The sequence below is a fragment of the Euleptes europaea genome, chromosome 15 (genome assembly GCF_029931775.1).
Source record: "Euleptes europaea isolate rEulEur1 chromosome 15, rEulEur1.hap1, whole genome shotgun sequence".
Lineage (NCBI taxonomy): Eukaryota > Metazoa > Chordata > Lepidosauria > Squamata > Sphaerodactylidae > Euleptes > Euleptes europaea.
The window spans coordinates 39,385,969-39,651,644 of NC_079326.1; the positions used below are offsets into that span (position 1 = coordinate 39,385,969).

Here is a 265,676-nt window from a genome sequence, read left to right on the forward strand (position 1 = left end):
GCATTACACAATCCTTTAGGTGTGCCCAGTAAACAGGGCGAGGCAACCAAGGAAACAGCCTGGGGGCATGCAGTTTACAGAGCTGAGTCAGTACAGTTTCCAGTAGACTAAATTAACCTCTTTTCCCATATTTTTGACCATACATGGTTAAATAGGAGCAGAATGCACACCTTCCCAGAATCCAAGGAGCATCCTAATTTTTGCTTAATTATTTACAGTCCTGAAATGCTGGATCGGAAAATTCACACGATCCAACTGTTCAATTTAAAAAAACCCACTCTGTCATTTTTCACCAGCTTGATTTTTGACCACTATATCCAACCAGCGATTCAGAAATGCTACTGAGCAGCTCTCCGGAATTATTTATGTGTCAAGCTCAAAGAGATGTGATGGAGCAGGTCTAAGGTTGCCTGCTCTGGCCGCTTTGGCAATTGGACTCTATGGCATTGAAGTCCCTCCCCTGCTCAAACCCCGCCCTCTATAGGCTCTGCCCCAAAAACCTCCCGCTGGTGGTGAAGAGGGACCTAGCAACCCTACCGATAAGGAACATACCAGCATAGGGTTGCCAACCTCCAGGTAGTAGCTGGAGATCTCCTGCTATTACAGCTGATCTCCAGCTGACAGAGATCAGTTCCCCTGGAGAAAATGGCCGCTTTGGCAATTGGACTCTATGGCATTGAAGCCCCTCCCCTCCCCAAACCCCGCCCTCCTCAGGCTCTGCCCCAAAAACCTCCCGTTGGTGGCAAAGAGGGACCTGGCAACCCTATACCAGCACATTATAATTCCTAGCATTCTTTGGTGGGACAGTTAAACTATTTGCAACCATTTCACGTTTGTAGTGTAGATCTGTCTTGCGTGTCTTTAGTTTGCTCGCAGAACAGAATATACAAATAGTCCTTGATTGGAGGTGGGTGTTTTTAGCACACCCAAAGCTGAGTAGGCCCTATATGAACTAGGAGCAAATTAACCCCAGAGACACATTAGCAAACACACTTCTCATTTCAAAGGCCTCTTGATTTCTGAGTGCACTGAAGGGCACATTTAAAAGGTATGCTGGCGCTGTTCCATAGGCACGATAAAAACCTAAAGTCAACAACACCATGCCAATGAGCAGGCGCCTTTCCTGCAAACCGTTGAGACGCTTTTCAGAGGCTTCCTAATCAGCCAAAGATCCCTGTCCCATAAGATTCATGTTAAATATAAATCACCATCCCTAGTGAGTCCTGAATTAAGGCTGGGCCTGCGGCTGCATGTACTGGATCACCAGGGAGGCCTTGCTGTCTCCTGCGGTTCTGAGGGAAGGCCTTTAACAACAATCCGCTGCTCGACAGCATTTTGTGAAGGCTTGGTTACTGATTAACCATCTCCCAAATAGGGAAAGAATCAATGCGACAGGCCACAAAATAACATGCGAGGAAAGGACTTTGCCCCCAAAGTGGTAGAAAGGTCCCTGCGACATTTCACAGAGGAATACTGACCCTCTTGCGCACATGCAGCTCCCCGTTTCCTGGGGTTGCCAACCTCCAGGTTCTGAATTATTTACAAGCGTTCAACGTTTACTGAGCATTGAATTCATGCCCTATTGAAACCAAAAGAACAACCAAAGTATTGCATTCATAACAATGGAGTATCAAATGGTAACAAAACTAGCAATAAAGTACCAGCGCAACTCAAGTCCATGGGCAAAAGCCTCAAAAAGTTGCAGCAGCGCCCGTTAGCGGACCCACGAGGACCGCAGCAAGACTGAAGAACACGAAGGGTTCGTGTTTAACGGGGGCACGGAAGACCTCGGAGAATATCCAAAAGAATCGGAAAGGAAGAGGACGTGAGACCAGTCACTTCACGTTTCACTTCACGTTTCAGCTGGAGAGAGAGGCTACGTGCTCGCACCTACCCCTCTGGGAACAAAAAATGCTCATTTAGCCGCAAGGCGATTTACCAGCAGCATACAGTGCAATATGCCATGGGATGCTCAAAAAACATTCTGAAAAGAGCTGACGAAGCCACCGTGAAACGTGAAGTGACTGGTCTCACGTCCTCTTCCTTTCCGATACTTTTGGATATTCTCCGAGGTCTTCTGTGCCCCCGTTAAACACGAACCCTTCGTGTTCTTCAGTCTTGCTGCAGTCCTCGTGGGTCCGCTAACGGGTGCTGCTGCAACTTTTTGAGGCTTTTGCCCATGGACTTGAGTTGCGCTGGTACTTTATTGCTAGTTTTGTTACCATTTGATACTCCATTGTTATGAATGTAATACTTTGGTTGTTCTTTTGGTTTCAATAGGGCATGAATTCAATGCTCAGTAAACATTGTTGAATGCTTGTAAATAATTCAGTGCTTGTGTAATTTTTGCACTGTGTTCTTTTCTTTGTGGAACCTTCGTACTGCCAATTTCCTAAGGTTACCTATTACAGCACAGGTTGTTTGTTTTGCTTAACCTCCAGGTTCTAGCTGGAGACCTGCTATTACAACTGATCTCCAGCCGAGAGATATCAGTTCACCTGGAGAAAATGGCCGCTTTGGCAATTGGACTCTATGGCATTGAAGTCCCTCCCCTCTCCAAACCCCGCCCTCCTCAGGCTCCACCCCAAAAACCTCCTGCCGGTGGTGAAGAGGGATCTCAAAACCCTACCGTTTCCTGATGCACTTCTGCCTCTCACACAAGATGCTATCGAGGGGTTTCTTTGCCTGCTGTAGGTTGTTTTCTAAAGCAAGGTTTGTCAATAAATCCTGTGGTTTGTATTTAAGTTGCAGCTAATCTTCAAAAAGTACAGGTTCACTGGCCTGAGCTTGCGCAGTTGCAGAAACAGGCTATATCCGTTTTTTCTTCAGTTTTTTTTGTCACAAGTGCTGCACCTTTTCATTGTTGGCATACCCTTGTGCTCACAGTAAGGTAGGGTTCTAGCTCTGGGTAGGGAAATTCCTAGAGATTTGGGGGGTGGAGTTTGGAGAGGGTGGGGTTTGGTGGGGGAGGGACCTCAGTAAGGTGTAATGCCATAAAGGCCACCTTCCAAAGCAGCCATTTTCTCCAGGGGAACTGACCTCTGTCAGCTGGAGATCATTTGTAATTCTGGGAGATATACAGGGTCCACCCAGAGGTTGGCAACTGTAGGACCAAGTTATACAATACACCTGACATTTACTGGGTCACAGCCAAATTCGCAGTGAGACATACATTGGGGGTAAAAGGTAAAGGTAGAGCAAGCACTGGGTCATTACTGACCCATGGGGTGACATCACAACATGACGTTTACTAGGCAGACTATATTTACAGGGTCGTTTGCCATTGCCTTCCCCAGTCATCTACACTTTACCCCCAGCAAGCTGGGTTTTCATTTTACCGACCTTGGAAGGATGGAAGGCTGAGTCAACCTCTAGCCGGCTACCTGAAACCGACTTCCATTGGGATCGAACTCAGGTCGTGAGCAGAGCTTTTGACTGCAGTACTGCAGCTTAACACTCTGCGCCATGGGGCTCTTACTTGTTAATTTTTGTTTGGTTTATCTTACCAGTAGCTTACCACACTGCACCATTGGGGGACCTCACCTTAAATAGTGCTTGTTCACTCAGTACTGTGAGGGAGCACTGTGAAGTGGGGAGAGGGGCTTCCAGTTTCCCCTCCCCTCCCTTTTTGCCCCTCTTTTGCCCCTAGGAAGGATACGTGGAGCCATAGAAAAGGGGCAAAAAGCTACCCCCACCCACCTTTTCTACTGGTGAAAGTGAGCTGGGAAAGAAACCAAGAGCTCCTTCAGCGCCATGTGAACAAGTGCTTTTTAAGGTTAGTTCCCCCAATATACGTCTGACTGCACACCTGTGACCCAGCACATGTTGGCTGTATTGTGTAGCTTGGCCCTGTCTGTAAAGGGAGGGAGCCAGGAAGGGAAGCATTTCTATGCCTATGCACTAGACCCCAGGTACACTTGTGTTTTATGCCCAGTGATTTAATTTCTACAGACTTTGGAAGGGGACATGAGCATCATTTTTTGGGGGGGGGGGAAACATCCCCAACCACTTCCTCAAAATATTAAATATGAGAAAGTGTTTTACAAAGCAGAGCTGTCAGAAAACAGGGACTATTTTTGGTAGATGGTTGAAGCATTTGAGAACATATACAGACAGGGAGTGCCAGGCGCTTCTGCTCTTAAGAGCCCCTTCTCGTTGAAGGGCCAGGCAATGCCAACGGTGTCTTGGGAACAGCGCCAAGGCTGAATCCAATCCCTTCCCGCTGAAAGCAAATGCACCCCTCCTCCATTTCAAAAAGGGCATGACATTTCATCCAGCAAGTGATTTTCCGGCATGCGCTCATGGCAGAGAGTGGTGGGTGCTTCTGGCCAAAGCACTTTGGTCTGCATCATGCAGATGGTCTCTGAGGAGAGATCAGCAAGAGTGGGCATGGCCAGGGGTCCAGGGGGAGGGCATTAGGACTGGCTGTGTGAGATAAAAGGGCGCTCAGAACAGACAAAGATTTGGAGTGAGTCTGCTGGGAAGGGAAGGATGGGACCATATGTCAGGGCCCTGGTTACTCTGAGCATGCTCAAATCCATGTGATACCCTGATTAGATTGTCTCCTCTTTAGTTGGGGGAATTAGCAGTGGAGACGAAACTTTGCGAGGGGTCGGGTAATGCAGGATCTTTTTAGCCAGCTTTTATGGAGATAAGCCCCTTTGGGAAAACTCTGGATAAAGAATTGTTTGTTTCCAAATTAGATGGAGTTTTATTTTTAAAATAGTTCAAACAAACACACACAGAGCAAAACCACCCGCCGGATTCACACAAGAACCTAAGAAAATAATAGGGAGGGGGTAGGACACAAGGATATGAGGGCTGAGGAGATATTTACCAGTCTTGCAGAGTGACATTGAAAGTAGTAGTAGAAGAAGAGATGGTTTTTATATGCTGACTTTCTCTACCACTTTCGGGAGAATCAAACCAGCTTACAATCAATTAAGGGAGAATCAAACCTTCCCCTCCCCACAATACACACCTTGTGAAGTAGGTTGGTTTGAGAGAGTGTGACTAGCCCAAGGTCGCCCAGCTGGCTTCACGTTTAGGAGTGGAGAAACAAATGCAGTTCACCACATTAGCCGCCGCCGCTCATGTGGAGGAGTGGGGAATCAAACCCGGTTCTCCAGATCAGAGTCTACTGCTCAAACCACCGCTCTTAACCACTACACCACGCTGGCTCTCCACTGAAGCACTGAAGAAGGGAAAGAGAAGGGGCCCCCATGTAAGTGGGGTGTGTGCGAGGTTCCATCAGTAATAGTATTTTGAACTGTGTTTGTAGAGAACACTAAGTTTAATCATATGTAGATTATCCTCCTGTGATTTCTCCATTTGTATGCTGATAACAGACAATCGAGGCCTGTGTGTGCCAGATCAGTAAAATAAAAACAAGTAAAGTCTGAAATTCTTACAAGGTGATCAAGTGTTTTGAGTTTCTAGATTCTGTAATAATCTGACCCTTAACTAGAAGAACAGAAACTACTGAGCTAGACAGGTTTGTTGTGTTGAATTTCAGCAACAGAAGATGGTTTTTAAAAAAATGACCTTTAGGAAACATAGGAGATGTATCTAGGAATATGGCTTTGCCAAATGTGGGAATTCATCCAAGAAAGCAAAGAGTTGCTGACAGATAGCTGGCATGTTGTGACCCAGAAAACACTATCTTCCAAAATCGAAAGCCCATTTCTAGTTCAAGTAGAAACAGAACTACCAAAATTTGCATCTCCAAATTTTTGTTGGAGCATCATTCATTAAAAATACCACAACAACAACAACAAAAAAAACATGTTAATTGGGATGGCCAAGATTAAAATAAGACACTTTACTTTCCTGTGCCAAAGGGCACTCACTTCCTGCACTGTATGTATCTTTTGGAAATTGTCCTCCAAATGTGTCAGCCAGGAAGTCTCTGAGTCAGAATCCCTTGATGATGGACACCTGACGTACAAACGTTTGCAGTGAGTCATGCTTCCAGGTTTACAGACAAAGCAATATCTTAGTCTTCTGCCAAAGGAACCAACGGCGGGCATAGATTGCTTTGCAAACACATGTTCGCCAAAGCATTCTTATCATGTCCCTCCCAGTGCTTACGAATGCCACAAAACCATGTTTGCGTTGCCCTACCCTTGCACAAAAAAAGACTTACACAAGAATTGACTGCGGTTTGTGTGCCTAGAAGTGGGTCCCACTGCAGAGTCATAGTAATGGAGAACTATCAAGGTTTTCCAGTCAGGGTAGTGGAGAACTGTCTGTATTATTGGGTTGGATCCTGTAACTCCCTTCCACCCAGTTAGTGTTGGCAGAGTAAGCTAAGTACACAGAGAAGTGGCAGACTCACTGATTAAAGATAAAGTTAAATGTTAATTAGGGAACTACGTTTAGGATAGGATAGCTGAGAGACAGTGCTTGCCTCTAGCTGACTGAGGAGGGACGATGATCCAGTGGATACATGTGTTTGTCAGCGATTGAAAAGGGTTCTGTCTCCTGACTGTAGGCTCAAAAGCATCCACAAGCTGCAACACATAAGTTACACATTTACCTGATTTACTTAGGCATGACTAACCATGACCCCAGAGCACATGTAGCAACTTATGCAGAAAAGCCTGCAGAAGGGACTGCAGCACAGGCACAAAGCTTCTCGATGTGGCGTCTGATTCAAACTTCGAGCGAGTGGATGAGAGCCTCGACTTGCATGCAATCTGCTTGCTTGTGGTCAACTCAAATGTCAACTGTCATGTTCTTGCGATGTTCGCAGCATCCCTAGTTTCTGTCCCAGTAATCTTCATGCCTTGTTAAACCCATCATCAAATGAACCCATTCCAAAACACTCAGAACTTTGCTACCAGGAAAATGAAATGTATCTAATTCAGGTACATTACCTGGGTTCTTCAGGTGGTAGAACTGGAAAGAGGCAGAGAAAATCTGGCACTGCTGCCCGCAAAGAACCGCGTGTGCACAAAGAAAGCGGCAGTGGTCTTTTAAACTGCAAATAAAGCCTTCCCACCTCTGAAGACTTTTCTGGTTTCTTAATAAAAAGCAATCAAGAATGACAGGTATTTTCTGGCATAGCAGGATAGGGGTTATTTCGAAGTGTGTTGCCTTTGCAGCAAACAGTGAATCTTTCTCATTGTCCTCTTGGGTTCTCCATTTTAAAAAAAAACACCAAAGAGGCCAATAGCTTCTGAAAGGCTAACTGGTGTATTGTGCGTTTGTAAGCAACGGCCCACTTACATCGGCCTCGTCTGATACCTGACTCATTTGCAAGAGTAAGAGTTCCGGGCAAGGAGCGGAGAGCAAGGAAAACGTGGCCCTTTAAAGTTGATATAGCTTCCATCGGGCTAACTTAATGCAATAATAGCTTGTTTTGTGAGCCGGCCAAAAGGGTGGACATAGGGAGCTGGCCAGTTCCTGCAGCTGCTGTAACAATAATCGGCATAATGCGTTGAATGAATCAAGTAAGATGTAAACAGACACTCAGACAGATGGTAAAATAGGGAGAGAGAACTGCATCCCCCAGATGGGGAAGTCACCACCTATTAAGGGGCGAGAGCCCACAGTTTTAAGAACATAAGAAAAGCCCTGCTGGATCAGACCAAGGCCCATCAAGCCCAGCAGTCTGTTCACACAGTGGCCGTCAAATCACAGCTGACTTATAGCAGCCCCTGAGGGGGGGGGAGGGTTTAAGGCAAGTGATTAAGTAGAGGTGGTTTGCCATTGCCTTCCTCTGCAGAGTCTACCTCCTTTCCAAGTACTGACCCAGCTTAGCTTACGAGATCTGACAAGATCAGGCTACACTATACATTCTACATCCCATGGTTGTAATAAGTAAAGATTTTCTTTTTGCTGTCAAGTCATAGCTGACTTATGGGAACCTCATGGGGTTTTCAAAGCAAGAGACGTTCAGAGGTGGTTTGCCATTGCCTGCCTCCGTGTCACAACCCTTGGTGGTCTCCCTTTCAAATGTGGCCGGGGCCAATCCTGCTAAGCTTACAAGATCTGATGAGATTGGGCTAGCCTGGGCTATTGGGCTATGTTAAATGGTTCAGGAAGGCGCTTTTATAAAGAGAGGATGACTGTAGACTGTACTACAGGTTATGCATTATCTGTTTGCTGTATGTATTATCCTGCTCCTATTGCACTGTTCTTTACTTACGCAATACCCTTTTTTGCATTGTTTAACATATCATGTCTAATGCATTATGCTTTGTTTCAGACTGTGGCTCAATGGTAGAGCATCTGCTTGGCATGCAGAAGGTCCCAGGTTCAATCCCCGGCATCTCCAGTTAAAGGTACTAGGCAAGTAGATAATGTGAAAGACCTCTGCCTGAGACCCTGGAGAGCTGCTGCCAGTCTGAGCAAACAATACTTACTGGATGGACCAAGGGTCTGATTCAGTATAAAGCAGCTTCCTGTGTGTTCGGACTCCTGTAATCCTAGTCCTTATTTTATTAATTTTTATTTATTTAAAACATTTCTGTGCTGCCTTTCCACCCAAATAGGGTCCCCAATTACTTATAGATTGCACTGATTTTTTGCTGCATAATCCGCTTGAGTCACAGTGAAAAAGGCAGACTATAAATACAGTAAATAAATGGTCACCCTTGCCCATGGAATGCCACAATGACCCCTAATGTGGTGCTTGAGGTTGCCATGGCTCCCACCGATGTGCTTCCTGGCATCCACTTGCTTCTTAGTGATAAAATCCAAAGACCCTTGAATGTAGCAGGAAAGAAACACCCCAGAAAATGCCGGGAGGCTCCACACTGGCTGAGTGACTAGCGAAGTGGTGAGCTTACCCTGGGCAGGTAAGTCACAGCTGTGCACCCTCAGCTCGGCCATAGGTTTAGCCTTTCTTACATCTCTAAGCATGGAAACCTGTCCCTGTGGCTATGCAGTTTCCTTCCTTTAGGAGATGGAAGCCAAACAGCATCTCTTCTTCTCCAAAACACCAAGCCAATCCCAACAGAAAAATTGAGTGCATGTTTATTTTGAACTCAGAATCTTTTAATCTTGGAATGTTTTAAAGCTTAGAAGATGAGCAGGGCATTCATTTGCCCTTGCTACCTTTGTTTTTGCCATTCTGTTTATGAGATTGAATTTACCCCCATTTGTCCTATGATACTGCTAGCTATTTTGTTGTACCATTGGTCTCTTTTGTTTATGGCAGAAGTTGACAAATACAATTAATTGCAAGGTCCATTTTCTCCTGCCTTCTAACACTCTTATTACAAAAGAACAGTAGCCCTAAATGCTTCCAAGAGTTAGGATTGTCATTTTGAAGAAGATAATCCAAACAGAATGCGCTTAAAGTATTATCATCATCATCATTATCATTATATATTTTAAAGAAAGCCTATTTACAGTGCCTGTACAACAGTGGCTGGGCTCTGGTGCAAGCATGGAGCCACTAGTCTGCTCCCTAAAGGGTTCTGGCAGAGACTGGGGGGCAGGAAAAAAGGTCTGAGAAGTGGAGCTGCACAAGCTGCCACCATGCCAGGATCCCCAGCAATCATGTCATCTTGTCATTGAGAAGGGGCTGTGGCTCAGTGGTAGAGCATCTGCTTGGCATGCAGAAGGTCCCAGGTTCAATCCCCGGCATCGCCAGTTAAAGGGACTAGGCAAGTAGGTGATGCGAAAGACCCCTGCCTGAGACTTTGGAGAGCCGCTGCTGGTCTGAGCAGACAATACTGACTTTGATGGACCAAGGGTCTGATTCAGTATAAGGCAGCTTCATGTGTGTTCATGTGTGTCCCATACAGGTCATAAAGTGTGACGGCAGGGCAGTGATGGGGTGGTGAGAACTGGGGACCCAGGACTGTGAGCATCAAAGCTGAGTGGTGAGAAGAGGTGGGGTCACAGAATATCGGGTCTTGTCTGCATCCCCCACACACACTTCTGTAAAGGAACACAGCCCTGCCTAACAGTAACAGGGCAGCTGACAGAGTTGGCAAGTGCCCTGGCAATCTCCCACTGGTGGCAACCCCAAACAGGTCCATGGCCCATACGGTTCAAAGGCTGCAGTCACCAAGAAAAGGGCATGGGGAGATGCAAGAAAAGTGCGCCCAGGCAGGGGTATCCACTGCTCACCAGCAGGGGTGCCTCCTTGCAGCCCAGTCATGCCACCGAGGGCACCCTTGGGCCACTCTTTTGGCCACCCCTGTCAGCAATGGAGCAGGAGGCAGGGCCACTGGGGTGGGCCCTAGGTTGGGGGGGGCATGCAGAGCCACCAACAGACTCCCAATAACCGCCTCCATGGAGTAGAAATGTCCTGTGGCTGGAATGACTGTCACACCGCTCTGGGGACTGCCATTCCAGTTCAAGAGTGGCGGGTGGAGGCGTGGGAGAGAGGGGAGAGTGAGGATGTGGGGTCTTGGGGTAGGAAGATGCTGCTGCTGCCGGCCTTAGGCCAGCCAGGCTTCTTCCAGCGGGGGACTCAACCCGGATGCTGAAACGCTCTGGGAAACTCTTGCGGTTGTCGTGAACATTACATTAAAGTCATGACAACCCTGCACTTGAAAGACCCGGGGAAGTTCAGGAATAGGGAGGGTCGATCACGCAGGCTGGAGACGGCCATGCGTGTTGACTCAGCGGATTCGCAACATGCCAGGGAGATTTGCCGAACAAAATAACCATGCGTTAATGGCCTAAATAGACCAACTCTAATTACATGGCTTCCATTTTGTATTTTTTCCACAGATTATTTAATCCATAAATAATTATGGAAGCCTTCTTATAAATCAGCCTCTTCTAATTTTATTGCTCTTTGCTCTGGATTTTTGATCCAGTCCACAATCCAAACGAGGCCAGTTGCTTAATAATACAGTTTAATATTTGGTACTGCTAATCCTCCTCTTTTCTTCTTACCTTGTAAGACTTTGAATGTAATTCTTGGTTTTTGCCATTCCATATGAATTTATCTGTTTCTGCCATTCTTTCTGAGTTTTTTCCCTATATATAAATTGGTAATATCTGAAACAGAAAATTTAATTTTGATAATACATTCATTTTTATTGTACAAATTCTTCCTAGCCATGAAATTCTTAGTTTGGGCCATCTCTGCAAGTCCTTTTGTATCTTCTCTCACACTATTTTGTAGTTGTCTTTAAATAGCGTATCATTTTGTCCAGTCAGGTTTATTCCCAAATATTTAATTGGATCTGAAGTCACAGTACATCCCCCAACAACCCCCTGCCCCCTCAATAATACGTAAAATGGGGATGGGGAGGGGAGCTGACATGGAAGAACCCTGCCCAAACCAATTCCAATGCTTGTGGATCAACTCCCAAGAAAATCAGGAGTAACTTGAATGTGCCGGAAAGGTCTTTGTTTTGCTTGGTTCAGGGCTGAGTGCTGGTACTGAAAAAAGGTTCTGGGATTTTGCTTAGTTTTTGCGAACCCTGGCTCAGATTGAATCCTCTTTATAAAAAATAAATTAAAGCTAGAGAAAACAAGTCAGTTGCAATACTTCCATTTTACCAATGTAGAACTCAAATTCTATTTCACACTGAGAATAGTGAGGTCTGGTAGTTTGGCCCAGGGCCAATTAACTGTCCTTGTTATCACAGTATAAACTGGGGAGTCATCGATACAAAACAAAGGTGTTTATAAAAAGGGAGAAAATCCTTTCCTCAAATAAGAAAAAAAGCATGTTCATAATAATTATTGGTAATACTACCAATAATACAAACACAGCAGCCCCAGGAAGAAGTGCTATCAACCCACAAAAAAGCGATAAATACCGAGCACTTTAAATGATCTAGTCCTCATTATTTTAAAAGCCACTGGACAAATTGAGGTTCAATATTTCTCCCTAACCTTTTTGACCCAGGAACAAATAAATCCCAATTTAATCCTTTGAAGGTAATTTGCAATATGGACAAATAGATTAATGCTGTTGGTTTTCTGCTGTCCCAGGATGTGTGTTGAGTCAAATGGAGTTGCATCCAGCTATTTAATTGGAGTAGCAAATGCATCCCTAAGGAGGTTGGCTTTTGGGATCTGCCGCTGTAATTGCTATCAAGCAAAGCAGACTTTTCATTTAGTCAGTCCTTTGAGAAATGGCATAGGCCGGCCAAAGGCCAGCATTTTTCATGAAAGCCCCCCCTCCCATCAATAGGACGTGGTGTACTCTGAACTGAAAACCTGCGGTTGCGTGTCTTAGGAAACTTTGTGTGACAATTATGTGCGATTTCCAGAAGTGGCAAATTGCTGTGCCTTGAAGAACGGGGAGGAGGTCGCCATGACATCCACTTTTGAGCTTCTCACTTGAAGACCTGATAAGGAAAAGAATCTCTAGAATGCTGCGTGAGCAGGAGGCTAAAGCAAACAGTGCTGATAGCGCAGGATTAATTCTTGACATGTGCGAGGCTGTGGCAGCTGAGATAATTCCCAGCTCTAGGTTTGTTGAAATAAGTGCTTCTTGACACAGTGCCCAATCGGGCACTGTGGTGCTCTTTCATAGCATTTGCTCTTCGGAAATCCAAGAATGCTCAGCCAGGCAAGCTAGTTGTGCCAACTGATACACATCCCTGCTAGTAGGGTTGCCAACCTCCAGGTATTAGCTGGAGATCTCTTGCTATTACAACTGATCTCCAGCCGATAGATATCCGTTCACCTGGAGAAAATGGCCACTTTGGCAATTGGACTCTATGGCATTGAAGTCCCTCCCCGCCCCCAAACCCTGCCCTCCTCAGGCTCCACCCCAAAAACCTGCTGCTGGTGGCGAAGAGGGACCTGGCAACCCTACCTGTTAGGGTGGCAAACTACCAAATTACAGCAGTGGACCCTTTCCTTGAAATTAAGGCCACCAATTCTTCTCCCCACCATGCAAGATCACACAATGGGTCAATGACTGGAAGATGTCCAAGGGATGCTTGGTTCTAGAAGATTTGTCCTTTGTCTCCGATGTGAAGGATGAGGGAAGTAACTCTAGAGCCGACAGCCTATTTGTCGCTGTTGCTGTCTTGGTGGAAGTTCAGTTAGAGGCTTGAAGAAACCAAACTGGAATACTGTGGATGTGTTTACACTGACCTATAACATTTGGAGCTGAATGAGGCCAAAAATTGGGTCATAAGAACACTTACTCAGTAGTGAGGTAAATGTCCTCAACAAATGACCAGAAGCACTCTCTTCTTTACCTTTACTTCCAGGACTGATTCCTGGGTCCCTAGAACACATAAAGTCCTGATCATTTTATATGCTTTGATATTGTTTTGTGGAAGTCTTGGGAAGGGATTTGCAGAAATAATGGAAGACATCGTGAATAATTTACCCCCACAAAACATTGGGAGCAGAGGATCATACCCCAAGGTAATGGAAATGGTTTCTCCAGCTTGAATTTTATCTTAATATAACTCTCTTCTTGCCATCCTTGATGGTCATCTGATTTTTTCAATTACTGCTAACACTCAGGATACAATAGGACAAGAATGTTAAAGTTCACAGCAAGCTAGGTTTCTTTCCCGGAGTTTTAAAAACAAAACGTGGAAATCCTACGAATCGTCTGTGAATATTTCCTATATTTTTCAGGAAATGTGTGCTGGCTTGTGGCACGGAGTGCCCCTCTTTTCAGTTTTCCTGAGCAGTTTGATGGCATTTCCCAGGAAACATCACGTCCCTCGACCAATAAACCATCGGGCATCTTGCTTCAGTCGGGTTTTGTCCCCAATCCAGTGCCAAAACCTGTAATGATCCTGTCTTGCAACTGTCTTCCTCCTTTCAAGTGTTTCTGCAGATTCTGCAGAAGTGCTCAAAAGAAGGAAGCCTGTTGCAATGGGAAGCAGAGAAGGACATAAAATACAGGTTTATGTATCTGGAACCAGGTGAAAATTCAATTCTAATGACAGGCCAGATTGCAGTACAAATTAAATGCTTTTATGTCCAATTCCCAGCTGTTAGGTCCTCCTATTTAATATGAAATCCCATCCTTGATATCTCAGATGGGAGCAATGCTAACAAGGAAACTAACCTAACTAAATAAGCAGTGTGGTCAATAGGTTGCATCTTGTTTCCCCATTTATATTATTTTCTCTGTAGGGGTGATTTATAACCACAAAGACATTTTCTAAGGATTTTTCTCCCTCACCTAAGCAATACATTTTGAGAAAATCTCCTTCCTCTAGGTACAGTTCACACTGTCTCTTTTAGCCTTCTGGTGTAAAGACCTGTTAGTTAGAAAGGCTTCACAAATTAAGAATTAATTCTTCCCCCCGCCCATCTTTAGAGCACCTGCTTGCTACCATTTTCATTGCGTTTTGGTATTTTTTTATCATGGCGTTAGTAATTATGTTTTTTTAATTGTTTGAACTGATAATTGTAGACAATATTCTGTATATTGTGTCAACATTTTCTGAAACTGATGGCCATTTTACAGTTGTAAAAAGGGGTGCACCCTAGAATAGAAAAGTAGAAAAAGTTCAGCCATTGAACAGTTGGGATGGGATTAAACAGATGGTTGAAAACATAGGCGCATTTGACAGTGACTCAGGGTTGGCGGTGTCTCCTAGTCAAGTGGACACTTGGTAGTAAACCCAGGATAGTTGCTGCGTCATGTGTGAAACCACCCAATTTGAAAGAAAGTGGCACAGAAACTTTAAGGCTGTATTTGGGATGGTACATTTGCAGATGCTGGTTGGTTTGCATGTTGAGATGCAGGGTCTGAATGCCTGTCCTCTTAAAATTAAAGTCCTTGAGAAAATGTTGCCGGAGAGAGTCCTTCTGAGCAGCCTGGTAAAGAGTAAAGAGAATACTTTAGGTCAAATGTGGCATGCACAACTTGGTACACAAAAGATATGCAGTCTCCCTCGTTTCCCCAGCTTTGTTGCAGTCTTTTCCAAATCTTGTTTGGTATAATCTTTTCTGGAACAATCACAGTCAAAATGGATTTGGATACTGTGTGGATGGGAATATACCTGTCATGCATGTGCAGGAGTCAGGAAACAGTGAGGGATGAACCACCAGAGCTGGGGAAGAGACTCAACATGAACACATGGATACCATTTATATTCTTGGACCAATACTGGGGCCCTTATCTGTGATCCTGGGCTGTGTGTCCACTGCATTTTTTAAAAAGTTAAAATCTTTAGGAAATCTGAATTCTGTGCCAAGAGAAGCAAAATTCTGCAATCTGTGTAGATTAAATTAAATGTAAGGAATAACTTTGTTTCATGATTTATTTTGTAGTTTGGGCTCTTTTTGTATAATTGACGTTAGTTTTTTGGCATAACAAAGACCCTGAGTCCCATCCCTACTGTTCAAAATCTTAGGCAGTTGTGTCTCTGGCTTCTTTCTGTGAAGACCTTTGTTAGAATCATAGAATCATAGAGTTGGAAGGGACCACCAGGGTCATCTAGTCCAACCCACTGCACAATGCAGAAAATTCACAAGTACCTCCCCCACACACCCCCAGTGATCCCCTACTCCATGCCCAGAAGATGGCCAAGATGCCCTCCCTCGCATGATCTGCCTAAAGTAATAGAATCAGCATTGCTGACAGATGGTCATCTAGCCTCTGCTTAAAAACCTCCAGGGAAGGAGAGCCCACCACCTCCCGAGGAAGCCTGTTCCACTGAGGAACCGCTCTAACTGTTAGAAAGCTCTTCCTATGTCTAGACGGAAACTCTTTTGATTTAATTTCTTTTTTCTTTTTGTTTTAAATATTTTTGATTTTATTTGGGGTACAGAAGGAAGAAAAGGGAAAGAAGGGTGATGGGGTAAATTTAACAACATTTAAGGTTGAAGTCCCGGACAGATCTTCTACTTTCTTGTCCCTGTTTTACTTCTATCTTATTCCTTTTTGTCTCTATTATCTGTCAGATCTATTTTGATCTTATGTCTAGTTTTTACTTCATTAGTCTATAATAGTTCACAAATTTCATACTATAATAATATCATTTCTCATTATATCTATTCTTACTGATATCTATAATCTTGTCTACAAACCCTTTACTTATAACATATTTAACCTAAATTCACCATGTATCTTTTGTAAAATAGTTGCCATCTCTGTTCATAATCTTCTGGCGGTTTCTTCCTCATCCAGTTTGAGAGTCTTGCCATTTCTTTTGATTTAATTTCAACCCGTTGGTTCTGGTCTGACCTTCTGGGGCAACAGAAAATAACTCGGCACCCTCCTCTATATGACAGCCCTTCAAGTACTTGAACATGGTTATTGTATCCCCTCTCAGTCTTCTCCTCTTCAGGCTAAACATACCCAGCTCCTTCAACCTTTCCTCATAGGACTTGGTCTCCAGACCCCGCACCATCTCATACTTATCTTTGCAACGCAGTATTTCCTGTAAAAGAAAGATGTTGGTGTTAGGGTTGCCAGGTCTCTTGGTGTAGTGGGAGATCACTCAGCAACCTATGTTTTTTGGGGTGCGAGGCTGTGTGAATGCTCCATTGGCATTGCAAATGCATCTGTGTTCTCAGGGGCAAGAAGTGCACAGTGGGGAAATGTTGCCATTTTGAAGCAGCCCACTCTATTTCTTTTATAATTTGTGTACAGTTCTGTGTACAGAATTTGTGATGAAAGCTACTGTATTGGAAATTTGTCATATAGATGCAAAAGAGAAGAGCGATCTTTGCCAGATTAACTCAGAAATCAATCTGCCACCTGCCAGTCAATATTTGCAATTGTTTGGAGAATCCTTCTATTTGATGGAGGATATGAATACCAAATCACTGCTTCTTAAGTGAATGTCACCTGGCATGAGCTGTAATCTCCCAAGGGGTGGAAACAATCATCCCAAACCTGTCATCAGTCCATCATGGGGCATTGTTTCTTTTTGTTCTTCACATGGAGGTTTCTCATACCTACTCCATTACAAACGCCCATTTTGTTCTCCCCTCTTGGCTACATTTCACACAACAGGGCTCCCCTCCCACAAAAAAAACCTCAGCAATGCTCCCAAAACATACCCATGTCATTCATTTGATGGAGACAGATCAGAAGTGATTCAATCATCAGGGATAGGTCCTTCAAGGGGACCGATTTAAAAGCCAAATTGCGGATGGACGCGAAATAGGAAAAACGTGAACAAGATATGCACAAAAAACAGAAGAATGTTTTTAATTCGAAGTTGATTAGAGTTTTTTCTTCTTGTAACTATCATTGCAACACCTTAAGAGAGAATACATAAAAGGAAGTAAGATTAGATATTGAGATTGGTGAGGAAAAAAAAACAGGGAAAACATAGGTGATGGGGCAGGAAAGGGAGGGGCAGGAAACCGTGGTGAACATTTTTTTTTTAAAAGCCAGTCAGCTAGAGTGTGCCATTAAGTCACAGCCAACTCATGATGACTCCATGAAGTTCCACCTCATGGGGTTTTCAGGGTAAGAGATAAGCAGAGGTAGTTTGCCTTTGGTTGCTTATGCACGGGAGTTTTACCTGAGGTTCGTTGCTCACTGGACCCAGACTTTCCTGTTGGGAATCTTTGCACCAGCAGTCTCCAAGCTCAAATCAAGAAGCATTTGAGTCCCCACCCCTTGAAACGGTGCTTTGTAATTGGCTGTAGTGCTTTCTGTGAGAGAAAAGCCCCCCCCTGCTGAAACCCAAGTGCCAAGTCAAAAAGCATTTTAAAAAACAAAATGGAGCTCTCCAAAAGGAATGGGGGGGGGGAGAGAAACCCGATTAGTTTCTAAATTCCTTTCTTCTGCTCAGAAAGAACTTTGAGGAAGCAGGAAGCATCTGAATCCCTGCCCCTTAACACACAGCTTTGTAATTGGCTGTAGTGATGCCTGTGAGAGAAACAAAGCTTTTATGTCCCGCACTTTGCTTTATGCATGGGGATTTCACTTGGGCTGAGCTCAGAGGAGATGGAAGAATCGGGTTAACAGAGGGACGGGAAGTCCCTGAATTTGCGAGGGCTGGCAGCGAGGTAATCTCTAATGGATGGAAAACTCATGCATAACTCCAAGGAACAACTAAGACTGATGGGGGGGGGTGCGAATGTGAGTGAAAGTACCCATGCATAAACAACCGAAGTGAATAAATAAAATAAGGGGGATCTTTTATGGTCTTCTTCTGTAGTTTGGAAGGTCAAAGGCATTCTGAGTCTGATAACCTGGACTGTTAGACAGTCTCCCCAGTGACAGCCTTAGCCTGATTACCTGTTTTAATGGGCACATATGTCATCATTTCCCCATAAGTCCCTCAGCACTTGTACAGTGAAGAAGCTTAACACAAATCTGCAGTGCCCTGTCTCTGGAAAGCTAATTCCCCTCCCTCCAAGATAGTATAGTATAGTATAGTATAGTATAGTATAGTATAGTATAGTATAGTATAGTATAGTATAGTATAATATAATATAATAATACTCTTTGCAGAGTTACAAAGGCAGTCCCCCTTACATATCACACGGAAAGTTTCTGCTGTCATGATTTTTACTATAGATTTCTCTGTAAAAATTTGATTACACAATGCAGTTTTGCGTTGCACAAAGTTTGTAACAATGATTGCAAATGAAGGAGATGAGATCAGCCGGCAAGGCACCAAGCGATAGTATTTCTGTCAAGAGGCACAGAAGCACTGCTTGGCTTATACATGTGGTTGTAAATTGCCAGCGAAACCTCTTCCAGTGAGATCACAGTTCTTCAAGGGGAGAGAGAAGGTGATTGTGTGTGTGTGTGTGTGTGCGCAGGCAGAATGGGTTTCTTGTTACAAAGGCTTCACACACACACACACACACACACACACACACACACACACACACACACGAAAGTACCTTCAAACAGTTCCCTGGATAATGAAATGCAATAGTGCAGTCAAATTGTGTGAAGAAGGAAAAGTCACATTTTAATTTTAAATGACAGGATACTCTTCTTGATATGTAAAATATGCCTTGGCATAAGAACATAAGAAAGGCCATGCTGGATCAGACTAAAGTCCTTCAAATCCAGCAGTCTGTTCACACAGCGGCCAATCAGGTGCCTCAAGGAAGCCCCCAAACAAGGTCACTGCAGCAGCATTGTCCTGCCTGTGTTCCATAGCACCTAATATAATAGGCATGCCCCTCTGATTCTCGAGAGAATAGGTATGCATCATGACTAGTATCCATTTTAACTAGTAGCCATGAATACCCCTTTCCTCCATGAACATGTCCACTCCCCTCTTAAAGCTCTCCAAGTTGGCAGCCATCACCACATCCTGGGGCAGGGAGTTCCACAATTTTACGATGCCTTGTGTGAAGAAATACTTCCTTTTATCTGTTTTAATCTCTCACCCTCCAGCTTCAACAGATGACCCCGTGTTCTAGTATTATGGGAGAGGGAGAGGTTTCATGCATCCCCTTGCAGGCATGAAACCATGCCCCTTTTTAATGGGGGCAGCAGTCAGTGGTGCAGGAATGTCATCTGCACACCCCTAATCCCAAACCCATCGCTGTTCCCTCCCCCTCCTTTTCAGGGCCAGATTAAGGTATGCTGAGGGCCTATGGCAAATCAAATAATTTAATATTACAGCCAAAGGCCAGCATAAAATGTAAAATAAACATAAAATATACATCCTATATTAAAATTATACAACTTCCACTTACAGCATCTCATCTGTGCCAGTTAGTCTGAAGGTTTACCCATATGGTCTTTGTTCTTCATAAGTGTCTTCCGTTTCCAGCAAACATAGGAGCAAAATTTTGCTAAAGAATATGAGATATAGCTCACCCTATCTTCCAACAGATATTCTACCAAGGAGGTCTCAGAGGTGTGAGAGTGTACAAATCGAGATAGGAGGGGTGTGATTAAACGAGGGCCTGCGATTTTGAATTCATTGTTTATGACATTTTTAAGATACTATTTTTACTTGTAAGGTGCCTTGAGTGGGAATCTGGAGAGGTGGCATATAAATTCCCTAAATAAATAACTATATAATAAGCTATTTCCAGTTTAAGATGCCCCATAGCATTATCCCCAAAATGGGAATTTCATAATTTTTAGTCTTTTTAAATTTTATTTAAAAGCCCCTCATAATCTGATCTGAGGATACAAGCTATAGTTTACTTAGTTGGTGCATAAATCCAGTTCTGGCCTTTTAAGACACGGCAGTGATTTCACTGGGATCCCTCCCTTTCCCTACGAAGCCTCTCTGTAACACTACTAGGGTTGCCAACCTCCAAGTAGTAGCTGGAGATTCTTTGCTATTAGAACTGATCTCCAGCCGATAGATATGAGTTCACCTGGAGAAAATGGACGCTTTGGCAATTGGACTCCATGCCATTGAAGTCCCTCCCCTCCCCAAACCCCACCCTCCTTAGGCTCCGCCCCCAAAACCTCCCGCTGGTGGCGAAGAGGGACCTGGCAACCCTAAACACTACAGAGCACCTTGGCAGGGAACAGGGGGGAAAGCCCTTTAGAGGGCTAAAACGGTGATGGGGGGTGGGGGGAGATGTGGAGCTTGTCTCATCCACTCTGTCTGTAGTGGCTATGGAGGAATGGCCAGATGCAGCCACCCCACAATTTGTCCTTTCCTACAAAGAAAATGAGGTTTATACTTCCTTTAGCGTAAAGGCAGGGTGGAGTGAGGATGGCCTTGATGAGTTGTGTACAGGTTGGGCATGATGTCACCTGGACACTCTCCATTTCTGCTGGGTTTCCTGCTGGGAAAAATTATCTTATGGAGGTAGCCCTCGTGAATGGCTAAAAAGCCTTCATCTCTGCTTTCAAAGGCGTTCTTAAGGCCGTCTCTGGTCTTCAGACTTCTAATTGCAACTCAGTGTTATAAACCAGACTATTACTTGCGTATGACATAATCCATTTTACAAGACAGGCTCTGAGCTGTGTAAATGGATACAAAGGATGTTTTTTGCTGCGTAATTGTATGTTGTGTTCAACACCATGGCAAGAATAAAACAAAACCAACAACACCCATGTTTTAATCATTGGTACACATTAGGGTCGCCACCAGTGGGAGATTTCGGGCAAAGCCTAAGGAGGGCAGGGTTTGGAAAGGGGAGGGGCTTCCATGCCATAGAGTCCAATGGCCAAAGCAGCCATTTTCTCCAGGTGAACTGATATATATTGGCTGGAGATCAGTTGTAATAGCAGGAGATCTCCTGCCACCACCTGGAGGTTGGCAACCCTAGTACACATTAACAGCTAGTCTATACCTAGGGTTGCTAACTCCAGCCTGGGGAAATCCTTGAGATTTGGGGGCGGTGCCAGTGGAGGGTGGAATCTGGGGAGGGATTGCACTTAGAATCCGGGGTATACCGTCGAGTCTGCCCTCTGAAGCTGCCATTTTACAGTTCCAGTTCCAGGGCAAAAAAAGCACCTGTATGCCAATGAGCTTTTAAGCATAACTTGATTATAACGTTTGGGGAATCTTCAAAGCGACCATTAAATAATAAACTACTGATAGAGTAGCAACCTTATCTTTACCAGACAGCAGATAGATTAAGTTCTCACCCTCCTCTGCCTCAGATCTGGCCCCTGTGGAGATGCCCCCCTCCGGTGCTGCTCCAAATAAGATGGATGGGTTTTGCCATTTTCTCCAGTGGGGGGGGGGAACTGATCTCTGTAGTCTAGGGACCAGTTATAATTGCAGGAGATATCTAGGCTAGGGTTGGCAGGTCCCTCTTCGCCACTGGCGGGAGGTTTTTGGGGCACAGTCTAAGGAGGGTGGGGTTTGGGGAGGGACTTAAATGCCATAGAGTCCAATTGCCAAAGCGACCATTTTCTCCAGGTGAACTGATCTCTATCGGCTGGAGATCAGTTGTAATAGCAGGAGATCTCCAGCTATTACCTGGAGGTTGGCAACCCTAGTCTAGGCCCCACCTGGAGGTTGGCAACCTTACCACATAAGGCATGTTAGAAATGGTGGAATCTTTGGGTGAGAGTAAGCAGTACCACTAATTTTCTGAGGGCCTTGAACATCTACAGGGGCCTCCCCTGGGTACTCCACCCTCTTTCCAGTCTTTGCCCTGGTGGTTCCTTCCACTGTCTTATCCCTCCTCCTTCTCCACCTTTCTCTCTTGCTTTCTCCTTCTGGTTCTGCTCCAGTCCCCCTGCTTGCTTTAGTGTTTTCCTTTTCTAACTCTGACCCACCCAGTCCTGCTACCCTCTTATTCTGCTGAACCTCTGGGACGGTTTCATTAGCCTGTACTACCAGAGGCTAGAGACAGAGGCTTCAGTTGATGTGGTCATCAATCTGTGGCCACCATAAGATGAGCACTTTCACACATGCCGAATAATGCACTTTTAATCCACTTTCAATGCACGTTGCAGCTGTATTTTACTGTGTGAAATGCCAAAATCCACTTTGAAACTATTGTTAAAGTGCATTGAAAGTGGATTGAAAGCGCATTGTCCAGCATGTGTGAAAGCACCCCATAGTATCTTCCAAGTGCACCTGACTACATATCCTGCAGAGCCCATGCCATCCCAGAGATGCTTGCCTGATCCTACCACAAGACCCAATGAGCACGAGGTCCAGAAGTGATATGCTCTAAACAATATTTGCTAACCTTATATTACACTCAAACTTTCATAGAATCATAGAGTTGGAAGGGACCACCAGGGCCATCAAGTCCAACCCCCTGCATAATGCAGGAAATTCACAACTACCTCCCCCCTCCACACCCCTAGTGACCAGAAGATGGCCAAGATGCCCTCCCTCTCATCATCTGCCTAAGGTCACAGAATCAGCACTGCTGACAGATGGCCATCTAACATCTTCTTAAAAACCTCCAGGGAAGGAGAGCTTACCACCTCCCAAGGAAGCCTGTTCCACTGAGGAACTGCTCTAACAGTTAGAAAATTCTTCCTAATGTCTAGACGGAAACTCTTTTGATATAATTTCAACCCTTTGGTTCTGGTCCAACCTTCTTGAGCAACAGAAAACAACTCGGCACCCTCCTCTATATGACAGCCCTTCATGTACTCGAACATGGTTATCATATCCCCTGTCAGTCTTCTCCTCTTCAGGCTAAACATACCCAGCTCCTTCAACCTTTCCTCATAGGACTTGGTCTCCAGACCCCTCACCATCTTTGTTGCCCTTCTCTGGACACGTTCTAGCTTGTCTACATCTTTCTTAAATTGTGGTGTCCAAAACTGAACACAGTATTCTAGTTGAGGTCTAACCAGAGCAGAGTAAAGCGATACCATCACTTCGCGTGATCTAGACACTATGCTTCTGTTGATGCAGCCCAAGACTGCGTTTGCCTTTTTAGTTACAGCATCACACTGCTAACTCAAGTTCAGTGTTTGGTCTACTAAGACCCCAAGATCCTTTTCACACACACTACTGCTCAAACAAGCCTCCCCCATCCTATAATTATGCATTTGATTTTTCCTACCTAAATGCAGAACTTTACATTGGTCTTTGTTGAAGTGCATATTATTAGTTCTAGCCCATTTCTCCAGTCTGTCAAGATCATCCTGCATCTTGGCTCTGTCTTCTACTGTATTTGCTACCCCTCCCAATTTGAGATCATCTGCAAATTTAATAAGCATCCCCTCTATTCCTTCATCCAAATCATTTATAAAGTTGTTGAACAATACAGGGCCCAGTACAGATCCCTGAGGAACTCCACTAGTCACTTCTCTCCAAGTGGACGAGGAACCATTAACTAGCACTCTTTGGGTATGATCTGTCAACCAGTTGCAGATCTATCTAGCAATAATAGGATCTAACCCACATTTTCCCAATTTTTCAACTAGAATACTATGTGGAACCTTATCAAAAGCCTTGCTGAAATCTAGTTAAACTATGTCTACAGCATTCCCCTGATCCAGCAACGTAGTAACTTTCTCAAAAAAGGAGATAAGATTAGTCTGACATGACTTATTCTTGAGAAACCCATGCTGGCTCTTAGTGATCAGATCCATCCTTTCTAAATGCTCAAGGACGGACTGTTTGATGATTTGTTGGAACACTTTTCCTGGTATAGAAGTCAAGCTGATGGGACGGTAGTTACCCGGATCCTCCTTTTCCCCCTTCTTGAAGATGGGGACAACATTTGCCCGCCTCCAATCTTCTGGCACCTCACCTGTTTGCCAAGACTTTTCAAAAGTAATGGACAGAGGTTCCGAAATTACATCTGCCAGTTCTTTGAGTACCCTTGGGTGCAATTCATCTGGCCCAGAGGATTTTGTTTCATTTAAAGAAGCCAGGTGTTTGTGCACTACCCCAATGCACTACCCCAATGCCAATTCTAGGCATTCCCTCATGACGTGTTCTGTTTATGCCATGTTGAGCACCACTTCCCTCACGAGAAAAAACTGAGGAAAAGTAGGACTGACAAAGCCAACTGACAAAGTATTCTCTGCATACCTTCTGGTTGGGCTAGTCTCAACCACTAAAAAAAAAGGTCTGCATTAGACATCGTTTTATCAGCAATCTTTGTCTTGATTTGGATTGCCAGCGCCCAGCCTTCTGGTGAGGCCTGGAGATCTCCTGCTGTTACAACTGAGCTCCAGACAATAGAGATCAGTTCCCCTGGAGAAAAGGGCTGCTTTGGAGGGTAGACTCTATGGCATTGTACCCTGATGAGGTCACGCCCCTCCCGCAACCCCACCCTCCCCAGGCTCCACCCCTACAATCTCCAGGTATTTCCCAACCCAGAGCTGGGAACCCTAGTCTTGATTGTGATGTAATTTTCCTCTATTTTAATATGCTGAGTTTTTTAACCCCCTTTGGTGGTATACCTATGGTGGAAGCGTGGGGAATAAACATTCTAAATAAAGAACACATAGGGCGAAAACACATGGTCACTTTATCCTCCTTTAATCCCTGTTTTAGCCAGGATCGAACGCACATTAAGCGAAACGCATGCGTTCGATCCTCAAATTCTTATCTTGCCGTCTTCACCCAGGGACAATTAGCAGGCTGAAAGAAGAGAAAGGGTTTTCAGAGATAACCCTATTGCCTTTCCAGATTGTGTGGCAGAAACGCAAAACCCATTCACTCCCTAATTGGGCCCCTTCTAATAAACAGCAGGTCGAATGACCAATGTGTATCAGCTCCTCGTCTTCCCTGGCAGTGTACAGCCAGCCATGAAATATTCATGCAATGTAGGAAGGGAGGGAAGATCTCCATCTCATACCATCGGTCAGCTATAGCATTTCCCAGTCCAATCTTAGAGCCAGCCTTTGATCCTACAAAGTTTGCTCCCAGATCATTTACATAGAGCTACCAATCTTGTGAAATGATGACGCAAACCAACAGAAATGGGGAAGGGTGTTTTTCTGTCTCTTCAGCAACATGTCTAATGCCGTATTGCAGTAAAATGAATCAGTGGATGTTCACGGGGTCATTCTTGTATATGAACTTTCTGGACTTGTATGCTTCTTTTTCCAAGATGCATTCTCCCACATCATGAGACCACAGCACAGACTGACAGAGGTCATTTGTTGTCAAACTATAACTGCTTCATTTTAAAATCAGTGCCTCCCCCCTCTTTCTTTTTTGTATGACTTGTGAAAGGGATGGGAGTGATGAATCAGTGACATCTACTTTGCATACAGAGGTCCCAGGTTCAATCTCCAGCAGTTAAGAGGTTCATGAAATAAGTGATGTGAGAGACCCCCCCACCTGACACCCTGGACAGCCTCTACCAATCAAGACTGTCAAGACTGACCTAGATAAATCAATGTTCTGACTCAGTATAAGGCAGTTACATGTGTTCAAAGAACCGGTGCTCTTGTTCAGGAGGCCTGCCCAAGAGATGGTACCTGAAAGAAGAAGAAGAAGAGTTCGTTTTTATATGTTGACTTTCTCTACCACTTAAGGAAGAATCAAACTAGCTTACAATCACCTTCCCCTCCTCACAACAGATACCTTATGGGGCTGAGAGAACTAGCCTAAGGTCACCCAGCTGGCTTCATGTGTAGGAGTGAGGAAACAAATCCAGTTCACTAGATGAGCCTCCGCCGCTTATGTGGAGGAGTGGGGGATCTCACCTGGAGACTCTCAAGAAAGAAACTTGAGAGTCTTCAGGTGACTGGGAACATCAGTAATCCCTTCCATAGGCATCTCAAGGTTTTAGTGCACCGTTCTTGGGTCCGTCCCTGGGCCCTGTTAAACAAACATGTACTGGGAGTTCCTGGTTGAAACGTAGGAGCCAATTCGGATTGGGAGCCAATTCGGATTGGGACCATAGTACACGGGGAAAGGGGCTGAAGCCTTCCTCTCTGTGCCATTTTCCGGACATGAGAAGGACCCAGGAATTTACTTCTTGTCCCACTGGAGAACCTTAGGTATACCAATGGGCTTCATGTATGGCGATGAGCCACATATAATTCAGCATCAGGGCAAGTAAGAGCTCCCTGGGGCCTTTCCAGATTGGGAAAATGGTACTGGGGGGTATGGCTTGAGCCCACTGTCCCATGTGTCAGCCCACATATGCCTAAGAAACTAAGCTTGAACCAGCAACAACCTGTGTATATTGGCTTGACAGGACTCAGGGATGAAACCCAGAATAGTATATTTGTGCAGTTAGGCCCTCATAAGCATTCCATCTGCTTATTTTCTTGCAGTCATTAAGCAAATAAAAGGCTGAAGGTTGCTAACTTAGAGATGGTTTACTCAGTGAAAGGAGGAAGCTGCTTAAGTCCACATGAGCAAGGCTGCTGGGCCTTCTGCTAAGATGGAGGCCTCCCAGCAGCAGTCCCTGAACCCTAATGGGTGGCAGGGGGTGACAAGGGGAGAACTGAGACAAAAATCGCTGTTGTCTTGACAGTGTGATGTCATTTCTGGGGCAAACCCAGAAGTGACATCATTCCATCGACGCACTGCTCTAGCACTCACCAGAAACTATAGTTTTACCATAGAGTTTCCAGTGAATGCTGGAATGTCATGTTGACTACATGATTAGGGTTGCCAGGTCCCTCTTTGCCCCCAGCGGGAGGTTTTTGGGGCAGAGCCTGAGGAGGGTGGGGTTTGGGGAGGGGAGGGACTTCAATGCCGTAGAGTCCAATTGGCAACGCGTCCATTTTCTCCAGGTGAACTGATCTCTATCGGCTAGGGATCAGTTGTAATAGAGGGAGATCTTCAGCCACCACCTGGAGGTTGGCAACTCTATACATTGATGTCACTCCCAGGTTCACCCCGGAAATGATGCCACACTGTCGATGCCCTGGAACCCTCCCCCATATTCCCGTCCCCCAGTCTCCCACTGGTTGCAAGCCACCATCTGGAAAGAAATGGCATCTGGAAAGAAATGGATGCTCTTTATTAAGTAACTCCATACTACGATAGGAAAGGAAGAATATGCATGTGGCTATGCAAGCTATGAAGGACAGAGATGCTGAGAGCTCATTTTGCCCTCATGAAGGCCAGACAAGGAAGCAGGAAGAGAAGAAGTCAGCTGGAAGGAAGGAAATCCTTGTGGGTAAACAGAGGCAAGAGCAGAGCAGACAAGAGGAAGGATACAGAGGAATCTGACCTAGCCACCTAATTTGTTCCACTACCCGCTCTGGATTGCTGGTGTGCTTGGTGCAAAGAGACTTTGCACTGTCGTTCGCTTCCACCAGAGTTCTGGCTTTCTCTCTAGCAGCCTGCTCATCAACCCCAGTTGTGCCTAGCACAGAAACTGACTCTTAATCCTGATTTTATTGCCATTGCCCATGCGACAATATCCATGCCATTTAATAAAATGATTGCACTAACGTCTAATAATTTATTTGACATTAAAAAAATACTGCAGGGGGGAAAAGAGCAACCTGAAGCTTTATACTTGTGTTCTCAGAAACAGGATTTTCTGCCTAGCTGAAAAAGCACATTCTTTTTTTTCCATTTGTGGACCTCCGATGCGCGTCACGCTGCAGGGGCCCATGAATCACAGCAGAATGGCACCAGGCTCTGCAACGGACAAAATTTCCATTGGCTGGCGGCCAGCGTTTTCTTAAACAATTTGATGCTCCACCCTGTTGCAGGATACCCTGCCCAAAGGCAGATTCAGGAAGTGACAAATAGATTTGTTTTTAGAGTAAGAACCTTCGCTGGCATGGAAAGGAAATGAATGTGAATCCAACTGAGTATTCTGGAATGCCAATGTTTACCTGTTCTTGGCAGATTCGACACGGCTCCATAAAATCTTCCTTCTAGGTTTTTTTATGAATCTCCCAGAAATATACAAACTGGGAGGGGGGAACATTTGCTGGTGTCGGAGGATTCTAGGTGCAATACATACATTTTAATGATGAATTTTTAAAAATAGCATAGTCAGTGAAGCCTTCCCTCACCCCAAGGCATGATTTTCTCTTGGGTTGAGTGCTCTGACCTCACTATTAAATGGTGCTCAGGTCTTGTTTTATGCTGTTTTTATGTCTCTTGCCTGTTTTGTTTTTATATTGATTATTTATAATGTCTTATTTACTTTGTGGTATTGCTTTTATTGGCATGTGGCCTTCAGAAGGACCTCAGTCTAAATAAACAAACAATGCTCACAAGTGAGTCCTCCACCCCTTCAAGTACTTTTGGAGGCATGTCTTCCCTGTCTTTATACACACAAACACAAGCCTTTATGAAAGCCATTCATGTACTCCTCCTCCCATATAGCTCAGATGTAAATCCTGCAGTCATGTGGACAGGGTTGCCTGCGAGTCTTTTCCACTTGATCACCATCCAGCTGGGAGAAGAAGAGTTGGTTTTTATATGCCTTCTTTCTCTATTATTTAAGGAAGACTCAAACCGGCTTACAATCAGCTTCCCCTCCCCTCCCCACAACAGACACCCTGCGAGGTAGGTGAGGCTGAGAGGACTGTGACTGGCCCAAGGTCACCCAGCTGGCTTCATGTGTAGGGAAACAAATCCAGTTCACCAGATTAGCCTCCACTGCTCATGTGGAGGAGTGGGGAATCAAACCCGGTTCTCCAGAGCAGAGTCCACCGCTCCAAACCACCGCTTTTAACCACTACACCCTGCAGGCTCCCTGGAGGAAGGATGGTGATTGGATGGGGCCAGAAGATTGGCCTGCCCACCCAGTCCTGGTTTTCACATACATAGCACAACTGTGATAACACCATGGGGAATCTATTTCCATGTGCGCTGTGTGTGTATGAGAGTCAGGAAAATGGCCAATTGCTCTGTGCCTTAGAATGACAATGCTAACACCAGCAAGAATGAACCGACAGAGGATTTATATCAACCACATTTCATACAATTACTTTAAAGTTCCCCTGGGCTCTGTGTTTGCTTTGCTTGGATGAATGCCCGATCCATTCAAAGGGTTATTTAATCAAAAATCATTAAAGCTTGCAATATTCTTGAATCTGTAGATTTGCGGTTATATTTTCTCATAAACTAGTGCGCTCTGATTTTTATATGAAAGGTAGATCTAAATATAGGAAGTGATCTACATGTGAAACAGCTGGAAAAACTGGTGTCATACAGAGATAAAACTAGCCGTGAGACTTTGCCTGGGAGATGCTAACCCAAGCGTCACAAACTTGGTTGATGCCAATGAGGTTCCAAAATGTTTGTTTCTGGGAATAGGACCATTCAGCATCTGTATCCATAGGGTTGCCAGGTCCCTCTTTGCCACCAGCGGGAGGTTTTGGGGGCGGAACCTGAGGAGGGTGGGGTTTGGCGAAGGGAGGAACTCCAATGCCATAGAGTCCAATTGCCAAAGTGGCCATTTTCTCCAGGGGAACTGATCTCTATAGGCTGGAGATGAGTTGCAATAGCAGGAGATCTCCAGCTACTACCTGGAGGTTGGCAACCGTATGTATCCATCATTGGGGGAAGAACAGTGTAGAGCAGTTGGAACAATTAATGAAAAGGAAAGAAATGATTTGGGGTGAAATGCGGTCATGTTGAAACTCATCTGCCATGGCCCATGGTTGTTGTCATTATGATACATTTATACAGTGCCATATGTGTATGTAGCATTTCCACAGTGCAAGAAAATGGGCCAGGGCCCCCAAAGAACTTACTATGAGACTCTAAAGAAGGTAAGAGAGGCAGGGAAAAACAGAAGAATACACATTTATTTCAGTTTTAGCTAAGGAAGGGGACTAACGGGGTACCAAAGACTTCATGGCAAAGGTGGGTTTTGTGGAGAGATTTGTAGGACATGAGAGCAGCAGCAGGGGAGAAAGGTGAATGAAAGTCATGGCCAGTGATGTATCCAATAGATGAGTGTCAGCATGCTGGAGTGGTTGGACCCGGACTGGCGGGTCACCAACCTTTTTGAGCCTTTGGTACCTGACACAGCATGGTAGGCACAGCAACACAATGGCTGCCACAAAATGGTTGCTGCAGGAACTGGCCACAAATGTAGTGATGGCCAGAGGCACAGACAACTTTAAAAGGGGATTAGACAGGTTCATGGGCAATAAGTCTATCAGTGGCCGCTAGCCATGGTGACTAAAGGGAACCTCCACATTCAGAGGCAGTAAACCTCTGAATTCCTGTACCAGGAGGCAACATCAGGGCCTCTATGCTCTGTTGCTGGACCGTTGGACACTCTGTAAGACAGGGTGCTGGACAAGGTGGACCACTGGTCTGATTCAGCAGGGCTGTTCTTATGTTCCTGTTATTTAAGCAAGCTTATTTTATAAAGCAGAGAAACAGTTTTCCTAGTTTGTTTCCCTCTTTCACATCCCCTCATATATAAATACATTAGATGTTCTAATCTCTCTTACCTTCTTTGCCAGTTTGGCAAAAACTTTATGCTGCATTTTGCTCTAGGACTACCACCAATACAGTGGGCTATTATTTAACTACCTGTTACGTTTTGTAGTGATTGTGAACATTCATTTTAAAATATCATTGTCAGCGGGTGCTCTTTGAGTTATGACTCTTTCTAGGGCATTTAACAATGACTTCAATAAAACACTCCAGGATTTATATTTTTATTGATGTTCACTCCCAGTAGATCAAAGGATGCATGTATGAAATGTTATATTTGCAGAATTTTCAGTATGTGATAGCAACCTAATGGGGCCTGATATCCAAATGTCACTTCTCACTGCCAAGAGCTTCAAAAACTGAATGTTAGCCTGCATTATTCCCAAGGAATCTGATGGCCTTTAAATGTGTACCCATTTGAAAGCTCTGCCACTTATTGTAGATGTCTAACAGTGTGATCCTAAGAAGTCTAACAGCACAATCCTAAGAAGACTTTCCTGGGAGTAAGCCCCATTGAATAGACCTGATTAGGATTCTGGGGAGATCTGCTTATAATTCTAAGAAGATCTGAGGATTCTGAGAACTGCTTACAACTGCTGTTTACATGGCAGCAGGAAATAAAAAATATGGCCAAGCCCGATGGTGCAAAGTAGGTAAATACATATTTTATTACTCAGTTAAAATTCTCTACACATTTCACCCAAAAGGCTTCTTCAGGGGAATCCGTTAAATAAAGTGGTTTTTCAAAGTAGTTAGCTCCTGATCTTATATTCTTTGTTGAAAAACCCCTGTGACTAATACCTTCCCCTGAAGAAATCTTTTGGGTGAAATGCGTAGGGAATTTTAACTGAGTAATAAAATATATTTTTTCCTATTTTGCAGCACTGGCCTTATTTTTTATCTCCTGTTACTGGCGCGGCCCTTTCATTTCTCCTTACGCGGCAGCAGAACATGTGTGTAATCCTGACTAATTATTTTAGTTGATCAATACTGCTGGATGAAGGACTCCTTTGAACTCTGGCACAGACTATTAACGTTCAGATTGATTTATTGTATAGAAAGTGTGCTTGAAACTGTCACAGGTATAAATTATGGATGCTGGGAAAGCTATTTTGTACAATATTTATATAGGTGGCATTCCAATCTAATCCACAAAGAGTGGGGGGAATCTGCCATGGACTTCAGGTCCCCCCCACACACACACACTAGATTTACAGTTTTCTCACTGCAATTTTCTAAAAAAATACCTGGAGGTTTATATTTGAAGTTCTTGATCAGCATGCATGTTGGTTTTGACTTTAAACAAATGGAATGAAAAATGAGGGGTCATGTGACAGGCTTTGTTTAGTTTTCTTACTGCCGTTATGATAGTAGCCTAAGCAAGAGTAGAATGACTGATCTGGCCCAATCCTGCATTTGGAGTTGGTGATAATGATTGTTAAGTCGCGTGGGCGATACACGAGGCAGGAGGCAGAGATAATACAACATTGCTCTATTGTGATTACAGCTAGCTAACTCAGTGCGCATCGTGCTTATATGCTCGCTCAGCCCCGCAGGTCACACACACCCCCAGTACTTTATTGGGCGGCTACAGCCGTTGCAGCCAATGAGAACACACAAGCACTCGAGTCTGTGATTGGACAGGTACAGTCTTACAGCCAATGCGAGCATGTAGCTCAGGAGCCTGGAGAAACTCCAAGCTCAGTATAGATGCTGTTTCCCGCTGCATACATAACACCGATGTCCCTGAAAAACGTGGTCCAAGGTTCTCTGTCTTTAGGGCATGCCATTTCTTACGATGAAATGAGGAAATGAGCTCAACTTTAAAGAGAGAATAATTTCATTATGTGCTTTAAAATGGAAAAAAAATTGATACCTTTTAAAATTTCCTCTCTCTCTCTCCAAAGTTGCAACTAAGATAGATTTTGAATACGCCCTATGTTTTCCGTAGGGTGTTATTTGAGTCTTGGCTTGCCAGATCTCAGCCCTGCAACTCAGGTAGCCAGATGCCAAGAAAGGACAGTAGTCCTTTATCTTTAACAGTTATGCAGAAGAGAAATTTTGGGCTAGTGCAGTTTGTTGTCCAGGATGAGGGAAACTGCTGAATATTTTCTTCTGTAAAACACTTACAGGCACAGGAGTGTGTGTGTGTGATCCTCTCTACTAGTATCTCCCCCCCCCCCAGTGCTACAACTGGATGCCCATGGAACATCTACAGTCATACTTGGTGTCACTGAGTATGTGTGGAAGCAACTTCAGTTATCACATGGGCGTTAGATTTTGCCTTCACATTTTATTTGCTATATTTCTATACTGTTTTTCCATGCTGATCAAAATGATTTGCAATAAAACAAGTTAATTATAGACATTATTCTCCCCTCCCCAGTTTTCAATATTCGTTCCAATTCCTGAGTGCCGGCAGTTGTTCTTACTGCAATAGCAGGGCGGCAAATGGAGGGAGATAATCAGCCTCACCAACCTTATTGGTTGATCATTGTGAGGATCAAATGGAACATAGAAGAATAATGTATACCATCCTGAGCTCCCTAGAGGAAGGGCAGGATAAAATTGTATTAAATAAATGAATATTTCTCTCATTAATTCAAATGGTATTGTGTCCATTTCTAATTATCTTTTTGTTGGATTTCTGTTTAATTCCTCTACAGCAACCAATATATTCCCCAGTTGGGTCTAGTCATTGAAAAGAACTGGTTCAGATTCCCTCAGTATAAAAGAGATATTTCATTTGTACAGATCACATTTCATATAAGGCAGAAAAGGTTAGCCAAAGTATATGAAATTTGTCTTCTTCCCCATACCATTTTACTGCCTAAAGCAAGGATGGCCACCTTCTATTGGGTTAATCTATTTCTGGGTGCAAAAATATATTTAACTGCAGATTCTCTCTCTATATATATTTACTGCAGAACACACACATCCAATAAGGTGGTCATCCTCTTTAATAAAATTGTGATCAATCAACAAGGGCTCCAATTTATGAACTACTCTTTGAAGAAGCTTATGTGTATGACACAAAGCAATGACTACAAATAGAAATCAGTCTCAGTACCATAATTCAATTCACCTTAGTTACATCTTGAATGATAAAATATCTCTTGTATATCAGAAGTTCCTCATCCCTGTTTTTCTGTTACAAGTACACTCTTTAGGATACCTGACCTATACATTTCCCTTAGAGGAGACAAAACATTTTAAAAGTTTACTTCAAACAGCCTCCCATATGCCAAATATTTCTGACCTTTATATCCAAAGGAAAATAGAAAAGCCTCCATCATGATTAGTGACTTTTATCAAGAAAGAGTTTTCTTTGGCGGATCCCCCAACCATCGTAAGTGTGAGACAGAATACAAAACAACAGGAGACAAGTCCTGCGTCTCAGAAGTGAAGTGGTGGTTGGTGAGTGAAAACTTGTATATTAAAATAAAAAGGTGATCCGTGACAGAGGCTCAATTCTGATGTCATGAAGAAATCTGTACTTACGTGTGATGGACATGAACCTGGTTAACTGCCAGGTTTGGTTACTCTTCTCCCCCCACCCTTGCACACCACACCAAAAATGAAGATGCAGGTTTTCAGCCAGTCACTTGTCTGAATGTAGGCACCATCCTGACTTCAGTGGAAGTAGAAGAGTACCAATCTTCTTAGGATGGCGCAGCTAAGGTTTGCTTGGGTTGGATCCAGTTCAAGGAACTTGTGAGGTCCATGCAAAAACCTCCAGTCTTCCCAGCTCTGCCCTCCTCCTCAGCAGCTATTTCTGGCCCCCTTATTACTAGAGTTGTTGGACTCACGTGGAGTAATAGCTGTCTGGGTTAGGAGGCTGCAGTGGGAAGGGGGAAGGGAGCCAAACTGCTCCCTTCTTCTTCTGCCAAAGTTCTGCTCATGCAAGAGGCTTGAGGGAGAAATTTCGCTACCTTCCCATTGCAGCCTCCCAGCCCAGATGACTATTACTTCACCCCGCTCCCTGAAATAAGCTTTCGTGGGGTCCAAAATGGCTGCTGGAGGGAGGGGCAAGCCAGGAAGGCCCATGGCCATCAGCAATTGCTGCAGATTCATTATGGGCTCCGACACTTTATCTTCAGATATCTGAAATTCTTGACTACAGTTTAATCCTACTTTGACCTTGCTGTGCAAGAGGAAGACGGAGGGCACGTGCAAGTCTGGCCGTTCATCAGGGTTGTGCCCATCATGAACCAAATGAGATTTTTTTTTTCATGACATTGAATTGAGCCATGCTGTCTTCTGTGAATACCCTTGCAAAGGCTGCTAATGAAATCGGCAATAGTTCCATGCAGAACCATTTACTGAGATCTACAAAGGCTAGCTGATAAGCAACCCTGTCACCTAAGGACTTTGTCTTCAGTAATATGTCAAATAGCCTCCTTTTGAATCATATCCTTTCATTACTGCCAAGTGCCTTTATCTGACTGTTCAAAACTCCAGTACATTTCTGTACTGCCTTCCTTGCAAACATTTTTTTTAAAGTGTCCTGTCTGCCAAGCTTACAGAAGTCCGCCAGTAATTGCTGAGGGATTTAAAATCTCCAAGCTCTAACAATAGCGTACTTCCCAGCCAGCACCTTCTTAGTTGAGACTCTGGTTATGTTTCCTGTTACAGCCAGGCCTCATTATTTCCTTAGCAGGCTCATTAGATCTTGCATGCTTAACGAAATCATCCAGCGCAAATCAGAATTTCAGGAAAACAGAACTTACTTCAGAACTATTTATAAATTTCACAGGTGAGGCAAGAGAGCAGACAGTTCTGGGGGACAGAAGGGCTTCTACATATTGTCCAGGCTCCATGGCTCCTCTGACATTCCCATATTAGATCCCTTCTGTCCTATTAATGCCTTGCCTTCGTTCCCCCACCCTTTAGATCTTGGTTTTTCCCCCCATGACAGAAATCTCCCTCAGTAGATTTTTAAAGTAAAGTGACTTGGTTTTTCAATATTTAAATTAAAGTGGACCGCCAAAAAACCAAATAAGTGGGTTCTAAATCAAATCAAGCCTAAACTCTCCCTAGAAGCTAAGATGACTAAACTGAGGCTAAGATACTTTGGTCACATTATGGTCTTTTTATGCGTGGCTGTTTCACTCGCCGTCACCCCTCTGATGACTTCAGCTCTTTGTGTTGATTGTGCATGCCGTTTCCGACAATCAGAGGTCACCTCTCCTCCTGCATTTCCCTGCATTTTGCCTGCATTTTTAGGGACCTGTTTTGTCTCAAATGTGAAAACACAGGCAAAACGTGGCGAAAAACAGGGGGAGAGCGAGGCAACCTCTGTCAGTCAGAAACAGCATGCATAATCACAACAAAGACCCAAAGTCATCGGAGGGGTGACCACAAGGGAAACAGCCATGCATAAAAGAGCTATGACAATAATGCTAGGAAAAGTTGAAGGCAGCAGGAAAAGAGGAAGACCCAGAATGGGATGGATTCACTCTATCAAGGAAGCCAGGGCCTTCGGCTTACAAGGCCTGAGCAGTGCTGTTTGCGATAGGACATTTTGGAGGTCATTAATTTATAGGGCCGCCATGAGTCGGAAGCAACTTGACGGCACAACTCACAACACACATATTAAAGTGAGTTTGTTATTGAGAGAATGAGGAATTATATGTCAGTGTGACTGAGGCACAAATTAAAATTTTAAAACAACTGCTGTTTAGATGTACTGCAACAGTGTAGCTTCACAGCTTCTGGCTGAGGCAAATCTCTTCTTTTACAAGGATCTACTGTTACCAGTGCACCTAAATACAAAATAAACCAAATCCCTTCAGAGCTTAAACACGCTTTCAACTCTCACTGACAACTGTTTCAGTTAATCAGCGTATAATTGCTCCAAATTAGCCAGACCCCACAGTAACAGCAATACAGGGGTCTCCAGTCTACTTCCTTCAGAAGATAGGCTCACTTTTCGTTAAGGTCACTTCTCCTTGATAACCTTAATCCAATCATCAGTCTGCTTTACCTGAACCAGACCTCCAAACCCACTGATCCCCTCAGTGATCAGATCCTTTTACCTGCAGAACTGTTACAGCTATTCACTGAAATTTCCCATTCCCCTTCAGCATTATACCATTTTCTCCCTCCTGGTTGGACGTTGCTATGGCTCTGCACATTCAAAACTCGGTAACAGGACTGTTTATGACTTGAAGAAGGGCAGGACAGCCAACTGTCAGTCAGTTACACTGACTTTCCTCTAAGGAGCCATGGAAGTATTCATGGGTCTCCCTTCCCCAATTCTATTCCTGAAATAAGCTGTTGCAAAGGGTAGGCTAAGAGAGAGTGACTGGCTCAAGGTTAAGAACATAAGAACATAAGAAAGGCCATGCTGGATCAGACCAAGGCCCATCAAGTCCAGCAGTCTATTCACACAGTGGCCAACCAGGTGCCTCTAGGAAGCCCACCAACAAGACAACTGCAGCAGCATTGTCCTGCCTGTGTTCCACAGCACCTCATATAACAGGCATGCCCATCTGATCCTGGACAGAATAGGTATGCATCATGACTAGTATCCATTTTTACTAGTAGCCATGAATAGCCCTCTCCTCCATGAACATGCCCACTCCCCTCTTAAAGCCTTCCAAGTTGGCATCCATCACCACATCCTGGAGCAGGGAATTCCCCAATTAAACTATGCGTTGTGTGAAGAAATGCTTCCTTTTATCTGTTTTGCCCAATGGGCTTCATGGCTGAACAGTGGTTTGACCCAAGTGTTCCCAGTTTTAGTCCAATACTTTGACCATTTGGCATACTGCCTCTACATTGACTAGATCTGGCGCATGTAACTCAAAAAGATTATGGCGACCAAACTTTCTACTCTTCCAAGATAACACCCCAAATTTGCCACCAAATCACCTTGGTTTGGTGGGAGATGTAATGACACTAGGCGTGGCAAAAGTCATCCCCCGCATGCTGCCTTACACACATTATAGAACGTGTCTATCCCATAATGTGGAAGAGGTCAATACATAGTTTTATTCCATTGGTACATGTCATGGGTTTACAATAAACACCTGTATCTTGTCTCACATGTCATGGGGGATGTCAGCCAAATCTGTGACGGGTGAAATGGCCTTGGAGAATCATGGCGGAGGTCAGGGGTATTATAACTTGAGGTTTATCACATCTTCTTTAGGTTATGAAGCTCTGGTACTGGGCTGCACAACTCACCGTTCTGCAGTCCCTGAGATGATATTTGGGATCATGGATGTGGGATGTAGGGTTTCCAACCTCCCGATGAAACCTGGGGAGCTCCTGGAATTACCACTGATCTCCAGACTACTGAGCGAAGTTCCCTTGGAGAAACTGGCAGCTCTGGAGAGTGGACTGTATGGCATTATACCCAACTGAAGCCCCTCACATCCCCAAACCCCACCCTCCCCAGGAATTTTCCATCCCAGAGTTGGCAACTCTAGTGGGGTGCTAAAGGTCATGGACCACAGTAGCTAAAGCACTCTTGTGATTCTTTAAATGGGCAATCCCTCCTCCCTACTCATGAGTCCAACAAAGGGGCTTGCCTGGAAAATACATTTTCATTCAACTATTATTTTACATAATAAAACTGACCCTAGAAGCTAAAATGACTAAACTGAGGTTGTTGTATTTTGGTCATGTCATCATGAGACGACAAGAGTCACTGGAAAAGACGGTCATGCTAGGAAAAGTTGAGGGCAGCAGGAGAAGAGGAAGACCCAACAAGAGGAAGACCCAACAAGAGATGGATTGACTCAATAAAGGAAGCCACAGCCACAGCCTTCAGTTTGCAAGACCTGAGCAAGGCTGTCAAAGATAGGACATTTTGGAGGACTTTCATTCATAGGGTCGCCACTCGCCATGTGTTGGAAGCGACTTGATGACACTTAACACACACACATTATTTTACAGAAGCTGCAAGTGTTTTACAGAGTGTGCAAACATTTAGTCCTATGGGAGATCACTACCAACCATTCCCCCTCCCCACGGCAACACTATTTTTTATGACAACTAAAGGTGATTGGAGCCAGGAGGAAGGCAACAGAATTAACGCATAGGACCTTCGGTCAGAATCCCAGGGCTCTCCGTCTCTGAAATGAAAGGGGGAATTAAAACAATTAGTTGCATTGTGCAGCAGATTACTTCGCAGGGTAGCTATCTGCAGAGAAGCTTGAACGTTACTGAAGAATGGCTAGAGAGAAGGGCTGAGATAGCTCAGTAGAGAGAAAGGTGACTTCGAAAGGAAAGGAAGGAGAATTTCTTTCATACTCAGGTCAGAACGACCGAGTCTCATGTGCACAGAGGCCTGGGAATTTATAAGAGGTGCCAGACCATTACAGCCTGCCCCAGAGGGCAATACTTGTGAAAAAAACACACAACACTGAGGGATTCAAGGGCTAATTTGGCTCATATCTGGAAATGATTAAATGAGCAAGTCCAGAGGGCTTTTCTCCCTCCACTGAGGAAACCAGGCTTCTTCTGCAGGTCTGAAATCAGAGGACAGGAATTCTTGATCTGAAAGAGTAACTATATAGATAGGGCTATTGCAATGTTATCCCCCTCCATCTCTCCTCTAGATACAAAGAACCAATGGACAGCCAATATGGTGTGGTGGTGAAATAATCAGATTTGGAGTGGAGAAACTTGAGTACAAATCCCCAAATCCAATCCACACATTAGGGAGAACGCAGATTGGGTCCACGGTCCCCACTCGTCCTTTGTAACAGTCATACATGAGTTGAGGGTTCTCCTCAGTTCCTGGCTATACAGTGCTGTTTCAGATTATGACTGTGGCTTGCATGAAGAGGTGGCTTCAACCTCCCCCCCTTCACTATTTTCTTGACTTGCAATGATCCCAGGGGGTGCACTATCTGGCCTGTTGGGGAAAGCCACATGTCTATTTGTGGATTTCCTCAGCAAAATAAACCCATTTATTAGCTCACTAGGTGGCCATCGGCCTGACCTGGGTAACCCAGGCTACCCACTCTTGTCTGATCTCAGAAGCTAAGTGGGGCCAGCCCTGGTTAGTATTTGGATGGGAGACCACCACCGAATACCAGTGTCGTGATGCAGAGGAAGTGGAAGTGATGTTGCAGTGTTGGAACACCCCATATTTACATGTCCTGCTCCCATCCCGTCCACTTCCCTCCATTTGCCACCATTCGACCGGCAATCCTACCCATGTGTGTGTGTGTCTTGGCATTTCTGTACTGACACAACAAATCAAAAGGGGTTGGAGGATGAAGACAGTGGTGAGCAATGTAAAGAAGGGGCAGTGCAGAGATGTCCCTACCTGCTTCCTCCCTGCTCCCTCCAGCTTCCACAGCATGAGTGTTGCTTCACACCTCTGTGTGGAATGCCCCATGTCTCCTCCAAGGAGAAAGTTAGGGGTGGCAAGAAAGGAGGTGCCTGAGACCTCTTATTGAGCTTACTGCACATAGGTTTAAGGAGGGAAATAACATCTGAACAGACTCCAACTGTGTCAGTAATATGTAGACATCACTACTTGTATGGCATAGTGGTCTTTAAATGGAAGGAGACATTTTATTAATCCAGGGTCAATTTCTCTTTCTACAGTGAGTTCTTGTTCAATGGCAGAAAAAAAAATTGATGCCAGAAACTGGAACTTTCCCCCAAAACTTCTTTGAAAAGGAAAATTACCAAACCATGAATTTCCACAGATTTGTCTAGTAGCCAAATCATAATCTTTTAGTGTGTTTACATAAATGGGGGTTCAGTTGACTTTTTAATTAAACTATAAAAAATAAAGGGCCTGTGTTCTTAATATTTTCAAAAATAAATCCACTGTGACTTGACAGGAAATATTTTGGCATATGCTGCTTAACTAAAATGTCGCTTCCCTTGTAAATACAGATGGATGGTTCTCAGTCTTTAGCCAAAGGATTTCTGCAGTGATTCTGTTGCCTTTCAGACCTGGTAGTCAACGGCTAATAATGATTTATGCCTATAATTAAAACCTTGGTGTGGGATTGAGATAAAATTGATTGATTGACTATATGCAATAGCAGTTTTGTGTCATCTTAACTTGTTTGCCTAATGCATTTGAAAGAGATTTGGTGTGTCCTGGGGAGTGTTTTTAGAACAGATGTTGCCTTTCCAATTTTATGCAGGCCGTAATCTTTATTGTTATTTTTTTACATTCCTCCTCTTTACCTAAACAACAAAGAATCCTGTGACACCTTAAAAGCTACCAAATTTATTGTGGCATAAAGATTTTGTGTGTTGGAATCCATTTTACCAGATGCAGGGTGGTCTAAAAGTCAGTGAAATATAGAGGAAATAAAACATTTTTCACAATGGGGGCCAAAAGGCAAAAGAAATGCAGTGTGTGTATACGTGTATACAAAAACCTTACACAGAGCATAAATAAATTCAAGATCCAACCTACACTTAATCAACAGGAATGCTTTTCCTGCCACTTCTGCAGTGTAATCCTATGCATGTCTACTCAGAAGAAAGTCCCAATGTGTCAACAATGTTTACTCCCATGTGCATAGGACTGCATCCCCTTCCTTATTGTTCTATCTTTGGCTTACTTTATAAACCTTTTCCTCCATATATACCTATGTATGTTTGTATTTTTGTTCCATCAAAAGTGGGTCATAACCACAATCTATGCACATTTACTAGGAAGTAAGACCCACAGAATTCTGAATTTCCAAGTAAACCTGTCTGTGTTTCTCAAAACCACGTTATATATCTGGTGAAGCTGGCTGTAGCCGATGAAAGCAAATGCCTCAATAATTGGTTTGCTATTCAGGCTTATTCTTGCTGCAACAAACCACCCTTTCTAGAGTTTCACTTACCGTAATTTACTGTCTGCTGATATGCAACCAGGCACGTCCAGAAAAGGTCTTTTAAGTCCCGAGTAGGTGTTCCTTTCCCACAGGAGAAATAAAAAAGTCTCCTTTTCTATCTTGTGCCTTTGAGGAGGCTCAAGCTATTTACACCCTAATCTTAATGATGTGTGTAGCTGTTGGGGCACAGAGGGTGGCTTTGTATTGATGTAGCCAAAGCAGCATTGGAACTTACATTCTTCAATGCAACTTCTCATAGGCTGGACCTGTTTGTTTTTTCAAGGTCCTCCCTACTGGTGTGGCAGGCTGGGCTATAAAACAAAGGACAGCCAATAAGGCAGCTGGGTCTTGTTGCAAAGCAGTGCAGCGAGGGCTCTCCAAGGTCTTTTATGCATGGCTATTTCACTCGCCGTCATCCCTCCAATGACTTTGGGTCTTTGTTTTGATTATGCATGCTGTTTCCGACCATCAGAGGTTGCCTCACTCTCCCCCGCCTTTCCCTGTGTTTTGCCTGCATTTTCAAATTTTAGATCAAACAGGTCTCTGAAAATGTGGGCAAAATGCAGGGAAACGTAGAGGGAGAGTGAGGCAGCCTCTGACAGTTGGAAAATGCATGCATAATCAAAGCAAAGCCCAAAGTAGTTGGTGGGGTGACTGCAAGGAAACAGTCATGCATAAATAGCCAAAGTGACAGCTATTGCTGAGCCAGAAGACTTTGTGAGGTTCTGTGTCTCTAAGCTGTCTCATTTCAGATGGCAGGTTGAAAGTTTAAAGTACTGAGGTTCCAAACTTTGTAATTATATAGTTTACTATAGAAATTTGTCTGACTTGTGATGACTGGATGAGCAAAAAGTGTTGTCATGTGTGTTCTGAATGCTTGAGGGAACGGTCTCTAATTCAACCGTCACTCGAATTTCAAAATGATGAAGCCACCAATGGGAAAGCCTTGATGCCTCCCCGATAATCTTATTCTGCACAAACTAGCATGAATACCAACCCGTGAAGCTGCCTTATACTGAATCAGACCCTCGGTCCATCAATGTCAGTATTGTCTACTCAGACTTACAGCGGGACTCCAGGGTCTCAGGCAGGGGTCTTTCACATCACCTACTGCCAGATCCTTTAACTGAAAATGCCGGGGATTGAACCTGGGACATTCTGCATTCTAAGCAGATGTTCTAATACTGAGTCATGGTTTCTTTAACTGAGACAATGGCTGAGACAACCTATAGTCTCTGAACTTGGTCTTCTTGGATGATCTCAGGATACACGAAAGTGAGACTGGTACAGAGATAGTGTTCAAACAGTTTCTTTTTAAAAAGAGCGCCAACTGCTGAAATTCTTAATACATTGACGATGCCACTTTCTTGTGCTATAAGTTCACAGGTGGACAAGAGGGGAGTGGACAAGTTCATAGAGGATAGGGCTATCCATGGCTATTAGTCAAAAGGAATACAAGTCATGATGCATACCTATTCTCTCCAGGATCAGAGGAGCATGCCTATTATATTAGGTGCTTTGGAACACAGGCAGGACAATGCTGCTGCAGGGATCTTGTTTGTGGGCTTCCTAGAGGCACCTGATTGGCCACTGTGTGAACAGACTGCTGGACTTGATGGGCCTTGGTCTGATCCAGCAGGGCCTTTCTTATGTTCTTATGGGTGTACAGAATGTTCATGACCTTGATGAACTTCCTGAAATCCTTTCTTTTTTTACACCTGGTAATGTTTTTCACTTAGAATTCAACTGCAGTGGCAGCTCTCCATGAATGTGCTTACAAAGTCTTCCCAGGGCTACTGTCCCTTTAAAATTTAAAATTTATTCTTTCCTTCCACTTCTCAGTCTAATGAATTACTTCATAGTCACTTGCATTGTGCTCCTGCATAGATCTTTCAGTACTTCATTGGGGGAAGGGGGAAGAGGCTTACTGCCTTTCTCTTTGCAGCAAAAGAGATTACTAATTTATTGTGTACTACTGCAATTGCACAGTTATAACAGGGTGTTTCTAATTTAAAAATGAATCTAGATCATGATGGGTAGCCGTGTTAGTCTGTCTGTGGCAGTAGAAAAGAGCAAGAGTCCAGTAGCACCTTAAAGACTAACAAAATTCCTGGCAGGGTAGGAGCATTCGTGAGCCACAGCTCTCTTCTTCAGAAAATGAATCAGAAATTAGGGAGAGCATAAACTTTGCTTCCTATGAAGGAATCCACATGGGGAGAAACCTTATTGCTTCTCTGAAGGTGGGAAGCTCTTCAGGTGAAGCTCAACCCTTACTTCACACCAATGGATCTACACAGGGCAGAGAACCTACACAGGGTGGAAACCTTCTAAATACTAGGAGTGTGGAAAGTGCTTCAGTCAGAATAAGAGCCTTATTTTACATCACATAACACAATACAAAAGTACTTCAGGCACAAATGCCTCCCTGCTGGACGCAAACACACGTGCACTAGTTAAGAACTTCAGAAATGCTTATAATGTGACAAGGGCTTTTTCTGATACATCTGTTCATGCACACCAGAGACTCTAAACATGGAAGAAACCTGTTCAGATGCTTAGAGTGTTATAAACAGTATCAGCTGGTGCACATAGCTTCTTACATCCCCACCTTGAGTACATCACAGGAGAAAGGCAAGTTATAAATGAACTAATGAATAAAGAATCCTGTCGGCCACAAAGGAGCAATTAAAGCCTTCCTGTAGAAAAGAGACCAATTAAGGATTCGTTCAGGAATACTGCAGACACTATAAATCAAACATGGAGAAGCAGAGGAAAAGGGTAACAACACTGGAAGGGACAACGAAGGAGGGCCGTCTTTTCATTCAAAGTTTTATTTTCAAATCTATAAAATACAAACGAAACATACAATACATAACACCATAACATATACAACAACACAACACATCACAACACAGTACCATACAATATACCAAAACGTTCTTTGCCATGGTACACTTAAAACATATGATTACATTATACGTTCTGTCTTATAATATAAAAGTCTAATATAATGCTATTACTAGCTGCCTTTTATGATAACACTCCAATCATGATCTCTGTGCTTTACATTCATCTTATTGCAATGACCCACCTATCCATCAATAATTACTGCCAACTTATATATTTTCAAAAAGGATTACTGGAGGCCTTACTCATGTATTATTGTATTGTACCTATATACAAAGGAGGCCCTTTTTTGAACTGGATTTGCTTACTTTACTACTAATTAAAGATACTAGCAGCATCTTAACCTCTTAGAGAGGCATTGCGGGATTTTATGGGAGTGTGGAAATTCTGCGTGCAGCTGACTGTGGAGGAGGACTGCCTGAGCAGCACAAGAGGGGGCTTCATTTGGAAGCGATCTGTGCATCCTAAAACTCAAGCACGTTTCCTGCCCTATCAAAACCTGTGAGGGTTTGCACTATCTAGCGGTGCTGTCTTCATTCTTCAAGCCTGTGCTGGCTGAAGGCAACAGGAGCGTGCTGGAGCAAACGATCTCAGCCCTCGCCAAATCGACTTTTCTCAAAACGAGCAATTTGCACGGTGATTTCCTTTCTCTTCGCGACGGCTTCGGTCGGCAGTGGGGGGCTTTTTGAAGTAGGGTGCTGTGCTGTAAAAGAGTCTCTGAACACCTGTGTTATGGCGATTTCCGAACATTCCCCGGATTCTTAGAGGAAAGGGAGCTTATGAATGCACGGCAGCTGCCTGGGATACCAGCAGAACCCTGACAGTAAATATCTTCTCAGCCAATCTGTCTGCAGCATGTTTACAGAGCATGAACTTCACATTGTAATCCCTGGCCCAGCCGCTCTTTTCAATAGGCTGCCCCTGTTCCAAAGCTGTTTGTTATCTATCAGTAAGCATGTTGATAACAAGTGTGAGAAAGGAAAATCATGTTTAACTGGCTGGAAAAGGAAGACAATTGTTTAGTCACAAAGATGGCAAGTTAATTTGTAAAACATACGTCTGTTACGCTGGGGAAGGACAAACAAGAAACACGCAGATGGAAATCTTTCGGAGTGGCCAGTCGAGGAGTGAATAGAAAGCTGGATATGATATCATACTCTCTCGATCTGAGAGAAGCAACGGGAGGCTCCAGTTAAAGGAAGAAGGCAGGAAATGTGCCTACAAATTTGCAGTGTGGTGGTAGGGTTACCAGCCTCCAGGTGGTGGCTGGAGATCTCCCGCTATTCCAACTGATCTCCGGGCAACAGAGATCAGTTCCCCTGGACAAAATGGCCGCTTTAGCAATTGGACTCTATGGCATTAAAGTCCCTGCCCTCTCCAAACCCTGCCCTCAGGCTCCACCCCCTAAATCTCCAGGTATTTCCCAACCCGGAGCTGGCAACCCTATGTGGTGGGATGCATGAAATCTGTACGCAAGGCATCTGTGACTTCAGCTTTGCCTTTTTTGCACAGGGGGAAGTTCTCCAGGAAAATCAGTGGGGATGTCTGCTGCAGTTTCAGAAAGTATATAAATTCTGAATCAAGTAGGTTTGCCAGTTTTCTGATGTTTTAAGGGAAACTTCAGGAGAAAGGAAAACAGTGAGAGGAGATAGGCCAAAGAAAGTGAAGTGTGTTTCCTCTGGAATAAAGGGGCACATAGGGTTCAATCTTATTGGGACTCTGTATTTTCAGTTGTAGCTTAGCCTTTATGGTACAATGGGCCACATTTAAATAACTAAGAGAGCAGAGCCTGAGAAAGGAAAGACAGCTGGTTGAATTAAAAGGGTGGATCCTGAACAGGCAATGCATTAAAAAGTTAAAACTCTTGCTGTCCTATGATTTGGCCTATAACCAAATGAGGCGATGCATAAGACAGGACATAACATGCCAATTCTGGTTTTAACCATGCCCTTTGGCTAGCTTTAGAGGAGGTCCATTTCCTCTTCAAGACTGGTTTATTTAGATCCCCCCCATGGTTGTCCCCTAATTTAACTTTAGATGTATTGAATGTCTACTCTGGAAGCTCTAGGTGGCTTAGGAAGATCAGGAGTGTTGAATAAATGTTTCTGGCATTCAGTAGTCTTGAGCAACTTCCTACTGTTATGAATAGAAATGACGCTGAAAGCTGCAGAAATATAGCTAAATATTGCCTAGGAAGCCAAGAAAACACAACCCAGGTGTTTTCCTATGCATTATTAACCAAGGAGCTGAACAATACAAAATCCTGCTTAGGGGGGGCTTTTGTGTTCCTTTTGACTCAGAACAGGCTATTGACGATGCGATCCAGACTGACAGGTCCTGCGGAGCCCTTGTAGCTCTCCTTCCACCCGACACCAAAAAGGTTTTCAAATACAAAACAATGCAGGCGCCGAATGAGCGGTGACAGGTGATTGTCAGATATCACCATTTGCTCAAGAGCTTAAATAAATAATATTCTGCTGGAGAGGAAGAATTTGAATTTGTTTGCAAAAGTCAGAGATGAACAGTGACGATGACGTCAGTTTTATAACTCTCTTTTAGCTATACCTCTCTAGGTTACTATGGCCTTTTATGCAAGGCTGTTTCCCTCGGTGTCACCCCTCTGACTGCTTCGGGGCTTTGCTTTGCTTTTCGGGGCTTTGCCTCGCTTTCCCCACACGTTTCCACGCATTTTGCCTGTGTTTTCTAGATGCATTCAGAAAATGCAGGCAAAATGCGCAGAAATGCATGGGGAGAGCGAGGTGACAGTCAGAAAAGGCATGCATAATCAAAGCAAAACCCCAAAGCAGTGGGGGGCAGGACCGCAAGGAAACAGCCATGCATAAAAGGCCTAATTTGGAATGGTTGGCTAGGATCTTATATCTTTGCTTCTCCCTGGGCAATGCGGAGGCTATCCCCACTACAAATCTCATTCCTCTCGTGCTAGGCCCTTCTAGGATCCTTGAAAAATATTGGTTTAGTTTAAGCATAAGTGCCTGGCAATAATGGAAATTAGCTCTGTGGTGGAAGATTACCTCTGCAACACCAGAGGAAAAGTGTACGTGAAACAAAGGTATTTGACTTATTTCTGGGTTTACTGAAAAAATCAGACCCAATAAACCCAAACCCGAAATCTACCAATTTTTTTTTTTTTTGCACAACCCTAACAGCTACTAAGAGAGATTGTTCATAAATTTGGAGGGCAATGGCATCAGTACGCTGATGACTGTCCCAGCTCTATTTTCCTTATTCGGCTTTTCTGGGAATTGCCCATTTGACTTCAGGGAGACCCCCAGGTTTTGGCGTTCGGTAAACCCAAAGCCCCAAAATTACCGAAACGGCTAATTTTGGGTTTGTTTTCAGTTCGGGTTTATCGATATGCACAACCCTAGTAGCTGCATATAGATGTGCAAAAACGTTAGTGACAAGAGGGAATCTCCAGACCATGCTGACAAGTGGCACACCAAGCAACCGAGGGACTGGCAGCCGGGCTGGAGCAGCAGTAAGGAAGAAGGCAGCAGGCATTGCTTTGTGCCTCTCTTTACCTCCCAGACCTGCAATGCTGCCATCCAAGTCGTAGAATCACTAGGAGCCATACAGGCCACCTAGTCCAACCCCCTACTCAGTGCAGGATCAGTTTAAAGCAGGGGTGTCCAATCTTTTGGCTTCCCTGGGCCACATTGGAACAAGAAGAATTGTCTTGGGCAAAACATAAAATACACGAATACTAATTAGCTGATTCATAATGTTTTAAGTAAGTTTATGATTTTGTGTTGGGCCATATTCATAGCTGTCCTGGGCCGCAGTTTGGACAAGCCTGGTTTAGAGCATCCCTGATAAGTGTTCGTCCAGCCGCTGCTTGAAGACTGCCAGTGATGGGGAGCTTACCATCTCCCTAGGCAGCTGATTCCACTGCTGAACATCTCTTATGGTAAAAATTTCCCCCCTAACATCCAGCCAGTACCTTTCCACCCATAATTTAAAGCCATTATTGCAAGTCCTGTCTTCTGCTGCCAACAGGAACAGCTCCCTGCCCTCCTCTAAGCGACAGCCTTTTAAAGACTTAGAGAGAGCAATCATGACCCTCCTCAACCTCCTCTCCTCCAGACTGAACATTCCCAAGTCCCTCAGCCTTTTGTTGTAAGGCTTGGTCTCCAAGGAGAATCCCAGAGATGCTATCAGTGCTGCTGGGGCTTGGCTTGCTCCAAGCATGTCTGGCCAAGTCCAACCCTTACCACCCCACACCTATTTGTTTGCCGCCATCATCTTCACAGGCAGATGCTGAAGTTTTCTCAGCAAATGGGCCAAAAAAGTTGCCTATCCCTGCTCCAGCCGACCCTAATTAGCTCTAGTGATCTGATGAGATCGGGCTAGCTTGGGCTATGTGGACAAAGGCAAAACCACTGTTAAGAGTGGCTAAATCTAATTTTTACCGGGGGTGGGGGCTAGAACAAGCTGCAAATGTGTACTTACAGACAAAATTCTCTGCTACAGGAGTTTTGCTTTATCTTATCCCTCAAAAATGCTCTAAATAGTAAACAACATTGTAAAATACAGCTCAACCCATATTCTTGAGAGGTTTTAAGGCATGAAAACATCACCCAAAAGCTACTGAACCATTTCCTCTTTTTTTATCGCTATGACTCGGACAAAAGCTAAGTAGAATGTTCTTTTATAAAGTTGCTTTGGACAAAAAAAAAGAAGGTATGTGTGAGAGAACAAAATGAAAGGAGCTTGCTTATGTGGGTCGAGCACATGAAGCAAGATCTCAGAAAGAATATTTATAACTGTGATGAAAATAGGGAACAAATGGATCAGCTGAATTGATGAGCTCTTTTATACGTCTCAGCAGCCTGAATCACCTGTGAGCTGGGAAAGGTTTGGAGAAAGAAAAGGAATGAGGCTGATGGTGTATTATTCCATACAAAGAATCCTTCCTAAGAGTAACTTCTGGGAAGATGTATGTTACTCCACCGGTAGGTTAAAAGCAAACCTCTGCCAGGTAAATGGTTCCTACAGGGCACCCACATCTCCATCATCAGAGCGCTGAGGATACCTGCCATGGACACCTGTTTGCCATCCGGAAGGTAGAAGTGGAGTTGTTCAAAAGAGACAGAACTCACACCTGTTCTCCTCCTCCCCATATCCCAGACTGTAATTTATGGGGATCAAGTTGTAGCAGAACTTTTAGATATCTACTGCCTCTAAGAGTATGAGCGGAAATTACTCAGGAAACCAAAAGTGTAAGTTTCTATTAATAGGAAGGGTTAAACTAAAGGTGTTTGTGTTCGGTGTAGCTGCTGCTAAGGGGTGCCAACCATTGTGGGAGATTGAGATGAAGGTATGGAGACACTTGTTTGGTAATGATCTTTTCTTTTGGTCTATTTGGTTGTTAAGGTGTTAGATGATGAGGGTGTTTTTATTTTTCAAATGCAACTGATCGTTCCATTGCTGGGAAGGACCAGTTCTGAATGCCTCCTTTTTCAGACGACAGGATGGGGTAATGAGGTTGGGTTTAGATGGGGGAAACAAATCCCCATTAAGCTGTGAATGGGGAGGGGGGGTCAATCACTTGTAAGCTGCTTCCACACGGAGCTTTTCCTCTGCTCTGGCTTCCAAACTGGAGTATTTGTTTCTGGGAGCATTGTGCTCTGATCCTGTGCTAATCCACCTTTTGCCATCCTCGATTAGCTCTTTCCCAAACCTGCTTTACTCTAATCTGTTTGAAAACAGCACAGTCCAGACCCAGCATGGTGTAGAGGCTAGAGTGCCAGACCTGGTTGCTTGCTCAGCGTCAAGGAGAGCAGGAGGGTAACCAGAAAGCCCCACCACAGGCATGCAAATAACACAGACACATTATTGGGATGTAAACAGCCACTACTTTATTGGTTACAGATAGGGTTGCCAACCTCCAGGTGGTGGCTGCTGGAGATCTCCCGCCATTACAACTGATCTCCAGGTGACAGAGATCAGTTCCCCTGGAGAAAATGGCCGCTTTGGCAATTGGACTCTATGGCATTGAAGTTCCACCCCCAAAATCTCCAGATATTTCCCAACCCAGAGCTGGCAACCCTAGTTATAGATGACAGACCCTTGGGGTAGCATAGGAGTAACAGATCAATTGTGGAAGGGAGAGCTGGGCCCCGATCGTGCAGGTAGGGTTGCCAACCTCCAGGTACTAGCTGGAGATCTCCTGCTATCACAACTGATCTCCAGCTGATAGAGATCAGTTCACCTGGTGCCAACCAGTGGGCCAAGCCCACTAGCATGGTAGGGGACCCTCAAGGATTTTTGTGGGGCATCTTACTTTCCCCTCTTCCTCCCTCCCTGTACTATTTCCACTTTTCCTCCTCCTGGCAAACCCCATGTCCTTTCTCCTGTCCCTGCCTCATTATCTCCTTCTCAGCCATCCACCAACCTACCTTTTATAAGCCACCCATCTTCAGCTGTATTTATTACTTATTTAATTTATACTCCACCTTTTCCCACAATGGGAGCCCAAAGCTGCTTCCATCACTTTCCACTTTTTCCTTATAACAACCCTGTAAGGTAGGTTAGGATGAGAGAGAGAAAATGCCTGGCTCCAGGTTGCTGGAGCAAACTTCTGTGGCAGAGTGGGGATTTTTGAACTCCGATGCCAGTCTTCCACTTTAAGTACTCTAACCACTACACAATACTTGATGTCATGAGAATGGGCCTTGGGAAAATTAAACTGAAGGAAAACTGCAGAAGGGAGAAGAAGAGTTGATTGTTATATGCCAATTTTCTCTACCACTTAAGGAAGAATCAAACCTGCTTACAATCACCTTCCCTTCCCCTCCTCACAACAGACACCCTGTGAGGTAGGTGGGGCTGAGAGAGTGTGACTAGCCCAAGGTCACCCAGCTGGCTTCATGTGCAGGAGTGGGGAAACAAATCCAGTTCACCAGATTAGAGCCTGCAGCTCATGTGGAGGAGTGGGGAATCAAACCCAGTTCTCCAGATCAGACTCCACCACTGCAAACCACCGCTCTTAACCTCTACACCACTAGACTGCAGGTCCTCCTCCCCTTCCCTTTGCTACAACAGTTTTTGTTATCCCATCTAACAGTGGTGAGTCTCTTTATTAAGATCATAACAGCTGCACCTATTGCATCCTGTCATAAGCATGAGGGCGCACTGGATCTCTCTTATCTCAAAAGTGTCAGATGTCAGCTTGTTCTGGAAGGCAGGCATGTGTCAAGTCTGGCTGCCTCGACAGAAGTCACAAATATTGTGTTTTTCACCAGACTCCTTTCTTTCCTCTATTTTGAGAGATGAGATGCTTTCCTTTTCCCAGTATTGCTTTATTCCGTCTGCCCAATCTATTACATAATTCTTTATATTTTAAAAAACATACCTGAAAGCTGACAATTGCCAAACAGTTGCCTTAATGTGCTATTGAATGTTTCCTGCTCCACCTAACCGAATTTATTTTCAGTCAATATTGAGCAACGTGCTGCCTCAGTCATTGCGAATGCCAGACAAATAGATCAAATATGTTCTACCTACCTTCCAGGTGAACATGTGTTCTCTAACCCAAGGTGTGGTTAGGTAGAATTTCAGTCCATTAAAAGCAAGCAAGCAAACAATTTTAGGATTCTACATTCTCTATTTGAATGTTTTTGTATTTAGAAGCCTACAAGCTGTAATGAAATGTCTGGATTCCTTCGACATGGTCTGATCAACAGCTATGTAGATTTGTAATGTGTTCATCAACCGTGACAATGAGAGTGGTGTAAAAACCAAAGTGGAAAAGAAGAAGAGTTGGTTTTTATATGCCAATTTTATCTACTTTTGAAGGAGAACCAAACCAGCTTACAATCTCCTTCCCTTCCTCTCCCCACAACAGACACCTTGTGAAGTAGGTGGGGCTGAAAGAGCTCGGAGAGAACTATGACTACCCCAAGGTCACCCAGCTGGCTTCATGTTGAGGAGTGGGGATACCAACCCGGTTCTCCAGATTAGAGTCCACTGCTCCTAACCACTACACCACGTAAATGTCATAAATGTTTCATGTATTCAGTGCTCTGGCCTGAATCCATCAAAGGGCCTAAGAGAAATGAAACATCTCTTACACTGGCTTGGAGTGGCGGACACTGATCTGGAGAACCGGGTTTGATTCCCCACTCTTCCACATGAAGCCAGCTGGGTGACTTTGGGCTAGTCACAGCTGTCTTAGAACTCTCTCAGCCCCACCTACCTCATAGGGTGTCTGTTGTGGGGAGGGGAAGGGAAGGTGATTGTAAGCCAGTTTGATTCTTCCTTAAGTGGTTGAGAAAGTCAACTCTTCTTCTTCCTTCTTCCTCTTTGCTCCAAATCTCTTTTGAACAATTTAGAAAACCTGGCTACCTCTGGCTGACCTGTATGCCCCAGAGCTTGTGACTGATTCTTGTAGCCGCATCTTGAATCCAACCAGTTGCAAAAGGACATTTTCTTGCAAAGAATTATACCGTCAGCATGTCAAGCAAGTCTCTCTTTCTTCTACACTCTTTGTCACATGAAAGTCTCCGACAGGCATTTAATCGCCACGTTCTGTTTTCTGCATCCAAGATTACGTTCAGTGCAAGTAAACCAAATCTAATCTTAAAATAGGTCTAAATCCCAAATAATTCCAGCATTAGGATACAGAGAAGGGTTTTTTTTTCTTCTCAAAGCACAATAACGAATAAACAAATATCAAAGGCAATTGACATGGCAGCCAAATACATCATGCTTTTAATCTACTTATCGGATTCATGTTGTAGGGTTTACATGGAATTAGAAAAAAATGCAAGGTAAAATTTCATTGTATGAGAGGGAATCGGTATTCAGCCTAGTTTGTGGGGATATTTGAAGTGTTCTTGATAACTCTACTCTGGGGTACCAAAATTAATTCAGAGGGGCCCTTCAACATATATATTACTATCTTATGTGAACAGTTAACCAGGATCATTTTGTACCTACAATGAAGCAATGTACCTACAATTTCAGTGTTCATTTGGCTACTTATTTGCAATTGCAGCAGATTAAATGAGCGAATAGTTTATGTATTCATTGATATATTTTGCTTGATTTATAACCCTGTCTTTCTCCCCAAGGGGGACGCAAAGTGGCTTACATGATTCTCCTCCATTTTATCCTCACGGCAGCCCTGTGAGGTAGGTCGGGCTGAGAGAGTATGACTGGCCCAAGGCTGCCCAGCAAACCTCCATGGCAGAGTGGGGATTCAAATAAGGCTCGCTAGTTCCTAGTTTGACACTTCCATGGCTTGTGTACACCACAGACAGCTACAACACGCAACCACATGGAATTGTTTGGGTTTTTAAAGCATCCATGACACCAAGTTGAAACACATGAGTATATATATATATATTTATCATATATTTAGTGACCTTGCATTGAAATAGGTGACATTGACCACCAGGTAAAAATTTATTTTTTCCATTTCTTTTTTCCAACATTCAATTTTTGACACAAGGAAAATTCTGTGTAAGGCCTTTCGTGCAGGGATGTTTCCCTGCGGTCACCCCCACCGACTGCTTTGGGGCTTCCTTTTGATTGTGCATGCCTTTCCTGCCCGTCAGAGGTTGCCTCGGTCTCCCCACGTGTTTTGCCCTCATTTTCCAGATTCTGGCTAAAGCGGCATCTGGAAAACACAGGCAAAACATGTGAGGAGAATGAGGCGACCTCTGATGGGTGGAAAAAGCATGCATAATCAAAAGGAAGCCCTGAAGCAGTCGGTGGGGGTGACCGTGGGGAAATGTCCCTGTACAAAAGGCCTAATTCAAAGACTTGTAAACCCCTACACTAGGGTTGCCAGGTCCCTCTTTGGCACCAGTGGGAGAATTTTGGGGTGGAGCCTGAGGAGGGCGGGGTTTGGGGAGGGGAAGGACTTCAATGCCACTGAGTCCAATTGCCAAAGTGTCCATTTTCTCCAGTTGAACTGATCTCTGTCAGCTGGAGATCAGTTGTAATAGCAGAAGATCTCCAGCTAGTGCCTGGAGGTTGGCAACCCTACCCTACACTGTCAGATTTGTTTGATGGAAATGTCAAGAATGGGCAGGTTGAAAAAGGGTTAAGCACTACTCTCCCAACTACTGATTGTTCCCAGCAATATGACTAGTGTAAATAACTCTTTGAAAACACAGACTGTTCTTTTTTATTATAAAATCTCTGACACTGAAATCCTTAGGACAGTTACCCCCTTCTAAAACCACTGAAGTCATTCCTTTGTCAAGTAGTATTAGTCATAAAGATGTTATTAGTAAACAGGATATATTTGGTTCATGTCTTGATTCCAACTATGCAGCTTTTGAAATGATTTACAATTCTGATGAATGTTTATCACGCCGCATATCTTTAATGGAACTGAGCATGCCTGCATGAAACCTGTGGGTTAACTTTCAGATCCACATCTATCATTCCTTCATCCCTTAGAAGCTCCTTGATCCATTGATCTTGAGCAGCATATATCTAATGTTTGAGGGATATAAGGACTGAAACAAATCTTGCCACTGACAATGTAGCCTTGGGATCCCTGTCACTTAGTAAAAAAGGCATTATGTCAGACACAGAGGCATTAGATTTACATGTTAAAAGGGGAGAGATATAATGTGATCGAAGTTCCTCGTAAAAGCGGCATCATCTAACATTCCATCACCATGTGCCTGGGCCATTTCTTCCACTTTCCTTCTCTTCTTCTTATGTTAATCCTGAGATCATCCAGCAGCATCTCTTCCATCAATCCATAAATCTATGTGTCATCGCTCTGCAAGAAGAATTGCCAAGGGAATTCAGCCTCTACTCTGCTAATTAGAAATGGAATATGCTCCAATTCTAAGTCAAATACTGCTCCTTCCAAATATAAAACATCAACACAAAAATTTGTTCCCACTCAGAAATTCCACATTTTTGAAGCCATACCCAAAACATAAAAGACTTATTTTGGCCAAATTCCTGCTCCACCTACTTTTCTGGCAAAGGAAAGTTTATTAGGAATTCAAAAGGCTTGAAAACTGGAAAAGATGATGATCACAACTGGCTTAATTGAACACATATGAACACGTGGAGCTATCTTATGCCAGCTCTGTTCACAAGTTACAGTGAACGCATGTACAATCTGTATATAGTGTATACTTAATTTTTCTTTATATATGCACTGAGTAATTCTTGTGTTAAGTTCCACACATGTACAGCTCAACATGCGATTTAAACCCCATACATACCCAGGTAGAGGTCCCTGGTTTCATTTGTAAAATGAACATGTGTTGGCTTTTTCTTACAAATGGATGTACGCATGGGCATGCTGGATGTATATGTTTTCACTGTGACATGAACAGGGCTACTGAAGCTGCCACATACCATTTGTCTACCAGGGTCAAATATTGTCTCCTCTGACTACAAGCAGCAGGATTTCAAGTGGAGAGCAAGAGCAAAAATATTTTTGAAGAAATCCTACTGGCCCCTCTAGGCCTGAAGAACAATTTCCTATTGTTGTTCTTTGACAGCATCCTCTAATGCTTGGTCTTTTGCAGCAATTTCCAATGGCTCTTACTATCTCCTTTGCTTTCGTTCAAGAGGTTGAATCCCATGGAGCATTTCCACTAACAGCAGGGAGGGCTGATATGCAATTATTCCCCCCTCCCACTTAGGGTTGCCAACTTCCAGGTACTAGCTGGAGATCTCCCGCTATTACAACAGATCTCCAGGTGACAAAGATCAGTTCACCTGGAGAAAATGGCTGCTTTGGCAATTGGACTCTATGGCATTGAAGTCCCCTCCCCAAACCCTGCCCTCTTCAGGCTCCGGCCCCAAAACCTCCCACTGGTGGTAAAGAGGGACCTGGCAACCCTGGGCCCACTGCAGACCTATTATTCCCACCTCCCAATGTCCCTGGGGTTTCATTCCATTTCCCCCCAAAACAGTATTTCAGGCATAATTTGGGGCTGCAGTGGGGGGGGGCACCTTATATCAGAACTAGGGTTGCCAGCTCCAGGTTGGGAAATACCTGGAGATGTTGGGGATGGAGTCTGAGGAGGGCGGGGTTTAGAGAGGGGAGGGACTTCAATAGAGTCCAATAGCCAAAGTAGCTATTTTCTCCAGGGGAACTGTTCTCTATCTGCTGGAGATCAGTTGTAATAGTGGGAGATCTCCAGCCACCACCTGGAGGTTGGCAACCCTATCCTGAATCGATGAGTGAAGCTTATATGTTGTGTGGTCTTGCTGGGTTTTGACCTTTCAGTTCCTGAACAGTGAGCTTCCAAGGCACAAGTGGGAATTTGAACCTGGGTCTCTCGAGATACTCCACTGGCTCTCAAAAGCCTGAGAGTATAGCTTTTGTTTATGGGAACAGCATCAGGGTGAGACTTTCGGTACGAAAATACAAACACAACCCCTTTACCTACCTGCGTTAATATAGTACAGGTCATGACCTTGGCTTTGTGAAAAGCAAAAAATATCCAAACCCAAATCTAATAAAAACGCAATAGGAAAAAACCTACCTCAAAACAGTCATATTTTTTCTCTACTTTGTTTTCTTTTCCCCCTTCAAGGAAGCTGAACAAAGGTGGCTGATCGCTTTTGAACATTGTTGGGTGAATGACAGAGCAAACATTCTAGGCAGGAAACAACTGCTTCCTCTTTCTCTTTTTAGGGTACTTATATAATCAGCAGCCAAATGGTTACATAAGGTCAATGCATCCCCTCCTCCTTGATAACTTTCTCAATGTTTAGTTTAGGGCATCCTCAATGGACACCACCACTTCCCATACCCCCCCTTTTAAACAGTTTATCTACCAAGAGCACTGTAAATAGAGACGGTAATAGTTTATGCATTGTATTAGGCATGTAGGTCATATAAGCTTAATAGAATAAACCACGTAACTGTTCCTGTAGGGATCTGTTGGCTGTATCGAAAAGAAAGAAGGATAGTTTCAGGTTTACAGAGGGGAGTTATACTCTTCTAGGACCAATGGAGACAGTGAGCTGGGAAGGACGTAACTCTACTTAGGATGGCACCGTCATTGGGATATTAAACCCTCACAGCTGGAATTTTGTGTGTTTTAGACTTGCCGTTCTTCCAGAATTAGGCAATGACTTGGCACATCTCGTTTTGACAGCGAAAAAGGCATGTAGTTCAATGACAAGATTAGCCATTCCTTCGTTTCCGCATTAAGAACAGGTCACATTATTATGGGTTGGATCTCAGCAGCTTTTCCTCTGGTGGTAATTGGGGGGGGGGGAGGGAAGTCCCCTTTAAACACCAGAAAGACCGTGCTGGGGGGAATCATGGGAACTGCATGGGCAAAAGGCACGTGCAGTGAGGACTGGAGAAAAGAGAGGAGTAAAGTGAGACTTATCAAAAAAGCTGGCTAGATCCAATCCTAGGCATCATTAGGATTGCCAGATCCCTCTTCGCCACTGGCAGGAGGTTTTTGGGGTGGAGCCTGAGGAGGGTGGGGTTTGGGGAGGGGAGGGTCTTCAATGCCATAGAGTCCAATTGCCAACGCGGCCATTTTCTCCAGGTGAACTGATCTCTATTGGCTGGAGATCAGTTGTAACAGCAGGAGCTCTCCAGATATTACCAGGAGGTTGGCAACCTTAGGCATCACCCTGGGAAGCTACATAGAGGAAACCACTCCACTGGTTAGGTGTGACTGCCAGCGAAGAATCAGCAGAGACAAAGATTTGCATTAGGGTTGCCAACCTCCAGGTGGTGGCTGGAGATCTTTTGGGATTACAACTGATCTCCAGGCAACAGAGATCAGTTCACCCCATTGAAGTCCCTCCCCTCTACAAACTCTGTCCTCCTCAAGCTCCACCTTCAAAAACCTGCAGGTATTTCCCAGCCTGGAGCTGGCAATGCTGATTTGCATAAGCGTTAGACCCTCTCAGCGGCTGGGTTTCAGCTGTACTGTGCAGCAGTGAACTTGTGTAGCATAAGCCAAACCAGAAGATCAAAGGGTTTGCTTTCAAAAAAAGCAACCGTCTAGCTCTTTCTAAAAGGGGAAACTGCTGAAGGCTTAGAGTCCATAAATAGGGTTGATTTTTTTCCCTTTAAAGGGCTAGTAACAGCACCAATAAGACAGTCTTGTTAGTGAAACTTGGGGGTAGAGAGGGAGGTGGAAAATTTTCTTCCTTCTCTGTATAGGCCTGATATGAATTTGCTTTTAAAGAACCAATTGTCTCTGGGCGAAAATGCATGGGAGGTTTCGCCTTGGATTTGCCGCTCTTTAAATGGACATTTCCCCCATCCGAATTCTCAAAACTCAAAAATAAGCCCCCATGCAGAGTTTTGAGAATTCAGATGGGGGAAATAGGCATCTAGAGAGCGGCAAATCTAAGGCAAAACCTCCCATACGTTTTTGCCCTCCGTCTCAACTAATTTGATCATGTTAAAGAAAATCAGGACTTTGTTGCCTTTTAAAATCCCCACCATTTTGTTATGCTCCAGCATCTTTTCCAGCAGGAACGTTAATAAAGCAAGGGAAAGCAGCTAGGAAATGCTTCACCTGTTTTGTCAGGATGCCATTATGGAGGCAGCAACAGAAAAGGGGGCAGTGATATGGCTTCTTCTCTTCATTTCTTCTTCCCTAAGCTGGTCCCTCAGTTTTCCATCCCAGTCCTTGTGTCAAATGCCCAGTTCTGCAATGCAGAACTAGAAATAAATGATACAAAATTTTTAAAAGGGGATGAATCCTAATAATGGGTCAGATCCCACCAGCTGTTCCACTGGAGAAAAAGTATGGGGAAGCTCCCCTTTGATTAGCAAAGGGGCTATGCTGTGGATCAGGGGTCTCCAATCTTTTTGACTCTGCGGGCCCATTTGAAAATCTGACATGGCATGGTGGGCGCAGAAACAACATAAAGGTAAGGTAAAGGTCCTCTGGCCAAGCACCGGGTAATTCCTGACCCATGGGGTGACGCCACATCCCGACGTTTACTAGGCAGACTTTGTTTACGGGGTGGTTTGCCAGTGCCTTCCCCAGTCATCTTCCCTTTACCCTCAGCAAGCTGGGTACTCATTTTACCGACCTTGGAAGGATGGAAGGCTGAGTCAACCTTGAGCCGGCTACCTGAAACCAACTTCAGTTGGGATCGAACTCAGGTCGTGAGCATAGCTTGGACTGCAGTACTGCAGCTTACCACTCTGTGCCACAGGGCTCCTGCAGCAACAATATGGCTGCCATGAAATGACTGCCCAGGAGGTGGAGCCAGCCACCAAATGGTTGCCAGCATGGCGTAGTGCTTAAGAGCGGTGGGCTCTTATCTAGAGAACCGGGTTTGACTTCCCGCTCCTCCTCATGAGCAGTGGTCTCTAATTTGGTGAATTGGGTTGGTTTCCCCATTCTTCCACATGCAGCCTGCTGGGTGACCTAGGGCTAGTCACCTTTCTCTCAGAACCTTCTCAGCCCCATCTACCTCACCACATGTCTGTAATGGGGAGAGGAAGGGAAGGCAATTGTAAGCTGGTTTGAATCTCCTTAAAGGTAGAGAAAATCAGGGTATAAAAACAAACTCTTCTTTTTCTTCTTCCTCTTCTTCTTAACTTCTGTAACACAGTGCTGTGGTGGCAGCTGCTGCCAAAGCAATGTCTTGAAAAATCTGCATGGCCAATCAAATCTCCAATAGTCAATCAGAAGCCTTGCTGGGCAAAAGCCCTACCTGGCCCCACCCACTTCCTAAAACCCGAAAAGGTGTTGGCAGAGCACCATGTGTCCCATGCGCACCATGTTGGGGACCCCTGCTGTGGATCATGGGACAAGAGCTATGAAGGGAAGGGGAATTGAACAAGATTGAGTGAACAAACTGGTGGAATCCAACCCTGTTTCCCACTAATAGAAGAAAATTGATAGTTGGACAGTTCCCCCTCCCACTGTACATTTCCTACTTTGCCCCCCTTCCATGCTGTTCCCACAGGCCCATTGAGCCACAGGGAATAATTGTGGGCTGCAGTAGGCAGGAAAAAGCCAGAAAGTTCACTTCCATGAGTGGCATTATGCTTGTGTACTATAGCTAGGATAAGCCACTTTCAAGATGGATTACCTGTCATGCGTTTCAGACAAGGCATTTCAGAAATGGTAGTTCTACTACGGGACTAGAGATCAGTTACAAGAATTCAAAGCATTTTCGCAAAATTATCCCTCCCTGAGGTTATGGGAAGCATATTTATATTTGTGGAGTATAGTTTGTTGAAGACTCCTCAACAAAAAATCACAATTCCTAAGATTCTTTTTTTTTGGGGGGGGGGACCCATGATATTTAAATAAGTGAAGATATTTAAATTTGTAGTGTATATAGGGATGTATCTCTTTGAGAGCAATTTGTGTCTAATTTCTCTGCCTGCAGGGTATGATGTTTCCAAATGCAGAAATTGCTCACATTCCTCTCAGAAGACACAAAACCACCAGCGGCGTTCGCCGGTCCTCCTGATTATGTTATGTAATATCAGTTTGGGCACTGCAGTTCTTACATACTGGCTTGCATAATAATTACTTTGGGTCATGAAATACTTAAATAGACAGTAATAATTACATGTTATCGAGTGCGGTAATTACCTTGGGTTGTTCAGTACCTACCTGGTAATGCAATATTTGCGAATCAGCTAGCAAAAAAAATAATAATTTTGACTTCTGCTACGTTTGTACATCTATCATACTTTGGTCACATTATGAGAAGACAAGAGTCACTGGAAAAGACTATCATGCTAGGAAAAGTGGAAGGCAGCAGGAAAAGAGGAAGACCCAACAAAAGATGGATTGACTCTATAAAGGAAGCCACAGCTCTCAATTTGCAAGACCTGAGCAAGGCTGTTAAAGATAGGATGTTTTAGAGGACATTGATTCATAGGGTCGCCATGAGTTGGAAGAAGAAGAGTTGGTTTTTATGTGCTGACTTTCTCTACCACTTAAGGGAAAATCAAACCAGCTTACAATCACCTTCCCTTCCCCTCCCCATAACAGACACCCTGTGAGGTAGGTGGGGCTGAGAGAGCTCTAATAGAGCTGTAACTTGCCCAAGGTCACCCAGCTGGCTTTGTGTGTAGGAGTGGGGAAACAAATCCAGTTCACCAGATTAGCATCTGCCTCTTATGTGGAGGAGTGCAAAATCAACCCCCCATCCTGTTCTCCAGATCAGAGTCAACTGTTCCAAACCACTGCTCTCAACCACTACACCATGCTGGCTCTCTTGAAGCGTCAACATTTAACACATACACGCACATTTGTACAATCAATGTAATAACTGTACATTGGCAACCTTTATCTTAAATAATCCAAGGATGATGTCAACTTTAAAGAAACTACATACAAATGTAAGAGCCATCAACTTACAACCAACTTATGGTGATCCCAGCAAGGGGCTTTCAAGGGAAGCGAGTAGCAGAGGTGGCTTCCCTTCACCTTCCTCTGCAGTCTTCCGTGGTGGTCTCCTATCCAAGTACCGACCCTTCAAGGTCTGACAAGGTCAGACTATACCTTGCCACCTTCCCTCTTTGAAACAACTATATTTAGGATTGCCAACCTCCAGGTGGTGGCTGGCGATCTCCCGCTATTACAACTGATCTCCAGCCGATAGAGATGGCCACTTTGGCAATTGGACTCTACGGCATTGAAGTCCCTCCCCTCCCCAAACCTCACCCTCTTCAGGCTCCACCCCAAAAATCTCCAGGTATTTCCCAACCCAGACCTGGCAACCCTAACTATAGAGAGTATATTGTGGCTGGGACTGACACCATAGCCAGGGTGGCCAAGGTAGTGGGTCTGAGCAAGCTGGGCAGAGACCATTGTTCAATCGTTCCCTGGCTCCACCAGAGTATACAACAGGGTAACCAGCTTTATTTATTCCTTAGCACCTTCTCAGCCTCAAGATCAGGAAGTTACTTCACTCCTGTCAAACACTAACCCCAATTCCAGGCAAGATGCCCTTTTTAGGTAGAATTGTGCGGTACCTAAACTTAGGGTTGCCAGGTCCCTCTTCACCACCAGCAGGTGGTTTTTGGGGCAGAGCCTGAGGAAGGCGGGGTTTGGGGAGGGACTTCAATGCCGTAGAGTCCAATTGCCAAAGCAGCCATTTTCTCAAGGGGAACTGATCTCTATCGGCCAGAGATCAGTTGTAATAGCAGGAGATCTCCAGCTACTTCCTGGAGGTTGCCAACCCTACGTAAACTTATTTCTACAAGCTTAAAAGGGACCTGGCAACCCTAGCTATTGGCAATGCCCTCCAGGCATTGAAGTCCCTCCCTTCCCCAAACTGAACCCTCCTCTGATTCTATCCCCAAAACCTCCCACCAGTGGCGAAGAGGGACTTGGCAGCCCTACGGCAGTGGGACAGGCTGGATGAGGGGACGTGCCCACCAACTGCCACAAGAGCCAAAGCTGCCACAGGGCAGCAGGAAAGCCCAGCGAACACAGAGGAAAAAAAGAGACAGAAACAGAGAGAGAAGGAATGACAGTAGCAGGAGAAGGAATGAGAATGGGATAGCTACTCCAGCAAGTTCCTTGCAAGTCCCTGCTTGTCTCTTAATAAATGCAAAGACATGTCAGGAATGAGCAGCATAAAAATCTAACCAATGAATGAAAAGCTTGATAAACTCTGAACGGTAAATGCCAACATCAGTTGGTCCATACTTTTCATAGTATAGCAAAATCTTTGCATTTGGTAAGAGAATGCCTATTGGATCCTTCTGAACATCTCCACATAGGCAACGGGGAGGGGTAATTTTTGCCAATTCCAGTTCCTCCTCCCACAGCAGACCTGCAGCTCTCATCTCATGCAGTTCTTCTCTCATGTTCCTCAGGAACAGCATTTGGGGGCATTTGGGGCTGCAGCAGGAGGGTGGAGAAGATTAGCTAAAGATGACGAGGATTGAACTTGAGACCTTCTGCATGCAAAGCAGATGCTCTGCCACTGAGCCACGGCCACACCACAGTGGGTTCATATATATTTGAATTGATGGGACTGATCTTGCCATATTCCTGTCAGTACTGAAGAGTGACAGCTGTGGGGTTTGTTTTTCCTTATTTAGACTTTCATCGTTGTGGTATACAAATGTCTTGCCAGTTACAGTCAAAGCTGAAATACGGTGTTGTCAGAATTTCTTTATAAGAATATCTGTTTCATTGTTTCAGAAAATGGTTTGTATTTGGCAATTATATATAAACGCCACACACAGAAAGCCCAGGGGGAAATTAAGGAGAACATGACAGGCTGCTATTGTCTACTGTTTGCCACAGGATTCTATTGTATAACTTGTGCGACTTTCTGCATTGATTTCTAAATTAAAGATAATAACTTTAAATGCCTTCTTAACTCGCATTGTTATGCAAACTAACATAGCTTTTCAAATAATCCAAAGGGTTTTAGGATTAGAAAAGAGTTTTTTCCCACCACTCTTTAGTCATCTCTGCATTTATGGGGCCAGATCAATTAATCATGCCACAAAAACGCCCGGCTTCTGCTATCTTTGCCCAAATACGACAGAAACAGACAGAAGAATCCCACAGATCACTGGCTTGAATCTGGTATAAAAGGACTACGGTTGTATAAATCAGAGATTAATCATACAACCGCACTCCAGTATGAAAAGGAGTGTGAATCTAAACGGAAAATAAAACAACAAAATCAACAAGGGAGACTCCTATAATTAATTTTTGTTAGATTTAATCAATTCCTGCTATGTTCACAGTCCTAAAAGTGGGATCCATTCAAACATGTTGAGCGTGGGGGGTTAATCTGGAAGACATACAACACCTGCCTTAGGCTAGCCTGATCTCATCAGATCTCAGCAGGTAAGCAGGGTTGGACCTGATGGGTGACCTCCAAGGAACACCAGGGTTGTGACGCGGAAGCAGGCAACGGCAAACTACCTCCGAAGGTCACATGCCTTGAAAACCCTATGGGGTCGTCATAAGTCATCTGTGACTTGATGGCATGAAAGAAAGAAAGAAAGAAAGAAAGAAAGAAAGAAAGAAAGAAAGAAAGAAAGAAAGAAAGAAAGAAAGAAAGAAAGAAAGAAAGAAAGAAAGAAAGAAAGAAAGAAAGAAAGAGGGAGAGAGAGAGAAGGGCGCAGAATAGATTCATGCTCATAAGGGTATACCTCTGAAAAACCTGGACTCTTCCTATCCGATGGAACAAATGTTTACTTCTGGCTTGCAAAATAGAAATGGAACTAGGAGTCAAATCAATTAAATAGTTAATGGGTATTTGTGCTTCAAGGAGAACACATGAAGCTGCCTTATACTGAATCAGACCATTGGTCCATCATAGTCAGTATTGTCTACTCAGACCGGCAGCAGCTATACAGGGTCTTTCGCATCATCTACTGTGAGATCTTTTAACTGGAGATGCCAGGGGGTTGAACCTGAGACTTTCTGCATGCCAAGCTGATGTTCTACCACTGAGCCAGAGCCCCACCCTCTGAGCAGATCATTCTGCCATAAACTGAAGTTTAATGAAACAATCCACCCCAAAGCTGTTAATGAATTTGTTTAGTTCCTTATGGGAAACAAGACTGATTTCCCATAGGACACTGACAGTGCAATCCTGTGGTCACTTTCCTGTGAGTAAACCACATTCAGTAGACTTGAATAGGATTCTGAATAGACTTGAATAGGATTCTGAACCCTAAGCAATCCTGTTTGGGATTGCTGTCTTGAAAATCTTTTTTCTCTCCTACATTATGTGTGTGAGATATGAATGCAGTGCTTTGTATCAGGATTTATATTGATGGATGGCTATGCAGAGAAGATGGATTTTACAATCATATTTCAAATGATATTTCAAAAAATATGTTTCCTGGGGGTTTTTTTGGTCATATGTGACAGGTTTTCTATCTGAAATACATTTTTAGGGCTCCAGATAGTTTTACCCCCTCCCCGAACATTTGTACCCATTTGAGAATGGCTCTTTCACGTTTACACCTGTCCTCCTGTATTGGTGTGTTGCTTTGATCTCTGCTCGTAGAATCATAGAGTTGGAAGGGACCACCAGGGTCATCTAGTCCAACCCCCTGCACAATGCAGGAAACTTACAACTACCTCCCCCCCACACCCTTAGTGACCCCTAGAAGATGCCCAAGATGCCCTCCCTCCCAAGAACTGCCCAAGGTCATAGAATCAGCATTGCTGACAGATGGCCATCTAGCCTCTGCTTAAAAACCTCCAGGGAAGGGGCAATTTTTAAGCAGAGGCTAGATGGCTCACAGGTGCCTGATTCCCCTGCAAGTTCCTTGACTTTGGAGATATACAGTACAGTCATTTCCTGCATCGTATGTATGAATGTATGTACTGGAAAACTTTCACAAATTTTCTGACTCAGCTTTCAAGCTAAGATAACAACAATCAATAAAACACTGTTATGTAATTCACAAGAGCCAGTGTGGTATAGTGGTTAAGAGTGGTGGATTCTAATCTGGAGAACTGGGTTCGATCCCCCACTCCTCCACATGAAACATGTTGAGTGACCTTGGGCCAGTCACAGTTCTCTCAGAACTCTCTCAGCCCACGTGGAGGCAAGCAACAGCAAACCACTTTTGAACATCTCTTGCCTTGAATAAATTGCCATAAATCAGCTGCTAGTTGACAGCACTTTACACACACACACACGTAATTCACAAAGATTAGCAATAGTATAGATAAACATTTCCTCAAAGCCTCTGTCAATCTACTATAAAACTGACAAGGTAGTGATGGGGAGGTGAGCCTGGTGAATTTTCCCCAGACTTTTTTCCTCTAAAAAGGCATACCAAGGCTTTATTACATTAATACTTCAATTTTATTTTAAAAGGGATAATGAGAGACAAATTGTCTGTGAAATGAAAAAGGTTTTCCACGAGATTGCCTGTTTCACTCTTGTTCAGAGTGTGGGAACAGTGAAAGGAATGCAGAGGGATGGCGCGTGTCACATACTGTCAGCACGCACACCGTGATGGGGTTGTGTCTGAATCAGGTCACAGGGCAGTACCAGACAGCCTTTAGGGGAGACAAGTGACTTCTCTTGCCCTAGCTGAGCAATGTGGTGGTATTTAAAGCAGGAGAAGCCTAACTTGTACACAGCAGTAATTCATATTAACTGAAGTGGGTGAAGATTGCTGGATAATTGTTAAAGAGCTTGGGGGGGGAAAGCATGTGCGGTTTCAGCCTAAACCTGTATAAACCCCCCAATGTGCTGACTCGTGTGCTTTGCAGATTTGACTGGCTGTGACTCAGTAAAAGTTAATCTGTTTGGTATTAAAAGATTGCTTGTTCATGATACTTGGGGTGGTGTTTGATTCATTAAGAATTATTGCATGAGTCCCATGTTGCTATCTAGAGTACATAATATATACCCAGGACCGGCAGCAGGAATATGTCTCATAAAAAGATACACACCTGAGGGTATGTATCTTCTTCGACTCTGGCATGTGGAGACACAGCTTACCAAAATATTTAGGTGTTGGCTCTGCTGTAGTCATCAGGAAGAAATGTCTGCAAGCAGGAAAGAGACCTGCGTGTGCCTTTTCAGAAAGCAACTCTTCCACAATAATTCATTGGCACAATAGAAAAGAGCAACAACATTATTTTAAATTTCTCCTTCTCTAAAGTCTAGACTCAAGTTCAATACAAAGTTTTTGAGAGCTCTGCACCACACTGATCAAGCAAATGATCAATTGATCAAGCAAGTATGATGCTTATTTCCTGGGTATCTATCAATCAATCAATCAATCAATCAATCAATCGTAGTGGTTAAGAGCAGTGGTTTGGAGCAATGGATTCTGACCTGAAGAATCCATTCATTCACATGAGCTGTGGATGCTAATCTGGTGAAATGGATTTGTTTCCCCACTCCTAAACATGAAGCCAGCTGGGTGACCTTGGGCAAGTCACTCTCTCTCAGCCCCACCTACCTCACAAGGTGTCTGTTGTGGGGAGGGGAAGGGAAGGTAATTGTAAGCCGGTTTGAGTCTCCCTTAAGTGGTAGAGAAAATTGGCATATAAAAACCAACTCTTCTTCTTCTTCTTCTTCTTCTTCATGATATAGAATTATGTACATGCTTAGGATTGTTCTAAGTTTCTTTTCATAATTTCTAAGTTTGTTTTAATTATTTCCACATTTACAGTAGGGCCATTCAGTTATCTTATAGAGACAAAATCATCATTAACAAAAAATTAACATGAAAAGTCTAGGATATTTCTACCTAAGATCCTTAGAACAGAAATATCACTTCTGCAAAAGAGGTTCAAAGATGCCCTTCCATTCATGAGAAGAATGTTTTGCTCACACAAAGAGACCTTCCATAATTTAAATACTCCTTCCACAAGGCAAAGAGCACTTCTGAATTCTATTTATGGAATTGGCACAACCCAGCTGTTAATTGTAACCCACAAGGTGTAAAACATATTATTCTTACTCCAGTATTAAGAGATTGAGAAGAGATAACTATGGACTAGGAATGATCAGCTCTGATAATACCTGAGAATGTCCTACTGCACTTCTTTATTGAAGTAATTGCTCTAAAACTATGAGAGTCACTTCTTAGTTCCAATGAAGCTTTGTCCTAGAGCTCAATGGAATAAATGCCTGGGGAAGAGAAATCTGGGGAACTGGTAAGAAAATAAAACGACAGGAAAGTGTAACTTCTTTGGAAACAATGGCTGTCTTGAATTGTCTTCTATGGCTCCCGCCTCCCCTCCCCACCCGCCACATCTTTCGTGAGACCTGCACATCAGTAATTAATGGCCACTTTGTTCCTTCTTTGGCTGTTCTGGGTAAACTGGTGAATCACTTGAAGTCTGTGGAGCCCGCACAACTATTCCTATTGTTCGGCCCAGATCCCACGACCCCTCCCCCCATGTGCCAAACTGATTAGATTTACTGTTCACTTGCTAAGCTGGGCCTGTTCATGGCTGCACAAGGCAATCAGGGTTTCCAAAGAATGAAACTGGAACTTTGCAAAGAAACGACCCATTTAGCAACATGTATATGTCTTCCTATAGCCCTTTCACGTTTCATTCAAGAATGACTAGAGGCTAACAGCAGAACTCATAGATTTCCTGTCTGATATTTCTTTTTACTTGACAAAGACTTTTGCCCTTAAATTTAAAAAAAGTTACTAGCAAGAAATAGTGAATAAGCATGGCTTGCAGGGATGGGGTGTGTGAGGGTAAGCACATTGTCAGGAGAAAAGGAAAACATCAGCCTGCAAGAGGAAGACAAACACGCCTCCTGTGGGGAGGGAGTTTCATAATCAGCCAAGAAGACCATCCCGCAAGTCCTGGCCAACCTAAAGCTGGACAGCAGCAAGGTTCTCCCAAATGACCCCTGGACTCCAGAGGAGGGGCTGTGGCTCAGTGGTAGAGCATCTGCTTTACACAATGGAGATCCCAGGTTCAGTCCCTGACATCTCCGGTACAAAAAAGGATCAAGTAAGAAATGATGTGAAAGACCTCTGCCCAAGACCCTGGAAAGTCACTGCCAGTCAGAATTTTATTTATTTAAGCATTTATACCTTGGTGGTGGAAAGTGCCATCAGGTCGCAGCCAACTTACAGTGACCCTAAAGAGTTTACATGATATTGTATAGTGCACCTCAGGCTAGTCCTGGGATCCTTGGTTGGCTTGACTGAAGACAGGTTAAAAGCCACCGGCTAAGAGCCAAAGGGCCATGAACCCTTTGGCTCTTGCCCTTTAGCTTTCCACTTCTGGCCACAGCCAAGTTTTATAAAATATCTGAGATGGGAAAGAGGGGGAAGCAATCTTCAGCATAGATGTTGCACAGCCGGCAAGATGTTCTTCCTCTCATTCCTTCTTTCCCTTCCAGTACTCAATTTGATAGACCAATGATTTGGCTCAGTATAAAGCAGCTTCTTGTGTAATGCATGCGTAACTGATACATCTGCTTTTTTCATTATTCTTCACTAAAATTGGGGTACAATTGGCATCGGTGTGGCCTTCATTCCATCCTTTTCAACATCTGTGTTGTCTGCAGAAGGTCCCAGGTTCAGTCTGGGGTATCTCCAGTTAGAAGGAGTAGGTGATGTGGAAGACCTCTGACAGTACAAAGTGGTTTACAATGTTTTTCTCGTCTCCACTTTATCCTCAACAATCCTGTGAGGGAGGTTAGGCTGAGTGTGACTGGCCCCAGATCACCCAGCAGAGTGGGGATTTGAACCCAGTATCTCCCAGTTCCTAGTCTGACATTCTTACCACTATCCTCCACTGGCTGTCTTGATAGACCAATGGTATGACTTGGTATAAAGGAGCTTCATGTGTTCATGTGACCAAGGCCAGTTTGGACAGGTGGAGATGGTCCTGATGGTCCTTCAGACCCAAGCTGTTCAGGAACTGAAAGGTCAAAACCCAGCAAGACCACACAACATATAAGCTTCACTCATCTATTCAGGATAGGGTTGCCAACCTCCAGGTGGTGGCTGGAGATCTCCTGCTATTACAACTGATCTCCAGCCGATAGAGACCAGTTACCCTGGAGAAAATGGCTGCTTTGGCAATTGGACTCTATGACATTGAAGTCCCTCCCCTCTTCAAACCCCACCCTCCTCAGGCTCCACCCCCAAAATCTCCAGGCATTTCCCAACCCTGAGCTGGCAACTTTAATTCAGGGGCTGGTTGGCATGTTAAAAGAGACCTGGATCAAGTTTAGTCAAGGGATCCCTGTAGTGTTGGTAGCAGCTCAGGATCTGCTCAGCTTGAACCCAGGCCATCGTGATGGTGGAAGGGGGCTACTTAGCTCAGAACACTCTTTGCTTCCAGTGCCCCCCCCCAAGCAGTGCCCTTTGGGAACTTTGCTGCCTCTGTTTCTTTCCCTTTTTAATGCCCCCTCCTGCTATAACCCATTTGTTGTATATGGTTGTTACCCGAAATGCTCTTGAAATGGGGAAATTAGCTGAGCAATTGGTAACTATGATATTTATAAAGCGGAATGCAACCAGTGTATACCAGAGTTCGTAACCGTGACCTTAGAATAACGACAAAGATAATGGATTCTGAATTAAGAGAGTTTGTTTTCAAGCGTTCAATGATGCAACACAAACAAAAGAGAGGAGTACAGAGACATCCGCCAATGTGGCAGGAGGTGATGACAGGCTATACGATACCTTTCCTGTAGAGGAGTTGTCCCAAGTTCCAGTAGACTAAGATACAGAGAAAAATAGAAGGGAGAGGGGTTCCTGTAGACTCAACCAGCGAGGCGGGAGGGGAGCGTGGTCAGGCTGCGCAAACCCAAACCAACAGAGTGATGGCAAAGATGCCAGGGAAAGGCCTAAGGTAACATTAGGGGTGTGGGCGACCCCAGATATACTGTTTCTCTGGGGGCGGGGTGATTGGATTACCCCCCCCCCCGAGGTTCCCAGGTAACAAAAGGTGACAAAAGACCTTAATGGACGGCTGCCGGGGTGGGGTGGTGATGATTTGGAAATCTATTCTAATTCCAGTGACTTGTGCAACCCGGGAGGAAACGGGAGAATCTCGATGATGAGCTTAACGATCTCAAACAATAGGCGCGATTCTGCTAACGTCCGGGGATCGAGTCATCGCTGATATCAGGATCTCTGCTGATGGCCCATTAATCTGCTGATGTTGCAATGGGAGGGGGGGTTGCTGGCACTGACTACGTGGCTGTCTGCTTTCCAGGAAATGGCTGCGGCTGGAACAGAGTTACACAGGAACATGGAGTCTCTCAGGTTCGCTGGAGGTTGCCCTGGCCTCTGTCTCCCAGCTGCCGGCTGCTTGGAACGCACAGGAGCGGTTGTGTCAGTTTTGCTGGTGCGCGCTGCTGCCTTCCCCGTAGCGCTTGGGGCTGGGCATGCAGCTGGAACAGTAGTCGTGCCTGCATACTGGGGTTGCCATGACCAGTCCAGGAGTTAGGCGGCCCGTATGCTTACATGGTATTCCCCCTTACCTGAGCAATGAGAAGTTATTGTGTGACTTCTAGAAGAATCTGAAGACATATTTATTCTCCAAGACCTTTCAAGGTGTGTTTGAAAGGATGCCATGTTTCTTCTTAGGGTTTTAAATTTTCTTTTTATGTGGTTTTATTGATGTCTTTCATGTCTGTTGTACTTTTTGGTTTTCTTGTAAGCCGTTTGGAATATTGTTTGAATGAAAACATTGAATATGAGTCCTGTAAAAAAAAAAGTATGCTGATATACAGAACATAAGCCCCACCCCCAACACACCATCACCAACACATTTATTTATTTAATGGCCCGCCTCTCTTGCTGAGACTTTCAGGAATGACGTTGTCTGCGTGCTTTCAAAAAACTTAGCGAGGATGCAGTCCTATGCACACGTACTTGAGTGTAAGTACCATTGAACATTGTGGGACTTACTTCTGAGGAGACCTGCATAGGCTTGCACTGTGAGCTATTTGCTCACATGCAATCCTAAGAGCACTTTCCTGGAAGTAAGCCCCATTAAATAAAAGGGTTCTTACTTCTGAGTAACCCTGTTTAGGATTGCTCGCCTGATGTGTCAGTTCCAAAAAGAAGCCTAGGTACTGGATATACATATCGGCTCCATCTGAATGCTTCAGTTCTACACGAACATGTCTACACGAACATGAACGTAATACAGCCAGTTGAGTTGTCCCCTCTGGTTTTTGACTGGAACCTTGGATCTTGTGATGAATAGTGATTTTTTTAAAAAGGTGATAATCTTTCAAACTTTCATGTCATATCATATGTCATATGTCATGTCATATGACTTAAGAAAAAGCTCTCTCTGCATTCTGGTAACTAATGGCAACAGTGAAGGCGTTTTCTTACACAGGTTTTTGCTTACACAGGGAAACAAAGCCATTGTCTGGAGCAAAAGAGCCTGGGCCCTCATTTACCAAAACACTTTGACTATGTGCTGACTCAGTCCTCTGGGTATTCTGCCTCACAGGAGCTGCCTCCCACTAGTCAATCCCATAGCGGGTGCATCTCCCATACCGACTGCAAGAAGGAGCTGGATGACCCTTAGCACACTTTGTTAAAAAACAGCAACAACCACCAACATTTTTAATGAGAACAAATTGTAATTTTACATGGCCCGTTTTTATGCTAGGCAATGAAGAGGCAAGCTTTAGCATGTAACTCAGAATGATTCTGTGCTCTGAATATTTAACTTACTCCTGGTTTTATATTACACATTAGCAAAATACCCGTCGTGGGGATAGAAGGTGGAGGGGGGCTGGAGAAGGAACAAGTCTGCCATGTATCCTGGTTTCAGAAAGACCAATCTGTAATGTGTGGAGAACAATCATTTTCATTTTTTAAAGTTTGTTCTTATTTAATCTGAGATTTTGTCATAGAAAATCATATTCCCACAATACGCTTGCACCTTCACACCAGGTTTTGAGAAGTATATAAGAAACATAATTTCCGTTTGACTTGAAATTCTTTGCTTGGCCTTCTATTCGCATAGTTTGTCAGTTTCTCCATCAGCGCATATTCTGCTAGCTTGCCCAGCGTGGTGTAGCGGTTAAGAGCGGTGGTTAGGAACGGCGAACTCTAATCTGTTGAGCCGGGTTGGTTTCCCTACTCCTACACATGAAGCCAGCTGGGTGACCTTGGGCTAGTCACAGCTAACTCCCAGGATGTCTACTGTGGGGAGGGGAAGGGGATTGTAAACTGGTTTGGTTTTTCCTTAAGTGGTAGAGAAAGTTGGCATATAAAAACCAACTCTTCTTCTTCGTCTAATCCTCTATTCCTGGGCATTCCTCAGATTTCCATTTTGTGGCCAATTGCTTTGCATTTCTAGGATCATGGCCTTTTAAGTACATCATAAGCACAGGTGGTTCTGGTCCTTTCCCTTTCACTGAATCTGCTAGTGTATCCGTTTGCTAGTGATTGCTAAGAAAACCACCCATCTTCTTGCCTTAGGGAAGGCATGAACTAGTGCTTTCTTTGTTAAGGAAACTTTCTGTAACAATGTCTGAAGAATCCTGCCTTATTGTCAGTACATCTCATGGATGAAGTCATAGAGTTTACAATTTAGAGATATTGCCTTGCATTTCACAGTGTTAAAGAATTGGTAATTTGTGGACTTGCCCAAAGATCACATGAGCTTAGTTGTTTCTAGAACACTAGGGTGGAGACATGGGCGCAGGGACATGGAGGGGTGCTGTAAGCAAACAAATAATCCAATTAAGTCTGCAACAATAGGGCCATTTTTGCATGCTCAATTTTGATGCTCACTCAAAGCTCTTTTTTAAAATGCGACTTTAAAAATGCCTTTTCACAGTCCCAACGCAAAAGAAGTTCCACTCCCCCCACTCGCCTGCTCCTTTGTTCCTGTCTGCATAGCCATGAGCATATGCATAGCTAACGTGCCTCTGTTGTTTTCCATTGTTCCTTGAGGGTAATTCTTCACGGCAAACACAAAAGGTCGGATTAAATGGGCTCTTTGGTAATGTGAAGCAGATAAGCGCTGCCTTTGTAGTCACTTCCGGAATGACGGTTCAGCGTGCAAAATTCAAAAAAATATGTGGCGCAATTCAGCCTGGAACGCACTACTAATTGCCATGCAAAAATGGCCTATGTGTATTTTCCTGGTAGCAAGCATCACTGTACACAAGGAGACTTGTGTGTGTGTGTGTAATTGTGTGTGTGTGTGTGTGTGTAAAGTGCTGTCAAATTGCAGCCGACTTATGGCAACCCAGTAGGGTGTTCAAGGCAAGAGACTAACAAAGATGGTTTACCATTGCTTTCCTCTGCATAGCAACCCTGGTATTCAGTAATGGTCTGGATGAAATATACACAGGATCACACTGTGTATCCCATGGATTCCACTGGGGGTACAGCTCATGAGCTGAACTCCAATACCATTGAAGACAATAGGCCTGAAAAGTTGGGATCTGAATGGCACTTAAAAACCCGGATCATCAATTGGCATCCACCAAAACATAAGCCAAATCTATTGCTATCTCTGACACGTAAGCAATAGTGGGGAATGACTGGAGCATGGTAGGCTGGACAATAAAGCTCTCTCAGAACAATTAAGCTTCTGGATCAACCAATTCTGGGCACTATTTTGTTAAGGGCTGGGCTGGCAAGAAAAAACCCATGATGAAAGAACACATGGATTTGTCAGTGGCCTACAGAAGGTAGATTCCGCACTTACAGGCAACCACTGAGGATTGCCTGTTGAGTTCACAGTTTACAATCTCAAGACACCTTCTGAACTCAAAAGGGGTTGTTTCAATTCATAACAAGGGAATGACTTTTCTGCACTAGCCTGGCAAAAGCCTTCAGCCGAGGGCAGGGTAGGTGGAAGTAGACCTGTGCTTGATTGTTTGCTTGGTCTGGTCAGGGCATGGGTGTGAATTTTAAATCCTCTTGAGAGTTCTATGCAGCTGTGTTCTACATCAAGCATCTGTTCCCCTTGTGGGCTGTCTTTGCTAGCACTAGAAGAACATCACAATGGATAGAAAATTATATTGGCAAAACCTGTCCATGTGTAGAAATTCCTCATCTATATTCTATTGATTACTTCCTGTTCAAGGGCATTTTTTTCCTATCTCAGCACCAAAGACTAGAATAGTAACATCTCAAATAGTGATACCTCTAAGAAACTATTCAAAGTATGCAATTACAGATATAATGAACTTAACTGATTTGTTCACTGACTTTCTACATTAACAGTGCCATGCTAACCAGATCTACTCATAATCAGATTCAACTTAGTCCATTCAATGGGGCTTATTCACAGGAAAGTGCTTTGAGGAATGCACTGTTTACTACCTTTCAATATAATTTTCAAACTGATTGTATAGAAGAAGAAGAGTTGGCTTTTATATGCCGACTTTCTCTCCCACTTAAGGAAGAATCAAACTGGCTTACAATAATCTTCCCTTCCCCTCCCCACAACAAGATACCCTGTGAGGTAGGTGGGGCTGAGAGAGTATGACTAGCCCAAGGTCACCCAGCTGGCTTCATGTGGAGGAGTGGGGAAACAAATCCAGTTCACCAGAGTAGCCTCCACCGCTCATGGGGAGGAGTGGGGAATCAAACCCGGTTCTCCAGCTCAGAGTCCACCGCTCCAAACCACTGCTTTTAACCACTACACCATGCTGGTTTATCAACTTCTACTCACTTTGATGCTGTGGTTACATTGCTATTTTTCTATAGCTTGTTCTATCACAATTTTGCTTGTTACATCAAAATTTTAAATGGTCACCAGACTGATCACCTATGGTGAGCAAGAATCTCTTCCAGGCATGGATGAGAGCCAGTATAGTACAGAGGTTAGAGTGCCAGACTGGAATCTGGAAGAATCCCCATTCTGCAATGGAAGCGTGCTGGGTGACCCTAGAGCCAGTCACCTCCCTCACAGGGTTCTTGTGAGGATAACACGAAGGAGAAGAGAACCATGTAAGCCCCATTGAGTCTCCATTGGGGAGAAAAGTGGAGCATAAATTAAGTAAAATAAAAATAAATAAAAGTTTTGTAAACTGGAAAAATATTGTTCCCCTTTCCAGTGTGGTGTAGTGGTTAAGAGTGGTGGTTTGAAGTGGTGGAGTCTGATCTGGAGAACCACGTTTGATTCCCCACTCCTCCACATGAGCGGCGGAGGCTACTCTGGTGAACTGGATTTGTTTCCCCACTCCTACACACAAAGCCAGCTGGGTGATCTTGGGCTAGTCACACTCTCTCAGCCCCACCTACCTCACAGGGTGTCTGTTGTGGGGAGGGGAAGGGAAGGTGATTGTAAGCTGGTTTGAGTCTCCCTTAAATGGTAGAGAAAGTCGGCATATAAAAACCAACTCCTTTTCTTCATTTCATGTTTGAGACTTGAGTAAATTCCTAAGCAAAGATACACCCTTTGGGGCCCATTGACTTAAATGGATTTAGAAAGGCATAACTCTGCTTAGAATTGCACTGTTAGATCTGTGAGCCTTTGGGCAGGCAAGCAAGTTTTTTTTTTCCATAGGCTGCTCACTTAAGTGGACTTGTTTGTAGGGTCATATTGCATGGTCTAAATATTGCGTGCTTCACAGTAAATTCTGTCTGACGCTTCCTGGAAAGACTCTTTCAGCCATCGCGGTTCTGTCGCACAGCATCGACTCCTGTCAAAGGGATTTATGCACCAATGCCAGCAGTCGAAGTAGGAAGAATGGGCCCACAATGGAATGGAAATCTGTCTCATGGCAATGGAAAGAGTGCCCAGAATGCCACAATGGTCCCTAAAGGGGAGCAACATTATTAATCATAGACTTGAACAACTTTTCTCCTTAAATGCAATTATTTTCATCACGGTTAGATTAAAAAATATATATTTTTTAGAGTTAAAGACTTATTTCACCTGCAGCCTGAAAGATACACAGCTGTGCATTTGCACATCCCAATAAATTATACATTACATTTGAGGCCTAATAAATGTGCAGATCTGGGTTTTTTTTTTTGTTCCTGAGACAGATGAAGACTTTGCAATGAAAAGGACCATTCTTAGAGTGTCTCCAGAAGGCAGATTGGAACGGCTCATCTGGCTTCAGCGCCCGGTTCTCCTTTTCCTTCCTCTGAAAGTGAAAAAAAAAAAGATCAGCTCCAACCCTATCATTAAACAAAGAATCGTTACATTGATGAGGAGAGCATTTCTGGCACAGCCGCTGCTCAATATGTAGGCACAGCAGGCCCACGTCTTGTGGAGCGCTTGGCAGGAGACCAGCATGCCGCTAATAAGCAGGCGGCTGAAAATTCAGCAAGGACAGAGCGTGTGTGAGCAGAAAAGGTGGCACAGCTTTACTCTCACTCTGAGACCAGCCTTCTTTGACAAGTAAACCTTTATATGACCATCCTAAGCAAAGTCGTCTTTTTTTTGCCTTCAAGTCTCAGCCAACTCATGGTGACCCTGTAGGGTTTTCAAGGCAAGAGACGTTCAGAGGTGGTTTCCTGTTGCCTGCTTCTGCGTAGCGACCTTGAACTTAGAATCATAGGGTTGGAAGGGACCACCAGGGTCATCTAGTCCAACCCCCTGCACAATGCAGGAAATTCCAAACTACCCCCCACCCCCCCAGTAAACCCTACTCCATGCCTAGAAGATGGCCAAGATGCCCTCCCTCTCATGAACTGCCTAAGGTCATAGAATCAGCATTGCTGACAGATGGCCATCTAGCCTCTGCTTAAATAATACCTCCAGGGAAGGAGCACCTCCCGAATGAGCCTGTTCCACTGAAGAACCGCTCTAACTGTTAGAAAATTCTTCCTAATGTCTAGATGGAAACTCTTTTGATTTAATTTCAACCTGTTGGTTCTGGTCCAACCTTCTGGAGCAACAGAAACTTGGCACCCTCGTCTATGTGATAGCCCTTCAAGTACTTGAAGATGGTTATCATATCCTCCTCTAAGTCTTCTTCTCTTCAGGCTAAACATACCCAGCTCCTTCAATCTTTCCTCATAGGGCTTGGTCTCCAGACCCCTCACCATCTTTGTTGCCCTCCACTGGACACGTTCCAATTTGTCTGCATCCTTCTTAAATTGTGGTGCCCAAAACTGAACACAATACTCTAGGTGAGGTCTAACCAGAGCAGAGCAAAGTGATACCATCCCTTTGCGTGATCTGGATGATATACTTCTGTTGATGCAGCCCAAGATTGCATACCTTGGTGATCTCCCATCCAAATACTGACCAGGGCCGGCCTTCTTAGCTTCCAAGATCTGACGAGATCGGGCTAGCCTGGGCTATCCAGGTCAGGTCAAAGCAGAGTTACTCTGGTCTACGTCTGTTGAAATTAATGGGCTTGTACTGGAACAACTTTGCACAAGATTGCAATGGTAAAACACACATACACTCACATAAAAGAAATACATTTTAAGTAATAGCCAAAAAAACCCCAAAAAATCAAAATCAAAAATAGTACCAGGTGAGGAAATCAATCAGACAGATGTCAGCAAGAACTGCTTTTTTAAAAAGTCCATGAGGCATAGTTCAGCAGGCCTTTCTTGAGAGTGAGTTCTATGAGTGTGAGATAATCACCGAAAAAGCCCTACTATATGTTTATAATAGTCTGGCTAGCTACAAAAGATATCAGTAGGAAGGCTGAAAATAACTGAAACCTAGCTCTTTCATCCGTTTGTTGTTACTGAAAACTTTAAAAAAAACAAAATACTTTTCTATATAAGGGGGAAGTGTTTTTTTTGTAATGCTTATAAAAATGTAATGGAGTCCAGCCATTTGCTTGTATGAATGAGCCATCAGAAACAGAATGTCAGAGCTCTTCAAACGGAGTGGGTTTCCAACAGTCAGCCATCAAATACTGAGTCCCCAAACAAAATCAAGTTATAGCTAAGCATGTGTCAACCAGCATTCAGCGCACACGTCACAGGGGCAAAGCGACTCTCTAGCGCTGACTGCTGACATTAGTGAATGGGGAGGAAATGAGGTTAAGTTGATTGCAGTCCCTTGAGTGTGTGGACATCTTCAAGAAGTAGCATGCATCTTCAAACATCCTTGCACACATGGTGGATGAGTGATTTCTTAATGGGTGTGAGCCCTGGTCACTGCATGTAACCTGCATGATTGGTGGAAGCCTACCTGTGAATACCAAGGACTGCTGTGTTGTTCTCCTGCTTGTGGGGAGGATCGAGCCTGCCTGTGCTTGAAACGGGATGTGGACTGCAGGGATCCACCAGCCATCAAGGCACTGCCCACAAGGCAGTTCTCATGTTCTCCAAGTGGCCAAAGGGGACTGACTCAAGCAGGCTTCAGGGGCTGTGGCACAGTGGTAGAGCAGAAGATCCCAGGTTCAGTCCCTGGCATCTCCAGTTAAAGGGACCAGGCAAGTAGGTGATGTGAAAGACCCTGGAAAGCCATGGAGAGGGGCTGTGGCTCAGTGGTAGAGCATCTGCTTGGCATGCAGAAGGTCCCAGGTTCAATCCCCGGCATCTCCAGTTAAAGGGACCAGGCAAGTAGGTGATGTGAAAGGCTTCTACCCGAGACTCTGGAGTAACTGCTGCCGGTCTGAGTAGACAATACTGACTTTGATGGACCGAGGGTCTGATTCAGTAGAAGGCAGCTTTATGTGTTTATGTATGTGTTCATGTCAGGGAGCAGTTGCCTCATCCAGAGACACCAATGCGAACGCTCACAGATGTTTAAGGATAAGTGTCACTCACAGCAAACAGCATTGATGCATAAAGTGTGAAGAGTCTTTATGTTGTTTTGGGGATTTGTAGTTTGTGCTTCTGCATAAGCCAGCATGGCGTAGTGGTTAAGAGCAGTGGTTTGGAGTGAGTCATGGCAGTGTGGTAGTGTATCTGCTTTACACGCATAAAGTCCCAGGTTCAAATCCCTGCACCTCCAGTTCAAAGGATCAGGTAACAGGTATTATGGAATATCTGGGAGAGATGCTGATAGACTGATGGCCCAACTCTGTATAACATAGCTTCATCTGGGGAGGGGCTGTGGCTCAGTGGTAGAGCATTTGCTTTGCCTGCAGAAAGTCCCAGGATCAGCCAGCAGGTGAGGTAACAGCTTCTGCCTAAGACCCAGGAGAGCCACCACCAGTCAGAGTAGACAATACGGACCTTGATAGGCCTCCGGTCCGACTCAGTATAAGGCAGTCTCATGTGTCAATGTGCCTTAGAGCCAAGAGAGCCACTACAAGCGTGGTGTAGCGGCTAAGAGCAGTGGATTCTGATCTGGAGAACCAGGTGTGATTCCCCACTCCTCCACGAGAGCGGCGGAGGCTCATCTGGTGAACTGGGTTTGTTTCCCCACTCGTCCACATGAAGCCAGCTGGGTGACCTTGGGCTAGTCACGCTCTCTCCGCCCCACCTACTTCACAGGGTGTCTGTTGTGGGGAGGGGAAGGGAAGGTGATTGTAAGTCGGCATAGGAAAACCAACTCTTCTTCTATACTTCCAGTTTGAAAATCTATATTGAAAGGTGATTGTAAGCCGGTTTGAGTCTTCCTTAAGCAGCAGAGAAAGTCGGCATATGAAAACCAACTTTTCTTCTACCAGTCTGAGTACCTCGAGGGACCCAAGGTCTGACTCAGTATAATTCACAGTGGGTAGCTGTGTTAGTCTGTCTGCAGTAGTAGAAAAGAGCAAGAGTCCAGTAGCTCCTACCCTGCCAGAAAATATTTTCGTTAGTCTTTAAGGTGCTACTGGACTCTTGCCCTTTTCTACTGACTCAGTATAAGGCAGCCTCGTGTGTCAACGTGCCATCCAGCGGTAGCTGGAGCGGCGGCCACAGGGCGTGCGGAGTGTGCCGGAAGAGGAGCCAGGGCACGTGGGGACGCCGCGCACGGCCAGGTGAGAGGGGTGCGAGCGCCCAGGGTCACCGCTGGGCCAGGCACCCCCCCCCCCGAGCCACAGGCCTGTTCCGGCTTTGCCCGAGTCAGATGACCCCCGGGCGCGAGCCCCCGCCCCGCCAGGCGTCAAAAGTTGTTACTACTTTTATTACTGCCGTTTTTACTACTTTTATTAATTTTTTTGTAGGAAATAGATGTTGATGTCTATGTTGATATATTAAATGAAGAAAATAATAAAAAAATTATTTAAAAAAAAAAAGCGGGTCCCTGCAGGACATCCCGAGCCTCGCGAGTGGTTTTGGACGGCGGGCTTGGCTGGGTTTTGCGGAGCCAGAAGCACAGCCGCGGGCAGGGCCGGGCCGGGCAGGGCCGGGCCGGGCAGGGCCGGGCCGGGCAGGGCCGGGCCGGGCAGGGCCGGGCCGGGCAGGGCGGGGAGAGGCGAGGCGAGGCGGGGCGGCGCGCTCGTCACTCGCTGCGAAGCCGGGCGAGTCTCCGGAGAGAACAAGGGGCTCATTCAGGCGGTGGCAGCGAGGGGGAGCGGGAGAGGCGCGCCGGGCAGTGGGCAGCGGCCAGTCCGCCCGTCCGCCTGGGGCTCGCGTCCGGCTGGGCAGGCACGCATGGCGCGCTCTGCGGGGCAGCTGGCGCTGCTGCTGGGCTGCCTGGGGCTGGCCCCCGCCTTCAACCTGGACACGGGCAACGTGGTGGTGTGGAGCGGCGAGGCCGGCAGCCTCTTCGGCTTCTCCCTGGCCATGCACCGGCAGCTGGAGCCGCGGGAGCGGAGGCTGTAAGTGGGCGCGGCGGGGCGCTTGGCCGGGGGGGGGGTTGGTGGTGGTCCGGAGCTCGGCCTGGCTGCGCGGCGGGGGCCGGACGGTGGCCCTGCCCTTCGGCCCGGGCCGAGTCCGCCAAGGCTGGACAGTGGCGAGCGAGGCTGGGGCTCTTGCCAGCCAGCATGGCGCGCGCGGGGGGGGGGAATGCGCCAAGCACGCGCAGGTGGGGTCGCCGGGCGGGAGTCCCGTGGGTGCAGAGCGGCGCTGCTTCCCCGCCGCCCTCGAGGGTCCCGGGGCTTTTGCCCAGGGGGGGTGGGAAGGAAGGTCTGCGTCGCCTGCTTGTGTTGCTGGGCCATTGACGCACGGGAGGTTGTGCCTTGGGTTTGCCACTCTAGATTCACATTTTCCCCATCCAAATTCTCAACACTCAACAATGAGCCCCCGGGCAGAGTTTTGGAAACTCGGATGGGGAAAGGGGGCATCGAGAGAGGGGCAGATCCCAGGCGAAACCTCCCGTGCACAAACGGCCCTGGAGAGCTGCAGCCGCCCCTTCGGAAGTTTGTTCCGGATTGCGCCTGGGCGGGGATTTCTCCACTAGGGGCTGGAGGTGTGGAGTCGGGGGGAGGGGGCCGTCGAGCTGCAAGCACTTCCGCCGGTGGGGTGCAAAATCTCTCTCGCCCAAACAGATTGTGCTCTGTTTTGGGTTTTTTGCAAAATGGATTGGGGGGGGGGGGGAGAGGAAGAAGACCAACCACCTGTTAGCGAAAGCTGTGCCTTGATGAGAAAACCAGGAGCGATCTGGAAAGCGCGGATGGCGCGGCTCAAAATGCAGGAAGGGAGCTTGGGGCTGATGTTTGGAAAAACAAGGAAAAGCGCCCTGTTTTCCTATCCCTGTAAGCCTCTCCTTCTCTAGCTAGGTGGCTTGAAAGGGGAGGGGGAGGGTGAGGAGCCATTAAAAACATTCGAAAGGAAATAAAACTGCCCTCCTACATCTTGCATTCCTGATCTCTTGTTAACAAAGAGGGAACCAGGGGGGGTGCGCAGCAACAAAAGGAGCCCTCCCCCTAAGGGAATGCAAACCTCTGGGGTCAGGTCAGCGGTGCAAGGGGGAGGCGCCAAAATCAGTGTTTTCTCCTCTGCAGGAAAGCAATTTTTTAAAAAAAATCAAGCCTCACCCAGGATGCTTAGTTTGAACAGTGTTCGAACGTTGACTTCCCTTTGGTTTGGTCTGTCTACCTGGCACCGCCACACACCCAAGAAGATGCAATCTTGCGGAGGCATCTCTCTCTGTCCCCCAACTAATGCAGGACGTCGGCTGTTACTGCACTTGTATTCCCAGCGATGTATTAAGAGTTTGAAAACGTTATAAAAAATACTGTCCGCACTTTCTGTGTATTCCCAGCGATGTATTAAGAGTTTGAAAATGTTATAAAAAATACGTCTTCCAACCATTTATAAGCCGTGATATCCAAAAACCCTTTTAAAGCGATGTTTTTTACAACATTTTCAAACTCTTAATACATCGCTGGGAATACAAAGTGCGGTAACCCCCTCCATCGAGTCAGGGAGCGAGTTTAAAACAGCCAGAGAGCCTTGTGGCATGGCTAGGGTTGCCAACCTCCAGGTACTAGCTGGAGATCTGCTATTACAACTGATCTCCAGGCGATAGAGATCAGTTCACCTGGAGACAACGGCCGCTTTGGCAATTAGACTCTGTGGCATTGAAGTCCCTCCCCTCCCAAACCCCATCCTCCTCAGGCTGCACCCCAAAAACCTCCCGCCGGTGGCGAAGAGGGACCTGGCAACCCTAGGCATGGCAGAGACCAGCAGTTGTGGCATACGCTTTGATGAGTTGGACCTCACAGCGCTAGATGCATGTTGGCAGAGGGGAAGTATAGACACTTGCATACAAAAGAAAGAGAGAAGGGTGTTTTGACAAAGTTCGGGCCAAAAGGCCCAGCAGCCCCAAAAGCAAGGTTTTTTTTTACGGCTACTTGTATAGCCCAAAGGAAAACATCCAGTCAGACGAGTTTGTCTGCAACAGACGATGGTCTGGTTCCCCTGTGTGTTTCTGTGTGTATATATAAATATGTAGCTGCCTTATACTGAATCAGGCCCATGGTTCCATCAAGGTCAGTATTGTCTACTCAGACTGGCAATGGCTCTCCAGGCTCTCAGGCAGAGGTCTTCCACATCACCTACTTGCCTGGTCCCTTTTTAGCTGGAGATGCCATGGTTTGAAACTGGATTTTCTGCATGTCAAGCAGATGTTGTACCGCTGAACCACAGCCCACCCCATGTGCAGGGTGGTGGAATGGACCGGACCGTGCCACTTCAAACTGCAGGAGGGGGGGGGTTCCTTCTGGGTCACATTTTGGAATGCTCCTGGTTACCACCCATCGTTCGCCTTTATCCACCACCTTCCTTCTATTGTGGAACTCCAAGGTGGTAATACATCCAGTTTCCAGGAGGTCTCTCGTCCAGGACCAGATGAAGTCTGTCTCTCCTAGCTTCAGCAAGGTGGAAGCATCCCACGGGCCCTCCTACCTTCAGAAGTCTGATGTGTAGAAATCAGCAGATGAAACTTTCCCTGGCAGGGAGCTGAACATTATCAGCTACTTGCTACTGAGGAAGCTGTTGTGAAAGAGAAGGCTATGGGGGCCAAATATGGTGTTGCCTAGTTTGCAGCATACAGTTGTTTGGTTCTTTGTAGCAGAAGTCAGCTGGGTGCAGCAGTCACTGTGGATCTGGGTGATGCAGGCGCTGGGTTTCAGGACTACAAGTCGGTTGTGAACTGGAGAGAGGAGAGGTGGCAAAGCGAATGTGGTTAGAAGAGCAAGATTCGAGTTCAGTAGCACCTTAAAGACCAAGAAGATTTCCAGAGTGTAAGCTTTCAAGAGTCAAATCTCTTGTCGTCAGAATAGTGGTTAGAGTGTTGGACTAGGATCTGAGAGGGCCAAGTTTGAATCCCATGCTCTGCCATGGAAACTTGCTGGGTGACCTTGGGAAAGTTATTTTCTCTCAGCCTAATCTACCTCATAGGGTTGTTGTGAGGATAAAATGGGGGAGGGGGGAATGATGTGGCAGGCTGATTTGAGTTCCCATTGGGTGGATAAGTAAAAAATGAAGAGCGGACGTAAAGTGGGGCCACCATTAAGATGAGCTCTGTTGTCTCTGGCATAGTATCATGAATTAGGAACCAAAATTCACACCAGGTCTTACATATAGTATGCAAAATAACATATGGGGTGTGTGAAATGAAAAATACTCTTTTGTAATCATGAAGATTTCCTTTCTGTTACCTGGTTAACATTAATAGTACTTAGCGGTGATGCAGATGTTATTGTCCCTGGTTAAAGTAAATCATTGGAGGGAGAGGGGGGAATTCATTTGAGAAAAAGGGAGCTGGAGGTAGCCCCTCCATGGAGTCCAGGTCCCTTAACCATGATTTAGAACAGGAGTCAGCAAGCTGTTATAGATGAAGAGTAGAGTTCCCAGCTGGTTTCTTTGCTCCAGTGGGAACAAAAATGGGGGAGGGCACTGCACAATGTCAATTCCTTTTTGTGAGTGGAACTGTGGAAATGTCACCATGGTGCTCTAGGAATTCCCTAATCTCTATGGTAAAAACCATAGAGATTTGGGGACTTCCCGATGTGTCGTGACATCACTAATGCTGGAAGAGATGTCACTGGGTTTTGGGAGCCAGGGCCGGGCAATCTGGTAAGACTATTAAAGAACCAAACTACATCAAAATTCGGAGCAAGAGATTAACAAAGAGCTGGTATAATAAGAATGCCAATCTGCATAGCTGAATAAGTACAGTTTTAACATTGCTAATGATTGACATGTAGATTGATAGTCCATAATATTTCCACAGCCCAAATAATGATTGTTGTGAGACCTTTTTGAGGAAGTGGCACACACAAGATCTCACAGTATGCCATAAATATAGATAAAAGCACCATGTGCAATTGTTTTTCTGTAGTGGCATAAATCTGCGCGTTTGGATTACCGGCAAAGTTCACCTCTATCATTTCCCTTTCTGTTAAAACATCTCTAAGAAGACCTTTAGTCACATAAAAATCTTTGTCTGCCATTTCCTTCCCAAAGAGAACCAGGGTGGTATAGTGGTTAGAGCAGCGTTTCTCAGCCTTTTTACCCTTGTGGAACCCTTAAAATAATATTCATGTCTCATATGATTTACATATGATTAACCTATTCATCACTGTTTCTCGCTGAACCCTAGGCTTCCGGGGAACACTGGTTGAGAAACGCTGGGTTAGAGTGTTGGTCTAGGATCAGGGAGACCCAGGTTTGCATCCCCACTTTGCCATGGAAACTTGCTGGGTGACCTTGGCCCACTCACCTACCTCACAGGGTTGTTGTGAGGGTAACATGGTGGAGAGGAGGTCGATGCAAGCTGCTTTGGGTCTCCGTTGGGGAGAAAGGAGGGTTATAAATGAAATAAATAAGTAGAACAAATAAGCAGACCACTGGTTATTCTAGCACCCTGCATTTAAAATTTTCATTTTCTTTTTTAAAGAGTGAGCCCCGTGGCGCAGAGTGGTAAGCTGCAGTACTGCAGTCCAAGCTCTGCTCATGACCTGAGTTTGATCCTGACAAAAGTTGGTTTCAGGTAGCTGGCTCAAAGTTGACTCAGCCTTCCATCCTTCCGAGGTCGGTAAAATGAGGACCCAGCTTGCTGGGGGTAAAGGGAAGATGACGGGAAGGCACTGGCAAACCACCCTGTAAACAAAGTCTGCCTTGGAAACGTCAGGATGTGATGTCACCCCATGGGTCAGAAATGACCCGGTACTTGCACAGGGGACCTTTACCTTTTTTACCTTTATTTCGCTCTGGATCCCCTGATTTAGAAGATGGGACATCTGACCAAGTTTAAGTGCCTGTTATAAACATTTTAATGGGCTACATAATGGCATATGAAAAGGGCACAGGATCCTTTGATTAAAAGGGGGAAAGGGGAAAGAAAAGAAAACTACTTTCCTGTGTGGAGGGCCTTGTTGAAGAGGAAAAGTATTTTAAAAACCCTACAGCAAAATATACCACTTCTTTGTAAGATAAACTTTATATTGTATCTAAGAGCCATCCACTGTGATGTCATGTGAATATTCCCGCTCCCCCTCCAACCCAAAGCGACATTCCTGGATTAAACACACTACTGGGGGAAGTGGAAAAAGAACCTGATGCTTTCTTTGAACAGAAAAGACCCTAAAGAAGAAGAGATCAGCAATTCAAAACTGAGTGTTTATCTCCCCCCGCCCCCAGTTCATGCAATGGTTGTAATTCAGGGTCATTTTCAGAGTGAGAAAAATCCTAAAGAGCCAGCGTGGTGTAGTGGTAAAGAGCAGTGGTCTCTGATCTGGAGAACCAGGTTTGATTCCCCACTCCTCCACACGAAGCCAGCTGGGTGACCTTGGGCTAGTCACACTCTCTCAGCTGCACCTACCTCACAGGGTGTCTGTTGTGGAGAGGGAAAGGGAAGGTGATTGTAAGACGGTTTGAGTCTCCCTTAAGTGGTAGAGAAAGTCAGCATATAAAGACCAACTCTTTCTTCTAAAATGGATATTATGCGGATATTGTGACAGGGCAAAAAGAACACACGTGCATTGAAGAAGTTTGTGGGTTTTTTGGCAGCTCCTTTTGGAGCTGGAAAGGAGGGGCACTCTCCCTTTCTTTGTGCCCCGGAGGTAGGGCTGCGTTACCACAAGTGCCTACATGTGCTTCCTCTGGGACTGCCTGAGTCATCTCCCGCTGCTGGCTTTTCCCCAGCGTTTATTAGCCTGCCTTTGGACTGTGCATGTTCCTTCTAGTAACTTGCCCACTTTCTTTTTCTATGGGTGTGCGTGCCACGGGACACTGCCCATCCCAAAGTAGGATTCCAGCTGCATGGATGCAGTCCGAAGGCAACAGTAAGGCTGCAGTCCTGAATATGCTTTGTGGGAAATGAGTGATAATTTTCACCCCTGAGGAAAGACATTTTGAGACTGGGAGAGAGGTTCTTTCATAACAAGCAATGAGTACTTGTGTCAGATGTATTCTCGTGGCCTCTTGCTGAGCAACCAGAAGTCAAAAAAAGACATGATTGATTTATGGGTCAAATATTGGCTCAGATCCGAGCATTTCTGCTGCTGAAAGCGGGTGTGTGTGTGTGTGTGATATTTGCTGAACCTCCTCCCCCCCACAAACACTATATACCTCTGCCCGTCGCCTATGCTGTTAATGGGAAGTTCATTCCCTACCCCCCGACCAGCATTTCAGGGGGCATTTTGGGCTGTAGGGGGAAAGAGAAGGTTAAAAAGTTGAAATTTTCAGTGGGATCCAAGCCAACCTCAAATAATGGTCATGTATTTTCAAAGTATTAACTTGAAACAAAAGGGGTTGGTACTCCTGCTAGTTTCAAAACCAAACAAGTTCACTTGTTATGAAAATAAACTTTTTGGTAACAAATTTAAAATGGCACTTTGATGACATTCCTGCTTGTTTGGAGATGCCTCCCATTCTAGCAGGTGGCCAGGAAGAGAAACTTTGTTAAATCACCAAGTTTGCCCTTGATTGATGGGTGGGGCAGGGGGTAAGCAGTCTTCACCCCTGTCTTTGCTAACAAAAGACAAAAAGAATAAAGTAAAACAGACGCTGACCACCTACATAGTGGCATTCTTAACTTCATAGAATAGTTGACTAAAGTTTAGCTGAACCATCTCAGTTTACCCAAGAATTCAATCTAGGTTGCTTCTAAACTGAAAACTAGTTTACATCCGTGGCTTGTCCATACAATAATCTGTTGGTCCCAGGTTGCATGACATGCAAGATCGGGTGAGTCCCGGATGTTCCTGTCTTGTGTTGATAGGACGGTATGAAAAAGACCGCCCCAGGATATATTTTTTTTACATTGCTAAATATGGTGCAGTGGTAATGCAGCTACTATAGGCTGAGAAGTGGGTTTTGTCTGTGTTGTGTCTGCTCCTTCCATCTGAATAGACCCTTTATAGTCGTTGGTGTACCAAAAGAGCACCAGAACTGTCTTGGGATGCCTGCAGAAGATTCTGGAGCTGTTAGGGGAAAGGACAGGACAATGATTAGCACATTACCTTTGATACTTTTTGCAGGACAATGATTCAGCTCAAACCCAACCCCTTTCTGACTATATATTACTCTTCCTACACACTTGACACTGAGAGACACTGTCCTTCAGTGTTACTCTGAAGATGCCTGCCACAGCTGCTGGCGAAACGTCAAGAAAGAAAATACCAAGACCACGGTCACACAGCCCAGATAACCTACAAGAACCAATTAGGGAAAAGGATTTGCCAAAATGCCATCCTTCCCAGTGATGTATCTTCCCATCTGAAAGTTACGCTTTTCCATCCATATTTTTACTTCTCCTTTTTCCAGCACACGCAAATGCATTTCACTTGCTGTACTTTCTCCTGCCATTATCTGTTCCTCTGGAGTCAATTGATTCATACTGAACATATGAAGCTTGACTTATACTGAATTCAGACTGTTGGTCCGTCAAGGCCACTATTGTCTACTCTGACTGGCAGCAGTTCTCCACTGTCTCAGGCAGAGGTTGTTCAAGTCACCTGCTACCTGATCCTTTTAACTGGAGATGCCGAGATTGAACCTAGGACCTGCAGAGCAAGTGTTCTAACTAAGCTATGTAACAGGAGGGAGACTTAAAGTGTCTATGTGTGGGAGATAATTCACAGTGGGTAGCCGTGTTAGTCTGTCTGCAGTAGTAGAAAAGGGCAAGAGTCCAGTAGCACCTTAAAGACTAACAACAATATTTTCTGGTAGGGTATGAGCTTTCGTGAGCCACAGCTCACTTCTTCAGATACCTTCTTCAAGGTATCTGAAGAAGTGAGCTGTGGCTCACGAAAGCTCATACCCTACCAGAAAATATTTTTGTTGGTCTTTAAGGTGCTACTGGACTCTTGCCCTTTTCTATGTGTGGGAGAGAGAAGGATGACCGTCTGCCAGCTCCCTCCTATGTGTGTAGGGCAGCGGTCCAGAGGAATTATGGGAAGTGGGAAAGGTCAAAGGGAGGGGACTGGGAGTTGAAGGGAAAGTATGAGATGCAGCGGACAAGGAGAAGCATGTGGGGGCTGGAGGAAGGCTGGAATTTCCTTGTTTTGATCTGAAATGACCGGGTGGTTCTTTGGCTGCAGACCTCTAGCTTATGTCAAGTCATAAAGTGGTAAAAGTCTTCACTAAGATTTCACAGGTTGTTCATAATTTCTCAAAGGGTGGCTGGAAGACTATTTGTGGTTTTTGAAATCTGGTTGAAATCTACTCATGAGGAGTGAGATGGCTGTTAATGACAATTAAATGGTCATTCTAATCAAAACAGAATGGAATCTTGTGGCATCTTAAAGACCAGCTGTTTTATTGTGGCATAAGCTGTTGAGGGCTAGACTTCCCTAAATGCTTGTCTGGAGAACATTCAGATGATATGTCTAAATAGTTTAAACAGGGCTGGCCGGAGGGTTCCCCCTTTTTAAAAAATCTGACAAACTAGGAAGTAGGCAAATTCAGAGATGTAGCTGAAATAAATCAGCTTTTTCTAGTTGTGGGTAATTATTCACTGTGCAGGACACATAGACCTCTAGATTCTGTTAGAATAAAGTACGAATATAACCATCCTCCTTCAGTAGAAGAAGAAGAGTTGGTTTTTATACCCCGATTTTCTCTGCCTTTAAGAAGTCTCAAACCAGCTTACAATCGCCTTCCCTTCCTCTTTCCACAACAGACACTTTGTGAGGTAGGTGGGGCTGAGAGAGTTCGGAGAGAGCTGTGACTAGCCCAAGGTCACCCAGCAGGCTGCATGTGGAGGAGTGGGGAAACAAACCTGGTTCACCATATTAGAGTCTGCCGCTCTTAACAATGCTGATCAAAGCGTGATGGAAGCATATTACGAGACAGTAAAGAATGTTATGGGAGGGAAGTTGGCCTGGTACAGCCCAAACTCATAAAATCTCGGAAGCTTAGTAAGGTCGGTACTTGGATGAGAGACCACCAAGGAAGGCAATGGCAAACCACCTCTGCTTCTCACTTGCCTTGAAAGCCCCTTGCTGGGGTCGCCATGGTTCGGCTGCAACTTGAGGGCACTTAGGTACGCAATGAATGTCAGGTACATAATGAATGTCAATGAGAGTGTCTTCATTAAAAGTACATAGATTTGAATCGGCTGTAGCAACCATAATGGCAGTAGCATGTTTATTCTGGAGTAACTTGACATAGCAATCTTGAGACTGGATGTCAAGAGAAAAAAAAAGAAAAGGTGTTACCTCCTAGTTCAGGGCTGTTCTTGACCTGTACAGTCTTCTCTTCCCACCCCAGCATTTTGGGAAAAAAGGTTATCCTTCTTTTTCTTAATCTGTGCACATTGGACCCTTGTGAAGGCAAGAGCAGAGAGAGGTGGGTAGAAAACAACAATAAAGGCCTTTGTTTCACCTATCAAGATGAACGGGCGAGCCCAGCTTCAAAGCCAAACTTCAGTTGTGGCCTTTCAGATATGATCATTGAACAAACAGAAAAGTTGGCTAAAATGCCCAGGGTCCTCCCAGCAGGCTTAATTCGCAGTGACAGCTGGCTTCTGTACTGACGTGGGCCGACCTTCTATAAACCACAGTGCAAAGCTGAGTTTATCTCTCTTCTGCCGGGCTAGCAGGTCCCTGCCTCAAAATGCAAGAGGGGTGGGGTGGGGAAGAGGACTCGTGAGAGCCCTTCTCCTTACACCTAACACAAGGCTGGAAAAATGCCCCTGAGCTGACATCCCTCACAGGAGAAATTGAACTTTGTGTGACAAATCGGTGGAGCTTTTATCTGCTGTGGTCTTCTGCAGGTCCGAGATAAATTATTCACTGGGTGGTGTCGCTGAAATGATGCCTAGCCCACCGCTTCAGGGAATCCCTGCTAAGTCAGTCCTCAGATTCACCTAGGTTCTGAACCAGGGGATGGAGTATTTTCAGCTTGAGAACATCTGATTCTTTCTCAGCTCTTGCTGGGTAATGTGTGTGTGTGTAGTACCATCAAGTCGTTTCCGACTCATGACAACCCTATGAATCAGTGTCCTCCAAAACGTCCTCTCCTTAACAGCCTTGCTCAGATCGTGCCAATTGAGGGCCGTGGCTTCCTTTATAGAGTCAATCCATCTCTTGTTGGGTCTTCCTCTTTTCCTGATGCCTTCAACTTTTCCTAGCATGATTGTCTTTTCCAATGACTCATTTTCCAGCCCATTACAGCTGTTTCTCTGAGGATGTACGTGTTTAAGATTCTTCTTGCCTGTAATAAATGCAGAGTTAAATTACAGAGTTAAATTACCTGGGTAGCCCAAGCTAGCCTGATGTCGTCAGATCTCAGAAGCTAAACAGGGTCAACCCTGGCTAGTATTTGGATGGGCGACCTCAAGGAATTCCAGGGGTGTGACGCAGAGGCAGGCCATGGCAAACCACCTCTGAACGTCTCTTGCCTTGAAAAGAAAGTTCCTCTGAAATTAGCAGTCTTTGTTGAATTGTTCAGGCCTACATAGTTGAGAGTTAAGTGTTGTGTAGTGGTTAGAGTGTTGGTCTAGCACAGGGGTGCGGAACATCAGGCCCGGGGCCCATTTAAGGCCCGCAAAATCATTTGGTCTAGCCCTTCATGGGTCCTGGCAGATCTCTAGCTCAGAAGGATCTAAGACTGGTGATCCACCCCCTCCTGCAGACAGGAATACCTCTATTCAAGGCGGATGTGAGTTTGTTTTGCCGAGAAAAGGAACCTTCTTTCCCCCTTGCAGAAGAGTCATTAGCTATAGAGTTGTTAGGACCGGCCAAGAAACTGTGTTAACCCTTTCCCACCCGGGCCATGGAGATACATATTCCCTCTGTACTACAAGAGGGCTGGGGGCGGAAGTGGCAACAATGGAGGGGTTAAAGCTGGCAGGGCCAGAATGCTTGGGGCGGGGGAGTTCTTAGCCAGTGTGTCCTCATTTCATTCCTTCAAGCGAAGGTAGCAGGAGCCAGCTGTAGAATCTGGCCCCGACCATGCAGAGCAGGAGCAACTCCGGTGTGTGGCTGGATGGCTACGCCCAGCTGGTGCAACAGACCATCCTGTGCCACCAGGTGGGTGAGTGCGCCACCGGTTGGATGCCTGCCTGCTTGTCTGCGCCGGGGGGTGGTAGCTGCCTGGGGCAGCTGCCTGCTTGGGGCTTGGTCGACTAATTTTTAAGTCGATAATTTTGTATGGCCCACGAATGATGTTATAAATATCCAAATGGCCCTTGGTGGAAAAAAGGTTCTCCACCCCTGGTCTAGCATCTGGAGTCCAGGTTTGAGTCCCCAATCTGACATGGAAGCTTGCTGGATCCCCTTGGGCCAGTCATGCACTCCCAGCCTAACCTACTTTCCAGGGTTGTTGTGAGGATAAAATGGAGGATAGGAAAATGATGTAAGCCCCTTTGGGGAGGAAGTTGGGTAAATAAATACATAGTTCTGTGCAGTCAAAGCTCATTGATTTCAATGGATTTAAATTGGAATAACTCTGTATTGGACTGATCTGCAAGAATTTCAAGTTTCTCAAATACAGATCATGACATTAGGACTTAAAAAAACCCTAGTAGGTAGTGTAGAATGATAACCATTCATGTTATTTAAATACACAGCAAATGAGGATCAAATGTAACCATGGAGTAAACAGGTGGTTCCATCAACTTATTTATTTAGTATATTTTTTCCTTCCCTTCCTTCAAGAAACTTAGGACAGGATCTTTGCAACATCAACTCTGTGAAGCAGGTTAGGTTGAGAGAGAGTGAGAGGCCCAAGGTGACCCAGGCAGCATCCATGGAAACGAGCAGGATTTGAACCTGAGTCTCCCACATCCTAATCCAACATTCTAACCCAGGGGTGTCACACTTGTTTGTTATGAGGGCTGGATATGACATAAATGTCACTTTGTCAGGCCGGGCCATGTGTACCATAAAATTTAATGCAACCGGAGAGACAAACTTTCTAGAAGACACAAGCAAAGCCAATTATTGATATTATTTTTACTTTATTTTGTATTTAAAATACAAACATGCTGAACACAATAACGCTCTTGCAGCATTTTATTTTATTTAACAGTCTTTGATCATTGACACCTCAGGGCTGGGGGGTAGGTGGCTGCCTCGGCTGGCTCGCAGGTCGGATAAGAGCTCTCAAGGGGCCGGATTCAGCCCCCGGCCTTATGTTTGATACCCCTGCTCTAACTACTACACCACACCACACTGGGGGCTTTAATATTGTAAGCTGTGCTGGAATTCACTCACACTCTTGAGTTCTAACCTAGATGAGCACGATGCTTGCAGTTACTGAAAAAAGCTTGTAGTCAATATAGGGCATTTATTAGAAATGAAAAACTCTTGGGTTTGCTAATTAGTTTCTTGTTAGACATTATGTTTGAAGCTGTCATGGTTTAAGTGCTGCCTACAGTGTTCGGCAAGCCCTGGCCCGGAGGGAAACGCGGATGTCTGTAATCTTTTATAGGGCGGCATTTCAATTATAATGGCTGCCGGTAGATTCTTACATGTCCTTTTCATTTGGGAAAGAGGCTAGCCGAGGCAGCGTAAGGAATACCAAGGCAGTTTTTATTTTATTAGCATATATAAATCAACCTTGGGCTGTCAGGTACAGTTTGAACTGATGTTCTCAGAGCACTTAAAAGCATCTCTGAGGCAAAAAAGAAAGAGTGTCTAAAAATTGCCCTTGCACGTGCCTGGACTTGATGAGTGGCTAATCTTCTGAACAAAGGCCGTTTTGACCACATTTTATTTTATTTATTTTTACTTTGTTTATACCCTGTCTTTCTCCCCAATGGGAACTCAGAGCAGTTTACATCATTCTCCTCCATTTTATCCTCACGACAGTCCTGTGAAGTAGGTTAGGCTGAGAGCGTGTGACTGGCCCAAGGTCGCATAGTGATCTTAAAGAAGAAGAGTTGGTTTTTATATGCCGACTTTCTCTACCACTTAAAGAAGAATCAAACCGGCTTACAATCACCTTCCCTTCCCCTCCCCACAACAGACACCCTGTGAGGTAGGTGAGGCTGAGAGAGCGTGACTTGCCCATCTGGTCGCCCATCTGGCTTTGTGTGTAGGAGCGGGGAAACAAATCCAGTTTACCAGATCAGCCTCCACCGCTCATGTGGAGGAGTGGGGAATCAAACCCGGTTCTCCAGATCAGACTCCACCGCTCCAAACCACTGCTCTTAACCACTACACCACGCTGGCTCTCATAAGAACATAAGAAAGGCCATGCTGGATCAGATCAAGGCCCATCAAGTCCAGCAGTCTGTTCTCACAGTGGCCAACCAGGTGCCTCTATGAAGCCCACAAACAAGACGATTGCAGCAGCATTGTCCTGCCTGTGTTCCAAAGCACCTAATATAATAGGCATGCTCCTCTGATCCTGGAGAGAGCTTCTGTGGCAGGAGTGGGGATTTGAACCTGGTCCTCCCAGATCCTAGTCCAACACTCGAACCAATGCACCAGACTGGCTCTCAGGACATAAGGACACTCCTACTAGATCATATCAATGGTCCTTCTATTCCAGCTTTTCACAGCTGGCAATCACTGATCTCCAGAAGGCCTGGCCTACAAATCAGAGCATTGAGATCAAAACCTCCCCTTCTTGTTGGTCCCTGGCAACTAGTGTTCAGTGGTATTCTCCTTTTAAACTTGGAGGTTCTATTGAGCCAATATGGCTAATAGCCATTGATAGCCATTAATAGCCTACAATATCCTTTTAAAATGTAAATGCCTTTAAAACCATCTAAGTTAGTGGTCATCATTAATCTTGCGGCACACACATGTTGGTGTACTTAGCGAAATATTTTTGAGCTGTTCAAGTTTAATTCCACTACAATCACAACCTGAAACTGGGGCATTATGAAAAATTACTGATAAGCATCTGCCCAATCAGCGTGAATCAGTTTCAAGAGGAACTCATTGAGCTGAACGTGTGCTATGCCTACCAAGAAGACAAAGGACCCCTGGAAATGTCTATGAATCCCAGAACTCTCCTGAAATTTCTGGTTATATGACCAAACTTTGGGCAACGTTTGGGTCCACCTGCCTCTATGAAAGGACATTCTAATTCATGAAACTGCTGCAATTGAAGCCGAGAGCCACCGTTAGTGATGTAAACCTGCAGTCAGAATTGTAATATGCCCTGACTGAATACACCCCATAGTTCTGGAGAATAGCTCAGTCTGCTAAACACCAGTATTCTCATTGACTAGGCCTGTAACTGCCGTTTTGTGCAAATAAAATTGATTAAACTGTTTTTGGACTGCCTTTGTATTACTGCTTAAAAACACACGTTTAGAAATGGCTAACAGGCTATATTTGTCACTAGTGTATCAATAAAAAAAATTACCCTGCACATGCAAGGATTTCTGATAGTGCAGCCCTGCCATAGGATGTTTTGTAGGGTGCTTAACTGACTTGAGTGGGCCCAGATGGCTAGCTGGCATCAGGTTGCACCTCTGGCATACTGGGAAGAATGGAAGCATCCCATTGAAAATACAAAAAAAAACAGCAGTTGGTCAGTTGACTCTCTGACACCAAAGAGGACATACAGATAGATCCCTGAGAGAGCCAGCGTGGTGTAGTGGTTAAAAACGGTGATTTGGAGCGGTGGAGTCTGATCTGGAGAGCCAGGTTTGATTCCCCACCCTTCCACATGAGCAGCGGAGGCTACTCCGGTGAACTGGGATGGTTTCCCCACTCCTGCACATGAAGTCAGCTGGGTGACCTTGGGCTAGTCACACTCTCTCAGCCTCACCTACCTCACAGGGTGTCTGTTGTGGGGAGAGGAAGGGAAGGTGATTTTAAGCTGGTTTGATTCTGTCTTTTAAGTGGTAGAGAAAGTTGGCATATGAAAACCAACTCTTCTTCGAAAGCTGATAGCAGGGGCAGAATGCACTAGTTGTATTAACAGTGCTGGAGGTTAATTTTAGTTGGTGTGCAAGGCAGAAAGTCAATAGAAGGCAAACTGGGTTTTATTACCCAGGGTTTTATTACCCAGAGGAAACTTGCATGCAAAGTCTTATCCCAGATTCCTTTTCCTCCTGTTGTTAAGAGTCCTGTCTTCATTGGTTGCATCCAGGAATTCTCAAGGTAGAAAGAAGTTGTAGGAAAAATTTAAATACCCACTTCTTGCATGTGTGTGTGTGTAAAGTGCCATCAAGTCGCAGCAGACTTATGGCAACCTCCTTGGGTTTTTCAAGGCAAGAGACTTTGGGAGGTGGTTTTGCCACTGCCTGCTTCCGCGTGGGCTGAGTTCTGAGAGAACTGTGACTGTCCCAAGTTCACCCAACATACTTCATGTGGAGGAGTGGGGAATCGAACCCGGTTCTCTAGATTAGAGTCCACCACTCTTAACCGCTACACCACACTGGCTCTGTCCCTCCCGCCCCCCAGGCCTTCAGATCTGTACTGAAATTATAAATAGCCAAGCGGAGTGAAAATATGAGAAACATTTGAGGGTGTGTGTTCACGAGCTGTGGTTGGCGGTGGCTCCCCGTAGTGTGGGTTCTAGCTGTTTAGAGATATGACTCTCTGCTTTGAAGCTTCATGGAGAGAACATCAGAGAAAATGTATCTTGTATTGTGAAGTGCAAATCAGGATGTGGGTGGGAGACCTCATCTCATAGAAAACTCAGAACATAGGAAGTGCAGGCTAAGAAAAGACTTTGAACTGAAAAAAATTGTTATGTCTTTTAAATACTGTCAAGTTGCAGCCGGCGTATGGTGACCCTGTAGGGTTTTCAAGGCAAGACGTGTTCAGAGGTGGTTTGCCATTGCCTACCATTGCCTACCTCTACCTTTTATGATCCCCGTGGCGCAGAGTGTTAAGCTGCAGTACTGCAGTCAAAAGCTCTGCTCACGACCTGAGTTCGATCCCGACGGAAGTCAGTTTCAGATAGCCAGCTCAAGGTTGACTCAGCCTTCCATCCTTCCGAGGTCGGTGAAATGAGTACCCAGCTTGCTGGGGGTAAAGGGAAGTTGACTGGGGAAGGCACTGGCAAACCACCCCGCAAACAAAGTCTGCCTTGGAAACGTCGGGATGTGACGTCACCCCATGGGTCAGGAATGACCTGGTGCTTGCACAGGGGACCTTTACCTACCTCTGCGTAGCAACCCTTGACCTCCTTGGTGGTTTCCTGTCCTATCCTGACCCTGCTTAGCTAAGATTGGGCTAGCTTGGGCTATCCAGGTCATGGAAGAAAAGACTTAGAACTGGTCTAGCAAAATTTTTATTGAAACAGTCAAACTTGTATATGGGGTAAAGCTGATCAGTCAACACATTTTTCAGAGGAACCTGATTTTCATACTTGAGAAGCATGAGAGAAGTTTGTTTTAGTCAAATTATAAAACCTGGTGACAGCAGGCAGGCGGTTCAATGATGATGATGAACCTTCCCAAACCAAAATGTCTACCTGTGAACCTGCTAGTGTGCTGAAACAAAAAGTTGGGGACATGAGGGTTGTGCTTGGCCAGACAATGTGGGTTGTTCTAGGTTGCTCGGACTCAGGCAACAATTTATATCTTTTCCCACTCATCTGGGTATCAAAGGGAACTGTGGCTCTTCATTCTGTATTTTCCTTTGAAAATTTTCCTATGTATTTTCCTATGAAAATTAGTTAAGTGCAGGAATAATGATTAAATATGATAGTCAGGAAAAAGCGTCCACTCCCTTAAATTAAAAACCAGCTGCTGTTGTTTTCTTTTGAGACCAGGCCCGACATAAACACATAGAGACAGATGGGCAGACCTTGGCCATATAGCCGGAGACGTACAACACAATTCTCTCTCTCAAATGTAAAACCTTTTAAAAAAAAATTCGGTGAAGCTGTTAATGAATCATTGTTTTGTCAAAAAGGGTCACAGTGCTTAACAAAGTTTGAAAAAAAAATAAGCAAAGGCTCTGAATTTGAAATTTAATGGGATATGTTAAAAGTGTTCTGAAAGACGTAGTGGTCATCTGTAGAAAGCCAGTGGAAAGAGGAAGGTTCTTGGCATTCCTGGGCGTTTCCTCGTCCCATCCTCCTTTCTTCCATGCCCTTCATAGGCTGGGGTTAGAGGTGTGGTATTTGTTGCTTCCAGCTCTGCAAGAATGTTGCCTTTGCTTAGTGCTGGTATGTTATTGCTTCTCCCTTTTGTCTTGACGATTTATTTATTTGTTCGCTTGCTTCATTTATACCCGTGACTCAGTGGTAGAGCATCTGTTTGGCATGCAGAAGGTCCCAGGTTCAATCCCCGGCATCTCCAGTTCAAGGGACCAGGCAAGTAGGTGATGCGAAAGACCCCTGCCTGAGACCCTGGAGAGCAGCTGCCAGTCTGAGTAGGCAATACTGACTTTGATGGCCCAAGGGTCTGATTCAGTATAAGGCAGCTTCATGTGTACCCTACCTTTCTCCCCAACAGGGATCCAAAGCGACTCACATTGCTTTCCTCTCTTCCATGTTATCCTCACAACAGCCCTATGAGGTAGGTTAGGCTGAAAGTGTGTGACTGGCCCAAGGTCAGCCAGCAAGCTCCCGTGGCAGGGTGCTAGTTTGAACCCAGGCCCTAGTCTGATGCTGTAACCAGTACACAATGCTGTCTGCCTGATAATATTATGATAATGTATTATCCAGGTGACCGATTGTGCTGTCCTGTCTGCTGTCCAGAACCATGAACATCCTCCAGCTCTCTGAACCATCATATAGAAAAAATCAGCTTATGCTCACCTAGGTATTGGTGTGAAAGGTCTCTGTGATGGGGCCTCACGTGAGACAAAAGGATCCATACTGACGAGAGGTGATTGGCCTATTTTCTCTCCAGAAATGGGAGATTGTCCCAGAGATCCTTGTGAGATTGTGGAGGGGCTGTGCGGACAGTGCCGAAGGGGGTCGACAGCGGAAAGGGAGAATAGAATATGTAGAGATTGTCAATTTAGTCTGGATCCAAGCCACAAACTTTGGGAGCATGGACCAGAGGCATATAGAGGGTGAGTCATAGCAAGGAAATGGATTTCCTATCAGGGTTATTTCTTGTAAGGCTAATAAAAGAACAGAGTGTTTTCCAGATTTAATTCATTCAGGTCTGGTTTCTTCATCTAACAAAAAGCCAAAACAGAACACTTCCCACATCATTGTCTCAATTAAAGCTTTTGGCGTCTTTAACAGAAGCAAATCTTTCAGAAGCTGCAGAGTGTGATGGATTCCCCTTTATGTGTGTTTTTTTTTTAATCCAGCCAGAGGGTAGTCCAAGAACCCTCTTTCGTTTGCAAGACTGTTCTCACAGAAAGAGCCAGCCAGCCCTAGCCAGAATTAAAATGAAAGTGGATTCTAAGCTTTCCTTTCCTTACACTTCTTGAAATTGGAGCATACATTGGAGGATTTGAGAGGCATGGTTCCAGAACTAGTAAAACCAAGGCAAGATGGAAGCAGAATAAAAATGAGGTCAACATAAAAGAAGCCTTCCTGGAGAATGGACTTTAGACAAAAATAAGAGGCAGCCACACCAAGGACATGAATCGCACTGCATTCCTGCCTTACTAGGCCAGGATAACATGAATGGGTTGAAGCAGAATACTGCACTAGCTATTGACTTTAATGGGATATATTTCTGAATAAGTACTCTAAGAGCTGTAGCTGTGTAGCCTCATGCTGTGGGTGCCACCCATTGCAAAGGTGACGGTAGCTCTGGAAGCACATCTCAGATGTTGATGCTACTTAGCCTGCTGGTCTTAAACCATTAGGTCACAGCCTCAGGTGAGTTGCAGAGCCCCACCTGCTGGCTCACAGAGTCCCACATTTTTTTGTTACTTTTTGGCGAGACCTGCCGCTTGTGCATACACGTAGAGAGCAATGGTGCCACTCCTTCTGTCTCTCCTTCCCCACTCACTGGAAGGACCAGCAGGATAGTGAGGTCAAGATGATTCCTTTTAGCCCAGGAGGGTTCTGGGGCTAGGGTTGTGAGCTGGTTGGGAAATACCTGGAGATTTTGGGGTTGCGTGGGGCTGAGGAGGGTAGGGTTTGGGGAGGCGAGGGGCTTCAGTGGGGTACAATGCCATACCGTTCACCTTGCAAAGCGGCCATTTTCTCCAAGGGAACTGATCTTTGTTGCCTGTAATCCCAGGAGATCTCCAGCCTCCCCCTTCACTAGTCAGTCCTCCCATGCTCCCTGCATGCTTTCAGCCCAGAGCCACTCTCCAGCTGATGAAGTCACAGTTCTGTCTCCTTTCTGTCATGAGATGCTGTCACCTGTGATGTTCTTGTAGTTCAGTGGGTCCCATGCTACTAGCTGTGTTGGGAAAGGTTGAAGACCACTGATTTAGTCAACCTGATGAGTTAACTTTTAACGATTGTGGGCAGCAGGAACCAGACAGTCACACTTTCCTGTCTGGAGAGTTATTGGTTCATTGTCGACGCAAACCAATGCTCCCGTTACCTGGCCTAGAGACATGACCATCTGGGTGTGATACTGGATACAGTTTCAAAGTATCAGGAAAGGCAATATAAAGCTCTATCCATTACGTGTAACATTCTTGAGCCTGGTCCACGCATAGGGAGCCATGATAGCTTTCTTTGTTCCTAGGGTGAGGGTCTGTTGCAGGTTCCAGCAATGGTTACTGTGTCTTCAGCATTACCAATTTCTCTGAAAAAGTTGGAGGTCCAAGCTTTAGCTGGTAGCTAAAGCCTAAATCTTCAATGGGATAAAACCAAGGACCCCCATACATGTACAGGTTCCTGCTTCTGGAGAACATGGCCCAGAGCCAGTGGATCCCAAGGAAGCAGCACATCCCATCACTGGGTTAAAGTTGGGAGCAACAAGATGCTTTTGAGGCATGCTTGGGCAGGATCCGTATCAAGCACACCTTGATTTGGATGGATAATAATGACTGTCCCCAGGGAAATACCCGGTCCTTGAGAAGAGCGTGTCTTCTGTCTTAGCCAAAGGACAACCTCTTAATAATTTGAGTTGAATTTAGTTTGGTCTAGCAAGGCCATGTTTATGCTATGATTAATTTACATAACTGTTATAGTTTTGTGAGAATTATGTAGAATCGGGATGGGACGGATGCATCCAGATTCCCACAAATTAATGGTGTAATTTTAAAACATACCGGTTCCACCAGTTCATCCATAGTGCTGCTGATAGCTTAACCAAGGAGCCGGGTATGGAATTGGGCACTCCTTTCTCCATTCTGCCTCTTCTGAAGTTCAAATCCCCTTGACACCAAGGTTATACTTAAGGCTAACCTGGTTCCTGCCTGTACCAATATTTGAAATCACCTGGTTAAATCTGCGGGTGAGAATTCATGGTTTTGAAGAAAGGAATGGTGGAGGTTGCATGTGACCTCCTGGCTCATATAGTTGGTTTAAAATTGTGTGATATATTTATTATATATTAATTATTATTACTGCTTTTAAGATTGCCAACTGAATTGTATTTTACTTTGCGCAAGCTACCCGAGCCTTGTTTGTCGAGGGAGTGATGGGGTATAAATTTGAAAAGTAAATAAAAAATAAAATTTAAGAAAATCTTGATTTTTAAGCCATGGGGAAGCAATTGGAAGCATTATGCTTGCATTAACCCGTGACTGACTCTAACTCTGGAACATTGCTCCTTGTATTTTATCATAACAAACAGCCTTTCAGAAACTGGGTTTCAAGCTCCCCTTCCGATGGCCTGAGAAATACAACTGTCATTGCTTGCTGGTGTATAAATTCCCTGGATTTGCCTTGTAGGGAACCACCCTCGTGGTGATTTGTAAATGCAGGCCCTTGGATAATGGGCTGTGCCATTCTGCACAGAATTGCAAGCTTCTGAGCCCACTGACTTCAATAGACTAGGAAGGGGTTAACTGTGTTTAGGACAATCCTGCTGAAGACAGTCTTCATGGATTATTGTGCCAAAACTCCATCAGTGTCAGCCCTTGGCCCACAGAACCAGAAATCACCACAAAGTCATATAGAGTCCAAACAGATGGCTTTTACTGGTCAAATAGGCATACAGTGCAAACGAATAAAATGACAGCTATGAGAGACTCACTAGCTGGGAGATATTATAAGGCAGGAAAGGCGGGAGATTACACGCATAGGCTGAATACAGTTTCCCAGGAGCTGAGTTCCCAGGCCTAGGTATGCGACCTTGGGGGGCAGACAATACAGCGCAGAGACAGAGGCAATAACGAAACCGAGATAGCAGCCTGACATTCTGCTCCCCTCAAGGCCCCCTCCCAGTTCGCAAGGGGGCTGGCCTATCCGGGTAAGTAATGTGAAAGGCGTCGACGAGGTCGGGGGCGGAGACATCCCGTGCGCGCACCCATTCGTCATAGGCAGGGGGGAAATGTTTCCAACGGACTAAATATTGCAGGTTGCCATGGTGAACACGGGAGTCAAGGATCTTGGAGACTTCGAAGTGTTCCTCCCCCCCACCATGATGGGTTGCGCAGGAGGTGGGTCCGGATGCCACTGTGGAGAAGCAACATGGGGTTTGAGGAGGCTAATGTGGAAAACAGGATGCACACGCCTCAAGGATTTGGGGAGAGCCAGTTCCATCGTGACAGGGTTTATGACCCGGGTGATGGGGAAAGGGCCAATGAATTTAGCACTGAGCTTATGGCACGGTTGGGTGGAACGGAGATTTTTGGTGGAAAGGTAAACCAAAGCACCCACTTGCAGATCACCCCCGGGGGAGCGATGTTTGTCAGCTTGCGCTTTGTATTTACGTTTGGCCCGGTCGAGGTTGCTAACGAGCCAGGGCCAAGTGGTACGGAGGGCGTGTGCCCAGGAGGCAATGTCGGGGTTCCCCTCCCCCTCTACATCATCTGCAGGAGCGATGGGACTGAAGTCTTGTCCATACACAGCAAAAAATGGGCTAAAACCTGTGGATTGATGCATGGCATTATTGTAGGCATATTCTGCTAAAGGTAACAGTTCCACCCAGTTATCCTGGTGGTAGTTAACATAACAGTGTAAATAACATTCAAGTACAGCATTGACACGTTCAGTTTGACCATCAGTTTGAGGATGGTATGCACTAGACAACCCTTGTTCCACTCCCACCAACTTGAGGAAAGCTTTCCAAAACTTAGAAACGAAACCACTTCCGCGGTCACAAATTATCTTACGCGGAAACGAATGTAAACGAAAGATATGCGTCACGAAGAGGCGGGCCAGTTTCTGAGCAGAGGGGATCCCTGCGCATGGAATCAAATGTATTTGCTTAGAAAACAAATCAGTAACAACCCACAACACAGTTTTACCCCCACTGAGAGGGAGATCAGTCATGAAGTCCATAGCAATCACTTCCCAAGGTTTGCTGGGCGTTTCAAGAGGTTGTAGCAGTCCCGGGGGTTTGCCCTGCGATCGTTTCGCAGCGGCACAAACGGGACAGCTGCGGATGAAGGAGTCAATGTCGGAACGCATTCCCCCCCACCAGAACTGTCTGCGCAATAAGTGAAGGGTTTTCAGAAACCCAAAGTGCCCAGCTGTTTTGGCTCCATGAGCTAAATGTAAAACGTCCTTCCGGAGAGCTTTGGGTACATACAATTTCGAGTCCTTGTACCAGGACCCTCCTTGTTCCAAAACACCAGGAGGTAGGGTATGAGCGGAACGTTCTAAAAGGCACTGGTCCCGAAGGACAGTTAAAAAGGACTCGGAGATGGGGATTTTGGAGGGGGCCCCCCCGTCGGCCATGGAGATCTTAGAAACAGTTATGGGGCTAGTGCTTACGTGCGGCGGCGCGCAGACTGCAGGCGGCTGGGCGGTCGGAGGGGTAGGAAGGGCGGGAACTCCGGTTTGTTGCGGTGGCGGCTGGGCAGCCGGTTGGGCTGGCGGAGCTTGTAAGTTGGGTAAGGTGTGCTGATGCTGGGATCGAGTTTGCACAGCCAGCATAGGTAGGGCCCCACGTTGCATAGGGGTGAACAGAGAGTTGGTGGGTCTTTCGAGTTTTACCGGATATTGTGGTAAACGGGAGAGGGCATCCGCGAGAACGTTCTGCTTCCCAGGGACGTGCTTCAGGGTGAAACGGAACTGAGCAAAGAACTCCGCCCACCGTTGTTGTTTCGCCGATAGCTTATGGGACCCCGTGAGGGCAGCTAGATTTTTGTGATCGGTCCAAACCTCAAAGGGGACTTTAGACCCTTCCAAGAATTGTCGCCATAGAGTCAGTGCATGATGAACTGCTGAGGCCTCTTTCTCCCAGATGGGCCAGTTTAATTGAGCGTGCGCAAATTTTTTTGAAAAGTAAGCGCAAGGGTGAAGAAGACCATCCGGTCCTTGCTGGAGGAGAGCCCCTCCCATGGCTACATCGGAAGCATCGACTTGCACAATGAACATTTGATTTGGGTCTGGGTGCTGTAGCACCGGCTCCGAAGTGAAGAGGCGTTTGAGGGCCAGAAAGGCGGCTTGGCATTGCTCAGTCCATAGGATTTTTGCGGAAGGCAAGGCAGCCGAGCTTACTTTTCCCTTAGTTTTCAGTAGGTCCGTAATGGGTAGAGCCACCTGGGCGAAGTTAGGGATGAATCCTCGATAGAAGTTTGCAAATCCCAGAAATTGCTGTACTTGCTTCCGGTTGGTGGGGGGAGTCCAATCGAGGACGGCTTGGACTTTGGCGGGGTCCATGCGAAGACCTTGGTGGGAGATGATGTATCCCAAAAACGTGAGTTTGCTTTGGTGAAATTCGCACTTAGCTAGTTTTGCGAAAAGTTGGTGGTTACGCAGGCGTTGCAGAACTTCCCTGACCAGAGCCACATGCTCGTCCATAGTTTTCGAATAAATGAGAATGTCATCTAAGTAGACCACCACCCCACAATATAGAAGGTCATGTAGGATTTCATTGATGAGTTGCATGAAGACCCCCGGGGCCCCTTTTAATCCGAACGGCATCACAAGGAATTCATACATTCCGAAACAGCTAGAGAAGGCAGTGAGGTGCTCATCCCCTTCGCGGATACGGACTCGGTAGTAAGCTTCCACCAAGTCTAATTTAGAGAACACACGGCCTTCCTGTAATTGTCCCAAAATATCCGATATTAATGGGATAGGATAGGCGTTGGTCTGGGTAACCGCATTGAGCTTTCTGAAGTCAATGCACAGGCGAAGGTCGCCCTCTTTTTTTCGGACGAAAAACGCGGGGGCCGAGTTTGGGGCATTCGAAGGGCGAATGAACCCTCTGGCGAGGTTTTTGTCCAAAAAGTCCCGGAGGACAGTGCGCTCGGAAGCGCTCATAGGGTAAATCTTACTCTTGGTTAATGTGCAGTCCTTTACCACTTCAATCGCACAGTCTGAGGCCCGGTGGGGGGGGGGTAAGGCATCACATTCCCTAAGGTCGAAGACATCTTCAAAGTCCCGGTATACAGCGGGTAGAGCCGGTGGTGCTGGGGCAGTAGAGGTTAATGCTGGAACGGGCGGATATAGCAGAGCAAAGTTTTGCCGATGCTGGTCGCAGGTGGGACTAGCGAAGGAGATAGTGTTTGTTTCCCAATCAATACTGGGACTATGTCCTTTAATCCAGTTAATTCCCAAGACCACTTCAAATCGGATAGGGGCTATAGTGAAGTCTATTTGTTCCCAGTGGGAACCAATTCCCATTGCCACCCCTATGGTGCGGTGATCAACTGGACCCCCCTGGAAATGGCTTCCGTCCATTTGGGCAAATTGGACGGGGGCGGGTAAAGCCTCAGAGTCGGCTCTGAGTGCAGCAAAAGTGGCTTCGCTTATGAGAGTGCGACAGCAACCGGAGTCAATTAGTGCTTTGACGGGGATTTGTGGGCCACCGTTAAGTTGTCGTAAAACTGCATCCACGTAGACGGTGGAGTCCACTTCTTTGATTTTGGTAGGAGCATTCGGTTTGATAGGAAGATCCTGAGAAGTCTGTGGAGACGCTCCATTCACCACAGACCGGAGCCGTTTTTTGACAAGTCGAGGGGAGATTCCAGGTTTAAGGCTGGAGAAATCCAAGGATTTTCCTCATCCGAAGAGGGAAAGTTGTCCCCCAATGGGGCACTTGTAATCCGAGACCCGGCGGGGTCGTTGGTAGTAGGCAGGGAGGCTGGGTCCCCGGCATGGAGTGCAGAGGGTGTGGGTCTTCCCGGAGCTGCGCTGCGGGTGGCCGCGGTGCCTCTGCGTGGTGGACGACCTCGGGCGCGGGTTGTCGTGCTGGGACGAAATAATTCCTGGCGGCGTGGGCAAACGGCTGCAAAGTGGCCCATTTCTCCGCAAGTAAGACAGGCACCCCTCTGAAATCGGGCTTCACGTTCCTGGGGCGGACGTGGGGGATTTCGTGGGACGAGCAGTGGTGCCTTGGGTTGAGGCTTTTGGGTGCCTTTTTCCTTGTGCTTTTGACGGACGAGAGAAATAAAGCGTCGGCGGCTTTCCACTTCCTCGGCTAATAGGATCCAGTCTTCGAGGGTATCGGGATCGCCCCGCATGTAAGACCAGTTCAGAATGTCAGGATGCAAGGCTTCCCTGAAATGATGGATCAGGGTGGTCTCGGGCCAACCTACAATTTTACTTGCCAGTCGTTGAAATTCATCGGCAAATTCTCGAACTGTAGCAGAGCCTTGTTTTAATTGTAAGAGTTCCGTTTTGGCTCTTTCCCCCAGGAAGGGGTCCTCAAACCTCCTTCTCAGGGCAGTCATGAAGTTGTTGAGGGAACGAATAGCACGAGAGCGGGTGTCAAACTGGAGGACCATCCAGTCAGCCGCTTTACCTGTCAGAAGGGAAGCTACGTAACGCACCCGGCTATCTTCCGTGGGGAAAAGTTGTCCTTGTTCTCGCATATAACTGTCCACTTGATGCAAGAAACAAGGCAAAGTCTCGAGAGATCCGTCATACGTAGTCCTCAATTTGAGTTGCTTCCAAGGGCCGGGCGCAGGTTGACCCGGTTGCACGGGTGGTCCGGGCGGAGGAACAACAGGAGCTCCAGGAGGCAAGGGTGGAGCAGGCACATTAGCGGGTGGTTGCACGGGTGGTCCGGGCGGAGGAGCAACAGGAGCTCCAGGAGGCAAGGGTGGAGCAGGCACATTAGCGGGTGGCTGTACGGGTACCCCCTGACCCGGTATCGGAACGGGCTGTCTCTGAGCTATCAGGGTTTGTTGTAATTGCCTGTTCTCTTGAAGCATAAGTTCCATTACTTCCTGGAGTTGATCAACACGGTCGGAGAGCTCCCGATTCTGGGCTCGTAAGAGATGAACCTCCTCACTTGGGCCACCAGTAAGATGAGGCTTACTGGTCCGGAAGCTTGTGGCCCATTGAGAGCTATCCCCATATAAATCCTCGTCTTCAGACTCTCCTGAGTCTCGACGTCGGTCAGCCAAACGGCGTGCGCGTTGGGTCGCGCGCGACGGGACAAACGCCGGGGAAAAAGACAGACCTGATAGCCCTAGTACATTGTCCTTGGGGCGCGTGTCCACGTTCGCCTGATTCCTAATCCTTGCTGCAGCCGCCCTGGCTGCTTCCGCAGCCTCTCTCTCTCTTGCGACCTTAGCCGCTTCGGCGGCTTGCTGATCCGCAAGAACTTTGGCGTTCTCAAGTCTTAGGGCAGTCTCTGCCGTAATGCGCGGCAAAAGTTCTGTCTCCAGGAGTGAGAGTATGGGGTCGGGTTCCCCGCCCAGCAGAGGTTGTACTCGAACCGCCAGTGCGGGTGCCTCGGCTCCAAAAGTCGAGGTCAAAACTTGAGCCAAGGTGGCTACCGGGGTGTCCTTTGTACATTCCACAAGGAGAAGAGCGGTGCTAATAGCGACTCGCTTGTCCTCAGCCTGACAGCTGGCTGCATCCGGGATCAGGGAAAAACCCTCCGGCGGGGCTCCCGCCATGGTAGAAAGAGTTTCTCGAGAAATAAGAGTATCCAAAAGTCCAGTTAATATTTGTAAATCCTCAGTCGCCAATCGGGCATCGTCCAGTAATTGATCCAAGTCCTGAAGATCTAAACGAGCATCAGTATCCTCCGACGTTAACATCCAGAGACGTCCTGTAAGAGATTGCCACTGTTCCTGTACCAGTCCCCTCAAGCGGCAAACCTCTCGGGTCGTCCGGAAAAGTTCAGCGATTAAGTCTTGTAACAGAGTAGGATCCTCAGAGAAGGGCTCCAGGGTAGTAGATCACCTGGAGAGCTGCACCGCTCCCATCCAAGTGGCAGGCGAACCCCCCTGGGCTCCAGCCTGGCTAGTAGAATGGTGAAGAGAGATAGCTGTCATAATGTCAGCCCTTGGCCCACAGAACCAGAAATCACCACAAAGTCATATAGAGTCCAAACAGATGGCTTTTACTGGTCAAATAGGCATACAGTGCAAACGAATAAAATGACAGCTATGAGAGACTCACTAGCTGGGAGATATTATAAGGCAGGAAAGGCGGGAGATTACACGCATAGGCTGAATACAGTTTCCCAGGAGCTGAGTTCCCAGGCCTAGGTATGCGACCTTGGGGGGCAGACAATACAGCGCAGAGACAGAGGCAATAACGAAACCGAGATAGCAGCCTGACAATCAGTTTTCTAAATTCCATTTTTTTATTTGACTTTGAGCTAAACCTCTGACCTTATAGTATCAGAGTGTCTGAATTTAGGGAAGTTGTTTGGGCAGTTTTTTAGGATTGTCTGTGATTTCAAGTTGTTTTTTTTTTTTAAATGAATTCAATAGACTTCCTAGATTTCTAGCAGTATCTTCCAAATGGGACTTTGACCGGTCAGGTGTTTGGTTGAAATCAGCAGCAAGAGGGAGCTGTGGTTTGTTTCTGAACTACTGAGCAAATTTGACTCAAGGCAGGTGGTCAGTTTGGCACCCAGCTGTCTGGGCTGAAATTCAAAAGGAAATAAATATTTATCCAAGGAACACGCAGACCTGGCAGCCAATTGCATTAGAAGGCTTATCAGTATTCGGTGGTAAATTTTAATCTTGATTTCTATTGCATAGTCGTTGGACATGAAAGCTTGATTCTGTTTTAAAAAAACAGAAGACATGATTCTGTTTTTAAAAACTTTTATGCTTGGGAAGTTTGTGTTGGGTTTGCCGCTCTCTAGATGCAGTTTTCTCATCTGAGTTCTCAATATTCTATGCAGGGGGGCTTTTTGCCCCGAAGAAATTCCAGGAGTACCTTGTCATCAATTATGCATTCCCAGCAGAATGCAGAGCTTCTGAGTCCCTCCCCCCTGACAACACTGCTTTGTAATTGGCTGTAGTGTATTTGTTTGAAGTACGTCACCAGCCCCCACCAGCCTCGCAGCGTGGTTCTTTCATTTTAACTGAACTGAGTGGCCATTTTACAGCCAAAGCAGAGAAAGGTCTGGACAAATACACACTCCCAGTTTGTTTCTGGCTATCTAACTGCAGGGATCATAAGAACAGGGAGAGAAGAAAATCAGCATGGCTCTATTGGATCCCCAATGTATGAAAGCATTTGCTGTAAAACTGATCAGGGGAGCTGGGAATCTGCACAGCTCTGTTGGATCCCTGATGTGTGAAACCACTTGCTTTAAAACTCACTGGGGGTGGGGCAGTGCAGGAATCAGCGCGGGTCTGTTGGATCCCTGATGTATAAAAGCAATTGCTGTAAAACTGATTGGGCGGGGTGTGTGTGTGTGTGTGTTCAATGCAGCTTTGTTGGATCCCTGATGTGTGAAAGCGCTCACTGTAAAACTGCCGGGCCGGGGCGGGGCGGGGGGGGGAAATCAGTGGGAAATCTTGTCCTGGTCAGCCAGCCCCCTTGCCTGTTTTTTGTTTGCTAGTGCTATTTTAGCAATAAAACACTAAAATACCCATACATTTAGCGTTTTATCACTAAAATAGCACTAGCAAAAATAAAATAAAATACGGGGCTGGCTGACCAGAACAAGATTTCCTGCTGATCCTCCCCCTGCCCAGTCAGTTGGTAGGCAATATAGGAGGAGCATAATTAATGTAGAGATTCATAATTTATATAGAGAATCACATCTGATTTATGATACTAGGCCTTTTTTCTGAACTCTTCCCCCTTCCCCCTCCTTTTCTGCAACTTTCTTAAAATGAGGGGAATGATTTTCTTTCTTGTATCTGACAAAGTGAGCTCTGACTCACGAAAGCTTATACTGGAAAAAATATTGTTCACCTTTATGGTGCCCCAGGACTTCTGATTTGTTTGGCTACAATAGACTAACACAGCTACCCTTCAATAACTGATTGAACAGTGTGTGGAGACAGCAAAACTCCTTGGACGATTTCATCCCATTTTTCTTCCAGAGTGCTCGTGGTTTTCATTTTATCCTAATGACAGCACTTTGAAGCAGGTTAGGCTAAGAGAGAATTATTAGCCCAAGGTGACTCCCTAAGGTTTCTTTTTCTCATAGTGAGCAGGAATTTGAACCTGGTACAACGGTTCCCCAACCCCCAGACGTATAAAATGTATATAGATGTATTCTGACTCAGCCTAGGAAGCTGAGGAACTGAAAAACCCTTAGTTAGTATATGTCTGAATTCTCAACACATGGATTGTTTTGTTTTTCTCTTCTGGGGAAATGGTCAAGTCAGACTGTCAGGGAGGTTTCAAGTTTAAACTTGGCAGATGAAAAGGCAACAGGAATGAGGGAAACTTTGTATAACTTTATACAATAGATAGTTTGTCACAAGAATGTAGCGTTTTCGTTCTACCAACAGGTGTTTGTAACTGCTGAGAGAGAACACTTGGCTGTCACCCCTTAGATAAACAGGCATAATTTATTTGACACAACATTTCTAAAGTCTGCGGAGGCAGGAACATAAAGACAGATTCCAATTTTCCTTATTTAACACTTGATAGGGATCACCCCCTTTTCCTTGGAGCTATTTCCCTCAGGGAAGGACTACTGGTTTCATTTCCCTATCTCAGGATCCTCCTCCATCCTCCATTCATCTTCTCCCCCTCCATCTGCCAACTTCCATCTGCCACACTCAACTGGTTTTCAAGGCAAGAGACATTGGAGGGTGGTTTGCCATTGCCTGCCTCCACATCACAACCCTTGTGTTCCTTGGAGGACTCCCATCCAAATACTAGCCAGGGTCAGGGCTGAGAGTGTGTAGTGGCCCAAGGTCACCCAGCAAGCTTCCATGGCGTGAATGGGGATTTGAACCTTGGTTTCCCAGGTCCTAGTCCAACATCTTAACCACTACACCACACCAGCTGTCTTACTAGGGCACATACATGTACCAAATACACAGGAATAATTTTAATTTTAAAAGGAAAATGTTAAAGCATTGATAGAAATGGAAAGGCTTCTCCCACCCTTTTCAGTTTTAATATACATTTTATAGCATAAATGAAAATACAGGAAGGCTAAGGAGGAAGATTCTCAATTTCAGCAATAGAAAATGGCTAGACTGTCTTCTTCAAACACCCTTACCTGCATCTTTGGTGAACTTATGTCCCACTGTTCTAAAAATAAGCCATTCAGTTTAGCTATTTAGAAGGTTGGTTGTAAACCTCATAATGAAACTCTTCTAACAGACACTGCAGAAAATGGCAATCAATAAATGCATTTAAGCTGAGAACCTTTCCCAGCCAAAGCATTTTTCAAATGATAAATGACCTACCAGTTTCTTGATCTTAAAAAATATTTGCCAGAATGGTTTGTAAAAACAAACAAAATAGGAGGAAGAAGCCCTAGCAACACAAATGCTTCTTAATTCTTAGTTTGCCCACTTTTGAAAGAATTAAAATGTGTCTTTTATCAAGGTGCTGGGCCAACAGTTGTGTGGTAAGAAGAATGTAATGGATTATGTGCCTTTGGAATGGGTCCAAATTGTGAAGTATGAAACTTATCCTGATACCTCTAGGTCAAGGGTCCCCAATGTGGTGCCCACTGACATCTTTTCTGGTGCCCATCAGGTGATATTAGAAAGTAGGTGGGGCCAAGTGAGGCTTTTGCCTCGCAGGTCTTCTGATTGGCTGTGCAGATTTTTAGAAATCCAAAGGTACCAACCTACACAAGCCCGTGTAGGAGTTGGAGTCTGTCATAAACCCATGAGGATCCTTACACAAGCAAGTTCTTTCTTTCTGCAGTGTTCAAACTAACCAAACCAATTATTCACTCCCAAATTTCTCATTTTTTCAATCAGTTATGGTTACACCATTAGCTTTTTTGTGAATATGAACCATGATATTTTGCTGCAGGTACAGGCAAAGTTCCAGCATTTTTAGGAAGGCAGTGAGAATGAGTGTCTTCGGATGTTTTTGCCAGGGTATTAGTTGTTGAATAGGAGTGGCTTTTCTGGGGAGATTTGACATGCAGCAGCCAAAATTATATTCACATTTTCCATCTTGGGTAAACAAAATCCATATGGATTCCAGGCGCTATCATTTACCTGTAATTCAAATTTGTCTTATTTAGAAGATCAATTCATAATTTTGTTGATAGCTTTTTTGCTCTTCAGGATTGTTCTAGGAATATGATTCACCATTAGTTGGTTCTTCTGGTTTGTATAGAAGTTTTTTCAAAGAACTAAAAGCAACCATTTGGGGGACAACTTATTGAAATTACTTTTATTTTTATGATAGCACAGTCTACTGCTATTGAACACATGAAGCAGCCTTGTACTGGATCTGGTCCATCAAGGGCAGTATTTTCTACTCTGACTTGCAGTGGCTCTCCATGGTTTCACACAGAGGTCTTTTACATGACCTGCTGCTTGATCCTTTTTTGGGCTGGAGATGTAGGGATTGAACCTGGGGCCTTCTGCATACAAAGCAGATGCTCTACCACTGAACCACAGCTCCTCCTCAGCACAACCCCTCCCCAATTTTGCTATTTAATTTTTTTAAATGTGAAAGAAGAAGAGTTTTTAAATGCTGACTTTCTCTACCACTTAAGGAAGAATCAAACCGGCTTACAGTCACCTTCCCTTCCCCTCCCCACAGCAGACACCCTGTGTGATAGGTGGGGCTGAGAGAGCTCTAAGAGAGCTGTGACTAGCCCAAGGTCACCCAGCTGGCTTCATGTGGAGGAGTGGGGAAACCAACCCAGTTCACCAGATTAGCGTCCGCCACTCATGTGGAGGAATGAGGAATCAAACCCGGTTCTCCAGATCAGAGTCCACCGCTCCAAACCACCGCTCTTAACCACAACACCTCCTCTGGTAGGTGGTGATCCAGTCCCTCTCTGTATTCATCCCCCTCTGAATACACATTAAGGATTGCCATACTACCAGTGGCCTACCCCCCTCAGGCTGTCCTTCCAGGCATGCAGAGCTATGAGCGCATAGCTTTATACACGCCCTGTCCCCTCAAGGGTCATCATCATACCTTTGTGCAGGGGTCAGCAACTTTTTACAATGAAAGAGCCAAACCACTTCAAAATTCAGAGCAAGAGATCAATGAAGAGCCCATACAAGAAGGCTCATTTGCATAAGTGAAACCGTGCAATTTAACATTACAGATAATTGCCGCATTCATTAGCGATCTGTAAAGCTTCTACAGCCCCCAAACAGTGGTTCTCATGTGTACTCTCTTGGGACGTGGAACGCATGGGATCTTGCAATAATTTTCATAGGAGCAACCAGAGATATTGTTTTAGTGCACTGGCATAAATCTCTGCATGGTTAACACTTGGATTACTGCCAGCTGTTCACCTCTGTCCTTTCCCTTTCACAGTGGGTAGCCGTGTTAGTCTGTCTGCAGTAGTAGAAAAGAGCAAGAGTCCAGTAGCACCTTAAAGACTAACAAAAATATACTCTTTCCCTTTCAGTAAAACATTGCTAAGAAGGGCTCGTCCCATAAAAACCTTCACCTCACATTCCCTTCACATCCTGGTTATTCTAGCCTCCACCCTACCCCCACAAATAGAGATTCACTTAAGATTATTTTTTTCTTTTTTAAAGAGCCATATTTGGGCAGCTGTAGTTTGGAGACCTGTTTTTTGTGCAATGTGAGTGGCCAAAATGCAACGGTTACCTTCAGACTTGACTACTGTAACTCACTCTACATAGGGCTGCCCTTGAGACTACTCCGGAAGCTTCAACTAGTTCAGAATGCAGTGGTGCGGGTCATAACTAGGTCCCCTAGGAGATCCTCTATTCAACCTATACTCCAGCAGCTGCAGTGGCTGCAGATTGGCTTCTGGATTAGGTTCAAGGTGCTGGTTCTGACCTTTAAAGCCCTAAAGCAAGGGTGTCAAACTCATTTGTTACGAGGGCCGTATATGACATAAATGTCATTTAACTATGTATACCAGCTCAGATTGTCCATATGTACCAGCTCGCAGCAGGCTCGCCAGCCCAGATAGGGACTAAGGGGTTGTCTGCCTCAGGTGGCGAGCCCGCAGTGTACTCACCAGCCCAGTATGACTTTTCATGGATTACAGCCCATTTCTTCAGATGCAATGAGTAGATCCTCACTATGTAGTCATTTTAAGTATGGGTATAGAAAAATAAAGAGTACGGTCAAAGGGCTATGAAATGGAGGAAGGCCAGAGTGAAATCTTTTGAGATGCCGCAAGACTCCTAGCTGTAGGACAGCAGATCGCAGCCTTCTTGGTATGGTGACTCATAAGCCCAAATTTACTTGGTATGGTGACCCACCCAGGGATGGCCCAAGGTTTTTTTTCCGTACCCTAAGCTAACGATGACCTCGGCACCCATCTAGTTCAGCATTCTATTTTCTACAGGAGCTAACCAGATGTTTTTGAGAAACCAACAAACATCACACAAAGGGCACAGCTGCCCCCACTATGGACCTCAAACCAGCGGCATTACGACATACACAGCCTTTGCGTACGGAGGTTACATTCCAACCTTTGACCACCTTCTCCTTCACTCCCTCTAATCTCCCGTCAGAGTCTAAAAAACTCACACTAGTGACTGTTGGGATATATTGCTTTTGATCGGCATGTATATACAGTGAAGAAAAAATATCAACTAAAACATGACATGTAATATTATTCCATGACATGTAAGATACTGTTTCCAGGGTCAGATCTTGGTTTCCAAAATACAAAAGAGAGCAATGCAAAGGGCAGGGGCAACAATTAGGGGGGGGCTGGCCTGCGACCCACTTTCAGAGGCTTCGCAATCCACTTTTGGGTCCCGACCCACAGGTTGCCAAACACTGCTCTAGGGTACCCCCTGCCATATGAACACCACTTTTGACGTTCTGTTTGGTCTAGGGTGTGAAACTGGATTGTGTGTATGTTTTAAGCTGTGGTTTTAGCATACTAAAATAAAACACATTATTGCTGCTCACTCCTTAAACTGAAAAGTATGAATTTTTTTACTTACAAATATGGTAAAAAAAAATAGCAATAGTAAAGAATAACAAAACCTTAAAGGAAATGAGCTTTAGCTGACAAGGAAGATAGGAACCCCAAGTTCTGAAAATGTCACAAAATATATACAATGTGCAGTGATGAGAAACGAACACTCTTGTTGTTTCATTTAAGGTTGGTGTTGTGTTATGGTACAGCAAGGTAAAGATAGTGATGTGCTTAAACTGTATCTGTAAGATTCAGGGGTGGGGGAAAATTAGACTGTGTGTAATGAAGCCAATGCTGATCTGTGCCCCGTTTGAATTGGGGCTCACCTGCTCCAGAGTTCCTTTGGCTCCTTGCAGCAAACTATCCCAAAACTTATAGCAATCTGGCTCTTCAGATGTACTTTTTTATGGCAGCTTTGCAGCCAAAGCAACCTTTGAATTTCTTTATTTAAGACTTTTTTTTTAACTTTGCCGTTTTTTCAAAGAGCTCAGTGCTGGTGTAGATTGTTCTCTCCTCAATGACTGGCTCAAGGTCACCCATTAGCTTCCATGGCAGAATGGAGCTTCCCTAGGTCTTTCAAGCACATATCTCACAGCAGCAAGCTGTTGACTGATTGATGAATTTTCGCTTTATGAGATGTCTGAGCCATTCGAATAGGATGCAATGAAAGCAGACGTTTCGCTTGCCAGCCATTAACCTTCCTTGAGGAATCAAGAGCAGGCTGTATTATTTCACACTCCTTTCCCAGCCCTGCCCTGTCATGTGGAATTTAGTCTAGTACACCCGTCGCGTAGGGTTGCATGCACACATGGGCAAAGGATGCTAACCAGGGTGTGGCCTTAATTTGTGCTCCAAATGCTGGATTAGGATTGACTCTTGGGTTAGATGGATGTGTGAGCTGACATACCATTAAACCGTGAGGAAGGTCTGTGGGGATTTTCTCATGAGAACAGAGGCAGAAGCCTGGTGGTAGAAGCGTGCCATCTTGGAGCCTGATTTTTGACCCGCCCCCCATATGTCTTATCTGTCCCCTGTTGATTGTGCCTCTATGCCAAGGGGCTGAATGCTATGTATAGGAAGTGGAAAGAGCCACTGGATGAATGCCTTCTGTGTACTGGTCAGGCAGATCCAACCCATGGGTTGGACTAGGGACACCAGAATGCACACAGCCAGCAAGCTTGCTGGGAGATTTTGGACTCAGCCTACCTCAAAGGGTTGTTGTGATCCAACCCAACACTTAAAGGGAAGCTTGGCTTGCATCAGTAGTACTCCAAAGGCCTGGAACTTAAAGTCTCCACAGCTGCAGATGAAGGGAGAAGGTGCTACAATCTGGCATATTCCTCTTCCAATGCAGTGTATATTAATCATCCTTTGCAGTGGAGAAATTAGTAGCAAATACACTTCTGTGAACTTTAAAAATGAACAGAATATACCTGCCCCGGGGACTATGAAACATCTGATGACGGGTGTACTGACTCACAAAAGCTTTATGCTGGAATAAATTCTGTTAATTTTGAAGGCGTCTCTGGACCTGTTTTGTCTTGTACCCTTTATGATGACGCTTGGCTTGTGGGTAATGTGATGCTGAGTGAGGGCGGCAGGGGTGGGGTGGGGGGAGGTGAGATTACCTGGCAATATTTATCTAGACTGGAGTTGTCAGCGATCCTTTTCTCTGTAGTGACTGTGTTTAAATATTTGGGGAGCCACCGCCCACATTCCATAAAAAATCCAGAAAGTGTAATTCATCCCTTTCCCTAGATTTAACAGCCATTGGCTATTCATCTACCATTTCACATTTTTAAAAAAAGGGGTGGGGGAAGTGTAATTAATAAGCAAAACCAGCTTTTGTGACAGTTGCCTGCCCCTCCCCCCCAATCTTCCTCTTCCTCAGTAATCATAATTCAGAATAAGTGTGGCCTAGCATGTGTGGCACTCAAAAAATTTGTCTATAGGCTCTTCTTCCCCTGTCAAAGCAGAAAAGAGCTTGATAGAACAGTGCAGATCAGTTTTGTAAAATTAAACCTTTTTGGATAAAAGATGGTGCTGTGATAGTAAGCCAAGCCAACCTTCATCTAGTGGCTCTTTGCAGTTGAGCCTCATAAAGCGAGTGTGTTCTTCCCCTCCAGGATTCTTGTGTACACCTCTCTATGGTGGGCCCTAATATTGAGCAAAAGGATGGGTACTGATCGGGCGGAGGAAAGGCATTTTATAACACATTGGCAGAGACTGAAAAGGAAAGGTCACAGGCAAGGACGGATGGGGTTATAACAATTGAGAAGTAAGAAGAAGAGTTTGTTTTTACATGTCGACTTTCTCTACCACTTAAGGACGAATCAAACTGGCTTACAATCACCTTCCCCACAACACTCTCCCCCCGTGAGGTAGGTGGGTCTCAGAGAGCTCTAAGAGAGCTGTGACTAGCCCAAGGTCACCCAGCTGGCTTCAGGTGGAAGAGTGGGAAAACCAACCCAGTTCACCAGATTAGCATCCGCCGCTCATGTGGAGGAGTGGGGAATCAAACCCAGTTCTCCAGATTAGAGTCCATTGCTCCAAACCACTGCTCATAACCACTACACCATGCTGGCTGGGGAAATCATGAAGCTTTGAAAAGAAGAAAATGGGGCTGCCAACTCTGGACTGGAAAATTCCTGGAGGTTTGGGGACAGTGCTTGGAGAAGGTGGAGACTGGGGAGGGGAGGGAATTCAGCAGGGATGTGATGTTATGGAGTCTGCCCTCTGAAGCTGCCATTTCCGCCAGGGGAATTGATCTCTGTAGTCAGACGATGAGTTGTAATTTGTGGAAAACTCCGGGCCCCACCTGGAGGCTGATAGCTGTATAAGAAAGAGCGGATTCTAGGTTTGGGAGCAGACAAGAAGCTAGCTCAAAGATTTAAGGAGGGCATCAGTGGTCAGAGTGATGAGAAGGTGGATGATTCTGGCTGCATTGTATAGTGGTTAAAATGTTGGGCTAGGATCTGGGAGACTCAGGTTCAAATTCCGACTCTGCCATGGAAGCGCACTGTGCGACCTAGGGCCAATCAGACACTCTCAGCCTAACCTACCTCTCAGGGTTGTTAAGAAGTTAAAATGGAGCAGGGGAGAATGTTGCAAGCCACTTTGGGTCCCCATTGGGGAGAAAAGTGGGGTATAAATGATGTAAATAAAACAAAATAAAGTGCTGGGTTGTGAAAGTGGAAGAAGAGGAAAAGGTCATGGTAGTCAAGGTGGAGATGACCAGATACTGAATCAGAATTTTTAATATATTTTTTGTATAATAGAATCATAGAGTTGGAAGGGACCACCAGGGTCATCTAGTCCAACCCACTGCGCAATGCAGAAAATTCACAACTACCTCCCCCCCCACACCCCCAGAGACCCCCTACTCCATGCCCAGAAGATGGCCAAAATGCCCTCCCTCACATGATCTGCCTAAAGTCATAGAATCAGCATTGCTGACAGATGGCCATCTAGCCTCTGCTTAAAAACCTCCAGGGAGGAGAAGAAGGCCCATACTTTTGTAACATTGTAAAGAAAGAAGGGATGTGACTTGGCAACAGATCATAGGACAAAGGAGAAAGAAGAGTCTGAGGCAAAGCCAAGGTTTCGAGTCCGTTCTGCAGAGTGGGTGGTCATGGTGAGGAGAGGAAGGTTTGGTAGGAAAGGTGAGGAGTTCCATCTGGAAATACCAGGTCTGAGACAGCAATAAGTCATCCCGGCTGAACTATCTGACAGGGAGTCAGTGATGCAGGAGAAGAAAAGTTCAGAAATGGAGCTGGGTGTCACCTGCATACAGGTGTGACTAAATGTCATAGGATTTGATGAGGTCATCCAGAGACAGAGAACAGAAGAGGGCAAAGGACAAGATCCCTGGGGGACCCCCAAAAAGAGAGAGAAAGGAAAGGAAGAACTTTTCCCAGTGGAAAAATTGGACGAGTGATTAGACAGGTCAGAAGAGAAACAGCTGATTGTGTCATGGAAACTTAGGGGTCTGAAGGGAGTCATTCATTAGAGGTCAATCCACTATATCAAAGATAGCTGAGTGGTTAAGGAGGGAGAGAGCAGAGACCTTTGGATCTGGCGGCTCCGTGATTTTTGTGAGGATGGTTTCAGTGGAATGCAGAGCGAAGAAGCCAGAGTGTCAAAAGTGGAGCAGGGAGTTGGAGGAGGAAGTCAAGATAGCAGCAATAGACGGCACACTCAAAGAGTTTGGATGCAAAGGTCGGAAGGTAAATTGGGTGGTACTTGGAGAGGAGGAATGGGTCAAGACTAGTCATGTTCCCTAATGCTAATGCATTCTTCCAGTTTTGTAAGTTGCTTTGAAAACATTTTTTTAACCTGAAATGCATCTAAAAACACAGTAAATATACCATAATGGATCATGATCATATATTGCGTTCATAGGCAGCCCTATGAATTAATGGTCTCCAAAATGCCCTATCATTACCAGCCTTGTGTAGGTCTTGCAAACTGAGGGCTGTGGTTTTGCTTGATTGAGTCAGTCCATCTCTTGCTGGTTCTTCCTCGTTTCCTGCTGCCCTAAACTTTTCCTAGCATTCTTGCCTTTACAGTGACTCTTGTCTTCTCATAATGTGACCACTGTACAATAGCCCCAGTTTAGTCATTTTAGCTTCTAAGGAAAGTTCAGGCTTGATTTGATTTAGAACCCCTTATTTGTGTTATTTGGTAGCTATAAAACTCTCCTGCCACACATTTCAGATTAATCAACTTTCTTCCTGTCAGCTTTCATCATTGTCCAACTTTCAGACCCATACATAGTAATGGGGAATACTATGGTATGAATTATCTTGATTATGGTCATCGGTGGCACATCCTTACACTTAAGGATCTTTTCTAGTTCCTTCATGACTGCCCTTCCCAATCTCAATCTCCTTTTAATTTCTTGGTCTCCTTTTTGGTTGATAAGGTACGATAGGAGACATATTCTCTGCAAATACTTGATGTGGCTGCTAACTGGTTGCTTTTTACATTAATTGAAAATAGCTGCTTTTTTACAGTGGAAAAATAAAAAAAGGTTATTTTCTTCATGGCCATGTTTTCTGGGAAATTAAGTTTCTCTTTGCAAATAATGGAATCTTCTTTTGACCCTTCTTCTGTGAAACTGTTCTTCCTAAAATATTCCACTCTTCCTCTCTCCACAGATTGCTGGTGGGAGCACCTCGGCAGAGAGCTTTCCCAACTCAGCTAGCCACGAGGGCGGGAGGGTTGTACAGCTGTGACATTTTGTTACCAGATGTGCCATGCGTGCGGATAAAATTTGATGAGAGAGGTGAGCTCTACCATATTTATTTGTTTATTTTCGCATTTGTAGCCTTCCCTCCGCAGTAAGCCGGCTCATGGCTTGAGCATCTTGTTTCTTCCCACAAATTGGGATTCGAAGCCTCCTGATAATTAAGTATTTTACAACGGGGTGTGTGTGTGTGTGTGTTACGGTTTCAGCATATACTTTTTTTAAAAAGTATAACATCCTCAAAATAATGCCTACCTTGTAGATCATTAGTTAAAGCTGATACTGTAGACAAACAGTGCCATCTAGAGGTGGACTGTAGTACTAAATAAAATGTCAAGGGGTTTGGCATTAAATTTAATGTTTGCGTCTGACTAGACTAATGTTCTTGAAACCATGATTTCAGGGGAAACTCACACAAGACTACCTTTATGGCATTTTTTTCCAGCTGATCCAACAAAAGAAAGCAAGGAGGACCAATGGATGGGTGTAACTGTCCGAAGTCAAGGGCCAGGCGGAAAAGTGGTGGTAAGGTTTCCAGGAATTGTGGTGGATTTCATTAATGGGCCTTCCCCCAAGATTTTCATCATGATGAAAGATACAGCACCCATTGTAGGGGGTAACGTATTGATATATAAACAATTGCACGCACAAGATCTCTGTTTACATCATGATCACACTCTTCCTGGTAAGAGGAGAAATGTTCGCTTGTACACTAATGACGGTCCTCATGAGCTTCTTGAGAGCTGGTGTGGTGTTGTGGTTAGATTATCGGACTTGGGGAATCTCTGTTCAAATCCATGTCTGATGCTCTCTTAAAGGATATGGGGCCTGTCATTCTCCCTCGGCCTGCCTGATCTCAGGGGGTTGTTGTAAGAATAGAAGGGAAGAGAAGAGAGCAGTGGACATTTCCTTGAGCTCGTTGGTGGACAAGCAGAATAAAAATGTAATTGGTAAATATTGCAAGACCAGGGGGGAAAGCCCACTGCAAAAGTCATAATTCCATCCAGTGACCTTTGCACCAACTCTTATTCAGCACACACATACGTAAACCTGCCTTATCCTGAATCAGAGCCTTGGTCCATCAAGATCAGTATTGTCTACTCAGACTGGCAGCAGCTCTCCAGGGTCTCAAGCAGAGGCCTTTCACATCACCTCCTACCTGCTCCTTTTAACTGAAGATGACAGGGATTGTACCTGGGACCTTCTGCCCTCCAAGCAGCGGCTCTACCACTGAGCCACAGCCCCTTCCCAACACTTATTATAACTATTCAGTTCACAAGCATATTTGACGTTACTGATCCTACAATTGTCCACTTTCATTATTTATGGATTTGAACCCTAAGTCTCGCCATATCTAATCTGGCACTCTAACCACTATACTGCGCTGGCTTAATTGCTTATGGATCAGATTGCATGTTGCAGAATGCATCACCTGTATGTTTTCTTAAGGCTATACTAGATGAGTTTGCCCTGAGGACGTGCCACCATCTTGTAGAACGAGTTCCCACCACTCCTTTAACCCCACTGTGGAGACCCAATTCTAGTTGGGACCACCACTGTAAATCGGGAGGAGCGGCTTCTGCCTCCCTCCACTCCATATTTCTGACCTGAAATGGTGTTAGCAAATAACACCCCCTCCCAGCAGCAGGAACCATTCCAGGTAGCTCCTGACTGACCTTTGAGGGGCTGAGGAGCCTCCACGCCTTTTACAATGGGAGGCCGGTGGAGGCCAGAAGTCCCAGTTCCCACCTGGATCTTCTCGACAGGCATACCTTCACTGAGCAGCCCGTAAGGGAGAGGCAGCCGAATGCGGTGCAGTGTGGCAGAAGACTTTTATTTAAAATAACTTTTTTTATCCTGCCTTTTTCTGCACAGCAGATGCAAGGCAGCCCTAGTGGAGGAGTATTTTATATTTCCCATGCAGAGAAGAAATGCCCCAATGGGAAGCTTTAATTGCTCTTGTGGAGAAGGCGAACTCCGTCTAGGAGGGAGCGAAAGTGTTTTGCTGAACACGTGTTTTTTAAATGTCTTGCAGACCTGTGCTCATCGCTACGAGAAAAGGCAGTACGTCAACACCAATCAGGAGACTCGAGATATCATTGGGAGGTGTTATGTACTAAGTCAGGATCTCACCATCAAGGATGATGGCATGGACGGAGGGGACTGGAGTTTTTGTGACGGCCGGCTGAGAGGCCACGAGAAGTTCGGTTCGTGTCAGCAAGGAGTGGCTGCCACTTTTACCAGAGACCATCATTATGTTGTATTTGGGGCACCGGGTACCTACAACTGGAAAGGTACGGCTTCAGGGTTTTTTTGCACTCTTTCAAGAATAGGCATTCTTAAACAATGCTTAAATTGCTGAAGGAGTCATTGTGTTCTTTGCAAGCAGTGTGGTGTAGTGGTTAATGAGTGGTGGTTTGGGGTGGTGTACCGGATTGATTTCCCCCATTCCCCCACTCTGGAGAACCGGGATTGATTTCCCCCACTCCTCCACATGAGCGGCGGATGCTAATCTGGTGAACCAGGTTGGTTTCCCCACTCCTACACATGAAGCCAGCTGGGTGACCTTGGGCTAGTCACAGTTCTCTTAAAGCTCTCTCAGCCCCACCTACCTCACAGGGTGTCTGTTGTGGGGAGGGAAAGGGAAAGTGATTGTAAGCCGGTTTGATTCTTCCTTAAGTGGCTGAGAAAGTCATCATATAAAAACCAACTCTTCTTCTTCTTCTTCTCCTCCTCCTCCTCCTCCTCCTCCTCCTCCTCCTCCTCCTCCTCCTCCTCTTCTTTATCCTCATCTGCTGAAGTTAAAAAAATGAGGGAATCATGCAACCCTGGATCCTGAATCCGTGCCCATAAAATAAAATCAGAAAGAGCTCCTGAGTATCTGCATTCAAGTGTCGAGGAAGGTTATGCAAAGAGAGAGAGCGCAGATGCCACAATAGCCAGAATTACGGTGGTTTTGTTTTGTTTTAGTTGGGTAACAGTACATTGACCTCCATGAATGACTTGCTTGGGGTAGGCAGTATTCAAGGGAGAAAACCCTAGTAATAAGCAATTGGATTTGTCTCGACTTGTGTGTGCTTAAAGGCTCTGACTCCCCCCCCCCAGTTACCTGTATTTAAAAAAACTCTTTGTTTGTCTTGCTGCCTTGTTACGAGGACAGCTGTGGTATTCTTTCTTCCTGTGTGATAAATCCTTACAGAAGGCACCTGTGCCTGACACATGAACCATGCAAAATCCCTCAGCCTTGGCACAAGGTGAACTTGAGTGAAAACTACACACTGGTTTCGCACCGTGGAAAACTGACAGTTCCGGTATGGGATATCAGAGCGAGCGACTGCTTTATCGGAACTAGGAGGACAGCCGCTGCAGCGGAAATACATGTCTGAACTGAAAATACATGTCTGTACAGTCAAATTAGATTGATTATATCTACTGATCAAAGCAGAGGGATCTGCTAGAGTATGATCTTCATATCTTTTGCTGAGGAAGTCATAGTTAGTGGACGGTTCTGCATCTAACAGAAATTGAGAATTCAGGTTTTTTTCAGTAGTTATTGTAGGCTGTTTCTGAAAAATTTATCATTTATTACTATGAATTGATATACACTTTGAACAGCCCCCAAAGAGCATTTTTGAGCCGGTGCTCTCGTTAATATGAAATGTTAACTCTCATCCAGAGACACACATTTCGGAGAGTGTATTTTCTTCATTCCATTTCAATGGTGTAGTGACAATAATGTTTGACAGTGCCTTTGCACTGCCAAGTTTAGAAGAAGAAGAAGAAGAAGAGGTTGTCGAAGGCTTTCACGGTCAGAGTTCATTGGTTCTTGTAGGTTATCCAGGCTGTGTGACGGTGGTCTTGGTATACCAAGAGCACGGTCACACAGCCCAGATAACCTACAAGAACCAAAGAAGAACAGGTTGTTTTTATATGCCGACTTTCTCTACCACTTAAGGGAGACTCAAACTGGCTTACAATTACCTTCCCTTCCCCTCCCCACAACAGACACCCTGTGAAGTGGGTGGGGCTGAGAGAATGTGACTAGCCCAAGGTCATCCAGCTGGCTTCGTGTGTAGGAGTGGGGAAACAAATCCAGTTCACCAGATTAGCCTCCACATTTCATGTGGAGGAGTGGGGAATCAAACCCGGTTCTCCAGATCAGACTCCACCGCTCCAAACCACCACTCTTAACCACTACGCCACTCTGGTTTACAGCAGGGGCTACTAGACACAGCTGTCCCCATTTACCTTGTCATGCCACCCTTTTGTTTTCCTGTTGGGACCATGGCTGTTCTTCCTAGTAGGCACATCAGGTAGAAATGGATGGATTTCCCAAATCAAACTCAAAACGGGGGGATACACGTTACTCTGGTATTTCTGTTTCTATGCTTGTTCCTACAGTCTGCATCCTTACCCTATCCCAGACCTCAAAGCAGTCTCTGACTGGTGGTAGCCAAGTCAGTCACTGCCACCACCTCTAAAGGGACTACATCCCCCCACCCCCACAAATAGTCACAATGCAGGAGAACATTTTTGGTTTATCACCGACCTGGCATCAACCAGGGTCCACACATCACCTCTACCTCCAAGTTCCATTCCATTCTTCTTCCATGAGTTCACTCTGCCCTACATTCTACTTGGCTTGCTTTCAGTCTAATTTGGAGAATTTCTAATAATCATACTAGAATAGGTACAAGTACCCTTTGCCTCGGTTGTCAGTGAGCATGTTTTTGGAGGGTTTACAGGTTACTGAAACTGTGAGAGGAAGGTCTGCATCTTCTTCAGGCTACAGGTGTTGGATTTTATCTTTGTCTGTTCCTCCAAGGAGAGAAATTTGGAAACAGAAAACAGATAGTGGTGAGAAAGGGGACAGCCCCTTTCTTTGTCTGCTGTGATGTTTTTTCCGTTTCAGGGAGACTTTAACACAGCAGGGTTCCTTTTCCCACTGTGATGTAATCAGCACATGTATGTTGATGGTACACCTGGATGACCTGAATGAAAAAAAATGGGAATTGAAAACACCACATTTGCACTAGGGAAATTAAGAACAGAAGGCTTTGATGCATTAGTGCTTCTCTGGAAACAAGATCGGGCCATTGGGAAATCCCAAATCTGGAAGAAATTCAGATGAGAATTCTAGAACCATTCCTTATATATATAGATTCCCAGTGAGGAAGAGAGAAGGAGTGTGTGTGTGTGTGTGTGTGTGTGTGTGTGTGTGTGTGTGTACACACACACACACACACACATATTCCTTCTCTCTTCCACACTGGGATGCAACGTATACATGAAGCTTCCTGATGCTGTGTGTAACAGGCTCCTGTAAAGCAAGTGAGGAGACCCACACAGCCTCTTAAGATTTTGGGCAACTAGGCTCTTTTAAAATGAAACTTTCCCATCAGTTGTTCCCCTCAGTTTTACAGGTGTAGTTGGAGTAGTGAATGTAAAGTTTTTGTGTTCACTGCTGTGAAGTAAGTTCTGTGGTGAGCAAGAAGAACACAGGGCTCACTGAGGCAAGAGTTGTTTTTAAAGAACACCTCAGCAGCCCAGGTCTCCAGTCAATCACGGGAGAAGCCTGGCTGAGGTAAGGCTTCAGGTTGTGACTTAAATTCTCCCTTAGTACTTGTGGTTACAACCAGGTTTTCACTGCCTAGTGCTGTGTCTCTGTCTCTCTCTCATACACACCCCTGCCTTTTCTCCAGAGTCCGACTAAACGGTGCAAGGTCTGCTCATCGCCAGAGGCAGGCCCGACAACCGGGTACTCTGCCTTCTCACAGAGATGGACAGTTAAACCACTCTGGCATGCTATCAAGCAGAGCTACCCTTTTACATATATGCTCCCTTGCTGAGGCAGACCCAAACTGACTGCCGCTGTGCTTCCCTCCAAAATGCCAACCCCCCCTCTGAAAGATTATTAGATGCTGGAGCAGCACTCCCATAGGCTCGGTTGCAAAAGAGCTGTCCCTTTCAGGAGCGGGACATCCGAAGCCAGCCAGTGTTGCGGTTCCCTCATTCCTTCCAAACAAAACTATACCATTGTTGCCTTGATTTTTTCCCCCCCGCCGCCTTCCCTCGTCATTCATTCCACTTTTGATTTTTGCCATTTCATCCTTCTAGGAGTGGTTCGGGCAGAGCAAAAAAACCAGACATTTTATGACATGGGTATCTTTGACGATGGGCCTTACGAAGTTGGTGATGAGAACAGCCGTGATGAGAACCTAGTCCCTGTTCCAGCTAACAGTTACTTAGGTAGGATTAAGCTTCTTCAAAGGTCTACGAGAATTGCTATTCAAACAGAAAGTAATAACGCCAATTGCTGCTGGGAAAGTAATTGAGACAGACTTCCTTGGATGTGTGTAAGCCAATAGTTGGCTCTTCAGTGCCCTCCTCTTACATTATGGATGGTTTGAAGGTGTAAAACGGTACTCTGGAGAGGTACCTCAAGCTGCTAATGTAATGAGACATTTAAGAGGGATGATGAGGATTTGCATATGTTTCTGGTGTGATCATAATAATGGTCTTGCACAGTAAGTACTGTACATGGATCAATAGCCCTAAGTTGCATTACTTTAAGCACGAAGCACAGGGAGGTCTGGGGAATTTATTTGTAACTAAACGGGATTTTGTTAGCTGGGGTCGGCTTTCGTGCTGTATCTGCTGTGAATGCATCAGAATTGTCAGGTAACTTCAGAGGCGTCTTTGCAGTGCTTCCATGGGTGCTCCAAAAGATTTTGTGTGCAACCTGGCATGTTTTTCAATGTCCTGCTTTCAAATGTGGATTGACAGTGATGACTATCTGTGCAGTGTTTGTGAAGAAGGGTAACAAAGTTCCCCGCAGTGCAAGCAATCAAGAAAGCGAATGTCATCTTGCAGTTCGACATTTTTGTAGTCAAAATCCTATGAGGAACTATGCCTCCAAATATAGTCTTTTCTGTCCACATTCTCCAGGACTTTCGTCCAGGTGAAAGTTGCTTTTCAGGGTTAATAATCTACGTATTGGCTAGTGAGCGTGTCTCATGATATAGAATTCATGCAATTCTTAGCGCATTTACACAGAACTGGAGCAGACAAGTATGTAAGAGTTAATATGGTTAATTCGTATTGGTAATATGGATCAAGACTTGAGAAGGCACTGTAAAGAAATGTCCAGATTGCCCAGAATAAGATTTCAAAAGTAATAATGACCTTTTGTGATGTTTACTGATAATTCTGTGTTACAACAAACATTCATAGGTTTACATTTCTGAATGTGTTACCTCTAGATGTCCTTCTACTTCTTTTCCTTGATGAATGTATTTCTGCTGTCTCAATTTCTCTCTCTTGCTGCTCTGTACTCTGTGTTGGTAAGCTTCTGCTGTATTTCAGGTAACCTCGTCCATTTCTGTTTGTTATGATCTTTTCTTCACTTGACTGTCTTCCTTTCCTGAATCTTCTGTCTCCACTCACGTTTTACAGGTCTTCTTTTTATGACGAGTGTGTCTGATACTAACCCTGATCAGTTTGTCTACAAAACACCGCCTCCTGGTGTCAAAGTAGACAAGCCCACTGATTTGATGACGAATAGCTACCTAGGTTTGTGACCTCTGTCATGATACTCCATGCTGCTTCATTAATTAAATACCAGACATTTTGGCACCATGTTTAATTTCCATTTCAAGTTAATGCATGCGATAGAAGAAATGCAAATGAGATGAGAGTCTTTATGATACAAGAGGTCTTTTTTGATGTAGAAGCACTAGATATTTCCCCTGATTAGGGGCCTTGGAGAGATTGGAAGACCCAGTGGTCACTTGACTGGTGGTATTCCAGTAACCCAGTCCCTCTCCGTATACATCACGAGAAGAGAGAGAAAATGCTACTAGCACCAAAGAGTTGTAGTCCACCGGTATCGGTATCTGAATCGAACCTTATCTCAAAATGAATTTCTTTCTCTGACGGTCAAAATGGCAGCAGCGAAGGCATCTAAGGGTAACACTGGCTGGGGCATCATGTTTTCTTTCCAGCTTCCCTCAGAATGTTTTTTTTTAAAAAGGATTTGGAGCATGTTCACCTTAATGCCGCTGAGAGCGGAGCTACATGTTATGTACTGGGCTGCCTTGAAACTTGTATCTCTGTCAAGATGTCCCCCATAAATTAAGAGCATGACTGTATACTTGTGACACCGTAATGACCAGCATCCGTTCAATGCCACTGGTTGCTGCTTCTGTTGGCTGATCCTACATGTTTTCAGGAGCAGAGGAGAAACCTTGACATAGGGATATCATTGTCAGCAGCTGTCTCATATCTGTTTCTCTATTGCCTTTAAAAACCCTGTTACATTGGTGCAAGAGTAAAACATAGCTCCACTATGCATTCCTGGGATGCCAGCACAGCCTTTTACTCTGGTGGGATGCTGGCGGAAGGCCCTGTCGGTGTCCTGGGGTGGCACTGCCACACCAAGCAACCAGCGTCCGGCCTTTCCGCCGGCTTTGGGGCCACTAACGCTGGCATAAGTTGTCCGGATGCCGGCGCAGGGTCCCCAATTGCTGGCGCAGCACCTTCCTGGCCTCCTAAGGGCTTTCGCCCTTAGAGCTCAGGAATGCGCTGTCTGTCTATGTACCTCCAGGGCATGGAACAGTTAGAACTAAGGCAGTCATGAAAGACACCTCTGCTAGGCATCCATACTTATTAACCATTGAATTGAGAGCTCAGGAAGCACAAGATTAAGCCAAGGAAAGGCAGTATAAATTTATACTGCTCAGGATGGACTGTTGTGCAAACTCCTTAAATGGAGCCAAAGCACTGTATAATCACGGTAGCCCTGTAAAGTGGGCTGATAGCATTACATGCTACAATAACATGTAGTTCTGCCCTGAGAGTTATTTTTTTAATGGACATTGTAGACCATTGCTTCTACGTTTCCTTCACTGGACTTTCGAAAATAATGCTGATTAATTCAGTGCTGCTTCGTTTGTAAGATTTCAGTTCACAGAATGCTGTCTTTGTTCAAAGGCCATTTGTATAGAGAATGTGAAGAGCATGGGTCATTTGCCATGAGGAGTTAACATTCATATAATATTACGGGTGCCCTATGTTAAAGTGGTATGGCTCAGACTTCTGGAAGTGTGTGCAGTTAAAAAAATGGCAAATCCTGTGTGCCTTATATAAAACAATGCAAATAGTTTGGTTTGAAGTATACATGTACCGTACATGTCCAATCCTTCCCGCCACCACTTTAATATAGTATAATTACCGACATTTGACAAGCAACAGTGTAAAGTTCACTTCAACTGAACATTTATTTTGCAGGGTTTTCTTTGGACTCGGGAAAAGGTATAGTTTCTAAAGAAGAGATAACATTTGTTTCTGGAGCCCCAAGAGCAAACCATAGCGGAGCTGTTGTCCTGTTGAAAAAAGACCGCAACACTCCAAGTGCGCTGACCCTTGAGCACATGTTTGAAGGCGAGGGGCTGGCTTCTTCGTTTGGCTATGATGTAGCAGTTGTAGACCTCAACAGTGATGAGTAAGGTTCTCCTCTGACTCTTAACTTGCGTTTCTCTCCTTCGTATTGTAGCTCAGGCGAAGGGCTCTGGCTCAGTGGAAGAGCCTCTACTTTGCTTGCAGAAGGTCCCAGGTTCAATTCCTGGCATCTCCACTTAAAAAGATCAGGTAGAAGGTGATGTGAAAGACCTCCACTTGAGACCCTGGAGAGCTGCTTCCAGTCTGAGTAGACATTACTGGCCTTGATGGACCAATGGTCCATCAGTATAAGGCAGCTTCTTGTATGTACATTTATCTCTTCTTTTGTAAAATGGAAAAATGAGCTGTTCCTTGTTAATTTGGAAAGATTAAAATAAAAGAAAAAAACTGCTCCCTAAACTACCCTTATCTTTCTCCTAATGAGAGCCAGTATAGTCCAGCTGGACTAGAATTTGGATTCAAGAACCTCTTCTGACAATAGTCTTTGGGCAAGTTACATTTTATAAGCCTGATTCCATATATGAAAAATTGGAATACTATTGTAGGCTATAACAGTTAAAACCGCTGTTACTGTTGTATTCAAAGGCCACAAAGAAGTAAAAAGCTTTGTAAAATACCACAGCACTTAGTAAGTAAAGAAGATTTTGTCATTTTATCCTCGAACCTTATTAAAATAGCTTAAAAGGAACCTTTGTGAGTTGCTGCTTCTCGTTGCGTTGTATACCGTATTGAGTTATTCAGTGATCACTGATATATTTTTGTTGGTTTCTTTCCCCTCCTTAGTTGGCAGGATATAGTTGTTGGCGCCCCGCAGTATTTTGACAGGGATGGAGAAATTGGTGGTGCTGTGTATGTTTATATTAATCAGCAAGGCAAGTGGGAAGGGGTAAAGCCAATTCGGCTCAATGGAACCACAGACTCCATGTTTGGAATTGCAGTTGAAAGTATTGGTGACGTTAATCAAGATGGTTATCCAGGTAAGGAGTCTGGATATCAGCTTCTGCTATGTTTACTAGCACTGCAGAGAAAATTCAGTGAGTTTTTGTGTGGGGATATGTTTTCATGTTCATAGTTGTTGCATCCAACAAAAACTGTGTTTTGATAGTGGTACAAATTCTTTTTAAAAAAATGGTACAGCTATTTGTTCTAAAAATGTAACCTTGCAAAATTTGTGTCAAAAACTGCCACCCTAGTAAACCTTGTTTCTATTTCTGTCGCATTGTGATTTAAAACCACTACAGTTTCAAATTCGTTCTTTTACACTTATCCCCCACCATGCTGAATTTGTATAAACACAATTTACAATGTCTTATTTAAACCACTGAATGATGCACAAGCATTTCTCAAAATCACGAGTTCAGTTTTGAATGCCTGTATTTTTATTTGAAAAAAACAGATATCGCTGTGGGAGCTCCATATGATGGTTTTGGCAAGGTGTATATATATCATGGCTCCAGCAATGGAATAAATACAAAACCAGCACAGGTAATAAAAGAGAGGGTCCACTTCTCTGAACTTCCTTTCACATATATCCAAAGTCCTAAACAGTTGTTTTTCTCTGCCTTCTTTTTGCCTTTGTGTGCTGCTTTCTGTTCCTCCCAACCTTTCATCCTCTTCATGACCACATAAATCTGCCACCTTTTTTTGGGGGGGCGGGGCAGGCTTCCATAAATGCATGCTTCCTTCCTGGCTGCCTGCAGGTATAATTCAGCTGCCTTTCTGATGTGAATCTTCCTTCCCAAATAAACTTTCTTCCACGTTTTCTGTGGTTTTCATCGGGATCATAGCTCAGGCTTAGAGAAAACAGCAACAACAAAGTATAGAGAAATGGAATTAGATGTTCCAGTGGCAAACAAGTGACGTTCAGCTCTATATTTATTCAGTAGAAAGGCTGCCATCCTTATATTTCCCCCACTTAAATCTATTCTGTTGACCTTCATGGAATGTATAAGCAACCAGTGTGGTGTAGTGGTTAATAGCAGTGGTTTGGAGTGTGGGACTCTGATCTGGAGAACCGGGTTTGATTCCCCACTCCTCCACATGAAGCCAGCTGGGTGACCTTGGGCTCGTCATACTCTCTCAGCCCCACCTACCTCACAGGGTGTCTGTTGTGGGGAGGGGAAGGGAAGGTGATTGTAAGCCTGTTTGATTCTTCCTTAAATGGTAGAGAAAGTCGGCATATAAAAACCAACTCCTCCTTTTCTTCTTCTAACTTGTTGCAAGACTCAGTCCTGTGTATTTCCCTCATGATATTTTTACTTTTTCTCCTAGGATCCCCAGATTACTTGAATTTTTATGTATGGCCTCTAAACAATGTAGTCTGATAATCCTCCCCCAACCTTTTAAACCAGCATTGATTATTCTATTTTTATTTTATAAGGTTTATTCAGATAGGAAATCTGAAACAATTGACTATCTGTTCTGTCTGTTCATCCACAAACTCTTGAAACTGTGCAAATCAATCATTCTTATAACAGCTTACAATTTCAGAAATTGGTGCTGATGAGAGAGACGCCTGACTAGCTCTGTTTGATTGGTGAGGAATGCTTGCCGGCTTTCCAGAGCCCTAAAGCTCTGTAGGATTCGACAGCTTAGGGTTTCCTACTGCCTTTATGACTCTCTTTTCCAGCTGACCTGGATGGCCCAGGCTAGCCTGATCTCCTCAGATCTCAGAAGCTAAGCAGGGTCGGTCCTGGTTAGTATTTGGATGGGAGACCACCAAGGAATACCAGGGTTGCTGTGCAGAGGAAGGCACTGGCAAACCACCTCTGTTAGTCTCTTGCCTTGAAAACCCCCCAAAAAGGGGTCGCCATAAGTCGGCTGCGACTTGACGGCACTTTACACACACACACACACATTGCTCTTAGCCTCCTTGTTCCTTACCATGCACCCATCCACTGTGTTTGATTCCCCCACCCCCAGTACGTCTTATTTATATAAGCCTCTTCTCAGGGATGAAATGCAGTTTGTCACAACAGCTTGTATACTCCTGGTTTTGTTTTAGATTCTCGATGGCAAAGCCAATGACATTTCGTTCTTTGGTTATTCTATTACCGGAAACATGGATCTTGACAGAAACTCCTATCCTGATATTGCTGTTGGGTCGCTTTCAGATTCTGTGTCTGTTTACAGGTGTGTACCATGATCTCTTCACTATTATTCAGTGGATTGCTTGAGTAAAAAGATGCTTAAAGGCAGTTAAGAGCCAATCTCTAGATAATTCATGGAGGGATTAACTGTTTCTCACTTGCTGGTGTAGTCCACACGGAGATTTACAACCTTATCTGTGAGAGCTCAAGCCTAAGTTACCACTGCTGTAGGAAATCATCATTATGACTTTTCCTATCTTTTGTGCATAATAAATGGGAGAAGAGGGAATGGGAAGTCACAGTTTAATTCTCAGTGCAGTCATTTGGCTTTTGTCTGTTGTGCTAGGCTTTTTTATTAAAATGTTCTACTGTTTTATTTGTAGCCAGTATAAAAAGAAAAACTTGGAATGCCGTAAATAGCAACACACAGCAAATCACAAAGCACGGTATCTTTGCCTCTCCACAGCCCTGTAAGGAGGGAAAGCCTAGTGCTGCATTTACGGTTGATCAGAGTACCTGGTTTCCTCTTTTTATGGTGTCGATAACTGTAACAACTTCTTCCCCTCAAATACACCAGGTCAAGGCCGGTGCTAAGCATTAAGAAAACTATCGAGATCTCTCCAGACAAAATTGACATGAACAGAAAAAACTGTGCTCAGCTCAGTGGAATTTGGTAAGCAGTGTAATCTTTACCTTTTGCTTATAACGCTGAGTTAACTTCCATGTATTTCATATACTTAAGACCTTGTGTGGGAGGGTGGGTGAAATATATCATCAGAAGTTGCTGTCCCTGCCAGCCAATATTCTGTCTCTTAGGATAAGATGTTATTTGGCAGCGTGGGAGCTGCCGCATTCCTTCCAATGTCTCTGGGGGCAGCCCACGCTACATCTCCTCCTCACTCCAGGGTTAGCCAGGATTCCTCAGGGTTGATGCTGGCATGTGTAGAAACCACTGTGGAGATTCCTCTTGAGTGCTTCCAACGTTTTCATGTTAATCTGGCAGTGTGAGAATGACTGATGCTGCCAAGGTTCCCACGTTGTTGTAGTAACACAAGTACGGAGCTTTACTTATGTAAAAGACATGCTTATAGCTAGTATTTTAGCTTTCAAGGATGGGTCCCGAAGTGGTCCATTATTTCTCGTTTACTCTTGAGAGTGCCATGACGTTTAATGAGCTATTTACCGTTCTGAACTTTTTAAAGTTAATTCTGTGCTCTTGAATTCTTGCAGCATCAATGTTAAAGCATGTTTTGAATATACAGCTAGTCCCAGTGACTTCAACCCCAAAATAAGTAAGTTACTATAATCATACCTGCATATCACTGAGTTCTATGGGTGAATTAAAATAATCTGTGACCAAGGAAACCATTCGGAACACGGAGAGAATTATTCAACTTTCTAAGGTCTAGGATGGGCCTCTTGCCCCCGTCCTTCTTATTAACCAAAAAGAAATGGGAATAGAACCCAACTGAGTTGTCAGGATCCTATACTTTCTTGACTAACCTGGGAATCAGGTTGTCGACTACTTGTAGCACAGTAGTGCAAATGGGCAGGGACTTCAACTCCAGCCTGTACCCTTGGGATACAATGAAAAGAACACACCTATCTGTTGTGTTCTGACTCAATGCCACACAAAACTGCAACGACTGGTTGCCAAAAAGGGCCCTTGGGGGGCTGTTCTAGTCATAAGGTTGGCCTCTGAAAGGACTGGCGCCCATCTTTAGACAAAGAACCCTGGTGGCTCTGCTGGGTCTGGAGGAACTTCTCTGGGCAGCCGACTGATCAGGTGGAGGTTGTCTGGGAGGTTGTCTTAGGGAGCTGACCTCTGGTCCTTGTAGTAAGGTTGCCAAGGATGGTGCTAGAACAGCCGTTGCATGTAAAGGGTAGGGATAGATGGAGTGATACCCAACGACTTGGTTGTTTGCTTGCTTTTCTTGACTTGTGCGGTGTAGTGGTTAAGAATGGTGGTTTGGAGCAGTGGAGTCTGATCTGGAGAACTGGGTTTATTTCCCCACTCCTACACACGAACCCTGCTGGGTGACCTTGGGCCAGTCACACTCTCTCAGCCCCACCTACCTCACAGGTTGTCTGTTGTGGGGAGGGGAAGGGAAGGTGGTTGTAAGCCGGTTTGAGTCTCCCTTAAGTGGTAGAGAAAGTTGGCATATAAAAACCAACTCTTCTTCTTCCTCCTCTTCTTATTACCTGTTGGTTAGCATGTGTCTTCTTCTATAGGTTGCATAGTTCAGAATATAGCCCTCATGATGTTTTACATTTCTACTTACGGCGATTTTGCTTTGATCCTCTGTCCCAACCCCCGTAACCCTCCCAAGTTCTGGACTATACATTTGAAGCGGAAAACGAAAGGAGGCGATTAGGCCTGCCGTCTAGAGTGCAGTTTGTGGAAGGCCTCTCCGATCAGTTCAGCGAAAGCGTGACTCTGGCAGGACAGAAGAGGCAAGAGTGTGTGACCAATAAACTCGTACTGCAGGTACGACAAGTGCTAATGCAAACGTTGATCAATTGGAATGTTTTTCCTTCCTTGGATTTTAGGATACCTCACGGGCCTGTGGCTCATGCTTGGGGAACGGGATGGCAAACTAGCCACAGAAATGTCAATTCTTACAGTGAGTATAGTGTGGCTTTGGTTATCTGAGACAGGTACCTGCGTTATACATTCCGCATCAAAAGTACATGCATCACCAGATGTGAGCTTTATCTGTGCCTTTAAAGCATAATGAAAGCAATGCTCCCTTTTCATCAACATTTTTTAATTCTCCTGGTGTTGCAAACAGATGTGCCTTAGCAACACTGGTGTGACAACCCATTTTTGTGATGCAGGCTGTGGGTACACAACATTACAAAGCCTTTGCTTAGTAACGTAAACAGGTCTGAGGATCAGGTTGCTAGTTGCGGGCCCAATGAGGATTTTCCTCTTCTTCTGTGTTCTAATTGAATATTCTTTCAATATTTCTTAGGACAAAATTAAGGATAAACTGCGTCCTATTCCTGTAACAGTTGGCGTCAGAATTAAAGGGTCCGAATCCAGTATGCAACCCAGCAGAAGGCAAGGAAGGTCACTTCCAGATCTCGTTCCAATTCTAAACTCAAATGAACCAAAAACAGTTAATTCAGAAGTAAGTTGTTTGTTATTAGATATTGATCTATTACAATCTGTTTAGGTTATGCTTAGGGTTGCCAACTCCAGATTGGAAAGTTCATTGACATTTGGAGGGTGGAGCCTGGGGAAGGGGAGAGATGTCATAGAGTCCACCTTCCAAAATGCCATTTTCACCAGGGGAACTTATCTCGGAAAGTCTGGATAACACTTGGAGGCTGGCAGCCCTAAGCCACACTGTTATTTGGAAGCATAGAGTTATCTCAGCTGCTTATTCCATCTTTATTATCAGTTATTCAAAATCTGCATTTACTGTGTCCTATTTCCTGCAGGCAGAGCCAGCGTGGTATTGTGGTTAAGGTGTCAGACTAGGATCTGGGAAACACAGGTTTTAATCCCTACTCTGCCATGAAAACTTGCTGGGTGACCTTGTGCCAGTCACACATTCTCAGCCTCGACCCTGACAAGTAGTTGGATGGGAGACCTCCAAGGAATACCAGGGACATGACGTGGAGTCAGGCAAAGGCAAACCACCTTTGAACGTCTCTTGCCATGAAAACCCTACAGGGTCGCTGGAAGTCAGTTGTGACTTGACAGCAAAAACACACAGACATTTCCTGCAAGAAGTGCTAAGAAAAATGTGAACTTTTATTTTCCCCATAAACCTTCTCACCTTTTGCAGAAAGGTGCAGCAGTGTTCATAGGAGGCTAAAAGGATGGGAGCGTCTAAAACATTCCCATTGCCAAAGCAACAGGGCCAGGGGAAAGCATTCAGACCCTTCGGAGGAAAATGGGAGAGAATTCAGGATTTTAGGCAGCCCCTTCCCTCCACTTCCATTGGCTTCAGACAGCAAGCGAAGGGTTGTTTTTCTCTGTTTGAAGGGTTGTTCTTTATCCACATTGCACTGAGGATAAAACCCTGAGTCCTGCATTTTTCTCACAGGCTCTTGAAAAAGTGGCACACAGAAAATACAATTCAAACCGTACACTAAGGAGTTGGCTGATGGTCATCAGGCCCAAAGATTTCATTGAATGCATGACTGAGGTCTGTGTTGCCTAGAACATAAGAACATAACAAAGGCCATGTTGGGTCAGACCAAGGTCCATCAAGTCCAGCAGTCTGTTCGCACAGTGGCCAACCCGGTGCCTCTAGGAAGCCCACAAACAAGACGACTGCAGCAGCATTATCCTGCCTGTGTTCCACAGCACCTCATATAATAGGCATTCTCCTCTGATCCTGGAGAGAATAGTTATATGCATCATGACTAGTATCCATTTTTACTAGTAGCCATGGATAGCCCTATCCTCCATGAACATGTCCACTCCCCTCTTAATGCCTTCCAAGTTGGCAGCCATCCCCCCATCCTGGGGCAGGGAGTTCCACAATTTAACTATTACCTAAAATAATAAACATACATATAAGTACACATATATAACTGGGCCTTCTTTGGAGTGCTGTTTTATGCCCCTTTTTAAAAAACAACAACAACAAAACTTTTAAGAGCCTGCTTACCACCTTAGGTGCTCCCAAGGGCTGCTTCCTGGCCGACCCTCCCCTTTTGAGCTGTTCTTTTGGCCCCTGCACAGGCCTGCTGTTTTTCAGTGCTGGCTCCTGTGTTATGGAATGCCCTCCCCAACAGTTTCTGCCTTCTCTAAGAAATGTAAGACAGTTAGGTGGACACTCTGCAGTTCATTTTGTAAAGGCGGTCTTCTGTTGGGGAGAAGTTACAGGGCTCTGTGTTCTTGTCAATTTTTGACATTAATTTTAGATTACCCATGGAACAGGTGTCTTTGCGAGTTGCTTTGAGCTCTTGTGGTTGGTGGGAAAGGTATCATCTAAACATACACATAAATACATTGGAGGTGGCATTCACTGGTAATGTTGTATACTTGAACAAATGAACACATGAGGCTGCCTTACACTGAATCAGACCATTAGTTCATCAAGGTCAGTATGGTCTACTCAGACTGGCAGCGGCTCTCCAGGGTCTCAGGCTGAGGTCTTTCACATCACCTACTGCCTAGTCCCTATAACTGGAGATTCTGGGGATTGAACCTGGGACCTTCTGCATGTCAAGCAGAGGCTCTTCCACTGAGCCACAGCCCTCCCCCCTACTTGGGGGAAGCGGTAGTGTATTAAAGGTTAAGGAGCAATGATCTAGGAATGATCTAGTTGCATAGGTCCATTTCACCCTATTGTCTGGCTGGGCAATAAAGAATAGTACTCAACAACTAGCAAGCCACTCCACTGGCTGGCCCGTGCGGTTCCCAGATGCAAATGGTACTGGAGCACTGTAGAATAGGACCATAGGGAAGCAGGTCCTTATTCTGACTCTAATTTCATGGTAAAAATGGCAGTTTGCTTGGGGAAGGGAAGACATGTCAAGTGGTGCTGTGGAACGGAGGCCTACTCTGGCTTTGAAACTATTAGAAGTTGTTATATTTTATACCCTACTACTGACTTTAAATTTGGGGCTCTTTTGTAGGTACAATTCCTAAAAGAAGGGTGTGGATCAGACAACATATGCCACAGCAACCTGAAGCTTAACTACAAATTCTGCTCCAGAGAAGGAAGTGAAGATAAATTTGTTCCTTTACCAATGTAAGCCTCATTTCCTAAACTGGCAGCGTCCGAAAAGATAGGGACTTTCATTACGTCGTGAGATGTTTTCTCCCTAAAGTCTCCTCAGACGGGACTTGTTCTTTTTTTGTTTTCCTAGTGAGAACGGCATTCCGGTGCTTGTCCTTAAAGACCAGAAAGACATTGCCCTTGAAATTACAGTGACAAACATCCCATCGGATCTGAGACACCCCCAGAGGGATGGTGATGATGCCCACGAAGCTAAATTAATCGCCACCTTTCCAGATAGCTTAACTTACTCTGCCTTTAGGGAGCCAAAAGGCTTTCTGGTAAGTATTCCGTTTTGGATTTTGAGGAAAAACAAAGGCTCTGTTTACCTTGGTACTGAAATGTCTTTTCAAAATTTAGGAGAAGCAAATGGCCTGCGGAGCCAATCAAAACGGCTCTCTAGTAGAATGTGAGCTTGGAAATCCTTTCAAAAGAAATTCGACGGTAAGTGGGATTTATTTTTGGATTTACATTCCGCCTGGTTCTGAAAGCTGAGACACACTTTTGTCTTAATTAAAATCAGAGGCACACCTATAGTTTTACTTAGAAGTGTATTAAGAGTGAGTATGACTAGACCTACTGAGAGGCAGTGCAGTGTAGTGGTTAAGAGCGGTGGTTTGGAGCAGTGGAGTCTGATCTGGAGAACCGGGTTTGATTCCCCATTTGTCCACATGAGCAGCAGAGGCTAATCTGGTGAACCGGATTTGTTTCCCCACTGTTAATACATTGGCCAACCAGGTGCCTCTAGGAAGTCCACAACAAGATGACTGCAGCAGCATCCTGCCCATGTTCCATGGGACCTAATATAATAGGCATGTTTGTCTGATACTGGAGATAATAGGTGTGCATCATGACTAGTATTCATTTTGACTAGTAGCCATGGATAGCCCTATCCTCCATAAACATGTCCACTCCCCTCTTAAAGCCTTACAATTTGGCAGCCATCACCACATCCTGGGGCAGGGAGTTCCACAGTTTAACTATGCGTTGTGTGAAGAAATACTTCCTTTGATCTGTTTTGAAACTCTAACCCTCCAGCTTAAGCAGATGACCCTGCGTTCTAGCATTATGAGAGAGGGAGAAAAGCTTCTCCCTGTCCAGTCTCTCCATACCATGTTCTTATATTCTCCATACGAATATGGAACATTACTACTTCTCTGTGTGTGTGTGTGGGGGGGGGGGGCAACTGCCATATATTTTTAAGTACGTTTCCTGTTTTAAAAACAAGCGGATTATTTCAAATAGATGTTGCCATGTCTCAATTTTTAAAAGCTTTTAAAAATGCAGATGGGGCATACCAGTGTTCTAGGACAGGTGGTGTATCCACTTGCCCTACCAGGCTCAGCCCTGGGAAGCAAGCAAGCCCAAGAGTAGTGGTTCATGCAGAGATGCAATAGGCAGCCTCCTCTAATGGGTAGTAGTTGCAAACCAGCACAGGAATAATTGCCTTCTCAAATCACATCTGGTTCAGAGAGACCGCAAAATTAACCTACCTTCAACTGAGGCTGACTGGAATGAGGGAAGTCTGGAACAGGGGATTGTGCAGAGAAGCAGCAGATAGTCTCCTCTGTGGGTTCTTTAGGCAGCAGCATCTAATGGTGGGATAAATTTCTCATAGGGTACTATTGTGGTTTGTGCACTTTGGAAATTCTTTAAAATATATATGGTTTTGATGCATAGTTATGTTTTAGCTTTTTTGGGGGGAAATGTGTTCCATAAGTCTGAAATATATCTTAGCCATTTTGCATTTCTTCTTCTTTTCAAGGTTACATTTTATGTAATTATAAGTACAACTAAAGTTAACGTCGATACACGGGATTTGGACATTTATCTGAAACTGGAAACGTAAGATTTAAAAACAAATACCCCTCATCAATTTTCTAATGCTAAAATGGTTGTGAAGACAACTCAGTGAAAATTGTTAATGGCTTTTTTTGTAAACCTAAGTCCTGTGTTTCCTTTTTGTTGCAGAACAAGCAATCAAGCTAATTTGGAGCCAATTATTGCTAGAGCTAAAGTAGTTATTGAACTGCTCTTGTCGCTGACAGGGTAAGCGTTCTACAGTTAGCATAATGAATCAATGCTTAAGACAACCCTTTACCACAGGCATTAAAATGTGATTCTTCTTTCCAACCACAGGGTTGCAAAGCCGTCCCAGGTGTATTTTGGAGGCAATGTCATTGGTGAAAGCGCTATGAAACATGAAGATGACATGGGTAGCTTGATAGAATATGACTTCCGAGTAAGCCTTTCTCTTAATCTCGCATGTAATCATTTCAGAAAGCTAGTCTTGCAAAAAAACAGAACAAAAACAACAACAACCCCAACCTCAACCTAAGGTTCATTCTCAATAATGCAGCTGTTTTGTTTTCGTTAGACGACCTCAGTTCAGATTTGTGTGGCATTGTATACATAGCATGGACATAAATGCATATATATCTGTCCCACTATGTATGTAGGGTACATGCTTGAAACAAAACCATGACATGCTCGAGGAGTGGAGTAAAAAGAAACTGAGTATCTAGGGTTTTGGGCACCCAAAACGAGATACAGACAAATGAAATCTATACTGAACCTTGTGAAATTTATGGCCAAGCGAGAACATGCTCCTTGGATGCATTCACAAAATTTCCATGACTGTTGAAGGACAGCATGATTCCATATTGAACAGTTTGTCAATAAAGATCATCTTTTGCCCTCTGGTTTCCCTGTCCTCAAAGCCCTGAGGCTGGTAGCTTACTGCATTTTCTGTTCTGAGACCTGGCCATTATTGTTGCTATCATTTAGACATAAAACAAAGTCCATCCTATTTACTGTGCTTTAAACAACATTTGGCTGTAATCTTTTCCTTATTTATGGTCTTGCTATACTCATCTTAGATTCCTGCCATTGTTAATGTAATTTACAATGCAATCCTAAGCAGAGTTACACCTTTCCAAGTCTACTGAGGTCAATGGGCATAGAAGGAAATAACTCTGCTCAGGATTGCACTGTTAATGACGTGTGTGTGTGTGTGTGTGTGTGTGTGTGTGTGTTAAGTGCCACCAAGTCGCTTCCGACTCATGGCGACCCTAGGAATGAAAGTCCTCCAAAATGTCTTTGACAGCCTTGCTCAGATCTTGCAAATTGAGGGCTGTGGCTTCCTTTATTGAGTCAGTCCATCTCTTGTTGGGTCTTCCTCTTTTCCTGCTGCCCTCAACGTTTCCTAGCATGACTGTCTTTTCCAGTAACCATCAGCCCATTCCTGAGGTTGGGCTGAAAGTTGTGTGGAGGCGGCGTGACTCCAGCACCAGCGTAAGTGCCCTCTTATTACGGCATAAGGGGCACTTATGCTGGTTTGGGGGGGCATTTCCGTCGGCACCTGGGTGCCGTGGAGCTGCACAGGGCTCCTCCGCCACTACAGCCTCTCCGGGACATAAATCCCGGAAGAGAACTGCGGTGCTTGTGTGTGTGTGTGTGTGTGGGGGGGGGGGCGTTCCCAAGAGCAGAGCTGACTGTAGTCAGCTTCCTGACCCCTTCCATCCCAGGAACGCCCCCTTCAGAAACAGCGGTGCTGTGCCAGCTTTTTGTTGGTGCAGCATTGCTGTTTTCAGTGGGGCTATTTCCCCCATTTTTACAAATTTATGTTTTAAAAGGGCTTTTAAAAACTTGCCGTGGCTGGGAAACCTCTTTGGAGGCGCTGCGTAGCTCCTCAGCCACGCCATTCCTGGCCTGCAAGGCTCAGGAATGGGCTGTAAGCATCAGAAACTACTAGTACAGGAAGAAGAAGAAGAGGAGGAGGAGGAGTTGGTTTTTATATGCTGACTTTCTCTAAAACTTAAAAAAGAATCAAGCCAGCTTACAATCACCTTCCCTTCCCCTCCCCACAACAGACACCCTGTGAGGTAGGTGAGACTGAGAGAGCTCTAACAGAGCTGTAACTTGCCCAATGTCACCCAGCTGGCTTCGTGTGGAGGAGTGGGGAAACAAATCCAGTTCACCAGATTAGCTTCCGCCGCTCATGTGGAGGAGAGGGGAATCAAACCCGGTTCTCCAGATCAGACTCCACCACTCCAAACCACCGCTGTTAACCACAACACCACGTTGGCTCCCCAGTCATTTCTGATCTCTGGTGTCCACTTAGTTTTTAGCTTATCAATTAAAAAAAAACTTTGAAAAATACTATGAAAAATAGAAACTGGTTAACTAGGTATTCATAGTATGTTACAATTTTTGTAACTTCATGGTAATCAAAAGTTGACTGGAAAACAATATAAATGTATTGAAAGGTCAGAATGCCTATTTTGATGCTACATTATTATTATAATTACCGGAAAAAACTGGGTGCCTGTGAATATATAGCTATAAAATCGACTGTATGAAGATAGTCATTTTTTAAAAAATATTCCTTACAGATAACTAACTTGGGCAAGCCACTTAAAACATTTGGTACTGCTTCCTTGGATATCCTGTGGCCCAAAGAAATTAAGGGAGGCAAGTGGCTGCTGTATTTGGTGTCGATACGTTCCAAAGAATTAGGAGAACTTCAATGTGAACCACAAAATGAAATAAACTCTATAGGAATTAAGGTAAAGTAGCGTTGCCTGTGTTTATACTTTCAAATTACATTGCTGACCCATCGATTCAGCAAGATTTCCTAAAAAAAAAAAAAGATGATGATGATGACACAAAAATCAGAATGGATGGCTTCTTGAACAGGGACAGAACAACTGTAGATTATACATGTGTTATAATGCTCTTTGCCCAAGTGAGATTGCTGTGTGTGTCAACAACTCAGAATCAAAAATGCTACACTTGCTCCAAAGTCAGGTTACAAAATTTAGTATTTCCTCAATAAAAAAGGTGAAGATCCCCTGTGCAAGCACCAGGTCATTCCTGACCCATGGGGTGATGTCACATCCTGACGTTTACTAGGCAGACTTCAAGGGTGTATCTGTGTTGCACCAGCATAGCTACTTAGTGGCCATTCTAGGAAGTTTCCAGCATGGCAATGGGATTTTTTTAAAAAGGTAAAGGTCCCCTGTGCAAGCACCGGGTCATTCCTAATGCTCACTTGAAGGCACGAGTCTTTTAAATAACATTAATATTACTTTTATTATATGTTGATATTTATATTGGTGTAATCTGCTTCAACAGGCAGTATTTGGGGGGCTGAAAAAGCAGAATAAAATACCATAAATAAATATAACCTTAGATAAGATAGGGTTGGTTGTCACTGTAGCTCCATCCATGCAGAAAAGTGATTCAGTTTCATGGTACAAATGTGGGGGAGGGGGAGAATGCATCCAAAGCTGTCATTCAACTTGAATTTTTGTTTAGAATGTCTACATTCTGAGTTCCCAAGAGGCAATATGTGCTGTGGCCATAATTACATTGCTAGTTAAGGTAAAGGTCCCCTGTGCAAGCACTGGGTCATTCCTGACCCATGGGGTGACATCACATCCCGACGTTTACTAGGCAGACTTTGTTTACGGGGTGGTTTGCCAGTGCCTTCCCCAGTCATCTTCCCTTTACCCCCAGCAAGCTGGGTACTCATTTCACCGACCTCGGAAGGAGGGAAGGCTGAGTCAACCTTGAGCCGGCTACCTGAAACCAACTTCCGTTGGGATCAAACTCAGGTCGTGAGCAGAGCTTGGACTGCAGTACTGCAGCTTACCACTCTGCGCCACAAGGCTCTTACAATTTCCACAATAGCATCCTCTAAATACTCAATACTTAATATCTTGAATGTTTATTAACACAGTTTTATTGACTGCTTGCATTTGCTTGTACATAATTTTTATAGACATCTAGAGGTTCAAGGAAGAAGCGTGAAGTTGCAGAGAAGCAGATGGATGCTGGGTTTTCCTTCTTTCCAGAAAGAAAATACAAGACTTTGGTAAGCACTCGCCACAGGCAGTTGCCCACTGCTGTTTGGTCTTTTTCCTCCTTTATTTTGGGAACCAGTACAGAATACCATGATAACATGAGTCCTGTTATTCTGCAGACAAATGTTAAAAACGTTTAACGATGTATGCATACAGATTTTTATATATAATAAACGTAATTATATAATTTTTTTAAAAAATGTAAAATTATTCAGCTTTTATATTGAACATTTTGTTTAAAACATCCTTCTAAAATTGCCTTTAAAATCCAGTAAAAATCCTGTGGATCCTTAAAGACTAATAATTTTATTGTAGCTTACGCTTTTATTGATTTAGACCCCACTGCGTTACACGCATGAGGTGTGATGAAATTGGCCTCAGATCTACAAAAGCTTAACAATAAATTGTTGGTCAATAGCTTTGTTTGGGGAAGGGTCGTGACTAGGGTTGCCAACCTTCAGGCGGTAGCTGGAGATATTCCACTATTACAACTGGTGTCCAGGCGACAGAGATCAGCTCTCTTGTTTGTTTCTTTGCTCCAAGAGACTAACTCCATTATCTCTCTGGAATATATGTCTTTAAAGAAAAGAAAAGCCAATGAAAGAAAGGGAAGCAACAACATTTTGTTGAAATAAACATGAAGGCTTATATTATTTGCATTGTTACATCCTAATTTGTTTTTTTCCTCTTGCCTAGTGGATCTGGTAGAAATTGGGGGGGGGGGGAAGGAGGGGAATAAAACCCAACCTAAAAACAGAACCTAAAAACAGAAGCTGGGTACCCAAGGTTGGGTGAAAAGAAAATATATATAAGTTTATGTATAAATACTGAAAGTATATTGGTTCTTGTAGGTTATCCAGGCTGTGTGACCGTGGTCTTGGTATTTTCTTTCCTGATGTTTCGCCAGCAGCTGTGGCAGGCATCTTCAGAGGAGTAACACTGAAGGACAGTGTCTCTCAGGGTCAAGTGTATAGGAAGAGTAATATATAGTCAGAAAGGGGTTGGGTTTGAGCTGAATCATTGTCCTGCAAAAAAATTCAAAGGTAATGTGCTAATGATTAATGTGCTAATCATTAGCACATTACCTTTGATACTTTTTGCAGGACAATGATTCAGCTCAAATGATTAATAATGATTAATAATGATTAAATGATTAATGATTAATAATGATTAATAATGATTAATGTGCTAATCATTAGCACATTACCTTTGATACTTTTTGCAGGACAATGATTCAGCTCTAACCCAACCCCTTTCTGACTATATATTACTCTTCCTACACACTTGACACTGAGAGACACTGTCCTTCAGTGTTACTCCTCTGAAGATGCCTGCCACAGCTGCTGGCGAAACTTCAGGAAAAAAAATACCAAGACCACGGTCACACAGCCCGGATAACCTACAAAAACCAATGAACTCTGACCGTGAAAGCCTTCGACAATATACTGAAAGTATAATTTATTAGAAGCACTATGTAAAAGTTAAAATTATTTAAAAGCATTAAAATAGTACAATGGCATTTCCTGAGGTTGAATGCCATTGTGCTATTTTAATGCTTTCAAATAATTTTAACTTTTACATAGCGCTTCTAATAAATTATACTTTCAGTATTTATACATAGACATATATATTTTCTTTTCATCTAACCTTGGGTACCCAGCTTCTGGTAGAAGTTGGGCCAGACTCCTTCACCCAATCATTATCTTAGCAGTTAATAAAATTATACAGTTCTGCTGTTTCTACAATGTTGGTTTGGGCTTTCTCAGGGCAGTAGAAGTTGGCGAACAAATACATTCTGTCGGTCTACTTAGAAATATGTATTTTTAAGCTTTTATGTATTTAATGCAGGATTGTAATGGCGAGGCAAACTGTGTTGTCATAAGATGTCCCTTGCAAGATCTGGACAGTAAGGCATCTGTCGTGTTGCGCTCAAGACTGTGGAACAGCACTTTCCTAGAGGTATTTTTCACGAACAAATTCTGTTACAAGTTTGCGTCAGCTCTTTTTATTAGTTCTGATATCAAACATATATTTTGTTTTTCTCACCCCACAACAGGAATATTCTAAACTCAACTATGTAGACATTCTCCTTAAAGCTAAAATAAGCATTGCCGCTTCTGCAGACAATATTAAGCTAGCAAATGAAGCTACTCAGGTAAGTCCGTAATGTTGCTTTTTATGATATACTCAATCCATGATATATACTGGAGATTATGATCTTGTAGGAAATGAAAAGAGCCTGTGCAGCTAGGTGCTGCTGCTGCACTCGTCTTGTTAGTGGCTTCCTAGAGGCACCTGGTTGGCCACTGTGTGAACAGACTACTGGACTTGATGGGCCTTGGTCTGATCATGGGCCAGGAATGACCTGGTGCTTGCACCTTTACCTACGCTGGTGGTGACAGTGGGAATTTTCTTTATTAGTTAATAACTTCTAGTCAGAGGGCAGATGGGTAGGGATCTGGAATTTTCCCCCCCACCAAAATAGAAACAGATCTTACAGTATTCATTTGAAAAGCCCCATTGGCTATGGCTGTGGACGCAGAGTTCTGTCCTTCTGCCTCTATAGTGAAATAATTTGCATTGCAAAACAGAATGAAAATTGATTCACTTTTATACCAAAGTATCTTATGATGACTGCATTGGGACTCTACCTCCTCTGTGCCATCCAGCTAATTAAAGTTCATAAGACTAAGTTATGGGTTCCCACAACTGATCAGGGCGTTTTGCAGCTGGCACTGAAGTGATCTGGAAGACAGTCAATTCTGTGAAAAATGGGGAATATAATTCCATCCCTACTCTAGAGACATCACCTGGTACTTAAAATTGCTTGGTACGTTTCCTGGAAGCTCAGCAGTCTTCAAAAGGAATGAAACCAGGAAACACATACACTGAAACTGTCTCCTATTCTCTTTCAGGTGCGGGTCACTGTCTTTCCTGCAAAGACAGTATCATTGTATAAAGGGGTCCCTTGGTGGATCATATTAGTAGCCATTCTTGCAGGACTTTTAATGCTTGCTCTTTTGGTATTCTTACTATGGAAGGTGAGTTACTTTACTGATCTGAATCTAGTATTTGTTCACACGTTGCTTGAAATGTGCAAGCAACGTAACTTTTGAATGTGAAAGAGTAACCACTACACCACACTGGCTTTCATCCAATGGCTGCTGTTGAACAGTATCAAGCAGCCCATCCTGGGTCATGGGAATCAGGTGGCATCAAGTTTCCCCGTGGTTTCTAACACACCTGGCCCAATGAGTCCTCCTCCCTCAAAGAACGAACAGCCCTGAAAAGGGTCCTGCCCTCTCCCCCCTGCCTTTTACTGATGGAAACTACGGCTTGAAGGCTGGCAATACTGTTGAGGTTGCCTAGTAACCCCCACAATGTTCACTGAAAGGGCATCCATTTCTTAAATCTTCAAGCACCGCTTCTATTATTTGGCGGGGGGGGGTTGACCTCACCCCATTTTTTCTCCAGATTTCAGATTTTTCTGCAAACTTGAGGCTTTTCTCAGATTTGTAGAAAGATCTGTCTTGTCTGTTCATAGTACCAGTCTCTGGATTTAAGTAGGCACAGATGGAGTCAATCTGAGAATTAGACATGTTGACGTATATAAATAAACTATCACCTGAAGGAAGGACTCAGTAAATTTTTAAAAAATGATTTTGTTACATTGCCTAAAATGATCACTGATACAACCATTCTTCATTCAATAGAACAATACATATGTATGGGAGGATTGTCATAGTGGTCAGTAGAGTTTGCTCTCTTCCTCCCTGCCCTCAGATATGTGCAGAAGCAGCTAGGGCTGTTGAAAAAAAAATTCGGTATAGTTCGGCTTCGGCAAAATTCGGCCCGTTTTTATTCGGGCCGGGCTGAAGTCCGAACTCCCCTGCTTCGGATCCCTGGAAATTCAGGGGGATCCGGAGTTCGGGGGAAAATTTGGCCCCCCGCGTGCCTTCAGGGGGATTCCCTGAAGGCGCAGGGGGATTCCCTGAAGGCGCGCGGGGGGCCCTTTAAACAGATCTGCGCCTCCCAGCTGGGAGGCGCAGATCTGTTTAAAGACCCCCCTCCCGGGACTCCCAGGAAGGCAGGCGGGGGGCTGTCAAGCCCCTCTGCGCTGTCTGCGCAGGCAGCGCAGAGGGGTTTGAAGACCCCCCTCCCCCCTCCCGGGACTCCCGGGAAGGCAGGCGGGGGGCTGTCAAGCCCCTCTGCGCTGTCTGCGCAGGCAGCGCAGAGGGGTTGGAAGACGCCCCGCGCGCCTCCAGGGAAGCTCCCTGGAGGCGCCAGGGTGCCCTTTAAACAGATCTGTGCCTCCCAGCCGGGAGGCGCAGATCCATTTAAAGGGCACCCTGTGTGCCTCCATGGAAGCTCCCTGGAGGCGCCGGGGTGCCCTTTAAACATCTGTGCCTCCCGGCCGGGAGGCACAGATCTATTTAAAGGGCACCCCGCGCGCCTCCACGGAAGCTCCTGGAGGCAGGGGGGGGGGAAGCAGATCTGCGCCTTCCAGCTGGAAGGCGCAGATCTGTTTAAAGGTCCCGAATTGGCCGAATTCATTCGGGAACACCCCGAACTCGGCCAATTCGGCTCCCCGGTTCCCCCCTTTTTTGGGTTCGGTTCGTCCAAACCGAATAACCGCCGAATCGGGAGGAATTCGGCCGTTTTTCGGTTCGGGCCGAACCGAATCAACAGCCCTAGAAGCAGCGCACCAAGACATTACAGGGAATGGAAGGTATTTTGATGTGTCTTCCATATCTTTGCCTAGCAACCCCATCAGTGCTGCTCAAGTTACCTGAGATCTGGGACTTTGGCTGCTTGCAAGAAACAGGTCTTTCCCACACCATGTTTCTGAAGCAGATCAGCTTCTTAACTTCATCGGGTTTCCCCTGCCTTACAGGCAGAATAGTTTGCTGGTCTCTTATTTTTCTCAAGTTATTCCTGTTGTTGTTTTTTTCCTTATCATCTCAAAGATGGTTTAAAAAAAAAAAGGAAAAGTTTGAAGAAAAACTGGGACAGCAATGGCTGGCAGATATTGCTGTATGTAGGGAGTGGGGGAAAAGATGGAGTTAAAAAGCTGAGCTGCAACAAAAACATGGTGTGGAAAAGCTGAGGGTTGTATCGGATTCTTCAGGGATTTTCCCATGCACAGGTATTTACTGAAAGTTTGCATTGAGCAGCTCTTTACTCTGAATCAAAGCTAAATTTATTTGCATGATGGAATTGCCTTGGAATTCTCTTGGTATAATGCGGAGCTCCAATTCTGTAGACAAGCAAGTTAGGGCATTATTGAGAATGCAAGCATGATTTCGGTGCATTAAACATGGCCAGGTTCTCTAAATAATGAGTATTATTATTCTGGTGATATTTAATCTATCATGAAGAAAGCAGTCAACAAGGTTGGGCAAGCTGTGAAGAATTCTGCTGTAGAAAATGTTAACTGGAGATGTGATTGTGAAGCTGTAGCATGATCAGGTGCCTATTTTAAAATGCACATGCAAATAAACCAGTTCATCCTCTTCTTTTTTGTTTTTCACATTAGTCCATAAAACTGACTAAATGCCTTGCTTCCTTATAGTGTGGTTTCTTCAAGAGAGATAAGAAAGATCATTATGATGCCACATATCACAAGGCTGAGATCCATGCTCAGCCATCTGATAAAGAGAGGCTTACTTCTGATGCATAGTATTGATCTACTTCTGTAATTGGTAATTGATTGATTTTTTTGAAAAACATTTTTAGCTGTGGGACATGCTTTGGTTGTGGTGGCTAATGACTGGAAGCTTGCTGCATCTGTTCCATTAATTGCCTTGTTTCAAAATGTCAATTTTTTGCTTGCTTACGTTTGTAATAATCCCCTTTCTCCATGTGCAAGGATGCAAAATCCTTTTGTCAATTATTATTTTTAACAGCTGTTTACTGGTGCATTCTTCCTTGAAATTCTGAAGACTTCATCTCAGACAGAGTTGGAACTCTTAACCCTAAATACACAAGCCCACAACCCTGAACACAAAATGTGCTCTGTGGCCTATTTATTTTGCTAATAAAAAGGAAAAGGACCCTGCATTAAGCTAAGTCAGCAGTTTTCAAACACTGTCCCAAGGAACTCTGGGTTCCTTGGAAGTTTTCCAGGGTATGCTCAATGATACATGGGACATACATTCCTGAAATAACAGCTTCCCTACAATTGCCAATACTCTTTTGCAAGGGAGAAGTGAGTGTCTCACACCCGATGGCCTCAGATCCCATGAATTTACAGGCGTCCCATCTGAACTGAATGTGCAGGTTCCAGAATCCTTTATAATGCAGAATACCATAGCAGACACTAGAGATTTTGTTGAAGACACATTGATGTAGAAAATATTCTCTGAAGGGTGAAAGTTTTTAAAAACACGGAACTAAACTACCTTAAGTACAAGAGTGGAAACTCCAGTTCTGCCCTAGAAGTTAGAATGTTTTCATACGTAAATGTCCTTTGAGTGTCTCTTGAGTTTTTTACCTGTGCTTTTTACCTGCCTTACAGAGCAATCCTGAAGAGGGGGGATGAACCGGCTCAGGAGCCGACATGACCCCTGCACCAGTGTAAGTGCCACTTGCGCCAGCTAAACTGGCACTGGTGCAGGGCCACTTATGACAGCACCAGGGAGTGGCACACCAGTGCCATGCTCGAGTGCCGGTGCTGCAACTGTGGCATTTCCCTGGCGCAACGGCTTGTGCTGGTGTCAAAGGAAGCATTCCTGAGGCGGAGCAAAGCCCTTTCACCCCAAGAATGCCCCCTTTAGCCGGCACAAACCTGCACCAGAAAAAAGGCAGGCGGAGTCCCATGAAACTCTATGGAGGAGTTTCATGGGTTTTTAAAAAACCAACATTTTTCACTTGTAATTTTTGGCCGGCAAGCCGCTCAGGAGACTACGCTGCTGCACCATCTTCCGGGCCCAATCCAACTACCCCCGCGCTCAGGATTGTGCTGTTATTGGTATTAACTACCATAGAGTAAGCAGAAGAGAGGCATATGGATATGAATGAGCATTCTATCCCACAGTAGCTTTTACTTTTTGATTAGAAACTGAAGCAAAGCTTCTTGAAGCCCTGTGTATGAAAAAGCATTCTCTGTCATTGATTTCAGTAGAACGTAGCTTTTCTCATGCATACCCTTTAAGGATGCAGCCTTACCACTTTTTAATAAAGTCAATAAATCTAAAAGTGGAAAATGAATTTAAGCCTGTTTATAGGATCTCCCAACACTCAAGAAAGAAGTATGACATGCCGCTATTAAATTAGCATTTTGACATTCTAACTATGCAGTGGCCACAATCCCTGGCCCATATGTGCATTCCGTAGCCACTAAATCAAAGTGAGATCGGCCACGGAGTTCAGCAGAGTGAGAGTTATACATGATACAAATCTTAAGCTGTTCTTTTTCACTTATACTTGCAGATACTCTATGCTCAGAAGTTAAATAGCTTTATTAACTGTTAATGCATGCTAAAAGCTTTGACTGCTCTCACTGCCTTCTTCAATGAGGCTATTCTGGATTCTCAGTTTTTCTGGGAAAGTTACTGGTAAATTTTGCAACTTACATTGTTCTGTACTTAAGTATGCATTTCTCTTAAGCCTGTCTACTGCATGACCCTTGGTGATTTTGCAAAGCCTGAATCCGATATGTAAATGTGCATTTATGCTTTTGGAACTACAACGATGATCACGTTCACCTGCCACATTTATTTCCTATTTAGTATTGTATCTGAAGAGGCTAAAAATTTAAAGGAAGGAAAATGAGCCATTCCTCATATATATCCCAGGATATCGGTCTCTGTTGAATACTATAACCCCCGGGAATATTGTACCCTCATGGGGTCTCAGCTCACTAATAGTCATGCTCCTATGCATAAGTTTCTCCTCACCTCCGTTTTATCCTCCCAACAACCCTGTGATGTAGGTTACGCTGAGAGTATGTGAGTGGCCCAAAGTCACCCATGCAGCTTTTTGGCAGAATCAGTCTCCCAGTCCCTAATCCAACACTCTACCACAGGGGTCTGTGGTGAGACCACACTTGGAATACTGTGTACAGTTCTGGTCACCACACCTAAAATAGGATATTGCAGAGCTTGAGAAGGTACAGAAAAGAGCAACCAAAAGGATCAGGGGACTAGAGCAACTGCCCTATGAGGAGAGGATAAACACTTAGAGCTGTTTAGCTTGGAAAGAAGGCGGTTAAGGGGAGACATGATAGAGGTCTATAAAATTATGCATGGTATGGAGAGAGTGGACAGGGAGAAGCTTTTCTCCCTCTGTCATGATACTAGAACACAGGGTCATCTGCTGAAGCTGGAGGGTGAGAGATTCAAAACAGATAAAAGGAAGTATTTCTTCACACAACGCATAGTTAAATTGTGGAACTCCCTGCCCCAGGATGTGGTGATGGCTGCCAACTTGGAAGGCTTTAAGAGGGGACATGTTTATGGAGGATAGGGCTATCCATGGTTACTAGTCAAAATGAATGCTAGTCATGATGCATGCCTATTCTCTCCAGTATCCAAGGAGTTTGCCTATTATATTAGGTGCCGTGGAACACACACAGGATACTGCTGCAGTCATCTTGTTTGTGGACTTCCTAGAGGCACCTGGTTGGCCAATGTATTAACAGATAGCTGGACTTGATGGGCCTTGGTCTGAGGCAGCATGGCTTTTCTTATGTTCTTTCTGGTCTCCAAACTTCCTTGCATACACTCAGTTTATCTTAAGCCACGCAGTGATGACCCTTGTGCTGTGGTGGCAGCTTCTGCCGAAGCAACGTGTTTTTGAATCTGCAGAGCTGATCAGTTCTCCAACGGTCAATTAGAAACCCTGTGGACAAAAGCCCCACGTGGCCCCGCCCACTTTCTAAAAACACTTGGTAGGCACCAGGAAAGGTGTCAGCAGGCACCACGACACCCACAGGCATCACGTTGGGGTCCCCTGCTCTACCACTATACCCCACTGGCCTCTTTGTGAGAGTCTGCCTATAGGGTTCGTGTTCACGATAAAGAAGGTTATTAATATAGGGCTAAGAACCTCATTCACCTTGTCTACAAAGGAGGAAATACCGTGCTGGCTCAAAAAAGTGTTCTTTTGTAAAACAGATTTGAGATTAGCGGAGTTGTTTACATGCTTGGATTGCGCTTTCTGCTGTTGCTTTCTGCTGTTATATCCTTTAGGGTGTCTTAATTTATAATTGCTTTCTGGAAGGCAATCTGTACTATATACCTGTGCCAAGGGCATTGTTTACAGTTCTTACAACGTACCGGCAGTGACAATGTACTTGCCTTCTTTTCTCTCCGTAGTGTGGGTTCTTCCAGCGTTCTAGGTACGATGCCAGCATTCCCCGATACCATGCTGTAAGAATCCGGAAAGAGGAGAGGCAGATCAAAGATGGGAAAGCTAAAGAAAACCATGGGAAAAAGCAGTGGGTCACAAAATGGAGTGAAAATGAAAGTTACTCCTGAGGATTCCTCCTGAAGGCTGAAATGGTTTAAAATGTCTTTGATTCACGGATGGATAAAGAACTACATACAGCAAAAGCTGCCTTTTGTAGATATTTTCAGCTTATGTCAAAGCCTTTTGTTTTACAGTCCTAATTTTAAAGACTTAAAAGTAACCCGTATGCATTATTTAAAATTTCTAGTCTTTTTTTAAAAAAAGACTGTATTCTTCACCAGTCTTCCAGTTAGAAAGCAACCCTGCCCAAGCTTTTGGTTTTGTTTTATTTTTGCAGTTAGTGTACATTATGCGTACAGAACCAGGAGTCATTTTAATTACCAGCAGAAGGGTGGAGCTTCTCTAATCAGAGAAGAATTAAAGACAGTTTCATTATGGTGTGTGTTTGTTTCTCAAAACTAATATCCAGTTCAGATTTGAACCATCAGTCAGGAAGGCTTCCCTGCCAAGAGTCAAGTTGTGATTCAGACTGCCTTACTGCTGTTGGGAACATAGCCAGACATGTCCAATCCTCTTGGTGGGTTTGTTTCCCCTGCACCAGTCTTTGCGGCTAGAATGCTGGCTGCAGGCTTCTCTTCTTTCTCCCTTCCTGCAAAGGCAAATGCAGTAGATGCTTCCTGGGTCCAGGAGAAGACCACCCAAACTGTTTGGGAAGGGCTTGCTGCCTAGCTGCAGCTCAAAGAGAGGTAAAGGGTGTAATGTCATTTTGTGGAGCATTCAGTCTCTTTTCTCCCCTTGCCTGAGTTTGAACTGCATAAAGGGTTTGTCCCAGTGTTCTGGACTTAGCTTTCTTGCTCGGAGCTGCATACTTCTGCAGCCAGGCTTCTCCACCCCCACCTGAATGAAAGATGCTGATAATATTTTCCTAACTAGGAGTGTTCTGCCATTCGGTTCACTAATGCTTGTTATTTAAATGGGTGTTGTCAGGAGGGAGACATCCACTTGTACTGAGCTTCACTTTTTTATTGGGGGTAATATCACACCCTGTGGTGCAGTGGGGAGTTGCAGTACTGCGGTCTAAGCTCTGCTCATGACCTGACGATCCCGACGGAAGTCGGTTCCAGGTAGCTGGCTCAAAGTTGACTCAGCCTTTCATCCTTCCAAGGTTGATAAAACGAGCACCCAGCTTGCTGGGGGTAAAATGTAGACGACTGGGGAAGGCAATGGCAAACCGCCCCTTAAACATAAGTCTGCCTAGTAAACATTGTGATGTGACATCACCCCATGGGTCAGTAATGACCCGCTGCTTGCACAGGGGGACTACCTTTACCAGATTTCACAACAGGCTACTCAGAAGCTCTAGAGAAAATATGATACTCTTTATGTGAAGTGGAAGATGGTATAATTTCTTCCCCTTGCCCCGGTTGCAGACAATGATCCTGCCTGTCCATTGGCTTTGAAACTTGCTTTTTTGTGTTCTGCTTGAGGGAAGAGAAATTCCTAACATGAAAAATGTGGCTCCTCAAAGCTACTGATATCATGCTAAATTACCAGACTTGGAAAATGTTCTCTCTTTAATCCCAGGCATATGGAACCTAATTACTCAGTTGTAAGAGGTACTCTGCATGTGGTCAGAAGTTATGACATCACCTATCTTGGACCTGAGCCATGGTATTGAAAATAGGTTCTAATGCCAAGCTCTGGAGACCCTTGACTAAAATTAAACATTGGGTTATTCCCCTTAGGAGGGACTCCAGGAATAGTTGAGTAGGGGAGTCGACGATCTGCCCCAGGAAGAGGGAATTGGCAACATTACTTCCCTGTGCTTGTAGAAATTTTAGGCGGGATCTGATCTCTGTCCACATAATTAAACTTCAATTTTTGTGAAGAATTTTAGAAAGGTTTGGATTTTAAGGGGTGTAAATGGCAAACCACCCCTCAAACACAGTCTGCCTAGTAAACATCGGTATGTGATGTCACCCCATGGGTTAGTAATGACCCGGTGCTTGACCTTTACCATTAATTAAAAATGTCCATCCATGTGCAACTAGTTCACTGACATTTAAAATGTTTTATTTTTTCCTGTGTCTTTTGTGAGTGGATATGTATGGCATGGCTTAATTCCAAGATGAAAAAATGCTGGGGCTCAACTTTGGAAGACATACATCCTCATGTAGAAGCCATTTTTCCTATCCATGAGTATGTACAGAACAGCTGGTGTTACCTAGTGGAGTGACTGAGGGGCAAACAAGACGATACCATATTCCCAGGTCCACCACAGGGATGTGGTGCCACTTAGAACTCAATTTTTTAAAACTTTAAACATGCTCTAAAATGTCCCTGTGGTGGACTTGAGGATGTGGTATCATCTAGTCTAGCCCTAAGGCACTCTCTGAATGTTGAAAGACAATCTTCCAAGTGTTGTACAATTCCTTTGTACGCTCTGGGTTTGGCATTCCCCACCCCCCAAGCCGAAACTTGGAATGTGTAGATCTGCTGATTCCTTGTTCCAAGACTCTTGTGTAGCCATGGTAATTAGGGAAAGTGTGATATTAAATGTGCAATAGGTCAGGTTTTGATGTTCTTTGTAAAATCAATTTGTGTGAATCTTGCTCATGCCAAATATACACAGGTTTTTTAAAAAGCTTGAATATTGGTTGTACTTTTTGTACATACTGTAAGTCATTCTTATATATTTATTTTTACTACAAATCTTTGTCTTTGACTCACTGTTAAGCCAAAGATTTTTAACTGAACCCTAAAACTAGTGAACGATAGCATATTATAGTTTAGTGATGAAAACCGAACATTTCCCACCAAATGTGCCAATACTTTGAATTTCAGCGACCGAAACATTCTTGGAAAGCTCTTTACATAGTTCTGATTATGTAGTATGGAAGTATTGTATCTTCTGAATAATTTATACACTAATGCATACTTACAGAGGTTTTATGTTTAGAATGTTTATATGACTAACTTAATGGAAAATATGGTAGGTGCTTCTTGCGGGTGAGGTGGGGGGAAGAGTTTCGAGCTCTGAATCTGGAGCAAGATCAACTACTGCAAAATGTTACAGCACTTGGAACAAAACGCAAGCTCCGGACTATGGATCTATAATGGTCCAATGGAAGACTACTGAATGTTTTTAATCCTGAAATATTAATTAAAATAGTTCTGAACACTTGTGTTTGATCATACATGTGATTGTAACAGAGGTATTTGCAATTTTTTAAAAGCTACATTTTAAAATATTGGTACTAGGTAAGTAAAAACAAGAGTGCTGATATTTACTGTATTTGAAATAAAAGCAAATCTTTAGTATGTGTTATTGTCTGAGAAGGGATAAAAGCGATGCAAAATATTATGCAAAACCAAATTCTAGACGCTTTAAGCTCTGTATAGCCACATTATGAACTTTCCCTTACCAAGTTTCAGTAACAATTCTGGTGCCTGACAATGCAATCCTAAACAGAACCACATCCTTCTAAGTCCATTAAAGTCAATCAACTTAAAATGGTATAACTGCTTAGGATTGTTCTATGACTTATCCGTCAAACAGTGCTACCAACTCACCTATCATTTGTAGGGCCTGCACAAAAGCCTTAAAAGCAGCACGTTTGGTGGATAGCATAGTTCTCAATTCCACCTGTGTGTTTTTGGTTGCACTACTTACACTGAAAAGGTAGAATTTTTAAACACCACTGTTTCATTTCCATGACAACTTAAGTTGATTCTAGTGGCTTATAAAGAAGAGCAAATACCTAGGCGGTGTTAAATGTTTCAAGTCACATCACTGGTGTGTATATATATATCCATCTTATACACTGACTGTTACTAACATCTAATGTTAAGTCATGGCTAGAGATTACCTGTGGATATTTGTATAAAAGTGTGAAATAAATTTTGTATGAAAAACTCTCTCTGTTGCTGGTTGTATTTGTATACCATTTTGAAGCATTTAATTTTCGTAAATATGAAATACTTATTTGATTGGTATTTGTGTGATTGGGTCCACTTCATTCATTACTTACAGAAGAAAACATGCCCAATTCAGCCAGCTAGTTGTGACTAAGTTCGATAGGGTTCGATCCAAGGGTGCTATTTCAACAGTGTAACTGTCGTTACACTGACAGAATGGCACTTCCGAGTGAAAAGTGACTTCTGCTTTGCCCCCTAAACTGTTCCCGAGAGCCCATTGACAAAACACGGCGATTAAACATTTGCAAAATGTTTCCAACACCATCCGGGGAGGATCTGGGTGCGAACAAACGAATGAAATGTTTCGCAAAAACGTTCAAAAACCTTGGTGCGGTAACAGCCACTGAAACAGAATTTCAGGTGACTGAATAGGAATGAGCAGGCAGGGAAGTCTTTTTCAGCCAGCTCCACTCCACTGGCAGTATGTTGCAGTCAGTCAGTTCAAAACAATGGAACTAGATTTTAGTCATTAACTGAACTATTGGTTACAGTGGTACTTGCTTCTGAGTTTATATGGATACCATAAGCCTGCAAGACCACCAAAGGCAATGTGATTTTCTCCCAGGCCTGATTTCTGTGCACAGGAGAGGGGAATAAAGCTGTAGAATGGACTGCTCCACCTCAAACTAGGTGGTCACATGTAGGCATGCTCCTCCATTTTAAAACCTCCCTGCCAACAAAAAAATGAGCACTGCAAGCAAATAGGAGTAGACACTTTCTGCTTTTCCTTATTTGCTATATTCAGTTTTTTTCTGTACAAGTATCTACCACTGGCAGCCTGAAGTTTTCTCCCTCTCTCATAATACTAGAACGCGGAGTCATCTGCTGAAGCTGGAGGGTGAGAGATTCAAAACTGATAAAAGGAAGTATTTCTTCACACAATGCATAGTTAAATTGTGTAACTCCCTGCCCCAGGATGTGGTGATGGCTGCAAGCTTGGAAGGCTTTAAGAGGGGAGTGGACCTGTTCATGGAGGAGAGGGGTATTCATGGCTACTAGTAAAAAGGGATACGAGTCAGGATGCATAACTTCTCTCCAAGATCAGATGAGCATGCCGAATATATTAGGTGCTGTGGAACACAGGCAGGATAATGCTGCAGCTGTCTTGTTTGTGGGCTTCCTAAAGGTACCTTGTTGGCCACTGTGTGAACAGACTGCTGGACTTGATGGGCCTTGGTCTGATCCAGCATGGCCTTTCTTATGAACTTACACAGTCCAATTGACTTCAGCTGAATATTTCACAGGGAGGATAACCAAAAAGAGGGGAGAACCCTGTATGCTACTCTGAGCTCATTTCAATGGGTTTAGACTGGAGTAACTGCATAGGATTGCACTGTAAACCTAGTGAAGAAAGGCTGAGGGAATTGGGAATGTTCTGCCTGGAGAAGAATAGGTTGGGAGGGATACGATTAATCTTTTAAGTATCTGAAGGGCTGTCATTTAGAGGAGGGTAGGGAGCTGTTTCAGATGGTAGTGGAGGATAGGACTCGTAATAATAGGTTTAAATTAGGTTTGTGAAGATGTCCGTGGGATATTAGGAAACACTTTTTAACAATAAGGGCGGTTCAGGGGTGGAATTGGTTGCCCAGTGATGTTGTGGGTTCTCCCTCCATGAAGGTCTTTAAGCAGAGATTGGACGGTTATTTGTGAGGGATGTTTTGGGTCATCCTGCATGGTACAGGGGTTTGGACTGGCTGGTCTCTAGGCCCTTTCTAACTTTTAATTCTGTGAATTATCACTGATTCCAAAACCTGACACTATTTTGCAACATTACACCAGTACATTCTATTCAGACTACAATCCTATACACATTTATTAGGAGCAAGCTTCCTTGAATACAGTGGGATTTCTGAGTAAACATGCATATCATCCACTGGCAAAGGGATGCATTAGCACAAGACAATACAAGTAATACAACAACACTGTGTAATACAGAGCTAATACACTGAAGTCAAAGTGAGAAGGTGAATCTGTTTCATTGTGGACAATAAACATGCATAAACAGCATACAACAGCATCAATTTACTACTCAGGGCTGCTCAGTGTAGCAAATGAAGAAGAATTGGTTTTTATATGCTGACTTTCTCTACCACTTAAGGGAGACGCAAACCAGCTTACAATCACCTTCCCTTCCCCACAACAGACACCCTGTGAGGTAGGTGAGGCTGAGAGAGTGTGACTAGCCCAAGGTCACCCAGCTAGCTTCATGTGGAGGAGTGGGGAAACAAATCTAGTTCACCAGATTAGCCTCCGCCACTCATGTGGAGGAGTGGGGAATCAAACCTGGTTCTCCAAATCACAGTCCAACGCTCCAAACCACTGCTCTTAACCACCACACCACGCTGCTATTCAGTGGGGGGGGGGAGATTATTTTATTGAATTAACATTGTGATTCACTATGAAAAGCATCAAAAACATAATATCACTAAGTAAGAGTCCTGTGGCACCTTAAAGCCTATCAAAATTTTATCCCAGCATAAGCTTTCATGGCCTGCTGTTACAGATACAAGTGAGAAAAGTTTCCACGGATAAATTTAAACAAGACTACATTTATAAAAGAAGGGCTGTCGAGACAGTATCCATCTTAGATGAAATTTTCCAGCCTGAACTACTTCTCTGACTCTTGCAGGTGCAGAACGCACTCCCCCATAGCAGCCTCTCTCAAGGACAGGTTCCCAGGCAGGCTTAATTGGATCACGCGTTTCAGCAGAGAATTGCGGTTGGGAGGGGGGGCAGTTGGCTCATTACCTGGCAAGTTCCATGAAGACGGCCCCATGGTAGGTTGTGGAGGTCAGAAGGTTAGGGCCAGCTTTTTCTATAAGTGTAGCCAGTCATCCCTTCTTCCTCTTCCCCCTCCTTGCTGCTGGAAAAACACTTGAATTAAGCTCTGGGAACTTTACACCTCAAGAACCAACTATGCCATGTTAGGACTTCAGTCAATAGTCAGCAAGTCAGCTTTGTCATTTTTATCTGCATCCTGCCATCACCGAACTGTATGTCTTGTTTTAATATCTTTCCCTAAGTTTTGTCTAACAAAGCTCTTTTTAGCATTTACTGTGTGAATTTACTGGTGCCAAACCCAGGTGAGCTTGGTTATGTTACTGCACAGTTGCTGGCCTGCTGTGTTAAAGATGGCAGCCCTTTATCAGTTTATAATAGCCAAGAAACTCTTAACTTGCATGTATTGAAAGCTATAGAACAAAGGCCTCTCTGATCCCTATCTGACCCCAACATTTAGCAGATTATAGGGGGTTACCGCACTTATATTCCCAGCAATGTATTAAGAGTTTGAAAATGTTATAAAAAATACTGTTCGCACTTTCTATGTATTCTCACCGATGTATTAAGAGTTTGAAAACGTTATAAAAAATACTGTTTGCACTTTGTTTGGCCCCTTTAGCTGTGAAGACGTCTTCCAACCATTTATAAGCCGTGGTATCCAAAAACCCTTTTAAAGCGATGTTTTTTATAACATTTTCAAACTTAATACATCGCTGGGAATACAAAGTGCGGTAACCCCCATTATGAGAAAAGTGCCCTTAACCTGGATAGCCCAGGCTAGGATGATCCCATCAGATCTTGGAAGTTGGGTCAGCCCTGGTCAGTATTTGGATGGGAAACCACCAAGGAATACTAGGGTCGCTATGCACAAGCAGCAATGGCAAACCACCTCTGAACATCTCTTGCCTTGAAAACCGTACGGGGGTCGCCATAAGTTAGCTGCAACTTGACGGCAACTTGAGAAAAAGACTGTAATTCAGCAGTTTCTCTTTTATCAATAACAGTTGATATTCACACTAAAGTCAATGCATTGACCTGGGCTGAATAAAGACCTTGCATTCATGGCTCATGACCAATGCCGATTTCTCCACACCCATCTCTCCCCTGGACATCACAGACTCTTCTGCAGACCACCCCTAATCCCATCACGGCTGCTATTCACATGGACATACTAATGCTTGTCTGAATTCACTCTCCTCTACTTAAAGACAGATGGATTCACATTCTAGCTGTATCTGAAGAAGGGAGCTGTGGCTCACGAAAGCCCACACACGCTGCCAGAAAATATTCTTGTTCGTCTTTAAGGTGCTCCTGGACTCTGGCCCTTTTCTACTACAGAAAATATTGTTAGTCTTCAAGGTGCTCCTGGACTCTTACCCTTTTCTACTACAGAAAATATTGTTAGTCTTCAAGGTGCTCCTGGACTCTTGCCCTTTTCTACTACAGAAAATATTGTTGTTAGTCTTCAAGGTGCTCCTGGACTCTTGCCCTTTTCTACTACAGAAAATATTGTTAGTCTTCAAGGTGCTCCTGGACTCTTACTCTTTTCTACTACAGAAAATTTTGTTAGTCTTCAAGGTGCTCCTGGACTCTTGCCCTTTTCTACTACAGAAAATATTGTTAGTCTTCAAGGTGCTCCTGGACTCTTGCCCTTTTCTACTACAGAAAATATTGTTGTTAGTCTTCAAGGTGCTCCTGGACTCTTGCCCTTTTCTACTACAGAAAATATTAGTCTTCAAGGTGCTCCTGGACTCTTGCCCTTTTCTACTACAGAAAATACTGTTAGTCTTCAAGGTGCTCCTGGACTCTTGCCCTTTTCTACTACAGAAAATACTGTTAGTCTTCAAGGTGCTCCTGGACTCTTGCCCTTTTCTACTACAGAAAATACTGTTAGTCTTCAAGGTGCTCCTGGACTCTTGCCCTTTTCTACTACAGAAAATACTGTTAGTCTTCAAGGTGCTCCTGGACTCTTGCCCTTTTCTACTACAGAAAATATTGTTAGTCTTCAAGGTGCTCCTGGACTCTTACCCTTTTCTACTACAGAAAATATTGTTAGTCTTCAAGGTGCTCCTGGACTCTTGCCCTTTTCTACTACAGAAAATATTGTTGTTAGTCTTCAAGGTGCTCCTGGACTCTTGCCCTTTTCTACTACAGAAAACATTGTTGTTAGTCTTCAAGGTGCTCCTGGACTCTTGCCCTTTTCTACTACAGAAAATATTGTTAGTCTTCAAGGTGCTCCTGGACTCTTACCCTTTTCTACTACAGAAAATATTGTTGTTAGTCTTCAAGGTGCTCCTGGACTCTTACCCTTTTCTACTACAGAAAATATTGTTAGTCTTCAAGGTGCTTCTGGACTCTTGCCCTTTTCTACTACAGAAAACATTGTTGTTAGTCTTCAAGGTGCTCCTGGACTCTTGCCCTTTTCTACTACAGAAAATATTGTTGTTAGTCTTCAAGGTGCTCCTGGACTCTTGCCCTTTTCTACTACAGAAAACATTGTTGTTAGTCTTCAAGGTGCTCCTGGACTCTTGCCCTTTTCTACTACAGAAAATATTGTTAGTCTTCACGGTGCTCCTGGACTCTTACCCTTTTCTACTACAGAAAATATTGTTGTTAGTCTTCAAGGTGCTCCTGGACTCTTACCCTTTTCTACTACAGAAAATATTGTTAGTCTTCAAGGTGCTTCTGGACTCTTGCCCTTTTCTACTACAGAAAACATTGTTGTTAGTCTTCAAGGTGCTCCTGGACTCTTGCCCTTTTCTACTACAGAAAACATTGTTGTTAGTCTTCAAGGTGCTCCTGGACTCTTGCCCTTTTCTACTACAGAAAATATTGTTAGTCTTCAAGGTGCTCCTGGACTCTTACCCTTTTCTACTACAGAAAATATTGTTGTTAGTCTTCAAGGTGCTCCTGGACTCTTACCCTTTTCTACTACAGAAAATATTGTTAGTCTTCAAGGTGCTCCTGGACTCTTGCCCTTTTCTACTACAGAAAATATTGTTAGTCTTCAAGGTGCTCCTGGACTCTTACTCTTTTCTACTACAGAAAACATTGTTGTTAGTCTTCAAGGTGCTCCTGGACTCTTGCCCTTTTCTAGTCCTCTGTTTTGCACGTGTTTTGCGCCTGGCCTCCCGCAGTCAGCAGGCCCGAAACCTCGGCGGCTTGGGCGGCCGCCCCGAAACAGGCCTCAGTTCCCGCCTCCCCGCCGGTCCCGCCTCCCCGCCCTCCTCGCGCTGGGCGCGGGGTTGTCCCTACGAGGAGTAGCGGGTGGTGCGGCGGCGGCGGCGGTCGTCGTCCCAGCTCGGGCTTTCCTCGCCCGGCCCAAGCGGGCCGTGACGGCCGAGAGGCCTTGCGGCGGCGAGCGGCCGAGGCTGCCCATGGCGGCCGGGACGAGCTGAGGCGGCGGGGCCGGAACCGAGTGGCGAGGCCTTGTCCCCGGGGGGTCCGCCATGAGGCTGCTCCGGGCGCTGCTGAGGAGCGTCTCCCCCGCCACCATCCCTCAGCAGGTGGATTTCTACTGCCGCTTCTCCCCGTCCCCCCTTTCCATGAAGCAGTTCCTCGACTTCGGTGAGTGGAGTGGGGGAAGTGGGGTTGAGTGACGGGGGGCGAGAAGGGGAGGGGCCGTGGCCTCAGGGGTAGAGCATCCGCTTGGCGTGCGGAAGGTCCCCGGTTCAGTCCCCGGCATCTCCAGTTCAAGGGACTAGTTGAGTAGGTGATGGGAAAGACCTCAGCCTGAGACCCTGGAGAGCCACGGAGAGGGGCTGTGGCTCAGTGGTAGAGCATCCGCTTGGCGTGCAGAAGGTCCCCGGTTCAATCCCCGGCGTCTCCAGTTCAAGGGACTAGTTGAGTAGGTGATGGGAAAGACCTCAGCCTGAGACCCTGGAGAGCCACGGAGAGGGGCTGTGGCTCAGTGGTAGAGCATCCGCTTGGCGTGCAGAAGGTCCCCGGTTCAATCCCCGGCGTCTCCAGTTCAAGGGACTAGGCAAGGAGGTGATAGGAAAGACCCCTGCCTGAGACCCTGGAGAGGGGCTGTGGCTCAGTGGTAGAGCATCCGCTTGCAGAAGGTCCCAGGTTCGATCCCCGGCACCTCCAGTTAAAGGGTCTATGCAAGTAGGTGATGGGAAAGACCTCAGCCTGAGACCCTGGAGAGCCACTGCCTGTGTGGCTCAGCAGTAGACATGCAGAAGGTCCCAGGTTCAATCCCCGGCACCTCCAGTTAAAGGGACTAGTTGAGTAGGTGATGGGAAAGACCTCAGCCTGAGACCCTGGAGAGCCGCTGCTGGTCTGAGTAGATAATACTGACCTTGATGGACCAAGGGTCTGATTCAATATAAGGCAGCTTCATGTGTTCATATAAGTGAGCGCTGGAGCACGCGGGAAGTTGGGCCCCCTGTTTCCCTCCCTTTGATCCCCCCCCCCCCGTTTGCCCTTCCTCTCTCTCTATGTGTAAGTCGCTCCCGACTTATGGCGGTAATAATAAAAGGAATCACTGGGCTAAGAGTCATGGAGTGTCAGAAGTAGAAAAGCTAGCACCTTAAAGACTAACAAAAATGTTTTCTGGCAGGGTGTGAGCTTTCGTGAGCCACAGCTCACTTCTTCAGATACAGCTAGAATGTGAATCCATCTGTCTTTAAGTAGCATCTGTAGAAGTAGCATCTGTAGCATAAGTACTTAAAGACAGATGGATTCACGTTCTAGCTGTATCTGAAGAAGTTTGCTGTGACTCACAAAAGCTCATACCCTACCAGAAAATATTTTTGTTAGTCTTTAAGGTGCTCCTGGACTCTGGCCCTTTTCTACTACTGCAGACAGGCTAACACGACACTATGGAGTGTCAGAGTGAACGATAAACAATGATGGGAGAAACTGGATGAAACTGCAACTGTACTGAGTCGCCTTTCTGTCTGTAATACAATCAGATATGCATAACTTGTTGATGTATGGTCATAACTTGAATTTGGATCAATCTCTCTTCCCCAGTATAATGGGGACTCAGAGATTTCTACCCATTAGGGCCTCTGAGTCAGCAGCTGCAAATAAACTGTTTTCTTGATAACGATCTTGGGTCTCCCTCTCCCCCGCGAACCCGTTTTACTGCAACACTATGAATGAAAGTCCTCCAAAACGTCCCGTCTTTGACAGCCTTGCTCAGGTCTTGCAAATTGAGGGCTGTGGCTTCCTTTATTGAGCCAGTCCATCTCTTGTTGGGTCTTCCTCTTTTCCTGCTGCCCTCCACTTTTCCTAGCATGACTGTCTTTCCCAGTGACTCTTGTCTTCTCATAATGTGACCAAAATAGCCTCAGTTTAGTCCTTTTAGCTTCTAGGGGCAGTTCAGGCTTGATTTGATCGATAACCCACTGATTTGTTTTTTTTTTGGCAGTCCACGGAATCCGTAACCCTCTCCTCCAACAGCACAGTTCAAAGGAGTCTACTTTCTTTCCTATCAGCTTTCTTCGGTGTCCAGCTTTCGCACCCATACATAGTAATAGGATGTCATGAATTAATCTGGTCTTGGTGGCCAGTGACACATCCTTACACTTCAGAATCTTTTCTAGCTCCTTCATGGCTGCCCTTCCCAGTCTCAATCTCCTTCTTATTTCTGGTTTGCCCTTCCTAGTCCACTTTTATCAGTGCAACCAGGCCTCTGCTGGTCTGAGTTATCTCAGGCGGAGCGTTTCAGGCGATAGGGGCCCAGGCCTCGCAGCCAATCATTGCAAAGGAGCCCCCCTCCGCCGCCCCTTCTGGAGCTCTGAGTTTCCAGGTTAAAGGGAACCAGGCCTTAACTGTGCATGCAATAAGTTCTTGAGACATGTTGGTTGAATGTTTAGCAGTGACTCCAGTCCAAGAAGCCCTGCCGCAAGCCCTCGTGCAAAGTGACTCCAGTGTGAACTCATTGCAGGGAGTGTAGTCCTCCTGTGCAAAAGGACTCGCGCCTAAACGTGGTTTCCCTTATTCCCTATGGGCAAGCATAGTTTCCTTTATACCCTATGGGCAAGCCTGCTTTCCTTTATTCTCTATGGGCCTGCGTGGTTTCCCTTATTCCCTATGGGCAATTGTTGGGGTTTCCAACCTCCAGGTAATAGCTGGAGATCTCCTGCTATTACAACCGATCAGCCGATAGAGATCAGTTCACCTGGAGAAAATGGCTGCTTTGGCAATTGGACTCTATGACATTGAAGTCCCTTCCCTCCCAAAACCCCGCCCTCCTCAGGCTCCACTCCAAAAACCTCCCGCTGATGGCAAAGAAGGACCTGGCAACCCTAGCAATCATGCATTTTCTCTGGGCAATCATGTATAGTCTATGGGCAATCACTGTCCTTAGTTTTAGTACGTCCTGCTTAAGAGCAGTCCTGTGCAGAGTGATGCCCGTCTAAGCTGGTTGATTGCAACGCACATAACTGGAGTCACTCTGCATAGGAGTCACTGCAAATGCCGTAATATATTACAGTTTTATTACTCCATTTGCTAGAAAGCTAATAATTCTTGGGGGGGGGGGGTAACAGTGTGAGGACAAACAACCAGGAGTCTCAGGGCACCATAAAGATTTTATTCCAGCATAATCTTCCTCGGATTGAGCCCAGTTTTTCAGATGCTGTAAATGAATCTTCACTATGTAGAGATTTTTATTTATTTACTTAAAATATTTATGTGCCTGCCTTTCTCCTGACAAAGGCAGGACCTAAGGTGGGTAACAACAACAACATGCAATACACCACCCTAATGTAACAACCAGCTACCATCTGCCTAAACCCAATCATATGTAGGAGATTGAAGGGAGAAAACAGCCTTAAATGATTTGCCTTAATAGTTTGCTTCTCATCTTTCTACATAAAACATTTTCATAGCAAAGAATCACTCATTGCATCTAAAGCAGTGGATTCCAGTCCACCAAAGTTTACTTTGGAATAACATTTTGGTGATTTGTGTGGTACCATGAGACTCTTGTTTGTTTTTTTACAAAGCAGCTGCTACTCTAAACATGGCGAGAATGGGACCGTTAGGTTTATAAACTATCTTGGAGAAGTTTGTCCAAGTTCTCTAGGCTATTGAATTACTGCCTGGCTGTTGTGGTAAACTGGCTAAGTGGACAAATTGAAACTAAACTATGAAAAGACAGGGGTAATGTTGGTTGGGAAGGCAGAGATCTTGAAGGACATTGTGTTCCCCATTTTTGATGGAGTTCAGCTGACCCTTGCTGACTCAGTTAAGAGCCTTTGGGGGGGGGTTATACTGGACTCAACGTTATTACTGGACAAGCAAGTTAATGCAGTTGCAAACACGGCTTTCTTCCAACTCAGCCTAGTCTGAAAGATGGTCCCTTAACTTGATGTGGCTGATCTCCATGTCACTGTAACATCGAGACTAGACCACTGCAATGCACTGTACATTGGCCTCCCCTCAAAATCAGTTCTGATACTCCAGTTGGTGCAGAATGCTTTGGCTCTGCTATTATTGGGGGGTAGATGGAGCAACCATATTACTCTCAACCTGGAGCTGGCAACCCTATTTACAATGCTAACATTCCATATTTTTGTAGCTTCTTTATAAAGTTCTGTAATTTGGGGTAGCTGGACACACAAAGGCTAGGCAAAGATAAGTTTGGTTTATTAGCTACTTTTTTTCTTGTTTGTTAAAGTGGCAAACAGGCCTATGTAAATGTGCATTATATTGCATCAGCCGAGCTGTAGTAGCCGTTACTTCTTGAAAATCAACAATGTTACACTACACAAATCTGCAAACACCAGGCTTTATAATCGTCTAACAGTATCGCAGTAGTGCTTCTTAAAGCACTGGCTTGTACTCTGCTTTTTCCTTCATTGTATCAAGCTGCTTATTGCAACATCACAATTTGTGATATTGAGCAGGCACAGCTGCTGGTATGTCCCAGTCTAACAGTGTATCTAATGACACAAGAATTCCCAGGGACGATTTGTCTTTTAAGTAGTAATTTTACGTGATGCATGAATATCAGTGTTAAACAGTGTAAAGAATTGTGAAGAAGGGCCATTCTTGTTTCTAGGGATTTGGAGACATGAAGGAGACAGTCATCCGGAAATCCTTATTCGAGCCCTTCTCCAATCTTGCAGCATCAGCACCAGGAACAGGAAAATTGTCATGCTATGTTGAACTAAGGATGGTTTTTTGAGTAACAGCTACTTGAGTGGTTGCCCGGTTTTGCACCCTGATCTGTAATCATAAAAAAAGTGGGAAGGGCCTTCAACACTGAAGAGTGGCAGTGATTTCAGTCACTTAAGTGACCTAATTTTTAGTATTTGCCCATGAGAGTGTCCCAAGTGACAATTTGTAGTCAGACATGTGTAGTTTTAGCTGGTATCCATTAGGATTATCCTGTGTTTATTAATGAGTTTTGTATATTACTTTTATCCCTTTTGTAATTAATGTTTTCTTTATTTATATACTGGTCGTGGACTGTAATAATAAAGAACACTTAAGAGTAACAGCTGCTGCTTGAGAGGATGGGGGGAAACTGGAAGACTCGTTGTGCCAGGGGTGGAGTACATATTGCAATGTGTTGGTCTGTTCCTATACTCATGGGAGTATACTATGTGGTAGGGTTTCTGCTAAAAGTGAGGAAGTATGATCAAATTCAGCTGCATTCACTTTGGGCAGAAATCACTGCCGGTTTACCTTAATGCTGCTGTTTTGTTTGTCTTGATGTGTCCAGGGCCGCATGCTCAAAGTAAGACGGGGCAACTGCGCTAGCATGTGACTCAGTACTATCCAACAACATGCATAAGGGAGGGCTACTGACCCCAAGGTTGGGCCTGGAGCTCTCCCTGAATTACAGCTGGTCACCTGACTACAGAGAAAGGTTCCACTGGAGGACATAGCAGCTTCAGAGGGTGGGCTGTCTGACATCACTTCAATGCGGAGTTCCCTTCCTTCCCCCAAACTCCACCTTTCCCAGGCACCGCCTCCAAATCTCCAGGAATTTCCCACTGGGCAGCCCTTGCATGAAGTAACCAGTCTGCCAAGACTGAGGCCCCCAGGCACAGATTCCTTTTGTGCCTCTCCAACCCATTTAAGGAAAGGCGAACTTAAGGAATGATTGACAGAGAAAGGAGGTGTGTAAACAATGAGAAGAATACATACGGTTTGGGAAGGGAAGGAAGGAACTCACCAGTGCTCTGGGGGCTGGTAGCCTCTCTGAGAATCCAGATTATTTTGCTTTAACCCTTTGATTAATTGGAAAACCTTGCTGTCTTGCATGAGAGCCAGATAAGGCAGGTGGACTGTGTGGTTTCTGAGGTCCAAGAGCAATGTGGACTCTGGGCATTTTGTAGTTTTGCTTCCCCCACCCCTCCCCAATAGCCCTGATCAGCATAGTCTCTAGACCAGAGGTGTCAAGCATAAGGTCCCCCTTGAGAGCTCTTATCCGGTCCATGAGCCAGCCGTGGCAGCCACCTCCCCCACTCTCGATCTGGGCTGGCCAGCCCACTGTAAGCTTGCCAGCCGAGGCAGCCACCCCCCCCCCCCAGATCTAGGCTGGTGAGCCCACTGCTGGCAAGGCAGCCGAGGCAGCCCCCGCTCCGGGCTAGTGAGGAATGGCCCCGCCCAACCAAGCGACATTTATGTCATATCCAGCCCTCATAACAAATGAGATCTACGCCCCTGGCCTAGAGCATGATTGTGGCCCTGTGGCCGTGTTTGCTTTTGGCACAATACTTGCCTACACTGAATTTCCAGTTGTGTGGCATGCCGATGCTAGACTATCTGCTGTGATCCCGTTTCCCCCCCCCAAAAAAAAGTGCCGTTGTTGATCTGCCTCTTTGCGTGGTGTAAGAGTGTAGTGGTTAAGAGTGGTGGACTCTAATCTGGAGAACCGGGTTTGATTCCCCACTCCTCCACATGAACAGTGGACACTAATCTGGTGAACTGGGTTGGTTTCCCCACTCCTCCACATGAAGCCAGCTGGGTGACCTTGGGCCAGTCACAGTTCTCCAAACTCTCTCAGCTCCACCTACCTCACAAGGTGTCTGTAGTGGGGAGAGGAAGGGAAGAAGATTGCAAGCCGGGTTTGATTCTCCTTAAAAGGAAGAGAAAGTCAGCATATAAAAACCACCTCTTCTCCTCCTCCTCATTCTTCTCCTTCCTCCTCCTCCTGCTCCTTACAAAGTTGGTGGAAATCTTTCAGTCCTGCCAACTCAACTTATTAGAAGTCTACCTCTTTCCTTTAACTAATATTTAAGAACTATACAGTTCTATACAGTGCTGACCCATTGGTTGAACATATGAGCATGCCTTGTACTAAGACCACTGACAGCGAAATAATCTTCTCCACACTTGGTACTTGAGGTCCTTTAACTAGAGATGTCAGGGACTGAATCTATTACTTCTGTATGCCAAGTATGTGTGGCCTGCCATTGAGTTTTAGCCCTTCCCCAAAGAATAATTTCTCTTGTCTCAGTAAGAGTTTTTCATTTTCCCCCTCTTAGGAGCCGACAATGCTTGTGAGAAAACTTCATTCATGTTTCTAAGGCAAGAGCTGCCCGTCAGATTGGCAAATATAATGAAAGAAATAAGTCTGCTTCCAGACAATCTTCTCAAAACACCTTCAGTTCAGCTTGTTCAGAGTTGGTAAGAATATTTTAATTGAAATTATTTAATCAGTATGTGAAATGAAGAAACACATTTGGAATGATACTTGGACAGATGTTTCTGTTTTGGAGGCAGTTAATAAGTTTGTAGTGAAATTGCCTCTATTTCACATATATGTCTGGCTGTATTTCCCAAAATATCAAATTCCTTTTCTTGCTCTCACAAATGCTGATTTCTTTGGTACCGAGTAAGCAACATTCTAGAATTTATTTTTCTTCTGAGCTCTCAAATTCAGACCGATCTCTGACACGGCTTCTGTAATCTCTAAAGCTGAAAAACAAATGCAGTGAAATTTTCTTCAGAAGAAATGTTTCTGTAAGAAATTCATGATGAGAGCCAAGCATAAAACAGATGCTTAAATGGTTACGAATTCGCAGGCTTCTGCCCACATGATCGTTATTCTTAATATGTTAAGTTCAAACTCTTTGAATGTGATGCTTCCATTTAATTGAAGGAGTTCAATTTATATCATGAATTTGTTTCCAAAAGGTACTAAGCATTATTGACTGACCCCAAAGAGCTACTCCAGGCGAGTCAAAAGTCTTAGCGAGTCCACTGGGATTTCCCCCCCCCCTTTGAATAGCAGCGTCTAATTTTGAATTTTAAAGTCTTCAAAACTTGTTGTGGGAGGCTGCTGCTCAAGAAAAACAAGCTCCAATTCTCTTTGGCCACACAGGACTTCTTGTGTGGTTCTTGGAATCCTTGTCTATTTATGAGTGTGAAATCAAAGAGATTTGTAGTAATTTCTAGTTAAATTGTGGTCTCGGTATTTGTACATATGTCTCACCCAACAATTTCTGCTAATGCAACTTGCTTTTGGATATGCCCATGGTGTGCTGCACTAAGAAAGCAGGGCACAGCGTGAACACATGAAGCTGCCTTATACTGAACCAGACCCTCAATCCATCGAAGTCAGTATTGTCTACTCAGACCGGCAGCGGCTCTCCAGGGTCTCAGGCTGAGGCCTTTCACATCGCCTACTTGCCTAGTCCCTTTAACTGGAGATGCCAGGGATTGAACCTGGGACCTTCTGCATGTCAAGCAGATGCTCTACCACTGAGCCACGGTCCAGTGGGCTAGAGGGCTGCATCTGTTCCAGTGCAGTAGAGGTCATCGATGCTGTTTTTCTTGAGATGGTGAAATGTGTGAAAACAGTGACTACATTCCTTGAAACACACAGGATTATTATTTCTGTGTCGAATGGATCATAGATGGATACTTTTGTTTGTTTGTTTATTTGAATTTGTAGCCTGCCCTCCCCAGCCAAAGTGAGTGGGTAACATCATTTAAAAGCCATACCACATCGTATCGGCAATATTAAAAATCACAATATAAAATTACAGCTTTAAACAAACAACCCAAGATGATGCACAATTCGCATTATACTGAGAGAGCCACATAGGCGACCAGCCCTTCCGAAGAGCCTTTAGGCCCTCCCATTTAAATGCTGCATCCTCAGCAGTATTAAATGGAAGATGTAGAAATCTACCACATTCTGACAGACTTTGCTCATGCAATTCAACGAAAATTGACACATTATCTCACAAGATGATGGAATGCCCCCTCTTTAAACACCACCGAGATAAATAGATCACCCCCATATTGGCGAGAATTCCTGCCCCCATAACAAGAGACAAAATAGTCCCCTGTTTGCTAATGGATAGAAATCCAAATATAACATTGGCTGTGGCCAAACATCTCTCCATCATATTTCCCTCTAAGAAATAACTGCTCAGGACCTATGGGTCATAGGAGCAAAGAAGGAAAAGGCAAATCCATACAATTTAGCATATGGGAAGGGGGGAGGGTGTTTAGAAGCCAGCATCAAGGCAGAAATGGGTCTGTACAGCATTCTCTGTGTGTTTGAGTGCATATTACATGTCTGATGAAGGGAGCTTTGACTCTTGGAAGCTTTTACTCTGAAACTCTCTAAGGTCTCTAAGGTGCTACTGGACTTGAATCCTACTGCATGTTACATGTTTTGCTTGGCAAGGACAGTTTGGTAACTGGCTGTTCCAGCTGTTGCTCGCAACACCAGAACTCAGCGGAACTAGTTGACTGCTACATTTTTATCCTTCCTTTCCTCCAAGAAGCTCAGCTCCCTCCCCCTTTTATCCTCACGACAGCCCTGTGGAGTAGGCGAGGCTGAGAAAGACTTGGCTGACCCACGTCACCCAGCAAACATGTCAGCATGGGGATTTTGATTCTAGTCTGATACTTGAGCTGCTAGACCACGCTGGCTCACATAGGGCTTGGCTGCCTCCCCTTTTTTGTGTGCTAAGGGTCAACCTATTATAACAGAGCAAGGTCCAGTAGCAGCTTAAAGACTAACAAAATTTCTGGCAGGGTGTGAGCTTTCGTGAGCCACAGCTCACTTCTTCAGATACCTATTATAAGAATTATTTGATGGCAAAAAAAGGAAAATGCTTTCCTTCAAACAGAAGGAGACCTTACTGGGCTTTAACACTTTAATGCTTTTCATATGAAGAACCAAAATAATGCACTTTAAAATCTTCTCTACCTAAATTGGTATAACAAAGGCAAACAATGTGTTTTAGGTACGTCCAAAGTCTTCAGGAGATCCTCGATTTTAAAGATAAAAGCGCAGAAGATTCAGAAGCTGTTTCTCGGTAAGAATGTTTTTGTGTTTTCATTCATTTTGAAGGTAATGTGACAGTGCTCAGTCTATGTGCTTCCAGGGCAGATCTTTCTCCACCCTGAGAGGAGGAGGTCTATCTATCCTTCTCTGCTGCCGAGTATCTCACAGGTAGTTTGAGAATATTGAGGGACCTTTTATTCAAGTAGCATATTTCTGTCAAGTATCAATTGTTTTCATTAAAAAACAAAGAAGAAGAGTTGTTTTTTATACCTACCATGTAAGAGATTGGGTCCATATTAAACACTAACATCCACTGTTTATTAACAAATTACTTCTGAAGGTAAATGAAATAAAAGCAGTTCATGAAGGTGGTTGTACAACATAGATGGGACATTGCTACTGGGGGCAAGCCCCATTTCTACTGGTCTCTCCATGCCCAAGAAACTCTCCTCCCTTTGTAGCATGTAAAACCACTCTACTTTTTGTGAATAGCAAGTTCATGTATGTTGCACTGGATAGTTTAATCAAGTCATGGCAGCTGCTAGTGCTGGGGCATTTAATAAACCCTTTAAATCCACTTGACAGAGAACATACCTGGTTTCAGTTTTACAGATACTGTGATCACGATCCGGAATCGTCACAACGATGTCATTCCTACCATGGCTCAGGGCGTGATAGAATACAAGGATCATTATGGAGTCGATCCAGTGACCAGTCAGAACGTGCAGTATTTCTTAGATCGCTTTTTCATGAGTCGCATTTCAATTAGAATGCTTCTTAATCAGCACAGTAAGTACTCACTTATGTTGGTGAGGGCTCATGTGTGGAAAATGGTGTAAATTTTTTAAAAAAGATCACTTACATGTATGTTGCTTTTGAAAAAACATTTCTAGTGTATGCTGCATAATGTTTTGTGGGTGTTTCATTGGGTTTGCTTTTCAGTTGTACAATGTGCTGCTCTCAAAGCCCGTAAGTTGTGAAATCACTTGTGGTGCATTCTGTTATCTTTTTCTTTTGTGTGTGTGTGTGTTGGCAGCATTGTTGTTTGGGGGGAAAGTGAAAGTTAACCCGGCTCATCCGAAACACATCGGCAGCATCGACCCGAAGTGCAGTGTCGTCGAAGTTGTTAAAGGTAAAATTCAGGCAGGCTGTACCGATATATTCCTGCTAAAGAGTCAGAGTTAGTGTATCCAGGTTGTTGGATGTCTCCAATTTAATTCCATCAGGGGTTCATAGCTTCAGTTCTGCTGAACTGCAAACACTGATGATTATATTCAAAGCCCGTTCTCCCAACTACTGGAAACATTCCACAGCAACCTAACTGGTTTCTGAGATTTTACCATGCATTGTCCACACACTTTCAGATATGTAGGGTTGCCAGCTCCAGATTGGGAAATACCTGGAGATTTTTGGGGTGGAGCCTGAAGAGGGCAGGGTTTGGGGAGGGGAGGGACTTTAATGTCATAAAATCCAGTGGCCAAAGCGGCCATTTTCTCCAGGCGAACTGATCTCTATTGGCTGGAGATCAGTTGTAATAGCAGGAGATCTCCAGCTAGTACTTGGAGGTTGGCAACCCTACAGATATACAATTCCCAAACACATAAACTTGCTTTTTCTATCATGTAAACTGAAATCCTTAAAAAGCCGGTAACTGTAACTAGTACTTCTCTTTTACTTGCATAGAATCACAGCCAACACAGTATCCTGGTTATACTGGTCATTTAACTTGCAATGACAGGAGAAATGCATGATAAATGTAAACCAGTCTTCACAGTTTTATTCTTGAGTAGTAAAACTGGTCAGCCCTTAAACTTCTTCTGTCAATGAGACATTGAAGATTGAGGAGTGTAATCCAGCAAGTGTTGCTTTTTAAACAAAATGTTTAATGCCTTTCATTTCCTACAGATGGCTATGAAAATGCAAAGAGCCTCTGTGACTTGTATTACATGAACTCTCCAGAGCTTGTACTTGAAGAGCGGAATGGTAAGAATGCGAAAAGGGAACTGACTTGTGTTTTTCTTCAGAAATTGCAGATGGAAGGATTTCTTTTTATTGGTTGAGCATCTGGTACATGATGCATCTGTTCATTCTGCACTACTGACAGATACTGTGACTGATTGTATGCGTTCATATAGTGTCAGGAGAAATCACAGAGCTACTACACATGATGTGGGGGAGGAAAGGTTGCTTGTTCAGGCTTTCCTTGCTTTGGGTTGCTCTGGAGGAAGTACAGTTGGGATCCTCATTTACACAGCATGGAAACTGTCTAGCTTCTCGCAGCAAAAGAGCTGCAGTGTCATTTAGAGGTTACTACAGCCATTTAGAGGTTACTGACCCTAGAAGCTAAAATGACTAAACTGAGGCTATTGTATTTAGGTCACATTATGAGAAGACAAGAGTCACTGGAAAAGACAGTCAGGCTTGGAAAAGTTGAGGGCAGCAGGAAAAGAGGAAGACCCAACAAGAGATGGATTGACTCAATAAAGAAAGCCACAGCCCTCAGTTTGCAAGATCTGAGCGAGGCTGTCAAAGATATGACATTTTGGAGGACTTTGATTCATAGGGTCGCCATGAGTCGGAAGTGACTTGACTGCACTTAACACACCCAGCAGGGAACAGTTGAAGTTATATAAACAAACAGTTGAAGTTATATTAGGCAGATCATGAAAAAGGGGGCATCTCAGCCATCTTCTGGGCATGGAGTATGGGTCGCTGGGTGTGCGTGGGGGGGGAGGTAGTTGTGAATTTCTTGCATTACTCTATGATTCTATAAGCGAGGCTGAATTTATTTATGTGTTGCGATCCATGGAATGTAACTTAACTATTTAAGCTTTTGTCACTGGGCTTGTCTCATTTGAATATGCTTCCTACATACATCACACCCAAAGTCATGCAGTATTAGCATGCCAACAGTGCTCTTTCCCAGACCAAAGTGTTGCTGGCTTGCTGATGCTTACCTGGTTATGGGCTAGTGCAGTGATCCCCAGAATGGTGCTCGTGAGCATTTCCTGGTGCCCACTTCCTCCTTCACCAAAGCGAAGAGTTGGCTCTGTCCTGGATTTCCTCTGTCTCGTTAAGGCAAGAGGTGCTTCAGGAAATCGCTCAGGAAATACCACCATTGTGGCTTCAGGGAGCACCCATTTGGAAACAGCTGGCTCTATTCTAGAACAGTGGTTGGCTTGGAAGGTCCCAACATTTGGCTGTAGCCACCATGGCATCCATTTTGGCTACGCCCTGAGTGTCGGCCATTTTATGATGATGCCCACTAGATGTTCTCAGAATTCCAGAAGCGCTCATAGGCTCAACACGGTGTATTGTATATAGTAAGAAGGACCCTGTGGTGCAGAGTGGTAAGCTGCAGGACTGCAGTCAAAAGTTTGATCCCAACAGAAGTTGGTTTCATGTAGCTGGTTCAAGGTTGGCTCAGCCTTCCATCCTTCCAAGGTCGGTAAAATGAGTACCCAGCTTTCTGGTGGTAAAGTGTAGACGACTGGAGAAGGCAATGGCAAACCACCCCGTAAACACAGTCTGCCTAGTAAACATTGGGATGTGACATCACCCGATGGGTCAGAAATGACCCGGTGCTTGCACAGGGGACTACCATTACCTTTAAGCACATTTAAGGCTGATGCGAATTGGTCAGAACACTTTCACAGATGCATGCTTTACTCTTTGTTTGAATAAAATTGTCTTTGAGCTGGGAGAACAAATCAGGGAAGCTTCATCCTTTTGCAGTTTGCTGTGTAGATGGGGAAAATTCTGCCGGAGCAAGTAGAACTGATAATGATTATTCCTGTTGTGTAACACTGGTTGTTCTCTCTGTTTACTGTGAAAGAGTTTTAAGTTACTGCTTGTAAAATGAGTCCAAAACATGTGTGCGTGCTCAGATAATCCCCCATGCTGACAGCTATTGTAGATAAGTGCACAATTATTATCAGCTTAAATCAGAACTTAACTCTAGTTTATTCTTGCATGAGAAATAAGTCCTGGGCACTGAATATATAAATTATGTCCTGGGCACTGAATATATAAAATATGTTCTGAATATATAAATTAATATGAGGTCAGAATCCACAGTTCCTGCCTCTTCTTTCTCAGAGACTAAATATGTTTCTCTTTGAACATACCGTAGATAAAGCTACTCTGACTGTAAAGGTTTAACAAATATTATTTGCTATGTGTATGAAAAGTCATAGACAAGAGATGGCTGATGTAGATCCCTTTCTGATTGTTAATCCCAGTTAAATAAGTTAATGATAATAAGTATAAACATTGTGTTTGTGTGTTTTTAAAGACCTGTTTCTGCCACCAATAGTCAGCAATTGAAATTGCTTTAAAAAAAATTTAAATTTAAATGTTCATTCAACTTTCTAGCACTTTCAGGTTTTGAATACATTTTGTTCGAATGGAAATCAAAACAGCATTGTCATAAAAAGCATAAACACATACAAATACATCTGCTACTTGATTCCTTCCTTTCCCTAGATTTAACAGCCATTGGTGATTCATCAACCATTTCACACTTTAAAAAGGGGAAATTAAATTCAGTTTTTCCTTGATACTATAAAGAGAAAAGTTGCCGCATCTCTCACACATTTGACCGGTCTATTTAACATCTGATAACGTAGTATCCACTTCTCAGAAAGTGTCTTTAGCTACTTGATTCACAAATCAGTGGTGTTTTGGACTTCTGCTACTTCAGTAGCAACCCTGCTTCTGGACTTCCCCATAACAAACTACTTTTGAAACTTAGAGGGAGGTTTAAAATGAATCTGTAATACATTATTGGGGCTTGTTCAAGGGAAAAAATATTTCTAAAATCCCAGCGGACACATCCAAGTCCTTGAGTATGCCTAAATTAGCTCTTTGGATCCTGGCCAATGCAATGTTATAAAACTTTGGTCAATGTTTAGTCATGCTCAGGTGCTGCCAAAACTGATAGCAGCTGTCCAACACTCCGTTGATTGTTTTCTTTCCCCTTCTGTTCCAGTAAAATCACCAGAGCAGCCCATGCAGGTGGTGTATGTACCGTCGCATCTCTACTACATGGTTTTTGAACTTTTCAAGGTTTGTGCAGTGGGAAACAAAATACATTGTTGTGTTTACTCTTTTTTTTCTGTTTTCTTCAGCCAAAGCAACTAGAGAAGATAAACAACAAGTAGTTTAGAGTCACTGTGGTGCGGTGGTTAGAGTGCTGTAGATTAGTTAGAGACCCGGGTTCGAATCACCATTCTGCCATGGAAGCTTGCTGGGTGACCTTGGGCCAGTCACACATTCTGCGACAGCCTGGTGCCCGCCAAGTGTTTTTAGAAAGTGGAAAGTACCAGGTGGGGGTTTTGCCCAGAAAGCCTTTTGATTGGTCATTGGAGATTTGATTGGCTATGCAGATTTTTAAAAACGTTGCTTTGGCAGCAGCTGCTGCCACAGCACAAGGATCTTCACTGTGTGACTGAAGGTAAGCTGCAGCAGCCATTTTGTGACGCTGCATCTCCTGCGACAGCCATTTTGTGCCAGTCAATGTTATGGCTGTGCCCATCACACTCTGTTAGAATTCCAAAGGTGCCCGCAGGCTCAAAAAGGTTGGGGACTCCTGTTGTAGCCATTCTGCTGAACCCTACTATAAGGCTTGGCATTCAGCCTGGCAGACTGCTATACTGTCAGCTGTGCTGAAATGCATGTGGCCATTTCTAGTAATGTGAGAAGACCCTTCTGCATCTCAGCTAGGGGTGCAGGCCCATTCTCTTCCGGGACCCTGCTGAGCAACACTGCCTAATCACACAAAATGAGAGCAACCCTGAATGTCAGACCACCCCTCTAAAAAAAAGGTTGTACACAAAAGGATTTTTAAAAATTAATGTACATAATTATAATTGTATGCAAATTTGAAACATCCCCCACTTTTTCTTGATGGAACATGAGGTCTTCCTTTCTGGTCCTCCTCTCAGGTAGTTTGGTATGCCCCGGTTTGTTTGTTTTCAATAGATTACTCTGAAAAAGAATTTAACCAATTTCAATTTTGAAAGGCCTAAGTACTTTGGTGGCCATGTTTATGTTCCACTGTACTGGGATGAGGAGTTTTCTTCGTATGCTGTGCTAAGTTTTAAGATTACACATTTGTTTACATGAAATCTTTTGAAACCCATGTTCAGACAAAATAACCCTCTGCTTACAGACCAACGATTGATCGCTTAAGCTAGTTTGGAGTGGTGGAGTCTGATCTGGGAACCGGGTTTGATTCCTCACTCCTCCACGTGAGTGGTGGAGGCTAATCTGGTAAACTGGATTTGTATCCCCATTCCTACACACAAAGCCAGCTGGGTGACCTTGGCAAGTCACAGCTCTGTTAGAGCTCTCTCAGCCCCACCTACCTCAAAGGGTGTCTGTTGTGGGGAGGGAAAGGGAAGGTGTAAGACGGTTTGTCTCCCTTAAGTGGTAGAGAAAGTCAGCATATAAAAACCAACTCTTCTTCTAGGTAGCTGTGTTGTTAAAGCAGGAGGCAAGATATAAATCAAGCCTATTATAAATGAAGGTTGAAAAACTTTGTCCCAATTTGGGCACACCCTTGGGGAAAGTATACAGTTAACCGAAGTGGTATAAAAGAGCATTTTATTAATATTCTTTTGATTTTTTTGACATCTTAGAATGCAATGAGGGCTACCATGGAACACCATGCTGATCGAGGGGTTTACCCTCCAATTCACGTTCACGTCACGTTAGGCAATGAGGATTTAACTGTGAAGGTTTGTTTACTCTGTCATTTCCTATTCATGGTGCTGGCAAATGCTGAGGTCCCAATCAGGTGATTTTGGGGGGGGACTAACTGACTCCACCTTCTCTCATGTATCCCCCAAAAGTGCAGATATAACGTAAAACACCTGCTATCCAACAACCCTTTCCCTCTCATAAAGCCGTCACTTCATTAAGTCTTCAACTGGAAACAGAAAGGGATGAACAGAAGGACATTTAGGAAGATGAGAGAAAAGTGGAAAGGCCAAAAAGAGAGAGAAATGAAGAAAAGAAGGGGAAGTGTAGGTAGAAACTTATCCAAGCAGTTACAAATAAATGCAGTCTTGGGTTTCATACGTTTCCTGCATTCTGTCTATAAAATTCTATTCTTCCCTTCACCATTAAATCCAAGGATTATTTTGTACAGGTTTCAATATATGGTGGGGTTACAGCTCTCCTGAGTTGCAGTATAAGGTGTTTGGCAATAGCAACAGCCCTTAAAAGTCAAAGTTTCTGGCCTGATGGCATTTCCTACGTTGAAGTCACATGGCCTAATACCGCTTTGAGAGCTGAGTCCAGAAAACCTGTTCCTCTACCTTTCACTAGCAAGGTGCAATAATAATAGGGCAAGTTCATAGCATCTTTCTTTTAAGGTAAAGGTCCCCTGTGCAAGCACAGGGTCATTCCTGACCCATGGGGCGACGTCACAACCCAACATTTTCTAGGCAGACTTTGTTTATGGGGTGGTTTGCCAGTGCCTTCCCCAGTCATCCTCCCTTTACCCCCAGCAAGCTGGGTACTCATTTTACCGACCTCGGAAGGATGGAAGGCTGAGTCAACCTTGAGCCGGCTACCTGAAACCGACTTCTGTCGGGATCGAACTCAGGTTGTGAGCAGAGCTTAGACTGCAGTACTGCAGCTTTCCACTCTGCGCAACGGGGTGTTTATTCCCTGTCTAAGTTGCAGTTTCAGTTCTAAAGACGACTGATAGATTTCAGAATAGAAATTCACCTATTTCGGCACTCTGAGCCACAGCTCACTGAGCAGACAGGAATATAAAAAATGTGTAAAGCGTCTTTAAGCCCATGAAAATCTCTGCCCGTCTTTCTTTTCCCTGCTGGTTACTCTAGCATCAGACTTAGCCCTGTAATATACTTTTTCTTAAAGATTTCATTTTCTTTTGAAATAAGCCATATTTAGTCTAAACTGAGGGATAGGTTGCAGACATTATAGTATGGGAATATACAGTCAGACCCAAACATACACTCTTTCTTTCTTGCTCTCACCCACCAAATCTTGATTGCTTCTTGAAGTACTGGATCATGAGGCAAAAAGAGGAAGTCACATTAGAATTAGAATTTGTGATTTGCCTTGCCTGCTATATTTTCATGCATGCAAGTCAACATTCACATCTGCCTACTCCCTTACGAACCTACTGAAGCGGGTTGTGCTGTTCAGATGACAGGCTCTTAGAATGTATCACTTGCTGAGAAATGAAGTTATCTTATTCAGCCAGTCATCGAGTAAGCAGGACTCAACAACTTTACCTACTTTTAAAAAGCAAGTATTTTTATTGATATACTTCTAGTAAAATATGTGTAAATGCAGATTATCAAGTCTTTAACACTTCTATAAAAACTCTTGTCAAAGTACAATGTATGTATTTACAATGTATGAAGTAAAAGCAAGCATGTCTTACATACTATTCAGTTTCAAAATCCAACTTCTAAAATATAACAGTCAAATTATTCTGATTCAGTTCAAAGTATCTAATTCATAAAGTCTAGAGTAATGTATTTAAGCCATACATACCAGTCAGTCTTTTCTTGAGAACCTTTGGAAGGTTCTGATTCTCTGGGCTTACTGTGGCTGTATTTATACTGTTTCAGACTCATTAAGAGTGTTGATTTTACCATCAGGAGGGATATCTTCCTCCCCACTTTCAGATAACATGAGCAGTGCAATAATGTCTTAGTTGCAGCTGTTCAGGTTATTAGCTTCTCCCCATGACCAAATATGGGCTTCCTTTGTCTATTTTGCTTAAAGAATAAACAATCATTTCTGAGCTCCATGATCACTCCATACACTCAATTTTCATACCATTCTCATCTTCAGTACAATACGCATTAAATGAGACTATTTAGAAATCTACAACACAATATATATATAAATAATAAAACACAATTATTGCTCACATTGTAACATGTAACCATTTGGTCAGTAGGAAACATAGCCTTCAGCAAGGTTATAGAAAGCAAGGAGCTTACTGCACTTATAGCCTTGAGGTCTTTGAGTAGACCTCAAGGTTTGAGGATAGCAGGACTTTTCTGCTCTTGAGATATGAGGAGCTGGCAGCTGGCAGCTGAATCAGGAAGGGTAATTTCAGATACACCTTTCTGGCAGATAGTGAAGAATGACTCTGTTCTTCTCCCTTCAAGGACAAGACCAGGGTAAGTTAGTTAGCTCTTGAAAGAATTCAGTCAGCCTGTTCTAAGGACATTTGCATTTTGCAAGCTGTTGCTTTTCATTACACAAACCTCTGCAGTTTGTGGTTCAGTTTGTATGTTGTGTTCAAGCTCTACATGGAATTAATTCTGCACATGTACACAAAATACCATAATTATGTCAGAGACCATGACATTACCTGACCCTCGGTCATCTTCTGAGGACCCACTTTGGGTGCCCCTGCCTTTTGAGATTAGGCCAGTGGCAACCCGAGAGAGGGCCTTCATGATTGTGGCACCAAAACTCTGGAATACTTTCCCTAGGGAGGCTTGTTTGTTTATCCCCTTCTGTTGCTCTCTTCCACCAGTGAGGGAAGACTTTTTGGTTTTGTCTGGCGTTCCCTCAGTGATTCCTCCTTCCTGCCCCATATTTCAACTTCTGGTTTTATGTTTTTGTGTATGTATTTTATGTTTGGTTTATAACTGTTTTAATGATGCGTTTTTGTCTGGGTTTAAATGGTTTTTAATGACATGCTTTTATAATGTATGTTTCTAATTTGTTAGCTGCCTTGGTGGCCTTGATGAGGGCGGTCAGATGGGGTATTAAAGTTGCAAATAAATAAATAAATATAAAGACATTTGGACTTTATAACGTGAAATGGTTTTTTTTTTTTTGCCAGACCTATAAGTTGCTGTCTGAATTAGCTCTAAGGGCTACTCAGTTGTGCTGCTGTTTGAACGTATTTTTAAATTAAAGAATGTCTATACACATGGGAACAATTGATATTTTTGCATTCCAGATGTGCGATCGCGGTGGTGGTGTTCCTTTGAGGAAAATAGATCGCCTGTTTAATTATATGTATTCAACGGCACCACGTCCCCGTGTTGAGACGTCGCGAGCGACACCTCTGGTTTGTGCAATCAGTTGCATTGTTAAGAAGTGGTTTATTTCCCCCCCTTCCATTTTCTAACTGTTTTTAGTAAGAATCCACTATTTATTATAAACATGGGTTGGAATGCTCGTAAGGACAATGTAACACATCTAAGGCTGGAATCCAGTCTGAACCATTCTGTGTGTAGAAACAGACTTCCAGGAGAAGGAACCTGAGAGTTGAACCAGATGATAACGGCATCCCTGGGGATGCGCTGCTATTTCGTAGAAGTAAAAAACCAACGTAAAACAAGCAACCAGTGCTGACGCGCAGCACAAACCAAAAACAAAACACAGAACTGAAACCACAATACCAACTATATAACATTAATAGTAGTGCAAATAATAACCTATTAAGCATCATAGGCAGGTAAGTACCACATAAAGGTCTGTGTAACACAAAAGGTAACACATCACTGTATAAAAACCCAAATATACAGAAACCCCGTTATACATATATACAGACAACCCAGTATACAAAGATCTTCTATGGTCAGTAACATATGCAGACAAAAAACCTACACTGGGCTATAGTCCATGAGGTGTCAAGATAGGAACCTGAATACCATGAAACTGCATAACTTATCTCGTGCATGTCAAGAAGGGTAGTCCAAAATGACACTGCAAAGATTGTATCCAGGGTTGTAAACCATGTCAGTGATGCGACCCGGCAGTGAAGGACGACAAGTTGGATCAGGTCATTTCATACTTACCTGCCTATGATGCTTAATAGGTTATTATTTGCACTAATATAAACATTGGTATCTAGTTGGTATCTTGGTTTTTTATGCGGCAATTGGGTTTGGAGGGAACCTTTCTCTCACTACAGCCAATTACAAAGCAGCATTTTTTTTTAATAAATATTTTTATTGGTTTTTAATAGAAAATGGGATACAGAAGGAAAAAGGGGCAGGGGAATAAAATTAAAAAAAAGAAAAGATATATATATAGAAAGAGAGATAAATACGTGTATTAATGTTATACAACGTTGGCATATCTAATACCGCCCCGATAGGTTGTAATAATACATTAACTTGTTGATAGGTTATATTCGATCTCCATTATGAATCTGCTGTGTCTTATAAAGTTTTATCATTTTTTGGTTTTAATATATTCGTAGAAGGATTTCCATTTATCTCTATTTTGTTTTTGAGTTTCTTTCTGTAGTGTTTCAGTTAATTGTGCCATTGTGATATATTCGTATGCTTTATCAATCCAAGTCTCGATTTGTGGAATTCTATTAGTTTTCCATAGCGATGCTAGAACTATCCTTGCAGCTGTAACTAAGTATTTTAACATGTCTTGTTGGTCCTTGTCGATGCTGTCTGGAGTTTTATTCAGTAGGTATAGTTTAGGGTCATATATAATTTTGTAACCGAGAATGCCTTCTATGTTCTTGTGTACTTTCTTCCAGAATTTCTGGACTGATTTACAAGTCCACCAGCAATGATAAAAAGTGCCCCTGGCTTTGCAACATTTCCAACATAGACCAGATGTCGAGCTATTCATGTTTTGAATATCACTCGGCGTCAGGTACCATCTATGTAACATTTTCAACCAGTTTTCATGAATCCCTTGGCATAGAGTGAACTTGAGATTTCTGCGAAATAGTTGTTCCCATTCATCGATTGTTATAATTTCATTCAGATTTTCCATCCATTTAATCTGGCATGACTTCACTTGTTCATCTTCCATATCGTATGTCACCAAGAGCTTATAGATTTTACCTAGTAGATGTTGAGAGGTTTTACTTATCATCTGTTCAAACTCTGTTTTTGGCTTCAGTGCTCCCCTGGTTATGCAATTTTCCTTGAATCTTGAGATTAGTTGGTGATAGGTTAGCCATGGCATCTGGTGATATTCCTCTTGTATCTCCAACAACGTTTTAATTGTACCATCTGTTTTCACCAGGTCTTGATATTGTATTGTCCCGTATTGTTTTCTGTCCATTATCGTACCGAATACGTTAAGGGGTGCTATCAACAATGATCCGTTAGAACTCAATCTTGGTTTAAGTTTCTGCCAGGTAGTCACCATGTTTTCTACAGTTGGATGACCCTTAATTTCTTCTAGGTTTTTCTTCCAGTTTCCCCCCCAAAGCAGATAGTGTACTCCACATTGCAGTCCTGCAAGTTCCAGTTTAGTACTTCTTTCATTAATCTGCATGATCCAGTCTTTGATCCATACCAATGTTGCCGCTCGGTGATACATAATTAGGTTTGGAAGTGCCATTCCCCCTCTTTTCTTTTCGTCCGTCATAATTTTAAATTTTATTCGGGGGCGTTTCTTGTCCCAAACAAATCTATTGATTTTTCGTTGCCAGGATGTTAGTATTTTATCTCCAATTTTGATGGGTAACGTCTGGAATAGAAAGTTTAATCTTGGCAGGATATTCATTTTAACTATAGCTATTCTACCTAGCCAGGAAGTTTTTAGTCTAGTCCAGGTTTGAAGATCGACCTCAATCTTATTCCATACCGTTTGATAGTTATGCGTAAACAGGTCTTGATTATCTTTTGGAAATGTTATCCCTAAATACTTTATTGGTTTAGTTGATATCGTACATCCTGAGAGAGTAATTATATTTGCTTCCTCTTCTTTGGTTGTATGTTCCAGAAAAAATTTTGTTTTAACTTTATTCAGTTTGTAACCTGACAGCTCTCCATATTTTTGAATGTCAGTCATAAGCTCTTTGATACTTATTTCTGGTCGCGCAATTGTAAATAGAACATCATCTGCGTATGCCTTTATTTTAAATTCTTCTCCTTGTATTTGTAAGCCGGTTATTTTCTGATTTGTTCTAATTTTATTCGCTAATATTTCCAGTGTTAAGTTAAATAGTAGTGGTGATAGAGGGCATCCTTGTCTGGTTCCTTTCTCTATTTTTATGTCTTTTGTTAGTGCTCCGTTTATTAACAACTTAGCCTGTTGATCTGTATAAATACTGGAAATCCAATGGAGTAGGTTGCCATCATTACTGATACTATAAATTACTTGTCTTATAAATTTCCATGACACGTTGTCAAAAGCTTTTTCTGCGTCCACAAATATAAATGCCAGTTTTTCTTTTCTGCGTTTTACCAACTCTCTCGCATTAATCAGAAACCTAATATTATCTACCATATGACGTTTAGGTATAAATCCAGTCTGATCCGGACTGATCAAGATATCCGCATAGGTTAGCAGTCTCTGTGCTATTATTGTTGTAAATATTTTATAGTCTGTGTTAAGAAGAGATATTGGCCTATACGATGCAGGTAGCATTGGGTCAGCCCCTTCTTTTGGAATAAGTGTTATATATGCTTCTTTCCAAGTGTCAGGGACTCTATCTGTCTTACATATGCCGTTCATTACTTTTGCTAGTAGTGGTGCAATTTCTTCTATGAACTATTTATAGTACATGGCTGTAAACCCATCAGGCCCAGGCGTCTTCCCGTTCTTCAACTTCCTAATTGCCTGTTGTACCTCTTCAATTGTAATATCTTGATTTAAAAGAGTTATATTATCCTTAGAGAGTTGATTAAGATGGTTCTGCTGAATATAATTTGTTATGTCCTCCGTTTGTTCATTCTGTAGTCTTTTCTTATAGAGTTCTTTGAAGTGTTGTGATATTTGATCTTCTTTATGTGTTATCTTCCCATTTATTTTTGTTGAAATTATTGCTCTTTTCCGATTTTCTATTTTGATCATGGATGCCAGGTATTTCCCTGGTTTGTTAGCATGTGCAAAGTGCTTTTGTTTTACAAATTTTAGTTTCTTCGCCATCTCCTCTGTGTAAAGTAGATCGATTGCATGTCTGATCTTTTTAATTTCTTTCAAAGTTTTCTTACTGTTTGTTTGTTGATGAATTTTTTCTAGATGTGCCAGGTTGGTCTGCAGTTCTGTCAAAGCCTTTTCTCGTTCTTTTTTATTTTTGGAATTTATAGATATAAAAATGCCCCTCATATAGGCCTCTGAACAATCCCAAATCGTAGTTGAGCTCATACCTGGGGTTTCGTTTCTTTGTAGAAATTCCTTAAGTTCTGTACGGCATGTATCTAGTTCTGTCTTCTTGCTGGACTCAGTTTCCTGTTGAGAGTCTATGCACCAGCAGTCTCCAAGCTCAAATCAGAAACTATTTGAATCCCCGCCCCTTGAAATGCTGCTTTCTTCAGAACTAGACAGAAGAAAGCAGCATTTCAAGGGGCGGGGATTCAAATAGTTTCTGATTTGAGCTTGGAGACTGCTAGTGCATAGACTCTCAACAGGAAACTGTGAGTCCAGCAAGCAATGAACGTCAGGTAAAACTCCCATGCATAAATGACGAAGATCAGGCTAGCTCGGGCCATCCAGGTGAGGGCAGTATATACCCAATAACAAGGGGCACACAGAATTGATGCATACCTAAACATAGCCCTGTTGTACCATGTAAGGACTGCATGCAAGTGGTATATATTGATTATGGGTCCAAGGGCCAATTGCAACCCATGCTACAGATGAGGTGAGCATGTGTTACAAGTGGTCTTTGATCCCCATAATCAATACACATCATTTGTGTGCAGTCCTCATGTTAGACACATTTTGTAAGTGCGTTTTGTAATATGTGAAGTGGCTTGCTTTCTCAAATTTTTGCACTAGACGTAAACTCTGGCTGTACTACAGAGTACAGCAGTGAAGAAGGAACTCTGCTGCTAATTGCAGTTCCTAATGGCTAGGCACAAATAGGAAAATATAGTACAAGAGCACTAATTTGTATAGTTGCCTTCACTCTGTTTTCAGTTGTCAAAGTTAACCTTTTTTTCCTCTTCCTAGATGTGTAGCAACAGATGTACTTTCATATAAATTTAGGAACTACAGGTAGTTTTATCTCTTCTTTATGCCCGGGATGTTTCAATTAACTCTAGTGTGTTTTTGGGCATAGGCTGGATTCGGTTACGGCTTACCTATCTCACGTCTTTACGCTCAGTACTTCCAAGGAGATCTGAAGCTGTATTCTTTAGAGGGCTATGGTACAGATGTGGTTATCTTCATCAAGGCATGTAGTTTTATCACTTACTTTGACATCTTTCCATTTAAAAGGCACAATCTCAATAGGACAAGATGCACTGACCCCTCTCTCTCTCTCTCATTCTCTAGGCTTTATCAACAGAATCTATTGAAAGGCTGCCAGTGTATAACAAATCAGCTTGGAGACATTACACAGCAAATCATGAAGCAGACGACTGGTGTGTCCCAAGCAGTGAACCAAAGGACATGACTACATTCCGCAGTACATAGCAGCGTGGAACAGATCAGAGCAAGCTGAAGATAGCGTACCACCAGCTTGTGGCAGGATTGTGTAAACCAGGTTTACTCAAGTAGAGTTCTAATATTTTGTTTTTGGGGAAGATACACATCTGCTGAACAAGAATCAGAATAACATGGTTATGCATATTCATTTGCTTCAGTCTTTATCTTAAGTTGCTTCAGCCGATGCATCTGGGGTACAAATTCTGGGCGAGCTATACAGACTGGTAAAAGGCTTGTTCACACTTTATACTGCTAAACATTCTGATGAAGCATTCAGGGGGCTTAGTTTTATAAAAAAATTTTTTACCATTTTGTTAATCCTGCTCTGGCACACGTGCTCCGAAAGTGGCATACAACATGGCAGGTGGTACATAAAAGATAATCACATGTCTTATTTTTAAATGTCCCTTGGAATCAAAATGTCCTGTGGTTTTAGTGTTAGCAGAATACCAACCATTGTTAAACATGTTTTGTTCTTGATCCAAGTTAAAGTGCTTGACTTCTCTTAATTTCAATTTCAGATACTGAAATCTCACTCACTAAAATCATTGCAACTAAAAAAACACCTCACTTTGGCCTCATCAGATACTGTACTCTCCTTTCAGTGAATATTTCAAATCTTCCAACTGGACAAAAAATGTCAAATTTGTTTTTTTTGTCAAATTTGTTTAAAAAAAATAAGTTTGACTTTCAGCCCATCCCTGGGGGAGGGGTGGACCATAGCAGCTGCGACGGCGCAGTTGAGAAGCCTCCTTAAGAGGCTTCCTGGCTGTCACGGAGGGGAAAAAAGCCTTTTGCTCTCCAATAATTGAAATCAACAGTTGAAATCAAGCTGGCCAGGCCTTTAATTCTCCTGTGAAAGTTAAACGAGATTTATTTAGCGGTTCTAGCTAGCTGAACTGTGGCTCCACTTTTAATAAAGAAAATACCATGAAGCCCAAATCTGAAATCTCACCTGTGTACTAGTTATGCCCAGTACACTAAGCTGGAAACCTGTGTCTCTGCTGGATGACTGTAGCTGCACTGCTAGTATAATCACAGATGTTTGTGGTGATGGGCTTTTCATTAGCTGATGGTCTGGGTGCAGACTAGATGTTTCTGCAGATGTTTCTGTTTCTACCCACCAAGTTTCCTGCATCCCCCTCTCACAGCAAGCCTGAAATGCCCCCCAAAATTCTCTTCCTTGTGGGGGGTTCCCTTCTCCCCCAGAAATAAGAGTTTGGAAGGCTTTCTGGGTTGCTGCAGGAGGGATTAGGCAGGAAAATGGCACTCTTTGGGCAGAAATCCTTTCATTCCCAAGAAACATGTAGTCTAGATCTAACTTGATGTATATGTGTGTGTTCACCTAACCACAGCTTGCTGTTACAGCAACCTTTAGGAACAGATTGTTAAGACAGTTCAGCTGCTGTGTCTACTGGAACTTTGGTGTCTAATTCCTTTGGAATACTTCCTTAAGACATTTATAGTATTACTCTGTCAACCATTTAGATTCACTAGCTTGGTTTCATTACTGAAATGCATTACATTTTTTGGAATTTATCAGTTCTCAAAAAATAACTTAGTTTTCATCCAGAGCTAATGTTTCATAAATTTCCAGGCTGATATCTGTCTGTGAGTAAAATTAATACGTTCTTCCATATAAATTTGACCAGTAACTCAGTTAAGCCAAAGTAGTAGCATTAAATCAATTTTGTTCCACATAACTCTAGTAAATACTTGTTGTTATCCCGGCAATTTTTAGAGAATTTAATGCCAGTTGTGCAAGGAAAAGGTTTAGAACCACCAGAAAGGCTGCTAAGTTGTAAACACTTTATGCAGAAATATCTAGTTAACAACTGTTATCGTAAGTCCAGATGGGTCATTCAGCTGTGAAGCGTGGTGTCAGGTTGTGCTTACTGTTTCTTATTCCTACACATATCCTTAACCTACAGCATGTACTACATACAATCCAAGAAGATGATCGCTGCAGTTGCTGCACCCTACCAATCATAAATTGTTCAAATTGCTTTAATTCAGATCCATAATTGCAATAAATTTAATCCCCCCCGTTCATGTTTCTCAGTTAAGCTGTAGAATCAAGAATGCAACCAGTTTGCAGTAACTGAGCAGAAGTCAGTAATACAAGAGAGAGGCGCATTTAGAGCAAGCGGTGTCTAGCAATGTGATCCTAAATAAAAATTTACTCAGGAATATGACCCTTTTGAAAATAATGGCTGTGCCAAATTGTGTGCTTAGACTACAGCAGAATAGCACCTTCCTGTACTCTGGAGCTGAAACATTTAGGCTTGTAGAATTAAAGTGGTATTAAAATGGTAGAAGGGTTTCATATAAGGCAGTTAAAGCCTAAACGGAGCCATTGCTTTACATGTAGTAACTTTGTAAATATATTAACGCTGTCAAGGTCCAGTGAAATTGGTTTAACACCTGTTTTAACACCTACGAAGAGACAGTACCCAAATGCGTAGCTACTCGCTAATCAAGAAGGGCTGATCAGCTGTTTAGTACCTCTGTCCCTGCATATCTGAACTACCGTAGCCACCTGTTGGATCAGAGCTATGGTCGTTGCTCCTGATCTGATAAGAGGAACTGTGAATATAGTCCTGTTAGCTAGATGCAGCCAGGCATTTTGAGAATGGTTCCCAGTCGACAGGGGATCTGCATAAATGTTGTTCCTGTTGGATGGGAATGATTTGCTGTGTCCTTGATTCAAGACTACTAAAAGTTTCGAGATAACTGTAACTGCTTGTTTGTTGTGGGAATCTCATTGCCCAGTCATAGGTACGGTGAAATAATTTACTGTCCTTCCAAAGTTTGATTCCTATTAAAGCAGTGCTTCAGAAGATTAATTTATAATGAGACATAGGTATTGTCCACTCACTGATAGTAATATAGGTAGGTTTTAACGAATTTTGCTTGCTGAGGGAGGAATAAACTGAAAACATTTTGTATTTAGAATTTTGAATCTTGTACTGTGAAAATAAATTTTGGCTTGCAAGAAAATGCCTTGCAGTGATTTTTATAAGGAACAATAAAGACTAAGCATTTAACTACAAATCAAGTGTCGGGTTTATTGTATGGGTGAATGCTGCTGTACATTTTTATCATACAATTTTTAAGGCTTCTAAATTGTCTTAATTTTGTTCTGAAGGAGAAATTTAGCCTACCGTATTACCAGTCTTCTAAAATCTGCACATTCGTGGATCTGAATACACATCTCGGCAAATAACGACCTTTTTATCAGCTCAAAAACTGAGCTTCACAGTGTAGCTGATGGGTAGATCTGCAAGCTACACTTCCAGCAAAGAGATGAAATTATCAAAACCAGCTTCTAGCTGCAGCAGGATTCTGCAGAAAGTAAAATAATGTCAGAATATAGCCACCCCCTGACCCAGGATTACAAATGGGGGGGGGGGGCTGGAGTTCTTCCAGCATTACAACTAATTTCCAGAATACTAAGATCAGTTTCCTTGGAGATAGAGATATGAAGGCAGGGGGAGGGGGAGAATAGAAAATTCAGGGGGAAACCATGTTTTTTTCTTGAGGATTCATAGCTAATGGCCACTTCAGCCACAATGGAATGGATGGTAATTCATCTGTCCTCCATGACTAGCCTTTCCACTTTCACCATGTATCAGTTGAAGAACAGGGTCTCCCTTCTTTAGGTTCATCTTCCAGCCTTGTGCTTCCACATTTCAGATGTCTTTTCCATGTTTTTACGATGCTTAGGGATGGACCTTGTTCCCCATAATTACTTTTCCTTGTAGATCTTTGTGGCTCCTTTGCTTTTTAATTGAGGGAATTTGATTACTGCCCTGTATTCAGGTTTTGGTAGTGCACCACCTTTGTTCATTCTGGCAGGTCTAATTTCGAAATGCTTCAACCCAAAAAGACAAAGATTGGAACAGAAGTTGACATGTCATGGGACAACATACTGTGCAAGTTTCACAATTCCAGCTCAACTCCTTTTATGTTTGGGCACAAACGTATTGATAGGCCCTCGTATCTAATGTAGCTCACTGGCAGGAAAGCCAGCATGGTGTAGTGATTAAGATGTCAGACAAGGACCTGGGAAACCCAGGTTCGAATCCCCGTTCACACCTTGGAAATTTGCTGGGTGACCTTGGGCCTGTCACACTCTTAGCCCTGACCCTGGCTAGTATTTGGATGAGAGACCGTCAAGGAATACCAGGATGACTTGGAGGCAGGCAATGGCAAACCACCTCCGAACGAATGACTCTTTCCTTGAAAACCCTACAGGGTCACCATAAGACTTGACAGCACACAAAAAAGCTCATTGGTGCTGAAGAAATCCTTATGGGAGTGGGCAGCTAGGCCATGGTATATGTTTCTGCAAACCTTGGTTAATTTCAAATCAAATAGTGTCTGCACATCACACTTGATACGTAGACTTGCCCCGTTGCTGCCCTGACATCAGCAAGGGAGAAGTAGAAAGTAGTTCCACCACTGCAGGGGCTGCCTACTTGGATGTTGGATCACCAGGAAGAAGCTGAGCCTGCTCTAATCACATGGTCCCTATAACTGCAACATAACAAAAGTTTCATGCTTGAATGAAATTTATTCAGTTTTTCATAAGTATCACTGAAGTGTTTTTTGTTTTTGTACAATAGATTGTGGCGTAAACCAAAAGCGGATGTGTTTTACACTATTCTGGAAAGCAAATGCAATTTGTTTAAAAAGAGAAACAGTTTTGTACCCTACAATGTAATAATATGTAATGCAGAAACCCCGTGTTCTGCTGATGCATCCCCCCCAATTCTTATATTTTAAATCTGGAAGATCAGAATCATTTAAAAATTAGAAAAAATATAATTTTGGTCCTGATATATCTTGAGTAGGAAAGTGAAATATGTGTATTACAAACTGATCTTGCTCATCACATGTATTATAAAACAGTATAACATACAAAAATGTGTATAAAATTGATCTATAAGCTTTGAAATACTGCTGCAGCATATTAGACAAATTGGAAATTTAGTGGTATTCTGAAAAATAAGCGAATTGCAACTTATATTACTACAATAGGTTTTGAATTTAAAATGGACTCTGGAAAATACAGGATTTAACAAAACTTAAATTCGAAATATGATTAAATTAATTTCCTATTTTTTAAAAACTTAATTTTTTCCTCTATACAAAACTAATGGCAGACTACCTCCAACAAAACATAATGACCTGATGTTGTGTCTATACCAGATATCATCCAACGCTATACTGTAACTTGCATCACATTCTATTTCTCATAAACTGCATATCTCGCTTTCAATACACACTTCAGGAAGTTAGGACAGCCAAACACCTATTTACACCTCACTTAAGACAAAGTTAATTTAATATTCATTAGTATAAGGGGTGATCTAAATATAAAAAATTGAAAATATTTCATTTAGTGAGTCATATAAATGGGGGACTATGGAAATTGGAGGTAAAAAGCCTATAAAGTCTATCACTTTCCTTTTGCCCCAATACATAATTATACAGCAATATACAATTATTACACTTCTTCAAGCTGAAGTAAAGTCTGCGATAAAAATAAGATATTGAGGCATTACCCTGGAATAGTGTAGCCCTTGAGACAACACCAGAGTATCTAGTTGCATATGGCAGCTTGAATCATTTCAGCAGCTTGATTCTGCAGCAGCAACCACCCTGCCACCTTTCCGAATCTCTCTCTCTTTCCTTTGAAACTTTTCTTTTTGCTTCTCCAGTTTTTCTTGTGTTTTCTTGATATCTTTAATTTTCTTCTTTATTGTTGATCGGTCATTTTGACTGGACACTCCTAGGGCCTATCAAAGAAAGGGGTACACTTTATTAAATTCCTGGCAAATAGCAGCAGTGCTAGTCAAGACAAAAACAGAGTCCCGTGTAACAGTATGGATTAACAAGTGTATTGTCCTTCATAAACAAGGTGTGGTTTGTTTTTTGCATTTTAACAAGTTATCAGTACCTATTACCAGCACTTAGCATCATAATAAACTTAAATTCAAATGGAACACTGAAAAGCAAAGACATAACAGGACACCACTCAAAAAGGTGTTTTGGTTTTTTAAAATGAATTCGAGTCAGTTTTGAATTAGTGTAGAAGAACTACAACTTCTATATAGTTCTGTGATACTTTTTCAGGACACTGTTTTTCTACAAAGTGCAGCCACAAGGGCTGTAATTTTAATCAGACAACTGGAAGGGGGGGAAGGAAGGGGGGACTCTTAACCCTTTCTGGTGGTGCTGTTCTGTCACAAAAAACTGCTCCCATCCCAAGTGGTATGTTCCCCTGGAAGGCAAAAAAAAATATGGGTAAGGAGACAGCAGTCCCACAAACACACATCAGCTCACTTGTGATGAATATACTGTGTGTGTGTGTGTGAAGTGCCGTCAAGTCACACCTGACTTATGGCAACCCCTTTTGGGGGTTTTCATGGCAAGAGACTAACAGAGGTGGTTTGCCAGTGCCTTCCCATCCAAATACTAGCCAGGGCTGACCCTGCTTAGCTTCTGAGATCTGACAAGGCAACTGCATTTTTCTCTCTTTAGGTAAAGTTTTTACTCGTCCTTCTTCCAAAAGATGGAACTTTAGAATCTCCTTTTTTCACTCTTTAAAAATTCAAGCTATTTCAAAAACCAGTTGATTCCAACTTTTAAGTCAATCCAATTTTTGATGTTCTCCTGCTAAAGAGTTATTTTATTCTCTGATTCTCACCTTGACTACTGTATTCTCTTCTTGCTGATTTATCTTTTTCTCAGCTTCACCCTCCCCTTATTCATAATTCAATTGCTGGTTTGATTTTTTCCCCTGTACCTCAACTTGCCGACATTTCTACTTGGCTATATTCTCTTCTTTGGCTTCCATTTCTTTATCAGATTCAGTTAAGTCAGTGCTTTTTATTTTTAGACTGTCTTAGTTCTTTATCCCTTTCTACATCTTTTTCTTTATGTGTGTGTGTGTGTGTTAAGTGCCATCAAGTCGCTTCCGACTCATGGCGACCCTATGAATGAAAGTCCTCCAAAATGTCCTATCTTTGACAGCCTTGCTCAGATCTTGCAAATTGAAGGCTGTGGCTTCCTTTACTGAGTCAATCCATCTCTTGTTTGGTCTTCCTCTTTTCCTGCTGCCCTCAACTTTTCCTAGCATGACTGTCTTTTCCAGTGACTCTTGTCTCATGACATGACCAAAATACGATAGCCTCAGTTTAGTCATTTTAACTTTTCTTTATAGGCTCTGCAAATACTTTCGTCTTGGCTAAAATCTTGGGCCATTGGCTTTATTTCAAACCCTTGTCCTTTCTATCTTGCTGTCCCCTTTCTTTAGAACTCCCTACCCTTACCATATCTCACCTCATTCCTTGAAAGTATTTAAACATAGTATCTGAAAATGTATCTCTTTTCCACACCTCTGACCTCTTAATTTCTGCCTCTCCTTTTCCTTTCCGGATCTTGCCTTTTACAGATGCTAAGCCTCAGGAGACTATGTCCTATTTAGCAGAACCATACAGCACCTGGCTTTTAAGATACTTAATAAATATAATGATAATGATGGAGTTATTGCAGATTTTAACTTCAAATCGCTGTTTAGGATGTTTTGACACAGTAGGCCTGAGAGTTTGTGTGACAAGCCTTTTGCCCTACTGAGGGACACACACAGCCTCCTATGATTTGTGGGATCTAGGTTTGTTTTAAACTACAAACCTTCCCCTCAGTTACCAGGTGTTCTAAAGGTAGCAACTGGTCAGATTTTGGGTCCCCTATTGAGAGGTAAACGTTGTCATGCACAAGGAGATTATTAAAATCACTGAGGCAGGATTTGAGAAGATTTATAATATTTACAGGTTACTCTCAAGGAATAGATCAGCAGCACAGATCTCTAGGCAGACAAGAAGCCTGGCTGAGACACATAAATTTAAATTAGTTATGGCTTTAGAGAGTACTTAGAATTTTCTTTAAGACTTTCAGGCACAAACAGGCTTTTACTGACTAGCCATGAGGTTGGATCCTCTCTCACCCACTCAGGATTCCACCCCCACCAGCCTGCCCTTTCCCAAGAGACAGACTAAATGGTACCCGCTCTGTTCATCACCAGAGACAGGCCTAATAAATGGGGAACTCTACTCTGTCCGTACTAGCCTAAAATGACTAAACTGAGGCTACTCTACTTTGGTCACATTATGCGAAGCCATGACTCACTGCAAAAGACAATATTGCTAGGAAAAGTTGAAGGCAGCAGGAAAAGAGAAAGACCCAACAAGAGATGGATTGATGACTCAATAAAGGCAGCCATGGCCTTTAGTTTGCCAGTCTTGAGTGGGTTGTTAATGATAGGATGGTTTGGAGGTCGTTAATTCACAGAATTGCCATAAGTCGGAAGTGACTTGACGGCACAGAAAAAACATGCAGAGCCAATATCACCAGGTCTGCAGATTAATTTTTGTCTTTGCACAGGGAGAAGCAGATCAATTAGAAGAAAAACAAGTGTTATGTTATCAAGTACCATTAGATTAAGACCAATGTCTTTAAATATTCCTTTAAATATTCTCTTACTGTATGATCCCATGGCCAGGCCAGAAATACCTAAATGGACTCTTAAGCTCAAGAGGTCGGTTTTTACCTTACGGGGAGAAATTTCAAATTTCTGCTGCGGTACAAGGATTTGAAGGTCAAAAGAAAAAAAAACTCTCTGGTCACAGGTAAGCTCTTGGCTCATGGAAAGCAGCACTGCGGTTACAATGCTGGACACGGACAGGGGAGGCCAGGGTCATTTAGCTCACTGGGTGCCTTGGGCTGATTCACATCTCCTACAGTGCATTCCTAAGGAGAGTTACTCCAGTCTAAGCCCACTGAAATGAATGGGCTTAGACTGGAGTAACTCTCTTTAGGAATGCACTGTTAGTCTGCCCCCTACTACACACAGTTGCGAGGATTAAAAACAAAAAATGAACAGCCTCGCTTTATACCATCCTGTACTCCTTGGCAGAAGAGGTTATAAATTTGACCGATATAGCAATTAAAAAAATATGCTAACTACAGCAAATGAAAAACTAGCAATAAATTGATAGCAGAGTGTAGTATAGTTTTTAATCAGCAGATGGCAACATCCGACAAGATTAGAAAACCTTTTTGCGAGTTCCACATTTTCAAGGTAATAGACAAATTTTACATGTTATTTTTGTATAGGTTTAATGTAATTTATCACTAGGAAGTACCCAACAGTCAGATTTTCAAGTGCATAAATAAGGGAGATTAAGGCCATGTTATAATTCCCCCACTATCCCTTACCAAAAAGGCCAAGAAAAAAAAACAACCCTAATTTTCTGGTGCTGTTTTTTAATTAGTCTTCTAGATGGACACAAATCTAAAATATTAACAACATGAATAACAGTATTATGAACAAAAGCCAACCATTCTTCCATAATAAAAGTTTGCAGTTTTGAAGTAGAGATGTGGAAGGCTCGGGGGGGGGGGAGAAAATATAGGTGGAGAAACCTTGCAGATTCGTTTTCCTTGAGTATTCTATTCAATTTTTCAAATGGAAAATTGGAAATTTTGAGGATTATTGAAAAACTATTAATATTTTCTCTTTGTAATGAGTGAAACAATGTTGACAAGGCTTCCCCAAATCTGTAGTATAAAGATTTAAGATAATCTACAGTATTAGACAATAACACTTCTGTATACTTTATACATTTATTTTTTCCCTACTTTTCAGATGGCCCAAACAAGATGCATGTGCTAAGAGCACAAGCTGCAGGAGTCTGCAGCTCTGTCTCTTTCTCTCTCTAGTATGGGGTACATTCATATGTCTGCTTGAAGACAACGAAGGGATTTCCCCCCCTTAAATGTCATAAATACATAAAATGATACTTTTTGGCTTGAGTTATAAATGATGCCTTTTATGTTGTTGAAGAGTAAGATAAATTCAGACTTGATAAGAAAGTATTGTATCTATTTGCCCCAAATTTCCAGTCCCGCCCCCCAGACAAAAAAGTTTCAAAGTTTTCAGAAGTTTTACATTGTTCGTTTTAACCCATATTTCCTTAAAGTTATAAGCTTCCATTAGGAAACTCTTGATAATTGTAACAATTCAGCAATGAAAACACTGTCTACAGAGATTACGTCTGCTCCTTGCTTACAATTTTAATGAAAAATGTTGTAGAAAGGATACTGTCGTAGATTGGGAGACTGGGTTAAATGACTTATTAGGACCCTTCCAATGGCTGATTGTATGATGAATCAAAAGGATCATTATATAACAGTATGAATTAATCAGAAATATAGTTTAGGGATGTTGTTAAGATCCACATTTTAGCACCCTGCATGTTTGTTTCTGAATTTTTGTTGTTGACCTGTGTCCTATGCAAGAAATCCAGGCTCTTCATCATTCAGCTATTAATATTTTTTAAAAAATGATATTAGGACACAAGCTTACCTTCAATTTATCACTGTCGAGCAGCATTAACTGTTGTCCATCTATACTTCTGGCTGTAAACTCTGTGATGTACTGCTCCATGTTCATTCCTATTAGCCAATGGCATACTTGTTGTGTTGTCCATTCAGAAATGGGCCGACTGTGCCACTGATTTTGTTTCCCTGTACTCGACGGTTCATCATCTGAAGTCTGACCAAGCAAAACCAAGCAATCAGCTATGTAAACTAGCATACATTCAGCTGGCTAAACAGAAGATGTTAATTGACTGGTTTAGTCTAAGAATAACACAGCGTTCTGATATATTAAAGCCATTAAAAAAATAACATTTGTTGATTTAAATCCATGTTTATGTCAAAAACGAGCTTAAAATAGCTAGGTATTCAAGCTCGGGATCCCCCCCCCCCAATTTAGTTTAATGTGCAGTCAAATGTACATCTCTTCTACACTTTGAGAAACAAATGTCCGTTGAAATAAATACCCATATCTGAAAATAAAATGCTAGAACACTTGTGTCCCTCATTCTGAATATCTTGATTGAAAAACAGGTTCCATAAAGTTGGATGTGTCCAGAACGTTTGGATCACCTACAATACTTAGGGATGACAGTATGTGGTAACTTCAATGTCAAACTGTCTTGCTTTCAGCTTTTGATCCTCTAGGTTCAGAGCTCAATATTTCAATCATATATAGAAAATATACAGAAATGCCTCTTTATGAAGGCTTATGAACTCCCTTGAAAATGATACTAGCCAATGCAAAAGAAAAGGAAGAAAAGACTGAAGTGGATTTCAGGCTGAGTACCAGGTGTGGGAGACGATGTTCACCCCTAGCTCCAGGTCATTGATGAACAGGCTGAAAAGCACTGGTCCCAACTTAGATGAAGCCTATTTCTACACTAATTTGACAGGACTGAGAGAGCCACGTTTTACAATTGGCATTTAAGATTATGAATATTAAATTTCCTAAAGAACAGCAAGGGCTTTTTTTCTAATACCCTTATTAAGGGTATGAAGGATCTGATTCTCTTTTCCCCCTTCTTCCATCTCTTCTGGTAATATTATGATTTCCAAACCTAGAAAGGAGAACAGATTTTTCATTTCTCTAAAGCAGCGGTGCACAACTCAAGCCGTTAAATGGGCCATAATGGATCTTGACTGGAACTAGGTGGACAACCCCGTGACATCACCTGGCTCCATTATGGCGTAAGTAACTTGGGGGGGGGGGGAGGTAGAAGTGTGAGAATACCAACTTTTGGCTGTTTTCTGTGTAAGAATGCTGAGTCTCAGCTCAGACAACAGCTGAGAGAGAAGCATTCTAAACCACTCCCACAGGAAATTTCTACACCCTCCCCTGTTCTGACGTCCCAGCCGAGAAGCTTCTAGATCACTGGTTCCCAACCAGAGGTCCGTGGACCCCCAGGGGTCCGCGAGAACTAAATTAAGGTCCGCAAAACAAAGTTATAAACCCATAATAAATTAATATTTTCAATTAAAAGTTCTCTATTATAAAACTATATATATATTCAAATATTATTCTAAGTTTAATGTTTAACTAACAGTTATGATTAAAGTTTATTTTCAAATTCTCGGAATTTTTATTTTGAATCTTGGGGTCCCTGCACCGAAAAAAAAAGTCCTAGTGGTTCCCTGGTCAAAAAAAGGCTGGGAACCACTGTTCTAGATGTATCTGAGCTCAGGGACGCAGCTAGAAGTTTCCATCTGAGAACCAAACTTTCACTACATCTCAGACCAGGGGACATGGTGAGAAGTCTGGGAGAAGATGGGCAGGCAGCATGCTGTGTCCCCCCCCCCCCCCCAACTCTAAAGCTAGCATACAATCTTTGGCTGAATGAAGTCTTACTCCTTGGTCAAGCCCTCACAGCAGACCCTCCCATGGTTCACTAATTACTGGACCTAAATAAAAAATGTAAAATGCATTAAGATTATCATACACCTTGTATTTTTTGAAATTCCACCTTCAGGCCTGCCATATGAGCTGTAATAACTTAATTCATTCTACCTCTAACAAGTTCTGCAGGCCTAGTTTCCAGCTGTACCTGGGTTGAAAAAAAGTGGTTATCAGATCACCCTTTTTCCTCCTGGACTGTCAAGCTCATTTCCTTAGATTAAAACCGTGATGTGTAAAGTTATTACAGATGCTTTTCTGATTCGCGTGTTCCTTGCAGACCACCACATTTTCTTACATGTGCTATGTGCAGGAAGCTGAAAAGGCTTCCAAATTAAACTGAGCTGCTGGTCAAGATAAAACGGAGCTAAATCTGCACATGTAGAAGGCCAATGCAAATTCAAGGTTCCACGGCAGCTGCTTGTGTTGATGAAGAGGTAGTGTGCTTTTCAGTTTAAGTTTTAAAACTGAGAGATGGGTTGTGTTTTCAATGAGCCTTGTTAACTTTGAACCCAACATGCACCCAGACACCTCCCTGCTCTTTGCCATCTATATTTCAGCTGTAGTCTTGTGCGTTGCTTGAAAATGAAGCAGCAAAATCACAGTTTAAGAATAACTGGGTCACTTAAGGCAAAATAAATTTCAATGATGTACTAGTAAGTGACATCTTTGAATTCAGAACACCTTTTTTCCTACTCAGTTCCAAAATGTTAGGTCCTTCAACCTCTAACAGAAAATAGGTTTTTGTAAAAACAAAACTGCTTCAGTAAAACATTTTCAGTAAATAAAGTACAAACAATATTAGTTTTTTTTTAATTGCCCTAGTTCATCCTTCCTTCTAAAGTAGTAAACCTACTACTTCTAAATAAGGGAGGAATTGAATGAAAGATACACCAATTCCTGCCAAGAGATAGCACAGTGAAACATACTCCTATTGTTTCAAGAGTACAAAATCTCCAGACAGGAGAAGACAGATGAAGAACTGTGCCTGTACATGCAGAAGAGCATGGAACAATATTTAAAAGGGAAAAAATGGAAGGTCAAAAGTGCATAAACACAGAAGTCACGCCAATACGGTGAAGAGCCATATCTGTTCCACAAGCAAAAGATTTTTTAAAAAGCAACTGTAATCTAGATGACAGCGATTAGATACCTCATGAAGGACTGTGAATTTCAACAATGAGGATGACTTTAACTCATACCACAAACACAACATCACTGAATCCTGCATTGTAGGCATTATAAAAAATCTGCTTACCTGTACCTGCTGTTTTTCAAGCAGCCATCTGTAAATTCACACAGATAGTTTTTGTACCTGTGCAGAGTAACGATTCAAAAGCTACTTACAGCTAGTTTTTTGCCATGAAGACTCTTCCTCATGAACACAGCCTCAGACTATATATGATTCAGAATAACATATGAACAGTTTCTTATCTTGCCCAAAAGATGCTGTCTGGGTCCATATAAAATGAAAGTGCCATGCACAAGTCAAATTATTATGTTCTGTATCTGTTGCTGGTGAGGGGGGGGGGAAGTTCAGTAGAATCAGAGATTACCTTTGGTAAGAAGGCTATGCCAGGCATCACCATTACCTTTTTTTGATGTAAGCAGGATCCAGCTTCAATGTGCAGAGTTCTGGAGTTTATCTTGCATAACATTCACAGATAATGGCAGTGACTATGAAGGTGACGAGGTTGATGTCAATGGTAACCAGAGGCTCAAAGGGTTTACCCGTTAATTGCATCAGGACCAGCTGAATATACAGGAGATTGAGCCTGGACTGGAGGATACAACCAAACAAGGCCCTGGAATAACTGTTTCATTAGAGGTTGTTGGAAAAGTGATTGTACTTTGAGAAGAGATCCTGAGATCTCCGAGAGAAGAATGCTTTAGCCTGAGACTGAAGTTGGAGCAGGTACTCTAGAACAGATGTGGGTGGGTGGATAGCTGGATTCCACCCACACTGGGAAGCAAAGATGGTGAATTGCTTTCACTTGCCCAGACTTACTTGATCTCATCAGATATCAGAAGGTAAGCAGGGTCGGCCCAGTTAGTATTCGGATGGTAGACCACTGAGGAAATCTAGGGTTGCTATGCAGAGGCGGGCAATGGCAAACCACCTCGGTTCATCTCTTGCCTTGAAAACCCTATACAGTTGCTGTAAGTTGATTGCAACTTGGCAGCACTTTCCACCAACATGTTTGTAGGATCTCCTCATAGATGGCATCTGTGCATTGAAAAGGATCCTCTCTCAAAGCTTCTTTAATCACTTAGTTGGCTCAATCCTCCAAGCTGCTAGTGCAGAGTGTGGATGCAAGATCCTACTGGGATGTTGTCACAACAAGTCTCAGGTCCTGCTGAGAAGTGTGCAATGACCCCTGGGTATCTGCAGCATCCTGGGGAACCCTAGTGAGGCCAAAATGGGGTCATGAAGATGCAATGCATGTAGTCCCTCTTTATTTTCCTCAAGACTTCGATGACAAGGGTGATAGGATGCAAACCACAGAAGAGGCATCTCCTACAGATCAATGACCCTTTCCCGCTCTGGGGCAATAAACCTGACTCTTCACATTTTGGAGTGTTGCAAAGAAGTCTATGTGACGAAAAATCCATCGACAGAAGACTGGGCTAAAGTACCAGTTGTTGCATTCCCACTCATCAGCCATAGTGCCCTGGTGACTGAGGGCGTCAGCACAGATGCTGTCCTGGCCAACAACATGAAAGGCAATGGGCAAGACGCTGGATTTGATCCATCTCTTCCACAGGCAGCAGAGACAGGCATGCTCCCATGTGACTCTGCACCAGTTTGCATGGTGGTCATGTGTCAGCAGCCACCTGCACTACTTTGCTCTGTTACTTGGTGAGGAAAGCACAAAGACTGCCCGGAGCTCCTCTTTTGCACTGTCCAGGGACTGTCCAGGGGTGACTGAAATAATCCATGTTGCAGTGGCAGCCCCAGATAGAGGTGTCTGAGATCAGAGTGAGATAAGGTTCTGGTGGTGAGAACGAGATACCCTGGTCCAAGTTGCATCGATAGGTCCATCAGCAGCGTGACTGAATCAGAGAGGCAGGTAGGCAAAGGACTATATATATTGAGAGTTTCAGGCTATGTTCCTCAAGGAGAGATCGTTATGCCACAAAGCTAGCTCTAGACATTTCCAAATCATTGCTCTGCACAAGCATAAAGTCCACCAATGTGATGCTGACATGTTGGTTTTTAACAATAACTGGATACAGAATAAGCATAACTCACTACAATTAAAATAGACTCAAGCACCTGTCATTTACAAATGAATGAGATCTATTCTGTTAGAAACACACAAGTCACAATATTTGAAAATGTAACCATGCTCAAAGTAGACTGCATTGGCTGGTGACACCATTTGTTAATGATCTCCCTTCCTACACAATAGGGTTGTATTTTAATTTTAACTGATTTGCAGTTCCCCCCCTCCCAAATGATCTATTTTGTTAACATATATATAATTATTTTCTATAGTTTATAAAATGCTATTAACTATTAATGGTTTAAATATTTTGCATTTTGTAAGGAGGATTAGTTGATGAAAGCACCGTAAAATATAGAAATCTACTTTAAATTACATGTGTGCGTTAAGTGCTATCGCTTCCAACTTATGGCGACACTAAGAATTAATGACCTCCAAAATGTCCTATCATTAACAGCCTTGCTCAGGTCTTGCAAACCAAGAGCCATGGCTTCCTTGATTGAGACAATCCATCTCACGTTGGGTCTTCCTGTTTTCCTGCTGCCTTCAACTTTTCCTAGCATTATTGTCATTCCCAGCAAGTTTAAACTAATTCTCACCTAAATATCAATAATCCCTTTGTATAGATGTATACTTAATACACTGCAGAGGTAAATTTAATATTTAACATTTTACTCTTGTTCTGATAAAAAGTGCTGCAATTTGATATGAAAATTCAATGTTTTATTTATAAAAGGATCTGCAAAACCATATAAAATATGATTAGTGAGGGGCAGTGATTGTGGTAGAGCATCTGCTTGGCGTGCAGAAGGTTCCAAGTTCAATTCCCGGCATCTCTAATTAAAAGGATCAGGTAGTAGGCAATGTGAAGGGCCTCTGCCTGAGACTCTGGAGAGCTGCTACCAGTCTGAATAGACAGTACTCATCTGGATTGACCACTGGTCTGATTCAGTATAAGGCAGCTTCTTGTGTACTTTTTGTATGTGTAGGTTTGCCTAAAATACTGGATGCCTCCATAGAACTAGTTTCAGAGGTCATGTTTATCTGCAGTAGAACAGCTAGATTCGAGTTCATATCACCTTAGAGACCAATAAGATTTTCGGGATATGACTTTTTGGAAGTCAAAGCTCCTTTTATCACATACTTTGTCATATCTGGTGAAGGGAGCTTTGACTCACAAAAGCTCATACCCCAAAAATCTTGTTGATATCTGAGGTACTATTGACTCAAATCTAGCTGTCCTAGAGAACTAGAAATCAGTATGGAGCAAATAAAAGTTTGTAAAATGTTCTTTGCTTGGGTACATTTTTCAATATTTGGTTATCAAAATACTATGTTGAAAGTGATAACCTACCATTTTCATTCTAAACAAGCTGAAATGGCATAATGTAGACTGAATGGTGACATCAACAATGCACACAGACACACTGAAACTCACCTCATTTGAAGAGAAGGTTAAAGTGTGTGAATGCCCTGAAAGACTGGGCTCTGTCACTAACCCTGAGAGATCACAACTTGGCTTGCTATTGTATGAATCATCTACGACAATTCTACTCTGCAAACAAGTGAAAATAATGTTTTGTTAACTTACCTCTTGGGATAGTAAATTGCAAGGACACACAGTACTTTAAGCACATCTGTTGTTGTTATTTTAATCAATAGCTTCAATTTGCAATCAACTTTAGTCAATTTTAGCTAGAATAATTTACATTAATTTTCCCAACTTACAACACACAAATGTTGGGTTCCTTTGATTTGCCAAAACAGACTTCCAGAAAATCCCAAAAGTACGCTAAAAGTGCAGTCTTTGCACCCTTCTAAGTCTACTGAAGGTAATGGGCTTAGAAGGCCAATTCGAATGGGAGATTGTTAATCTAGTAATCAGTATGTGCAACTTGTCACTAAAATCAGCCACTGTACCAGAGGACTGGAGAGTAGCAAATGTTAACCCTGATTTTAAAAAAAGGGTTCAGAGGGGAACTAGGAAATTACAGGCTAGTTAACCTAATGTCTACCCCACTAAACTTAATCAATGATAGAATTATTAGGCACATAGAGGAACAAATCCTGCTAAGGGAAAATCAGCATGGCTTCTCCCAAGGGAAGTCCTGCCAAACCAACCTTTTGGAGTTCTTTGAGAAAGTGGCACACACACTGGTAATAGTGACCTGCTATATATTACAGACTTGGACTTTCAACAGGTTTTTGACAAGGTAACTTACCAAAGACTACTAAATTTAGCAATCATGGGATAAGAGAAGGGTCCATCTATGGATTAAAAATTAGTTAAATGACAGGAAGCAAAGAGTAGTATAAATGGGACCGTTCTCTCAATGGAGGGACGTAAGCAGTGGGGTCCCAAAACAATGATATTGGTGCCAGTGCTATTTAATTTGTTTATAAATTATCTGGAACTGAGGGTGACCAGTGTAGTGGCCAAGTATGCAGATGACACAAAATTATTAGGATGCCATCTTGTAAATTTAATCAGGATAACTGGTTTGAAATTGTATGTTTTAATCCCATATTAATATATTGTGATTTATTATGTTGGAAGCTGCCCTGAGCCTGGCTTTGCCAGGAAATGGTGGGCTATAAGTCAAATTAAATAAATAAACGGTGAAAACTATGGCTGACTGCAAAGAGCTCCAGGAGGATCTCCACTAATTGGGTGAGTAGGCAACAAGGTGGCTAAATGAAGTTCAATGCGGGTAAGTGTAAGGAGATGCACACTGGAGCAAAATATTCCAACCTCAAAAACATGCTAATGGGGTCTGAACTTGCTGAAACTGAGAGGGAAAGAGACTTTGGGGTCGTAGTACATAGCACAATGAAAGTGTCAACTGAGAGTGCCGCAGCAGTGAAAAAGGCAAACATTATGTGGCAGTTATCAGGAAAGGGACTGAAAACAAAACAGCCAATATCATAATGCCCCTGTATAGATCTATGGTGCATCCTCATTTGGACTACTGTGAGCAGTTTTGGTCACCTTATCTCGAAAAGGGCATTGCAGAGCTGGAAATAGTATAGAAGAGGGCAACCAAGATGATTAAGGGGAAATGAGGTAAGGCAGAAAAGGCTGGGACTTTTCGGTTTAGGAAAGAGATGAATGACTAAAGGGGGACATGATAAAGGTTTAGAATTACGCATGGGGTAGAGAGAGTTCACACATGACAGATAACTTTTTCTCCCTAGCAGAATTCAGAGGCAGCCAATGAAGTGGATGTACAGTAGCTTCAGAACAGACAAAAGGAAATACTTCTGTGATTAAAATGTGGAATCACTGCCAGAGGATGTAGTGATGGCCACAGATGGCCACAGAAGGGGATTAGACAGATTCATAGAGGAAAGATCTATCAGTGGCTATGGTGACTAAAGGGAACCTCCACATTCAGAGGCAGTAAACCTCTGAATATCAGTGCCAGGAGGCAACATCAAGGCAAGGCCTTGGTCTCTGTGCCCTGTTGTTGGCCCTCTGATCACTGCATGAGACCAGAATGACCACTGGTCTGATCCAGCAGGACTCTTCTTATATTATGAACATACTTAATCATCTAGATATTCATCTGGAAAACTTAAAACGTCACATCTCTGCTCCTTTCCCTCTTAAGGATGTGAAAAATGCTGATGGTACAATTCTACTCTCTCATTTCATTATTTATTTTCTCTTGATCTTTAACTCTCCCATTAGGATATTTTCCCTACAGTATCATAATTCAAACATAACTGAAAACAAAAATAAAATTCTGTTCCAGTTCAAAAAAAAAGCTAAGCCATGACAGCATTCAGGCTTCTCTAACTATGAATTCTAAATTATATTATATTTCACTTTCTTAGGGGCAAGGGAAGGAATGAAGAAGAATACTGGTTTTGGCATTAATTACATACTTGAATATAACTCAAAACAGCAGGGACATATGATAAAAATTATAACATTTTCACTGTACAGCTCAAAATTCCCATGCCCAGAAAAGTTATCTGCAAAGTCTGATATAGCAAATCTATTCTTCTCTCACTGTCCCCGAGAAACCACATAGAAAAATAAATCAAAAATTACCTCCAAATGTGTGCAACAGCAGTCAAAATTAACCACATGTGAAAAAGCAGTCCGTAATAGTAAAATATGCCTGATTATTTTAGTTCAGAGACACTAAATCTCTCTAAAGGCTATACAGAAAGAAATATTCACCAATCATACTGTAAAAAACAAAATATCACAAAAGCAGCATTAAGAACATAAGACAAACCATACTGGATCAGACCAAGGTCCATCAAGTCCAGCAGTCTGTTCACATAGTGGCCAACCAGGAGCCTAGGAAGCCCACAAACAAGAAAACTGCAGCAGCACCATCCTGCCTGTGTTCCACAGCACCTAATATATTCGGCATGCTCCTCTGATAATGGAGAGAATAGGTATGCATCATGACTAGCATCCATTTTGACTAGCAGCCCTGGATAGCCCTCTCCTCCATTAACATGTCCACTTCCCTCTTAAAGCCTTCCAAGTTGGCAGCCATCACCACATCCTGGGGAAGGGAGTTCCACAATTTAACTATGCGTTAAATTCCCTGATGCCAAAGGATGGATGGTTCAAATGAAATAGGGGTATCTTATTTTTATGTTGTACTGGTAATGGGAAGGAGAGTATCTTTGAACACAGGCACACAGACTACAGAACCACCCATACAGAAATGTTTGTTGAAAGAGTAGTCCTGGTTACCCCATAGGTTAAGCTTCAGTACGTCAAGAGACATACTCAGTTCCCCTCAACTGCTTCTTAGGTTAAATTCATCCTTCACTCTGTGAACCGCAGTGTAAGAAAGACTAGCTTACATTCAGTATAATTTAATATCTTATACTTAATATCTCTGATGCACAGCCTATTGTTTAAACAGTTCATATCTAATTGCAATAAGACCAAATTCTGAAGAAAAGCTAGAGGAATCTTCCTATCAACCAACATGAGCCAGACTCAGTCCCATAGTCATATCTTTATCATATCTGACAGGACACTGTACGCTCTATTGAATAAATCTCCTCCATATCACATAGCCCAGGCTAGCCTGATCTCATCAGATCTTGGAAGCTAAACAGGGTCAGCCCTGACTAGTATTTGGATGAGAGACCACCAAGGAATACCAGGGATGTGATGCAGAGTCAGGCAAGGCAATCTAACTCCAAATGTCTCTTGCTTTGAAAACCCTATGGGGTTGCCATAAATCAGCTGTGACTGGACAGCAAATAAAATAAAATAAATGAAATCAAACTCAACATAGTGCTTCAAAGTTCTCAAATAATGAGTCACTCCCTCAAACAATGCAATTAGATGGAGATGGATATTTAAATTTACACACACACACACACACACAACTATCAATATAAGGAGCCCCATGGTGCAGAGTGGTAAGCTGCAGTACTGCAGTCCAAGCTCAGGTAGCCAACTCAAGGTTGACTCAGCCTTCCATCCTTCCGAGGTCAGTAAAATGAGTACCCAGCTTGCTGGGGGTAATGGAAAGACGACTGGGGAAAGCACTGGCAAACCACCCCGTAAACAAAGTCTGCCTAATAAATGTCGGGATGTGACGTCACCCCATGGGTCAGGAATGAACCGGTGCTTGCACAGGGGACCTTTACCTTAACTAGCAATGTAATTATGGCCACAGCACATATTGCCTCTTGGGAACTCAGAATATAGAACTTCTAAACAAAAATTCAAGTTGAACAACAGCTTTGGACTCATCCTCCCCCCATTTGTACCATGAAACTGAATCACTTTTCTGCATGGGTGAAGCTGCAGTGACAACCAGCCCTATCTTATCTAAGGTTATATTTATTTATGATATTTTATTCTGCTTTTTCAGCCCCCAAATACTGCCTGTTGAAGCAGATTACACCAATACAAATATTAACATATAATAAAAGTAATATTAAAGTTATTTAAAAGACTTGTGCCCTTCATGTGAGCATTAGGCTCCTGCTTCCATGCAGGCACAAACAAATAAAATCCTTTAGTCAAAAAGGGCAAGAGTCCAGTAGCACCTTAAAGACTAACAAAAATATTTTCTGGTAGGGTATGAGCTTCGTATCAGCTGGCTTCGTATCAGAAGAAGTGAGCTGTGGCTCACGAAAGCTCATACCCTATCAGAACATATTTTTGTTAGTCTTTAAGGTGCTACTGGACTCTTGCCCTTTTTGACTACTGCAAACAGACTAACACGGCTACCCACTGTGAAATAAAATCCTTTGTGTGAGATAATATGTTATATGGGGAAAATGTCAGTTGGCAAAAATTGTGCAAACTTTCAAGGTATCTTTCATTAGATTAAGAGAGAAAATGGATATGACTTGAAATATGCATACACATACAACATTAACACAGAAAATTGAAACAAGTCAAAAATCCACAGCAAGAAACAGCTGAAAATATTCACAAAATAATCTACATTTGTTAGGTCAAAATTATCACTATATGGGAAGCATCAGGCATGCAAGAGCGAGACAACGCATCAGCACGTGCTGTGGTTGAAGGCAGTACAGTAATTAAAAGCTGACTTTGGAAAAGTAGTAGAAGAAGAAGAGTTGGTTTTTATATGCCGACTTTCTCTACCACTTAAAGCAGAATCAAACCGGCTTACAATTACCTTCCCTTCCCCTCCCCACAACAGACACCCTGTGAGGTGGGTGGGGCTGAGAGAACGTAACTGGCCCAAGGTCACCCAGCTGGCTTCGTGTGTAGGAATGGGGAAACAAATCCAGTTCACCAGATTAGAGTCCGCCACTCATGTGGAGGAGTGGGGAATCAAACCCAGTTCTCCAGATAAGAGTGCACCACTCCAAACCACCGCTCTTAACCACTACACCACGCTAGCTCACCATGCTGGTTCAGAAGTACAGTAAGATGTGCAGCCTTCAGCTACTGAGCCAACTACTTCTTGTGTGGCAATTTAAAGGTTGTTAAATACAGTGAAAAATGAATATGAAATAAGTGTTCAACTTGCAACAGTGGGAACTTTCACCACCTCATTTATTTTTGGTTCAAAGCAGGATAATTCCAAAGTTTCCACTCTATCAATGTGTATGGACTATGGGCTGAAACCAGAGAAGGATTTCCACAGATGGGGAGCGGTGTGTGTGTGTGTCATCAATTCCTACCTTCCACTGCAAACTCAGACTCCCTCCCCACCATGCTGTTCCTGGGAGTCCTGTATTCTTCAGGAGCAGCATTTCAGAAAGTATTTTGAGCTGCAGTGGGAAGGGGGAGATGAGAAAGTCGCCAGCCACTGATGGAAATCCTTTCCTCCAGAAGAAGTTTCCGGTGGATCCAAGACTGTTAATTTACTTAAGATATTGTACTATTTTAGGAAAAATAATTGCCTGAATTTTTTTCTAAATAAATGTATTGTTTTTGATGCTGGCCTTCTTGTAACTGGGAAAACTGAAAAAGGGAAGTTGTCACAATTACGTCTCAAGCCTACAGGCTCACTGATGTTAAGAGTTCAGTTTAAGACAGATTAATACTAATTAACAACTACAACAGGCAACAAATGGGCAACACATAAAACATTTCTGAAATGGGTATATAAATTATTTCAATGATTTCTGAAAACCAGCATTTGGACAAAGCTGTTTGCTGCCTGTAAAAAATAAAAACAGGCAAAATATTCTATCAGCCCTGTTCTTTGTAAGTCAACAGGCATTTATTAAAGAATTATGCCCACAACTATACCGGGATAAGGGGCTAGCTATGAGAATAAATTTTATTGACTTTTGCTGATTTTTTGGTGGTATGATAACTTTATTTTGAACACATTTTGAAAATGTTATAAATCATTGTATACTTAAAATGTCTTATTTCAGGGAAAGGGGAAGATGGAAAGGGAATATGCAAGTGAACTCCAGCTAATAGTTTAAAACCTTGGTAAAATCTTCTGGGATACATTTCTACCCCCGTTGTACAAAAGTAGCTCTCCAGCTTCTTCTCTTTAGGGCACTGTCACTTACACATTAGTAAATAATGTCCTCAAAGTTCAGCCACTTAAGTTTTCTTTCTGTTAACAAAAAAGCACCTGGGGCATAAAACCACCATGGGAAACAAACAATTTTACCATTTGAGGTGTTGTTTTTGCAAGATGGATGTACACTGGATTTTGGCTTGGGACATAAATACACCTCAGAACACAACTGTGCAATTTTCTTTGGAATATTGTAGCAGGGTATTAAGTTGTCACTCATAAAAAGCTATACCATAACAACAACAAAATCAAACTTTTTGCACTCCCAAAGCTGACAGAAGCCAACCCAAATTTGCTATGCATTTTTATATGCTCAATAAAGCAAATGGGGGGAATCCACACATTAGGACAGATTAGGATAGATTTTTAAAACTCTCATTAGACATACTACAAATTTTGATTGCTTTAAAAGTATACTGCAATAATTTACCTTCCGTACTGGACATGCTACAAGTACAGTGAAACCCAACCAATACCCAAACAAATCTAAATGCACAAAATATAGCTATTTTGGATATAATTACCTTGTTCCTGTTCTTCTCTTGGCTCTGTTCAATGGCAATATCAATCCCACCCTGAGTAAAACTCAGAGTGCTACCAGAACTATGCTCTTTGTGGCTGTCTCCAAACCAAGAGAAAGGCATGCAAGTGGGAATAGGGGAATCTGAATCTGAGGCAGATAAGTTGTTGTCTTCAAGTAATTCACGGGAGCCTCTGAAATAAAATGAAATTTTGTAAACGATTCTACAATAAGTTTCTGTACATATAACCATACCGAACTAAATGTATTTGACTAAAAATTCCAAATGTGACAGCTATGTTAAGCCTCTTGCAGCCAAAACAAATAAGAAACTTGAAAGTTCAGCGTGGATGGCAAAGTCAAGAATGTGATATGAATCTATAAATACCGGCTATCCAGAGAACCTCTTGCATTTTCTTTTTCCTGTTTCTTGCCTTTGCCGCCAGATTTTCTTAGGCCCCTGAAAGTAAGGAAAACATCTAATTTGACATTCATAAAAGTAGGCCAAACTAAATCCAAAGGCATTTGTGACATGCAGAAAAACTAATTTGGTAACTATCACACAGTTGTCAATTAGAATCGAAACATTCACATTTTAAAAGAGGCAAAACGCTTAGCGGGGGCCTGTAGAGTTTAGCACTGCCATTTTGAAGGTGGTACTTAGCTCCACCTCCTGCCCGGATGTGGATGCTTGGCCTGCAGCCACCCTGTAATTCCTCCTTTGAACTGGAACAAAGGAGGTTTTCGTTTGATCCAACTCAAAGGAGAAAGCCCCAGGAGGCCATGGATTGGACACAACATTGTGTGGATCCTGCTGTCCAAATAGAGAAAAATCCCTGTGTGGAAGCAACCTATGTTTCAGTAGGTGAATATATTAACCTAAGAAAGCATTAATGCCTCATGCAAGTATACTACCAGCATTCACAAACTACACATGCATTCTTGGCTGTCCTTAGAAATGCTGCCAGTGCCATTCTTAGGATTCTTTGGAACGCCAATATCTCGTGCACTGAGTTTCAAGGGAGAGAAGTTAAAGTAATCCTTTTCTGAATCATATTTCATCACATCTCAGCCATATCTCAGTTATGTGCTATGTAAATACACCTCAATCTTTATTTATTTAGATTTTTTTTAATAGGCCGCCCTCCCTGACCAAGTCTCACTCTCTAATAGGGACGAGGCCCAGTCATCCAGATATGCACACAGTTATGTAATAATAAAGTTTTCCCTTATCTTACAGCGGTAGGACAATATTTCTAAACACATATATGCCAGATAGCACTTAACTGGCAATAACTATACTAGAATGTAGGCTTAGGCAAAACCAAACTCAAGCTCAGTCACTGAAGTTAGCAAAAAGAAACTAATAAAAAATTAGTTATTAAATATTGTTATAAGCCTGCTTTTCTCCTGAGCGTCTCAGGACCCAAGGCTGTTAATAACACTATAAAAACAATTTGATAAAACAAACATCAAATCAACAGATATACAAATGTTAAAAACACCTAATTCCCCCCCACCAGCAGTGTGTTCTCCCTTTGCCCAGACAAAGGGTAGAAGCCCAGTCCCCATCCCTACCCCATCCCGGTCCAACCTCTTCCAGAAGGTTGATCCAGGGACATGGAGCAGCCACTGAAAAGGCTCCAGCCCAGATTGTTGCCAAACATGCCTTGGACAAGGGGGATACTAACAATAAAACCTGCTAAGAAAAACAAAGCTGCAGCTTCAGGAATATGGAGAAGAGGCAATTCTTCAAGTATGTGGGTTTTAAAAGGTGAGCTCCAACACCTTGAAATAGATGCAGAAACTAACTGGCAGCCAGTGAGGGGACCACATAATAGGAGTGACATGATCCTGTTGGTTAGGCCCTGATAACAAATGGGCACCAGCTGCAGTTTCCAAATAGTCTTCAAAGACAGTCCCATGTAGAGTGCATTACAGTAATCTAGCCTCAAGGTTACTGAAGCATGATCATTGTGGCCAGATCAGGCATATGCAAAAATGGAGCCAACTTCCTAATCAGACGTAGCTGAAAGTAAGCATTTTTCACTGTCATGGACACCTGGTTCTCCAACAGAACACCAACATGCATGCAGCAAGACTCCCAAGAGATTCTATTCTCAGGAGATGTGCAAACATATATGGTAAAAACGTAGTTCAGTCAGGTAATAAGGGAACTTTACCAGTCCATCATTAAAAGACAAAGAAATCTTACCCAAAATCAGGAAAACGCCTTTTGGATTTTCCAGTAGAGGCATTTTCATTTAATTCAGTCTTTTCTTCATTCTTTTTCTCATCTGTTACATTAAAAAAGATTAATATTATTCACCATTTCCAAGACTAACAAATGAAAATATTAATATGAAATTTCTGCCTTAAATATACTTTGCAAACTGAAATGGATGTTCTGTGTCCAGCAAACCTCTAAGGTCCTAGTGAGATCACCTAAGGAGATTCTGTTCCTATTTCTCAAAAACTTGTAGATATGGACTGGCAGGCCATGAGAGATTTTTGGGCTTTTTCTAAGTTGGCACAGAGCCCAAGCTTCATGCCTAACACATATTTCCCCCAAACCAAACCAAGCAATCCTGTTACGTCCTCTAATGTCTGTGTTCTAGAAAGCTAAGTTGGTGGTATACAGGCATTAGATGAATTACTTTCTGTATGTCCCAAGACAAGACCTTTGAAAATGATCTCCTGGAACATATTAGGATGGGAGCAGAAATACCTTAGCTATGACCTCCTGCATTCTGGCCCCTCAATTATTTAATCTCTACTTGTCTGATCAACCCAATAAGCTTTTCCTCAACTGATCTGCATGCTCCAAGGCCTTACAATTCCCTATATTACTATATGACAGATGACACTGTCCTTCTTTGTAGGCAGCTGGCAAACCACCCCTTAAAAAACAAAGTCTGCCTAGTAAAAGTCGGGATGAGACATCACCCCATGGGTCAGGAATGACCCGGCGCCCTGCATGTATTTCAATTCCCCCCAACATTTCAGTTTCCTCATGAAAAAAGTGTATTTTCCTGCTGCTTCCACATTGCTTGAAATTTGACATCTTTCTCAGCAACAGCCACTGTCTTGCTGATCTGTACCACATTTTGTGATGCAGAAGTGGGCCACAGAGGTCATGGCCAGAAAGTGCAATTCAAGTACACGTCCTCCTAGAGGACACCAACAGCTCATTCCTGAGCCTTGTGGCAGCCATGGATGGCGTGGCCAAGGTGCCTCTGAAGAGTATTTTCGGCTGCAGCAAGGCTTTAAAAAAACCTTTTTTTAAGTTTAAAAATGAAAATGGGGCTTTTCCCCCCAATGAAAACAGCAAGGCTGCACCAGGAAAAACCTGGTGCAGCAACGCTGTTGCTGGAGGGGGCATTCCCAGGCTGGAGGGGCTTTGGAAGCTGACTACTGTCAGCTCCCCGCCCCGGGAAACCGCCCCCCTCCCCCCCCGTCGAAGATGCATTTCTCTTCCAGGATTTAGGTCCCAGAGAGACTGCGGCGTTGGAGAAGCAGCGTGCAGCTCTGCAGCGCCCAGGCACCAATGGTGCTGCCCCCACATAAGTGCCTCTTATTCCGTGATAAAAGGCCACTTACGCTGGTGGTGGGGTCACGCTGCCTCCACAGCACTTTCAGTCCCCCACCTCAAGAATGGGCTGAAAGCCACCTTCCAAGCTAGCATAAGCAAAACTGTACTCTCAATATACCATGATCATATGCTGTAACAGGACTCCAATAGGATGCCAGCTTCATAAAACAATTTTTTCCTAGATGACATCGCTTTCTGTGCCCCTGAGTTATGTAGATCTGCAGAACGGAGTGGTAAAATAGTATGTGGCAGGGGGTTCCTATCACACAAATGAGTTACCTTTGCTCTCTTTGCCTTTACCCTTTGATTCTCTTTGCTTAACATTTCTGCAGTATCCTGAAGGAGAACTTAGAGTTGCATCATCATTGGAAGGAGAATGAGCATTTCCAGAACTATTTTCTGTGTGCGGCTTATAAACTGGAGAAGAGTGCACAGAAACTGATGGACTGGATTCTAATAAGCTATCTGTGCTTTCAGCTCGCTCATATTTATCAACCCTTTCATCCACATCATTTTGCTGTGGTGAAATTAACTTTTCTGTCACTTCTGAAGACTTGCCCTGGACATTTTCCTCTGAATCAGCATCAGCATCCTGAAAACGTTTTAAAATTAACATGTTTAAAATTAAACTTTTTAAAACATAAAACTCAAATTAATTTTCATTGCAAAAACATTTAGTGCAGTTATGATTGAATGTTTCTACTGTTTAAATACATCTTTAATCCCGCCACCCCCCATAGTTACTGCAGAAAATAATCTCTCATGGTTGGGGATACAGCTTGAACAAGCTTCCCACAACAACTGTATTGTGTGGTGAAATTCCCACACCTCCAAATCCCCTACCAAGGATCTGTCAGTAATGGTGGATGAACTCTTAACTGCTCATCTCCAGGAAGCAACAGCATTGGAATGGGAATTTCACCATGTAATCTGCCTGCCCTGTTATGGAAAGCTGATTCAAATACTTCTGTATATGTGGGGAACCCCAATCAGACAGAAGCCATTTACACTGCACCACTGCCTGAACATATGAATTATTCTGTAGATTCCTCCATTAAAGTGCCTATACAACTGCATCCTTAGTACCTTATTTTACAGTTAACAGAATAAATCTAGCTATGCAATATAACTTGATCTGGTCCTCTACATTCCATATTAGCAATATAATCACCAGAAAAGTGAGGAGAAAATTGGGGAAACTAACACATTTTTGTAAGTTTTACAAATGGGAACATTAAAATATTATAACGAATGTATTTTAACTTAGTTCATATAACTCAATCTGCCCCTTAACCTTGACCAAGGAATTAGGAGTGGGCTGCTGGCTGCACACTATGCTCCCCCTGCAGACCCTGATGTCTTCAGCATGAATTCTCGCTCCTCTCCCTTACAGCCCTAACCACTGTCACCCAAGTGAACTGTGGTTAAACTCACTAGGTTTCATCCTCGACCAGGATTTTTAATGAGACGCAAAAGCCAGGTTTAAGAGCAAACTTTGTTTTGGAGAGAAGCAGGGTTTTGTACACAAGAAAGAAGGGGGCTAAGCAGGATGGAATGCCCAATGTGACTAATTCTCAAAGGTTAAAGGATGGTCTGTGTTGCACTGGCTCATGTTGTCCCAGGGTGTCTGAGGAAATCTTTTAAAATTAATGCAGTCTGTAGCAGAAATATAGCTAGGTAAATGAAATACTCTTGATCAAACCACACTACAGTGTGCATGCACACATAAGCATGCACATACACACACACACAGCTGCTGTATAATTAAACATTACTCTCTCTCCCTCTGCCCTATGCACATTATTTGTTCTCCAAGCAAGACTAACTTTTAAGATACAGACAGCGCACACCCAGGGGGGGGTGGGAGAGTAGCAACAAGTGAGAAACGACAAAGTCCTACTGGGGTGGGTCATCAGCACACACAGAGTCGGTTAGTGAATCACACCTGAGTCATACCTAAAGCATCCCCTTCTCCCACTAACTGGTTCTATGTAAGTTTTCAGGGGACTCCATGAAGTTTTAACTTCCTTGGAATGTACTTTACTATTATTTGTGCATTATTGTCTTATCAAAATCTGGCAGTGCACCATCAATTTGAGAGCAGAAAATTAGTGAAAAGCTGCAAAGAAGGAAGAAAAGTTGCCTAAACGCTGTTTAGCTATGGACCCTATAGCTAAATGGACTTCTTTATTTGCTTGGAAAGATATCAGAACAAAGATACCAGAACAAAGAAACAAGAGACTCTCTATGCCTTGCTTGCTGGAAGAAAAAAAAGTGGTTCCGTCATGACCTCAAAAAAGCCACTAAGCCTGTCTGCAAGACAGCTTTTCAATTACAGGTTAACAATGGCAATTATAAAAATCAGAAGATCAGTGCCAACCATGCAGCCTTCCCGCCATTGGACTGGAACGCACTGCTGGCTTAATGGACCACATTACTGAAAATTCTTTAATGCCTACAGAGTGTTCCTCAATTTCAAAGCCCCAAATCAGGCACGTATCAGTCCAAAATTATGTTTATTTGGCTATGACCCAAAGAACCATGAGTGGGCCTGTGCACCATGGGTGGTCTGCCTCTTCCTTCCTGTTACAGGCTCTTGCAGTCTCCCACCCCCCCACTGTTCCACAGCATGAAGACAGACTTCGCAATTGCATACAATGTAGTGCAGAAGATTGCAGCTGGGAAGCAGGGAAGAAGAATCAGAGTACCCACTCTAAACTCAGAGCAATAATGGCTTCATTACATAAGAGGCTCTCTGAATCTAAACCCTTTCTCAAGAAATTACTGAATGACTACCATAACTAAATTAAATGTTATGAATGCATTCATCAGAGGAACAGTTAAAACTGAAACGGAAAAAAAAAACCACCACAATAATACTGTACCTGTGAACAGGCATCTTTCAGTTCGGCTCCAAGAGATTCTTTTCGCTTCGACCGAGAGGGTGGCTGACGTTTCACTTTCAAGGCAAGCTGAGCTTTTGCTTTATGTGCACTGGTGTCTAACCTGGGTGTGTCCCCAAGGAAAGCATCAAAATCTATAACAAATTCAGTGTTACATTTAAAAAAGGATACTCCAGTGACACAATAATAACTATTGCTCAAGAAGGTTACCTAATGCCCATTCATAAACTAGCATTAAAGATTTTAAGCAACCTGAATTTCTCTAGCCAGAGTCCAGCCCCGCTCCCAGCTGTATATAAAATAAGGCCCAATGGCTGTACACCTCATACAGCTGATGTCAACTCTACCAAAAGGTTACGTTGAAATAAGTTTTGTTATACACTAAGGTGTAGACGACTGGGGAAAGCCATTGCAAACCAGTAAACAGAGTCTGCTTAATAAATGTTGTGATGTGACGTCACCCCATGGCTCAGTAATGACCCAGTACACGGACAGGGGACCTTTACCTTTTAAAGGTGTTACTTGATTCCTGTCAAAACACAGATACTCTCTCAACACCATAGTTCCCCCCGCCTAAGTGTAGATTATATTATAATCTTTGAGTACAGGACTAAGTGACAATCCTGACTCTGGCATACTTAAAAGAGGAGGCATGTCTGCTTTGCCAGCAAAAGAAGACAACACAAAACCAACTGGTAGTTTTTCCAAAACCTAAGTTATCCCACATACAACGTTCCATTGTTGAAAATATAACATCTTCATCTATTAATTCCTTCCAGGTAAGTAACAAGACTTACCGCTCTCTCATTTAACAAGTGAGAAGCTGCTTCATCTAGTGTCCAGCAAGTATATACTTTCTAGCAACACAGTTTAGAGCTTATTTAAGAAATTAACAGTACAATCCTAAAGAGAGTTACACCCTTCCAAATCCAGTGAAGTGAATGGGAATAGAGAGGTGTAACTCTCTTAAGGATTGCACTGTACATTACATCTTTCATAATGATGAGTAAACCAAAGGAAGCGTGTAAAAACGACCATATATTCAGTTTACTTACCAGAAAAATCCAGTTTCTCCATTGAAATCTCAATTTCCTGAACGTTCTCTTTTACTTCCAAATGTTCCGTCAGATGTTCAAGACTTGGAGCAGCAGCCTCTATGCCATTTCCAAACATATAAGGGAGACCCTCATACAGTTTTAATTTCTCTTCAAGCTCTGTAATCTAAAAAATATTAGAACAGTTTTAAGACCAACAAGCAGTATAACTTTTTTAAAAGTTCAAAAGTCATCACAACTTACCTTCTTCTGCAATATTTTCTGTTGATTTATATGTTCCTGGTCTTTCTCATAAAGAAGTTTTATATGGTCCTCTTCTTTCTTCGTGAATTCTATTTCTCTGTTGGGGGAACAGGCATAACCATATTGTGCAATTAGAAGGGATTCATCTTACACTTACACACAGAATCATATTCGAAAGATTTATGATGGGATTCACACTAAGCCTTTGTCTGCCCCTTACTCTCCCCCCTTCAGTAATTTTCCCTACAAAATGTGGAATAAGGTTCATAGAAGAGGAAGAAGAGTTGGTTTTTATACCCGCTTTTCTCTACCTTTAAGGAGTCTCAAAGTGGCTTACAATCACTTTCCCGTCACCTCCCAACAGATACCTTGTGAGGTAGGTGGGGCTGAGAGAGTTCGGAGAGAACTTTGACTAGTCCAAGGTCACCCACCAGGCTTCATGCGTAGTATCTGAAGATGTGAGCCCTGACTCGTGAAAGCTCATGCTGGAATAAATGTAGTTAATCTTTAAGGTCACAGAATAATAGAGTTGGAAGGGAACTCCAGGGTCATCTAGTTCAACCCCCTGCACAATGCAGGAAATTCACAACTACACAACTACCTCCCCCCACACCCCCAGTGACCCCTACTCCATGGCCAGAAGATGGCCAAAACGCCCTCTCTCTCATGATCTGCCTAATGTCTTAGAATCAGCATTGCTGACAGATGGCTACCTAGCCTTTGCTTAAAAACAGAAGTGCCATTGGACTTCTGTTTTATCTGAAAAGGGAACAGTTTTCAGTATTGTCAGCTCATGTCCTTTAACCCACAGGCTCAAAATTATTAGCCCATAATAGAATCAGAGTTGGAAGGGACCACCAGGGTCATCTAGTCCAACCCCCTGCACAATGCAGGAAATTAACAACTACCTCCCCACACATCCCCAGTGACCCCAATCCTCCCCCCACTATGCAGGATCCCACAATCAAAGCACTCCCGACAGATGGCCATCCAGCCTCTGATTAAAGACCTCCAAATTGTTTTTGTTTCTACAATCTCACAATACATTATTCTAACTGTTCAATAGTGAACGCTTCTGAAATTCCTAAGAGGCAGGTAAGGGTGGGGTTAAATGTTCACCAGCCTGTTAACCAACATTTCCTCCCGTTCCTAAACATTCTGTGCTCTCTCCACCTTCATCACACTCACTCTCCTTAACTGCCAGCATCTTCATCCGTGCTTTTCTGAAACTACGCTTGTTCCCCTCAGCAGAGGAACGGGGGCCTCTTTCATGCTGCCAAAGCTATTTTCAAACATTCTCCATCTATGTCCTGTTCCGTACAGAAGTTCTGAAAGCAAGTGTGACAAACCAACCTATATTGGGCCAGATTGTTTTAGGTTTTGCCAGCTTAAGTTGACCGGCTCCCAAACTTCCCTGTTTGCAACAGATTGTTTATTTTGTGTGCTGCTTGTCTGCCACAAACAGAAAGGGCATGATGCTCCATCTCTCCGATCCGCACTGCTGAGGAAACACGTTGTGGACTTTGACTGTCTCTGTTCCTTCCTTGAAATTCCTTCCCCCACCCTCCTGTTTGAAATGGCGTTGCTAAACAGTCCCTGTGCATTCATGCTTTACCCTTTTTCATTTGATCTTTTCAAGACCTTCCTAATTTATGTGAGTACTTCTCAGCTACTTGTGACTCCGTAGTGCCTGACTTGAAAGTGCCTGTTTTTTCTGTGAAAAGACTCCTTGCAAGCTCACTTCTCCCCCTCCTGTTGCTGATGCCTCAGTAAATGCCTGGTTTGCCTGATGCTGCCAGATCCCTGGTTTGCTATGGCTAGCTACGTTTTAAAACCATTTGCAATGAAACAATACAAGTTCTGGAAACCTTGGCTGGTGTAGAAGATATTTGTTTGAGAAACCTTGTCTATATAATTTTGAAGCATGCTTTCTGCCTGGAGAAACTTAAATTTTATAATCCAAAGGTTATTCATCATGAGAGAAGGATTAGTTTTTAATTAATGTAGCATGAGGCTATAAATTCATGCAATGTTTAAAGTTTTTGGTAAATGAATTCCATTAATTACTTCACAATGTCATGATCTTCCAGAGGTTTCTTTAACATAATTTTGGGCAATTTTTCTACTTAGAACATATTATCACATATTCTTGTGTTTTGCAGTTCTTAAAACTGTGAATTTGTGTCTGCAGAGATAATATGCCTCTTCTTCATGGCAAATTAAAAATAAAAATAAACATACAGAGTTGAGAAAAAGACCTTGATCCCATTGCTCCTTAGTAAATCTATGTTCACAGAATCAATCCCTTACCTCTTAAGTGTTATGTTTTAAGAAGTTCAATGAATAGAACATTGGACTGGAATAGATCTGCACAAGAAGCTAAGTATGAGGAGGGAGGGGCAAGCAGTAAAAATGAAAGGGAAACCTTTTCAGCAGAATTCTCCTCAAGTCTTGTGATCTCTGTGTGTATAGCCTGAGGTTTATCATATTATTCTCTCCCTGGAGGAGAAAACCTGTAACGGCAGCAGGCCATAGAAAAGACCCAGTTTGGGAATATTTTAATGAAGTTTCTCTACCTATGGGGTAAGGTAGGAATGTGCAAAAAGCAAACACTGCAACAAAGAAATGCAAGGCCTGGAGGCCCGAATTAAATATAATGAGAAGTGCTATTTATGTGGAAAACCATGATTTAAATCTAGTCTCACTGACTAGTGATTTAAATAATGATTCAAATCGATTTGATTTAAATCAAATCCACCCTCATCCCAACTTTGTACTCCCCAAAGAACATGGCCATCTTGCAAGATTTCAGCCACCACTTTGGTTGCCAAGGCAACACATCAGGATTTCAAGTTGTCATTCTCATCCTGTACTATAGGAAATCAGCTTCAGCCTTCTCACAAGCTCCTCACAGCCCCCCCCCCACATTTTTGTGCCGTCAAGTCACTTATGGCGACCCCATAGGCCCCACACCAACCCCAACATTTTTTAGATATGTGCAGCTTTTGTTACAGTACATAAAAGAAATGACAGACACAGACTACTGTGAGCTGAACTAGAAGGAAATGATAATATACTCACTTCTGTTGATATTCTTTGAGCAATTTCTTGGCCTTGTTGTATTTTTTCTCCAGGGCATCATATTGTTCCTGGGTGTCCTTCAGATGCTCATTTACTGTCTTACATAAACTTTGTGCTTCTAACCAATAGGTCTCCAACTTCTTTATTTTTTCTTTGTTCTCTTCTAATGTTTCCTGGAGCTGAGATTTACCTAATTCCCATTCAATCTTTTCAGCTTCTGTTGCTTTTAACTTTAAAACAATTAATCATCACAATATTAGTAGTGTGCTATGATCATTCTTCACACAACTACTTTAATCAATCTAATTTTCCAAAAATACCCAATCTCCCATACATCACTGGAAAACAAGAATGTCTCTTTAAAAATCTTGGTTAATCTATGCTCAATAGATAATAATATGATTCTATATAATATTGTTTTATGCATTCCAAAAAGCTCTTCTGGATTAAACCTACAAGGATAGATAGGATCATGCATTTTATGAAGAGTTCCATTTCAATGTTCATCTTGGGCCAAACTCAGATTAACTGCTGTGGTGTCACATATTATCAGTGACCACTCTTAACTCCAATTACAAAGGCTTATGGAAGACTGCTTTCAAGTTACCAGTAACAGCAAAAGTTTATTACACTAAAAATCTTACCTTTTCCTTAAGCTGGTTAACTTCAGCTGTGGTAACAGCATGTTTCAGCTGTAACTAGACAATGATAAAACAGATTTGTCAGAGGAAACATTCAAGGTTATTGCTTTTCTATCACCATGTCTTCATTTAAGACAGCAAAAATACTTCTAATTTTTTTCACCTAAATTTGAATTGTTCCTAAATATAAAGGATTGGATCTAGAACTTGCAGAAGGAACCTTTGTTGCCTTCACTCTTTTTTCAGCAGCCCACTGCACTAATGTGCAAAGATGCTTAAGTGACCCTGAGAAATAAGAATCATCCATTCCCCCAATTCTTGCATGAACCGATTTCTGCTAATTCCCCCAACAATACATCGCACAATTTATGGAGCTCCCTCAAACCTTAGAAAACAGATTTTCCAAGGAAAGAAGTCTTTGACAGCAATAATCCCTTCAGTGCGCTCTGCTTCTAATACTGATTTTTTTTCAGTAAGAGCTTCCTGATAAATACTGATATCTAAGGAGCCCCAGTGGTAGGGTGAACAATTCACTGCTTCTAAGAGCCTCGCCCAAATTTACTCCTATGCAACTCAGCAAAATTGTGGACACAACCTTTTATGTACCTCAGTGATAAGAGGACAGAAAAAAAAAAACAAGACTGAGAATATTCTGTGTCCAAATGGAAAAACCTGCATTCACCCAAGCAGCTTTTAAAACACCAACTAAAGTTTATTTTCACATCAATTAATATCCTAGTGTAAGACATCATAAGGAATCAAATGCTACAACTAACAACAGAAGATAAATCAAAAACCCTGCACCTACATGTAACTATTGAACTAATGTTTACTTCCTACTGTAATGAAATTCACCAATTGTTTTTCAAAAAGGAGCAGCAGAAGATTTAAGGAGAATGTCAACTTCTCCTTAAATCTGGAATTATACTCAGCATACCATATAAGCCCTGTTGACTGCAAGGCATACACAGGGTTCAACACTGGTTGGATGATTAACAATATATTTAACATACAGAACAAAGTGCATTATACCTCTTTGAACTTCAGTAGAAACTGCGTAGAATCCATGTCTAGTGGGAAATTTATATCTTCATTTTCAGGGAGATAAAATACCTCTACAGATTTCCCATGTAGATGTGTTTCAAAAGAATCGTCGTCATCATCATAATCATCATCCTAAAACAATATTAAAAACCACTTTATTGAAACTAAATATAACCTTACGCAACCAAGACAAAAATAACTACTCCCATAAATAATCAGAGCATCCAAAGTAATACTTTTTTTTGCCATCAAGTCACAGCTGATTTATGGTGACCCCGTAGGGTATTCAAGGCAAGAGACCTTTGGAGGTAGTTTGCCATTGCCTGCCTCTGCATCACGACCCTGGTATTCCTTAGAGGTCTCCCATCCAAATACTTGTCAGGGTCGAGGCTGAGAATGCATTACTGGCCCAAGGTCACCCAGCAAGCTTCCATGGTGCAAGTGGAGATGTGAACCTGGATATCCTAGGTCCTAGTCCAGGGGTCCTCAAACTACGGCCCGCGGGCTGGGTCCTGAACCCGGCCCCCTCCTCCCTCCGGAGCCACCGCCGCACCCGCCCCTTCCCCAAATTAAGGCGTCCGTTCGCCGTATAAAGCGTCGGCGGCAGCAGCGACACCAGCGCCGACCCGGGAGCCGCCGCCGCCTCTGCGCCTTCCCCGCCACGGCTGCCCTGAAGAGCTGCCGCCGCCGCCGCCTTCCTTTCCCCAGGCGCTCGCGCAGCTCGGGGGACAGGAGGTGCCGCCTTGGACTGCAATGTGCCCCTCACCGCCGCTGCTCCTCCTGCCGCAGCAGCCGCTGCAGCCCTGAAGGAGCCATGCCGGGCTGGAAGAAGAACATCCCCATCTGCCTGCAAGCCGAGCAGGAGCGAGGCGAGCGAGCGCCGGGGCCCCCGCGCAGGGGGCTTGGGTGGCGGCGCCTCTGGGGAGGGGAGAGCTGAGAGACCCCCGTCTCCCGCAGGCCTCCTCCCGTGCCCTTCCCCCTTCCCCTCAGGTGCTCTTTGCCAAGCAGGGGGCCAGCCCAGCCCGCCTCCCACTCTAGGAGGCGGGAAAGGAGGGCGTGCGGTGGCGGCGGGGTCTCTCAGCCCAGAGAAGGGGGGAGTCTCGGCCATGGAGAGGCACCTGGGGGAGGGGCGGCACGTCCTCCTGCCGCAAGTTAACTTTTCTTTGCCTGGGCGCCTGGCTGCCTTCCCGTTTGGGCGGGGGGGGGGACGGCCCGCCCCCAACAGTGTTTGAGGGACAGTGAACTGGCCCCCTGTTTAAAAAGTTTGAGGACCCCTGTCCTAGCCCGACACCTTAACTAAACAAATAATGTAGAACAAATTTTTGCAATATAAATGCAGTATTGTATTTTAAATTGCTACCTGTTCTGTATCATTGATATACTGCTGCTCCAACAAACATCTCTCCTGTTCCAATGTCTCACTGATTAGGCGAGCTACTTCACTCTGGGTTCCCGGTTTTTCTCTTCCAATAAGAAACCTAAAGAAAGCTCACCAATCAATTAACAGAAAATAATAGCCTCCTATACGAATTCTTCTGGTAGGAAGTCGTTTAAATTAGTTTGGAGCTTTTCCTTCTACTTTAATTATTTTTATAAAGCAACACATACCTGACTGTACCTTTTGTGTTTTTCAGTACAGTTGCTGCAAAAAACTGGGTTACTCCTACAAGACTCGTACCATCAACCTCAATAATCTGATCATTCACTTGGATTCTAAAAGGCAAAGAGAGAAATAATACTTTACATATAGCACTGTATTTGATCTGAGCAAACAAACAAAAAGTTTGCCAAAAAAAGACAGCTTGTTCAGTCATTATGCTGTAGGGAGAACTTTTAACTTGGTATCAGTCTTGGGGCCGGACAACTCTCAAACACAATAAAAAAAAGGATAGGAAAACTGTATGGTGTGGGGGGAGGGCTGAAGCTCCTTCTCTATGTATGGCGAAGTTCCAATCCAAATTGCAAGCAGCAACTAAGGAGGGCACACAATTCTAATCTGTTGGTTACACAGGGAGAGGATCCCAAACTCAACCTGGGTGAATCGGCCCTTTAAGAACTGTATACTACCATTCAAACATGATTGCATGTGGCCAAGGAACATCTACACAGATGTTTTTGCTTCACCTCGGCCTTTATTGGAGCTGTGCTCTTTGAATCATCCAAGCTTCTCCCATCTGCTTTGCTACAGTATTTCCTGAACATCTGTAGTCCAAATGGACTTGCATGTCCAGTGAATGAGGCGTGCAGTTTCAAAACTTCCACCCTCATCAGTGCCATTTTACCCCCACCATACCGCCACACCTGCCATTTTCCCCTTGCACCCTCGAAGCCTCTTAGCAGGCTTTTTCAAAGGAAATGTCTATGTGGATGCTCTGTTGCTGCAGGATACAGCCCTTGTGTTGCTTGAAACATCTTGAACATCTCAACAGTATTACAAGATACCATAACATTATTAAGTCTGGTCTATCAAACTGGCAGATGGGAGACTTTTACACAAAATGTGGCAAAAAACCCCAAAAGGTCTACCAGTCTACAGCTTTAAATTGACATTATTTGGGCTGTAAAGTTTGGCTGCCATCCTGCACATAAATCCTTGCTTTAATGGGATTTAAGCAGCCTAGCTGTTGTGTACGGGACGGCATCCTTAAATATCCTGTAATTACAGCCACTTCAGTGATCTTAATTCTGCATCCTTGGACATACTATTTACTATATTCATATACATCTTTTCCTCATAGTTCAAATGCAAGCTTTACTGTATTGTATCAATGGATCTGTTCAGATGTACTTCTTCCCCCCAGGCCACCTTAAGCTTTGAGATCATTCTCATGAGCCTTCTTTCTCCATTGCTTCCCAAGCACAGATGAAAATGACTGCACGGGGTCAATCCTGACTGTGAGTGCTAGCACAATGAGGAAAGTGCAGAAAGGAGCATGCAAGCCCAAAAGCCGTTTCTAATCTCCTAAAACAGAGAGTTTGGGAGAAGTAGTACATTTCAACAAGTCCAGTGAATGGATAACTGCAAACATGGTACTGCCCACTGGGATGTTTCACTGCATTCTAAGCAATGGTGGTGGAAAGTGCCATCAAGTCACAGCCGACGTACGGTGACCCTGTAAGGGTTTTTCAAGGCAAGAGATGTTCAGATGTGGTTGGCCATTGCCTGCCTCTGCATAGCAACCCTGGGCTTCCTTGGAGGTCTCCCATCCAAATACTAACCAGGGCTGACCTTGCTAAGCTTCTAAGGTCTGATGAGATCAGGCTAGCCCAGAAAACCAAACTATGTTATTCTCTTCAGTGTCATCTTCTATTACCCTGTCCTTCTAAATCAGAGTTCTGTAGGTTCTAACAATGACTGTGGCAGGGTGGATAAAAACAGACAATCGTTCAAAAAATACATTAATTAAAAAACTGAAAACAGTTTAAGTCCATGACATAATCTATTGTATGATTTAAATAAATTTCACAATACAATACAATACAATGGATTCGCAGTTATGTCCCTTAATAACATATTAGCAGAAAGATAAGATCCAGTGAAGTGTCAGAATACCAGTGAGTTGCAAAACTTGATGATACATGTTGAACTTTATTGTCCATAGTAGAAGTATATGCAACTATAAACCTTTTTTTCTTCAAGAAAGAACATGCAAAACCAAATGAGCATGTCTACTGAAAACTCACCGACGGTCTTTCTGTGCAGCTCCACCTTCTGTTATTGTTTTCACAAAAATTCCCAGCTTTTCCAGGCCCTGGTCTGCACCAACACCCATTCCAATGATACTGATACCTAAGCCACAGTCACCTAGTTTACCCAAATAAAAACCACATTTTTAAAAACTCGTTTCATAGCTACAGTGATTTTTCTATCACACATGCAAACCACTGAATTATATTTGAATCACGAATAGTAAGTCACTAACAGTGCAATCCTAACCACATCTACTCAATCCTACTCAGAACTATTCAATGAGACTTAGTTCCAGGAAAGTTTTGTTATGGCCAAACAACATGTTATGTTTTACACGAGCTTCCAATGGGGACTGGTTTCTATACTGTAGCTGCGAATTCCATGTGTCAACTCTGTGTCATGGTCCCAATCTAAATCAGGCCCTGTGGAACTTCCCAGAGCTGCAGTATGGCTCCAAGTGCCCATGGCTAACTCACATAAAACATGACAGAACTTAGCTAGTTCGTCATGGTAAGAACTGAGTGTTTCTAGACCTGGAAGCACCATCAAACATTTAGGAGACAATCTTCTGAGCAGATAAAGATTTAAATTTCTATGCATCAGATTTTTACTTTTTGGGTGCCTAATTTTTCCAACCCTAATAATGAATCTATTTTGACTACAAGTTATTTACTAGAAAAATATGTGTATTTAAAATTTGTACCTTTTTCAATTTCCACAGGAAAAACTTCCATTTTCTCCACCCGTTTCTCAAGTTCATACTCTGCCGATGCTGCCACAGGGTCAACTTCTTCATTACGCCTATCATAATCTTCATTTGAGAAGGTACTGAAAACCTGAAATAAAAAGTCATTTTGAAGATTTTCACACACATTGACAAGATTTAAAAACAGATCGTACTTAAATACTAATTTAGAGTACACCAATGTTGAATCAGCCCTGACCTGGATGGCCCAGGCTAGCCTGATCTCGTCAGATCTCAGAAGCTAAGCAGGGTCAGCCCTGGTTAGTATTTGGATGGGAGACCACCAAGGAATACCAGGGTTGCTGTGCAGAGGAAGGCACTGGCAAACCACCTCTGTTAGTATCTTGCCATGAAAACCCCAAAAGGGGTCGCCATAAGTAGGCTGTGACTTGAAGGCACTTTACACACACACACAATGTTGAATCACCTTGCTGTCTTAGTAAGCAGTAACGTAAAGATGACAGTAACCACGGAGAGAGAGAAAGGAGCTATATAAGACAATGAATCCCCATTTCCCAACCACTAATAACCATTTGCAGGTTCTTCTGTAGCATCCTGTTCAAGCTTCACGGCAGGACATTCTGAGAAACAAACCAGCCAAAGCATACTTGAAGTCATATGCTAAATACATGGAGAAGCCAAAAATCCACACTGAAAGCCATTCTACGTTTTCAATAAACAATGTTTTTAGGGAAGAGTATTTTAAAAACCTTAGTTTTTCTCATTTTCTTTTTTAAAACAACTGTTCAGCATCAAATTGTTTTCCAAGAACATTAAATATCAAGTTTTACACAGCACTATAATTAATAATCACTGCAGCTGAAGTTCTCAATCTTTTTTAAAAAGACAAACACTGCAGTAACTATAGTGTTTGCCATGATACTGGCCAAATGAAATTATAAATTATGTTTCAGAGGACACTTTTGTTTAGACTGAACAAAATGAGATGGGCGGCATGCTTCCAGGAGATAAACAACTTCTGCATTTCTGTATTGTATAAGAAGCAAAAGGGTAGTGCAAGGTACCTGCAGTTTGCAAATTAGCCTTAAAATGTAACTGCTAAAAAGCGTTTTCTGAACAAAGGCACTTCCTCTGAAAGAAAGTAACAGTACTTTTCACTAAAAGTGTATATTTCATGGAATAAGTGTATATTTCATGGACTAAATGTGCAACAAATGAAAAGAGTTCTAACAGCTGAGAACATTGCTGTTTTAGGACTGAGACAGAAGCGAAGCAGATCATGCAGCCAAAAAAACTTTTTTGAAGTAGTTAGTGATCCTCTCAGGATTCAGGCTCTGAATGGAGCTTACTGTCAACACTTGGGCCTCCACATACTGAAAGTTGTCTCCAATTTCCAGATTAGATTTCGGACAATGCAAGTAAGCTGTATCTTTCTCCCTCACTTTATCCACAGTCCCAAAGAAAAGAATAATATCCTGTTAACAACAGCCTATGTTCTTGCAGTCTGTACATACACAGGTTCAGTGCCCACATTAAAATGATCGTATTAAGGCAGGGGAGGTCCAGAGTGCTCAGTTCTGCCTTCCCTCTACACACACTGCCCTATATACACACACATCTTGCTTACAGGGGTGGTAAGATGCACAAGCTGCTCATGAACTGCAGCTTTCAATGGACAGTAAAGGTATTGTGTAATGACTCTCAGGCAAGTGTATAAAAATTGTGCAATCATCCTGGAACAAATGCACATGCAACAATTAATTCAGCCTTTTCTCATATATATAAAGAAGATTCACATGCAGCAAGTTTTTAGCTCAGCCACATGATTACAATAAAAGACAGAATTTATTCTTAAACCGTATGCAGGATAGCAACGTACAGCCAGCAGTGGTTTGTTTGTTTTTGGTATGGCAACATTAATCTGTATGGCACGAAGATTCCAATGTAAGCAACTTCAGATCACTATTGCCTGTTTTCCCAGATCCCATGGTATTTTTACCATTCCCTGCAGATGAGTCCTCAGTAAATAGCTAATATAGTTAATAGTCCATTTACACTCTGCAATATAAAAAGAATGTCAACTTTGCAAAAGTATGGGTTTATCTAAGTCGCTCTAAAGTTCCTACGAAGTATATTGATAACCACCATCAATGTGTGAACACCGAATAATTATAAAAAGAAATATGGGATAAAATGAGGCACAGCACAATAAGCATGAACACATCTTAGCATCCACAACTATTTCAACAACAATGGGCACTCGAATTGCATGGCATAATATGACATTATAGTCACTGGCACAAGCCAGCAGCTAGTATTTATCTCTTCCCTATGTGACAAAATAGGCATAAGATACTTGTATGACTCACACAGCGAAGGACAAAAAAAATAAGTGTGAGACTTGAGGGTCCTCAAATCCATGTACTATACTTGCTATGCCAAAGACCATGACCAAGCTGAACGACTCCTGCTTCTTCCACCCATCATTCCACCTCAGCAACCCTCGGCAAACAACATGCTCCCCCTCCACTTTCCAAGCACCTTCATCACTAGTCCATACTCAGTGCATGGGTTATCTCTTCCAGTTCAAGATGACCATGCAATGCGGGTATTTGCACCATGCAATGGCAGATGCAGCTCGCATAGAGACCACCAGGAGGATGCGAAGGGATGGAAAGGAAGGGATCACTACAGCAATGTTGGTGCTGGAAAGTCAAGGGACGAAGTGGCCATGGCAGCTACAGAAATGGGCAGATGGTGGCAGGAGCAACAGCAAAATCAGGAAGAAGAAGAAGAGTTGGTTTTTATATGCCAACTTTCTCTACCAGTTAAGGAAGAATCAAACCGGCTTACAATCACCTTCCCTTTCCCTGCCCACAGACACCCTGTGAGGTAGATGGGGCTGAGAGCTCTAAGAGAGCTGTGACTAGCCCAATGACTAGCCCAAGGTCTCCCAGCTGGCTTCATGTGGAGGAGTGGGGAAACCAACCTGGTTCACCAGATTAGCCTCCACCGCTCATGTGGAGGAGTGGGGAATCAAACCCGGTTCTCCAGATTAGAGTCCACCACTCCAAACCACCGCTCTTAACCACTACACCATGCTGGAAGAAGACAGGGATCAAGGACTTTCCACAGGGAGATGCAAATTAAATAACGCTTTCCAAATAAACACAATATGACATGGATAACCCCACCACCACCACCCTCCTGTTGACCTTGGAGCTGGAGAGGGAGATAAAGATTCTAAATTAATGGTACACTGCTAGATACAGAGTCTAGACCTGTCTCTCCAGGACTGGACTCTCCTCATGAACTCCTGATAAAATTCAAATGAGCCCTGATTAGATTTTCAGTCCAAACAGAATTTTTCAAATGATACATAACTAATGAGTTACTGTCATACCTAGTTCTCATCACTATCAGTAACAGCAGGTGTGTAAGGCATAATTTAAATAACACATTCTTTAAAACAAAAATATTTTGTCCTACAGCTGTGCAGAAAATACCACTAGAAACAACTACTGATTTCAACATCTTCCTTTTTTCTTTGTTTCTGAAGACTTGTAAAATGACGAAAAACAAGATATTTCTTATTATTGCTTCCTTCACCTTCAGGAGGCTTGAAAGGTTTTTACTGACAAAGAAACTCTTCATACCAGAGGCAACGCAACAACAACAAAAACCACCACTGAAGAACTTTTTTTTTTTTTTTACTTTTTCATATGATTGAGCACTGTAAAGGAGAACCTGCAATAATTCTTTGGACAGGGACTCATACCTGAAGGATTTTCTTTTGGATATTACAATACCTACCCAACAAAATGCAGAAACAGATTGACAAGGCCAGACTGGCAACCAGAAATAATCAAACTAGAAGACAGGCTAAAATGTGGTAACAGCACACCACACTCTTACTGGCAGTTCCCAGCTCAAACCAGCGCAGTACATCTTCAGTGAACTACAGCCCATCCTGGACAACAGTACTGCCCTCTCGCTGGCACTAGGTGATCGGCCTTTCCTTGCTTACATACAGCCCTCCCCTAAACCAAAAATAACTTCTTAGCAACAATGATGAACCACTGAACAAACATACAACCCAGGTGCTAGATCAGTGGTTCCCAAACTTTATAGGACACTGACCCCTTGGTTCACATACTCAACCCCAGCGCCCCCTACCCTATCCAACAACACAGTCCCAAACTTTATGGGTCACTGCCCCCTTGGTTCACATACTCAACCCCACCTCTAGTGCCCCTCTGCAGCCCCCTTGTCTCTTAGTGCCCCCCTAGGTAATCCCACCGCCCACTTTGGGAACCACTGTACTAGATCCTGCAACAGAAGGCAACTGACTTGGATCCAGTGACAGTTTCTGCATATGGAAGGGATTTCAACCGCAGACTTTCTTGCCTCTGTCATCTCACTGTAGTAGAAAATGCCCCCAGAAATGCTGCTCTGCAGTGACAGGATACCCAGAGAAAGAGCACTAAATCAGAACTGGCAGAGGTTACCCCTCCTTTCCATACGGAGACATCCTCTGTGGGGTCCAACCCCCTATATTTACTCAGGAAATATCATTACAAGACCTAATATCAGTTGTACTATCTTGAGCTCATCCTCCAATATGATATAATGTGTCATCAACACTTTTCTACTCTCTACACAGGACTAACATGTCAGTTCCTATACATAAGAATAAATGGACACCAATTGGGCATTAAAAATGGTCATGTTTAGAAACTAGTGGGAGAATACTTCAGTCTTCGACACACTATTCCCTGTTTATTATATAAGGTACTCGATACACCTGTGTCAACTACAGGATATGCTTGCTGGGGAGAACCAACATGTCCTGCGCACAGATATAACAGAAATAAGGTAGCTCTGAATAAAAATGCCGTTCATGCAGAGAGCTGACAACAATCCCAAGGGGAAAGTTCAGTTCATCCCTAGTAGAACTTGTGACATATAATCCCTGAACTTGATTGTGTTTGGATGCACCGTTTTCAACACTTCAGTAACAATTCATTGAAATAGAGTACTGATATAATAATGTTTACACCAGGGCTTCATCCAGTCCCACGTACCAGGTTGCCACGGCACCTAGACACTGTGGCATTGACTATTTTCAGCAAAGATTTTATTGTGGTTTTCCTCAGCAATTCTCAGTGGGACTAAAAAGCTCATTTATTTTGTATCAGAATGTTTTGTTGTATGACTAAAAAAAGAATGCACACGAAGTTCTTTTCATTGCTTGTTTATATGTGTACTTAACTCTCAACATTAAAAGGTGGTGAATAAATTAATCTCTTAACTTTAACCAGTTGTTTTCTATATTGGCTCCAATATTCAACTCAGTGAAGCATTTTAAAGCAATAACAGAATGATGACAAATTAGGAAATTAGGTTAAGGGTTAGAGATTAGCTCTTTGCTATGGTGATGGCAACCAAGGTTACCCCCCTATATTTACTTATAATACTTCTGCCACAGCTATAATGAAATTAAGAGAAAATATGAAGAGGTTAGGATTAGGTTTTATGGTTGCAATAATTAGAAAATATTACAATACAAATATTAAATATTTTAATAAATATTAAAATACAAAACTGTAAAGGCTGACAAATTAGTCTGGCTCCTAAAGCCAAATAAAATTTATCAGGGCTGGGTTTATACTTTAAATGAATAAACTAAAACTGACTTAAAAACTACTAAAGATCTCTTGACTAGTAATGCATGTTTGTGAATACAACTAGAAATAAACCACAAGTAACACCATTTCCCTTTGACTAATGAAAAACAAAAAGACCTGATACTGTGCAATATATGAAAACACTTAAGGAGATATATGAAAACACTTAAGGAGATAGCACACATGATGAATTCATGGGCTACAAAGTTACTTTGAAAGCTTTATATAGGTGGCAGAACAAGTCTCTACAACATCAATATAATACAACATAGATGTATACCAAGAAGTTCCATACACTTATAAAAGTAAAAGTTCTGGAGCGATGTAGATGAAATGCCCATCTTTTAACCACACTTAATAATACCTCAGCTCCGCATATGCTCCTGATCTCTCTCTGCTGCAAATTGTCACCTTTCTCCCTTTATCATCCTTAACTATAGCTCAGTTGTGTCTCTGGTTGGTGAAGATGCAAATACTAATCAAACTCTCATCAGAGTCAGGCCTTTATACAGATTTGCACCACTGGTTAGGAAGGAAACTGTTTAGCATAACCATAGTTATGCCGATGGAGACAAGCGAAGGAAGTTCATGCCATAGAGGTAAGGAGAAAGGGGAAGAGAGTGCCTAAGCATACAGCCAACCATAGTTAAGAGATCAAAAATGTTACATCTGCACTGGACTTATGTATAAAATGAACTGAAGATAAAAATTTGCCTAATCTTGAGATTACTAACTGAATAAAAGACAAACCCTGATGTTTACTGAGGCAAAGAAAGAGCTTTTTGGCCCTAAGCAACAAATGCCAGAGTCATAATAGTAAATAGGTCAGCTGAACATATTTTTAAATGAACCATAAAACAAAAATCTCACGATGATGAATTCTCACCATTGATCATCTGACATTTTCCCATGGGCTATAAATGAAACCCTGAAAGCTCAACAGTCTGAAATTGTTTACTGTACATGTCATAAGCTTCAAACATTTTAACTGAGGCCAAGTTAACATTAAATGATTGTTTTTTTAACTGTTGAAAAATAAACAACCCATACTTGTCCCTTTATCCTCACTTACTTATCAAGACTGCCCCTTTGAAGCTTCAGTGTTTGAATATTGGACCTTTTCTTATCAAACCTATATAAATTATCTTCATAATAATCAGTATGTTAAAGAGGTTAGGCTAGCAAACTCAGTGATAGGCCTCTACAAGGACAGTAATATAGGCCTCTATGCATAGGATGGGCTGCAGTGCAAGAATTTACAGGCATGTATCAAATTAGAATAAATTAGACTAAAGTCAATTTTGACTAAAAATTAGCATGGTTCACCATGTGTACAGTTTCAGGTGATGGACAGGGGGGGATTGCCACTGGCAGCACTATTATGATGGAGTTTTTAAAAATGTATCTAACTTTATGGGGTACACGGTGTTCACATAGTACACAAATGGTAGGGACCTGGTGTGTATACTGATTTCTTAAGGTAAGTAGAAAAATATGTATAGAAAAATTACTTGTATAAAAATTATAAAAAAATATTAAAAAGGGAGTACAAGTTGTCAGATGTTGGGCGCAATTCTTACTCCATTCCAGAATTATAGCACAATCTTAAGTATTCAGCAGAAACTGCCATTGTGTTTACTGAGACTTACTCCTTAGTAAACATGCAGATTGCAGCCTCAAACACTTGACTAAGGCTCAGATGAATACTAGTAGAGTATTACAAAAATACCATTACAAATTTCTGCTCAAGTTCTACATAATGAATACAAATAACTAAGCTATATTTCACATGCTTTTAAATTTTTGTCTATAAATATCAAGACATAACTGACATGTTTAAATCAACAAAGACTGCTTTGTGTCCTGTAACCATTCACTTAATATTGTTTAAAATTTAGGCTGGATCCAGCCAGGTTTTTACTCAATCTTGATCAATTTCCCTTCTTACTACAGCCCCCGCCCCACAAGGCTTGCATACCTATAAAAGTACACCTGCTGCACATTAAGAATTTTAAATTATCAAAGATATTTACACCATACTGACACAGAGAAACTGTTTGTAGGAGTGATAAAAACGTAACAGGAGTCCTGGTGAATCAGACTAGTGGTCCATCTAGTCCAGCATCCTGTTTCATATGGCAACCAACCAGTTGTTATGATGGGCCAACAACCAGGACATAGAGGCCAAGGCCCTCCCATGATAAGTTCCTCCTGCGATTACATCAGACCTTACAAAGGATGGTCCATTTTGGCTATTGCAAACCTATGACAACATTATACTACACGTCTCTGCATAATACAAAAGGATAAAACAGAAAACAGATTCTTCTCTAACAAAAAGTGTACAATATATTCCCAACCACCTCTCCCCAAACCCACAAATTTATGTTTGAGTGAACTGTGAGTAGGCACAATGTTCTATATGAACTGTTGAAACTTTACATTCCTACCCTATGCATTTTGTATTTGGAAGCCCTACTGGCATCAAAAGGGACTTGCTTCTGAGTACATGTATGGATCAGGCTTTTTCTCATTTGATGTACACTTATCAGTCCTGGTTATCACTACAATTAAATCAGTAAATTACATTTGTTTATGAATCAAAAATTTTATAGGCTCCATTTCAAGAGTTTATAATGGTTTGAAAATAATAATAAAGTATAGGATTGCAAACATTTAAACTTCTGGCAAGGGTACCATAAAAAAACATAAAAGTCAAGAGTATCCAAGATACTTCACCTTGATTGGGGCGGTGGAAAATTTTACTTTCCTATGCGGATCAGGTTCATCTTCCTCCGAAAGTCCAGGAAATTCCTCATAATCACTATCATAGTTGCAGTCCTCCTCTGCCAAAGTTTCTTCTCCTTCAAGGCCTTGGTTATATGCTTCTGTTTCTCTGTCATCATCAAAAGCTGCATTTTCTATACCAAAAGCACTGGAAGAGAATCCATTAAAATTCTCTCTCTGGTCTACTTGTTGTTCTTCCTCCTCTTCTTCACTACCCCCTATTTGTTCCACCTGGCTTTGCCTTCTTGTTTGAACCTCTTCCAGAGCTACTATCTCTCTTACTCCTCTCTCACCAGCTTCACTGCACCCACTAAGTTCCTCCACTTCCTCAAACATGAGGCCATTTCTTTCTGTAAGTCCCTTCCCTTCCGCATCCCTTCTTGGGAACCTGAATGGTTTCTTCTCCTGGAAGACATTAACTTCCCCCACAGTTTCATCCCTTGAAATTTCATTCTGCACCACAATCAATTCTGCTCTAACAACTTCTATCTCCGAGATTTTTATGGGAGCTCTGTCCACTTTAGAAGCACTGTAAGTATCATGTTGATCCCTTTCAGAAGTTGTTTTAGATGTTTCCGCAGCAGCCCTACTTAGCTCATCTCTTTCAATGATGCTACCGCTGAAAAAGACAGGTATTGCAGAAGGTGGATTCTGCTTCAAGCCTTGCTCTTGATTAACCACTGGTGATTCCCAACTGCAGAACACTGTCTGGCCAGGGCTTGGAATACCTTCATTTTTCAAAGTGTCTTTGGGATCCTCACTGTCACTGTCAGCCAAGAAACTCTCCAGTCGCCTAGAAATAGGTCCAGCATTCAGAGATCTGCAGTTACCACTGGACTGCTGCAGCTTGTTCTCAGTGCTTCCTTGACTTTCTGTTTTTCCCGGAGAAACTTGAGAACTCACTTCATTATTGAAATTAAAATGATCTACCGCATTAGTACCATCGGGAGAAAGAGAGTCGTGTCTCCTGTCTTCAATCCTTTCACTTTTGTTGGTAGTGCATCTCTCCAATGTTCTTGGTTTTTTTGTGTTCCTTTCAAAAAGCTTCCTAGTCTCAGAAAACTTCTCAGCTAAGGCAACTTTGTCTAGATTTCCCTCATCGTTGTTGCGGATAATTTTGTCAGTTAAAGCACCAGCAAGTAAAGAATCCTGAGAACCACTCCAGGGTATAGAGCCACTATTGAGAAAGTTATTTTTTTGAACGCAGAGAAAAGACGGACTGATGGGAGAGGAAGGGGCAGGTTCAGCTGAAGATGTTTTGGTGATAATCTTGGGCTCAGAGGGTATGCTGTTTTCACAAGGGGAAGTCGAAGAGCCACCCATCTGCATGAACATGTTTTTGATCTTGTGTACTCTGTTGCCATAGGTAACAGCTCTCCCACGAACATGTGGTTCATTACCCCCTGCATTGGATGAATTGGGCAGCTTTTGCTGAGAACCTCTTTTGCTTGAAGCATTATCTGTGTTCACTGAATCAAAACTGCTCTTAATGGCATGAAAATCAGTTTTATAGGCATTCCTGTGCGGAGAAGCACTTCTCAAAGTTCTCTCTCCTTTGCCTTCAGTCTTCATCATTGTCAAAAGGAGACAGCGTCCACTTCTTTATGGTGGGGGGGGAGGGGGAAGAAATTAAAACCAGCAGCAGCTGCCCCTGCTGCCCCCTGCAATGCCTGGTTACAAGCCTATTACAGACTGTAGACAGAATGAGACTGGAAGATGCCTCTGGCTGGCTTATTCTTCTGAGCAGGCATTGAAGCGAGTTGTGGGAAAGAGGAACACACAGAGAGAGCAAGTTCTCCAGGACTGTATGTGGAAATACAGGATACTAATTCCACCGCTGGTCTACTCCTATCCAGAAAACCATCTGCAGGAAGGGGGAAAAAAAGTTAATGAGCTCGTGGCCTCACCCACTTAATGCCAGCATTTCAATCTTGTCTCAAATGGAATTCCATACCCTGAGGAGCAGTGAGAAACGTACCTCTGCTGTGTCCCACCAGACTGAAAGTAGAATGGTGGTGGGAGAGAAGAAACGAGAGAGTAAATACTACATCTGGATTTCACCACACGGAACCTCATCGGGCCTCAGCCCCGGAACCTGTTTCCACAGGCAAAATTTCCACACTTTTAACATGGACCGGTATAAATAGCAGAATAATAATAAATAAATAATTGGCGTCAAGCACGTACAGCCAGCTCCTGATCACCTTGGGGTAAACCAGAAAAGGGCTTCCGGGGCCGGACGCGGCTTCCAGTCAAGACTGGCTCCCCAGTATGGGAGGCTTGGAGAATGTACTGTGAAAATTATTTTTTAACGGGACCATTTAAAGGACACTCATTGATCTAATCCCTTATTCATACTTTGTATTTCTTTATATTAGGGAATGATTTCATAATGTTGGATATGATAAGAACAGATTAATTAAAACAATATCGGGATTCGTTCCGTTAGCAAAAGATTATACCATTTAATTTTAGACGGAAGAGGGAGAGGGGGAAGTCATTTGATGGTCAAATTAGAAACACTATTTGTTTTTTCTCTTTATCAGTATTATTATATTGTTTTTATGGATATATTAAATGAAGAAGAATAAAAAATTATTTTTAAAAAATAAAATGATTTTAAAAAGACTGGCTCCCCAGCGACCAAAAAGCATTCACACCAGCGAAGTTCCAATCGGGCAAGAAAACAAACTTTTAAAGAGGGGGTGGGGTGGGGGAAAGAGGAAGAATCTCAGCCTTATGCACTTCCTCGGGGTATTCCTCCCTCCCCCCCCCCCCAACCTCAAGGGTTCACTTCGCCGCTCACTTCCTCAAAGGCCCTCCTCGTCCATCATTCCTGAGGGAGGGAGGCGGGTGCGTGGAAAAGGGGGATACGTGGACAACTCCGGAGTACTCCCCCCCCCCAACTTCCTTTCCTCGGCCTCCCTCAGCCCCCTTTCACAGGCGCCTTTTCACTTCCCCAGCCAGGAACGCGTTTTTCGGCCCAAACGTGGGGCTTCGTCCCCCTTGCGAAGAGCCCTCCCGGCCGCCCCCGCTCCTCCTCCTCCTCCCTGCCCTCTTCTCTCTTTCGTCGCCGGGCTGGAAATGGAGAAAGGGACAGAGAAAGAGATCCACCCCGGGCGGGAGGGGGGGATCTAGTGGATCCCCCGCCGCCGCCACGAACTCTCCCGTTTCCTTTCTCGGCGGCGGCTGGCCTCAAGCCCCGCAGACGCGGGGGGGGGGGAATAAACAACAGGGGGAAACTTTCCCGAGCCCGGCCAAGACTGAGTTACCTGAGGTAAAGTCCAGCCTCCCGGCGCGGTTCCTTCTCCTTCGGCTCCTGCTCGCGGCTTTCCTCAGCAGGCGAATAAATAAACGTTATTCCCAACGACTCGCCTGAGATATTATAGATCTCGCTCCACACGCCCCGCAAAACTATTCGCCCGCCCGCCTCCTGCCCCTATTGACTTTTAGCGTCTCGAGCGCCCGCCCGCACGGCCGGTTGAGTTGTGTGTGTGTGTGTTTTCAATGGTGTGTTTCCCCCCTCGTCCTCTTTCCCCCCTCCCTCAGGGCTAGGCGAGCGCGCGCGACGGTGTGCGTGTGAGCGCGCTCTCTTCTCTCTCTCTCTGTCCCTCCCCCCTCCCCTTTGCCCCGGCTCTCACACAAAAGAAGATCCTGCTCGCTTCTTTCCCTAAGTCCGCGAAAGGGAACGGACGAAAGAGGCGGGGGCAGGACGAGGGAGGGAGGGAGGGAGGGAGGGGGGAAGAGTGGAAAGCGGCGAGCGTGCCTAAGTTCTAAAGGATACGCCTTCTTCATCCGTTGGGATATACCATATCGGGATGAAGGGGTTTGGGTGCTACCATGTGAGGGACGTCCAGGGACAACGGCCTCGTTAGCGCCTATTGTTCCCATGTTTGCTCGCCGCCCCCCCCTCTTGTCTGGAGCGGGTGGCAGCTGGGGCGCGCTGTGATTTTGGTGTCACTCCGCAGAGCGAGGAGACTCCTGGGACTTCTTTATCTCCCGATTTCCATTTCTCAGGCGCCTCATAGTAACCTTAGAAATGGGGGTGGGAGGGGGAAGGAACATTTCAGCTCCAATCTCAACAGAAGCCAGTGAACTATATTTAGGTTTCTTTTTTTTTTCCGTTGTGTTTTTTAGGGTCCGGCTTCTGAGCACCAAGCATTTCCCTTGAAATACGTGTTTCCTAAGCCAAAACGTATATTGTGAAGGAAGGGGGGGGAAGGAAACTTTTTAACCTTAACAATAATCAGCAGATAAATCTCAATATTGGATGTTCCCGTCAGTGTACAGTTTTTGTGGCTGCGATTCTTATGAGACCCCCAAGTGCAGTAAATTGAAACTTTCCCTCAAGACAGTTTTATGTGTCTGTAGACTGTCCTTTCCGGACAGCCTGTTCATGCAGACACTTGGGAGTAAGTCCCATTTAAATCAGGATTTAGGTTTGAATGCACATGGGGGTTGTGAGTGTAATCCTGCAATATTGTCTGTGGGTAAGGCCACTGAATGCAGTGGGACTTGGAAGTATATATTGTGGATCTGGTTGTTACCCTGCTGAGGGGTGTAACTGCCTAGTCAGGATACTCTATCTATCTATCTATCTATCTATCTATCTTTTTTTAATCCAATGGCGCCTTGTAGATTTCTTTTAATTTATAGAGTATGAACTTTGTAGATTATTACGTATGGGTGTGAAAGCTGGACATTGAAGAAAGCGGATAGGAAGAAAGTAGACCCCTTTGAAATGTGTTGTTGGAGGAGAGGGTTATGGATTCCGTGGACTGCCAAAAAAACAAATCAGTGGGTTATAGATCAAATCAAGCCTGAACTGACCCGAGAAGCTGAAATGACTAAACTGAGGCTATCGTCTTCTGGTCACATTATGAAAAGACAAGAGTCACTGGAAAAGACAGTCATGCTAGGAAAAGTTGAGGGCAGCAGGAAAAGAGGAAGACCCAACAAGAGATGTATTGATTCAGTAAAGGAAGCCACAGCCCTCAATTTGCAGGATGTGAGCAAGGCTGTCAGATAGGCCATTTTGGAGGACATTGATTCATTGGGTCCCCATGAGTAGGAAGCGACTTGGCGGCACTTAACACACACATACATACGTCATCAGATACTAGTGGAACTGTTAGCTGCAAGAACTTGGACAGCCAAATCATAAAATCTTGGTGCTGGCTTATCACTAACGTGATGCAGCAGCAACATCACGACTCAGTATCCTGCTCAGAAGGGGGAAAATATGTCTCAAATGACTGTCTCCAAGGTGCAGAGAGCATAGCAATTGCACCAGAGCTCTTAGCAAATCTTGCCGCAGTTTACAATTACAGGGTAGCTTGCCAATAAGAAGAAAAGAAGAACATTGCAGCCAATTCATGGCCACCCCATCCACAGGGCATTTCAGACAAAGGATGAGCAGAGGTGGTTTGCCGTTGCTTTCCTCTGCATAGCAACTCCAATATTCCTTAGTGGTCTCCCATCTAAGTACTGACGGTGGCCAACCGTGCTTAGCTCTCAGGCTCTGATGAGGCTAAACTGGACTATTCAGGCTGCTTCCCAACAACATCCTGAAATCTCTAGATGGAAGAAGCCAACTAATGCAAGGCAATGCTGGCGCACCTCCTCTTCGATGCTATCTGGCCACCCATGTGCACAGCACAAGGAGAGAACAAAGGAAACCCAGCACCCACCACAGTAGGAAACTTTTGAATTATCACAGTTCAGGGAACATCACTTATGGTGGTTCAAATCCCTTGCTGCAGCTGTCTTCCTATTTGCCACGTTGACACACACATAAAAGGAACGGTGACCAACCACTGCACTGAAGTGTCCCTGCGGCTTACCTGGCAGAGGCAATCCAGGCAGAATGTCCAAGACCTTTCCAGCTTAAGAGTTCCACATGGTGTGGGCATGGGGAGAGCTAAGGAGCACTTTTGCCAGGCAAGGAGAACTCAGACATGAGGACAACAACAAGAGAATGTACAACAGCCCATTCACAAAAGGCATTCCTGCCAACTCCCCAAAAAAAACTCATTAGGGAAAAGCACCCATGTTGCACACAAAGCCCTGGGTTTGGTACCTATCAAGGCAGAATGCTTGCAAGAAGGCAAAGCAACCTGCCAGTTGGAAAGAAGAGGCAGGACTAGAATCCACACCTCGGACACACTGGAGTAGTCTTCTGCACCAGCCAGGATAAAGGTAGAGCTGTCTCTACCATCTGTATGCCCTAACATGAACTGTGGGTGTCACATCTGGGATTTATATCATGCTTAGAGGAGCTTTGAGTGGGTACTCTGAGCTATGCTGTGGCTTGGGGGCATCATGAGAGGTTGGTTGACAGCTGTATTTTCACTTTCCATTACTTCTATGGCAATTTCCCAGTCATGTCAGAATGCTGTTGTAATGATACACCAGTTTCCAGGGTGGGAACCAGGCTGGAGAGGCTTAGGGTACTGACTAAGCCCATTGTTCCCGATGCCTCCCAATTCTTTGTAGGCACAAGGGTTATGGTGACCAAGTACCAAGATGGTACCAATGTGCCTTGGTTAGGGTTGCCAACCTCCAGGTAGTAGCTGGCGATCTCCTGCTATTAATACTGATCTCCAGCCGATAGAAATCAGTTCACCTGGAGAAAACGGCCACTTTGGCAATTGGACTCTATGGCATTGAAGTCCCTCCCCAAACCCCACCCTCCTTAGGATCCCAAAATCTCCCGCCAATGGCGAAGAGGGACCTGACAACCCTAGCCTTGGTGCTGGTATAGCTCCAGACATTCCAGCGTGTCTTCAATTTCTGTTAATCCCTCAGCATTACTCTGGTATAGGGCTTAGCTGGTATCCTAAGCAGTTCAGAGACAGCCAGTACAATCCTGAGAGCACTTTCCTCGGAGTAGGTTACATTAAATAGACCTTAGTAGGATTCTGAGTAGACCTGCTTAAGATAAGGTTACCAGATTTTTTTTCAATGAATCCAGGGACACTTTTCAACTTCAGTCGGAATGATAGTTCGATAGGAAGTTTGCCTTTATTACTAAGATAATACATTAAAACAACTACATTAATGAAATTGAAGAGTTCCCTTTGTTTTGAACTAGTTGCATTTTTCCGAAGAGTGCACCTTGTTGAGAAGATCTCTTCTTGACTCCAGTTTTGTTGCAAATTCTTGGCAAGTCATGGAAAAGTTACTTAGGACAGCTAACATAGCTTTGATAGTGTCAATACCAAGTCTTGATCTCTGAGATGTCCACATCATGTTCATGGAAGAAAATACTCTCTCCACTGCAGCATTGCTTCCTGGTAGACAGAGACAGAGTTGAACCAACTTTTGTAGCTGTGGATAGGGGATAATCTTCTGAAAGAAGAATGAGAAAATGTCACTCCATCTTGTACACACATCAGCACCATCTTCATTCCATTTACTTATCTTTTCTTTTGATACATATTCTTTCAAAGAAAAAATTTCATCAAATAGATGATCTTCATTTAGATCAACTCCTCCTCCTCTTGATAAAAAATATTGAGACACTTTTCAAAGTTTTCTCTCTGTGGAGAAGTCCTAAGCAAAATGCACTCCATACACCTTATATCTTCAGAGTGGGAGCTCCAAGCAGTTAGATATTCAATAACAGTAGTATAGAAATTGCTTGATATGGTGAGAAATTCTTCCTTCGTGCAGGAACCTTCTTCTTCAAGAGATGGCAAAAGTTTCTTCACTGAGATGGGAATAAACTTGTCATCATTCCTAGCCTGAAGTTTTTCAATCAAACTGTTGAGAATCATGCAAGATTCCACTGCTGTTACTGCCCCTCCTTCGGCTTGGAGTATGGAATCATGGAAAAGTGGCAGAGTTGAGGCAACAAAATTTTTCCCATAAATAGGTGCAAGGATCATTGAACCACTTTTTCAGCATGGCTGGACATTTCTCCTCAGACAGAAAGAAGGATTTCAAGGCAGCATATATTTCACAGATCCTTCTGATGGCTGGTAGCAGTGAAAGCCATCTGACATTACTGTAGCTAAGAATATTTTTGTGTTCCTGTCCTACAAACTTGCAGAACTCTTTTAGACGTTCTACTCTCACTGTAAATATGTGAAAATAGCCAAAAATCTTTACTACAAGTCCTTCAACATCAACAGGGATTGAATTTATTGCAGAATGTGCACTGTTATGTACCATATGAGCATTACATCCCAAGCCGAGAATATTCTTTCCCAAACCTTCCTTCATTTTGGTGAGGACATTGTTTGAACCTTTTCTCTTCAGACCACCAAAGTTAGTGTTCGTATTGTCTGCTGAAACCGCTACCACTTTATTCTCCAAACCTAGATCCCTGATTGTTTGAAATGAAGCTGTGTATATTATTTCAGCTGTTTCCCCTGTAATTTGAACAAAGTCCACAAGTTTATTAAGGATGGATATGGCTTTCTCAGCATTCACATGTACATAGCAAACAATAATTGGTAGTAATTTTGTATTACAATTATTTGAAGCATCCAGAAGTATAGTTATAAAAGAAGCACTATTAATTTCTTCTACAGCTTCAGCAATCGTCCAGGGAGCAATCATGTGTTTGACAATGGCTTCAACTTTTGTTCTGGAACACGTGAATTTCGGTTCATTGAATTTCTTAATCAAGCCGGAAGTACAGTCCATAGACTTGAACCTGTGGTAATGCTTCACGGTATGAAATGCGAAAGTTCCTTCTTGAAGGGCAATGTTTATTTCACTCAACGACTGAGGTTCGCCCGCCACTTCCAACGGTAAAAGTTACTTCACATAATGAACAAAATGCAGAATGTTCCTTCACTCCTCTTCTGATAAATGGAAAATCCTTTAATATCAAATCACTAACCACACATTTTCGTTTCTTTGACATCGTAGCTTCAATAGCTTCAATAACTACAATATAAATCACAGAAAGTACACGTGGATGTGTTAAAAGACTGCCGATACTGCTAAAAACAACCACTCAACACTGGAAAAAGCAACAGAATGGAAGAGGAAAATGGAAGTGAGATGTGAAAACAAGTGCACGTTGGCAGGGAGCCAATCACATTTCGAGAGAAAAAACTGCGATAGCAGCTAGCCAATCATACTTCGATATACATATCGATGTGTCTTGTACAGTTGAACCAATCACACAACATTCATTCCCTACTGTGACGGATAAGGGGTTAATCTGCACCAGGTGCTGAGAGACCAAGAGTGGGTGGAGCCAGAGAACTGACACTCTGAGCTCTGAGGGAGAGAAAAGCATTCGAAGCTATCTCTCTGAAGTAATCTTATGTAGACAAACCTGACTTTGAGTTTTCCCTCCAAATTTCTGCCTTTTCTTATCTGAATCAATCTCTGTGAGTTCTGCTTAATAAACTTTCCTGTTTTGTCTGTCTAAGTCAAAAAGCCTCTTGTCATATCGTAGACAAACCTGACTTTGAGTTTTCCCTCCAAATTTCTGCCTTTTCTTATCTGAATCAATCTCTGTGAGTTCTGCTTAATAAACTTTTCTGTTTTGTCTGTTTAAGTCAAAAAGCCTCTTGTGTCATATTTCTCTCTGAGGTAAATACTGGTGTGGGACTGGAGGAGAAGGAAATTAATCTCCTCACAGCTGCTTTGAAAAACATTGTGCACATGTTACTTTCTAAAGAGATTTTTGGAACCTTAAAGCAATTGTTATGATAAACGTTCCCTCCTATTTCTTTCTTGATCTTGTTGTGACTTGGCAGTAAGTGACATCGATTAAATAAATGCATCACAGGAAGAGAAAAACATAGGAAAAATCAACGAGTAGCAAATGCATTGTTAAATTGAAAGATCAGAAGCTGTTTACATATCAACTTTCTTGCATCCACAGTAAGTAACTGTTTCCTATGCTTACTTCAAACTCTTGAACTGTAAATTTAACTTTATAATGTTATAGAAAAAATGCTGTTCAAATTTTTTCTTCACCTGTTTAATGCTTTTCATTTACTAATAATGCTTTTTTTTTTGTTTTAAAAATAGCCACTAGTCATATATCAGGTTGCACTGATTTCCACCACTAGTCTGTCCCTGAGGGTCCACAGTCTCTTTCTCTGCCTGAGTGGGGTGAGCACAAGGATCAGGACTTGACAGAGACCCCCAAAAAGGTGCCAGTACTCAGTACCTGTGAGTACCATCACAAAAACTGCCCTAATAATACTTAGCATTGTTACTATGAATGTTTTAAACATTAGCCGTGTATAGATTTAAAAGAACAAGGGTTTAAGAGACGCATTTAGGGCACCTGACACTTGTGAAAACTATCAATTATCCATCCAACACTGCTTTTACAATACCCGCCTGCTGCTATATTCAGCCCAATGTGCTGACATCAACACAATATTTTCAGTAACGTGCCGTTGAAGAAGAGTTGGTTTTTATATGCCAATTTTCTCTACCTTTTTAAGGAGAATTACTGTCTTACAATCTCCTTCTCTTCCTCTCCCCACAACAGACACCTTGTGAGGTAGGTGAGGCTGAGAGCTCTCTTAAAGAACTGACTAGCCCAAGGTCACCCAGCAGGCTTCATGTGGAGGAGTGGGGAAACCAACCCGGTTCATCAGATTAGAGTCCACTGCTCATGTGGAAGAGTGGGGAATCAAAACCGGTTCTCCAGATTAGAGTCCATCACTCTTAACCACTACATCACATTGTTGCATAAGATTATGTCCATAGGATAATCCCTACAGCATACTGGATTAGCTGTTCAAATGTTTTCTTCCCACCTAGCTCACTGTCTATCAACCAGCTATCCATAATATTTTAATGTTACCTTCTAAGGATCAAGCTAATTAAATGAACATACTGCAATAAAATTGAAAAAATGCATTAAAATAGCATCATATATCATTTCTTCTTTGGAATATTTTACATGTCACCTCTCCAAATACAATAGAATCATAAAAAAACAAAATAATAAAAACAAAAAAAGTCAACATAGCAAAAGACAAATCAACTACTGTACGAATTCTGAAACAGACAGGACAAATCGGGAGCTCACATGGAATCAAGTAAGAGGGGGATAATCAATAGGAAAACTCCAATTGTATAATAGTATGAGAAAACTGAGCTGTAGGGTTAGATGCTTACCTAGCCCTAAATCTGAGCAAAGTAGCACTGTAGCACAATTACCCTGTAGAACTGATGTTGGACTTAAGAAGAAAGTGCTCACCTGGGTTCTGAACACTACAATGAAGAGGAGTATGTTTTTTTTTCCTTTCCTTCTCCCTTGCTGTATGGCAGAATTAGGACGGGATTGGTGTTGCACAGGCATCATCCCAATCCTAAAGTCGCCTCTCCAATCCATGAACCTATACATTGTTAGGCGCTCTGCCACCTTTATAGTTTAAAGGGTGGCAGCAGAATTAGGATCACTTCCCTCCCTTGTATTCCTGAACAGCATAAAGTGTCATGCACTTTAGTGTCACTACATAAATAAGAAGCCATATTTTTCCTTCTGCGCAAATTAATTTCCTCAAACTTGTTTAGCTGCAAAGTGGTCAAAACCTTTAAAGTTTATAGCAACTTAGATAAGATAAGAGAGTAACATTAAGAGTCTGGGATATATAGCTCTTGGTGCACACACCTAACCCCAATTCTCTTCCTCCAAGATACTGGAATCAGGTCAATTCCTCCCCCTTCTTTTTTTTGTCCTTTGCTTCAACTGATGCTCAGCTGTCCTCAATATTCCATGCCTCCTGTATATTCAGCCCTCATCAGGCTGCTTGGAGAGGGGAAGATGTCCCTAAACACCCTGAAACACCTACCTTATCATTGTAGGTGGTCTGTCAAGGCAAAATCCATCTTGTCTGTATTTTTCCACTCAAAGCCTAGCTGTCTCTTTCACATAGGTGCAGATAACAAGTTGCCTCTCAAGGACACATTCTCAAGCCTCCATTAATTAGTTTGTATGTTTCATCTGGGAACTGTGGATGGGAAGGGTGACTTTGCTCATTTCCCTGGAAGCTTCCATCATGACAGCCCCATGATTGGTTGCTAGGGGTCACCTGTTAGTGGTCCGCTTCTCAGTAAGTCATGGCTATTCAGAAGTTAATGAGTCCCTCTTACCCTCTTCCTTGCCGTTATGCTGCCAGTTAGACTTTTACTGTGCTCAAGAAACCTCAAGCCTTAATTAACACCTATGCTATGGCTGCAGCACAAATCCTGATCCAACACTGGTAGCTTTGGCCAAAATACTAGGCTTGCCAACACCGAGGTGTGGCCTGGTGATCTCCTAGAATTACAGCCTATTTCCAGACTATAGAGAGCAGTTGCCCTGGGTAAAATGGCAGCTTTGGAGGGTGGACTGTATGGCATTATTCCCATTCCCAAACTCCACCTGTCCTAGGCTCCATCCCCCAAATCTCCAGGAATGTCCCAATCTGCAGTAGGCAACCCTACTGAATACAGGCCTTTACAACTGTAGATCTGGCCACTGTGGTGCATGGCCTGGTAACATCTACATTAGATAACTACATGGGGTTTCTCTCGAAGACTGTCCAGAAGCTACAGTTGGTACAGAATTGTTGACCGGAATGGGTCATAGAGACCATGCCACTCCAGTCCTCTTCCATCTATACTGGCTTCCAATTTGCTCCTGGGTTCAATTCAAGAGGCTGGTCTTGACCTTTAAAGCCTTGTACAGCCTAGGACCAACCTAACCTAAGGACCTCCTTGTCCCATATGAACCTACCCATACACTTCGATCATCTTCAGAGGCTCTTCTTTGGTTGCCCCCATCATCTGAAGCTAGACAGGTGGCAACCTGAGAAAGGGCCTTCTCAATCATGGCACCAAAACTTTGGAACTCCCTTCCCAGGGAGATTTGTCTGTCCCCCACTATTCTACTGTTTGCCAGCAGATGAAGACTTTTTTTGTTTCATTTGGTATTCCTCTAATAATAGTTACTGGCCCTCCTTCTAGTGTTGTTTGTTTAGGTATTTTAATTGAATTATTTTATTTTGCTGTATTTTAATTACGTAAATGTTTTATTTTTTATGTTTGTGAACCCTGTGTGTGACCCCTGATTGGGTGGAAAGGTGGCATTAAAATGTTCTAAATAAATAAAATAAACTGTAAAAACATAATGGGGCAAAGGATGTCTAGCTGCCTGAAGAAACAACCAATTCATTCTGTATTCCACCTTAGGTGCCCATACGTTTTCATAAGAGGGAGCAGTGGGTTTGTCTTTTTCTGATTCCCCTCTCCTGCTGCAGTTCACTGAGCCCATCTCCAAATTTTTCTCTTGGGTTTCAGCAGACCTTCAGGAACCACACAGTGGGGATCTGCAAAGGAGGAGAGTAGGTAAAAATCACCACCTTAACAAAACCTTAGTGCCCATACATTTTCTTCCCGTGAATGTATTCAGGCCAGTGTTTCTGAACAACATTCTGTAGGTTGAACATAAGAAAGGTCAGGATCCCTGCAGGATACCACATGGCACAATTGCTCATCGCTGCCATCTGGGATCTCCAGCCCAACAATGACAGGAATTACTCGAAAGTAGTACCATGAATGCCACCTACCCAGTGTCAATACTGCACAATAATACTTGTCAACAAAACCCATCAGAGTCTTAGACTATGCCCAAATTGAAAGCCACACTCACAGAGGTGCAGCCAGATTATATTATCCTACTTTGAGGTTGGTCAGCAACAGTTTGTACAACAGCCTTCTCCACAAAGGGCAGCAGCTGGCTGGGAAATCTGCATCCAGTAGTTCAGCAGATTTGAGGCCATCTGGTACCCTGCCCTTCCCGAACAAAGTCTTTAACAACACCGTCAGCTTTTTTCTGATTGGTTGTCACTAGTCAGGATGAATATGAGCTGTTCACAATGCCAAGCACACCATCTGTATTGGCAGAGACTTACCAAAACCCATCCAAATAAAAGGTATGACAGAACCTTTGAAGCCTTCCTGTTTAAATTGGCAGCCCTCAAGTTAGACTATATCAGAATAAACTTTGTAGCCCTAAATTAAATCCCAGAAAGCTGAATACTAGTAGCTGGACGAAACGTATCCTAAGTAGGATGAGATCAGCAGCAGCTACCCTGTAATGACAGTAGTGCTCACATGAAGGTCTGAGAATTTGGAAGGGGGAGATTTTATACAGACAAGACAAAAGTCATCTTTAAAACAGACAGGAAAATATTTCAATGTTACTCTCGAGCTGCATAACAAATTATGGTAATTAAAATGCATAATGGGTTGTATAATTGCACTGGGCAGAATGGAGCAGTTCTCCATGCTGTCTGCACACTAAAAAGTGAATTTACATGTATAATTAAGTATTATAAGTAGAAATTGTTAATGGAAAAAGGAGAAGCAATCCTTCCTTGGAGCGAGCATTTCAATTTGTATAGCGGTCTAGTTAATATTAATTCTTTAGACTACATGGGTAGACTACATGCCAATGGGTAGTCTAATACAATTTGGAGATTTTAAAAAATACAGTTTGGCAATTTCTTACGATTTGGTCATTTCATATGGTTTTATTGTCTTTCTTATGCCATTACAGGGCTGAGAGAGAGAGAGAGGATATTGTTCACTCTTCACAGTATGTTATATTCATCAAATGAATGCCAAAGTTAGTGATTATAAGTCAAAAGCGTTTTTGCACAAAATTTGGTATTCTTTGCATTTTATGCATATCCTTATGCTGGAGTGAAAAGGAAAAAAACCCTCTTCAGTAAAGTCTTAAACGCATTGCAAAGATCCTGTGCCTTGGTCCTTTTGCATATAATACAGCAATATTTTAACAGTAAGATTCATATTTAAAAATAAAGTAGAAAGGGTTTAAAATACATAAGTATTTGTTTCATTTTGGAACACTGTTTCTGTTCCTGGTCTGGTCTACTAAGATCCATACCAACTGATCTAGCAAACTTCTGTTTCTTTGAAGCATCAATGTTTTTCGCAAACCAAGATTATTCTCTGGCCCTCTTTTCCACACTGTTTATACTTCCCAAAACTGCCATTCACTGCTTCATGATCATGACTGCATTTCACATCTGGAGCACTGTGTCTAGACATTAACCCAATTATTATTATTATTTTAAAAATCCAGTTTTTCTGGATTTTTTTTGAAGTTTTCCGGGTTTAATAAACCAGAATCTGAAAAATACCAGAAAAAAATTGGTGCACACCCCTACCAAGCACTACCTAATAGCCTAGAGGAAGTGGGTGTTGTGTGGAGCATATGTGTGTACAGCTTGCTGTTTGAAGTGGCTCTGCGTTTCAATTGTAGCTGGGCTTACTAGATTGAAAGGAAAGAGAGTTTCTGTGCACTCCAGAATTAGACCACAATTTCTGTTGGCTTCAACTTGGGTCTCTAATTATGGATTACACCACAGTCAAGCTTGAAGGCTGTAATTTAAAGCTCTCATAGCAGTTATGGTTCAAGTTACACAAAATCCTATCACGGTCACTTGTAAGCATGGAAATAAAACCTCAAAAATGTAGTCATCTGTATTTTAAAGGGTGTATGAAGCAAAGAATAACAGAAATATATCACCAGGCCAAATGGAAAGAAGGGGGGAGGCAAGAGTTTGCTTGCTCAGTGGCAGAGTGCAATATTATCTATGGAACAATCTCATTTATACAAAAGAATAATCATCGGCCAGTAATAATCTACGTGAGAACTGGTAAAAAAAATTTTTTAGATGGTACATCACGCCAATGGACATTAAAAAAAATGAATGAATTATATGACTGCCGGTGCTGGAAATGTAAAGACAAAGAAGGAACATATTTTCATTTGTGGTGGACATGCAAGAAAGGGTTAAGAAATTTTGGATACAGATTCACCAAGAAATGCAGAAAGTTTTAAGAATCAAATTTCCTTTGAACCCCAAAACTATGTTGCTAGGAATTGAGCCAGATAACTTGGACAGAAACCATAGAGAAATATTTGGCTATTTGACAAAGGCGGCTAGAGAAGTACTGGCAGCATCTTGGAAAAAGGAGAATATTCCAGATTTTGAAAAGTGGCAACAAAAATGGACGAATTTGCAGTGATGGTCAGACTGACCAGCTTGATGAAAGAGAACACGACTGAAGAATCCCAAAAGAAATGGGAATGTTATCTTGATTATGTTAAATGGAAAGGATAGATTGTTAGATATAAGGATCAGCTTATAAAATTTACTATATAGTATAGAAGGAATTTATTCTCTAAAATGTAGAATATAAGAACAATGTATAAGGTGTTTGAAATGTAAGATGAAATAGACTCCCCGAAGAAGTGCAAACTGTGTGAATGTATGTGTCTATAATTTGTTTTTTCTTGAAAATGTTAATAAAATTTCTTTTTTAAAAATTACCATTTTCTGTCCAAAGTATACCTTCAAATAGTAAAAATAAGTTCACTTTTCTTATATGCAGAGTGGGGAAGTGAGCAAGTTGAACAGATAGACCGTTTGTGTAGGGCGTGATGTTGTGCCCCATTAAGTTTTTATGGAGTATTAACTTTAAAATATGCATGTCTCTATAATCCAGAGGACATATTTAGCTTGTCCTCTGCCTGTCCCATGTTGCAAAGTGTTTTTCTTTACTCTTTTTACAGGATGAGCACGCTCCCACTGTACCACCCAAAGATTTCTTGTGTATCTCTTTTTAAAACTAAAAAGTGACAAACCTTAGTTATTAGCAAGGCTATCTCTCTTCTGATTTTTGCTGCAATTCATAACCATTCTGTGAAGTTTTTTTCCTTTAAAAAATTAGTTCTTTGAAGGCTCTCTGTGTTTGTTTGTGTGTGTGTGTGTTTTAAGTAGAAACAAGGAGTGTGTCTGCTCCCCCACAGAAAGAGCCCATCTATCCAAAGCATTTGGCACTGAGAACCAGATTAGTGAAGGAATCTACTCTCCTAAGACATTTCTGCCAGACTGGAGAGAAACAGTGGTCGAGTCAGCAACTTCAGCTGGCTTCCTTTTCCATAATGAGCATGTGCTAATAAACCTCAGTTAAGGAGCATACTTTGGGGGGGGGGGGCATTGTGAAAGAGAGAGATAGCTTCAGAGTTGAAGCTGCATTGAAAGAGGAGCTGGAGACAACCTGAATGTCAAAACGAGTCTAGGGTCTACATGCAGAAAAACCCAAAGTATCACTATTCTTTATTCTGCCTTGTGTACAAGCCAATGCTTTCATGCTCATTCTTAAATCAGTGACTGGATTGGGGATACAGAAGCAGAGTCAGAATTACCAGGTCAAACGTTTGGGCTAGATATTTAACATATGTTCGTTATTGGTGGTTAATTAATTATTAATCAATTAAAATAATAATACACTTTGAAAGACATACACACCATTCCTGAGGGGGAGGGCTGAGCTGGTGGCTGGAAGCAGCACAGCTGCTTCACCTCCAAAATAGGATTTGCCCCCCGCCCGAAGCTGGAACTTTGCCCTTTCATGGGATGGTGGCTGCTATGATAAACAGGGGAATGGGAAGAGATCAAGTGTAAAAGCTGATAGGAACCAACCCACTGTAAGCAGCTTTGCTGCTGAGTTTATGAAAGTTAGAGTTGGTACAATCCCCACCCCAACCTGGTCTCATCTCCCCACTTTGCTTTTTACTAGATTTTTCCATCACCAAAGTTTCGCTAATCACTGGTCTTCAGTGGGTGGGTTGGGACTCACAACTGCATTGCCCTGTAATCTAGGGTGCTCTGCACATTAGTATCACACCATTTTTCCTTTGGCTTTTTATGCATGGGTTGTTTCTGTTGGATATGCTGCTCTCTCGATGCACAGTATTTCCAGTCAAATTCTCAAATCACTCTGCATAGGGTCTGAAACTGACCAACACTCACTGTGAAACTGACCAACACTCGCTGGCCTTTTATGCACAGATTGTCTCCATCGCCATCAAGCCCTGAGTACTTCAGGGCTTTGTTTTCATTGTGCATGTATTTTCTGACCTTTAGATGTCACCTCGCTCTCCCCTCACGCTTCTTTCTCCCACATGTCTGTCCCCTCATCCAACCCTTCCCCTTTAAGCTATTTGCGAGTCACTAGCAAGAGAATAATGCTGGAATACCATGAGGCTGCTTATTTGGTCAGTTTCACAGCGAGTGTGGGTCAGTTTCAGTTCTTGCAGGATGGAACAGAGCCGGGGCTGGCAGGGGCTGGTGATGTATTTCAAAAACACACACTACAGCCCATTACAAAGCAGCATTTTTATGGGGGAGGGACTCACGAGTGGTTCAGAAGCTCTGCATTTTCACTGGGGATGCATAATTGATCACAAGGTACTCCTGGAATTTCTTTTTTTTGGGGGGGAGGCCCCTGTGCATAGTGTCTGCAAATACTGTGCGGTCAAAGAGCAGCAGATCCAGCTGAAACGGACCGTGCAGAAAAGGCCTATAAATCTGCCAGGAACAGACAACTGCAGACATGGCCAAGGAGACCTAGTCTGGTTGTCAATTTAAGTGTTTGGTAGGGACATGGCCTTTGCTAGCATTGTTACTGAACTTTATGTCCACCTAGCTGAGCTTGTTGAGACTAGAGGGACTTGTATCCACTCCCTATATTGTGAGGGGTACATCCCTACAGAAATCATTTAGGGAGCAATCCTAAGCAGTTCTATTCAGAATCCTACTCAGTCTATTCACACCCAGGAGAGTGTTCTTATGATTGCACTGTTAGAAACCCAGCAGGGCAAACTGAGATCTCAATTAACTTACTCTACCTTACACAGTAACCCACAAGATGTCCCTTCTAATCTTACTTCAGAAATTCTCAAATAGCATAGCGGAAGCAGTAACATTTCCCCCACTGTAAGTTGTATTAACAAATATGGAAGTGAGAAAAGTCAACAGGAAGCCAGTTTCCATTTTAGTGGGCTTTTTTTCCAAAATAAAGTTGATTGATCTATTTTTAAATGTGTGTTGGGTGTATATACGTAGGCAAAATTGCTTTTTGCAGGGTCCCAAAGTGTTCTCCTTGCTATACCTGAGGTGGCAATGTGTACTGTTGATAATTAGATAAGGATGTTCTTCATCAAATGTCAGGAAGTGAATGGAACCAGGACTTGGAAGAACTTGTTTTGTGCCAGGGTCTGGTCTGCTACTGTTGCCAATGACGGTTATTTATTAATAGCACAAATGTTTTTTAGTAGGAGCTGAAACTCACAGTGAGTCTGCAGCTTGGTGTCCAAAGCCAATCAAACAAGGGCCATAGGATTGCTCTAACAGAACTGCAGTACAGCAAAGCAAAGGCAAATTTAAGTAACTAATAAGGGCTTTTCCTTGAATAGGGAAGAAGTGATGAGGAGGCTTGATAGCTATTCTGCTCCCTGCCAGGAACTTGGGGAGTTTCTGAAAGCTACAGCCACTGATGTGACCCCAAATTTGCTTTTCCCTCCTCCAAACATGGAAGGATTGTTGAGACAATATCCAGTAGGAGGGGGGAAGAAGGGGCCGGAGACATTTGCAGCAGTCAAAATATGAAGTAGGCAGACCCCCTCTTTCACTTACCTGTGTGGGGTGCCTTGTCCTTGAACCCCCTTGTGTGGAACACCTGTAAGGGTTCTTGGCAGAGCAGCGTCAGCAACATGCTATAACAATGTATGTTCTCAGACCAGGCACAGGGCATTATTTATTAACTTGTTATTTTGAGAATATGTATGTTTCCGCTCCATAAGATCATAAGAACGGCAACACGAATTATCAGTATTTTAAAAATAATTAAAAACAAGCCAGAGCCATAGAAGCGGCATAGGACAATAACTGACAAACCAAAAAACGTTCAGTCCTCAGACTAGAAGCAGACAAACAGCTAAAGATAAAACCCCTTAGTTAAAATACTTGGTATAAAGAAATATTTTGGCCCGGTGCCTAAAAGACAGTGAGATATGTACCTTGTGAGCCTCAAGGGAGGGTATTCCAAAGAAAAGGTGCCACCACTTTTAAGACGTCCAGTCTCTAGTTTCCATCTGCCTCACCTGTGCTATCATCCCTCCTCCTCCCCCAGTATTCCCCTGGTACCACCTATTTCATTATGCTGATGCAGCTATATCAGCACCAGATTTACTACTGACACAGCAGCGATATGGTGCTTTGCCAGTATATCTCCAGATATGCTGGTGTGTCTTACACAAAGGTGTATCTGTGTTGCACCAGCATAGCTACTTAGTGGCCATTCTAGGAAGTTTCCAGCATGGCAATGGAATTTTAGCTGTAAGTTAATGACAAAATTATAACTCCTTTGGTTATCCAACTCCTTTTAGTCCTATTCTTACCCATACCACCTGAAGTTAGGAAGGTGGGGGAACCATACTATGTTTGGGCATCATGCCCTTCATAGCCCTATGGCTTGACTGGGGATTTGGAAGATGAATGCAAGGAGGGTGAAACAGGTGAAATTGAATTCTTCCCTTGCATTACTGAGATAAAAGGAAATGAGGGGAGGGTTGATAGACGGCAGTGATGAGCATTATAAAGGGCTTGCCCTTGATTGGAATCTTCAATATCAACTTTTTAGCATGCCAGCAAGGTCAGATAGTCCTCAAACAGAAAATGATGTCAGATCATTTGCCCCATAACATATCTGTTATAGAGGGGAAAACAATGCTGTAAGCTGTTTTGGGTCTAAATGTGGGGGGAAAGTGGAGTATAAATGCCTAACTAAATACATACATATAAATAATTATATAGCAAGTTTGTGGAGACTGGTCATTTCTTATTTGGGGTAATTACCATTCTGCTTGATTAATCTTAAAAACAGCACCCACCTACAGAAAAAATATTTTATCTGCTTCTCAGTAGTTTTACCAAAGATATGTCAAATGGAATTCCAGAAAAGACACAACAGTCTGTTCTAATCTGTTGTATTTTGCACAGAAAGGAACAGAGCTAGTAGCACAAATTAATATGTTGTCATATGGTCATAAGCAATTGGATTTATTTAAAGAGTATGTAGGAAGGCAACTCAAATGTGAGCGCTAAACACTGGAGGTAAAATTCTGAATTACTTATCTATAATATTGCTGGTTCTCCAAGGTGTTGCCAAGGTTTGGACCTTTTATCATTGGTCTGTTTCCGCTGGATCTGCTGCTCTCTAACTGCACAGTATTTGCAGTCAAAATCTCAAAACACTATGCACAGGGGCTTTTTGACCTGAAGAAATTCCAGGAATACCTTCTGATCAAGTATGCATCCCCAGCGAAAATGGAGCTTCTGAGTCCCTCCCGCCTGAAAATGCTGCTTTGTAATTTATTTTTTTGAAATACATCACCAGGCCCCACCAGCCCAGCAGCAGGATATATATGTAGATATAATGGCTTCTGTCCAACAATCCACAAGTGGTCAAAGTTTGCAGAATGAGACTTTTGGCTTTCCTCTTCCTGTTACAACCCAATGAAATGTTGCTTCTGGGGCCAGGGGACCCTCGTGAACAGGATGGGGGACAAAGAGGGAGTTTGTAGTAGGAGATGGGAACAGACATAAATTGGTCCACCTTCTCTGCAGATTGAAGGGTATTTCCAACACTGGTACGTTAAGATAGGACACAAGCCAATGATATAATAATAATAATAATAATAATAATAATAATAATAATAATACATATATTATAATAATGCAAGACGGAGCTTTTCCACCAGGCCTACAACTGAGGACAGATGCCTATATCATCTTTACTGGCCTCCCCCCCTTCCCTCCCTTGAATGGGAATAATGTAGATTGAAGGGTTGCCACCTGTATGGTGCCTACAGTACTTTTGGGATTTAGCGCGCCATCATGTTGGGGTTTTAGAGTTTTATTGTTTGGTTTTATTAATGATTATATATATTGAATGTTTTTATGTTTTTAAATGATGTTACCCGTCCTGAGCCGGCTTGCTGGGGAGGGCGGGTTCTAAGACTAAAAAATTAGTAAATAAATAAATAAATATATACATACATATACACTACTGCTGCTGCTGCTACTAATAATAAATGTATATGGGAAAGAAGGGGGAAAGCTCGGTACAGCTATGCCAACTAGAAGTGCTATTCCTTGCCAACAAATTATATATTAATTCAAACCTGTTTGCAGGATCCACCTACTATAGAACAAAGCATGTTTGTTCACTTGAATCAATGCTGGCTTGCAAGTACAAAGGTAACTAATCAAAGCGTAGGACTGCTCTGCTGATCTAGCTGTGCATACTGAGTAATTGACACCTCTCTAGTCTACATTGACTGCTGCCATCAGTGGTAACAAATCAGACTTTGTTTCAGTTCCCAAGTTAATTGTAGCAGCTAAAGTTAATTATCTTTCCCATACCTTTGATATTAATATTAACAGTGATTCAAAATATGGTGGTTAATGTGTATAAATATACGAGATATAAATGATATACGCAACTAGAAAATAGCTTGAAAGCCAAAGAAATTTTTGCAAAAACGATAGAAAAGATGTATTGTTGAAAGGGGGATGATTTTGGTGTTAGAAAAATTAAGAGCAAACTTAAACAGAATCATGCCTTTCTAAATCCATTGACTGCAGTGGACCTTAAGGGGTAACATTGTTTTGGATTGCACCATTAATACATAGAGGCATGAGATTATTTATTTACTTCATTTATACCCCACCATTCCCCCTAATGAGGTCCCAAAGTGGCTTAAATTGCTCTCCTTACCTCCATTTTATCCTCACAACAACCCTGTAAGGTAGCTTAGGCTGAGAGTGTGTGGTTGGCCCAAAGTCACCCAGCAAGCTTCCCGTGGAAAGGGGCTGTGGCTCAGTGGTAGAGCTTCTGCTTGGCTTGCAGAAGGTCCCACATTCAATCCCCGGCATCTCCAGTTAAAGGGACTAGGCAAGTAGGTGAAAGACTCTGCCTGAGAACCTGGAGAGCTGATCTACAGAAAATGCTACTGAAATCCATGAAACTTTATTCCAGTTAGGACTAGAATGTTATGTTCACTCTGTAGGTGATATTGTAAGAAAGTCCCAGAGCTAATCTTGAAAAGGTGTGTGGTATGTACATGCAAAAAAAAAAAAAAAAATCTGACTCATCCTACTTCACCTTTACAACTGCATATGTCTAATTATGATATTTGAACTATGGTAATCACTGATAGGAAACCAGGAAATAAAAGGAATTTCAGGCAGTAGAGACCATTTGAAATATTTTCTTTGAGTATTTGTTGAACAAATGAATAATTAGGGTTGCCAGGTCCCTCTTCGCCACTGGAGGGAGGTTCTGGGGGCAGAGCCTGAGGAGGACGGGGTTTGGGGAGGGGAGAGACTTCAATGTCATAGAGTCCAATTGCCATAACGGCCATTTTCTCCAGGTGATCTGATCTCTATCGGCTGGAGATCAGTTGTAATAGCAGGAGATCTCCAGCTAGTACCTGGAGGTTGGCAACCCTATGAATAATGGCAGAAAAAAATGTAACTACAGTACGTAGAAAACGAGATGGAACAGGTACTGATAGACAATACACATGCCAAATAATGGTGTAACCTCCAATTGCAGGGGGAGGGGAATTATAGATTGATCCCTAGCGTTGCCAACTGCCCAGAGGGGGAAAAAAATGTCCTGTCACTTTAATAGTGCTCCGTGGTGCAGAGTGGTAAGCTGCAGTACTGCAGTTCAAGCTCTGCTCGCGAACTGAGTTTGATCCCGACGGAAGTTGGTTTCAGGTAGTTGGCTCAAGGTTGACTCAACCTTCCATCTTTCCGAGGTTGGTAAAATGAGTACCCAGCTTGCTGGGGGTAAGGGAAGGATAAACACAGTCTGCCTAGTAAACATCGGGATGTGACGTCACCCCATGGGTCAGTAATGACCTGGTGCTTGCACAGGGGACTACCTTTACCTTTTACGGAATGTTATAAGAACATAAGAAAGGCCCTACTGGATCAGACCAAGGCCCATCAAGTCCAGCAGTCTGTTCACACAGTGGCCAACCAGGTGCCTCTAGGAAGCCACAAACAAGATGAATGCAGCAGCACCATCCTGCCTGTGTTCCACCGCACCTAATATAATAGGCATGCTCCTCTGATACTAGAGAGCATAGGTATGCAGCATGACTAGTATCCATCTTAACTAATAGCCATGAATACCCCTTTCCTCCATGAATATGTCCACTCCCCTCTTAAAGCCTTCCAAGTTGGCAGCTATTTACCTCCATGCCATGAAAAGCTTCCGCTACGCATTTCTATGTATTAAGCCTTTGTTAAAGGGACAGGTCATTTTTCTCCAAGCTTGTTGGCAACCCAATCCTATGCAGCTTTAGGATGTAGCAAAGTCCTTCAGGCAATTATCATTTTTGTGTGGTGAATACCTGCATGACCCATTTTGCTTGGCTCACCTGTATTCTAGAAATTGGCCCCACCCTATGTTCTGGCATGCTCTTTTTAAAATAATGTAAAACAAACTGTCTTAAATCCAAACATACAGATACATAACAAAAACAGTTGAGACCACAGTTTTGTCTGTTTATTTGTTAAGGGGACAATCCTAAGTAGGTCTATTCAGAAGTAAATGCTATTTCATTTAATTGATCTGTCTCTCTGGAAAGTGTTCTTAAGATTGCAGTCTTGGCTACTTCTAATCTTGCCCCCAAAGGATGGTTATGAAAATTATGAAACATATTGCAACAATTTAAGATAATTGCCTTAAAATGTTTTTTAAAAAAACTAAGAAAAGTTAGCACTGGTGTGTCAAGTTAGTACAGCAAGGGCAGGCTGGGAGGTGTTTTGGTTGGTACTTCTTCTTCCTGAGGTGTGACAATGGAGTATCGTTCAGAGGCGCATTTGGGCAGGGCTTGAATGGCCAGCGATAAGTGTGGGTGATTCCAAATATATATTTATTTAAATTGTGCTTTGATATGCTTTCCTCTTCAGTTCTTCATACATTTGAAGACTCCCTTATGACGTGTGCTGGTGTTTATTTTGCTTGTACAGACAACTGAAGATCAGTTTTTGCCTGGGCATGATTAATCATCTAGAATACCTCCAAAGAGGCTGTGGAAAGGACAACAAAATGTCTGGCATTAAGCAAGCAGAGTGACGGGTAAAATAACTGAAATGCATTTCTCTCACACATCCACATCCCACTTCTCAGCTACAAGTTTAAATATTTCAATTCTAAATGTCATAATGGCGGCCTCTCTGTCTCTCTGTGAGCCATAATGACCTGGATAACCAGAAACAGAAATCATTGTTCTGTATCAATATTTTGTCAACAGTGTTGGGTCCTTTCTACAGTTAAGTAACTATGTATGACCTGACTTAGAAATAGTCTTTTCTATTAGAGGTAGGAAGAATATCAACAGCACCTTCCATTCATTAATGGCTGAAAACGCATGGCCTTTTTGTCCAGCAAATCTCCCGGGAATGTCGCGAATCTCCACGTCAACACGGATGGCCGTCTACGGCCTGCGTGATCAACCCACACACTTCCAGAATTTCCCCAGGTCTTCCTATTCTTGGTTTATTGCAATTTAAACTTAAGCCTTGCAGCAACCGTGAATGCTTGCCGGAGCGTTTGAGCATCTGGGTTGACTCCCTACCGGGAGAAGTCACTGGCCGGCCTGATGGTGGCAGCAGCAGCTATGGCACCTTTCCACACACCCCATACCCTGTGCTGTCACTCCCCCCCCCCGCTCCCGTACCTCCACCAGCCACCTGCTTCCCCTTGCCTCCACCCGGAGGATGGCAGACCAGGGGCGGCTTCAACCTGTCCCCACCACCTCCACCTGCCACCGGCATCCCTTCGCCTCCACCCGGGGGATGGCGGAGTGGCAGCGGTGGCTTCAACCAGTCCCCACCACCTCTACCCATCACCGGCTTCCCCTTACCTCCACCCAGGGGACAGCAGGTTGGAGGAGCGTAGATTAGCGGCAGTTCCTGCCGGGCGCTCCTTCGCACCATGCGTTTAATTTTTGGGATTCATAATAAAAAAGCGTGCGACTTAACAGAGACAAATGAGGAAAAAGTCATGCATTAATGGCTATAAATTCAAGTGCTGAAGCAGTGGAGCCCAGGAAATACGTTGTTGAATTAGAAGTCTTTTTTTAAAAAAAGAGCAGCAATGTTGCTCTGTATACAACTCGCAGGCTGCTGCTTTCTTGCAGCCTGGCCTTTGAAATGCCAGCTTTAGCCTTCTGTTTTCAGAACAGGTTTAAGTTGGTGACTTTATTCACCAGCTCTGCTTTTGTGCCTTCAATACCAACCCGATACGTGTAGTAATGAAACAGGTGAAGCTTTTCCTGGCCTTCTGTGATGAGCTTCCTTTGTGTAATTTTTGTGTCAGGTTGCTAAAGGCAATAAAAAGGACCAGTTTTTAAAAAGTTTCAATAGACATAACAGTTATTTATTTATAATATGTATATACTGCTTCTCCATGACCTGCTGAAGTTGGCTTGAGCTACCAGGTCTCCTGTTATACTAGGAGACCGCCTGGTGGCAGCTCCTGATCCCCACTGCTGCTCAGTAGGGTGGTGGTGGAGGGGAAATGTGCTGAAAACCGCTGT

At 43.4% G+C, this 265,676-nt stretch overlaps 3 protein-coding genes and 1 non-coding gene across 6 annotated transcripts; 2 read left to right on the top strand and 2 right to left on the bottom strand.

The window, feature by feature from the left end:
• Positions 1-81,145: 81,145 nt before the first annotated feature.
• ITGA6 (integrin subunit alpha 6) lies at positions 81,146-154,412 on the top strand. Its single transcript, XM_056861570.1, has 25 exons — positions 81,146-81,295; positions 120,669-120,796; positions 121,203-121,282; positions 122,793-123,051; positions 126,875-127,006; positions 130,046-130,259; positions 131,000-131,193; positions 131,613-131,701; positions 133,221-133,348; positions 133,883-133,978; positions 134,536-134,597; positions 135,636-135,793; positions 136,281-136,439; positions 138,907-139,022; positions 139,141-139,330; positions 139,410-139,493; positions 140,815-140,894; positions 141,021-141,098; positions 141,189-141,291; positions 143,444-143,617; positions 144,835-144,927; positions 146,765-146,875; positions 146,973-147,071; positions 147,832-147,957; positions 154,234-154,412. The coding sequence occupies exons 1-25, from the start codon at positions 81,261-81,263 to the stop codon at positions 154,393-154,395; spliced, it is 3,150 nt and encodes a 1,049-aa protein (XP_056717548.1). The 5' UTR covers positions 81,146-81,260; the 3' UTR covers positions 154,396-154,412.
• A 10,119-nt stretch (positions 154,413-164,531) lies between these two features.
• On the top strand, positions 164,532-189,696 carry PDK1 (pyruvate dehydrogenase kinase 1). Of its 2 annotated transcripts, XM_056861568.1 has the most exons (11): positions 164,532-164,653; positions 171,544-171,685; positions 174,265-174,336; positions 174,910-175,094; positions 175,342-175,437; positions 176,211-176,288; positions 179,296-179,372; positions 180,947-181,045; positions 184,276-184,386; positions 189,307-189,420; positions 189,522-189,696. In XM_056861568.1, exons 1-11 carry the CDS (start codon positions 164,536-164,538, stop codon positions 189,660-189,662), a joined length of 1,233 nt encoding a protein of 410 aa, XP_056717546.1. In that variant the 5' UTR covers positions 164,532-164,535; the 3' UTR covers positions 189,663-189,696. The 2 variants fall into 2 exon arrangements, with proteins under 2 accessions (XP_056717546.1, XP_056717545.1); XM_056861567.1 differs by lacking the exons at positions 175,342-175,437; positions 189,307-189,420.
• On the bottom strand, positions 172,706-172,776 carry TRNAV-GAC (transfer RNA valine (anticodon GAC)). Its single transcript has one exon. It is a non-coding gene; the product is annotated as a tRNA-Val (tRNA).
• Positions 189,697-195,310: 5,614 nt separating the features above from the next.
• LOC130487991 (neurabin-1-like) lies at positions 195,311-241,063 on the bottom strand. Of its 2 annotated transcripts, XM_056861565.1 has the most exons (18): positions 239,156-241,063; positions 230,727-230,859; positions 230,017-230,137; positions 227,941-228,045; positions 227,693-227,810; positions 226,321-226,464; positions 225,292-225,345; positions 224,648-224,877; positions 221,567-221,663; positions 221,324-221,489; positions 220,251-220,402; positions 217,645-217,957; positions 215,989-216,070; positions 214,162-214,233; positions 213,778-213,967; positions 206,680-206,796; positions 200,110-200,298; positions 195,311-195,478 (listed from the first exon to the last, which is right to left on the bottom strand). In XM_056861565.1, the coding sequence occupies exons 1-18, from the start codon at positions 240,776-240,778 to the stop codon at positions 195,311-195,313; spliced, it is 4,074 nt and encodes a 1,357-aa protein (XP_056717543.1). In that variant the 5' UTR covers positions 240,779-241,063. The 2 variants fall into 2 exon arrangements, with proteins under 2 accessions (XP_056717543.1, XP_056717544.1); XM_056861566.1 differs by lacking the exon at positions 206,680-206,796.
• Positions 241,064-265,676: the final 24,613 nt, after the last annotated feature.

Coding starts and splice junctions, on each gene's coding strand:
- LOC130487991 (XM_056861565.1), bottom strand. CDS start 240,778: ATGATGAAGACTGAAGGCAAAGGAGAGAGAACTTTGAGAAGTGCTTCT. Junction 230,138..230,726: donor TCCTGTGGAAATTGAAAAAG/GTACAAATTTTA, acceptor TGGGTAAACTAG/GTGACTGTGGCTTAGGTATC. Junction 216,071..217,644: donor TAAAGGCAAAGAGAGCAAAG/GTAACTCATTTG, acceptor TTAATGTAACAG/ATGAGAAAAAGAATGAAGAA.
- PDK1 (XM_056861568.1), top strand. CDS start 164,536: ATGAGGCTGCTCCGGGCGCTGCTGAGGAGCGTCTCCCCCGCCACCATC. Junction 176,289..179,295: donor TGTACTTGAAGAGCGGAATG/GTAAGAATGCGA, acceptor CTTCTGTTCCAG/TAAAATCACCAGAGCAGCCC. Junction 179,373..180,946: donor TGGTTTTTGAACTTTTCAAG/GTTTGTGCAGTG, acceptor TTGACATCTTAG/AATGCAATGAGGGCTACCAT.
- ITGA6 (XM_056861570.1), top strand. CDS start 81,261: ATGCACCGGCAGCTGGAGCCGCGGGAGCGGAGGCT. Junction 135,794..136,280: donor CCAATAAACTCGTACTGCAG/GTACGACAAGTG, acceptor AATATTTCTTAG/GACAAAATTAAGGATAAACT. Junction 147,958..154,233: donor TGGTATTCTTACTATGGAAG/GTGAGTTACTTT, acceptor TTCTCTCCGTAG/TGTGGGTTCTTCCAGCGTTC.